Source organism: Diabrotica undecimpunctata, chromosome 8 (assembly GCF_040954645.1).
Source record: "Diabrotica undecimpunctata isolate CICGRU chromosome 8, icDiaUnde3, whole genome shotgun sequence".
NCBI lineage: Eukaryota > Metazoa > Arthropoda > Insecta > Coleoptera > Chrysomelidae > Diabrotica > Diabrotica undecimpunctata.
The window spans coordinates 74,146,256-74,434,613 of record NC_092810.1 but is presented as its reverse complement, the minus strand read 5'-3'; the positions used below and the strand labels follow the sequence as shown (position 1 = coordinate 74,434,613).

The 288,358-nt window shown below is 32.2% G+C and overlaps 4 protein-coding genes across 4 annotated transcripts; 1 reads left to right on the top strand and 3 right to left on the bottom strand.

Annotated features, from left to right (window-relative positions):
* Window positions 1-1,697: 1,697 nt before the first annotated feature.
* On the bottom strand, window positions 1,698-4,317 carry LOC140448905 (uncharacterized). Its single transcript, XM_072542033.1, has 2 exons — window positions 3,339-4,317; window positions 1,698-1,861 (listed from the first exon to the last, which is right to left on the bottom strand). Exons 1-2 carry the CDS (start codon window positions 4,315-4,317, stop codon window positions 1,698-1,700), a joined length of 1,143 nt encoding a protein of 380 aa, XP_072398134.1.
* Window positions 4,318-11,587: 7,270 nt separating this feature from the next.
* LOC140448458 (uncharacterized) lies at window positions 11,588-137,161 on the top strand. The gene is made up of 6 exons (XM_072541535.1): window positions 11,588-11,735; window positions 68,797-69,148; window positions 92,666-92,709; window positions 96,250-96,432; window positions 98,179-98,315; window positions 136,988-137,161. The coding sequence occupies exons 1-6, from the start codon at window positions 11,594-11,596 to the stop codon at window positions 137,120-137,122; spliced, it is 993 nt and encodes a 330-aa protein (XP_072397636.1). The 5' UTR covers window positions 11,588-11,593; the 3' UTR covers window positions 137,123-137,161.
* Window positions 137,162-169,575: 32,414 nt separating this feature from the next.
* On the bottom strand, window positions 169,576-278,248 carry LOC140448456 (uncharacterized). Its single transcript, XM_072541534.1, has 5 exons — window positions 278,130-278,248; window positions 218,713-218,793; window positions 188,345-188,386; window positions 175,358-175,633; window positions 169,576-169,710 (listed from the first exon to the last, which is right to left on the bottom strand). The coding sequence occupies exons 1-5, from the start codon at window positions 278,197-278,199 to the stop codon at window positions 169,643-169,645; spliced, it is 537 nt and encodes a 178-aa protein (XP_072397635.1). The 5' UTR covers window positions 278,200-278,248; the 3' UTR covers window positions 169,576-169,642.
* A 420-nt stretch (window positions 278,249-278,668) lies between these two features.
* Window positions 278,669-286,438, bottom strand: LOC140448904 (uncharacterized). Its single transcript, XM_072542032.1, has 2 exons — window positions 286,037-286,438; window positions 278,669-278,701 (listed from the first exon to the last, which is right to left on the bottom strand). The coding sequence occupies exons 1-2, from the start codon at window positions 286,436-286,438 to the stop codon at window positions 278,669-278,671; spliced, it is 435 nt and encodes a 144-aa protein (XP_072398133.1).
* Window positions 286,439-288,358: the final 1,920 nt, after the last annotated feature.

Genomic DNA, 288,358 nt, shown 5'->3' with positions numbered 1-288,358 from the left:
AAACAATATACGATATCTTGAAAAAATCAGATAACCCAATCCACAATATCAGGAAGGAACGAAAATTACCAAGAACGTCGACCACAAAGACCAACTCATCAAGTATATATATACCCGGTATTCTTAGGCGTCACGCCCTTCCGGTAGGGATCTATGGAGGAGTACCCTCCAAGTACCCATCCAAAAACCATTCTATCAACAGCCAAATTTTGCACCTCCGCAATGGCACCAACCGGTTAAGCAATTCAACCCATAGAACCAGTTCCAATCTCAGTTCCAACAGCCACTCCAGTAGCCAAACTTCAACCAATTTAGACGAAATTCAAGCCCTTCAACATTCAGATCCCAGAACTAGTCAAATGTATGGGCACCCAAACCGGGATAGTCACAGCAGCCTAGACTGACACCTATGAGTGGAATATCAGGTACCACAAACAAGGGCCGCCAAAATTTCACACCAAATTACCGAGTACAACCAAAGGTTACCGTCGAAGAATTATACAATGACAAGCAGATAGAGAAGAAGATAATACCAACTACCAGTACTATGAACCTGATTACGAAAATTTCCAAGATGCTCACGACAATCAACACCCAGAGTACGAAGAAGACGTAAATTTTCCAGAGGACCCAGGCGAATCAGCCGAAACGTCATAGAACTTCATTCATTTTCAGATAAGAAGGAGTTACCCTATATCGAAATTTCTAAGCCTCCTTTACGACTTCTTATCGATACAGGCTCCACAAAATCATTTCTTAATCCAGAAATAGCTTCTTCATATTTTCAAAATTACATAAAACACGAACCTTTCGTAGTTACATCGTAATAGGTATCGGACCGGATTGTAAATAATAACAACAGTATAGGAAATACTACCGACTTTAATTACCACTCCAAAACGTAATGCAAAATAACAATATACATTAATTAAACCTTCGTCGCGTCTGTCTTCCTGAGTTTCTCCCCAGATGATTGTGACGTAATCGAACTGCATGGTTGCCAATACATCACATTCCTCCCTCCTGTATGAATCTACTCATCATAGTCCTCCAAATACCTTGGAGGTTTTCGTATTCGAGCAGGTGGCTTTTTAGCTTCAGCGGCCCGTTCTACAATTTCTGGTTCTTGGTCCACAAATTCGTTTGGATGCAGAAATAGCGGTTGCGGAGTTACGAGTAATTTTGTTTCCATCGAGGTTGACGGTGTAACTTCGTTTGTTGTTTCTTGGTCATACACACGGGTTCTGATTTGGTCAGACTAACGACGCAAAATTTTACCATCAGGGGTTTGAACTTTGTAGCTTAACGGTCCAGTGGTTTTAATTATTTTGGAAGGAAACCACTTTTGACCACCTAGAGCAAATGACCTTGCAAATACAGTCTCGTTTTCTTGAAAACATCTGGGTACTGTTTTGTAAGAATCTTTCATCTCTTGCTTAGATAACATCTCTTTTCTGTTGTGCTGTTAACGATCAAATAATGAGCCCAATTTTCGGCCCATTTATATTTCTAATGGGCATCTCCCAGTTGTACAATGGGGTGTAATATGCTGAGTAAGGAGATATCTGTGCAATGCTAACTGTATTTTAGTTTCTTCATTACTATCTGTCATTTTTTTAGTGCATTTTTTTACATTTTGTACCATGCGTTCCGCTTGCCCATTACTACTTGGATGGTACGGTGCAACCAATGCTTGTCTAATAAGGTCTGACTTTCTTAGTCTCATTGGCAATGTCTTTGGCACAGATTAGTTTTTCTGGGATGTTCTCAAGCATCAAAACGTCATCTGAGCTTAGTGGTTCTGGCGCATGTATCTTTTGTGGCAATCTGCTAAAAGCATCTGCATTCAGAATTTTTGAACCTGGTACGTAACATAATTCGTAATCATAAGCAGATAACATAAGATGTAAGCATTCACGGTGCCAGTATCTCTGAAACACCTTTTTTCGGATTAAAAATACCCAACAATGGTTTATGGTCCGTTCTTATGCCTATTTTCCTGCCATATACGTATTCATGGAATTTTTTAATGCCCGATATTATGGCCAGTGCTTCTTTGTCGATTTGGGAGAAATTTCGTGCAGTAGATGATAGAGTACGGCTATGGTACGCCACTGGATATTCACGTAATTCATCATCACGTTGACTAAGCACACAACCTACCCCGTAACAGCTGGCATCACACGTCAAAAATAAATCTTTTTGTTTTGTTCACTGTAATGTCCTAACACAGGTTCTTTCTAAATTTCTAAAATTTCTTTTAATAAATCGAAAGCTTTTTGTTCTATGAAACGCCACTACCAGGGAACGTCCTTTCGGAGCAGTGCATGTAACGGATTCGCAACTGTTACCTTGTCCTGTAGAAAAACATGATAAAAATTTAAGAGTTCAAGAAAAGCTTGCAACTCGGTTTTATTGGTTGGCGCAGGCGCATTAGTTATGGCCGCGATCTTGTCTTTAGTGGGGCGTAAACCGTCTTCACTAATTTGAAAACCAAGAAACTCTATAGTTTTTGTTCGAAAATGCACTTTTCTTTGCGCAAATGCAGTCAGTCTTCCTGGTAACGCGATAATACCGCGCGCACTTTTGAATCCAAGTATATTTCTGAGCCACCGACTATTAAAATGTCATCGTAATAAGGTAGTACACCAGGAATACCCGTTAATCTAGTGTCTATAAATTTTTGAAAATATTGTGGAGCCACTGATATACCGAACTGTAAACGATTGCATTTAAAAGCCCCTTTATACGTAATTATTGTTTGTGCTTCAGCAGCTTCGCGATTGATACTTAACTAAAGATAAGCTTGCACCATGTCCAGTTTTGCAAAACCTTTACCGCCGGCAAGTGTGGATATGATACCCTGTACCGATGGCACTGAATAAGGTTAGGGATTTACCGCTAAATTCAATGTGTATTTATAGTCACCACAAATCCTAACCTCCCCGTTTTCTTTGCAGACAGTCAAAATTGAGGTACACCATTTTGGGTGCGTAATCAGCTCTAAAACTCCCTTTGCAATAAGCCTATCCAGTTCAACTTCGATTTTGTCTTTTAGCGCAAATGAAACTTTACAAGCTCTACACATAACCGGCTTTACATTTTTGTCCAACGAAAAACTCACTGGGGGACCTCAGTAAGATCATAAATCTGTATTAAATACGTTTGGGTATTGTTCTGAAAAATTAATCATTGATAAAATTTGACTTACCCTAGCTACGGTTAAACCTAAACTATCAAACCAGTTTCTGCCTAGTAGACTGGCGCGATTTCCTTTCGTTACTATGTACTAAGTATCGCTGATCTTGGACCTCTCTTTACCTCCACTTGACACTTACCCAATGTGGTTATCACTGTGTTTTGATAGTCGCATAAAATAACACTGAATTTATCTATTTTAGGTCGATTTTCACTAAATATTTTATGGTAGGTTGATTTGCCTATCACTGAATAACTCGCGCCCGAGTCAACCTCTATTTTCACTTTTTGGTCATTGAGTAGCACATCTACTAAATATTTACCGGTAATGATATCAGACGTCACGTTATTTAACAAAAATTCATAGTCACTACTTTGATTAAAAACACTTTGAGTGTTCCCAGAAACCGGCTCGGTATTGGACGTAGATTCCACGGTAGTCTGATGTACTTTGAGTTTGTGATTTTGGTTCTTCTTTTTAGCAAAACAAGCTATTTCGATGTATCCAACTTTCCTGCAATACGTACAGGTTGATTTAATGTGTTCACAAGTTTCAGGAGAATGTTCCCTTTCGCACCGAAAACATTTCTTCCTTTCGCGATTAGCTAATTGTGGTTTGAACTGTCCCGGTTGATTTTTACGAAAACTTACCGCGTTTACATCTGCTCTCGACTCACTTTCTCGTTCCACGGCCACCTCGTGTGCAAAGTACATGTCTTGCGCGTCCTTAAGTTTTAACTTATCTGTGACTAGCAATTTTTGCTGTAGCGATTCGTCGGTAATACCACAAACGAGTCGATCACGTAGCATTATGTCAGGGCTAGCTCCGAAACTACAGGGTTCTGCCAATTTTCGTAATTCTTTCAGATACACAGATAATGTTTCACCAGTCTGTTGATATCGACGATAGATCTTATACCTGCACACAATTTCCGACGGTTTTGGAGAAAAAAGCTTTTTAAAATCAACTATGATTTGGTCATAAGTTTTATCAGACACTTTGCACGGCCCGACCAAAGATCTAATAATCTTGTATGTATTTGGACCGCACAAACTTAAAAATGTAGCTTTTTTCTTATCAGGGTCCGTAATGTTATTTGCTGTGGAGAAGAAATCCATACGCTCGACATATGATTCCCAACCTTTGGAGTCACCCACGTAAACTGTTCGTTTACGTGGGTGACGTTTGCTGTTCGTCCCACAGTGACGAAATATTGCACTTAGGTAACCGGCACACACACGAATCCCATCCCCGTCGCCAAATAATAGGTATCGGACCGGGTCGTAAATAATAACAACAGTGTAGGAAATACTACCGACTTTAATTACCACTCCAAAACGTAATGCAAAATAACAATATACATTAATTAAACCCTCGTCGCGTCTGTCTTCCTGAGTTTCTCCCGAGCTGGAAGAAAATTTATCTGTTTAAATTTCACAAAACTTTTGATGGCCGTATTGGCCTCGACAATTTAAAACTCTTTCGAGCCCAATTAAACATTCCTTAATCATTTCTAGTTAAAAAAAATTTCACAATTCCTATTCAATATTATGAAACAAATAAAACACAATTTGATTCCATTCACTTGGAACCAAATTCAATTAGCCAAGTCAAAGTTCCAGTAAAAGAAAAAAAGGGAATTACTATTATTCCCAGACAAATTTTGCAAGGCGTCGTAGTACGAGAATCTTTTACCAACGCCGAAAACCATCTTGCCTGGACCCAAATTGACAACTTCACGTCAGAACCTATTCATCTTTCCCTTACGGAACCAGTTGATACTAAGAAAATATACATCGAAGATTTTCATATATATTCTATGGAAATAACCTCCGGACCAGAATACAGCCAAGACATCGATGATGTCTTGGCTGTATTCCTGCTTGATTAAAACCGAACATCTTAACCAAAAAAATTCTCTGATATATATTATTACCAACCATACACTCCTCTAAGCTTTACCAACGAAGTTAAACACCATATCAAAACCAAAAATGAAGAGCCAGTATATACGAAATCATACCGGTACCCATATGTACATAAGCAAGAAGTAAAGAAACAAATATCTTCAATGTTAGATCAATGCATCATTAGACCGAGCCAACCACCATGGTCGACACCCATATGGATCGTGCCAAAAAAACCAGATTCCTCCGGTAAAATAAAGTGGAGAATATGGTAGATTAAAGGAAGGTAAACAAAAAAACAATAAAAGATCGATATAAGATTCCTCCTATTACCACTATCCTCGACAAATTGGGACAATGTCAGTATTTTACCAACCTTGACTTAGCGAGCGGATTTCATCAAATTGAGATGGCTGAAGAAGACATTCCCAAAACAGCATTTAATGTGAAAAATGGACACTACGAATATGTAAGAATGCCATTTTAACTTAAGAATGCTTCGTCTACGTTCCAACGTATGACGGTCAACGTATTAAAAGTACTCCAAGGGGAGATCTGTCTCGTCTACATGGACGACGTAATTGTGTATTCAACATCACTACAAGAACACATTGTAAATCTCACAGAGGTATTTCAACGACTAAGAGAAGCCCGATTAAAAATCCAAGTCGATAAATGTGAGTTTTTAAAAAAGGAAGTTAATTTTCTAGGACATATAAGAAGGAATAAAAAAAAATCCAGCCAAAATAGAAGCGATCGAAAAATACCCAATTCCGAAAACAGCAAAGGAAATAAGAGGTTTTCTTGGACTTCTAAGATGTTACATATTATTCGAGATTTTGCAAAAATCACAAAACATCTAACAAAATGCTTGAAAAAGGATGCTAACATTAAACATACATCCGAATTAGTAGAATGCTTCGTATAGAACACATGCAAAAAATTATTAATGAACGAGCCGGTATTACAATACCCGGATTTTTCCAAATCATTTGGTCTCACAACAGATTCCAGCAATTACGCAATTGAAGCAGTACTTTCCTAAGGACCAGTTGGCAGTGATAAACCGAATACTTTCGCTTCCAGAACATTGAATGCAACAGAAACCACTACTCAACAATAGAAAAGGAAACGTTAGCAATAGTTTGGGCAACTAAGTATTTCCGACTCTACTTATTTGCAAGGAAATTAAAAATACTTTCAGATAACCGCCCCTTGCAATACCTATTTTTCTTAAAGGAACCGAACTCCAAATTAGTACGTTGGAGACTAAAATTAGAAGAATTTGGCTACGAGGTAATTTACAAAAAAGGCGAAGTCAACACCAACGCAGACACATAGTCTCGAATTGAAATACATACAAAAGAAATTAAGGACATTGATTCACAAATTAAGGAATTTTTTGACGATTTAGGCAACATGGAAGATGATGGATGGTCAACATATAATAATCCAGATGAAGATCGAATAGTCAACGAGATTGTAACGGAACAAGCAAATTAATTAATCCCAGAAAATATCTTAGACGATATGGTTGAAACAGAAGATCAAAACATAGACGAAGACTAAAATAAAACAAGACATACAGCAGCAGAAAATCCAGTTCTTGGCATACCTATTTCAGAAACGCCACTTAACTTTTACAATAACCAAATTAATATTAAAACCGTCCACCACAGCCCAAGACCTCCAGCAATTGCCCAAACTTTTCCTAATAAAAAGCGGTATTATATTCAGCTATCGAAAGACCAGTTACAAGCCCATACTATAAAAATTTTCAACAAGACCTCAACCCGAAAAAGAATTATGCAATTTTATTTGAAGACGAAGAAGAAATCTTTGCAGACATTTGCGAAATTATCGGAAAAACGTTTAAAAACAACGCATATGACCTGGTAAAATGTAATCTATTATTGGAAGATGAAAGAAAAACAAAAGGAACTTATACAGAACTATCATAAAGGAAAAACTAACCATAGAGGAATAGCCGAAACAGAAAACCAAATAAGAAAACGATATTACTGGCCTAATATGAAGAAAGACATAGAAGATGTCATAAACTTCTGCGATATATGCCAAGAAAATAAATATGACAGACTTCCTCCCAAGCCACAATTTATGGTTACAACTCCTACTAAACCACTAGAAATAGTTCACATCGATTTATTTCACGCCAATGGACAGAAGTTTCGAACCATAATAGACGCATTTTCGAAGTATGGAAAAACCTACCCAATAGATGGAGGAAATGCCATCAATGTACTCAACGCTCTATTAATTTTTGTAACACACCGATAATGGTACAGAATTCAAAAATGGGGTAATACAACAATTTATGGACTCACATAAAATCTCAATCCACTATACAACGCCAGAGAATCCGTAATGCAACGGGCTGATTGAGAGATTTTACACTAAAGCAAAGTTATTGTTACGATAGAATATGAGTCATATTCAAAAAACCTGTCTATGAAAGGTCAACACAGCTGCGAGCTGCTATAAAACCAGTCTGGGTTCCCTTTCATTCGAGAGTAATTCAAGGGTCAACATCCGCCTGCTTCGATAGATTCCAGGCTAACGACTGTTTGATATAAATAGAGGTATTCTCGTGGTGTTAGGCAGTCTGAAGATAATATTGCGTCGAGTTTCTAATTGTAAAGCGGAAGTAAATATTGTAAATAAATTATATAAATTAAAGTAGTTGTGATAAGTGTAAGAATATTGTATATATAAATTAAATATATATATATATATATATATATATATATATATATATATATATATATATATATATTTAGGGATTCTACAGTATTCACTGCCTTCCCTCGCTCAACCGTTTCCATCTCTCTCTGTTGTTCCATTCTCCATCGTTCAGACCTCTCTTACTCATGGCGTCGTCTACTTCGTTCCTCCAGGATTTTCGGGGTCGTCCTCTTTTCCTCCTTCCTATGGGGCTCCATTCGGTTATTCTCTTTATCTATCTGCTGTCGCTAGTTCTTCTTACATGTCCATACCACTTTAATCTTTTTTGTTCTATATATGTTAGTATGTCTGTTTCTATTGATGTTCTTTGTTTTATTTCGTCATTACTTCTCCTATCCATTCTTGTTACTCTGCAGCATCTTCGCAGGCATTCCATCTCTGTTGCTACTATTTTACTGCTGTTTTTCTTGTTTATGATCCAATTTTCAGCCCCATATGTCATAATACTTCGCACCAATGTTTTATAAATCTGCGTTTTTGTCTTCATATTTAGGTGTCTATCCCGCCATACTGAGTTAAGTTGTCGGATTGCTGTTCTTGTTTGTCCTAATCTTTGTGTAATTTCTTCCTCTGTTGTTGCCTTTTTCGTGATTATAAACCCCAGGTATTTGAATTTATCCTTTCCTTTGATTGTTACGTTGTCATCAATCTGTAGATCTTCTATGTCTTCTTCACTTGTAGATAGGTACTCTGTTTTCGCAAGGTTAATATCTAGGCCAGCCTTGGTATATTCTTCTTGTAGTTTCATAAATTAAATAAAGACTTTAAATAAACTAGGTCAATAATTTTATAATAAATAGAGTTAATAAATTAGACTAATAAACTCAGTTCATTATAGATAAAAGAACACATGGTTTACGCTATAATTGGGTATAATAATTCCATACATTCAGCAACCAAGTTAAAAACCTATTGATATCCTAAACGGACACGTCGACGTAAAAAATCCATTTGACGTTGACGTAGAGAAAATAATACTAAATATTTATGTACAAAATCATAGAGAGATAATTAAAGAACTATACAAGGAAATTCACCAGCATATACAAGAAAACAAAGAAAAAGTAATCGAAAAGAGAAACAAATCGAGACAAGTCCCCATTACATATAAACCAAGCACAAAAATTTATACCCGGAAAACAGTCACCAGAAACAAATTACTTCCGTGATATTATGGAAAACTTAGAACTCTATAAAAGAAAATAACGAAGTGACTGTTAATACATCAAAAGCAACAGTTCATAAGAAAAATATAAAACATCAACCTAAGTCAAAAACTAATTCTGAACCTGCCTCACAGGATTACTCTGGGAATAATTCCCCTCAACCCTTTTTTTTACATCTTTATAGAGAATGAGGAAAACCTGCATACAGACACCTGTGACTCACACAGGTAGTATTGGGTTCCTAATACCCTAGCGAAGCCGTGCCAGGGCAAGATGCCCAAGGAATTTAGACCTTTAACACCTCGTCCCCCCTTATACTCATCACAACTCTTTCGAATTTCGTTCGCTCTATTCTCATTCATCTGCAGGTCATCAGATATTGTAGCCTGCACACCTCCATTCCTTTTATCATCCGACAAGAGACGCGTCCGTCTGCATCCCCGTCGAACTCACACACTTCCTTGGTACCTCTTTCACTATGCCCCTGTCTGCTGGCCAAAGAGATGAGCTTCCCCGCACGGGATATCTCCCTCTCCAACCCACAGAACAGACTGTTGATCTTTTTTACACCGGACTTGATTTCCATTTTGGTGTTGACGTTGACTTTCGTCAACCTCAACACCTCTTCCAACTCTACTTTTAACCGGGACATCTCCCTCTCACCCTTATTGAGGTTGATAGGGGGATGCTCCGGCGATTTCGGCGACTCTGCTTTCATCTTTCTCTTGCCCCTCACCTGGGACCAGCCCGAACTATTGCCCGCGTCGTCTAAATCGACCAGCTCTGGAGAACTTTCGGACCCAGAACTCGGTCTAATTTCTCCTTTTACCCTCTCCACTCTGACCCCTACCATGCCAACGGGAGTTTTGCAGGTCTCATCCGCAGCACCACCACCGCACACGCGTTTGGGCCGCGGGGGCGTTCGTCCGATTTTCTCAGACCTTCTCCCCTCAACCTGGGACAAGCAAAGATTCACAATACTATACACAATTTTATACACTTCTTCAGACTACTACCAATAAATGAAGAACTAGACAGTATTTCAGCAGTTTACAAAACATTGACCAAGCACTAAGATACCAATTAAAATCAGCTCAAGAAAAATTCTCACCAATTTACCCATATAGTAGAACAAGAAGAGGGCTAATAAATGGATTAGAAAGCATTATCAAAGCCATTTCTAGCAACCTAGATCAAGATGATGCAGAAAAATACAACAATGCTATAGAAACCTTACAGACAAATAAAAAAAAAACACAACGAAGAAATAAATAATATCAACGCAAACCTCAATAAATTTATTTTTGACTTCAACCATTATTTACAAACAAGGAATGTTCTGGACCAATTAAATTTAACTCTCCAAATTATTCTTCAGCTAATAAATGACCTAGAAAAAGCAATTACATTTTCTCGTGTAAATACTCTCCACAATAGTGTGATCAAAAAACAAGAAATAAAATGGATCATCAATAAAATGTGAGAACACCATAATGCACACCAGATTGTGTACATCAAAGACGAAAACATCCTAAAATACTACGACGTCATTAAAGTAGATGCCTATTATTCAAACCATACTATTATATTTATTCTCCATTTTCCAGTCCTACGCCATTCTCTTCCTGGGACTGTATTTTTACCTCGACGACGGTGGAAGAGCCGAGTAACGGGTCGTGGTCCCTAAAATTGTGAGGGGAGCACGACCGGTGAAACCAAGAACAGTCCCAGCGTCCAGCGACTGTGCACCGGGTTGGCGCCGGACACCGCCGCTGGACGCTAAAAGGCGCCGCAACCGAGGCGAGCAGTTGAGACACCTTCTGTCTTCAGCAATACAACTACCTACCAACTCTCTTACGGCTAAAAAAACCACCCAAAAAAAAAATTTCCCTCAACCCCCCAACAAATCTCATAAGAGTAATAGACATGAAAAATCAATACCATCTTTCTATCAGTTAGCCCTAGACTCCAGCACAGATCAGAGGTAATGTAAGTCGATAAAACCACACCAGCTCCAGGGGGTCATGTAAGATGCCCCCATTTTCAGTTTTTATTAACCAACAAAGTTAACAGTCCATTTACCTTTATAAATACCATGAGTATTGTTTTTTAATACTGATGTCCTTCCAATGTTTTTATGTGGCCATTCAATGTTTTTAACAACTTTTTATGTAAGTAGTAAAAAACCAACGTGTTCTTTCTATATATTTAAATTTTAACTTACTTGTTTTTTAATATTGGTATTTTTACTCTCTCTTTTAGTAAACTGATGATGGAATGATTCAATTCCGAAAAGATCTTCTTTAAAATAAAAAATTTTAAGCTTTTAATAAGCATTTTTTATACCTTAATACACACGAACACCACGTGCTTTGTAGAAAAGAGAATATTGTTCATATCGATAATTGGAAAAATAAATAAATCACTAATCCTTTTTTAGTATAAAATAAGTAAACATCAATATTAATACTTGAAATCAAGACTTATAGCGCTGTTATATTTTGAACAAAAAATAAACGAAAATAACAGTCAAAAATTTTATTATTATATTATCACTGATGATCATGATGTCACCTAAACTAACAAACGATAAGGTGATAACATTTGTTAAAGGAATATGTATACAATTTAGTAGTTTTTTAGGTGCATCTAAAATGTTTGTTCTGCTATTAATAACTGTGATATTCCAGCCTATTTTGAGTAAGTTAATATTTTGTTGTTTTTAATAAAGACACTACTAGCTGTGATATGATTAGTACTATATACAGGATTTTGAAATAAATGTTTTATTTTTGTTGGCTTCATAGTGTAAGTATTCACATACATTTCTAAAAAAAATAAATATATAAATATAAACCTCAAAACAAGCTCCACCAGAAATGACTCAACTCTAAAATATAAATAACTTCACCATTCAAGTACTAACTAGGATTATATCTTCCATCTTTCTAAAAAATTAAAGAATCAGCGAACCACCAAAGACAAATGGGATGCCGATGAAAATGAAGATTTCATATTTGATACTCAACAGAAGCAAGATGGAAACAATATAAAGAAGAACTATTTTATAAAAGATGGATAAACATAGTATACTAGAAAACACCAATGACAACAGAGTAGGCGATAAATGCTATAAAGGTAGTCAAAGCAGAAAAAGCCGTCGGTTCAGATACAATACTGGCAAAAGTTATGAAACTTTTCAAACGAATCGCATAAATTCTTTGACTACCCTCTTTGCCAAAGCAAGTGAATGCTAAAGAACACAGAATTATAAGCAAATATGAGTCATGTACCTTTAACTACCTATAATTCATAAAACATAAAGAAGTTTGACAGGCTTGTGAGTTATCACAGTCGTGAACTGTAAGATTAAATGTCCACAATTGCCTCTTGTAAAACGACTCACCACTTTGGAGGTTGGTTTTGGCAGACATTGTTGGAGATCAAAAGTAATAGTTTTCATTTTAGCATTATCCTTAGTCAGAAATTTATCGTCTTCTTTGTTTTTATATCCTTGATCAGCTTGTAAATGGTGTTCGTTTAACTATTCTTTTAGTAGTTTTATTTCATCCTCATTCTTGCACATAGTAATTTTCATTTTTAATTTGTCACATTTACCGCATGTGTCTCTCTTAGATTTCTTTATACTGATGTTAAGGCTGTGAAATATGTTTTCGTACATTTTACGATTAATAAAATTATCTGCGTACATCTTCTTGTAAGCTTCATAAATAGCAGTGAGTGTGTAGTTTGAAGGTAAATATTTACTCGATGACTGCCTTCTTGTTAGTGACTTTCATATAAGGGGATAGATAAAATGTGATCCCTTGCCCTTATTTTTGCATCATCTGATACCTTCTTCAGATTTTCATGATATCCTCGTTGGTCTAATGTCATTACGCCTGATATTTGAGAACATTTATTCGCTCTATAACTTATATGAATTTATAAGAATATATAAGTATATATAATATTATAAGTGTTCACAAAACAGTCCTTGCAAACAATAGAACGAACGCCATGAAGAGGGAAATGATAAATTATGATATGCTGTCGGTACCGTTGTTTGCTAGGGCCAGAACACCTAATTCGCATAGAACTCTTGTCTTTAACATCCATTAAGAAGCTATATATATTCTAACCTACGATTGTAGCTTCCCATTTCCCAGAATTCTTTAAAAAGTTGCAAGCGAACTTCGCCCTTTATTTTTTCCTTTCACTTATTTCTACACAATTTCAGTTCTTGTATAGTTTTTTCTTTAATGTCCTTTCCAGTTCTTGTAACATACGCCTTACCAAAATTTCGTTTTTCTCGTCTCTCTTGTCTCATTTTTCTCGTTTCTTTGTTCGTGCGCTTTTTAACTTTATCGTGAACTTGCCCGTCTAAGTTATATTTGTCTACTGCAGTATTATTTATATCTTCTGAATTGGCTCTTCTTTTTTTTCTTTCTACTATATCGCTGTTCTCGGCAAAGCTATCATATTTTTTATCCTGCGCAAGGGACAAAATTTGGATCTGCAATACTTTCATTTGATGAAAAATCTAATAGATCCTGAATTTCATCTGAAAGTGATGCAGCAACGCTACTGGCATAGGACATCTCAGACTCATCTCTGGCACGGTGCTCTATAATGCAACAAAGATAAAATTAGTTAATAAAATTTTTATTAGCAAACGACAAAAGAACGACACTAAATGAGCATTTTGTTTTTGTTCACATTTCTTCCATAGTTTGTATTACGTGTATCTTCTTTTAATAAAATTATTTATTACTTACCAGAAGGAAAAGTTTTCTGCATTGGTATAATTCCTTCCAAGTAATTGTCAGCATTTGTACATCTTTTATTGCAATTTTCTAATACAGTTTCCTTATCTAAACAATATATACGAACATTCTCTTGTTTATCTGTAAAACAATATCCCATTTGTTTTATTTATTCTATGTACAATACATACAGAAACAACTTAATAATTCTAGATTACAGTAAAAATATTGTACAACTACCAGTGGAAAATAAATTATGATTTTACTTACCATCGGCATTAAGCATATTTAGAATTTGTTTTCTTCTAGACATTTTTTAATTTTCACTTATTATATTGGTATTACTAAATTTAATCAATTTTTTTTTATTTTGCAATAATAATCACAACTATGACTCTTGTTGCATACTAATTTATAGGTTATGTCGTTATGTGTGTTAAGTTGGTTGCTAGTTATTATAAAATTATAAAAGCAATTACAATATAATAAAATTAAAATTGTTTTAAAAATTAATGGGAAAATCCCAGTAGTTGGCTGTATCGTTTAAAAAAACATATAGAAGTTAAAACACTTCACAATTGTATTTAGGTATATAAAAACATATAGTTAAAAATTTTAAAAGTTTCGTCAAAATTATACAGTAGCATAACGTTTTCGATCTAATCAGATCATCCTCAGTGCCTTATGTAGTTGAAGCTAACAATAAATTTGTGGCCTTGACATCCATATCTGGGTTTACATCATTCCAGAAATAAATTATATGGTGACTCTAGGTCGATGACATTGGATAAAATTTAATACTTGAGGAGCTACATGTCTCCCTGCTCGGTTTTTAATACGTGGTTCTTGTCAGTTAAAACGACACAGACAAACTGGTTGAGGTGAGAGGTGACAGGAATATAATTTAAGAAGACAGCTAAACATGACGAGGTATGGGTGTGTTCCGCGACTAATGTAATTTTTTAAAAATTATGAAATTTTATTTTCTTGTAATAATACCTAATATCTTATTAATGAACCTTTAGTTAAACTTAAATTTGTTTAAATGATAAAATTTATTGCCTTAAATCTGCAAATCTCTATTATTGAAAAAACAAGCGAGTTATTAAATTAGTGGAATTAATGTTTGAGGTTAAATCTATGACATCATAAGTGGCATGAAAATTGATTAAGGTAGCAAATGAAAGAAATTGATGTGGTACTATCCACATAATAATGTAAGAAATGATATAAAAAATTAGTATATATTAAAAGATTAAGTTGAAATCCAATAAAATTGAAGTTAAATTTTGAAGTTATTCTTCTATACTATACTATACTAATAACAAAATAAACAATATATTTTATTGCAGAGTATGTGTAAAAAATTTTTTGTATTCAACTCCTTTCATACATATATGAAAATAAAAATATACATTTTCATCAATATATTGATTCAATCCTTCACTTACTATACTCCTATTACAGGTCAAATGTTTATTAATTGTTAGTAAGTTGTTATTAATTCTGTTTCTCTTTCTGCTATGTCTTACCTATAGAATTACATATGTAATGATTGTGCAGATTGACTCCCAAATAAATTTGTAACGGCGAATGCGTGTATAGAAGTGTAACTTCTACCGGCAGTCCCACTGGACTGCCACATCCGTGTTTTTTTTTAATTGGGTAATGGTGGTTGCCTAACAATGATAAGAGACCTGGTGTATAAATCTCTGAGAGTTTAAAAATTTTAATTAGTAAAATGAATAAGCCTATTAAAAAATTTTATGAGATAATATGATAACAGAATATGATATTCTAACTATTATTATATTGTAGTTTTGATAGTGTTAATATAATATTACCATATTGTGAAGTATGTTAAAATGAATATAAATGAAGCTGGGAAAGAATGAATGAAAATATTAACATAGGAAAATACTAATATAGTTTTACATTTTACATTTTCTCTTTCCTAACGAGCCAATACAATTGTGAAGTGTTTTAACTTTTGTATATTTTTTTAAAATTGTTTTCTAATTATGTACGTCAATCGTATAAGTTCATATCTACCAGGTTAGGTGTTATTAGGCTTTTCCTAATATTTTTTTTTTAATAATTTCTACGATCTTTTTAAGACATTCATTGTTAAATTTAAGTAGTACTATTTGTTTTATTATAAAGAGACATTCTTTTTCCGAATGGTTAGTCAATCTTACACAAGAAATTCAAAATAAATATAAACATAACCCAAATTTTAGACATAATTATTTGATTTGTTTAAAACACAATTTAAAAGAAAAGAAAATACTCTAAAACACATTTAGGGTTTGTCAACAGGAGAGTTGTTTGTCAGTAATCTAATAAAATTCACAAACATTTTAAATCTCATTTGACTGAAGCACTATCTAAGAATAGAATAGAATCGAAATATGCTTTATTGTCACTGAAAATTGTACAATTGTATGGGCAAAGCTTACAAAAAGTAAAAAAACTAACAACAACAATTAAAATTTACGAAAATTACATAAATCGTCAATATCACAAAATAAAAGATAATAAAATATACAATCCATTGCAAAATTTAACTAAATTGCAAGTTGCATAATAAAACCATACGCACTAATGGTTACTACATGTGATACCCAAATATATATATATATATATATATATATATATATATATATATATATATATATATATATATATTGTTATGATGTGTTGTTTGTTTGAATAATGAGCAATGAGTATTTTTAATAATATAATATATAGGGTTTTTATCGCGGTTCTCAAAGAATTAGTTTGTAAGTACTTTTTTAAATTATCTTTATTATAACTATTATGAAACACACATATATATCTAACCTAGCCAATGTAAATTTTAAAATAAACTATCTTTAAATTGATATTCTTATAAAACTAATTAAATTCTATAGACAATGTAAAATTTAAACAAACTATCTTCAAAATTGAAATTGTTATGACACTAACTAAATTATATTAACAAAATTTTGTACCTTTCTTTCACTGAATGCCTAAATGAACTGTTTTCCACTATATATATTCTAATCACCACTGAATGTCTTCGTACTTCGGTTATCCTTGTTTTTGTGAAATTACTTTTTCCAATTATCAGCTTCTACCAATTTAGGATATATTTTTCTTCACCAGCATTTATAAACCACCAAGCAAACCAGCAAAATAGCATTTATATTTATTCTTCTTTTTAATATACCAATATCCAATTATTATAAGTTGATTTATACTAATCTCCAATCATAATATAATTTTAATTTCTTCCAATATCCATCCAATATTGTTTTAATATAATTTTTTAATCTTCAATAATTATTTGTGTATAATTATAAATGTGCATTAAAATATATGCATAATTTTTAATCTTTATTTAACTCACTATATTAAACAATTGGACTATTTGTAACTGAATGGACTGTACCTACTTTCTTACTAAAACTTTTCTGACTGCACTATCTTGAAAATTCTGAACAATTGACTTCACTAACTTAATGAGTCTATCTTCTACTAACTTTCATAATAAACTGCCATCTTGAATCCAAATCACGGGTATTTATATCTTTTCGGATGTTCCAGAACCATCTGGTAAGAAATCATGTTCGATTTAGTTCTATTTCTTCTATATGGATGTTCTCGAAAAAAATATCTGTTCGATCCACCGACATAATCATTATTCCAGAATGTTCGACCGTAAACAATGGTCAAATTCTGCATTCTGGAGAATTCGTTAATGTTCTATTGATAATTTTGTTGACATTTAGGCTTTTCAGATCAGAATAAACATTTAAATCATTAAATATATATAAATTAAACATTTTAAACTAACATTATTATTATAACCCCACTTTATATTCGTAAAAATTCTTAATTTCTGTCCGTCACTTACTGTATAGTTGGTTGCCTATGCACATGGCTCACTTAAATATATTTACAACATTAAAATACAACTTTTTACAATTATTATATGCTAATTTCTTAAAAATGCCCTCACATAAATAATTTTTATTAAATTCTCTAGTATATAACTTCTTAAAATAACCAAATATCTAATATTATCTAATGTGTAACTTATAAATTAATTTCTAATCACTATTTTTCTTTCTGCTATATCATATCAATATATATATATATATATATATATATATATATATATATATATATATATATATATTATATATATATATACCCAAATATATATATAATATATATATATATATATATATATATATATATATATATATATATATATATATTATATATACCCAAATATATATATATAATATATACATATATATATATATATATATATATATATATATATATATATATATATAATAACTTATTTGTTATCAAAAGTAAAATAATCCCTATATTACCTGTGTTCGATGGATTCAAAAGATTTTCTAGTTGTCTTTTATCGGGAGAGAGAAGAAAGGATAAGAACACAAATATATTATATTACAAAGATTTACGTTTCTTTATTGTATATGAACGAATAAAACAATTATTAAATTCTGTCGTTATCTTATCAATCAGCATACAAGAAAATAAATCAAATTTTTATAATAATAAGATTATAAAGCTACATATATAACAGATATAAAATTCAATTGTACAAACACTTACAGCTTATTTTCTTCTTGAGTTGTATGTTGGAAAATACCCAGAAAAGTCCAGTCTCCTCAACGATGTGATCTCTCCTCCTTTGCACCTCGGCTCTTTCTTAACGTCTGTGCAAACCTCCTGCAGACTACACAAAAAACACCTGTTTCACTTCTTCAAACTCAGCTACTTATTTATGACACCAGGACCTCCTTTTGTCAACTTGATGCCGTAAGAATACTTTCACATATACTTTATAAAATGCCCACGGTAGATACAAGGACCTCTTTTAATCTACCTGTTATCTCCTTCTGCAAACTATTCACTTCTTTTCGTTACGCCGGTATCCAAACTCACGAACCACACCCTATCTTGAGACAAACGACTGTTTCCTTTCGATGACCAAAATATAACGAACTTCTCCTGTCTCATGATCGACTCCCAAATTCCCATTTAAAAACGACCGTCCAATCAAAAAGCTCAAATTGTGTTTACCATGATTTTGGAAAAGCCTAATTTCGGTTTCAGAGAAAACTAAATAGCTTACTTTAAAATTGGTTTTTTCAATACATAATTTATACATATTTTAAAAGATTAGAATATGGTCATTTAATACTCGACTATACAAACAATGAAAAGATTAACTTACAGGTAAAATGTCTTCTAATTCTAAACAAAGGTTTTTTGATAATTTTGTTTGAAACGGAAAAAGGTCGTTTGCCAAACTACTTTCTATTCTTATCTACACTAAATCTTATCTTAAAATTACTATATACATTTTGTTTATAATGATATCTTGAAATTTTATTTCGATGGATTTTTTTATTTATTTTTCTTTGGTTGGGAAACAAGAAACATAACAAATCCCCGCCTTTGCATACGATAAAAATTACTGAATTATTTAGGAATTTTTCTCTATGCAAAAACAATAAAGAATAGTCTTTCAACATTTTATTAATTTCTTCTTTCACCTGTTGTCGATATTTATATGGGATCGGGTAAGTCTTCGATCGAAAGTTTCCCAAGTTTTTTACCTCAAAAGAATGTTCGTACTTTTTTGCTACTCTGTTTTCCTCATTTATTAAAGTTTCGTGTTCTTTTAACAGCAGACGCACCTCATTTTCTTTTTCTTCTCCACATATCAATTTTCTTTCTTTTTTCTCAGATTCTTGACACATATTTATCGCATATTTTTCCTCCTCTTTTTCATCAATCTCTTCCTTAAATACCACTGTTTCAATCATATCCTTTTCATTTTCCTTTCTTGACACTATTTCTTCTTCTTCTTCGGGGCTCATCCCTTCTTTGGAGAAATCTCCGGTATTGACTTCCTTTATCCTTTTCTTAAGTTTTCTTCTTTTTCTTCTTTGTCCTTGCTTCGTTGCCAAATTCATTTCCACTGTTTGTTCTTTTTCCGAATTATCAATTTTCTTTTTCCCATGTTCATTTTCCTGTTCTCCTTCTTTTTCTTCTGTTAGTTTCATCGTATTGTTTTTGAATTCTATGTTGTTTAATAGAATGTGAAAACACTGGTTTGTCTTCACTTCTTCGCTGGTTCACTGGTAAATAGAATTGAATTGAAACGCTGTGGACTGTAATTTCGTTTAATTGTAAAAAAATGTTACACGTCTAGGTATGTTTTCACTCTTACTTCTTACTTAATTCTAAAATGGAATGAATGCGCATATCCAAGCGCGTAGTTGACATGGTTGCCATTTAAAAAATATCAAAAAAATCCGAACATAGTCCCCCTTTTGAAGGGCACCTTCAAAAAATATACATATACACAAAGTAATGAAATAATAACATAACTTAATACATAAATATAAAAACAAAAGTAATTGTCAATTGATAAGTTCGTCTTGCATGGGTAGAGGGCACAAATGTCTTATTGAACGAGTCACTGTTGAATTCCTGGTGGTTACATCTGCTACTCTGGTCTCTCCATCTCTACCTGGATATAATTTAGTAATTCGTCCTGTACTCCATTTACAGGGAGGAACAGAATCAGTTTTAATCAGAACCAAGGTCCCTAGTCGAATCTTGGTGGATGGATCCTTCCATTTATACTGCTGATGGAGTTGAGATACGTATTGTTTAGAAAATTGGTGCCAAAATTGTTGATACAGCTGTTGAACATGCTGAAATCTGGACAATCTACAGCTGGCAATATTGTCTACGTCATACTCTGGTAATGACGTGAGAGGTCTACTAATTAGGAAATGGGAAGGGGTAATAGGAGATAAGTCATTCGGACTACTTGACATTTCAAATAATGGTCGTGAATTTAATATACCTTCTATTTGTATGATAAGTGTATTAAATTCTTCAAATGTTACATTGTTATTAATTAATATATGTTTTAAATGATGCTTAGTGCTTTTAACAGCTGCTTCCCACAGCCCCCCCATGATTGGGTGTATAAGGAGGAATGAAAATCCATTTTATTCGTAGCTTGCTTGTAGCCTGTTCAATAGAACTATAATTGTTTTGTAAAAAATGTCCTAATGATTTAAGATAATTGTTGGCTCCAATAAAGGTGCTGCCATTGTCTGAATAAATAGTACTAGGTATACCACGTCTAGCGGTAAATCTTTTCAAACTTGATAAGAAGTTCTCTTTTGTAAGATCTGACACAACTTCTAAATGAACAGCTTTTGTGCAAAAGCAAATGAATAATGCCAAATAACATTTGAATACTTTAGCCTCACGCCCCTTTTTGTTAAGAATATTAAAGGGACCTGCATAATCTATACCAGTTACATCAAATGGAAAATTCGGTTTAATTCGATTATTTGGTAGATTAGACATTGGACTTAAAAATGGAATAGGATTAAATTTGAAACAAGTTAAACAATTTTTGACAACTTGTTTTGCTAACACACGTCCTGCTATAGGCCAGTAACGTTGTCTTACTGCCGAAAGCAATAATTGAGGACTTGGATGAAATAGTTGCTTGTGTTTATATTCGAAAATTAAATTAGTAAAATAGTGTTTGGATGAAAGAAGAATAGGATGTCTAGTATTAAATGATAAGTAAGTATTGTTGAGTCTTCCACCCACTCGAATAATTCCTTTATTATCCATAAATGGAGTTAATGAAGAAAGTCTATTACTTTTTGGAAGTTGCTTTCCTTTATCGAAAAAGGATAATTCGTCAGCAAATGACTCTAATTGAGCTTGTTTGACGATACTAATATGGGCGTCATCTAATTCTGCAATAGATAAATTACCAGTACGCTTGTTAACTTTATATCTTAAATTGTAGATGAAACGTAAACAATAGGCTGTTATTCTTTGAAGCATAATAAAATTTGAATATCTAGTGATTAAATCTGATGATTGTACTGATATAACTTGGAAAATTTTAGGAGTCTTTTTCAACTCTGTCAATTCTGACGTTTTTAACTTAAAACCCACATTGGGCCATTCTGACTGTGGCAATTGCAAAAAGGGTTGGTCCGTTCCACCAAAGTGTATTGGAAATTAATTTTTCGGGCATAATACCACGAGACGCAATATCTGCTGGATTACTTGAACTGTTAACGTAATTCCAGGTGAACATGTTAGACAATGCTTGAATTTTTGCTACTCGATTAGCAACGAAAACTTGTAATTTACTAGGATCAGTATGAATCCAACTTAATGCTACCTGAGAATCAGACCACATGAAAATGGGAACATTTACATTAATGGCTTCTGTTACGATTTTTATTAATTGTACACCTAATAGACAAGCACAAAGTTCTAGTTTAGGAATAGTTACAAGTTTTATTGGCGCAACTTTAGTTTTTGAACACAAAAGATTAATGTGATACTGATTCGAATCATCGACGCTTCTAAGATAAATGCACGTAGCATATGCAGCTTTCGATGCATCACAAAAACAGTGAATATCAAGTAAGGTATTCGTGACAACTTTACGAGGAATAGATATCTGATTGAAAATAACAATATTATTTTGAAATTGTAACCAAGTCTGTTGCAAATCCAAGGGAATCGGAGTGTCCCAGGAAATATGAAGAGTCCATAATTGTTGAATGAGCATTTTTGCAATAATGATAGACGGACTTAACAGACCTAGAGGGTCATATATCTGAACAATAATGGATAAAATGTGCCTTTTAGTAAATGTTTCATGACTACGTAACTTGTTTATGTTAAAAGTAAATGAGTCAGACGAATTTAACCACTGGACACCTAATGTTTTGCAACTATCATGATCTCCCAAATTTAATATTGAATTTGAGACATCGGATTCTTGAAAATTGGTAATTACTTGCTGATCATTGGAGACCCATTTTCTTAAAACAAATTGAGCTGACTTGAGCATATCGTAAATAGATTTGCATCTTTCTTGTAGTTCGCTTAGATAATTAGATCCAGTTAATAGATCATCGACATACATATCATTTAAAATTGAGCTCGAAGCTAACGGAAACTTGTCTAAATTGTCTTCAGCTAATGCTCTGATACATTTAATTGCTAAATAAGGCGTAGATCTAGTGTCGTATGTGACGGTGTTAAGTTGGTAAATAGAAAATTCTTCGTTATTATCTTTACGCCAAAGAATTTGTTGTAAATATTTATGATCTGGATGTATGAGTATCTGCCTATACATCTTAGAAATGTCTGCTGATACAACATATTTATAAATTCTGAATCTTAACAAAATGTTTAAAATATCGTTCTGCACTTTGGGACCTACATATTGAAGGTCATTAAGAGACCATCCTGATGAGCTTTGGCAGCTTCCTTCAAAGACGGTTCTAAGTTTTGTAGTAACACTAGACTCTTTTAATATGCCATGATCTGGTAAAAAATAGGAATATTCTGAATTAATAGAAATTTTATTCATATGACCTAGGTTTTCATATTCGTGAATAAAATCAAAATAGAGTTGCTTAAAATAGGAATTGGAGAATTTTGATTCTAATGACTTAAATCTTTTAATAGCTGTTTGCTTTGAATGACCTAATAAACTAGGAGAGTGTTTTAAAGGCAACTTTACAACGAATTGTCCATTCTCATCACGAAATGTGTCTTGTTTGAATAAGGATTCGCAAATGCGATCGTCTTGAGACAGAAATTCATTCTTGGTAGGAACATCTTCAAGTTCCCAAAACTTTTTTAATTGATCATCCTCAGGGATGTGTACTTTAATAAAATTGCATACATATTTATCTGAATTAATTGGAACTGTACCTGTTACAACCCAACCTAATTGAGTATTGATTAATAATGGAAGATTTTTACCTAATGAGATTTTATCTTGTAATATAAGATTCCAAAAAATGTGAGCTCCCAGTAATAAGTCAATTTCTTTGGGACAATTGAATTCTGGATCTGCTAAGTTAATATTGTGAGGTAATCGAACGTTATTCATATCAATAGGATAAGCAGGTAATCTACTTGATATAACTGGTACTACTAGACATGATATACTAGAATTGAAATCTGAAAATTGTGAAAATATTTTTAAAGAACATTTTTTATTAACGTTAGAAGAACGTTGACTAATACCAGTAATTGAACAATTTGTATCAGTTAATTGTAGTTTTAATTTATTGCAAAAACGTTCGGTGATTAAGTTCATTTGTGCACCGCAATCTAGTAAGGCTCGGCACTTATGATAATTACCAGCTTGGTCTTTAATATTACATATAACTGTAGCTAATAAAACTTGACTCTCATTTTTTGCAAAATTTATACTTATTTGCTGTTCTAAATTATCATTTCTATGATCAGAAGTAGTAGGTAAACTTACTTGGTGACTTGTGTCACGAATTGAAACTTGTGCATAATCTTTATGAAGCAAAGTGTTATGTTTGTGAGTTTTACAGATAGGACATGGACCAAATTTACAATGGCTTTTATCATGGCCACTTAATAGACAATTTTTGCATAATTTATGTTTTCTAACCTCTTGAAACCTCTGTTCGACCGATAAAGCTTTAAATGTGGGACACTTAAATTGAATGTTCCTTTCTGCAAAAATTGCATCGGTTTTTAACTGCAAAGTGTACTAGATTGTTAGATCTGTTATGATACTTGTTTGAAAATGAAAATTGTGATTTGAATGCTTGAGACTCATCTAAACTTTGTAATATATCTGTTTTATTTTTTAAGAAATTAATAAACTGTTCTAAAGAAGGTAAATCATTTGCAAATTTAGTTTCTTTCCATTCCCGTATAGTATTTTTCTCAAACTTGTTAACTAAGATATGGATCATGAATGAATCATACAACTTTTCTTTTGGTATGTCAATACCTTCCAAAGAAGTTAAATGTTTTGATATTTCATCCAACATTTTTCGAAAACTAGAATAATTATTATCTTTTTGCATCATTGATAAATTTAATAGAGATTTAAAATGACTATCTATTAGAAATTGTTTTTTATCGAACCTATCGCATAATAACTCCCATGCTCTCAGAAATGGTTGATCTACATTATCTAATCCTTCAACACAACTAGCTGCATACCCTTCTAATGAGGCTTTTAAAAAATGAAATTGTTGTCCATCGCTAAGCGAAGTATTATTAGCAATGGTCGCATTAAAACTATTTTTAAAAGCAATCCAAGATTTAAACTCTCCTGAAAATACTTTTAATTTTATTTTAGGCAATAGACATTTTGTAGGGGATCATTCCCTGGTTTAAATTCACTAGACTGACAATATTGTGAGCTATTACTAGTTATTGGTTTTAAAACACCTTGTAAATATGCTTGCGCCGCATAAAACCGATTTTCAAACTCCTCTCTTTCTAAATAGTTTTCTGGTAATTGACTTTCAGAGCACTTTCAATTTCTGTTTGAATTATATCAAAATCGTTTATTAGATTTATATTATTATCGTACCTAACTTGAATATCTGTAATATCAACATCACCTTTGTCTTTTATTTTATTAATAAATTTCTCTAGAAGTGATAATTTCTGTTTCGTAGTTCCTCGATTTCTTTTCAGATCTTTTAAATCGTCTACAAATTGTATCTCGTTATTTGAATTAGCCATCTTATTTAAAACTAGTAGTTAAAATAGCCAAATACTTGAATAAAACTAGTTATTGTTATCAAAACAAATAGGTAATTGTACACAAATATTACAAACCGAAGGTAATATTTAAATAGATTTATAGATCAATTGCATAAAAATGTTAATTTTATTGTCAAATAAACCCAAATGAATTATCAAATGGACGGTTTTACGTTTTACTAGGAAATAGGAAAGAAATTGAAATGGATCTGACCTTGTATGTACAGTAGTCCTGACGAATACTTGTCGCTTGTCGAAGTTGTCGCCTACGTTTCTTTACGATCGGCTCTCTCGCTGAATTGGTCGACTGGAATTGACACTGGAACTCGGAACTGGTTACTTGATTTTGCCTCCAACTAGTTTTGGCGGGCACAAGGCTTGCATGCCGGTAAAATAGATAATTGAATATTTCACAAATTCAGCTCGTTTGGACCAAAATGTTTAATAGAATGTGAAAACACTGGTTTGTCTTCACTTCTTCGCTGGTTCACTGGTAAATAGAATTGAATTGAAACACTGTGGACTGTAATTTCGTTTAATTGTAAAAAAATGTTACACGTCTAGGTACACGAAGGGCACAAAAACAATAAAGAATAGTCTTTCAACATTTTATTAATTTCTTCTTTCACCTGTTGTCGATATTTATATGGGATCGGGTAAGTCTTCGATCGAAAGTTTCCCAAGTTTTTTACCTCAAAAGAATGTTCGTACTTTTTTGCTACTCTGTTTTCCTCATTTATTAAAGTTTCGTGTTCTTTTAACAGCAGACGCACCTCATTTTCTTTTTCTTCTCCACATATCAATTTTCTTTCTTTTTTCTCAGATTCTTGACACATATTTATCGCATATTTTTCCTCCTCTTTTTCATCAATCTCTTCCTTAAATACCACTGTTTCAATCATATCCTTTTCATTTTCCTTTCTTGACACTATTTCTTCTTCTTCTTCGGGGCTCATCCCTTCTTTGGAGAAATCTCCGGTATTGACTTCCTTTATCCTTTTCTTAAGTTTTCTTCTTTTTCTTCTTTGTCCTTGCTTCGTTGCCAAATTCATTTCCACTGTTTGTTCTTTTTCCGAATTATCAATTTTCTTTTTCCCATGTTCATTTTCCTGTTCTCCTTCTTTTTCTTCTGTTAGTTTCATCGTATTGTTTTTGAATTCTATGTTGTTTAATAGAATGTGGAAACATTGGTTTGTCTTCACTTCTTCGCTGGTTCACTGGTAAATAGAATTGAATTGAAACGCTGTGGACTGTAATTTCGTTTAATTGTAAAAAAATGTTACACGTCTAGGTATGTTTTCACTCTTACTTCTTACTTAATTCTAAAATGGAACGAATGCGCATATCCAAGCGCGTAGTTGACATGGTTGCCATTTAAAAAATATCAAAAAAATCCGAACACATGTTTTTCTGTCAGTTCGTCCACTCCTACAATCATGTCATGCGACATGTTAGGCATTATTACACATTGTAGTGCATACATTTTGTCATACAATCGTACCCTCACTCGTATTCCTTCATTTATCGTTGCCAATATCCGTTTATTTGCACCCACCAAATTTACCCTTGGTATTTTGTAAATTAAATTTGTCAAACTCACTTCTTCTATTAATTTTCTGTTTACCAATGTTATTTCTGAACCGGTGTCTATCAAAATTTTGATTGGTCTATTTTTTATGAAACCATCTACAAATTTTAAATTAACTCCTCTTCTTTCCTCATTATTTCCTGCTAATTTAATGAATTCCTTCGGGTGACAAAAAATTCCTGCCTGGTTTTTTGGTTTTAGTGGGTGCTTTCGTGAAAAACCGTCTGTTGTTCTTCCGTATTTCTTCTTTCATCGCTGTGTCTTTCATTCTCATTTTCCTCTATTTGTGTATGATTTACCTCTCTTCTGTTTTCTTTTGGTCTGTCATATCCGTTCCGGTTTCCACGATATGACTGTTCATTTCGTCTATTGTAATTTCTGTTTTCGGGATATGCGCGTGTGTTATTTCTGTTGTGATTTTCTCGATATCTGTCCTCATTCCATAGCCGATTTCTGAAATCATCATTTCCTCTTCTGTTTTCCATATTTTCGTTTTCCCTCCTGAGAATAAATTCTCGTCTAGTGTAATCCCTCCTAAAATTTTGTCCTCTCTCTCTGTATTCCTGAGTTTCTCGGTGTCTGTAATTTTCTTGTGACCTTCTTGCTCTTTTTTCCTGTATCCGTGATGCCCTTATTTGTAGGAATTGGCATAAACTATCGATGTCTTTGTAGTTTTGTAGATTGATTTGATCTTCAATTGTGTCATCAAAGTGTCTTGCAATCAACTCTACTAATTGCTCGGATGAATAATTGTATTGCAGATGTTTTGCGTTATTGTACATTTGCAATGCGTATGTTCTTTCTGATATATCCATCCTCTCATGGTATTTCCCATTTTGCAATTCCTTGTTTATCTGTAATTGCTCTGTCTTTCCCCAGAAAAAACTCAGAAATTTATTTTCAAATTCTTGCCAATTTTCAAATTCCTCCACTTTGCTGTTGAACCATAGACACGCCTCATCTTTGAGATGATTTCTGATCATTTCCTTAGCTGTCTCAAAGTTTCCCATGTATTATATCTTCTTCTTTAGATTATTCATGAACGGTACGGGGTGAAGTTTTCTTACATTCCCGCCAAACTGTAATTTTACCTCGCTTGTTCCCTGGATAAACATTTCCCTTCTTTCCCCGGAATTTTGTTCCTTCTTGATTTCCTCCATTTTTCTTTCTATTTCTCGCATATCTTCTTGTAACGCGTTTTCAAATTTTGTTTCTAATTTCTCTAGTTCCTTTTTCTGGCAATTTCGTATCTCCTTCATTGTATTTTGGATATCTTTAATCTCTGTCTCTTGTTTTGCATTGTTTAGGGTTATTTCTTCTATCTGTTGTATCAGTTCTTTCTTTATCCCCTCAACGCATCTTTTAATTTCCTGTTCATAGTTTTCCAGACGCTGCTCTATATTCCTGTTGTTTAGTTCTATTGCTTGCCTTGTTTCCCGTTGGTTTTCTTCCATTGTTTGTTTTGTATCTTGTTGATTTCTATCCATTTTATCCATTTTCTTTGATGTTTCATTCATTGTTTGTGTCTGTATTTGCATCATTGCTAATAATTTTTCTAATATCCCTGTTTCTTTTCTTTCCTCCATTATTGTAGCATTTCCTTCATTATCCGATCCTTCATCAATAATTGTTTCCTCTTCTATCTTATCCTCTTTCCTTTCTTGCGTTTTGCTTTGACTCCTTGTGGTCGACATGTTCGTTAGATTATTTATCCCCGCCAAATATGAAGCTTTGAAATTTGTGCAATAATATCCCCGCCAAATATGAAATTCGAGTAATGTTGCAAAGACGAAAACTTTTCCTCTTATCCCAAATGCAATAAATTCAAATAAATGCAATAAAATTTTAAAACTTTTGTCAGTTGTAAAAATCAATCAAATATAAATTATATCATGTAAAAATTTGTACCTTAGAGAAATTTGAAATGTAATGTCATAAAAGCAAATATTATAAACTTTAACCATCGGCAAATAAATTTTCAATCAATCTTCTTTCTTTCTCTATCCGTTTAAATTTTAACTAGAAATACTTTCTACGCCTTACACGTTGGGGGCCATTTGTTATGATTGTTTATTTTGACTTTAATCTTAGTTTATTTAGCCAATAAAACAGAATTATAACTTATTTGTTATCAAAAGTAAAATAATCCCTATATTACCTGTGTTCGATGGATTCAAAAGATTTTCTAGTTGTCTTTAATCGGGAGGAGAAGAAAGGATAAGAATACAAATATATTATATTACAAAGATTTACGTTTCTTTATTTTATATGAACGAATAAAACAATTATTAAATTCTGTCGTTATCTTATCAATCAGCATACAAGAAAATAAATCAAATTTTTATAATAATAAGATTATAAAGCTACATACATTTGTATTACGTGAAAAACCAATTTTACTTAAAATTTTCTTTACTTGAAACAAGAAACAACAAAACTTTAAACTTTTGATTAGCCTAACAAAACCTCAGTCCTTAAATTTGAATGCTAATGACCATGATGTCGAAACGATCCTTTACCGAACCTGTCGAAACAGATATAAAATTCAATTGTACCAACACTTACAGCTTATTTTCTTCTTGAGTTGTATGTTGGAAAATACCCAGAACAGTCCAGTCTCCTCAACGATGTGATCTCTCCTCCTTTGCACCTCGGCTCTTTCTTAACGTCTCTGCAAACCTCCTGCAGACTACACAAAAAACACCTGTTTCACTTCTTCAAACTCAGCTACTTATTTATGACACCAGGACCTCCTTTTGTCAACTTGATGCCGTAAGAATACTTTCACATATACTTTATAAAATGCCCACGGTAGATACAAGGACTTCTTTTAATCTACTTGTTATCTCCTTCTGCAAACTATTCACTTCTTTTCGTTACGCCGGTATCCAAACTCACGAACCACACCCTATCTTGAGACAAACGACTGTTTCCTTTCGATGACCAAAATATAACTAACTTCTCCTGTCTAATGATCGACTTCCAAATTCCCATTTAAAAACGACCGTCCAATCAAAAAGCTCAAATTGTGTTTACCATGATTTTGGAAAAGCCTAATTTCGGTTTCAGAGAAAACTAAATAGCTTACTTTAAAATTGGTTTTTTCAATACATCATTTATACATATTTCAAAAGATTAGAATATGGTCATTTAATACTCGACTATACAAACAATGAAAAGATTAACTTACAGGTAAAATGTCTTCTAATTCTAAACAAAGGTTTTTTGATAATTTTGTTTGAAACGGAAAAGGTCGTTTGCCAAACTACTTTCTATTCTTATCTACACTAAGTCTTATCTTAAAATTACTATATACGTTTTGTTTATAATGATATCTTGAAATTTTATTTCGATGGATTTTTTTATTTATTTTTCTTTGGTTGGGAAAGAAGAAACATAACAATATATATATATATATATATATATATATATATATATATTTAGTTATAATTTATTTTATGTAATAATATGGTCTCTCAGTTAGATAGGCTTTCGTCAATTTACGGAACTTAAAGAAAAAAGTTGAACATTTAAGTTGCAAAGGGAGATGGTTGTATAATTTTTTGCCGAATATAATATCTCTTTATAATATAAGATCTCTTTACTACTCAGTGGACGGGATCAGTAAATGCATATTCAAGATTGAATTTCTGGTATAGTAGTTGTTGGTTGTATCAATGTAAATCTACCCGTTCTACATCAATATCGTTCGATGGAATAAAAGTCCAAAATTATCAACAATAACTTCTATTTAAAAATTACAGGCAGTTTTAAAATGAAATAATTCTAAAGAATATATCGGTGGTAAGTTCACAAAGGTAATGATTTTACAATCTTTTAAATTAATATAAACATGCCACGGCTTCGCCGAAATAAAAACATAATCAAAGCGGGAAGTCGTTAAATTTAATTACACACTCTCGACGTGAGACATAAACATAAAAACCACGTCGCCCTAATATTCAGAATAAACATCTTTTAAGTGCATCTTACGCTTAATAAGCAATAATACTCGACTTAAGCCATAAAAAATAAAATAATCTACTGAGTGTCTCTGACATCCTCCCACCTGAGGCAAAGTTACAATAAGAAACGTGACTCACAAACAATCAGAGACAACAACATAAAAAATAAAAGAAAACCTACTACACAAGAAACAGAAACAATAACACACAAGAAAATTAAAACATTCTACAAACTAGTTCATAAAAAAGTCAGTATATCTAGCAGATGTTTTAACCTTACGCCCACTCCGCGTAACGTAGCGCGTATCACTTTTGTGCGTTTCGGGTACTCTGCTTTTAGACACTCCCGTCTTCGCGTCATCACACTCGTTTGCACTTTCAACCGCGCGCACCTCAACTTCTTTCCACTGGGCTCGAGAAGAGATGCCTGGGTCGTTGTTTCCCTCAGAGTCCAAGTTGTTCGAATTGCCCTCTCTTCGGATAGAATTGACTGTGCATTCCAAAGGGTACAAGCGTTGCACAGGTCTCAGAAATTGTCCCCTTTCGGTATTAACTCTCACAAGTCTTTCCCAAAATCCTCCCCACCACGCGGCCGTAGGAGGGTTAAATCGCCATTGAATACGTTCGACACTACTGCTCTCGGCGATTTTCTCAAAGTCCACTCGAAGAAAGACATTTTCAGTACCAACAAAATTGGTCCCATTATCACTATAAATAGTCTCTGGACGACCTCGTCGGGCAATAAAGCGTCGTAAAGCCTGCATAAAACTAACAACCGATAATGCAGTACAAAGTTCAAGGTGTACGGCACGATACACGGCACATGTGAAGAGGCATACCCACACCTTTTCCCCAGTCTTCAGATATAGAGGGCCTGCGAAATCAACCCCTGTTATTTCAAACGCGTTGGCATCTCGAACACGATCAACTGGTAATGGAGGTGCACTCACAAAAAAAGGTTTGGCATTTTGTCTCTTGCACACGACACAATTGGAAATTGCAGATTTTATAGTCCGACGTCCTCCTAGAATCCAATAATTTTGACGTAATCTGCTCATAAGTCCCTGTGTCCCACTATGACATGATTTCAAGTGTTCTCTGAATATAAGCTGATTGACCAAAAAATGTTTGGCAGGCAAAACTATGGGAAATAGAAAGCTTTTACAGTCGCTTCTGTTTCCTCGGAGCATAAGTGACCTCTGAGTCGATCTTTATTTCTTAAGTTATGAAGAAATCGGAATATCCATGCACACATACGGAGAGTCTTCAGATATTGGGAAAAGTAACCAAAATGCCAATCATCTAATGACATCTTCGAATGCTCGTCATTAATTAATGTGGCAACCAATTTGACCTTCCTCTCTTGATTGATCTCATCTTCATTGTAATCCAGATCTACTTGAGGATCAATCGCCAGGTCCTGATAAAGCCATTGTGGCCCCTCCCACCATCTTGATTCGAGTAACTGCTTGGCTGAACAACCCCGCGATGGAAGGTCAGCAGGATTCAGTCTACCAGGAACGTGGTGCCAGTTTTCACCATGAGATAATTTCCGTATCTCTGACACACGATTCCAGACAGATGTGGACCATTCCTCGGGTCTCCTTATCCATGACAGTACGGTGGTCGAGTCACTCCAGAAAAAAGATCCCATTTCAATGTTGAGGCTTTCCTTGCTGGCATCGCAAAATGTATGAAACGTCCAGTGTTCTGCTTCCTTAGTACCAGCGTTTATCCACCTAGGTATCTTTATTGCATTTAGATAAGAAAGCTGTTTTATCCAGCTACGGAAAAGAGTTTCCAGTTCCTCGTCAACCGGCGTGTCCCATCCCAGTTGCTTCTCCCATGTTTTCTGTAACCACAGCTTTGGTAGTAGGGTGACTGGGCAACTGTAACCTATGGGGTTAAATATTCGTTGTGCTTGGGATAGCATCAATCTTTTGGTTACCGATTTACTTAAAATCTGTTCGATATCTTCGTCGTCTTGGTTTATAGATAAAGTGTCATCCAGCTTGTTCCACTTAATTCCCAGAACCACCGTAAAAATGTTAAAGGAATCATTTTGAACTTGGTGAGTAAACTCCCACCCTCTTAAGTCGAATTTTCCTTTAGCCATTATCATATTTGCCTCTTTGATAAAGGTTTTCAATTCTATTTCACTAGCAACACTAGTAACACAGTTGTCCACGTAAAAACTGTTTGACAGTTTCTTAACAGTGTCTGTAGTAAAAGAAGCTTTCGAGTCATACTCATCCACAAGTTTTGACAGATGATATTCTAATGAAGCTCCCAACAAGAACGGGCTACTGTTGATTCCAAACACTACCCGTCGATGACGAAACACTTTAAGGTTGTTTTCCTTATCATACCATAGAAATCGAAGGAAATCTCTGTCTTTCGGATGTACACTGATCTGTAGAAAAGCTTTGCTAATGTCTGAAGTTACTCCAAATTTCTGCTGTCTGAACCTCAACAAAATAGCGGGAATTAGCTCAATTAAATTCACCCCCTTTTCTAGACACTGGTTCAAAGAAGGGCTATCCTTTTCTCTGGCTGATGCATCGAAAACTGGTCGTATTTTCGTAGTAATGCTACTTGGTTTAATCACTGGCCGGTGTGGTAGGTAATGGGCTTCCTGGTTCCTTTGCTCCTCCACTACCTCCTCAATAATATTGTCATTTAACCACTCTTGAAATACTTGGTCATATGCCTCAAAATAACCATCCTTAGTAATCTTCTTCACCGTGTTATCTAATCTACTTTTTGCCAAGTGATAGTTACTAGGCAGCGCTGGATGTCCCTCCAACCATGGGAGCCTAACTTCATATCGTCCATCGGTGTCAACAGAAATGGTTTCCAGAAAAAGTTTCTTTACTGCTAATGCGGTTTCATCGCGAGTCTTCCTTTCCATTGGATCATTTATGCCTAGTACGTCGAGCTCCCAAAGATTCGTAATAGGAGCATTATTGACAAAAAGAGAGAGCGAGATCATAGATAAGTTACTATGCGTTTCAACTGGTATCTTTCCCATTAGAGTCCAGCCTAATAGGGTCTCTATCGCTACCAAGTTACAATTCAAAATATGTTTTCTTCCAGTGTAAAGTTTGCCCGCGATATCTGATCCTATCAAAAGTTCAATTGGAGTAGAATCATATGAGTCAGATATTTCAATATTTAATTTACGAAGCTCTTCCGTCCAGGTCCCATCGAATATGGAAGATACACTATTGCAAATAACAGCTTGATCCAGTGCTTCAAAGGTACCTACAACTATAAGTATCGTGATTTAATTCCACGTCATAGCAATCATGATTTTGCATCAAATTACTTCCTCCGAATAACCCATGAACGAGACTAATTTTTCCTTTTGACTGATATCCCAAAAATTTAGCTGTCGCCTTCAAAATATATGATTTCTGCGATCCAGTATCAATCAATGCTCGCACATGTCTCGATTTACCTAAATGAGTCATTTTTACGCGCAGCGTCTGCAAAAAAACCTGTGTGTTCGTATTAGAACTATTCGCAAGTGCCTGATCGACTTTCGCTACCGTATCATCTTGTTGTTTTTGCTCCAAATTATTTGCCTTTGTTCTATTAAATGAAAGTGTCGGACACATTAGAGAAACATGTGATCTACTACAAATTAAGCAACTTAAATGACCTCGACATTTTCGAGCTTGATGGCCAATTTTTAAGCATCGAAAGCATGCACCCTTTTGTGCCAAAATATTTCTTTTTTCCTCGTAGGTCAACTTCTGAGCTTTAAAGCAGCCAGTACTGTCGTGCGAATTTTGGCAAAATAGGCACTTCGTTGTCGCTTCTGAATTTATTAGACCCATTGCCGTAGAAAAGTTTTCTTGTGGTATCCGCAATTTCTGACTAGGCCGTTTAACATCTCTATTTGCTGCACTAGGTAGATCAAAGCCTTCCACCGCTAAAGAAATGTGCTGTTCATTATCGACTTCCTTTTTCAAAAAGTGCATGAGATTGTTAAGTCGATTTTCTACAGTAGAAACGCCCACCGTATTTATAAAAGCTTGTGATCCAGCGACCTCGGGTCCCTCGGGAATACGTTGCCAAACTCTCAATAGTTCCGATGGTAAACACGATTCTACTAACGGAAACAGCATCGCCGCGTAATTATCTGATTTTATCCCAAGTGTCTCTAACGCCCGTAATTGAGTTTCGAGATTGTCGTACAACAAAGATAGATCCCTTTTATTGCCAGACGAGGTGTTATTAATTACTAATTTTAGCAACTCCCGCACGTATACCTCTATTTGCAAATTATCCCGCCCGAATCGCGAAAGAAGACAGTCTACCATTTTACCATAATTGTTCCCAGTGGCTGGAAAACTATCAACTAACTGTCTTGCCCGACTACCCATTAACGTACATTGGACCAGATATTCCACTTTATCATTTAAATCTATATCCGGATCATTATGTATCTTTTGAAACTGGGACCAGAAGGGCAACCAGTTTCTGATATTTCCATCAAACTTCTTAAGTTCTAGAGTAGGTAATTTAAATTTACGCCTACCTGATCTGCTGCCTACACTACTTTCCGAGGCCATGGAGTCTACCTCTTCACCTGGCTCGTCCCGCGGCTTCTGTAGAAAATCCTCAGCCTGTGTGTTCAGGTCGGTAAATTTCCTTAAATAAACTTCGCTACCATCTATCTCTGCCAACAAGTCTGCTTCACTTTCATCACTTTCCAACAGACACTGGTATATATCGCTGTCAACTTTCCTTAGATCCTCATATTTTTGTTTCAAAATTTCTAAGGTCACCACGATTAAACGTACCTTTCCTTCCGGCGCCGACAACAGCTCTTCCAACTCTTTCGCCGATTTAGTAAAGGTGGTACGGAGTACTTTACGGTGCTTTTTGTTTTGATCCATGATTCACAATGCACACTTGAACAAACTACACACGTTTATCGGAACAACAACAAATTAAACGTGCGGTCAAGTGTGTCCGGTTAGATCACTACACTTTCGGCACACCCGGTATACTCAAAAACGATTATTCCCGTAAACTGCCCGTCCTGTCACGGTCGCCAAATGTTGGTTGTATCAATGTAAATCTACCCGTTCTACATCAATATCGTTCGATGGAATAAAAGTCCAAAATTATCAACAATAACTTCTATTCAAAAATTACAGGCAGTTTTAAAATGAAATAATTCTAAAGAATATATCGGTGGTAAGTTCACAAAGGTACTGATTTTACAATCTTTTAAATTAATATAAACATGCCACGGCTTCGCCGAAATAAAAACATAATCAAAGCGGGAAGTCGTTAAATTTAATTACACACTCTCGACGTGAGACATAAACATAAAAACCACGTCGCCCTAATATTCAGAATAAACATCTTTTAAGTGCATCTTACGCTTAATAAGCAATAATACTCGACTTAAGCCATAAAAAATAAAATAATCTACTGAGTGTCTCTGACAGTAGTCATGATTAGGTCTTGCTGGAAAAACATTTAGGTGTTTATGAATTAAGCAAACAGTTTCTAGAATATATAGAAAGGGAAACGTTAACATCTCGTCATTTTTAGTATTTAAGCTTTAGTAGTTTAGTAGCTTCTGCAATGTGTTATTCTACTGAGGCCAAAAGATACCGTATTGCTCTTTTTTGTAATTCAGAAATAACATCAAATTGGGCAGCTGTACTAGAACCCCAAAAAGGAAGGCCATATTGAAGATGACACTCGCAAAGAAAAATATGTTATTTAAAAAGATGTTAAATTAAGAAATAAATAAAAGGAAAATAAATTTATATGTCTGCAGGTGGTTTCCTTTGATTGTGGACTTAATCCATTAGCTGAACTGAAAGTATCCTGATAAGATATCACTTATACTCATTATATTTTTCAAATTAATAACCTTTGTAATAATAATGTTTTTCAAATCACACATAGAATATAAATACAGCTATATATAAGGATTGTGAACTGGGATACATAAATACTCACGGCTCTTTTGAAGCAAAAACCAAACAAGAAATTTCTAATACATTGAATTTTAAACCCAACAAATCTGTGAAATGTATGTACGGTAGCATTTACAAAAACAAACTAAACAAATTTACAAAAGGAATCTTAAAATTAATGTACCAATGTTTCATGTTTATCTGGCCAAAAATTTTTTGATGGCACTAGTAGTAAAATTGATAAATCTGTGAAAGTTTCGACATTAAGTAGGTACATGAAAATGCACTTTTGTGATTTCAAAGTAATAAAAATGTAAAATTTTTTACAATTTTATTTAATTTTACTCAATTTTACCTAATTTTACTTAATTTTACTTAATTTGATTAAATTTTACTTAATCTTGCTTAATTTTATTTATTTTATTAAATTTTATTTAATTTATTTAATTTTTTTAACCTGAAAAAAAAAATTCATTTACATTTGAAAATCTAGTTGAAACAAAATATTTCAAAGTTAATAAGTAGTGAAAAATTATTTATTAATATTAAATTATTAGTAATTATTTTATTTATTTACATTTAATATTAATTTGTTTTGTTGTATAATCCACTTCTGCAATAATTATGTGATATATATATTGTTATGATATGTAAAATCGAGAAAAATATTGGTTTGTTTAAAATATTTCAAAATTCAATAACATTAAAATAATTCAGATAAGTAGGATAATATCCAACAAACATTTCGAAGAAGGAGAGTTATTAATTTCTTGAATTACCTGTACTAAACAAAATGTAAGCTTTGCATAAATTATTTCTTTGTTATACTTGAGTGACCCGCATAATTTTAAGTGAAAACAAAAAGACAATTGAACGGGGTTTTCCAAAATACATTAATGCAGTGATTAGAGACAAATAGAAGAGATTTTAGAAAGAGGTTTTTGTTAGTTTTTAAGAATTATAGAAAATATTATTTGTAAATAAGTTTTAGGAAATTTTATAATTATAGGTAAAAATTTGTTTGTTATCGAAATGAAAAAATGGGGGAATTGTGACGAGTTTTGATTGGCGGAGATTGAAAAAGGTGGGATAAGTATGTAGGAAAAAGTTTAGCGAGAAGGAGGAGAGAGAAAAGATCAGTTGGTTTCCAAGTCTGTGAGAGGAAGGGTGATTGTTCTCTGGCGGTTCCTGAAATGTAGCAAGCAGTAGTGGAATGTTAGTGAGTTTTTGTGGAGTTAGTGTATCTGACAGAAGCTGAAGCAGCAAAATATTGTAAGTCATATTTCTCTACTTATATTCCAAGAGTCACTGTTCAGGCCAACGAGAGATTCAGTTTATCGTAAAGAGAAGATATTCCAAGAGTCAATTTTCACTCGGGCCAACGAGAGATTCAGTTTATCGAGAGGAGAAAGGCTATCATAATTTGAATGATTTATGCTTTTGAAGGAGATCATTAAGGACGATATACTTGCAACAATCTGTGTAAGATTGCTGTTTACATAGGGAGCGGTTGAGAGGAGATAATATAGTCTACAAGGAACAAGGATTTGGACCACTCATCATCAGAGAGAGATATTTTTGTTTCTGCAGTTTTTTTTCTTTTATTGATAACAAAATTTTTACACGTAATTGAGAAAGGATATAAATATTTTGATTAGGAGAGTTAGAATAGTTTGGGATTTTGAGATTTCAATTAATATTGTTTGTACCATTAATTTTGATTGTTCACGTACGGAGAACAAAATTTTGAGAATCCTTATATGAGATTTGTTTATTGAAAACCTTTGAGTGTGAATTATTTCATTATTTTTATTTCAATATATAGTGTTAGATCATATGTGTTTTTTATTATTCCGGTATTCTCTGGACCTTACCTTTCACATGTAATAGCCTAGATATTGAAGCACGAATTTAACCCTGAGATAAAAGAATTAAAAATTGTGATAGAGTCATAATCATATCATTTAAATAATTTTAATTAATCAAAAAAATTAATTAGCTAATTATTGCTTGGCGCACCAAGACTTTAAATATCACAATAATATATATATATATATATATATATATATATATATATATATATATATATATATATAATATATATATATATATATTATATATATATATATATATATATATATATATATATATATCTATATATATATATATATATATATATATATATATATATATATATATATATATATATATATATACAGTATGCTCCCTCTATAACGAACACGGTTATTACGAGGTTTTGCTTATAACGAGATACATTAGATGTCCCGTGAAATTTCTATTGAACTATAACCCTCTATAGCGAGGCAAATTTGGTTATAACGAGAGAAAATAAGATCCAAAAACGTGTTTTTTTACGTTTTTGGTCCGGTCGTAGCTATAAATAAATACCTTTTTAAACAGCACCTCAATAAACTTAACTGCAGCCCGCAATAAACTTCTTCACAATAAATAAATACATCTGTTTCACATCTTTAGAAAATATGATAAAGCAGTTAAAAATGACAGAGTTCTTAAAATTGCAGAAGCAATAGTTTATGTTATCCTTGAAAATACGCTTTATACATTATGTAGTTGGAAAAAAATATAAGTACAGATTTTTTGTTTTAACGTATATCATTGATAATAAAAGTAAACAACTCTTTTATGTTTTAATATATTTCATTGACAATAAAAGTAAATAACTTTTTTTCAAAAACGCCATCCAAACAATATTTATTAGCATCTTATATTGCTTCGAATGGCATCACTATAGGAAGTTAATGGATTAGAAAACTATTACTAAAAAATTTGATATAACGAGATCGGCTTATAACGAGGTAATTAGTCTGTCATTTCAGTTCTCGTTATAGAGGGAGTCTACTGTATATATATATATATATATATATATCGTATACATATACATATATATATGTATATATATATATATGTATATATATATATATATATATGTATATATATACATATATATATATATATATATATATATATATATATATAAATATATATATATATATATCGTATATATGTACATATATATATATATATATATGATTTAAAATGAATTTAGAAATTTTTTGTGATTTGGCAACAATGTCAACTTAGAACTCTGACGTAGATAATGACGTACATCGGGATTTATATTGTACCAACTGTAGTTGTAGAAGGAATGTAAGTGTTCCTGAGTCTAATTATGTCATGAAAAACGTTTTCGTCTATCAACACTTCAAACCTTGCATCTGAATTGATAACTAAATATTCTGTTTTCTTCATGTTGACTTGTAACCCCAATTTTACATATTCTCTGTATAGACGCTTTATCATAAATTCTAGATCATAAGAATCTTGATCTAGGACGACTTGGTCATCCGCAAAGTTCAGGGAGAACAGTACGTCATTTCCTATGGGGATTCCCATTCCCGGGCAGTGGTTTTTCCAATTTTGGAGGACTGCCTCAATATATAAATTAAACAGTAAGGGTGACATACTGCATCATTGGTTTAGTCCTTTAGTTACTTTAATTGGCTCTGATAGTATATTTCCGATTTTTAGGTAAGTAGTGTTATTCCTGTATACTTCTGTGATTATTCCTAAAAGGTATGTACTAATGTCGAGTTGTTGTATAAAGCTTGCCACAATTTAAGTCTTGGAACTGTATCATACGCCTTTTCTAGGTCGATGAAGGCTAGATGTACTTCGGTACCAACCGCTATTCTTTTTTCTATTAATTGTTGGAGTATAAACAGGTTATCAGTGCAAGATCAAAGATCAAAAATTCAAAGGTCAATAAACTTATTTTAACCTTCAATTGTGGCTTATTCCCATTAAAAATAGTAATTAGATTTTATCTCTGTCGTTGGCCCGGTTGGTGTTTCTCTTCTTCTTCTTCTTTTTAATGACTGCTCGGATGTAATTGTGAACACTATTCCATCCCTCGGTACTTCCCGTCATCTTCACGATCATCTCTCTTACAGTCACAGGGTTCATACCTATTTCTTTATAAATTCTGTTTCTCTCCACTCTACATCTATAACACTCCAGCATTGTGTGAGTAACAATGTCGGAATATTTGCAGTACAGGCATTTATCTGTATCTGTCTTTCTGAACCTATGAAGATACGCCCTAAAACAGACAATCTACCCAGTCCCTTCGGCTCTGGGCCAAGATCAGCATCTTGGTCCACTGGGCAACATGTTTCTTGTTGTTCCACTCTTTTTGTCATCTTTCCATTGATCTTTTTCTTTCTTCTTTTTTTTATAGCTGTTGTCAAATGCTCTCTTCTCTCATAGAGATGTCTCTTTTCTACTGCTATCACATGCCGAGGAACACGAGCCGTGGTAGTCCACAAGGCTGCCGTAGATACAGTCCTGTAGGCGCATGCTCCTCGCAACAGACTCGTTTTGTCTACTTTTGTCATAAGCCTAATATTAGGTATCTACATCTAAATATAATGAAAATAGTATTAATTATTGTGTATTAATTATTGTGTATTTATACAATAATTATTGTGTTCTACACATCTAAAGTGGTAATTCAATTATTCAATTAGCGTTTTGAACTTTTTGTATTGTGTGTGAAAGACAAGTTACATTTTCCTACGGGTGCGCCACAGCAGCTGAAATGAAAAACATTGTAACTCACTTTTGCTTAGTTTAGAAGAGAGCGATTAAAAAAAAATTCCATAACATTTTATTTTTTTATTTCATCAGTTTTAATATTTTTTGTAGTTTTAATTCATATTTTATAACTTTTCCTCAGCTTTTCACTTTCACGTACCGCATTGTTGTTAAAATTACATGCATTCAATCCTGATTTAGGTCGAGTTACAATACCATTCAAGATTTTTAGGTGAAGATCATTGTAAGTGGTTTATACAATGATATTTCAACAAAGTATGTTTCTTTGATTAGATGCATATAAATGCTAATTAATGAGTATATATCAAAATTAAGAGATTATTATTAGTTTTTTTATCGATTTTACCTTAACGTGATTTTTTCACTCAAACAAGTATCCAAGAATTATTCACTTGATACGTGCTAACAGCAAGTAAATAAAATAATATCTGTTAGATTTATTTATTACAAAATGAGAATTTACAAATTATAAAAGAGTTTATAATATTTACATAACAATAACATTCTGCAGATCCAATATCAAAGATAGTAAAATTATATACTTTAAACTTAGTTAATATTTTTTGCAAATCAAGGCAGGCAGTTACAACTGTTGCTGTTTCCTTAGAAACCTCTTTATCAGGATTTTTGGCTTCACGTTGTAGCGAGATTAAATAAAACGAGCGGTTCGAATTTATATAAATATATTTATTTATAGTTTACAGTTCGGTACTCTCTTATCAACTAAACTCACTCCTAAAAACGTTACATATATATAACAAAGTTACTATGCTCTAGAATATTCTGGCATTGTCTCACCTCTAATTCGTCTCATCGAAAGAACCATCGAAGACAAGCGGTATTGAAATACCAATTCTTGTGTTCTCTAGATCTTTCGTTCTAAGAATTATGACGTATCGGAAATGGGCTATTTCGTTACACTGCTCCCCTCTTAGATCTGAGCATCCCAATCAGCAACTCCAGATCTAGGCCCAGGATGGCGGAATCTACAGAGCTCTCCAGCTCTGCATGAACCCCTTAGAAAGAAATAACAGTCTACTGACTTTGAAGGATACGATCTCATCGGGTTAATGCAACACACAGTAATTCATACGCCGGTTTCTCGGAAGATCACTTCAAGCATGCTCCTGACAATCTTCTAGTCCAGATTACTTAGTGCATGGCCTATCTTGGGTAAGGCCAAATTCTTAATGTCGTAATTACAGACGATTTTCTTCAAATTAGTTATAGCACGCCATATATCCTCGTAGGTTGCCCTGTCTGTATACTTGCTTGGTCTGTGACTTCCTGGTCACCATATACAGCAAAGATCGAGAACCATCTTCTAATCTCAGTACTCTTCCAACTTTAGGCTGCTGGTTTTTTAACTCGTCCAAACGACCGAATTTCTTATAAAATACGGATAAGATTCCTTTAGTCATCTCAAGATCTTGGGCAACACAGTGGGCTAGAGAGACGTTATGCGGTACACTAAAAAGATCCTGCTGAACTTCTGTGGTCACGCCGAATCTAGCACTCTTTCTCTCTGCGTAATTTGACATAAATTCATTAAAGCTTGGTCGCCGGTCATCTTTGATCTCATGTTGAAGGATTCGTGCTTCTCCTGCTTCATTTGAGCCAGCATATGGTGCAAGACGATTTATGTGAACTACTTTTGGTTTACCTTTCGGCAACTTCTTAATTCGCTATATGAATTCATTTATTCTCTTTTTAATTTCATACGGAGCTTCCCATTATCTTTGCAGTTTGGGAGACAAGCCTCGACGACGTTGTGGATTATAAAGCCAAACAAGATCACCTACTTCATAGCTTTCACTCTTGCATCGACAATCGTATTGATCTTTCATTCTGTCACTGGCTAACTGGATGTGTTGTCGGGCAAGTTCAGGAATGTTGTTCATTCATAACTTCAGCCCGTCGACATTATCTTCGCTTGCAACATGTTCTTCGGAAGGTCTGCAGCCAAACTCTAGGTCGCAGGGCAAACGAACTTCACGACCTAACATCAGGCAGGTTGGAGTCTGGCCCGTAGTTTCATTCACGGCCGAGCGGTAGGCCTTTAGGAGTAAATGAATGTGCTGGTCCCAATCTCTTTGATGTTCTGATACAACCTTGGACAGGTGTTTACCCATTCTTCGGTTCATTCTCCCGACCATTCCATCTGATTAAGGATGCAGGGGTGTCGTTCTAGTCTTATTGACACCAATCAATTTACAAACGTTTTGGAAAAGGGTTGACTCGAAGTTTCGCCCTTAGTCGGAGTGGATCTCCAAGGGGCTAAAGAATTCTTTAACAAGTACCTCTGCAACGGTAGCAGCTTCTTGATTTGGTATCGCATAGGCCTCAGTCCATTTCGTAAAATAATCCATGGCTACCAGGATATATTTATTTCCATCGTTTGTCTCTGGAAGTGGACCTGCAATGTCGACTGCTACTCTTTCCATAGGACTACCAACATTGTACTGTCTCATGGGTGCCCTCTTTTTTACTGGTTGCACACAGTTCATATTTCCGGCACCATCTTTTTACATCATCTTTACAGTTCACCCAATAGAACTGTTCTCGAACCTTTTGTAGAGTCTTCGTGATACCAAAGTGTCCACCTGATGCACCGTCATGCAACTGACGCAATACTTCTGACACTTTACTTTTACGTACAATCAACTGAAGCTTAGTTTCTGTACCATCATCGTTCTCAAAGTTTCTATACAGAAAATCATCTTGCAGCACTAGGCAATTCCATTGGCTCCAGTAAAACTTGACTTCTGGACTACATGCACTCATGTCTTGCCAAGAAGGTCTTTCACTTCGACGCATCCAATCCAATACTCTTTTTATACATGGATCATCTGCTTGAGCGTCTTGTAGCTGTTGAGGCTGCCATTGATCATTAATGACGGTGGTTCGTCTCAAGGGGCAAAGTCGTTCTTCTAATTTAAGACAGTGATTACAACTTGCACTGCATCGCCGTCTTGACCGAGCTTCCGCATTTGACTGACTTTTTCCAGCCCAGTGTTCGATCTGTTCTAGCTTTCTAACTGTTGTATTATTTTCATGCAATTTACGACGAACGTGACCTACGTCGTTACCATTCCAACATCTGGGTTCACGTCTCTTCGGCATCATGTTACGAACTACTTTCCGTACGATTTCCTCCAGACGTTTCTTGTTTTGTTCGTCAATTTGCACTGCACAACCGTCTCGAAAGGGCATCAGCATTTGAATGAACTCTGCCAGCCCTGTGTTCGATCTCGTAATCATATTCTTGTAATCCTTCTAACCATCTTGCCATCTGGCCCTCTGGATTACGGAATTCTAGGAGCCATTTTAGAGCAGCGTGATCCGTGCGAAGAAGAAACCTTCTGCCATACAAGTATTTTTGGAAATGCTCGCAAGCCTTTACTGCGCCTAGCAATTCTCTCGTAACGCAATAGTTTCTTTCTGGTTTCGACAAGATTTTGCTAAAGTAAGCGATGACTTTCTCCTGCCCTTCTTGGATTTGGGAGAGAACAGCTCCTATTGCACTGTTGCTTGCATCAGTGTCCAACACAAATTTTCCTGCCTGCCTAGGGTAGCTTAAAATCGGTGCGCTGGTCAGAGCCATTTGTAAGTGTTCAAAAGCTCTTTGACACTCTTCGCCCCATGTATATTCTTTGCCTTCTTTTGTCAACTTGGAACTGGAATGTCTCTGGGTCTTCTCCATTCTTGTTCTCTCTTCAGTCAAACACTCTTCAGTCGTTCTTGGAGTATCTTCTTAGACCCGCTGCAATCTTTATCGCGTTCTTCCAGTTGCTCACGCAACTGTTTTACTGAAAGTTGTACTAGCAGCATCTTTGGTCAGGCACACACGTACTTTTTAAATGTTCTTTCGTACAAAGACCACTGTCGAACTACGCGGATGTTCCCGACGAACAATAGTTTTCAAAAGTCCAAAAGTCTTTTTCAAAAGTCACTGCTGAATTTATTTTCAAAATCTTACACCGGACACCAACTGTAGCGAGATTAAATAAAACGAGCGGTTCGAATTTATATAAATATAGTTATTTATGGTTTACAGTTCGGTACTCTCTTATCAACTAAACTCACTCCTAAAAACGGTACATATATATATATATATATATATATATATATATATATATATATATATATATATATATATATATATATATATATATAACAAAGTTACTATGTTCTAGAATATTCTGGCGTTGTCCCACCTCTAATTCGTCTCATCGAAAGAACCGTCGAAGACGGGCGGTATTGAAATGCCAATTCTTGTGTTCTCTAGATCGTATCGGAGATGGGCTATTTCGTTACAACGTGAAATACATCTCTCTCTCCCTCCTCTCTCTCTCTTCTTCTTCTCTCTCTCTCTCTCTCTTCAATGTTCACCCGCCGGAGGTAGTGTAGTCATCCTGATGTTGTGTATTGTCCGTCTCCAAAGATCTCTGTCTCTGGTCATTTCTTTTAACTCATAAATAGGTCTTTTGCATATGCCTGTAATTTGATCGATTCATCTTGTTAGAGATATTCCTCGTGGCCTTCGTGCCATAACATATCCAAAGTATTTTAATTGTTAGTGATAAACTTTGCTGGATAGCCGTTTGCTGACTTTTAGCTCATTTAAAATTGAAGTATTTGTCCTGTGGTAGATAGACGGAATTCGTAACAATCTTCTCCAACAGAAAATTACAGTGGGGTATAACTTTCTTCTTTTCGGTTGTCGTAGGGTCCTAGATTCACATCCGTCTGTTTGTAATATGTAAAGCATATTTCTTTTGTAATTGATCTTTCTCTGCTTCAGTGTTATGTAGATTACAAGTGATTTTTTTTTCGGTGCGAAAAGCCGATATTCAACTCAGTATTGAATTTGTGTCTATACTGATTTTTGGTGGCTGGCTTATCGCATGGGTGATTCTCTAACATCCATTCATTATACAGTGAATATAATTTCGGAAGCGTTAAAGACTCATCAAAATATATACATCTTAGTTGTCCTTTTCTTGCGTAGGATTTTTTTGCTATAATGCGCACGAATGGAATTTTTAATATTTTCATATTCAGCATTAGCTCTGTTCGTATGGCGACCCGGCATATCTCCAGGTATAAAGCCTCAGCAGTACTGACTATCAATTTTTTTAATAGCTTAGTTAACTATATATCTATTATGTTAAAACTGCCCAAAAATGTTTTTTTACATACTTAGAGTCGGTGTTCTGCTAACTGCAAGTTATATTCATATGTCCAGTTTCTTCTGGACTCTTTTAATTTTGCAACCTTTCTCCCTTGTCTGAGAACATATCTACATAAATATTCGCTTTCTTTGTCATGATGAGCCATTTTACAAAAATTATTAAATAAATTGACATTTTCAGATGACAGATAACCTGAACTAAACTCTCATTAGGCGTACTTACTGCGCAACAATCTGCAAAAGCTCGTTTTTCAACATTGTCTCATTAAAAGGCAGTTTATTGTTAGATAACTAATCTTTTATTTCGGTCTTGGTTAAAGGCATGTTTGGGGTTTTCTCCAACAACATGCTATGGAATGGAGCAGATCCACTATAATTAGGAATGGTTTAGACAAACTTTTAAATAGTTGATTTTCAAACTAAGATAAGAAATTTGCCTGATTCATTTCCCCATGTTAGTCCATTAAAGTCGATTAAGAGGAAAATATAGCCTCAGCATCCTTAATGAAGCCATGTTCATTACCAGTATGAAGAATGATGTATCTACAAAAAAATCTATTTTAACTTTATGTTTTCTATCCTTATGTTTCCAATATAATTAAATAGATTACCGTTTTCCATTAGTTTTAATAGATTTTACACTTCTTTCATTCTCATAAAGAGGTCAAAGTCATATGTTTTACAAAGAATTAAATTTAGTTTCATGTTAACTTAATTCACTGTATGACATCTAACGAAAAGTATACTTACTTTGTTCATACATACTGTAAATTGTATTGCGAATTTTGATTGTATTTATTATTTCAGTAAGGGTAACTTTCTTGAGCCTATTACGTTTTTTGGGTGGTGACATTAGATGTGTATTAGTTTCTACGGCCTGAGAGGTAGAACTTGCAGTTGAAATATGTAAATTTAAAGTTGCAGTTTCACGCTAAAACAAAAATGTATATTTTAGGTATCTACATAAATATTTACAAAATACATACTTTCATACATACTACGTACTTTCCTATCAGCAGTCAACGGTTATTATCTCGTTCCTGTTCAAAATATTCAATCAAGGAAGCTATTGTATCTTTAAAACGACTATTTAACTTATTATGTGACATTTTGGAATTAAATCACGCTAATTTTGTTCTAAAAAACAGAGTTTAATTAATAGTAAATAACAAAAACAAATCGGAAGTGTCAACACCGCAACTGTCATATAAGTGTTACCAATTTATACTAAAATATCACCTTCGTTCTATCGCAATTAAAGTGTGATCCTACCAAATGTCCTTCATAAAAACGCTTCATAATCCACTTATACAAATTAAATGAAAAAGTTATGGTGAATTTCTTTATGTTTAAGTTAATAGAAATCTTCAAATATTATTTCTACGCATATATAATAAAATATGTCTAGTGGCTGTAATTCTAGTGGCTAAAAGATTCTAAGAAGGAACAGACCTAAGACTTAAATAATTTGTGTTGGTATCATTTAAGGTCACTTACTCTGACGCCGATTACGTGCATCGGGATTTATACTGTACAGTGTACAAACTATAGATATTTTTTAAGATTTAAGCATAAGTATAGTTTTTGTATCATTCTTGATAACAAGTTTCATTTGTTTATCACTTTGCGTACTTATGATTCCAGTGACAACTAACGGTGTTTACTCTGTGTGATTATACAGATCATCAATAAAAAATTACCACCTCAAAACGTTACAGTTAAAACCTCCAGTATACATGAAGACCACAATTACAAATATCGAATTAAAACACTAATTATTGTAGGACCCAGCAATTTTATGACTTTGAAGTCACAAAAGTGCATTTACATGTACCTTCTTAATGTCGAAAATTTCAGATTTATAAATTTTACTACTAGTGCCATCAATAAATTTTTGGCCAGATAAACATGAAACATTGATACATTAATTTTAAGATTCTTTTTGTAGTAAATTTGTTTAGCTTGTTTTTGTAAATGCTACTGTACATACATTTCACAGGTTTGTTGGGTTTAAAATTCAATGTATTAGAAATAATTCAAGTAAATTTATTATTTGATGTTCTTGTTTGGTTTTTACTTCAAAAGAGGCGTAAGCATTTGTGTATCCCAGTTCATAATCCTTAGTAAAAAAAAAAATCATAAAAGAAAAGAAAATAAAATAAAAATAAATATATGTACCCATATAAATAGCCGTACTTATATTATACGTGTGAAATACATTTGTAAAACATTATTATTAACAAGGTTATTAATTTTAAAAATATGATAAGTATAAGAGATATTTTATAAGAGTAATTTCAGTTCAGCTAATGGGTAAGTCCACAGTCAAAAGAAACCAACAGCAAATATATAAATCGATTTTCTTTTTATTTATTATCTTAATTTAATTTAGCATCGTCCAAAATAACATATTTTTGTTTGTTTTAGTGGCATCTTTGCCCTTTGATATGCCCTTTTTAAGGTTCTAGTACAGCTGCCCAATCTGATGTTATTTTTAAATTACAAAAAAAGAGCAAATTAATGGTATCTTGTTGGCTTCAGTAAAATAACATATTGCAGAAGCTACTTCAAAAATCACGGGATCTTAACTCTACCCTCTTTATATATCCTAGAAACTGTTTGCTTAATCTATATTATATTCGGCAAAAACATTATACAACCATTTTCCTTTGCAACTTAAATCTACAACTTCTTTCCTGCAGTTCCGTAAATTGACAAAAGCCTATCTAACTGACAGACCATATTATTCAGTGCGTTTAGGTACAAGCAACCAAAGTATATATATTGTGACAATTAGGGTTTATAGAAAATAATTTATAAGTTATATACTACATAATATTAGATATTTGGTTGTTTTAAATAAGTTATATACTAGAGAATTTAATAAAAATATATTTATGTGAGGGCATTTTTAATAAATTAGCATATAATAATTGTAAAAAGTTGTATTTAGTAATTTTAATGTTGTAAATAGATTTAAGTGAGCCATGTGCCTAGGCAACCAACTATACATACTCCAAGTGTCAAATTAAGAATCATAATTACGAATAAAAGTGGGGTTATATAATATATTGTTTGAAATGTGTATTTTATTAAATTAGAGTGTTAGTTACTAATTTAATTATATATTCTGATCTGAAAAGCCTAAATGTAAACAAAATTATTAATAGAAAAGAATGGAATTCTCTGGATCTCCGGAGATGGCCATGTTTGCGAAATGGTTTGTTCCAGAAAATTCAGACAAGTATTTGATAGAACAAATTGGAACATGATATCTTACGAGATGGTTCTAGAAATCCAAAAACATATAAATACCCGTGATTTGGATTCAAGATGGCAGTTTTTGGAAGTTTTTAAGTTTTTTAGTCAGAAGTCAAGCAGTTTATTATGAAAGTTAGTTAGAGTCAGTGAATCAAGTACAAATAGTCCAATAGTTTAATATAGTGAGTTAAATGAAGATTAAAAATTATGCATATAATTTAATGCACATTTATAATTATACACAAATAATTATTGAAGATAAAAAAAGGTATATTGGAAGAAATTAAATTATATTATGGTTGGAGATTAGTATAAATCAACTTATAATAATTGGATATTGGTATATTGAAAAGAAGAATAAATATAAATGCTGTTTGCTGGTTTGGTTGGTGGTGTATAGATGCTGGTGAAGAAAAATATATCTTAAATTGGTAGAAGCTGATAATTAAAAAAAGTAATTTCACAAAAAACAAGGAGAACTGAAGTACGAAGACATTCAGTGGTGATTAGAATCTATATACTTAGTGGAAAATAGTTCATTTAGGCATTCAGTGAAAGAAAGGTACAAAATTTTGTTAATATAATTTAGTTAGTGTCATAATAACTTCAATTTTGAAGATAGTTTGTTTAAATTTTAGATTGTCTATAGAATTTAATTAGTTTTATAAGAATATCAGTTTAAAGATAGTTTATTTTAAATTTACATTGACTAGGTTAGATATATATGTGTGTTTCATAATAGTTATAATAAAGATAATTTAAAAAAGTACTTACAAGCTAATTCTTTGAGAACCGCGATAAAAACCCTATATATTATTAAAAATACTCATTGCTCATCATTCAAACAAAAAACACATCATAACAATTTGGCACCCAACGCGGTGGCTCTCTATTTAAAAGAATTAGTTTGGGAAGATAAGTGCTCTCATATAAGTAAATTAATTATCAGTAGAAAAAAAAAATTATAGATTTTATTTTTAATTATATTTGAACAAGTAAAGTCTCAAGGAAAGAAAGGTACAAGAAGCAAAAAGAATGAAGAAGATGTGGAAGTAGAAACACAACCTATACAAGAGGAGAGTTTAGTTCAAGTTCCACAAGATACTGCAGAAATGAATCCAGAAAGAGAGGAAAATGTCAATATGGCAGCTTTGATGTCATTAATGATGCAGATGAACAAGACAATAGAAGAGAATTCAAAAGAAATCAAAGAAGACATAAAAAAATTGGAAGAGAATTCAAAAGAAGTCAAAGAAGACATGAAAAAAATGGAACAGAAATTGGAAGAGAATTATAAAAAATTAGAAAAGAAAATAGAAGATAATAATAATAAAATTGTAAAACAAATGCAAAAACAAATGGATAAAAAACTTGAAGCTGCAGAGAAAAAAGTTGCAAATGAAATAAAAAGTATACGGAATGACTACAAGAAAAGGATAGACAATGAGAGGACAGAAGTAAAGAGGATTATTCAAGATAATAAGATAGATATAGAACAGAAAATAGAGTTACAGAAATGTAACTTAGAAGTAAAAATTAACGAAGACAGGAGAAACACAGAAGAAAAAATAGACGATATACAACAAAATATCCAAATAAATAGTAATCAAATAAGAAATGTGGAACAGAGAATAGATGATATTTCACAAATGAGAGACATAGGGAGACCTTACTTAAATTTAACAAATGAGACTGGGATTAAATTCTCTGGTAATATAAAAAATTTGCATCCTAGAGTATACATAAATAGTTTAAAACATAAATTAAGATTTGTGAATAATATTAATGATATTAAAGATTATATTAGAATGACATTAAATGACAATGCAGCAACTTGGTTTGCTAGTATTGAAAATGATTTAGATAACTTTCAAACATTTGAAAATAAATTTTTAAATTATTATTGGGGTGAATTAGAGCAAGCAAAGTTTAGAGAAATTCTATATTTTGGAAAGTATAATCAAAATTTAAAATCAAATATGGTAGATTATGCATTGAAATTGATAACAGTTGCAAAATATTTAGAACCACCACTTAGAGAGGATGAAACAGTCTTAAATGTATCTAGACATTTTGATGCTGATGTTGTGCAAACCGTAACTGTACAAAATATTCAAACAATAGATAGTTTTATTAATTTTATTCAAAGAATACAAAGAGGCAATATGACAAGTAATAATAACAACAGAAAAAACAACAATAACTTTCAATATAATAAAAATGATATTCAACAATATAGACAATCATATGACATTAATACTAGGTATGGTAATAATTTACAAAATTTTAATAATACTAACAGTAGTCCAAATAGACAGAACTTTAATAATAATACTAGTTATAATAGACAAAATTTTAATAATAATACTAATTATAATAGACAACATTTTAATAACAGTACTAATAATAATAGACAAGATTTTAATAATAGAAGAAATACAGAGCGACATAACTATAACAGACAGGTAAATTGTGTTCGAAGGAATAGAAGCTGCGAAGACAGGGAACGAAATAGTACAAGGCAAGAAAATGTGAGTAGAAGTCATAGTAGGGAAAGACATAGGACATCAGATCCAAGTGGTCAGATACAATCTGACAATTCTAATAATCAAAATTTTGTGCAGTAAACTTTCTGAATTACAAGTTAGGCCATTGCTATTATGAAAAACCTTCTGAATTTATTTCTTTAGATGAAGAGAAAATTATTGAATCTATTAATTTAATTTATATAAATGCTTTGGCCAAAAATAAAATGATTAAGATTATGATAGATACTGGTTCAGAAAGTACTTTAGTCTCGGAGAATTTTATTTTTAATACATTAAAACTATCAGATATAATGAAGATTCCAAAAATTAAAATTATTGGTGCAAATAATAAGAAGTTGGGTGAAATTGATAAACTAGCTAATTTTAAAATTAATATTCTTAATAAAGAAATTAATATGCAAGGATTTATTGTCAAGGATTTATGTGTTGATATATTAATGGGAAATGATGAATTGGAAAAGAAGAAAGTAAAGATAGATTTTGAAGAAAGAATGGTAACTTTGGAAGGGCAAATAATTAAATTTATGCAGAAAGATGAGGTGGAAGAAGGAATAAGAGTTGATAGGATATTATTAAAAGAAAATAATGATGTTTATGAAGAAGAAATGTATTTTGATGATAGGGAAATGTCCCAAAAGAATGTAAAGAATAATTATTGTAGTGAATATTTAAGGAATGGAAATTTTAAGCAGATGGATGCCTACGAGGCGGAGTGCGTAAAATTGGAAGCAAGGAATAATGAGTACATAATGAAGAATAATGTTATTTGTAAAGAAGAAGATATGATGAAAGTTTTAAATTGCCCTGAAGAATATAAATCAATAGTCATTTCCATATTGCAGCAACACAAGGGACTTGTCAATAAAGAAAATAGAATTGCACAAAATTATATCCATAGTATAAAAGTTAAAGAAGAAAAAGATTTTAAAACAAAATCATACCCAATACCATATAAATACAGAGAAGAAGTAAACAAAACAATTAATAATATGTTAGAAGATGGGATCATTGAGAAGGCAGACACACGTTTTATTAACCCCATAGTAGTAGTACGAAAAAGATCAGGTGAAATCAGGTTATGTTTGGATGCAAGGAATATTAACAAGATTACTGAAAAGCAATTTGAAGCACCAATGAGTATAGATGGAATATTAGGAAGAATTACAGGAATGTCATTTTTCACTAAAATCGATTTACAGCATAGTTTCTGGTTAATACCTCTAGAAAGAAAAAGTAGACAGTATACAGGATTTCAGATAGATGGAGTAGTATATCAATTCAAAGTAGTACCATTTGGACTTCAATCATCTTGCAGTGCTCTATGTAGATGTCTTCATGATATTTTGGATCAATATGAACATTTTGTAATTCACTACATTGATGATATATTAATTTTTTCTAAAACGGCTGAAGATCATGAGAAACACCTAAAAACTATAATAAATAGATTAGACAAAGTTGGACTAAAAATAAATCAAGAAAAATGTACATTTTTTCAAAAAGAAGTCATATATCTAGGTTATAAACTTAACACTAAGGGAATCAAAATGGATCCAGAACGGACACAAGTCATTCAGGAATATAAAACACCACACAATTTAAGAACTTTAAGAGGATTTATTGGAATAATTAATTATTATAAAAGGATGATACCAGATCTAAGTATAAAAGAAATTCCATTACTTGAACTACTGAGAAAAGGTGTAAAATGGAGATGGGATCAGAGAAGAGAACTAGCATTCCAAGAAATTAAAAACATTTTTCTGTCAAATTTGAAAATATACTATCCTGACTACACACAGCCATTCATATTAAGAACAGATGCATCAATAGAGAGATTATCAGGGGTATTATTACAAATACATGATGGGGTCGAATACCCAATACAATTCATTTCAAGAATTACAAAGCCACATGAAAAGGGTTACTCAGTTTCAGAATTAGAACTAGCAAGTATAATACACTGTGTCACAAAATTAAGATTTTATTTGTTGGGTAATGAATTTACTATAGAAACAGATCACCAAGCTTTAACGTCTATATTAAATAACAAATATGGAAACAGTAGAATACATCGGTGGAGTCTAATACTTAGTGAATACTGCTTTGAAATCAAATACATTTCTGGAAAATCCAATATAGTGGCAGATGCTTTATCAAGGTTAGAAAATACACCACAAAAAGGGCAGCGAACAATAAAAATTGGATTAAATCAATTAGTAGAAAGTACTGGATTATATTCTAAAGAAGAAATTATAAGAGATCAGATCAATTTGAGTGAAAAACAAAAAGTCCTTAGGAACGATGGGGTATATTATAAAATAATAAATGGCATAGAAGTATATGTAATAACTAGAACTTTAGCAAAGAAAATATTGAAAAATTTACATAACAATTATATGCATATTGGTTCAAGAAAGCTATGGATGCTATTTAGGGATAATTATTTTGCAAAGAATGACATAAGCATAGCAAAAGAAATTACTACCCAATGCCCAATATGTCAACTAAACAAAGAAAAGAATTTCAAAAACCAGAACACATATAAATCTAATGTTGTATATGAAAAATTAAATACAGTTTCCATGGATTTTATTTCAAATTTAGTTCTCAGTCCAACAGGAAAAAAGCATATACTAGTGATAGTTGATTTATATACAAAATTTATTAAACTATATCCCTGCTCTAGAACAAATGTTAAAACATTAAAATTATATATTAATCAATTTTTCGAAGAAATAGGACCATTTAGAAATTGCATAATAGATAATGCTACATATTTTAACAACCAAAAATTTCGGGCATTTTGTGAGAAAAAGGGAATCAACATTCATTTTACAAGTATCAGACATCCTCAGGCAAATCCTGCAGAAAGATATATTAAAGAAGTTATAAAATATTTAAGGATACTGTGCCAAAATCAACACGAAACTTGGCAGCAACATATACCACAAGTAGAATATTTTTTAAATAATACACATAATTTGAATACAGAGGAAGTACCAGAATATTTAATGTTTGGCCATATAGGAAACAGAAAGTGGATTAGTGAATATAATCAGGATATGTTAGAACAAGTAATGCAGAAAGTGAATAACCGAATTAGGAGGAAAGCTGAAAAATATATCAGAAGACAAAATCGAAATATAAAAAAACCAATCACATTTCAAAAAGGATACCTAGTGTTAATTCGTTCACTTAGAAAAAGTAATGTTAAAGAAAACCGTTGTAAGAAATTACAACCAATGTTTGAAGGTCCATATACAATTGAAAATCAGAATGGACTAAATAGTTATGTGTTAATAGATGCAGAGAACAGACTAAGAGGCATATTTCATATCAACGACATTTTTCAATATCATGAAGAGATTGAATAATGATTTCTATACCTTTAACACAAATATAATAACACTAATAACTTACTGATAGATCCATTTCATAGATAGATGGTAGATTTCTTTGTTGTGAATAAATTTGACATCATACTTGTTGAATTTTGTACATATGGAAATTGTTTGGTACCCTAAAAATCATAATTTGGGGTTAGATACTATAATTGCTATAAAAATGTCTTTCTAATATAATAAAGTGGAAAAACTTACCAATTTATATTGATGAAGTTATTTTGAATGGAAATAATTCCTAGATTTTGTCTATAAATAAACAGAACACAATATCTATTATATTTTTAATTAAGGTTATATTTTATTCTCTGATATCGCATCCATTGTTTCATTTGACATGACAGTTTGACCATAGAATAGCCGAACTGTGATCCGTTGTTCTATGCTTTGATATAGACAGCAAACAGGGATGTATTTAACACATTTTAAATAAAAAAAAAATTGATTTATTAAATTTAATAAGGTATGAGAAAATTAATATTTAAAAAAATAATAAGTAAATTATTTATTTTAAATATTATTTTTGGGGTATTGTGACAATTAGGGTTTATAGAAAATAATTTATAAGTTATATACTACATAATATTAGATATTTGGTTGTTTTAAATAAGTTATATACTAGAGAATTTAATAAAAATATATTTATGTGAGGGCATTTTTAATAAATTAGCATATAATAATTGTAAAAAGTTGTATTTAGTAATTTTAATGTTGTAAATAGATTTAAGTGAGCCATGTGCCTAGGCAACCAACTATACATACTCCAAGTGTCAAATTAAGAATCATAATTACGAATAAAAGTGGGGTTATATAATATATTGTTTGAAATGTGTATTTTATTAAATTAGAGTGTTAGTTACTAATTTAATTATATATTCTGATCTGAAAAGCCTAAATGTAAACAAAATTATTAATAGAAAAGAATGGAATTCTCTGGATCTCCGGAGATGGCCATGTTTGCGAAATGGTTTGTTCCAGAAAATTCAGACAAGTATTTGATAGAACAAATTGGAACATGATATCTTACGAGATGGTTCTAGAAATCCAAAAACATATAAATACCCGTGATTTGGATTCAAGATGGCAGTTTTTGGAAGTTTTTAAGTTTTTTAGTCAGAAGTCAAGCAGTTTATTATGAAAGTTAGTTAGAGTCAGTGAATCAAGTACAAATAGTCCAATAGTTTAATATAGTGAGTTAAATGAAGATTAAAAATTATGCATATAATTTAATGCACATTTATAATTATATACAAATAATTATTGAAGATAAAAAAAGGTATATTGGAAGAAATTAAATTATATTATGGTTGGAGATTAGTATAAATCAACTTATAATAATTGGATATTGGTATATTGAAAAGAAGAATAAATATAAATGCTGTTTGCTGGTTTGGTTGGTGGTGTATAGATGCTGGTGAAGAAAAATATATCTTAAATTGGTAGAAGCTGATAATTAAAAAAAGTAATTTCACAAAAAACAAGGAGAACTGAAGTACGAAGACATTCAGTGGTGATTAGAATCTATATACTTAGTGGAAAATAGTTCATTTAGGCATTCAGTGAAAGAAAGGTACAAAATTTTGTTAATATAATTTAGTTAGTGTCATAACAATTTCAATTTTGAAGATAGTTTGTTTAAATTTTAGATTGTCTATAGAATTTAATTAGTTTTATAAGAATATCAGTTTAAAGATAGTTTATTTTAAATTTACATTGACTAGGTTAGATATATATGTGTGTTTCATAATAGTTATAATAAAGATAATTTAAAAAAGTACTTACAAGCTAATTCTTTGAGAACCGCGATAAAAACCCTATATTATTATAAATACTCATTGCTCATCATTCAAACAAAAAACACATCATAACAATATATATATATATATATATATATATATATATATATATATATATATATATATATATATATATATATATTGAGACAATATTAAATATAGGAGAAACGAAGGTAATCTAGAATGAACTTAAATTGTGATTAAAGAAATAATTTATAAGTTATATACTAGAGAATATTATAAAAAGTATTTATATGAGGGTTTTCTAAAGAAATTAGCATATTAATAAGTTTAAAAAATTATTTATTTTGCAATGTATTTGGTTATTTTAATAATTATGATATTATAAAAAATATATTTGAGTACGCCATCTTTATAGGCAACCAAATATACACTGAAGTAAATTTAGTTGTGGAAACTTTTGTAGATAATTATGGAGTTAAAATAGTGTTATTTATTGATTTAAGATGTTTAATTTATATATAAGTTTACATTCTGATCTGAAAAGCCTAAATTTACATAAAATTCTCGATAGAAGAGTAAAGAATTATCTAGAACTCTAAAATAAGACGTTAATAGAAATAATTTAACCTTTTTCGGAGTAGAATGTTCGCGAACATTGTAGTGTCAATGAAATAGAATGATTCGAAGATATTTTCTTTCAAGAATATTCGGAAACATTAAAATAATATAAATACGATGCGATTTGGATTCAAGATGGTCAGTCGGTCAGTCAGTCGGTCAGTCAGTCAGTCAGTCAGTATGGTCAGTAAACTCGGTTCGCTATTCCCAGTCCGAACTGTCTAGTGCATTTAGTCATGATACTATGACTAACAAGATAGGATCTTCCCGTAGCACAAAATCGGTCGTGTTCGCGCATGCCGTCATTGGAGAGCAGAATTTGAATTATTGTTAAATGGTTAAATGTTAAAGTTAAATGGGATTTTTATGCATTTTGTGATGAAATTATTCAATTAGCAAAATAATAATATTAAATAAAGGTTTAATAATTACAGTAATCGTACACAAAAGGATATCTCCAAACTATTTATTAAAAATTATTTATTGACACATACAAAAAATTGACATTACGAACGTGCAAGTCTCCAATTACGTCACGACTTATGCGCAATATCTTATCTTCTTAATCATAGTATCATGCATTTAGTAATTATTTTTTTGCGAAGTTAGATACTTTTTGACAGACTAAAAGTGGCTGGAAATTACTATACAACCAAGCACACGTACTCACAGCCAGTATTAATAGTAAACAAACTAAATAGTAAATAAAATAGAACTTTGCGAATTACCGACAATTAATATTTATTTATCTACACCATATAATAAATGGTTATGTTAAATTATAACGAATAAAATATATTTTTTAAATATATACTCCCCAAAATTTGATGAGTTTACTATACACTTCCACTATTTAGAATAATTCTTCTTTTTTCAAAGAAAGAAGTCTGCAATAGTAGGATACTTGAGCTATTAATAGTAAGAGTATTAGTTGGAGATTAAAAATTATATTATGTATGTGGTGATTGGAGATTGGAAGAGAGTATTAGTTGGAGATTAAAAATTATATTATGTATATGGTGATTGGAGATTGGAAGAGAAAAAAAGATTATTAGAAAGAAGAATAAACAAAAAACCAATAAAAAAGGAAGAATATTAACCGATTTATAAATGCTATTAAGACGAAAAATATTTTAAAATGGTGGAAGCTGATAATTAAAATATTGTGGTGTATTTGGCAATGCAAGTTCACAAAAAGAAGGATAACCGAGGCTGGCAACGAAGACATTGAGTGGTGATTAAAATCTGTATTTTGGAAAAAAGTTTCATTTAGGCATTCAGTGACAGAAAGGTACCAAATTTTGTTAATATAATTTAATTAGTGTCATAAGAATTTTAATTTAAATATAGTTTGTTCTAAATTTACATTGTCTATATTAGATATATATGTGTTTCATAATAATTATAATAAAGATAATTTCAAAAAGTCCTTACAAACTAATTCTTTGAGAACCGCGTTAAAAACCCTATATATATATATATATATATATATATATATATATATATATATATATATATATATATATATATATATATATGTATATATATATATATATATATATATATATGTATATATATATATATATATATATATATATATATATATATATATATATATATATATATATATGTACTGGGTGAGTCATGAGGAACTTTACATACTTCTACCATATGTAGAGTCCCTCAGGGAGCATATCATGTGGCCACTAAAAAATGTCAACTCCTCTTCTTTATTAATTAACAGGGTGATTTGTGTAATTGACCATTTATTTCATTTTACTGTAGTGTTTATACGGCTCATTTGATTTTTTTAATTTTTGCATGATACAGTACACTACTATCAAGTATTCGACTGGTATTATATATATGTGGCTAAACACCCCTTTAGGGGTTACGCCGCTTACGCTCTCTAGATCTATGTTTTGAGGTAGATCAGTCCTCATGTTCCTTATTTAATTTTCTCAGTTATTTTTCTCCATTGTGTCCTATCTCTGGTTTTTCCTTTCCACTGTCGTATGCCCGCCTTGTTGAGATCATTTACAACTTCTTGTAACCATGTAGATCTTGGTCTTCCACGTCTTCTTTTGCCAGCTGGTGTCCATTCCAATATTGAGAATATCGTCGTAGTTGATCCTGATCTCCATACGTGTCCTAGCCATTTTGCTCTTTGTTGTTTTATTTTACACACTATATCTTCCTTAATTTCTTCCAGTAGCTCAAGGTTCGTTCTTTGTCTAAATTCATTTTCATTTATTTTTATTGGTCCCAGTATTGCTCTTAGTATTTTTCTTTCTTGTATTCTAAGGTTTTCCTCTTGTTTTTTTGTCATGCTGAGGGTTTCGGCTGCATACATCATCGTCGGTCGAATTATTGTTTTGTATACCTTCATTTTCGATTTCTTACTCAATAGTTTATTTTTTAGTAATTTCTTATTTGCATGGAAGGTCTTATTTGCTGTAATAATCCTTTCTTTGATTTCTGTTTCTCTTTCTCCATTGTTTGTTATTAATATTCCCAAGTACTTAAATTTTTCGACTTCTTCAAAAATGTATTCGCTTAGTCTAACCTTTTTGTTTTCGAAGTTTTTATCAAATCTCATTATTTTTGTTTTTTCTTGGTTTATTTTTAATCCCATTACTTTTCCTTCTGTTACCATTTCATTTAACATTTTTTCCATTGTTTTTCTATTTTTTGTTATTAGCACAATATCGTCAGCGTATGCTATTATTTGTCCTTCTCTAGTTCTAAGGGTACCTTTGTTTATTTTCCTGACGATGTATTCCAGGGCAAGATTAAACAGGGTTGCTGATAACGAATCTCCTTGTCTAACCCCTTTATTTATGACAAATTCTTCTGTGTCTCCTACTTGAGTTTTTATACTCACTACAGTTCTACTCATTGTCATTTTTATTAATCGTCTTAATTTGTTTTGTATTCCCATTTCTTTCAGAGCTACCATTAATTTTGATCTTTTTATTGTATCAAATGCTTGCTGAAAATCTATAAAAAGCAGTTCAATTTCTATTTTATATCCATGAGCTTTTTCCATAATTTGTTTAACTGTATGTATGGCATCTGTTGTAGACTTTCCCTTAATAAATCCGCATTGATAGTGTCCTATGATATTCGTCATAGCGTTGGTCAGTCTTCGATGTATTAAGGTCGACATAATTTTATATGCTGTGTTTAATAGCGTCAGTCCTCTGTAGTTATTACACATTTGTTGGTCTCCTTTTTTATGAATCGTGATAATTTGTCCTTTGTTCCATTCTTCCGGCATTTTTTCTTCGTCCCATATGTCTTTTATTAAATTGTACAGTTTTTCTTTTAATTCTTCACCACCATATTTTATAAGTTCCATATTGATCCCGTCTGATCCTGAAGATTTACCATTACGGCTGCTATTTATAATTTCCTCAACTTCCTCTTTTGTTGGTCTTTCTAGCTGGTTTCCTAACATCATTGTCTCTTCTTCTACGTTTTCATTTAGGTCTTGATCTTCTTGCTCTGTTAATAATTCTTTAAAATAGTGAGTCCAAATTTCTTTATACTCTTCATCATTTTCTGATACTTTTCCATTTTTATCTTTTATGCCTTTTATCTTTCCTTTAAAAGTTTTGTTTTGCTCGCTAATTTTCTTATAAAATGCTTTTGTGTTTCTGTTCTTACTTTCTTTTTCTATTTCTTTTATCTTATCATCTAACCAGGCACGTTTAATTTTCCTTATTTTTTTCTTACATTCACTCCTTATTCTATTGTATTCTTCCCTATAATCCTGTCTATTTGTTCTTATCCACATTTGTCTAATTTCTATCTTCTTTTTTAGCATGTTATGGCATTCTTCATTATACCATTCTTGTTTTTTTTTGTTTCTTTTTATTCCTATGTGTACATCCGCTGTTTCATTTATACATTTTTTTAAATTTCTCCATTCTGTTTCTATATCCTTTGTATATTTACACTGTTCCTTTAGTTTTTTGTTCATGTCATCAGCATACTTAATCCTTATGTCTGGAGCATTCAGTTTTTCTACGTACCATTTGTCTTTCATTGTCGTGTTTTTTAGAGTTCTTTTGACTTTTTGTTTTACCTTTGCAGTCACCATAAAATGATCTGTGTCTGCATGCGCACCTCTGTAAGTTCTCACGTCCGTAACCGATGTTTGTTTCCTTCTTGTTATCAGAATATGGTCTATTTGGGACCATGTTTTTTGGTCTGGGGAAATCCATGTTACTTTATGGTATTTAGGATGTTCGAAATTTGTACTAATGATAATCATATTGGTACTAGCTGCTAGGTTACATAATCTTTGACCATTGTCATTTGTTTTTTCGTGTAATGTGTGTTTACCTGCTACTTGGTTAATGTAGTCTTCCTTACCTACTTGGGCGTTAAAATCTCCCATTACCAGTATTGTGTCTTCTCTAGGTAAATTCTCCATTTCTCGTTCAAGTTCCTCATACATTTTGTCTTTTTCCTCCGCAGCAGCACTTTCAGTTGGAGCATATACGTTTATGATTGATATATTAAATGGTTTGGCGTTAATTCTCAGGTAAGCCATACGTTCATTTATTGGTTTAAATTGCATAATGTTATTTTTTATTTTTCCCATAATTATGAAAGCAACTCCATATTGACCTTGTTTTCCATGTCCCGAATACTGTAGTGTGTAGTTTTTTTTATTTATTTCTCCTTGACCTGCCCATCTAATTTCTTGAATCACTGCAATATCAATTTGGTATCTTTCTAGTTCTGAGACAATCTCCTGCATTTTTCCTGGTTCAAGCATTGTTCTGATGTTCCACGTACTTATTTTTAGTTCATCGCGTTTTTTCATTTTTCTATTATATTTTTTCCTGCTCGTCTGTTTTATCTTATCTAATCTATTCATGTCCTTTTCCTTTGTCATTTTCGTTTCCGTTTTTTGTTGTGTGTACAATATTTGTTGTTTTATCGGTTTTTTGGCGTGTCTTGGTTTGCCTTTTCCAGTTCATTCTTCTCTTTGTTCCATTTCCATATAGCCCCGTCAATATTTAATTTTTGATAACCTACTCTGGTGTTCATACCTTTTTCTTGTTGAAATTTTGCAATTTTCCGTATTTCTTGTTGGATCTTCATCTCTTCTTGCGTTAGATCGTTATTGATGTATATTTCTGGCTTTGATGCCCTTAGTTTGTTTTTGTTCTTCATGATTTTAATTTTTTCATTTCTGTTTTTTAGTTTTACAAGACATGTTTTGTCGCCTATTTTATAAGCATCTTCTATTTCTACTTTAATGCCTAATTCTTTTTCCACGAAATTTGCCATAATCTCGTTGACTACATTTGGGTTATTTGTATCCATCGGTAGACCCTGGACAATAACATTGTTAGCCTTTCTCTCTTTCTCGAGCTGTTCTACCTTCATTTTCACTATCTTTAGTTCCTGCTTCATTTCATCATTTTCCTTTTTTAGTTGTTGGTTACTTTGTTTGAATTCATTTATTTCTTTTTTTAATTCTCTGAGGTCATTTCTATATTCTCGTTGTTCTTCTTTTATTCCTTTTACCTCCGTTGTTAGATGTTTTGTTTGATCTGTTAAATTTTGCATCATTTTTAAAAGCTGATCTATTTTGTTTTCATCTTTCTGTTGTTTGGTTGGTGTTCTGGTAAGTTTCTTGCTCTTGTTGAAAATATCTTCATCATCTTCCTTTCGACTTCTTTTTTTATTGTCTTCTGAGGTGTAGTCATCATCGCTATCCATTTTTATTTCTTTTTTATGTATTTTTTACTCTATATTATAGCAAGCGGTAAGTTCTAGTTCTCCGGTCAACCCGTCAGAAGCTCTAGAACTTCTCAAGCAATAATTGAGTATGAAATTTAAATTTATTAAATATTTTATTTCTTCTAAATTTTGTTTATTTAGTTAATATTATTAATTAGCGGATTTCCTTTCTTGGATTTTTGAAACTTTTTGGATAACCGGCAACGTCGCATTCAATTTGATCAAGACTTGTCTTCTTATCTGTTATTAAAAGAACTGGAATTTCTAAATGTCGTTTTGTTTTGAATACAATAAAATGTTTTAAAACTTACTTACAGGTCACTTTTTGCCAATTTTCTTTGCACTGCAGAGAGTTTATGTCCTCATACAATTTTTCACGTATAGTTTGGATTTTATTTCTCACTATTACCTCAAAAATCGGAATAAACACTGGTAAAAATGTTTAACACTTTTATTTCGCACAACGCGCTGTTATAATATAAGTTTCTCACACTTATATTAAGGTCGTTACCGATGTGAATTTCGTGAGTGTGTGACTGTGACTGTGTCGACTGGTATTAGCTAAACTAAAAAATTCCGGGACTGGCTTTGGAAAAATTAATTTAGGGATTCGTATTAAATGTTACACCCTGTATAAATTTTTTTTAAAATGCAATAAGTGATTTTCAAACTACATAAATAGCCAATGAAAACGACATATGCGGCAATGTTGTCGCACTTTTATTAAATTTTTAGTGAACGATCAAATCTTACCAAAAATAGAACAACCATAATGAATTATCAAATTATAAGGTAATTAATTTAAACAAATGTTATAAATTTTAAACATTTTAATTGAAATGATAAACTGAGTCACTGCACAACAAAAAACAGTAACTACTAACAATAACGAAGAACAATTTAAAAAAAAACTAAAAATATGTACATAGTTATGATAAACCCATAAATTAGAACTGGAAAAGATACAATAATGGTAACAAAATAAAAATAATTTAAAATAGATTTTCGAAATGGAACCCTGCAGCCTGTACACGTTTTTGTTGCCGAATTGTTAATTGACGTATTGAATTACGGATACTCTGGGGATCGTTTCTAATAGTATTACAACAATGTATAATTCTATCAATTAATTGTTGTCGGTTATTAATATTCACTGCGTAAACTAGTTGCTTCAATCGTCCCCAAATATGGTAATCAACGGGATTGAAATCAGGGGATCTTGAAGGCCACGAAATAGGACCTGCACGTCCTATCCACCTGTTGCCATAAACATTATTGAGATGTTATCTCACTGCCAGTAAAAAGTGTGGGGGTGTGCCCCATCATGCTGAAAATACATCCCTCGGATAGCAACGTTCGCGTTGGCAAGCAAATTCGGCAGAATATTTTGTAGAAAGTTCAAATAAACCTGCCCTGTTAAAGGACCATCAAAAAAGTGAGGACCTACTAATTGGTTATTTATGACACCAATCCACATTTTAACCGAAAACCTTAACTGAGAACGACGTTCTCGAATAGCATGGGGATTTTCTTCTGCCCACACATGTGAATTTCGTGAATTATTTATCCCGTCTCTGGTAAATTGGGCTTCATCTGTAAATAGTGTCCTGTATAGCGTTGGTCGATTATTGTTAATCCATCTACAAAATTCCAACCTATCGATCTCATCTCCAGCATGTAGTCGCTGAACCATTTGAATGTGATATGGGTATAGCTTATTTTTTTTGTAAGACTCTACTTACTTTTGATTGAGTAACATTGAGTTCTCGACTTACTTGTCTAGTGCTTATTGTAGGGTTCATAGTAACGGCGTCCATAATGTCATCTTCCTGCGCTTCATCATGTCGCTCTGTTGTTCCACTAGGAAAAGTGCCATTTTCTCACAAATAATTAAAAACTGACCCAAATGTTGGATGACTGGGAGTTCGACGATTAGGAAATCTCCTGCAATATTCTCTACTAGCAGCCCTACCATTCCCATTACAAAATCCATAAACAAATATTATGTCTGCATATTCTGTGGTCGAAAACTGATGTGGTATTTTGAACGAAAGTAACAAAAGCTCTACCAAAACTAACACAATGTACTTAACGTAGATATGACAGAAGAAATATGTATTCTTGTACATATAAATAACAATTGATAATGACAATAATGACAATGGGTATAAAATAACAAGAAACGTCAAACGGTCAACGCCAACCTTCATTTTAAACTTTTTTAGATTTATTTTTATTTAGTACAGTTGATGCAATGTATTATTATTTGACATACAATTTTAATCATTTACAATCAACAAAAACTAACACATACAAGAGGTTTGACTTTTTAATCAATTTAATTTATTATTTATCGAAAATAATGTCCCAATACGATCTATGAGTAAAAATTTAAAATTGAAAAACAATTGATTCTATCGTAGAGATAATACAAAGTGACAGTAAAGATGTTAACTTTCTACGTATTAGATTATGTTGTAGGAACTCATTTTAATTAAAATGTTTGAAATTTATAACATTTGTTTAACTTAAGACCTTATAATTTGATACTTCATTATGGTTGTTCTATTTTTGGTAAGATTTGATCGTTCACTAAAAATTTAATAAAAGTGCGACAACATTGTCGCATATGTCGTTTTTATTGGCTATTTATGTAGTTTGAAAATCACTTATTGCATTTTAAAAAAAAATTATACAGGGTGTAATATTTAATACGAATCCCTAAATTAATTTTTCCAAAGCCAGTCCTGGAATTTTTTAGTTTAGCTAATACCAGTCGAATGCTTGATAGTAGTGTACTGTATCACATTTTTTAGTGGCCACATGATATGCTACATGAGGGACTCTACATATGGTAGAAGTATGTAAAGTTCCTCATGACTCACCCTGTATATATATATATATATATATATATATATATATTATTTAAAAACACTCATTGCTCATAAAACTATACACAATTAAAAGATCATATATATATATATATCATATATATATAAGACTAAGAAAAAGAAGTACTTGTGACTCGTTTGGAAAAAATATATAAATATGTTTTGGATGGGTTGGAGTCAATAAAAGGGGCTATTAGGTAACTATCTTTTATCTCGAACTTTCAATTGTGTTTACAATCATTTTCAAGAGCTACTAAAAAATACAAAATATCTTACAAATTGGAACTAGAAAAAAAAATTTACTCACCAAATAAAATTAGTTTGGTTAATAAATTTATGCTGCTAAACGTATTTCAAAACATTATTTTAAAAATTAACTTCTAATAAATAAATCTAATAAATGTTTCTCGTAAATTTTGTACATATTTTGAAAACATAATTTTGAAAAACTTCTTTAACACAAAAACAATTGAATTTATAAATAAGTTAGAATAGCGACCAATTACAAATAAGCCTCAATGTCATGAATGCCAACTTACAATTTTTATTTTTGACAATTATATTGCCAAAAAATAAAATTTTGTTTAAAAATTTTTTATTTAGTAATAAAAAAGAAGATTTATTCATCATTGATAGATGCCAGAAAAAATGTAACAAGTGTATGGAAAACTAAATTAAAATGTGATATTTTGCTGGTTTTATAAATATCTATTATATTAATCTAAGCAAAATTTATAATTATATTATTTCTCTATAGTTTATTGTACAATTGTACAATTTTTAGTGACAATAAAGCATATTTTAATATTCTATTCTATTCTTAGATAGTGCTTCAGACAGTCAAATGAGATTTAAAATATTTATCAATTTTATTAGATTACTGACAAATAACTCTCCTGTTGACAAATCCTAAAGGTGTTTTAGAATATTTTCTTTTAATTAAAATTGTGTTTTAAACAAATTAAATAATTATGCCTAACATTTGGGTTATGTTTATTTTTATTTTGAATTTCTTGTGTGAGATTGACTAATTATTCAAAAAGGGAAAGGCTATATCAAGGCCTTATTTAAGTAGGTTTGTTTTCGTTGAATCGTTATTTTGATGAGTCATTTTATTTTAATTTTTGTGATCAATTTATTACGAATGTAATTCAATCAAATTATTTGATCATGTATTGTAAAATTCTTCATAATGTTCTCTCATAATTATTACATAAGCACCATTTACATAGGACTGATACAGCCTAGAGAATGTGTTATTTTTCTTTATATCTTCTACTCCATAGGGTATAATGTCTTGGTGAGCCCCCAGACGAGAAACCAGTGACCCCGTATGTTTCCTTATCGCATTTTCTACGATTAATTATCCGTTAATTTTGTATTAGGGATAGGTTCGTGTATTTGTTTGATTAAAGAATCGATTGTAACTGGTTTAATGACTAATGTCTATGCCATTAACAAATCTTTTACTCCAATATTTCAAACTTAACGAAATGTTTAACTTTGTAAATCTTTGTATGTTTACTTTGTAAACCAGTGGCACATCGAGAATTTTCCTGTGGGGAGGTTTTGGTTGGGCACCGAAATTTTTTATATAATGCTACCTCCACTTTTAGTCCTTAAAATTTGTGAGTGACAGTGTCGGAATAGTGCCCTGGGGAGGTTTTAACACCCAAACTTCCTCCTCCCTGAGTGCGCCACTGTTGTAAACAACATATTTCAATAACAATTTTTGTATTACAGGTTCAAGCTCTATATATGATGTTTGTTATATAAACGCCGATAAACAATTAAATAACACTTTACAAGCTGTGCCAGAATTTACATCACCCGATGAATTTAAAGATACCAAAGAACTTATAAATCGAATTAAAATAATTGCATCAAAAATACAATCCAGTAACGTTCAACGACAAATAGAAGATATTGCAGGTGCATTAGACGAATATCGTAAAACATCTGATCTCCTGAAAGAAAATCTTGATGAGCTCCAACGTATAAAAAATATTTTTGATACTTTTGATAATTATAAAGAATTTAACAAAAAGACACGAATTCTTTGTTCATCTGCTAAAATATATTATGATAAATTAAAGTAAGTATATAACCGATGAGCTGTTGTTTCTCTTTTACTGATTAAAGAAACTGTTTATACCAAGTAAAAATATAAAAGATAGATTTTTAAAATCATGTTTTATATAGTACATTATTTAAAATAAGTAAAGTATTTATAATTATAAAAAAGTAATTGACCTAAAAGATAATGTCCAATAACATTCCCTTGTATGTCTGTTTGGACAGTCTTTGAGTCTTCCTTGGCGGTTTTGATCTTGAAGTCAAGTACTATAGTAAATATTAGTAAATATAAGTGGTGTTAGTGTAGTCTCTAGCATATCGATATTAGACTTTGATAAAGATCTTCACATTTCAATAGCATAAGTCCAGATGAATTTCAGGAGGGTTTTATAGATTAATAAACTTCTATTGATATTCTAGATTTGCAATCTACTATCCAATACAGGTGACCTAAAAGGATGTATTAATATCTAGTTAACCTAGACAGGTTCCGTATTAAAGAAAATATTGCTAATACTATAGGAACGAAGAATAACTTATTAGAATTATTACTATAACGTCACAATTTTTTACAAATTGCGCTAAGCAATCTGAAAAAAAAGGATGTCAAATGAAATTGTTAAAATAGAAAAATTTGAATATCGAGCCATCATGAAGTACCTGTATTTGGAGAGTTTAAGAAGAATCAGATTTACAAAGGTTCTGAAACTCTTTTCTTGTAGCATGTCTAAGTTAAATATTAGGTTATTATGGGATTGAATCATAATTGATTCTTATAATTGTTTATTTAAGGTTCAACTAAGATTATTTTATAATACTGAGGTGTTATGTACCAGTTTTTTAGATAGCGTTAAATAATTGTCGTGAAGGTGTTAAAAAATCGATGAAGAAATGATTAATAACATCACATTCGCAGATGACACCGCCATAATGACAAAGAGTCTAGAAGACCTTCAAACTCTGCTGAACGCCGTAAACAACTTATGCATTGAAAAAAGCTTAACAATCAATGGGAAGAAAACAAAATTAATGGTGGTCGGAAAAACTAATATCAAAGACTCAGTACTAAAATTAGAGAAAAAAAACCCTGGACAGGGTGGGAACACTTTAAATATCTGGATAGATGCGACCAGAATAGAACTTGCATTAAAAAGCTTTATTAACTAACGTTCTGTATTGTGCAGTAGAAGTCTTCTATTGACCACACGTCAAGGATGTGAAACCTGGAAAACAAAAATTAAAAATTTTAATAAACTAGAACCGTTCGGGTTGTGTTGTTACCGTCGCATGCTCATAATCTCGTGGAAATCACACATATCTAACGAACGTGTGGTAAAGACCATGCACAAAGAGTCAGAATTGATTAACATTATCAAAATGAGAAATGTCGAATACGGTCATATAATGAGAGGACCTAAATATCGCTTACTCCGGTTGATTATCCAGGGCAAAATCAAAGAAAAACGCTGGGTCGGAAGAAAAGAAATAAAGACAGGTCGAATGGTCGAATAATTGTTTCATCTAGCTGCCGATCAAGAAACATTTTATCAGCTTGTTGATACGACGATAGCCAATGCTTGAAAACATGCCGGCACACAAAAGTAGATATACTATGTATATCTGGGCTCATCCCCTAATTCGCATCCCCTAAAATCGCAACCCCCGGTCGTAAGTTCCAAACGGCTTAACGTAGGATGACGTACGAGGGCTCGTTGGAAAGGGGATGAAAAATGGGGTTGAACGCAGTATGTGCCGTGCGCATCGGAGCATGCCAAAAGGTCATTACGTCATATCTTTGGTTCTATTGGTCCGATCGGGGCGTACGAGGGCTCGTTGGAACGGGGAGGAGACGGGGACACAAAAAACAAAGATGGCAGCATTGCCAAATGGGCGCTAGAATGTATCTTTGTTGCTATTGGCATGATTTTGACGTATGAGGTGTCAAATGAAAGCGTAGGTGACACACACACACAGAAGCCATGTCAACGATTAGTATGAACATTCTTCTTCTTCTTCTTGTCCATACAGTGCCTAATAGAACGTGACATCCGACATAGAACGTGACATTCGAGACAGGACGTGACATTTGACGTAGAACGTGAAATGCCACGTGACATTCGACGCAGGACGTGACATTCGACGTAGAACGTGACAGTTATGTGACATTCAACGCAGGACGTTGCTTAACATACATACAGAGTAATGGAATTTAAATAAAAACAGCATCATCATAAACGGAGCATTTTTATTCGTATATAGTTACAATTTTGTTTAACAAAGTTCTTAATTGTTTTAATAGCCCGTCGTTGGGGCAGGGTATCCCAAAAAGTTCCCAGCTAAACGTTCCTGCTGCTACAACTTTACGTGTGTATTCGCTGTACTTATAATAGGTGTTGTTCTGAAAAAAGTAAATAAACCCATCAGTATAGCGGAATGCTGATGTTATTGTATCTGGTAGTCCGGGTAAAAGATAATTCATGGGTCCACGGTTTAAGACATCTCCAGCTTCATTAAATTCAATATAAGAATCATCATTGTATAATAAATACGTTTGACCGCTGTTTGTTTGAAATAATGCATTTATTTTGGTTCTCGCAGGTATAGAAGGAAACATAAAACGTTTTTGAAGTTTTAAATTGGGGAAAGATGCAGCGTAATACTGATTATTGCGTATAGTTACTAAGTGTCCCTCGGAATTCTGAAAAACATGTGAAACGTGCGTAGACCTCAACTCTTTAGGGAGATAATCGGTAATTAATTCGGGATGTTTTGGAAGGCGCATTTCATTTAAATCAAACTTCCATATATACGGACCATATCCAACGTACATTCTATAATTTGGAAACTGAGGAGAAGTAGCTAGAAACATGAAATCTGGATACGGAATTAGACATAATATGTTTTGTATTGCAGGTGTGGTCGTTGTTGTTGTTGGCAAAGAGGTCCTGTGTTTGATGGTAGATGTTTTCGACATATGGTTCTTGTTGTGCGAAAGTGGTGTTTGTGCTAGCGTAACTGGTGTTGTTGTTGGTATGTAAGAGGGTGTTGTTTTTGGTCCATATAGATTACTCATTGCCTTTCTATCATCATCACCAAAAGGTGGTACATCTTGTTGATACCAAGGATACATAATAGACGAATCAATAGTACTGTGTGCTAGTCCGAGAGAATGACCAATTTCATGCATTAGGACAGCCAAAAAATTGACTTCACCATTGGGAGCGCTGCCATTTCCTACATACCATCGTTCACTAACATCAAGATGAATTTCGGTACACTCTCCGTGTGCGCTTGGAAAGTATGCGTGAGCCAATACTTTTCCAGGACCATCGAAATTAAATGAACATTTAGAGGTTCCTTGACAACTTGCTCGAAAATTATGAGTATCTGGTACCACAGTTATAGTAATATCAGGCCTCGGAGAAGGTATTATTACTTGTTTAAACTTTAAATTAGATATTGTCTCCCATCTAGCGAAAGCTTCTGCAGCAAGATTTATATAATCGGGATTACTAATAGCCTGAGGGAAATACCAGCGTAAAGTCGTTTTATTCCACTTCGAACGAATGGCATAGTTATTGTCACCAACAGAACATCGAGGCTTATTCATCATCATATTTATAGTATCATTATTTAATGTTCCAGTCACAGGGAGATTGTATTTTTCCTGAAAGGCAACTAGAACCATATCTATACTAGAAAGAGCATTATTTGATGTATTTAGATATCCGAAACGTTTAAGAAAAGAACTAGCATACTCCAGAGTGCTATTCTGTGCACACACAGATACAGAGAGCAACAATAAGACATGTAAACAGACCAGCATCTTGATTTATACTAATTTCCAAAAATTGGTACTATAGTTATTTATACAAAATTCACAAAAACAGAATTATATACTGAAATATTTAAAATATAATAATATGTTAAAATAGTGCATTTGTTAGCAAACAGGATGAAGCCTCGTGATAACGCGGTACCGCATAATTCAAAACACGTAAACAAGTGTGATAACAAATTTTATTTTAATCATTGGAAAAACAAGTACACCGGAAAGAAAACCGCAGTTGCTACATTTTGTAAAATGTATGATGATAACAGCAACCACATTAACAAAATTCTAAATTGATAACAAGGATTCGCTTACCGCAATATCTATTTATTGTATACCATAAAAATTAGTTAAAAAAATAAAAATAAATATATAAATATGAGCATTTCTAGAACACAAGGTGTTGCTTATCAATGAAACGAATCAGTTGATGGTACCGTAGGCGCATTAGGTTGACGCAACTTGGGCTCGCGTGGGGCGATATGCTGCTCTGTTCTTTAAAAGACCGAGGAGCGCATACGGTGTCACAGTTCGCATCGCAAACATACAACAACAACAACAAGTTCGCAGTAGTCAATACGGTGTGCAGTGACTTACAGATATCTGATAAAGGTAAGCGGTGTTTGTCTTTTTATATATTTATTATGTCCTTTTTATCATTGTGTATGCTTTAAAACAGTTCACGACTGCTATTTGTATAAGAATTGTTTTCTTGTTTCTTGTGTATTTCGATTTCACATAGTATTTTTCTTAAAATGGTTGCTTGTATTTTAGATGGATCTAACCAAATTAAATGCATCCTCGTGTATTGCAGAGAGAAAACCAGCAATAAAACTAAACGAGTTGCCACTTAATACGCCACAGAAAATACTATCGGCAAAGATAGTAAAAAGTAAATTTGGACAAGCTGTTTTGCTGGAGCTAGCAGAGAGCGTCACGTTTCTACCAGAGCGAGTGACAGAAGTCTACAGCCCATATTTGGAGTACTTTTCCAATCAGAAATACTCAATAATATACGAGGGAACGGTTGCAGCAGGAAAACATCCAGCCCAATCATTTAGAATAGTAGAAAATTAGATTAGAGAGGTGAGTGATTTTTTCTTCTTATTTTGTGTGTGAGTAGCCATCATGCATATAAAACAAGTGATTAAACAGTCTGATGATTTGATGCACATTATTAAAAAGCTTAGTAAAATAATTTTCGATAAATTCACTGAAAGAGATCGTAAAGTTTGGACAAGACGGTTAAATAGTCAAATTTTTAGATGTAGTAAAGTAATTAAAAACAGTAAACTATCCGTAGGAACAGTTAGAAAATTGCAAACTTACATAGGACATTTTAAGCATTATAGGCAAATTATTTTAAATTTCAATAATAAGTACGTTGGGTTGGGGCTTAATTCAAAATTACGCAATAGAGTTAAATGGGAAAATGTTATTTCGTGTTTTGCTAGTCGAATTAAAACTGGAGTTATAGTTAATTTAGTGCATAAGGACTTAACACAGTTCCTAAATGATTGTTATATTATTTTTAGTAGAAAAATTAAAATTATTTTAAAAACAAATAGAATTCTTAAAGTCAATACTACATTTTGCGACGAATTCATTAAAAAATCGAGTGATACCGAAAGTTTAGATTTAAAATATTTTAACACTAAAAATGCTATTATAGACACATCGACCGATTTACATCTTTGGTTTAGTGAAAATGTTAAGGATAAAATTTTTACAAAGCTGTCTGAATTTGCAGAAAAAGATTCGGGTGCTGCTCTGTCTAAAGTAATCTCATTAGAAGTCAATATTAATAAAGTAGAAATAGGAAACGGTTCATCGTTCATTGACTTGCCAATAGAGATTCAGAAAAAACGAGCGTGCATTAATGTGCATAACGTTGATCAGGCATGCTTTTATTGGTCAATAGTTAGCGCTCTGTATCCTGTTAACAAAAATGCAGGACGAGTTTCGAAATATCCACATTATTCTACTGTTTTGCAAACAGACAAATTAGAAAGCCCAATGTCATTAGGCCAAATTTCAAAATTTGAAAAATCAAACGCCATATCTGTCAATGTGTTTGCATTAGAATTAAACGTAGTGAAGGACAAACAATTTTATGAAGTAGTACCTGCCAGACTGACACCGCAAAAGATGGAAAAGCATGTTAATTTGCTCCTAATACAGGATAAATATTTCCCAAAGTTAAACGATTACGATGCTCCTCCAGAAGATGATGATGATCAGACTGAAATACGCCTTCATTATTGTTGGATTAAAGATTTAGGAAAATTAGTAAGATCACAATTGAACAAAAACACACGTAAAAAATATATTTGCGATCGTTGTTTAAACTATTTTCACAGCGAAAGCAAACTAGCAGAGCACGAAGAAATGTGTTCAGATGTGAATAAATGCAAAATGACTGTTCCCAAATATGACCATGTGGCTTTTCGCAATTTTACATACAAACAAACAACTCCGTTTATAGTTTATGCTGATGTACCTTTTAGTGCAGGTTATTATTTGAAATGTGCTTACGATGATAGTTTATCTTATTTTAATAGCTATAGAGGTGAAAATTGCATGGAGTGGTTCGCAAAAGAAATGGCCGAAATTTCCAAATTTGTAAATTCCAAAATAAAGACAATTGTACCTATGGTCGAAAAGCCCAACACAAATATGGCAACTGTTTGCCATATTTGTGGCAAACGCTTTTTGGCTACAGATACAATTGTTGTAGATCACGATCATTTTACGGGACAAGTACGGGGATTTGCGCACCAAGCATGTAATTTGAACTTTAAAAAATTGTTTGTCGTCCCAATCGTATTTCATAATTTTAGTGGCTACGACTCGCATTTTATGATTATAGATCTTTGCAAGCATGGGCACTTGAGCTTACTTCCCACTAATAAAGAAAAAATATATTTCATTTACATTACAATCTGACGAACATCAAATTAAATTACGATTTATTGATTCACTTAGATTTATGGGAGCTTCACTCGATGAATTGGCATCTCTTTTAGATATATCAGAAAAGAAGATTTTAAAACGAGAATTTAGTCAATTAGATAATGATACATTTAATTTGTTAACTTGTAAAGGAGTATTTTGTTACGATTATATTGATAGTTTGGAAAAATTGGATGAAACTTCTTTACCCACAATTAACCATTTTTATAATAAGTTAAATAATGAATACATTAGTGAAGAGAAGTATGCTCATGCCCAAAATGTTTGGCAGAAATTTAATTGTAAAAATTTGGGAGAATATAGCGATTTGTATTTGAAAACAGATATTCTGCTGTTGGCTGATGTGTTTGAGCAGTTTCGACAAAAATGTCGAGACACATATAAATTAGATCCAGCATGGTATTATACTATGCCAGGATACACTTGGGATTGTATGTTGAGATACACACAATGTAAATTAGAATTGCTAAAAGATGTGGATATGATCTTGTTTATGGAAAAAGCCATAAGAGGTGGGATATCTGTTTGTAGCAACAGATATTCGGAGGCCAACAACAAATACATTTCGTCGTATGATCCCACACGGCCCTCTAAGTACATCCTCTATTTAGATGTAAATAATCTGTATGGCTGGGCCATGAGTGAAGCTTTACCAATAGGAGGATTCAAGTGGATCGAAGACGTAATCAAATTTGGTGTTGGTAATCTTCCCGAAGGCCATATAGATATTATGTCAATACAGGATGATGCAAAGGAGGGCCATTTTTTCCAAGTTGACTTGGAGTATCCACGCGAATTACACGACAAACATAAAGATTTTCCATTTGCTGCCGAACACCGCATTCCGCCCGGTTCAAAATTGCCAAAGTTAATACCAACTTTATATCACAAAACCAAATATATTATGCATTATAGAAATCTTAAACAGGCATTAGCCAACGGGTTAATTTTAACAAAAATACATAAAGTTTTGAAATTTAATCAATCTGCGTGGCTGCGACCGTACATTAACTTGAATACTCAACTTAGAGCTAAAGCAACAAGTAGCTTCGAGAAAAATCTTTACAAGCTAATGAATAATGCGGTGTTCGGAAAGACTTTACAGAATCAAAGACGTCATCGTATTGTAAAATTATGTAAAAAGTGGCATGGAAGGTACGGAGCCAAAAATTTGATTGCGAGTAGTCGATTTCACAGTCGTACGATCTTTAGCGAAAATTTGGTAGCTATCGAACTTAAGAAATCAGAAGTATGTTTTAATAAACCCCTGTATATAGGCGCAGCAATTCTAGATATATCCAAATTATGTATGTATGATTTTCACTACAACTTTATGCTTCCAACGATGGGAGAGAAAAACTGTTCATTGCTGTACATGGATACAGACAGCTTTATTTATGAATTGCAATGTTCAGATGCATATAGAGAGGTTTTAAAGGCGCATCCAAGTAAATTCGATACCTCAGACTATGCCGAAAACAACCCATACGAAATAGAAAGGTTAAATAAAAAAATCCCCGGATTAATGAAGGATGAGGCAAATGGGAAAATAATTACACATTTTATTGGATTACGATCAAAAATGTACACATTTAAACTGCAAATAACTGACGAGGAGAGGGAAAAAGAGAGACAGCGTCTAGAAAGAAAACAACTAAACAAAGAGAGAATTGAATGTGACTTGGGAAATTTGGGAATAACGAAAAAAGCAAAAGGAGTGAAATATAAAGTCGTTCGAAATAAAATTACGTACGAAGACTATGAAAAATGTCTTAAAGAATTCAAAATTCAAACCGCGAGCCAAAGATGTATTCGGTCGTACCAACACTCAGTATTCAGCATCGAGCAATCCAAAACGGCTCTAAGTCCTTATGACGATAAGCGGTACTTAATACCAAAATCATTTAATACGCTTCCGTGGGGACATTATCTTGTTGAATAACATGTATTTGTTGTTGCAGAAAAACAGATAATTGGTGTCAAAATTCGTTTGATCATGTCTTGTTTGATACTACCTGGACCGTTCAATGTACATGCTCTTTGCATACATAATTATCTTCTTTTAGTATATGGCTACTCATAAGATCACAAAAAAAGAAAAGGTCACTTATCGCAAAGTTTTTGTAAATTGTAGTTTTGTAAATATAAAAAATAGTATTAATTTTATAATGTAAGTTTTAATAATAAATTTGTGTAATCTTACATTTTTTGGTTTTATTTATGTTAGATTACAAATAAAAGACAACATATTTATATTAATATTATTTATTCAGTTAAATCATTTACAACTTTAATTTTATAATAATATACAAATTCCTTTAAAGCTAAACTTAACAAAGTGTTTGGACAAATATTGCAATATGCTGCGAAGGCTTCAACTGGTCCATGTAAAGAGTCTATAGCACCAAAATTGTTCTTGATGAAAGTTAAAATGTTTATATAGTATTCGTGAAATTGTAAACTCTTTAACAGCACCACTCTATGCGACATCATGCTCTGGTCTGCTTCTATAATTTGGTTGACGTCATCTTCCCACAAATAAAATGCGGCTCCAAATTTCTCGATTGTCAGCAACTTTACATTTTCCATCACCAATTGTCTTAGTTTGCAAAAATCACCACACATAAATTCGATGGGATCATACTCATCCGCATAAGTCGGTAGATCTGCTTGGAAAAAATCACTCATTTTTTCTTTAAACCACTCAATTATGGCTTCCCACTCGAATGTGCTTAAACTGATTCTGTTAAAATTACCATGTTTACACAGAATGATGGATGGTGAAAAATCTCGAGCTGGAGATAGACCAATTTTTATATGGAGAGAGCTCATTGGATATGTAGTTTCCAATAAACAATATACTTCATTTGTGGCTGCTGCTTCAAATTTTGCCAATACTCGATCTAATTCGGCGCCAGGACTAGGCGGTTGACCATCTTCATCGTAGCCAAATTCTATACTAAATTCACTGCTATCATCATCGAAATTAACAGGCTGACTGTCATAACCACTATCTTGAGAGCTCATCATCATCTTCTTGTTTCGAATACCGTTGACGAAATGGGTGTAAACTGAACATCGTAGTTTGTCTTAAATTTATACTTTTGTCATTCCCCACTCCTTGTGGTTAATTGTAAGCCTTTTTTAGAAAAGTGTATGTCTACGCGGCGAATCGAAATATAGATCCTCAAACTATATTCGATTTATTTATCCAGCTGTTGTGTTTGCTATCCATTCCTAACCATTTCACATACATCTTATTGCCTTTTCGTCTGAGTACTTTTTCGACCAGGTATATGTCAGGGTTTGATGTTTTCTGCAATTCTTCTTCGTAAAAACCGCCACTAATCGGCGCACCTTGCATGTCTTCGAGCAAATACGTTATAGGATTTGTTATCTTAACTTGTACAATTTTAAATAATTCAGTAGTCCAATTGGGCGTGTATGCCTTTTCGAAGAAATGTTTTGCCTTTGATACACGTACAATGTCGCCAACTTTAAACTTTCGTGGACCGGCAATCTTTAAATGAGTATAACTTTTGTTTAAAATGGCTTTTTCGTTGGATTTGTTAACCTTAGACGGTTTGTATCCTGTTTTACTGTGTTTTGTGTTGTTGTATTCCTCGGTGATTATGGGTAGAGCATCTAACCATTTGTACGATCCATGTAAACTGAAATACTTGTACAACTTTGCTTTCAACGTTCTAATAACTCTTTCGCAAATAGCAGCTTTTTTGATCGTGTAGGTGCTGTAATGATTAATTTCATGTTTTTTCATTAAATTTTGAAATTTTCTGTTGTAAAATTCGGTTCCCTGATCAGATTGTAAGTTTTTTGGGACTCGTCGAGTATGAGCGAGAATATCCGAAAATGCCCGAGTAATTTCCTCACCAGTCTTCGTTTTTAGAGGACGTGTCCACACAAATTTTGAAAAACAATCAATTACAACTAGTATTAGTTTGTAATTTTTATTTTGATGTGCATAAGGACGCATTTCAGCCAAATCTATTTGCCACAAGTCATCGATTCCTTTGATTATTGTTCGACGACGAGGATAGTTTTTTCGTGCTGGTTTATGCAATTCGTTCACCACCTCTTTCTTTTCTTTAGACATTATTTTTTCATCACACCTTCCACTACCTTAAGACGTTTGTCTATATCCCATGAATGAACGCTATCTACTATGCTTTTTAATGATTGTTCCACTTGTTTTATCCTCTGTTCCAGCTTTATATCGTACATCGTATGCTTTGCAACTGTTTCTGCAGCAGATTTTAGATTGTTCTCCATATCCTTTTTCAGTGTATTCAAATCATCTTGGATTATTTTTTTCAACATATTTATACTGTTCTTCGCATCATTTTTTAGTGTATTCTGACCATCTTTGATTATTTTTTGTAACTTTTGCTCAAGAGCATCCTCTATATCCTTTTTCGTATTCAAATCATCTTGGATTATTTTTTTTTTCAGCATATTTATACTGTTGTCCGTATCATTTTTTAGTGTATTCAGACCATCTTTGATTATTTTTTGTACCTTTTGCTCGAGAGCAGATTTTAGATTGTTCTCCGTATCCTTCTTCAGTGTATTCAAATCATTTTGGATTAGTTTGTTCAACATATTTATATTGTTCTCCGTATCCTTTTTTAGAGTATTCAAATCATTTTTCATTATTTCCTGCCACTTTTGTTCGAGAAGGGGAAGTGCGGTGTTATGTATATCATCCAGTTCTTTTCCTAAATCACGTATATCATCTGCAAATAATTTTGTAGCAGTGTCTAGAGTTTCCTCCATTTCCCTTTTAAATGTATTCAGGTCATCTTTGATTCTGGTCTCACACTCGAGAAGTGGAAGTGTGGTTTTACGCAACTCATTGATTTGTTCATCAACGTATTTTTTCGTTGCAGCATCGTCATTGTCTGATGGATCCTTGACATTGCAAATTTTCACATTTTCGGCATTAATATTTCCGTCAGACGTATGTGGAAATGTAACTCTTGCCACCTTTTGGGCATTACTACTACTACTGTTACGAGAGTGATGACCGAATTTGTCGACACTCATAGTGGAAATGATACTGACATTCCCAGTTACTCTATTATATTAGCTTCTTTTAGTTCATTGATGATTGCTACGATTTCTTTGTCGAGAGATGTGTTGCCGGCGTCTTTCGAAGCCACCAATAGTTTAAGACGTTCAACTAACTCATTTGGATCATCCCAATAAATATACTCCATGGGGGCAGTGTTGTATGTTAAACGAGAGTCATCCAATCCCGTTCCTTTGGCCGTAGAAGAAGATGATCGTGTTGTTGTTTTTGTTCTGTGTTCGAGTTCTTTTTTGGATCTAGTTGCATGCTTTTTCATTGCTGCATCAGATGGTTTGAATAGAGGTTTAATAATAGAATGGTATTTTTCTCCACTAGAACCTTTAAGACGTCCTAAAGTATCCAGATGAATCTCTGTGTTTTTCAACAGTGTTTTATACTTTTGTAAATCCTCATCATTATACTGTTCAGGGTTGGCATAAAATAAAAGTTGATATAGACCTGGCGTACCACCTAACCTACGTTCTTCTAAATCACGTTCTCGAATTATTATTATGTCTCCATTGCGTTTGTCAAAGTTTATTCGACGTTTTCCCATTATCCAGCCACTAATAGAATCGTAAAATGGTCCATAGTTTTTATCAATTTTATCGTCTTTTATTAAATATTCTTTTATGTACTTGTGACTTATTGAAGGATATTGATCGATATATTCGTCTGTGGCATCCATCGGAATCTCGATTGATTCTTGAATAATGTTTTCATTAGGTACCGCTAGATCGGGCGCATCAAGAAATACATCATCATCATCACCATTCTTCTCCTCCCCCTCCTCCTTTTTCACTTCTTCTTCTTTTTTAACTTGTTCAAACTTGTTAGTGATAGTATGATGTAACGTTTTTGATGATTGTGCAATATCTTTGAGAGGTTTCGAGAGTGATTTAAACAGTTTATTTAGGGACTCATCTTGTTCTGTTCGACCTAATTTTAATGCCAAATATTTTTTGCGAATTGATCTAGCCAATTCGGCGACTTTCTTCTTGCGAAGGGCAATGGCAACCGTATCATCTGACATTGTGTTGACAACTAAACAATTATCTTACAATTTTATATATTTATCAAATCCTTTGCGATATCGGCCATTATTGAGAGCAAAATCTTTTATAATTACCAGAGTACCATACCTATCACACCAACATTCAGAACAAATTTTTTTAAATTCATCAAATGACAAGTCTGGTGATACATGCTCATCAAATACATGCTTTAAATTTATCTCATCTTGCTTGAATAGTACAATCATGTTACAGTTGTCTCTAATTAACTGCTTCGGTATTTTTGAATATGTTTGACATAAATAAGCGGCATCGATATCTTTATGCCTACCCATGGAATAATACTCGCGAATCTTTTGCTGACCATCGCATGCAACATCGTCAAATAAAAACACAGAGTGAGGTTTAGCTTCGCTGGGACTAATAATTTCTTCGTTGTCTTTAAATGGGTAATATCCTACACCTTTAACTTGCGCTATTACATCTTGCAGTAGTTGGTATTTCGGTTGAAAGAGGGATTTCGAATAAACATAGACATTTTTAAACTTGACGCCATTCGGATTGAATAGAAGAGATAGCATAACATTCGTTTTGCCGCACCCACTTGGACCGCAAATAATCGCTCTGAATGAATTCGGTAGTAATTTACCATGTTTACTGTTGGTTGTTTTTTGGACAATGTCCAAATTATCAATTGGTAGCGTCTGCTCTTGTTGAACGACCTTCATCATGTGGCAAGTGTAGTACATAAGTACGGTAATATATATATTATAGATGTCACCACTTGCATGGCATCAGTCCAATGTTGGTTGTTGAATGAGGAGGTCTCGTGAACTCTCTAATTAATAAACTTCCAGTTGAACTACATATTCCTGGTTATCAGTATTGTGGACCCGGAACAAAACTAAAAAAACGTCTTGCACGTGGAGATCCAGGAATTAATCCATTAGACGCAGCTTGCAAACGACACGATATCGCTTATTCGCAGCATTCATCTCTCGAAGAACGCCACAAGGCCGATAAAGAATTGGAAGATAGAGCTTGGGAGCGCTTCAAGTCGAAAGACGCTAGCTTTGGTGAAAAAAGTGCTGCTTTAATTGTAACTGGCGGAATGAAAACGAAAAGAAAGTTGGGGATGGGATGCTCTCGTCGTCGTGGAAGACGGGGACGTTACTCTTTCAATCGAGATGTTGTCTCAAAAATTGCAAAGTCCATGAAAAGAGGAGCATCGTTAACAGATACTGCTTTGACTGCTGTACGAATAGCAAAATCCATAATCAAAAGGCTTGGTGGTCGTAAAGAAGTTGATGTTCCACGAGTGCTACCACTAAAATCCGGAGGTTTTCTACCCCTCATACCTCTATTTGCGGGCCTTTCCGCTTTGGGGGCTTTAGCGGGGGGTGCAGCTGGGGTGGCGAAGACAGTAGTCGACGCTAAGAATGCTCAAAAGAAATTGGAGGAGGATATTCGCCATAACAGGGCAATGGAACACATCGGTTCGGGTCTGTACCTACGTAAGAAACCGAGCGGTGGATTCGGCTTATATTTGAAAAAAAACTTCCAATAAAGCTACCCAATCGTCCGCTATATGATGTGGAGATTGCACATTATGCGAAGATCCTTAAAATACCACATTTTCGAGGTGTTTTCATGAATGACGCTCTGCCTAGAGACGGTCCTCGACAACGAGAATGTGCAATAGTAAACTTGGATGTGTCCACACATAACGGAACACATTGGGTAGCATACAGAAAGATAAACAACAACGTAGAGTATTTCGATTCATTTGGTCATTTGAAGCCGACCAAAGAACTTGTTAAGTATCTGGGTGGTGCACGTGCCAACATTTCCTATAATAACCATCAGTATCAAACCTACAATCAAATTATTTGTGGACATTTATGCTTAAAGTTTTTATATAATGGAGCCTACTAAAAGTACAGACCTGCTTATGGACCATATGTTTTACAAAAAATGTTTTACAGAATTCAGTGAAGAAGAACTAAAATACATACCGCTAGATTATATTACACGAACTGTACGACCTTACGAATTGTTACAAATATGGCATAAATTGCCTAAAGAATATCGAGGAGAATTTAACCTAAAGATACTACTTCCCTGCTTCGTACATTATAACAGACCGGATTGGAGGACTCACTGGGATGGCCCACCTAATTCTCAAGCTTCATGTTATTTTTGTAAACTTGCTTTGGAACAAATAAAACTATTAAAGTAAATATTGTTGTTTTTTTTTTCTAATATAATAACCTATTAATACATTAACGTGAGTCAGTCATCATGTCGCAGTTGTTGAGAGTAGACAGCACCAATTACATATTCTCATTTCAACCTCCCACACCGATCGTGTTGGATCCGAACAAAGATTATGAGATAGCTCTTCGATTTTTCCATTCCTACAACAGTATACCAAACATTGAAAATACCAAGTTTTATTACTACAATGACAAAAACAAATTGCAACAATTTGATATCCCCGATGGATGTTATGAAATTGCCGATATTGAAGAATACATACAACAGAAATTGGGTGCTGATAATGTGCCTAAACCCGAAACGATATTTAGTCTAAAACCTAACCATAACACGTTGCAGTGTCAAATTTTCAGCAAATATAAGATTTCGTTTAAGCAACCTGACAGTCTTGGTACAGTATTGGGATTTTCTCCTGCACTACTAAATCCAGGACAGACGCATTCTTCAGATCGACCTGTTAGGATTATTAAAGTATCTAGCATACGCTTTGAATGCAACATTAGTACCGGAGCCTTCGATGGTAACAGACCTGCTCACACGATCTACGAATTTGTCATACAATCAAATCCTGGGTACGCAATTGACGAAACTCCACACAATTTGTTGTATTTACCTGTTGTACCGCAACGAGAAATCACCAATATCACAGTGTTGGCTGTCGATCAAGAAGGACGACCTGTAAACTTTAGAGGAGAACAGAGCACATTGGTGCTGGAACTTAGATCAAGAGGGAAATGGGATTATTAATAAGGCAATCTACTGCCCATAGTACACCATTAGTTGAGCAACCGTCTAAGCGGCAACATCTTACGTCCTCATCTAAGCGGCCACATCTTACGTTTGCAAACAAATTATTTTTGCAATCACTTGGTTTTAAACTGACAAGATGACAACTATGTATGGAAAACGATCACGTTCAAACAGCATAATGCCACCAATATTTGATATTTATCGTAAGCCGATGTTTGACGAGTCGATTCGAAAGGCCGAATACCGAACATATGCACCATTCATCAAATCATTCAATTGCAATGACATTGTGGAATTTAGCATCAATCAAGTCGACTCGTTCTTTGCAATGAGCGAAACCTTGTTATGCATTAAAGGATCGCTCGCAATTAACGGAACTGGTGACGTTAAACTAGCAAATAATGTTGGTGCTTTTCTTTTCGATTCGTGTACGTACAGCGAAAGCGCAAGGGAGATGGAAACAGTGCGGGATCCTGGTATCGTAAGCGCTGTACGTGCTATGACATGTTATACTCAAGAAGATTCCGGTCATATGGCAATGGCAGGTTGGAATTACCCTAGGGATCCAATTCTACACGCTGCTGATCATTCATTCAACATACAGATGCCTCTTAAGCATGTGTTCAACATTTTCAATGATTATCCTTTGATTACGTGTGGCCGTCAAACAATAAGACTAGTTCGAGCTCGAAACGACAACGATTGCATAATTGTCAAAGAAAAAACTCAAGGTCAAGTTACAACTGTTAAGATTAACATTACCAATATTGAGCTCAGAGTCAAGCACATATTTCCCAATGATGATATTAAATTGGAACTTATGAAATCAATTCAACAAGATCAACCTATAGTTATTCCGTTTAGAAAGTGGGAATTGCATGAATTACCAGCACTTACCAAAGGCGCTAGACGTGAAGTTTGGGCTGTAAAAACTAGCAATGCAGTGGAAAGACCCCGTTATGTCATTGTTTTCTTTCAAACCAACAAACGTGACAAGAATTCAGCTGATCCCACCTTATTTGACAATGTCGATATTCAAAGTATCAGATTATCTTTAAATGGAGAATATTGGCCAAACGAGAGAATGCAGTTGGATTTTAGCAAAACTGACTACAATGAGGCCTATTTCAACTATACCGAATTTTATCCTAGCTACATACATGCCCAACAAAAGCGACCTCTACTCGATTTCTCAGCTTTCAAGAATCACGCATTGTTTGTCATCGATTGTTCGAAACAAGAAGAAAGCATGAAAGCATCCACTGTTGACGTAAAACTCGATATTGAAGCGAATAATGGTTTTCCCGAAAATACCAAGGCTTATTGCATTATAATTCATGATTGTGTAATGGAGTACTTCCCTCTCACCGAAATTGTAAAAAGTCTAAATTAGATGCATAAATTGTCAGTAGTGAACGAGCAGTCATCATGAGAGTAGCATTCGTAGACATTCAGGGATTCGATGTGGACGGATGGTTTGTTCCCAAAGAACTTACGCTAATTTTTACGCTAATTACGCGAACATTTAATGCGCTAAGTAATGGGGATAAGAAGACTGCCTCATACGTGGAGAAAAAACTGCTTGGAATTCGATACTCTGATGGACAAGTAGAATTGTCCAAAATCAATGAAATACTAGAAACCAAGTTGTTGTATGCAGCAGATTACATCTACGTTCGAGGAGAACAAAAAGCAGAATATTTGGATAAGAAACGTCACGTTTTTGGAGTTTTTCCCATTATTATTGATGTTTGCAAGTTTGATGGTACGCCTCGTGCTACTGGAAACGTTGGCCCTACTGCAAACCCATGTCATGCCGCTGGATTATTTTCATGCACCGAAAGAAATGTGGATCGTCTACGTCACTGGTTTGCCAATAACATAATACCATTGTAATTTTTGTATATGTATAAATAAATATATTAGAAATTAAACGCTTTTTTTATTTAAAACATCTTTATTGATTGAGTCTTATATTACATGAAGATTCAAATTTTCTTCTTACAATTTCAAAAATAATTTTTAAAATTAAGATAAATACAGATGCTAATATTACACAGGACATTGTAAAGACATTATCTATTTCACTTTTCATATACTCGCTGGTTGTGTTGTTGTTGTTGCTGCTGATACCTGTGGTGTTGTTGTTGTTGTTGTTGCTGACAAACATGGTATTGGTTGAATACGTCTTAATGGATATGTAGCTGGTGGCAGTTTTCTACAGGCCCAGGTGTCTTGCTGCTGCTGCTGTAGATTCAACTCTTCGGGTTTCCACGTTTTGTTGTCAAAATGCAGGTTATCTAATTGTCTTGTAATATGTTTAAAATCCTCATATGATTTAATGTCGATCTTTAACCGATCAAGTTTTCTTTGAAATTCTATTACTCTATGTATGTACTCGATGGGATTCATACTACTACTAACTATATCCTATGTAGAATGTCACATTTTATGTCTAGCAACATCTTGACTAACACATAACTGCCACGTTCTGCGTCGAATGTCACGTCCTGCGTTGAATGTCACATAACTGTCACGTTCTACGTCGAATGTCACGTGACATTTCACGTTCTGCATCGAATGTCACGTCCTGCGTTGAATGTCACATAACTGTCACGTTCTACGTCGAATGTCGCGTGACATTTCACGTTCTGCGTCGAATGTCACGTCCTGCGTCGAATGTCACGTTCTACGTCGAATGTCACGTTCTGCGTTGAATGTCACATAGCTGTCACGTTCTACGTCGAATGTCACGTCCTGCGTCGAATGTCACGTTCTACGTCGAATGTCACGTTCTGCGTTGAATGTCACATAGCTGTCACGTTCTACGTCGAATGTCACGTGACATTTCACGTTCTGCGTCGAATGTCACGTGACATACGTCGAATGTCACGTCCTGCGTCGAATGTCACGTGGCATTTCACGTTCTACGTCAAATGTCACGTCCTGTCTCGAATGTCACGTTCTATGTCGGATGTCACGTTCTATTAGGCACTGTATGGACAAGAAGAAGAAGAAGAATGTTCATACTGATCGTTGACATGGCTTCTGTGTGTGTGTCACCTACGCTTTCATTTGACACCTCATACGTCAAAATCATGCCAATAACAACGAAGATACGTTCTAGCGCCCATTTGGCAATGCTGCCATCTTTGTTTTTTGTGTCCCCGTCTCCTCCCCGTTCCAACGAGCCCTCGTACGCCCCGATCGGACCAATAGAACCAAAGATATGACGTAATGACCTTTTGGCATGCTCCGATGCGCACGGCACATACTGCGTTCAACCCCATTTTTCATCCCCTTTCCAACGAGCCCTCGTACGTCATCCTATGTTAAGCCGTTTGGAACTTACGACCGGGGGTTGCGATTTTAGGGGATGCGAATTAGGGGATGAGCCCAGATATACATAGTATATCTACTCACAAAGAAGAACAGGATGTGTTATTAGAACCAAGTTGTTGGCGGTTATTGTTTTCCAAACTGAGGGTTGATTTATTTGTTTATCTTTTTTATCTTAATTATCTTGTAGGCATATAGTCATGCTTTTTGTAGACAATTTTGATGGTGATATTTCTGCCTTCAGGGTAATACGAAACTATGATTTTGTACTATGAAACAACGAATGTACCGATCGCCGATTGTCAGTAACGGACGCGATTATTTAAAATTGATTTTTAAATAATATTTGTATCAAACGAATAACTAAATATTGAGGAAAAAGAGGTAAAGGAAGTATTAAGGAAATTAAAAATTAAAAAATCATCAGGAGAGGATAGAATACCGAACGAACTCCTAAGGTACGGAGGACCAGATCTGACCAAACAACTGTTTAAACTAATCTAAAAACTAATAACAGAAGAAAAACTAGGTTTTAGGTCCGAAAGATCATGCACGGACGCTATATTTATAATGAGGCAAGTGCAAGAGAAATCATTAGAATACAACAAACCGGCATATCTATGTTTCGTGGAACTTGAGAAGGCATTTAACCGGGTTAAATTAAAGGACGTTAACCACTTATTGTACGCAAGGGAGATACCCCTACGAATAATGAAAACGATCGAAAATATTTACCAAAACAACACAACAAAAGTAAAAATAGAAAAAAGAACTAATCGATCCTATTGAAGCTCGTTGGCAATGGGATAAGACAGGGAGATTCCCTGAGTAATTTATTGTTAAACCTTATTATGCATGAAATAATAAAAAAAAGTAAGAACTAAAAAAGGATACCAAATGGGAGAGAAACAACTTAACATATTCTACTATGCAGACGACGCAATACTACTCTCTCGAAGTGAAGATGATCTACAACATATGCTAGATCAATTTAATATAACAGCCAGAAAATTTAACATGTTAATTTTCCAAAAAATGACAAAATGCGTGGTTATAACAGCAAATTTACTAAGATGTAAATTTCAGCTGGAAGGTTAGATACCTAATAGAAAAGTGATGAAGTTTAAATAACTAGGCATCAATTTATCTAGCAACGAAAAGCTCGAAACTAAGGTGGAAGATCAAGTGAATAGAGCAAGCAGAGCCGCAGGTTGCCTGAATAAAACAATATGGAGAAACAAAAATATTGGGAAAGAAATGAAAGGCAGAATTTACAAAACAGCCATCAAACCAATAATGATATACGCAGCAGAAGCACGACCTAACACAGAGAGGACAAAAGGATTTTAGAAACAGCAGAGATGAAAACACTTAGAAAAATTAATGGTAAGACACTATGGGACAGAGCTAGAAGTACACATATACAATGTAGATGCAAGGGGAAGAACATCAAAAACTTTGTAAGAAATAGAAGAGTAGAATGGAACGATCATATAAGCCCAATAACAAATAGAGCACTAAAGATGGCAAAAGAGGGTTCCCAATAGGAAGACGATCAGCAGGAAGACTATGAAAAGGATGGAACGACAACTTACTGAAGGCACATTGAAAAAGAGAGAGAGTTATGTCTACAAAAAAAGAAGAAGAAAATGTTAAAGATTAGCTTCTAACAATGAAAATTTTACTAGGACCAGGCAATGGACATGATCAATGGGTCCATTGTAAGAGCGAAATCTTCGAAACCTGTAGCATGAAATTTTGGTTTTGAGTTTTGGGCAACAAAATTTGAAATATGCTTAAAAAACCTTGAAATTAACCTTTCATATTACAAACGATCTAAAACGTTTAAAAACCGCCTTTTTTAATTTACGGAAGTATATTTTTCACATCTACATAAGTTCAGCTATAAACTACATCTAATACCGTCTTCGTTGAGGCATTTTCCGTGTATTGCGATTTGAAAAGTAAATGTGTAAAATTTGTGTTTTTAATGCATATTTCAAATGCGTCCCATTTTTTGCCAAAACTTAAAATTGAAATTTCATGAAACAGGTTTTAAAGTTTATGCTCTAACAATGGATATTTCACTACGAACATGAAATTGATAAATTTTATTGATCTCATTTTTATAAAAACTGACTTCATTTGCGACAAAATATAAAAACTGCATACAAAAGCTGTACCCTTTACCTTTAAAACGTATTTTGATTTTTGTCGACAGGATACTCTGATCAAAAGATATTAAATTTTTACCGTTGAGTTGATACAAATTTTAGATAAAATTAAGTTCTCGCGCGTAACTGACATTTATTATCGCCGTTCGCTTCAAGCAGTGTTGACAGAACGGTTCATACCCAAAAAGCGTTAATAAAAATTTTGGTCAAGATTATCTAAGCTATTGTACATTTTTTATTTGAAACATTTTTTTCTACGGCGTACGCATTCTTACTTAATTGATTTTTTCGTTTCCCCCTTACGAGGGGGATTTTTGGGAAAAGCGAAGGGTAGCGAATTGCATATTTTTTTTGGGGTCCCAAAATTGACATACTCAACAAAATTCAGCTTGTTTGTATGACTTTTTAAAGGTCAAATCTTTAAAAATTTTGAATAAAACTGGCCCATAACGGTTTCTTAATATTGTTTTGAAGCTATTTTCTTGTGGCATCTTAAAGTAATTATTTTAATTGTAAATAAGCCACAATTGTAGTTTAAAATAAGTTTATTGACGTTTCAATTTTAAATCTTTAGTAAAAGATATATAATAAAATACACAAACGGGCTATATCACAAATACATTACAGAACGTTTTCGGAATGTAAATTCCATCATCAGTGTAACCTGCAAGTATATAACCACTTTTATTAAAAACAACGTAAAATTTAAAATGTTAACTAAGGTTATGCAAAATGTAGTTAATACTTACAAAGTATACATGCTATGAGCCACTAAAATATATGGGTGAAAACCCTTTAAATGTTATTAATTTATAGATATGTTACATTATATATTATTATAAATTAGGATGTTTAAGTTATCGTTGGAGTTGGTAACATCCATTACTAATATCGGGTTGTATTGTTTAGTTTATTTTTCAAGTTATAATAAATATATCCTTCATTAGTTTTTTTCACTTCAATAAATATTGTATATAAACGATAATAGCCATTATGTTTGTTTATGTAGATACTCTCTTACTTGAAACTACTGTTAAACAATCATAGTAACTTTATCATTACTGTTAAACAGTCATGTTTACGAAAATCGGTTTACGATAAAAACTTTAACGACCCACGTCTACTCGTTACCTCTGTCCTTACTTTGATTCGGTGCTTTGACAAATCGAGAGATCGAGAGACGAGATGTTGCCAAATAATTTTATATGAAGAATTTTTTATTGTGGCATCATATGCAGTTTATTATTTTTAATGGGAATAAGGCACAATGTGACTTTAAAATAAGCTTATTTTGATGTTTATATTTTTAATTCGTAAATCGTACTTAAAATACGAAACATTAATAAATTTTATTTATATAAAACGATTTCCGAAGTGGAAATCAAAATGTTATATTACACTTATTGTAAAGTAAAATTGTGGCATATTCCCAATAAAAAACATTAAGCTGCCATTTAAATCCATTTCGCCCAAATTTGATTATCTTAGAACATTGGTCAAGTGCTAAAAAGACAACAGGTCAAATAAAACCAATAAGTTTGGCAACGTTGAATTTCCCCTTTTTTATTATTTCAACTCATTCATTTTCGGCGATATAAAGGGCTGACCTAATATACCTCTCTCTTTTTAAACAGGTGTTTCTCACTCCATCTCACGTAAGGTCCATACCGACCATAAACTTTTACCTATACTGTATATATATATATATATATATTTATATATATATATATATATAATATATATATATATATATATATATATATATATATAATATATATATATATATATATATATATATATAATATATATATATATATATATATATATATATATATATATATATATATATATATGTAGCAGAGAAGTATATAAATTACAGAATTTTGTCCCAATGATATGGTTTTATGAACAGCAATTTTAATTTTCGTTTAATATTATAATAAAAATAATAGTATTAGAAGTTTACCAAGTTACAAGTATGATTACCTATGGAACAATACTTTAGAACTAGAATATGTTTTGTAATAATTTTTATGATTTAATTGTTTTTAATTTAATTAAATTTCGAATAAAATAATTTAATTTTTAGGAAAGATTATGAAAATCTAAAACTGTATCTAGATCAAATTTCAGGTAAGTTGAAGCTGCACTAATAAAAATATCCGTTAATCATAAATACATAGTGATTGATACATAATTATCTCCATTAAAACTAAAACTAATAGAAAGCAACTATTAAGGGTTTCACTGAATATCCTGTTATAAGATATTAAAACACACACTTATCAAAAATTTTAAATCCTCTGTCTCTTTTGTGTACCTCTGCCATTACCTATCGTATTTTTTTTATGCAAAACTGAGATAAATAATTCTCTTCCTCTAAATACATTTATCACCTACTCATAAATTCTTGTTGTTTAGTAGTACAGGACTTAAGTTATAAACAACTGGTATTATGATTTCTTATTACTTAACTATTTCTATTTTTAATCAATCAATGAATCACTCTGAACGTTAGGACCTTGCTTAAGTTTGCGCTTCTTTAACGAGGGGCTGCTTGCTTATTTGCTTTATATAATGTAAGGAAAATTAAAATAACGGTTCGAATTATCAACATTGATTTATTTAAACGTTTACAAACTTAATGGTATTCTACAAACTTTTCTTTTATAACTAAAAGTTCATTACAAATGAATTGTTTTATCTACAATAATCAAGTAATAATTTAAGGCGTTCTGGTAAACAATCCAGAAAGTCCAGAGTCCAGAAATAAGTCGATTCTTCCAATTAGATTTACCGCCCAACATTGACATTTTCGAATATTTACGTGAAATGGAGGCATATCGTTGTTATAAGCATAAATTTCATAACGAAACTTTGTTATACTGTATAGTCCTTGGAGAAAGAAGTAACAATCTATTATTCTTAAAGAGCACGATCCCTTCGGATTAAAGCAACACACTGTAACTTTTATGTTCGTATCTAGAAAAATGATCTCGAAAATACTTCTTACAATCTTTCGATCTAGGTTTTCTAACCCATTGCCCATCTTTTGTAGATTACAGGCCACATCTGGTCTTTCGTCTATCTGCATAATTTGTTATAGTAGTAAATCTCAATCGGCAACGTTCCATGTTTTGATGTTGAAGGGTCCTTTGTTTTTTGTATAACTTAATCCGGCATATGAGCCAAGACGATTTATAGGTAGTTTGATAATTCGGTATATTACATTATTCATTCTTTTTAAATTTTATACGGACCTTTCCCCTGACCGTCTTTCAAATCTAGGGCAGACCTCGACACCATTGGATTATATAGTCAGAGAAGATCACATATTTGGAAGCTTCTATTCGTGGACTGCTAACAGTGTACTGTTTTGTCGGTTCTCTCTTTATACCAACTGAACCATTGCACCGCTTCACACAATTTGCATTTTCAAAACCATATTTTCACATTTTTTTTGCAGTTTACCCAATAGAACCATTATTGAACCTTTTTTAATATTTTCTTAATGTCAAAGTACCATAATTTAGAAGTGGCATTAGGAAGTGGGATCAGGAAGTGGCATTAACTATTTTTATTTAGTTACGGCATTGCGCCGACGGTAATAAATTTAAAAAAGCGTGGTTTTTCGGAATACTCAACTTTCTTCTTGACTAGGATTACAGGTGAGGTTCACAGATTATTGGATGGTTCAATAATGCCTTGTGTGCTCATGCCTCCAATATTTTTTTCAGCTAGTCCCGTCTCGCAAATGGACGTATTAATGGACGGTATTAATGGACGTAAGTCTGGTTATTAAAATTTTTTCGCTATGGACGAGTATGGTTAAGTCACAGATATTAAACAGAAATCTTTTTTTTTTTCATAAACTAAAAACTCTTCACCGCCCACCTTGAGGGTGGCAATTTTAAAATTTTATACATCTCCACGTTTATTCAAAAGGTTAATCCCAATATAAACTGGTCAAAGATTTCAACAATTAATATTTTTCTATTAACTGTCGTCTGCTAAATATATACCGGCATAACTTCGAATGTTTTAATTATCCCACAGTAGCTGTTTAAAGTTGTACTGATGCCGGTGACAATCTAAGATAGTATGGTTGTGCAGTGGTTCTTATTGCACCCGTATGAATTTAAATCGATCTATCCTGATTATCGATACTACCATGCTATACATGTTGATAATATACATGCTATCAAATCCACCAGTAATCTGCATTTTTAGGATATTTTTACCATGTTAACTAATGTAACATCTGCTATTCTGTATTTAGGAAATATACTAGTTCAAGGAAGGAAGCACTTTACTTAACGAGGTCGATGACTGCCCCTTTATTTCCACTCGCTCTATTATGTTGGTTTGTTGAAATTGCGACGAAGATAACCCATTTTGTCACAATTTTAACATCTGGGTTTATTTTTCTTCAGAATCGTATCCCGATCTATTTTTCGGACAAATTCTTCGGACAAAGTTTTTTTCTTTCTGCTTTATTCCCTCATCAATGATTTAAACTCCCCGGAAAGTTTGACTAGTGGTTTCGTGTTCCAAAGCAATAGAAAGTGATCTATCTAACAGTTTTGGTTTTGATAATCGTAAAGCCTTATATGTTTCACTTTCTTTTAGACCAATAATAAGGATATCCATCTCTAATTCTAAAAGATCACAGGCACATCTGAGTAAGTAGGTAAATCTGCTTTAAATTCTTAAAAATTCTCTCTTTCACGCTGGATTCTAGTTCCAAGTTAGGCTCTGTATACTTGCTATATACGAGCATCTCCATGGCATTTTTTTAATCGATTCAATAAAGTCTGGTTAAACATTTTTGCGACCCTTAGGCATCGATGGCAAAATATCAACTGTATACTTGCTGTAATTGAGCATCTACATAGCATTTGTTCAATTAATTGAATAAAATCCGGTAACAGTTTTCTCGACCTTCAGGAATCGATCGCAAAATATTAGCGGCAAAACCTCGCCAATCTGCAGTCAAGCGAATATTTTTTTCTTCTGTCCAATAGTTGGCTCTCGGGACAGTTTAAATTATTGTTTGAGAAAAATAGAATAAGAAGATTTTCCATTAAACAATAGAAATTTGAAACTTATGTAACGAATAGTTTCTTCTTGTATTATACAGTATTTTTAGTAAACTATTCTATTAAATAATTGCATAATATACGTTCTGAGCTTTTAGAACAAATACAGTGATAACAATTGCTTGACCTGTCAATATTATTGAGCTAAAAACTTAGAAAGCAAAGTCTAGTAAGAGGGGCTAATGCCAATTTCCTTATAGTATTTTTGATTGTAATGTTTCCGGTGATTATTTTACTAATATTTTTGTTTGTGTTAATTCTAGCGAGTTAAGGCAGTAAGATCGTAATTCATTTTGTTTCCAGGTACAATTCTCTTTTTCAATTTCATTTTACAATATTAGCTTTTATGGTTGCCTTCTGAAATTTTTTTACTAGATCTATTTTCAGCTTGTTAATAATACTAAGTTACTTCTTCTTACGCTTTCTTCAAGTTCAAGTTTTAAATCATTTTAATTTTCGTGAGAATAAGAAATCTGACACAACCTTAGCTATAAAAGATATATTTAAATTAAATCATAAAGGTAGGTTGAAACATATTTAAAAAGTACTAAAGTAAGGCATTCTTTATTTTTAGATGACATAAAGAAAAAAGCAGACGATATAAATTCGAAAAGTCTAAAAATCAAAAAAGCACTTAATGATATAAAAGTTCCAAATTATATCAATAAAAAATATATTTGTGATAAAACCATCTTCGGTTTACAGGATTTAATAAAAATAGCAATTAACAATAAAAATACGTTGACGAGTATTAAAGGTAAGTAGACGTAATCCTGTATTAATTTTTACCGTTATAGGTCAAAGAAAATTTGTATTTTACCAAAACAGATTTCAGTAAGAGTTTCTCATCAAATTATCACTAGTGAAATTGTATGCTTTTAATTTGATTTCTTGATATGATTCACCTTTAAAACGTGCAATAAGTTTGGCTGTGGGTAGCAAAATTGTTTGAAATTTTATTGGTATACCAGAATACTAGTAGTTTTTGATCCATTTTTCCTTTTTCACTCTGCAGCTTGTGCCATTTTTTTAATAATTATATTCTTGAATAATTTCATATATTGATTTGTGGATTTATAGAATGTAGATTTATAGATTTGCAGATGTAGTACATAATCTCACTCTTGAATTTAATACTTTTGGTTAAGTTGACCAGATCTCTAAGGGCTATGTTATCGAAAATGCAAAAGTAATCTCTTTTATACATATGAGCAGTTTAAAAAACAGTAGTGTGATATATGTTCTGAGATTTTAAAACAAATACACAGATAACAATTCCAACTACTTGACTTGTCTATTTTACTAAACTAAAAGCTTGGAGAGCCTTGTCTATTGAGAGAAGCTAATGCCAATTTAATACATATCTTATTTTAAAGTCACCGGTGATTATTTTACAAATATTTTTTCTTCTCTTCTTCTTTTTATGTAGACATGACTCTGTCTGTTTTTTAATGTGCCTCCAGTAAGTTGTATTTACATCGTTTTCGTGGTCTTCCTACTGATCGTCTTCCTATTGGGGAACCGTTTCTTGCCGTCTTTACTACTCTGTTGATCTCTGATGTTTGTTGTCATTTAGCTTATATGATCGTTCCATTCTACTCTTCTATTTCTTACACAGTCCTTGATGTTCTCCACCTTGCATCTACGTATATCTGTTTTACCATCAATGTTTCTACGTGTTTTCATCTCTGCTGTTTAGAATATTCTTTTTACATTCTCTGTGTCAGATTGTGTTTCATATGTCATTATTGGTCTATTGACTGTTTTGTAAATTCTGCCTTTCATTTCTTTCCTGATATTTTTATTTTTTTATATTGTTTCATTCAGGTAAATTGCGGCTCTGTTTGCTCTATTTACTTTATCTTTCACGTCTGTTTCGAGCTTTCCGTAGCTAGATAATGTGATGCCTACATATTTAACCATCACTTGTTCTATTATATGTCCTTCCAGCTTCAATTTACATCTTATTAAATTTGCTGTTATAACAATCGATTTTGTCTTTTTTGGGGAAATTAAAATGTTAAATATTTTTGTTTGTGTTAATTCTAGCGAATAAAGGCAGTGATATTGTAAAATATTGTGTTTCAAGTTACAATTTTCTTTTTGAGTGGCTTTTGGTTACTTCAAAAAAAGGTTCCGACAATAGAAATGTGGGATTAGTTATTGTTTCACCAACTTGTCAGCTTCCTTATTTTATTTAATCGCTTTATGACATGTACATGTTGTTCGTTGCGTTTCACAATTAAAAGACATATCTGTATACAACTCCCAGTAGTTTTTTCATCCATATATGCGTAACACATTTTAATCGCTTATATAGGTAAATGCCTGCATATTTTAGATCATCCTTTTGCCGCAAAGAATGTGCATTGACGTTTATTAAATGTAATAACTAAATATTTTGAGGGGCCTTACTTTAAATAACACAAATTAATAATGTATTAAAATACGTTAAAGATATCAAAGTTTCAAATCTTCACATTTAGAAATATTTTTTTTGCAGATGATTTAATATCTCATTTAAACGATTTAAAAGATAACTTAGGACCTAGACAAATTAGAGAACCAATTCCAGAAATGCCATTGACAAAGGAGGAGCTAAAAGATGCAATTAAAATTGTTAAAGAAAAGTTAAGCCTGGTAATTATTAGACTTTATATATTTTTTAGAATAATGTTTTATATAATATATTTGTATTTATTATATAATATATATATAATATATATATATATATATATATATATATATATATATATATATATATATATATATATATATATATATATATATATATATATATATATATATAATACAAATTAATCACTAATATCGATTTCCTTCGTTTAACGACTAAGTCGTTCGGCGTAATTTGGCAACACTGTACTCCACAGATACATTGATTCTACAACCAAATTTTACATTGTATTTTTCTTTGTTTTTAATATTTGTTCTTAAACTAATTTTAAATCAAATAATTGTTTGTATTACTTTGCGATATGATTGAGCTATTTTCTTTAGACATCTTAATGCAATTACTATTTTTATTGGGAATAAGCCACAATTTAAGTATAAAATAAGTTTATTTTTGATAATTCGATATCAAATTTTCGATTTCGATTCGATACAAAACATTAATAAATTAAACAAATTTTGTTTTTTATTACTTAGTGAAAAATTCTTCTAATAATTTAATTTAATCTGACTAATTCCTATTGACAATTCAGACACAGACGCACAGACCCACATTGACAAATAAACGACTTTAAAATGATATTGCCAATATTGTTGAGTTGCATTCCTGGGAGGATTTTATTTCAAGATAGTTCATTCGATTACATGAAATCAACTTTAACTCGAGAACACCCGTCAGAAAAATCATAGCATGTGATTCGGCTTTAAAAAGACAACCTCATGCAATGATGCCATTCAAATTCTCCTGATAGTTACTCCATAGTAAATCATAAGGAAGAAATTAGGAAAAAAACTCATAATACTATCCCGCCATGGTAAGTATTTTGTCTTATATTCAGTTTACTCTCAATTATTTAACTCTGATTTTATATGTATGTTATTTAAAAACATAAATGATGTATCCTCGATATGTTATTGACTTGCTAATAGTGATATTTTCTTTTTATTGATCTTCTCTTTTAAAATAGGTAACCAGATCCTACTGCATTCGCCGAGGAATTTGCGACTCAGGATTGCATTGGTCTCATTTAGCATAATTAGAGCCGGTTCTTTGATTTATTTCTTATCCATTTATATCTGTATCTTTTAGGGACTATACCTGAATGTTTAAATTTATTCTTAAATCTATTCTCTATTTTTAATCTAAGATTGATGTTTATTTATTCTAACATCAAATCATCTTGATATATTTTTATATTTTATAAATATATTTAACATTACAAACGTCACATGTTTAATATTCTTCTTTGAATAATTATTTTATTTCAATGTCTGTTAAAATTTTATTCATCATTTTAAAAACAGTTGGCGCTCAACTTTTCATTCAACTCTTCAATCAACTAAATATCCTATTTAATCTTTATTTTTCATTTCCAATGTTTATTTATTTTAGTTACATTTCCTTTATTCAGACCCGATTATGTTTTATGTAAGTTATGTTAAACGTATCTAAATTTCTATGCCTTACTTCAATAGACAGTATTTTTATCAGTTGGCAACTCTACCCTGTCATGTAATTTCAATGCAGAAGTAGGGAAGTGATAATTTATTAAAAATGGAGATAGTTTTTATAATGTCTTTTGCTAAATTTAAGCTGAACCTTCAATTCAAAATTCATTTTATTTATTAAATATTTTTTGTGGTGAGTACTTACTTACATTTTTAGTTAATAAATTTTTTTAATATCTGTCTTTTTGTAATTTCATTTTTTATACATACATAACCTCCTACGCACATGTTTCTTTTAACATTATAATTCGTCTCATATGCAGTTAGTATCTTTAATATAATTTAACTAATTCATTTATTAATAATTATATTCATTTTATCCTTACCAATTTGTTATTTGCTATTTAAAATTGTAATTATTTTCATTGTTATTATCTTCATATGGCAAGAAAATATTTTAAAGCATATGTTGTTAACAAAAGGTTTCATTATTTTAGCTTTTTGGCCTTATTAACTTTTATTGTCCACTGTTAGTGGGACATATCGAAACTACATAGGCGGAACTTCCTGAGCCTCGTTAGGACTCGATACCTTGAGTTCAGAATCTCGATAAGACGTTCTCACACCTGAGAGACTGACCTTAACGAGGTCTACCAATTGGCTCCCAAAGAAAGTTATAAGTTTTATTGTTCTACATTGGCTCCCAAGTTGATTTCATGTAATCAAATAAATTATCTTACAATAAAGTAGTCCCAGGAAAGCCCCTCAGCAAGATTGGCAATTTCATTTTAAAGTCGTCTATTTTATGACGTAAAAAATAAGTCTGAGGTGTCAATATGAATGAAACGATTTCCGAAGAAGAAATTGAAACGTCAAAAATAAACTTATTTTAAACTTTAATTGCTTATTCTCAATGAAAATAGTAATTATATATATATATATATACATATATATATATATATATATATATATATATATATATATATATATATATATATATATATATATATATATACTTCTCTCCAAAAATTAACGCACCACCTAAAATGGACCATGATTTTAAAACTATATTTTTTCTGAACCCTTAATTGGATTTCGATGATTTATTTCTCACATTGTAGATATGTTCCTAATTAATGACCGTATTAATGTTTTTTGAGAAATGTCAACGTTTTACCTTTATACAGGGCGTAAAAATAAAGTTGTGTTTTTTCATCTAATTTTGCAACACTCTGTGGAATGTATTAGAAAAAAAAGCTACATGTTATTAATATTTTGAGATCACTTCATTCTTTTTCCATAGTTTCGATATCTCTATTATCAAAAAAGAAAAGTATATTCAAAGAATTACGTGATTTTTTACTCTCCAAAATTAACGCACCACCTCAACTCTATCATAATTTTTAAGCTATTTTTCTTGTGTATCCTTAATTGGATTTCGATCATTTTTTTTTTCGCATTGCAGAGCTATTTCTAAGTAATTACTGTATTAATGTTTTTTGCGAAATGTTAACGTTTCATGCATATACGGGGTGTAACAATAAATTTCATTTTTCATCTTATTTTGCAACACCCTGTGGAATTTATTAAAAGTAAACGTAAAAGTAAAATCTTATTAATATTTCGAAAAAGCTTCATTTTTTTTCAACATTTTCGTAAATAATCATGGATATCTTTATTATCAAAAAAAAACTACATTCAAAGCATAACGTGATTTTATCGAATTGTAATACTCATTAATGCAAGCAGTTAGTTGGCTATGAAAAATCAAACAATTTGACAGGACAGTTTTAGACTGTCAATATTGTTTATATTTCAAAAAATTGTTTTATTATTTTGCGTATGTTAGTTAGTTGACATGAACCGTATTTCAAGAAATCTGAGCCGAGATGAATGTGTTCAGGCAATTACTTTAGCTGATGTAGGGTTAAGTTATCGTGAAATAGGCTTGAGGTTAGCAGTATCTCATACTAAAATATCAAAAAACATTCAACGTTTTCGAGAAACAAACGATCATACGAGACGACGTGGACAAGGAAGGGGAAGACTTACAACACCACGACAAAATCACACAGTTTATCAGGTTTCGTGCTATAAGAGAACGTTTTTTCACAATGAGACATTTATAAATACAAGTGGTAAATGTTCATAATATTCAAATTAGTAGAAACACTATACAAAGGCGTCTCGCTGAACAAGAGCTGCATATAAGGATAGCAGTCAGAGCACTAGCTTTAAACGTGAATCATCGTAGAAGTAAATTACAATTTGCCAGAGACCACCTTGATAGGAATGTTGATGACTGGGAGCACGTGTTGTTCACTAATGAATCGAGATATTGCTTATATAGCTCAGATAGACGTTTGAGAGCTACTCGACGGCCAAGAGATCGCTACGCACGGTGTAATATACGACCTATTACTTTATTCAATGGAGGATCTGTAATGGTTTGGGGAGGAATATCTCTTACAGCGCAAACGGACCTTCTTCCTTAACAAGTGAAAGGTATATTACAGACATTCTATCTAACTGTGAAGTTCCATTTGGTCCTTACATAGGAAATAATTCTCTTTTAATGCATGATAACGCCCGACCACATGTTGCACGTGTTGTCCGTGAATATTTGGACGATGTTGGAATACAAACCATGAACTGACCACCCCGCAGCACTGATCTCAATCCCATAGAGAATTTGTGGGATATTATTGATCGTCAACACAGAAGCCGACAACCACCACCTGTCTCTCTTGAAGACATAGAAGTTATGGTGAGGGAAGTTTGGGATGCAATTGATCAAAACGAAATACGCCGCTTGATTTTAAGTATGCCTCGTCGCTGAGAAGAAATAATTAGATGTAGAGTGGAAATACTCATTGTTTAGTGTTTTTGAGAAAGGGAAATTGTTAAAGATTATTAAGGTTCTATTTTCTTAGGCTTTATTTGTATTAGATGTCAATAAAGTTTATGTAAGTAATGTTGTTTTTGCTTTAAATGTTAATAAAAACTTATTACATTTAAAGTTCTGCATAATTTTTGATAATAGTGATATCGAGATAATTTTTGTACGAAAATCTTACGAAAGAATAAATTTATCTCAAAATATTGCTAAGATATAGCGTTTATTTCTAATAAATTCCAGAGGGAGTTGCAAAAAACGATGAAAAAGCACAACTTTATTTTTACACCCCGTATACGGGTAAAATTTTGATATTTTTTAGAAAACATTAATATGTACATTGATTTACTAGAAATAGACCTATAATATGAAAAAAAAAATCATCAAAATCTAATCATTCGTTCGGAAGAAAAATAGCTTCAAACTTATAGTACATTTAAGGTGGTGCGTTACGCGGTCCAAAAGTAAGTGCAATTAAACTTAGAGCTAAGATCATACTATTACAGGAATTAAAAACTCCAGAACCATAGTCCCCATTTGCTTTTATAAACCAAGAATTATCCGAGAAGCCATAGAAATTGAAAAAGGCCAAAATGTCTTAATCAAAGAGATGATGGCGTACTGTTACCTTTGATTTGGAGACCTTCTATAAAGAAAATATCGTCCGCTCCATCCGTCAGTTAGAATCCTACTGTCAGAAATGTTCGCACCAACCACGCGTATTTTCCCATGCTAACCCCTACGCCAACCTCCACCCAAACCACGTCACTATAGATATAAATGAACCGTCCTCTATTCCAAGGATCAGTAATGCATTGGTTAGTGATCATTGTAGTAGTTTCTGGGGGCTCGGGAGACTGAGACCTCAGAAGCTCTGAAGACATCGAAGAGGATGTCGAAAGCCTGGCGCATTCCTGATAAAATGTTTCCCACTTTTATTTAGAACACTTTGATTCTTATTGCGGTGAATCATTCCGTATTCTCCTTGTGTATTGTAAAACTTTGTTGACTTGGCTTTCCTTACAATTTTCCTTCACTTGTTTTTCGATCTGCAGGTGAATAAATCTCTTCAGTTTCCTAATTTCATATCAGGTTTTGGTATCTCTCATGACCTGGTCCTTCCATGTCTCTCTAGGTCTTCTCCTTGGTGTTTCAGTTTCTGGCTTACATGTGGTGACTCTTTTAATCAGTAGGTCGTTTTTCCTTCTCTCTATGTGTCCTATTCATCTCATTCATTCTTTCATAAATCTAACTATCTTCTCCTTCAATATATTTCATGTTTCATTCTTCTTCTGATTTCTCCGTTTTTTATTCTTATTGGACCCATAATTCTTCTGTGGCTTTTCCTTTCGATTATTTTTAATATTTTTAATCTTTACCTGTGAGTCAGATTGTCCCAACTGCGTATGTAACTACTGGTGTGATTGCAACTCTGTTTTCAGTTTTAATTTTTGTTTTGATTTTCTGGAAAGTTCTTATTCTTTAATGGCCTATGGTATCTTCTCCAGTTTGTTTCGTTTCTTGCTAGTATTCCTGTTACTTCTTCTGTTCTCGTTTTTTGACTTACCAAGCATGTAGAATTTGGTTGCTAACAAATATATATGTATATATATATATATATATATATATATATATATATATATATATATATATATATATATATATATATATATATTGATATGATGTGTTTTTTGTTTGAATGATGAGCAATGAGTATTTTTAATAATATAATATATAGAGTTTTTATCGCGGTTCTCAAAGAATTAGCTTGTAAGTACTTTTTTAAATTATCTTTATTATAACTATTATGAAACACACATATATATTTAACCTAGCCAATGTAAATTTAAAATAAACTATCTTTAATTTGATGTTCTTATAAAACTAATTAAATTCTATAGACAATGTTAAATTTAAACAAACTATCTTCAAAATTGAAATTGTTATAACAGTAACTAAATTATATTAACAAAATTTTGTACCTTTCTTTCACTGAATGCCTAAATGAACTGTTTTCCACTATATAGATTCTAATCACCACTGAATGTCTTCGTACTTCGGTTATCCTTGTTTTTGTGAAATTACTTTTTCCAATTATCAGCTTCTACCAATTTAAGATATAGTTTTCTTCACCAGCATTTATACACCACCAAGCAAACCAGCAAACACCATTTATATTTATTCTTCTTTTCAATATACCAATATCCAATTATTATAAGTTGATTTATACTAATCTCCAATCATAATATAATTTTAATTCCTTCCAATGTCCATCCAATATTCTTCTAATATACTTTTATAATCTTCAATAATTATTTGTGTATAATTATAAATGTGCATTAAAAATATGCATAATTTTTAATCTTCATTTAACTCACTATATTAAACAATTGGACTATTTGTACTTGATTCACTGACTCCAACTAACTTTCATATTTCTTCCTAAACTTTTCTGACTGACTTCTTGAAAATTCTGAACAATTTACTTCACTAAATGTGTCTACTAACTTTCATAATGAACTGGCCTGACTTCTGACTAAAAACTCCTTCTTGAATCCAAATCACGGGTATTTATATCTTTTTGGATATTCCAGAATCATCTGGCAAGAGATCATGTTCCAATTTGTTCCATTACTTCTATATAGATGTTCTCGAAAAAATATCTTTTCCATCCACCGACATAATCATTATTCCAGAATGTTCGACCGTAAACAATGGTCACACTCTGCACTCTGGAGAATTCGTTAATGTTCCATTGATAATTTTGTTGACATTTAGGCTTTTCAGATCAGAATAAACATTCAAATTAGTAACTAACACTCTAATTTAATAAAATACACATTTCAAACAATATATTATTATAACCCCACTATATATTCGTAAATATTCTTAAACGTCACTTCGAGATTATTTTTGGTTGCCTATGCACATGGCTCACTTAAATATATTTACAACATTAAAATACAACTTTTTACAATTATTATATGATAATTTCTTAAAAATACCCTCACATAAATAATTTTTATTAAATTCTCTAGCATATAACTTATTTAAAACAACCAAATATCTAATATTATGTAGTATATAACTTATAAATTATTTTCTATAAACCCTAATCGTATCAATACCCCAAAATAATATTTAAAATAAATAATTTACTTATTATTTTTTTAAATATTAATTTTCCCATACCTTATTAAATTTAATAAATTAATAATTCAATTTTTTTTTTATTATTTAAAATGTGTTAAATACATTCCTGTTCGCTGTCTATGTCAAAGCAGAGAACAACGGAGCACAGTTCGGCTATTCTATGGTCAAACTGTCATGTCAAATGGGGCAATGAATGCGATATCAGAGAATAAAATATAACCTTAATTAAAAATATAATCGATATGGTGTTCTGTTTGTTTATAGACAAAATCTAGGAATTATTTCCATTCAACAGGCTTTCATCCATATGAATTGGTAAGTTTTACACTTTTTATAAAGACATTTACACAATCAATTCTGTATCTAACCCCAAATTATGATTTTTAGGGTACCAAACAATTTCCATATGTACAAAATTCAACAAGTATGATGTCAAATTTATTCACAACAAAGAAATCTACCATCTATCTATGAAATGGATCTATCAGTAAGTTATTAGTGTTATTATATTTGTGTTAAAGGTATAGAAAACATTATTCAATCTCTTCATGATATTGAAAAATGTCGTTGATATGAAATATGCCTTTTAGTCTGTTCTCTGCATCTATTAACACATAACTATTTAGTCCATTCTGATTTTCAATTGTATATGGACCTTCAAACATTGGTTGTAATTTCTTACAACGGTTTTCTTTAACATTACTTTTTCTAAGTGAACGAATTAACACTAGGTCTCCTTTTTGAAATGTGATTGGTTTTTTTATATTTCGATTTTGTCTTCTGATATATTTTCCAGCTTTCCTCCTAATTCGGTTATTCACTTTCTGCATTACTTGTTCTAACATATCCTGATTATATTCACTAATCCACTTTCTGTTTCCTATATGGCCAAACATTAAATATTCTGGTACTTCCTCTGTATTCAAATTATGTGTATTATTTAAAAAATACTCTACTTGTGGTATATGTTGCTGCCAAGTTTCGTGTTGATTTTGGCACAGTATCCTTAAATATTTTATAACTTCTTTAATATATCTTTCTGCAGGATTTGCCTGAGGATGTCTGATACTTGTAAAATGAATGTTGATTCCCTTTTTCTCACAAAATGTCCGAAATTTTTGGTTGTTAAAATATGTAGCATTATCTATTATGCAATTTCTAAATGGTCCTATTTCTTCGAAAAATTGATTAATATATAATTTTAATGTTTTAACATTTGTTCTAGAGCAGGGATATAGTTTAATAAATTTTGTATATAAATCAACTATCACTAGTATATGCTTTTTTCCTGTTGGACTGAGAACTAAATTTGAAATAAAATCAATTATTCGCTGTTCTTAATATGAATGGCTGTGTTTAACTGATGTTTTAACATTTGTTCTAGAGCAGGGATATAGTTTAATAAATTTTGTATATAAATCAACTATCACTAGTATATGCTTTTTTCCTGTTGGACTGAGAACTAAATTTGAAATAAAATCAATTATTCGCTGTTCTTAATATGAATGGCTGTGTGTAGTCAGGATAGTATATTTTCAAATTTGACAGAAAAATGTTTTTAATTTCTTGGAATGCTAGTTCTCTTCTCTGATCCCATCTCCATTTTACACCTTTTCTCAGTAGTTCAAGTAATGGAATTTCTTTTATACTTAGATCTGGTATCATCCTTTTATAATAATTAATTATTCCAATAAATCCTCTTAAACTTCTTAGATTGTGTGGTGTTTTATATTCCTGAATGACTTGTGTCCGTTCTGGATCCATTTCGATTCCCTTAGTGTTAAGTTTATAACCTAGATATATGACTTCTTTTTGAAAAAATGTACATTTTTCTTGATTTATTTTTAGTCCAACTTTGTCTAATCTATTTATTATAATTTTTAGGTGTTTCTCATGATCTTCAGCCGTTTTAGAAAAAATTAATATATCATCAATGTAGTTAATTACAAAATGTTCATATTGATCCAAAATATCATGAAGACATCTACATAGAGCACTGCAAGATGATTGAAGTCCAAATGGTACTACTTTGAATTGATATACTACTCCATCTATCTGAAATCCTGTATACTGTCTACTTTTTCTTTCTAGAGGTATTAACCAGAAACTATGCTGTAAATCGATTTTAGTGAAAAATGACATTCCTGTAATTCTTCCTAGTATTCCATCTATACTCATTGGTGCTTCAAATTGCTTTTCAGTAATCTTGTTAATATTCCTTGCATCCAAACATAACCTGATTTCACCTGATCTTTTTCGTACTACTACTATGGGGTTAATAAAACGTGTGTCTGCCTTCTCAATGATCCCATCTTCTAACATATTATTAATTGTTTTGTTTACTTCTTCTCTGTATTTATATGGTATTGGGTATGATTTTGTTTTAAAATCTTTTTCTTCTTTAACTTTTATACTATGGATATAATTTTGTGCAATTCTATTTTCTTTATTGACAAGTCCCTTGTGTTGCTGCAATATGGAAATAACTATTGATTTATATTCTTCAGGGCAATTTAAAACTTTCATTATATCTTCTTCTTTACAAATAAAATTATTCTTCATTATGTACTCATTATTCCTTGCTTCCAATTTTACGCACTCCGCCTCGTAGGCATCCATCTGCTTAAAATTTCCATTCCTTAAATATTCACTACAATAATTATTCTTTACATTCTTTTGGGACATTTCCCTATCATCAAAATACATTTCTTCTTCATAAACATCATTATTTTCTTTTAATAATATCCTATCAACTCTTATTCCTTCTTCCACCTCATCTTTCTGCATAAATTTAATTATTTGCCCTTCCAAAGTTACCATTTTCTCTTCAAAATCTATCTTTACTTTCTTCTTTTCCAATTCATCATTTCCCATTAATATATCAACACATAAATCCTTGACAATAAATCCTTGCATATTAATTTCTTTATTAAGAATATTAATTTTAAAATTGGCTAGTTTATCAATTTCACCCAACTTCTTATTATTTGCACCAACAATTTTAATTTTTGGAATCTTTATTATATCTGATAGTTTTAATGTATTAAAAATAAAATTCTCCGAGACTAAAGTACTTTCTGAACCAGTATCTATCATAATTTTAATCATTTTATTTTTGGCCAAAGCATTTATATAAATTAAATTAATAGATTCAATAATTTTCTCTTCATCTAAAGAAATAAATTCAGAAGGTTTTTCATAATAGCAATGGCCTAACTTGTAATTCAGAAAGTTTACTGCACAAAATTTTGATTATTAGAATTGTCAGATTGTATCTGACCACTTGGATCTGATGTCCTGTGTCTTTCCCTACTATGACTTCTACTCACATTTTCTTGCCTTGTACTATTTCGTTCCCTGTCTTCGCAGCTCCTATTCCTTTGTACACAATTTACCTGTCTGTTATAGTTAGGTCGCTCTGTATTTCTTCGATTATCAAAATCTTGTCTATTATTATTAGTACTGTTATTAAAATGTTGTCTATTATAATTACTGTTATTATTATTAAAATTTTGTAAATTATTACCATATCTATAATTATTATATAATTGTCTATATTGTTGATTATCATTTTTATTATATTGAAAGTTATTATTGTTTTTTCTGTTGTTATTATTACTTGTCATATTGCCTCTTTGTATTCTTTGAATAAAATTAATAAAACTATCTATTGTTTGAATATTTTGTACAGTTACGGTTTGCACAACATCAGCATCAAAATGTCTAGATACATTTAAGACTGTTTCATCCTCTCTAAGTGGTGGTTCTAAATATTTTGCAACTGTTATCAATTTCAATGCATAATCTACCATATTTGATTTTAAATTTTGATTATACTTTCCAAAATATAGAATTTCTCTAAACTTGGCTTGCTCTAATTCACCCCAATAATAATTTAAAAATTTATTTTCAAATGTTTGAAAATTATCTAAATCATTCTCAATACTAGCAAACCAAGTTGCTGCATTGTCATTTAATGTCATTCTAATATAACCTTTAATATCATTAATATTATTCACAAATCTTAATTTATGTTTTAAACTATTTATGTATACTCTAGGATGCAAATTTTTTATATTACCAGAGAATTTAATCCCAGTCTCATTTGTTAAATTTAAGTAAGGTCTCCCTATGTCTCTCATTTGTGAAATATCATCTATTCTCTGTTCCACATTTCTTATTTGATTACTATTTATTTGGATATTTTGTTGTATATCGTCTAATTTTTCTTCTGTGTTTCTCCTGTCTTCATTAATTTTTACTTCTAAGTTACATTTCTCCAACTCTATTTTCTGTTCTATATCTATTTTATTATCTTGAATAATCCTCTTTACTTCTGTCCTCTCATTGTCTATCCTTTTCTTGTAGTCCTTCCGTATACTTTTTATTTCATTTGCAACTTTTTTCTCTGCAGCTTCAAGTTTTTTATCCATTTGTTTTTCCATTTGTTTTACAATTTTATTATTATTATCTTCTATTTTCTTTTCTAATTTTCTATAATTCTCTTCCAATTTCTGTTCCATTTTTTTCATGTCTTCTTTGACTTCTTTTGAATTCTGTTCCATTTTGTGTTCTATTTTTTTCGTATTCTCTTCCATTGTCTTGTTCATCTGCATCATTAATGACATCAAAGCTGCCATATTGACATTTTCCTCTCTTTCTGGATTCATTTCTGCAGTATCTTGTGGAACTTGAACTAAACTCTCCTCTTGTATAGGTTGTGTTTCTACTTCCACATCTTCTTCATTCTTTTTGCTTCTTGTACCTTTCTTTCCTTGAGACATTTTGAGACTTTACTTGTTCAAATATAATTAAAAATAAAATCTATAATTTTTTCTTTCTACTGATAATTAATTTAATTATATGAGAGCACTTATCTTCCCAAACTAATTCTTTTAAATAGAGAGACACCGCGTTGGGTGCCAAATTGTTATGATGTATTTTTTTTTTTGAATGATGAGCAATGAGTATTTTTAATAATATAATATATAGGGTTTTTATCGCGGTTCTCAAAGAATTAGCTTGTAAGTACTTTTTTAAATTATCTTTATTATAACTATTATGAAACACACATATATATTTAACCTAGCCAATGTAAATTTAAAATAAACTATCTTTAATTTGATGTTCTTATAAAACTAATTAAATTCTATAGACAATGTTAAATTTAAACAAACTATCTTCAAAATTGAAATTGTTATAACAGTAACTAAATTATATTAACAAAATGTTGTACCTTTCTTTCACTGAATGCCTAAATGAACTGTTTTCCACTATATAGATTCTAATCACCACTGAATGTCTTCGTACTTCGGTTATCCTTGTTTTTGTGAAATTACTTTTTCCAATTATCAGCTTCTACCAATTTAAGATATAGTTTTCTTCACCAGCATTTATACACCACCAAGCAAACCAGCAAACACCATTTATATTTATTCTTCTTTTCAATATACCAATATCCAATTATTATAAGTTGATTTATACTAATCTCCAATCATAATATAATTTTAATTCCTTCCAATGTCCATCCAATATTCTTCTAATATACTTTTATAATCTTCAATAATTATTTGTGTATAATTATAAATGTGCATTAAAAATATGCATAATTTTTAATCTTCATTTAACTCACTATATTAAACAATTGGACTATTTGTACTTGATTCACTGACTCCAACTAACTTTCATATTTCTTCCTAAACTTTTCTGACTGACTTCTTGAAAATTCTGAACAATTTACTTCACTAAATGTGTCTACTAACTTTCATAATGAACTGGCCTGACTTCTGACTAAAAACTCCTTCTTGAATCCAAATCACGGGTATTTATATCTTTTTGGATATTCCAGAATCATCTGGCAAGAGATCATGTTCCAATTTGTTCCATTACTTCTATATAGATGTTCTCGAAAAAATATCTTTTCCATCCACCGACATAATCATTATTCCAGAATGTTCGACCGTAAACAATGGTCACACTCTGCACTCTGGAGAATTCGTTAATGTTCCATTGATAATTTTGTTGACATTTAGGCTTTTCAGATCAGAATAAACATTCAAATTAGTAACTAACACTCTAATTTAATAAAATACACATTTCAAACAATATATTATTATAACCCCACTTTATATTCGTAAATATTCTTAAACGTCACTTCGAGAGTATTTTTGGTTGCCCATGCACATGGCTCACTTAAATATATTTACAACATTAAAATACAACTTTTTACAATTATTATATGATAATTTCTTAAAAATACCCTCACATAAATAATTTTTATTAAATTCTCTAGTATATAACTTATTTAAAACAACCAAATATCTAATATTATGTAGTATATAACTTATAAATTATTTTCTATAAACCCTAATCGTATCAATATATATATATATATATATATATATATATATATATATATATATATATATATATATATTGGAACTAGATTTTATTGTGCCAGTAAAATCAACGTTTCGGCAGATGACCCTTGCCTTTGTCAAGATTCTAAAATGTATAAGATTGAGAACAAAAAGTTATTGTCAAATATATAAAAAAACTTACCAAGAAACTTATTGAACCGGACCCCAAGAAATACTAATTTTATAATAAATATAGTATGGCTCATGAAACTCCATAAAACAATATATTGGCTTGAGTGAAAATATGCCTTACTACCGTAGTATTAAATCTATCTAGGGACGATTACCTAATCGTTTTACAAATGCAATTAATTATACCAGAAATTACTAACAAAACAAGTCAACCAAAAAAACCTGAGAATTTTTCTTTTACGCTGTAAAACTTGTAATTTAGTACCAAACTTTTTAAATATAATTACAAGCCATATAAATTTTACTTCTGTGAACCTTGCATGTGAATTAGAGACAAATGTTTTTAATTTTTTTAAAAACAAGTTTTATCTTATTAAAAAAGCTAAACTGTCAACTCATTAAAAATGAATCAAATTTAATAAATATTCTACTAGCGCATATTTTTAATACGTTTAAGAATACGTGTTTTTGTGAATAAATTTTTGGCAAAACGAAAAATAGGAACACCGAAAAGATTATTAAATTACTTTTGAAATCAAATGATACTGAAAATAAATTGGAGAGGTTTTGGATCGAAAATTTAACTAACGTCGAAATACCTAACGACGTACAGGAAATACTAAGTTTAGGAGACAACTTTGCAGTTCCTATTCATAATAAAAACGAAATTCCTGTATCTGATAATATTATATGTTTGATTGAAAATTCAATTTCTAATTTAAATGCAAATTCACAACATCAAATAAGAATATAGTGTTATAAAATTTATCCAATTTTATAAACAAAAATAAATATTCTTTTGAAAATAAAGCATTATATAAAAAAATTCAAATGACAAAAGCTTTCTTGAGGAAAAATCCTAATGTAGTTGTACTAAAACCTGATAAAACCAACAAAACCGTTATTATGGAATCTAATGATCACGACAATAAAACGAATGATCTTTTAAAAGACGAAACCATACATCACAAACTTAGAAATGATGATACTAATATTTTCCAAAGGAGAAATAATGATCTTGTTGACAGCTGGGACAAAATGGTTATATATCACCAAATACAGCAAAATCACTTAAGATGCACAATGCTATTCCACCAAAAATTTATCATTTACCTAAAACAGAAGGAGAATGTACCTGTACGTCCTATCGTTTCCTGCATTTAATCACCCTTCGAGAATCTGTCAAAATTCTTAAAAAATATTATTTCTAATGTCAAAAATAAAAATCCTTATTACATTATAGATTCCAGTGATCTTATTTCTAAAATTAAAAACATTTACGTACAAAATAAAATATAAATGAATATAATTATGTCATTTCATTGTACACTTAAACATCCCAATAAAATTTGCCACTGACATCATTAAAAAAGAGGAGTGACATAAAAAGGTACACTGATAACCCATTGCAAGAATTACAATCATCTGTAGAGTTAACATTAAACAACTCAACGTACCTTTTATATAAGGACGAAATACACCAGCAAATGGATGGATGTGCAATGGGTGTATTTCTAGTGTCATTGCTCAACTGGTCCTGGAAGATTTAGAAGAATCTATCATAAGTCACTTAGATTTTACTGTACCATTCTTTTACCGCTATACCGACGAAAGTATCTTTGCTGTCCCAACAACTAAAATAAACGAAATTTTAGATAATTTTAACAGTTACCATCCAAAACTATAATCTACTATAGAAATTGAACAAAATAATAAAATAAATTTTCTGGATATCACCTTACATCGCATTACTAACACAGTTAAAACTATGGGGTTCACAAAAGAAACATGGTGTTTTGTATAAAACTTAATGAGGTCGCTGGTTAAATGATATTCGATAAATAATAATAACGAAAAAATGAAATAATTTGTTTGTAAATCAATTAGCGAAAAATAGCAAATATAACTGTCACTAAATTAGGAAAGAAACTGGTCTTACTCATTATTGTTGTCTGTACAAAGAATATAGACTTACCTTTTGAAATATTGATGTCGTAGCCAAAGAAATCTCGTTGGTACCGTCGGGGCGTCGGCCGACGCTCGATGGCGAGAACCTATCACGCACTAGGTCTGTCTCGATCGCTGTCTGGGAAGTGTTTTTAGATTGCAGGTCAGAAAAGAATCTTTTGGCCGTTGGGTAGAAGAGGGTACATCAATAAATCACCCTATTGTATTGTAATTGAGACCGTAATACGAAACCGTACACTTGTGTGCATATTTGTGACACAGAATACAAAGGAGTCAAATTCTCCGTACCTCTAACACAATACATGAGACAACCAGTTTAGCAATTTTACGAAATAACCGGAAACAATATGTTTTACCAAAGTCGTTAGAATACATAGCATTATATTAGATCACATTGCAGTACTGTAACAGAAATATTAATAGTAAAAATATGAAAAGAAATAGTACATACTTTCCCAAACACATGGTCTTCACGATATCTTAATTAGAAATCTTATCATCCATTCTCTCATAAGAAATTTGTAATAATAAGTTTTGCTGATACATCTATTAAACCAACAGATCCAGAATATAGAAAAACTGCAATAAAAAAAGCAAAAATGCCCTCCTTAATTAAATAATGCATATTCCTAACATCTGATCGAAACTACTTTCAAATCAAAACTAAATAAAGTTTACAACAATACCAATAACAATAAAACCAACAGTATCAAGACTACGTATACAACTCTTCCATAATATAAAAGGTTTCTCCGAACAACTAACGAATTATTTAGTTTATTCCTGTTTTAGCACTCGAACGAGTAAGACGTGTGCCAAGTACAATTAAAATCCAGTTTGCCTTATCGGTAGTAATTAGTGTTTAATTTAGATTTAATAGTGTAATTTCGAAAAGTGATTTCTGGACAAGTTTTGTACGTATTGCTTTTGTTATATTATTAAATCATATAAATTATATTTAATTTATACAAAGTGCATACCAGAGACTGGTTTTACCAGTCTGCTGGTTCTTGCTGGCCATCCAATTCAATGGATTTTAATACAAATTTGGATAGCAAAATTAGTTAAAGAAGAGAAATAAAACGAGGTTACAGTCTGTATTTACATGGACAGTACAAATATAAACAATACTCCTACAGTTTCTACCTTAACAATGGCCCTTCAAACTGCTACAAACAACATTCCAGCAACTACACCTCTTTCATACGTAACCGCTGCAAAATCTACACCGAAACCATCTTTTCCAAAAAAAGAACAGGCGATAGTTCTTCACGCAGAAGAAAACCTTAAACTTCTAGACTACGTTAAAGCCATTGGTGACATCATCGGACCAAAAAATATTTCCTTTGCATCCAGAATATCTAACAATAGGATCTGCATATATCTAGTGAACTCAAATCTCGTTGATCAACTTCTGAAATCCCATCCAACCGTTCAAATCGGACGCCTTATTTTAAGTATTCGTAAACTTGTCTCCCCAACAAAAAGAATATTAATTTCGAACATCTCTCCTTACATTCCCCATGAACTGGCCGAAAATGCAGTGAAAAGTCTTGGTTTCCAAATAGCCTCCCCCGTGTCCTTTCTTAAAGCGGGCATTCCAGGTGATGAATACTCCCACATACTTAGCTTCCGCCGTCAAGTATATATTTTTCCTCCCTCTGATAATTTTGAGCTTCACACCTCCTTGTTAATTCCTTTTGAAGGCAATGATAATAGAATTTTTCTGTCTACGGACAAAATGGAATGTTTCTTATGCAAACAATCGGGACATGTTGCTTCTAATTGTCCCAATACTTCATCTGACAACTTATCATCTGAAAATCCTACTGTTTCCCATGTCCTCCCAAATCCCCCCACCGAATCAACGTCACAGCAACAGAATACACAATTTCCATCTCATTCTGAATCATCTCCCTTCCAAACAAATCTATTTTATTTGTCTTCTTCCCCAGAGAATTGCGAAAATGATACAATATCTGAAAAGTCAGATAAACTATGTTTAAGTTCTCATCTTTCACAGAAAAGGCCACGCTCATCTGTATCATCTATAAGCGATAAGACCCTTCAATCTGGGGAAAACCTTGCAACAGAACAAACTATGTTTCCTCCCAAACAAACAGTTCCTAGTTCTTCTAGCACCTCCAACACAAAAAAGAAACGAAAACGTAGTTCTTCTCTCGACCCCAGTCTATCCACTGACTCCAAGCAAGCAATACACGAAGCCTATAAACAAAACCCAGAAGCTTTTGCAGTTCCTCCTGATAATATAATTGCCTTTATCGAGAACGCTTACGGCAGCTGTGACCCTGTCTCAGAAGCATTTAAATTCACAACAGATATTAAATCACTCATTTTAACTTTGCAATCAATAAACCCTAATTTTAAAGATAGGTCTACAAAAATCAGAATTACACGCTTAATTAAAAAAATTAAAACTAAAATACATTCTGCAACAGATGATTCTGAAAGTATAAACAGTCTTGATAATTCCCAGGAGGCTTGTGATAAAGAATACCTGTCTGATAGTTCACAAACCTCGCAAACATCCAAACACTCTACATATTAATTTCAACCTTCACACTGATACAATGGAATTGTGACGGATTTTATCCCCGTCGTCCACGCCTTGAACAGCTCATATGTTGCCGAGAGGGGGCGTTTGGGCCTGCAGGACCCATCGCCGGCTCTGCGGACTTCTTCCTGCCCTCGGAATTAGACCGGGTGTTGACCATCTTTGCTTGTCACTGATAAAATGGTTTAATACTTCTACTGGTATAAAATAACGGTTACCGTGACAAGTATCTGTTATAGGTAACAGTTTCAAGGAGCAGTTACAAAATAACAGATCAAAAATAGAAAACAGAACAGGTAAAATAGTCTAAGTATACCTTGACTTACGGAAGGAATAACTTAGTAAACAAGAAAAATAAAATGGTATAAAAGTACAATGCAAAGAAAATGTTTCTAAGTGTTTCTTGACTTACGGAAGAAACAACTTAGAATGAAAAGTAAAATACACAAGATAAAAGAATAGAAAAATGCAGAAATATTCCTAAGTGTTTCTTGTCTTACGGAAGAAACAACTTAGGACAGAAATACAGATAAATGAAATATGTAAATATGAAACAAGGTATGGAAATATTTCTACGTGTTTCTTGACTTACGGAAGAAACAACTTAGAGTGAAAACAAACAAGAGAATCAAATATGGAAAAATAAGAATACAAATACTTATAAGTGTTTCTTGACTTACGGAAGAAACGACTTACAAATACGAAAAATCAAATACAGAAAAGATGTGGAAATATTGCTAAGTGTTTCTTGACTTACGGAAGAAACAACTTAGCATAAAATAGAAAATGAAAGAGACAAATGTATTAAGTATTTTCTTGACTTAAGGAAGAAAATATCTTAGATAAAATATCGGAAATAATAATGCAACAATGATTATGAAAATATTTCTAAGTGACCTTTTGACTTACCGGAAAAGAACGGCTTAGACGCACGATTAAAATAACAAGTCAAATATTCAGAGAAATATTTCTAAGAGTTCTTTGACTTACCGGAAAAAACTACTTAGACAAAGTACAAATCAAAATATAAAATAGAAAAAGCAAGATAAATATTTCTAAGTGTTCTTAACTTACGGAAGAACAACTTAGACACAAAATACAAGAAAAATAAACAATCAAAATAACCAATTAAAATATCAAACAATCAGTATATGAACAAATATAGATCAAAGTAATATTCTAACCTGAAAAGGTCTGAATATACAATAATGCTAAAATAAAAATGGTATATAAGAAATCAGAAATAAAACAATAACTTAGTAGGAACAATAATAGCACCGACTAGGTCTACAGTAGAAGAGGCAAGCTCGACTGACCGATGAGAGAAAATCCACCTGCTTTTATGTAAAACAAATCCTTTGTTTTACGTAGCGAAAGTGGAATTTCCCTGCATCGAATCAATTAGAAATTTGGATTTGGCCAACCTTGGAATTCCCAAGTATTTTAACCGATATCCAAATTCCTTGATGCGTCGAGGACATCCCCCCTCCTCTGAAAGACCTAACGGTGCTAAGAAAATTTATTAAAACAATAGAAAAATACAATTTAAGAATAAAAAAAAAATACAATAATAAAATTTTTACCCTAAAAGAATATAATGTAAAAGACTTAAGATAAAAAAAAACTAAGATATTGTACTTAAGATATTTGAACTTAATTGTATATGGTCCAGTAGGCCCAGGTGGTCCAGGTGGTCCAGGTGTGCCGGGTGGCTCGTCTGCTTCCGTCAGGGCTACTTTATTCACCCTGAGGAGGTCCTACGACGTCGTGAAGATATAAGGCTACTCAATTCACCTTGATATCTCCACGTGTCGTAATGGGACCTTATCCTTGTTCATCTTTGGCGGTCGGCTGCGCTGTGGTTCCTTCATCCCGTCCGTCCGGAGGGGTCAGGGTCCTATGGTCAGCATCGTCCACCATCGTGAACTCTTGGAGGAGATTCTCTTCAATCTCGCTCCTGGGTACGTCTTCGGAGGTTTGCTGCTCGCGTCTTCGAAGTCGTTTCTTTCTCTTGTGTGTCCGGTGACTTCTCCGGATTTCCTCTCGGAGTGGTATGTCGACCGGACCGTCGAGGATGGGGTCGGTGTCCTCCTCCTCGTCGCCGTGCTCCATTGTCTCTATCAATAGAAGGCATTCGGCGTCTGGCATGTCATCTGCTGTCAGGCTAGGTTCTTCCTCCTCGTCGACGTCCTCCATCGTCTCTAGTAATTGAACGCCGTAGGCTTCTTCTTCTTCTTCGGGTGTGCCTGTACTGATGTCCGCTGTTTCGGTTTCTTCAGTGGTCGGCTGACGTGGACGGTTGTCTAATATTTCATTGTCCTCTTGGGTTGACTGCTCTGCTTGTTGGGATGGGGTTTGATGGAATTCCAGCTGTTGTGGTTTGGCTTGCCTTTCTGCTGGGGTCGCCCAGTAGATGGTGGTTCGGCAGGCAGTACCAGCGTGTAGACATTTTCGGGGTATGTCTACATTGGCCTCTTCCTGCTCCAACCAAGGCATCCCTAACACAACGTCGTGGTTCAAATCCTCCATAACCATGCAGTTTACAGTCGTGTCCAGAGTGTCAATGTTCATATTGACTGCAGTAGTCCCTAGGGTGCGGGATGTGCTGCCCGTACATGCCAGCTGAACCAGTCCTGGTCCTCGTTGCAGGTCCCGTCTCTGGATCAACCTCTGGTGAACGAAGTTCCCGGAGGCACCGGTGTCGACCAAAATCTTCACTTGCTGCCCGTTGATCCTTCCATAGAGTTGGGGGAGGCCTGCTGTCGAGGGTTGTACCTGAATAGGATTCAGTTCGGGCACCATCTTCACAACAGGGTTCAGTTGGCGCCCCGATTGGCGTTTCCCTGGTTCTGTGGGGTTGGAGGTGATGGTTGGTCCATTGATGGCATCCTGTACTGTCCGCTGGGGTTCCTCCATTGGTCTATCGCCTCAGGGTGTCGTGGAGCGTTATCCTGACGTAGGGGACGGTACGGCTGTTGTTGCTGCTGCTGCTGCTGGGATTTGCCGGTCCGGCGGATGTCACATTCCATGCCCTGGGCGATTGTCAGAAGGTCTTGCTCGGTTCTGGGGATGTTCGCTCTCAGGCAGATCGCGATGTCGGGTCTCAGTAAGTTCGCTATCGTTATACACCTCTGGTCCTCGGGGGTATGTGGCATGAGACGTCTGAATAAGGCAGATTTCTGGTTAATGAACTCCTCCGTGGATTCGTCTCTACGTTGATGTTCTCCATGAAGCTTCGACGTCAGGGTTGAAATTGCGGCAGGGTCATTGTATCTCCTTAGTAGACGGTCTCGAAATGTGGTGTATGGCAGGTCCGTGTATGAGAATTTCTGAGCCCATTTCTTCGCATCGCCGTGGAGGGAATTGTCTATGAGGTAGTCGATCCATTGGTCCTCGTCTACCTTATGTTTGATTAAGAAATTCTCAGCTTTTGTCGAAAAGCTGAGCGGGTTCTCGGTGTCCCGGCCTGAGAATTGAGGGGGCTTCGTGTAATTTATCCTGGACTTCGGTGTCCCAGGCTGAGGCATCTGGGGTGCAGTGCCTTGAGTTGTGGATAGGGCCGCCATCGCTTGCATCAAGGCAGAGATAAAGTCAGCTGTAGCAGGCTGGCTCGAAGACGGTCCTGGGGTCGTGAGTTCGGGTTTTGTTTGTTGGGCGCCATGTTGCCGAGAGGGGGCGTTTGGGCCTGCAGGACCCATCGCCGGCTCTGCGGACTTCTTCCTGCCCTCGGAATTAGACCGGGTGTTGACCATCTTTGCTTGTCACTGATAAAATGGTTTAATACTTCTACTGGTATAAAATAACGGTTACCGTGACAAGTATCTGTTATAGGTAACAGTTCCAAGGAGCAGTTACAAAATAACAGATCAAAAATAGAAAACAGAACAGGTAAAATAGTCTAAGTATACCTTGACTTACGGAAGGAATAACTTAGTAAACAAGAAAAATAAAATGGTATAAAAGTACAATGCAAAGAAAATGTTTCTAAGTGTTTCTTGACTTACGGAAGAAACAACTTAGAATGAAAAGTAAAATACACAAGATAAAAGAATAGAAAAATGCAGAAATATTCCTAAGTGTTTCTTGTCTTACGGAAGAAACAACTTAGGACAGAAATACAGATAAATGAAATATGTAAATATGAAACAAGGTATGGAAATATTTCTACGTGTTTCTTGACTTACGGAAGAAACAACTTAGAGTAAAAACAAACAAGAGAATCAAATATGGAAAAATAAGAATACAAATACTTATAAGTGTTTCTTGACTTACGGAAGAAACGACTTACAAATACGAAAAATCAAATACAGAAAAGATGTGGAAATATTGCTAAGTGTTTCTTGACTTACGGAAGAAACAACTTAGCATAAAATAGAAAATGAAAGAGACAAATGTATTAAGTATTTTCTTGACTTAAGGAAGAAAATATCTTAGATAAAATATCGGAAATAATAATGCAACAATGATTATGAAAATATTTCTAAGTGTTCTTTTGACTTACCGTAAAAGAACGGCTTAGACGCACGATTAAAATAACAAGTCAAATATTCAGAGAAATATTTCTAAGAGTTCTTTGACTTACCGGAAAAAACTACTTAGACAAAGTACAAATCAAAATATAAAATAGAAAAAGCAAGATAAATATTTCTAAGTGTTCTTAACTTACGGAAGAACAACTTAGACACAAAATACAAGAAAAATAAACAATCAAAATAACCAATTAAAATATCAAACAATCAGTATATGAACAAATATAGATCAAAGTAATATTCTAACCTGAAAAGGTCTGAATATACAATAATGCTAAAATAAAAATGGTATATAAGAAATCAGAAATAAAACAATAACTTAGTAGGAACAATAATAGCACCGACTAGGTCTACAGTAGAAGAGGCAAGCTCGACTGACCGATGAGAGAAAATCCACCTGCTTTTATGTAAAACAAATCCTTTGTTTTACGTAGCGAAAGTGGAATTTCCCTGCATCGAATCAATTAGAAATTTGGATTTGGCCAACCTTGGAATTCCCAAGTATTTTAACCGATATCCAAATTCCTTGATGCGTCGAGGACATATATCTGAGTCTTCTCCTGACTTTCTATGCCTACAAGAAACAAACTTCACTGATAAATATTCCGGACAACTTAAAAATTTTACAGGTTACCACTATATTATAACTACCCAACTTCGTGCCAGTGGCGGAGCATCAATTTTTGTTTCCACTGATATTTTCCATAAAGAATTTCCGCTAAACACAAACCTCGAAGCTATAGCCGTTACAGCTTGGTGTCCCTACAAAATTACAATTTGTTGCATATACATCCCTCCAAACTACTGTTTAATAAGTTCCGATCTTGAAGATTTAACTTCTCAGCTTCCTACACCTTTTATCTTAGTAGGTGACTTTAATGCACATAATACTATGTGGGGATCCGAAAACACATTTGGAAGAGGTAAAACAATCGAAAATTTCCTAAATAACGTAAATATAAACTTACTAAATTCAGGAAGTAGTACATACTTTCACATCCAATCAGGTAGTTTCTCTTCCATAGATTTATCTTTCTGTAATCCCGGAATATTTCCTTTACTTTCATGGTACACATTAAACAGTCTCTATGATAGTAATCATTTTCCTATTCTTATTTCTGACCAGTCAAAAATGCCCTCGAGAATTATAACAAAATGGAAAATCACTCAAGCAAACTGGGATCTTTTCAGAACCACTGTTAAGGGAAAAACCGATGAATTACTTTTTAACAATGATATAGATACAGATGTAAAACTATTAAATAATTGTTTAACTGAATCTGCTGAGGAATGTATTGGTAAATGCGCGATTGATCCTTCCAAGAAACCTGTTCCGTGGTGGAATGAGTCGTGCAAAATAGCTATCAAACAATGCAAAAAAGCATTAAATAAATTCCGGAAGACCCGTACCACCACGGATTTAATAAATTTTAAAAAACTTAGGGCCAATTCTAGGCGTATTTTAAAAGAAAGTAAGAAATCCTCATGGAATCAATACGTTAGTTCAATCACAAAAGATACTTCTCCCGCGCAAATGTGGTCAAAGATAAGACGTATGAAAGGTCATAATACATCCAGCAAAATAGCCGCCATCTCCCTGCAGGATCATACAGTTACCGATGATCAACATATTGCAGATATCTTTGCCTCTCACTTTTCAGATAAGTCAAATATTCCGAATCTTTCCAATAACTCAGATACCAACATTTCCAGCCCCAAAATATTTTCTAACACCAGCTCTATGAATCTTCCTTTTAATCTCCTAGAATTGAACGAAGCCATATCTTCATTGAAAAACTCAGCAGCCGGTCCTGACGATATCCCATCAATATTCTTAAAAAATCTCCATCCAGACACACATCTCAAACTGTTAGAGTTGTATAATAAGATCTGGTCTCAAAACCAGTTCCCAACGTTATGGCGACAAGCGACTACAATTCCTATTAAAAAGAATGACTCATCTCCAAATCTTCTAAAATCATATAGACCAATTTCTCTCACTTGTTCACTATGTAAACTGTTAGAAAAGATGGTCAATAAACGCTTACTATGGTATCTAGAAAGAAATAATATCCTTAACCCATTCCAAACAGGTTTCAGATCAAATTGAAGTACAATGGATAACCTGGTCACACTACATACTGACATTGTTAATGCATTTTCGAATAGAAGCGAAGTCATAGCAGTAACTTTAGATATCCAAAGTGCCTTCGACACTGTACAAAGACCTCTAATTCTAAGAAAATTAACGGAATATAATTTAACTGGTAAACATTTATTTATTTTTAAAAAATTTTTTAACAAGTCGATATTTTAGAGTATTAACAAATGGAAAAATATCAAAACCACACGCTTTGGACAACGGTTTGCCTCAGGGCTCAGTCTAAGCACTACCTTATTTTTACTTAGCATGAATGACTTTTCCTCATATATAGAACCACCAGTCAGGTACTCGATATATGCTGATGATATTATATTATACTGCCGAGGCAGAGTCACAGCTACCACCAGCACTTTGCTACAAAACACAATAAACAAAATAGGCACCTGGTCTACGCGTGCTGGATTTGTGTTTTCAGCTCCTAAATCCAAAGTAATTCACTTTACCAAAAAGCATAGACCTAATCCACCCTCTATAACTCTAAACGGACTTCGTTTACAAACAGTTAATTATTTGACACTTCTTGGTATCACCTTTGATAAAAAGCTTATCTGGAGACAGCATATTCAGAAACTTAAAGGAAACTGTACCCAAAGAATCAATTTACTTAAATCTCTTGCTAGCTTTTCTTGGGGAGCTGACGAAGAATCTCTTCTTAAAATATATAGAGCGTTAATTCGCTCTAAGCTAGATTATGGCAGTATTCTTTATATGACATCTAGTAGCTCCCTACTAAAGTCTCTAAAACACGTTTCAAAATACATCCTACGACTATGCCTCGGTGTTTTTCAAATCAAGCCCCGCCGAAAGTCTGTGCGTTGAATCTTCAGAGCCACCACTCCATCTAAAGAAGGCAGCAGCTTTCTATTTTCATACTTTGTAAGAATATCAGCAAACCCAAGTAACCCGGTAATAAATCTAATCAATCCATAGAACCTCCCCCAGTAAACGCTTCCAATCAGTCTCTCACATTAACCACAAATATTATCTCCTTTATTAGATTCCATCAACCTCTCCAATACTACTTCTATTTATACCTCCAAGACAGCTCCATGGATGCACAATCTTCCAATATTCAATACTGATTTATGCAGATTCGACAAACAGAAACCCCAAACTTAATCCTTAGAAAATCCTTCCAAAACATCCTTAACTTAACACAATTTGATGAAATTTTATACACCGATGCATTCAAGAATGAAGACTGTTGTGGCTCTGCTGTGTCCACACTGACGACGACAATAAGCTCTGTGCGATTGCCTAAAAGTTGTAGTATCTATACCGCAGAATTATATGGAATACTCCAAGCATTAAAGACTTCCATCCGTCCTACTTCAAATGAAAGCATAAAAATCGACATTTGCACTGATTCTCTTTCCTCGATTTATTCAATAAGATGCATTTTCTCGAAAAACCCACTAGTCCAGGAAATCCACACTATCTGTAACCAACTATATTCTGCTAACATAAAAGTCGTAATGATCTGGACTCCATCTCATGTTGGTATATTGGGAAACGAAAAAGCAGACCAAGCCGCTAAAGCAGCATGTTCTTCTGACATAGCCTTCCAAGAGGTCCAAATCCATACGGATCTTAAAATATTGGTAAAACAAAAAATCCTCAGCTCATGGGCGAACCTGTGGAGTAAAACAAAAACTAAGCTGCATGAAGTTCAGCCCAACTTATCTCGCGTCAATATCTCCTCTATGAACAGGAAAGAAAAATCAGTTATTCACCGACTACGAATAGGGCATACACGTCTCACACATGGATACCTTATGGCATCAGAAAACCCTCCAGTATGCCACTACTGTAATAACGTCCTTTCCATCAAACACGTGATAGTGGACTGCTGCCAGTATGACTCTTCCAGAAACAAGCACAGCCTAAGGAAATCTAAAAGACATTCTCAGTGTTCCAACCGTTTTGACAGTGTTCTTAGATTTTTAAAAGAAACAAGTTTATTTCAGCTAATATAAACAGTGAATAGTGATAAGCTTTATTGTTCTAACCTTTCTATATAAAAAAAAAAAATGTTCATATTAAATTCTTGTACCTATACCTATATAAAATATGTATAATGTTGTAAACTACTGTACCCGTGTCAATGACCATAAGCTGTCGAGACACGTTAATTTTAAATAAAAAAAAAAAAAAAGAATTATTTAGCCAAACATAATATAACAGTGGCTCACAAAGACCTTTTAAATAAATATTTCACCAAACTCAAAACAAAAACAAAAACTTCAAAACTTAAAAATCACATATTGTTTACGAGATACAATATAGAGTAAAAGCAAAGACTCCTGACCAAGGAACTGCGCTAAGGCGGAGTCAAAATTCACGTAAAGGCAGAAAGGTTCTATTGTAAGTGGAATTATACTAACCAAACTGAAACGTTCTAACTTCGACTGCAACCTCGAAATTGTCGAAATTGTTACAGTGTTGGACTGAGTAATAAATAAAAAATTGTACGGTGCATAACAAAAATGATTTTTATGTACATATGTATTTTAAATGTTTTAAAAACTAGCTTTAATTTGTTATTTTGAATTTAACTTTCGGTATTAAACGTGAAAAAAGCTCTATTATTTATTGCAAAATTATTGTTTATAAGTTTATATTTCCAATTTGTTAATTTGAGTTGAGACATATCTAATATTATGAGATGTATAACTAATACACATTTAATTTAATAATTTATTTTTGATTTCTAAACAATTGTACCTACTTAAAAATTACTTACAAATTAACAAATTTTTTATTAATTTATAATGGTATTTAGGACGGTAAATAGAATGATGTTCAAATAAGGGTACAACGGATAATTTGATTTAGTGATAATGATAATTTGGTTTCTGATTTGTTGAATTGGATTTCTTCATACATCATAACTACCAGAAATCAGAGATTACTAGGAATTGCAATGAGGTTAAATAAGAACAATTGGAAACAATAGAACAATAATTAGATTCTGCCTACATATAGGGCTACATGGATTTCCTTTTAGTAATTAGTTGGATTAAGTTATACCTGAATTCCTTGAAAGGTTTTGACAATATATACACAAATCAGCAAAATTAACACACCACATTAAAAATTGGACAGTTTTGATGTTTCTTTTAATTGAAACTTTATATAATAAAGCTACTAATTTTTACAAAAAAACAGACACTTCGTGACTGTATAATTTGACATTTATCAAATTGTTAATTTATCCTACTTTAGGCTTGTTTATTAAACTAAGCAGAAAATAATGATTTATTGACGAAAAACATAGCTAGTTATTAAAGTACCTAACTTTTTTTATTTTCGAATATAAACAAATGAATAAAAAAAATGTTAAGAAAACCTGAGGCTATAGTTGTATTTTAGTCAGTATTTTACAAATGCTAGAATATTCCTCAGGGTGTTGCAAACTTTAAGATAAAAACACAGTCTGATTGGTACACTCGGTATACAATGACGATTTACCTCTCCAGCAACAATATTATTGCAGTGCTATTGTTAAAGAATAAGGCTATAACATATTAAAAAATCCACATTAAATCAAATCTCCACATTAAAAAAATTGGACAGAACAGGATAGGAAACACGAGACATCAAAATGTAACATTTTTAAGGAGGTGCGTTAATTTTGTCGCTTAGAATATTTTTGACAGCCGGTAATTTTAATAATAAATAATCTAATAAACAAGTTTTAAAATAAAATTTTAACGGGTATAGATAGATTATTGAGGGAGTATGATGATACAGAAATATAAGTTTATAAAGAATCTTACCCAAAGTCACTGTTCACTCGCGTTATAGTCACGTAAGAGTTTATAGTTTTCGTAAGAGTTTTAATTGTCTATAGGAGATTCTTCTAATAGTTTACATCCTAGGTCACCTTCATCATCGTCAGTGTCTGACACCAAACTGTCAGAATCATCTTCGCCAACATGTATAATTAGTTCAGCCACGTCATCTATTAAGTGTTCTTTCTTAAGGTACTCCTGTTTTACTTCAATAACGTGTTCACATGTATTCTTCCACACATCTGCTCCGAGATTGTTGAATTTTTCTTCGGCTATCTGCCTAACGTCGGACATTTTAAACGACACATTCTTTGAAGCGACATGATTTTTAACTACTCCCCAAATTTTTTCAATAGGATTTAGTTCAGGGTGGTATGAAGGAAGACGTAATGCAATGTGTCCTTGTTTCGCCATTATAGTGTCCACTACATATTGTTTATGTGCTGGATTATTCAATTGAATTTTTTTATAAAGTTCTGGTTTGCATTATAAAATAAATGACTATCAAAATTCTTGAAATATTTGTAATCCAAATACTTCACTGTATATGGAGAAGGTAATTTTCTGGCCTCTTTACAGATTGTTATATAATCTGCTGCCACACGAACTATTTTATTTTTTAACTTCCGTTCAATGCAGGAGTGCATTGAGTCGGCCTCCATTTATGTGTAACCGACTTCTAAGAACTTTTGTTTAATTATTACATTGTTCGTAGATGCAATATGAAGAAGCGCATTGGCTAGTATACAGCAACGGTTCTGGTACAAACAGCCGTCGCTGTACAAAACAATTTTTTCCTTTCCCTCAGGTAAGGGCAGGTTTGATAAAATAAAATCTGAAATTATTGTTGAAAACTCATTGGAAGTCAAACCGTCCTATGTCTCATACCAGATGAAACAGAATCCTTCCTTGGTGTGTTTATGTTATAAATTGTAAAGTTGGGAACAGACAACTTTATTTTATAGTAGAGAAAAGATACTGAAGATTTACGGCAAAGTAATAATGATTGTAAATCCATTGTGAATGTTACACAAGTAGGTAGTTGAGTCTGCTTTATCTACATCTTTTTGTATCCTTGCTTCATCTTTCTTAAGAATATCCGTTTCATACTCGTCTTGACTCAAATTTCCCGTTTTAATGACTCGCAAATATCGTAAGCATCTTTTTTGGTTGATAAATCGAAAGATTTTGATCATCAAACATCTGTGAAAACCTACATTGTGACAACGGAGTTACATTTTTTTCTTTGCACCAGTTATCTTTATAAAAGGTGTACACGCTTCTTTTTGATTGCCAGCCAGGCTCAAGATATAACTTCGATGTCTTCTTGCGGCAATAATGCGATTTAACTTTGGGTAACCCAATCAAAAATGTTTCAAGTCATTCCACTTCTGTGGGTTTTCTAGGCTTTTTTAATTAATTTCGACAGAGTTCTCATCATCATTGAGTGTGATTTTATGATCATCTGTTTGATCATCTCGATTTCTATCTTCTGTTGCTGTTTGCCAGTTTAGAGCAGTATATTCACCGATAGCTAAGGTATTCAGGAACATGTTCTTGCAAACACGAACTGCAGGACCATTCCGTTTAAGAAAATATTTGCAAGTGTTTTTTCTTCTACTCTCTATCTCTGATTTTCGGTCTCAAGCCCTAACAGTGTTAGAGTCAAAAACCTCAGAAATAGCTTTTTCTCTGGCCAATCCATTTTCCAAAACTCTTCAATATTTTCTTTTCTATCATCTTCTATGAGTCTTAGACACTGGATTACACTATTTTCTTTTCTTCTACACTTGCATCTTTGTTTCATTACTCTAGCAGCTTTTTGTATATTATATACATACGGTTCATTTTTTGTTTTTCTTTTACGCAATATCTTTTCCTAATTTTCTGGTTGCTATATTTTTCCTAATGTTGCAAGTTTTACTTGATATTTTATTCGAATTCTGATCAAAGTCATTGTCAATTTTATGTTCACGTTCATTGGGCCTATACTCTTCATTGTTATCTGATTTCTCATCGCTAATAATATAATTAACAATGTCATTATTATTAATAATATCAATACAAGGTTTAGTTTGATTAAATTTTATTATATTCGTAATTCTCCAACTGCTTAACTGTTTTGTTGCCAATATTTTGAGGCGGGTCTTCCAATTTATGTAAGGATTCATTCATTGCATATGAGCTGCTTATCCCATTAGGCATATTGTTTGATCGAAGAGATTCGGTAACTGTTACATTTTCAATTTTCAAGATTCAGCATTAAACTCATATCGTCTGAGGGCAAGGTGAATATATATATATATATATATATATATATATATATATATATATATATATATATATATATATAAATATAAATATATATATATATATATATATATATAAATATATATATATATATATATATATATATATATATATATATATATATATATATATATATATATATATATATATATATATATATATATATATATATATATATATATATATATATATATATATAATAAATATATATATATATATATATATATATATATATATATATATATATATATATATATATAAATATATATATATAAATATATATATATATATGTATATATATATATATATATATATATATATATAAATATATATATATATATATATATATATATATAAATATATATATATATATATATATATATATATATATATATATATATACATATATATTTATATATATATATATATATATATATATATAAATATATATAATTATATATATATATATATATATATATATATATATATATTTATATATTTATATATTTATATATATATATATATATATATATATATATATATATATATATATATAAATATATATAAATATATATGTATATATAAAAATTCCTCCCCGTAGAGGCGAATAAAATGTTCGGATAAGTTTCCGCGGTCAGATAAATGAAAATTACTGAGTTCTCGGGAAGAACCGCGCTGAGAATTTAAATCTCGACGTTTCGGCACCCATTTGGAGCCATTATCAGGAGTGATACGATTCGGTTCGAGTTCGGGGTCTCAATCTGCCTACTCCCCTCACTCGAGACGTACCAGTATCGTGTTCTATATTGCAAGAACTGTCTCTCGGCACTGAGGTCTCAATCTGCCTACTCCTCAGTGTCGAGTGACAACCGGTCTTACCCTGTGTGGCTGCTTTTATACTCGCTGTATGCGCGGGAACGGTATGCGCTGACGTGTTCTGAACTGACGTGGCCTGAGCGGTGTGGGCGGGAGGTCGCTGAAGCAGGGGTCGCCATGTTGCCGGCAATCTTTTCGCGTCATCGCGCGTGTTCAAGCTGTTAGGCCGTTTTCGATTTCGATAGCTTCACGAATGATTCTCGCTTTTAATGAGCGGATGGGAGCGATGGTTTTTGCTTTTTCGAAATCTATTTTGTGGCCTGTCTGAATATGATGTTGGGCTAGGGCTGAAGTGGTATCGGAATGTTTGACTGATAGAGAATGTTCGTAAATACGGTTAAGGATTCGTCGGTTTGTCTGTCCTACGTATGTACGTGGGCAACTGGAACAAGGTATCTCGTAGACACCATGGTCTTCATTGGGATTTGATCTTGAGGAATTTTTCATTCTTACTAAATCTTTTTCTAATCTTCTAACACGCAAATACCGTCTTCTCTGTGATCTTGCTTTTCTTAAATCATGTCGTGACCATCAAGTCATTCCAAAATCTTTACAAGTTAAACATCACACCAAATCTTTATCAATATCCAAAATTCTTAGAGCCACTGGTTTTTCGCCTCTTAGAAACTCAATTCATTCCACCCGACGCAACTTAGATAGAACAAATTCCCAACTTCTTAAAACCTACAATGACATTCACTCTTTCAATATCCATCCATTATTATGGGACACTTTTGATCGTCTTTCTCACCAAAAAGCCCAATACATTTCTGACAACAAAACCCAAACCCAGAAACGCAAACTGGACCAACTTATCTCTCAGCAAAATCCACCACCCATTTTAAATCAAGAACCTTCTACTGTTGTTCACAATTTCTCAGATATTCACATATCCGACTCAACTACCAAAGCTCTGTCAAAAGGCTTCAATTTCTCTGTCACTCCTCTTTCAATTCCAACTGAGAAAATTATTTGTCAAACTGAAGAAGCTATTTTCCATCTTCCTTCCGACCAAGCCGAAGTTGCCAGACAAGATGTCGCCAGAATTCTTTGTACTTCCAAACCCCCACCTTCAAATATCAGTCTTTCAGAAAGACGTGCCCTCAAAGAACTTTACTACAACCCTGACATCGTCATCCTTCCTGCCAACAAAGGTAATGCCACCGTCATTCTCAACTCTTCTAACTATTTCGACAAAATGTCCGAACTTCTAAATTCCACAGAATACAAACATGTCCCAAATGATCCAACCACATATCTAGAAAAAACGACCAAATCCATTATAAATAAGTCTACTCTACCTCCAGACCTCAAAAAATCTCTTATACCCAGAGAAAAATCATCCGAATTCCAAAGATATACGGCCTTCCAAAAATCCATAAGCCCAATGTTCCCCTAAGACCCATCGTCAGTGCATACAACTGTCCCACTCAGAAATTGGCAAAACATCTCGCTTCATCCTTACAATGATTAGCCGAAAACGCCTCGTCCTTTGTCAAAAACTCTTTTTATTTCATTGATCTTCTGAAAAACTTTTCTATTTCACCCTCAGACATACTAGTCAGTTTTGACATTGTTTCTTTATTCACCAACATTCCCATCGATGAAACTATTTCCATCTTGGACTCTAAACATCAAATTCCTCAAGACACATTATCTCTTATAAAAGACTGCATGTCTAATACATATTTCACGTTCCAAAATCATTTCTATCGTCAAATCAAAGGTGCCCCAATGGGATCGCCCCTCTCTCCCGTAATAGCAGATATATACATGGAACATTCGAAATAGTAGCCTTGTCCTCATCAAATCTCAAACCCACCTGCTGGTTACGGTACGTTGATGACACCTTTGTCATTTGGCCCCATGGTAAAGACACATTAGATCTCTTTCTCTCCCACCTGAATGGAATACATCCCAGCATTTAATTTACGATCGAAGTTGAGTCTGAAGCGTCTTTGCCATTCCTTGATGTTCTTATTCAGAAAAATCCACCTCACAGTTTTTCCTATTCCGTGTACCGAAACCACTCATACAAACCGCTATCTCAATGCCCAGTCACATCATCACCCCGCCCAACTTAATTCAGTGATCAACACTCTTATTTCCCGTTCCATAAGACTTAGCGACAACAACCACAGGTCATCCGAAATCAATTCAATAAGGCAAACACTCCTACAAAACGGCTACCACAAACCCAAATCAATAGAAGCATTCAAAAACTTCTAAACCCCATTCCATCCAAAAAAGAAACCTTGCCGCCGGATCAACCCAAAATCTTTCTACCTTTCATTAAAGGTGTCACTGACAAGATCACTAGAACTCTTATCCCTCTTAATATCAAAACCATCTTCACCACTCACTCCAAATTGTCCAATCTCGTCAGATCCGTAAAAGATCAAATCCCCAATGAAGACCATGGTGTCTACGAGATACCTTGTTCCAGTTGCCCACGTACATACGTAGGACAGACAAACCGACGAATCCTTAACCGTATTTACGAACATTCTCTATCAGTCAAACATTCCGATACCACTTCAGCCCTAGCCCAACATCATATTCAGACAGGCCACAAAATAGATTTCGAAAAAGCAAAAACCATCGCTCCCATCCGCTCATTAAAAGCGAGAATCATTCGTGAAGCTATCGAAATCGAAACGGCCTAACAGCTTGAACACGCGCGATGACGCGAAAAGATTGCCGGCAACATGGCGACCCCTGCTTCAGCGACCTCCCGCCCACACCGCTCAGGCCACGTCAGTTCAGAACACGTCAGCGCATACCGTTCCCGCGCATACAGCGAGTATAAAAGCAGCCACACAGGGTAAGACCGGTTGTCACTCGACACTGAGGAGTAGGCAGATTGAGACCTCAGTGCCGAGAGACAGTTCTTGCAATATAGAACACGATACTGGTACGTCTCGAGTAAGGGGAGTAGGCAGATTGAGACCCCGAACTCGAACCGAACCGTATCACTCTTGATAATGGCTCCAAAATGGGTGCCGAAACGTCGAGTTTTAATTCTCAACGCGGTTCTTCCCGAGAACTCAGTAATTGTCATATATATATATATATATATATATATATATATATATATATATATATATATATATATATATATATATATATATATATATATATATATATATAAATGGGTTTGATGTCATTATTGTACACGATTTTTTCAAATTAGTTGGAGCACGCCATACATCCTCGTAGCTTGCCCTGTCTGTATACGATTTCCTGGCCACCATATATATAGTAAATATCCCGGACCATCTTCTAATCACAGTACTCTTCCAACTTTAGGCTGCTGACTTTTTAATTCGTCCAAACGACCGAACTTCTTATAAAATACGGATGAAATTCCTTTAGTCATATCAAGAACTTTGGCAACGCAGTGGGCTTTGTATCTTGGTATAAAACATTTAATTTAAAACTTTTTAAAAGTGTTGTCCAAAATTTACAGGTGCATAACGTAACGTTTTCGATCTAGTTCAGATCAACTTGGTCAACTCAACGTTGGTCTGTGTCGTTTGGACAAGAATATGGAAAAGCAAAATTGTTAATATTTCAAAACGTCAGAATTGTGTATTTTATCCAAAGGTGAGAAATTTGTGTATATTATAAATATAGTGTATATAAAGGATATTTGAAAAAAAAAATCAAAAACCTGAATGCTAAAAGAACATCTTAATTTAATTTGCTTATAGTAAAAATACCAATGTCGTAATAAAAACCGAGAAGTACAGCAATAAAACTAAAGAATTAGGAACACAAACACTTACAAGGAAGTGAAATACAACCCCACTACGGTTCAGCGAAAATTATTCACCTTGTGCAGAGGTTAGTTGTATTAAGCAATAAATTAAAAAAAAAGACAGACAAAAAACTAGTGTTAATACAACTCTGCAGCCAAAATTTATAAACAATTTTTATTTTAAGAGTGGTTATCAACTGAATCTCTTATACAAAAGTCTCAAAATATCTAACGATGTTACTAAAACCGTTAAATAGACGATATGAAACATACGTCAGGTACTGTATATACTTTTGGCCAAAGTCCTAATGAATATAGACTTTACATGCTGATGATTGTAACGATAAGATTACTTTATCGTTACTTAGAGATACAAAATAACTTAATTCTGCCTGTAAAGTATGCAACCAATTATACATGACTTTTATTAAACCATCGAGTTAACGATGTATTAAACATGTCTTTGAGCAAAAGGTATGTTTCTCAATTGGTCAACTGCTTACCTGTCGTTTCGCTTAGCTTGGAACTGACAGAAGTCAACCATTTTAAAAAGTGTAAAAAGCGCATAAAAAGGCACTTTATATTCAACCTCTGAAGGAGAAAGAGGTATTCTCCAGCGACCAACACCACGGGTTCTTGAGTTAGGAAAATTTTTAAGTTTATTCGGAGGCAAATTAAGTTAAAGAAGGCGTGTTTTTTTAATGATTATTTGAAGTTTTGGAAAAGAAGGCTTTAGTTTAAAAACTGTGGAATATTGTGCGTTGGGTGAGCTTTATTTTAATTAAAGTAAATCATTTTTTTAAACCATTGTTGTTTCATATTAATACCACTGTTTATTATTTAATAATTTTACCCTAATTATATCAGTATAGTCACATTCAGGTTAGAAATCCTGCCAAGTATATTGTCTCATATCAATATCCAATCAATTCGGTAATGTAAGGAGATATTTCATTACTATTTGCATGTAATATGTTTGTCAAAATAAGTTAAATTTTATTTCTTCCTTAAAATATTCATAGTAAAATACCAATATTCTTTTTATAAATACGTAGCTTTTGGTTAATTTTTCCAAGGTCATAGAAAGTGTACGAAACCTTCACTAATTATCAGTATTTGGTCTAGTTTTTCTTGTCCCAACCTCCTTGGTTTTTTTTTGATCAAATCAGAATCAAGCTAATGAGAGCTTTCTTTGATTTCATTTTAGTCGCTGGAGAAAGAAGAAGGAATATGACAGTCAATTGACATTATTTTGGATTTGGGTGCTGGATGGATTTTGGTTTAGTTGGAGTTTTCTTTGGTTTTTCCCTGGGTTTTGAAGTAACTGTTAAGTTTCTCGTGCTAGGAGAGTAAGGCTTCTTTCACCCGACGAGTCTCAGTGGCATTAAGACTTCCGGTAGAAGAACCTTCTTGGCTTGAGAAGTCAGGTTTTTTTACTTGTTCTCATACTATTTAAAAAATAATTTACCTATATTTTGTATAAACTTTTAATGAGCTGAACGAATCAACCTTAATAATAATTACCGTCAATTTTCATAATTCATATGTGCATATCATTACCTATATAATATTCAATTTACCAATTACCAAAACACACCAATTTAAGTAAATTTACAGGTTTATCTGATTTGAATCAGATCAGAATAAAGTCACTAGGTGAAGTATTTATTAGACGAAGAGTCCAGTAAATATTTTCCCTGGCGCCCTAACCATTCTTCTTAGGTACATTCCTGTTGTCAGAACTCTTAGTTCTTTTTATTTATCCTTATTCTTATATTGTTTTAGTTAATATCTAGATTTACTGTTCTTTACTGTTTTCTCAGGGCATGTAAATAGGCCTAATCCTACCTTGAGTATCAACTGGCCAGTCTCAAGCATACCCAGCTAGCCGAACTGCACTCAGTTTCAACTTCTATTTTTAATTTAGTTTGAAACTTATCTTCACCACTAGTCTACAGATCTTTATCACATCAGGGACCTTGTCCCAATAGATCTATGTGAAATTTGCTTCGGAAAACACACTATTAAGTGGTGATCCCGTTACAGTACAGAAATCCGATACATGATGGCAACTGGAAATTCGTTGATTCGTGTACTTGTAAATTATTTTATAAAAACATTTTAGCAAGCTCTATTCTATTATTTAAAGAGAACTTCTACTTCTACTAGAGAACTATTATTTACACAAAGAATTTACCGCATTCTTTATACTTGTAGTCTAGTATACATTGACATTTTTCAAATTATTTTCTGTTTTAGTTCTGGTTCTATATTTTCCGTATCCAATTTGATCCTCTGGTGTGATATATTCTTTAGTCTATTACAATCTAAGGTTTCTTTTACAATACCATATTTATTTTCAATCAACTTTATAGTTTAATGATATTAAATATTTTTTTAAATTATTTATCTAAATATATTCCTCAAAATTCAACTTTAAATTTTTACATTACTTTCAATTTTCAAATATTTCATACTGAGTTTTTTATATTCATATTACAAATTACTTTAAAAACATTTTGAAAAAGTAATTACGTGTATATTACTTACTATGTTTTAATTAAGCAATAATAAAAAATAATAATTTTCTGTTTAGGTAAAAAAATTACAAAAGGTACTGGAAAAGAAAAGGAGAGTTAAAACAAATTTTGATCAAGTTTTAACCATTGCTTTAGAGTTATGCAATCGAGGTGTCTGTGAAATTGAAGAAGCTATTGATGTTGAAAATTAATGTATAAGCCTAACTTCAAAAAAATATTTGTACCAATAACGTTGTTTTATTTGCCCCAAACATCCTTAAAAAACCTAATCAAGTAATAGTAAAATTAATTAAAATGTAGTAATATCGAGTTTATATATTATAGTGTTGTGGAACTATTTTATTGTAGTATTTTTTATTGATTGACTAATTTATTTTTATTAATTATCTGCCATTATTTTAATTTTATCTACCTTCTTCATATTGACAACTCAGACATTTATTATTATATTTTAAAGTTGATGACTGTAAAATAATATTGCCAATATTTTTCAGTTATATTCCTGAGACAATTTTATTGGAAGATAGTTCATTCGATTTTTGTTTTCGTGAAATTTGCCTAATTTCATTTATGATGTTACTAGGTCCTGATTAACCGATACATTTCTAAGGTTTTCTTGCAGTTTATAACATCCATGGACGTATAAATAAAGAAGGACCGGGCTATTTACATCTTTACTTGAAGTCATGAGATCGTCACAGTCATAGGCACAAATCCCTAATTTGACGTTGTCAAATTATTTTTTTTTTTCAAGTCAATCTTCGAAATAATTTTCGATTTTTAGTATAATTTATTTTTAATTTACAAATAAAAATGTATTATCTAGTTAGTATAAACTATTTTTAGATATACCCATTTCGAAACCAAGGAATTATAAGAAAAACATTAATTATTTAATTTATTAATAGAAAATATATTCTGATAATCTTACATTTTTGTTAAACTTGGCATCATTGATAATATAAAGCAATCGTAGCGATTTGAGGAAAATGAACATGGCGTTGTATTGTTTACCTTTGAGTTTATAATTTCCTTTTTGTGACATTTTAGTGGATTTGTTAATATATTTTAAATTTTAATTGAAGAATAGTTAATAGTTAAGTGTAATAATGGTGCGTAACTGTTTTGTATGCAGGAAAACTGAATATTTACAACCAGAACTGTCATTTTATTTTTAAGTATTATCAAGTATTATAAACATTGGAATTACGTCCATGGGCGTACTACAGGGATGTGATATTACTTAATTCTTGACATGAATTGTAGTTTAATTTTGTTAAATAAAGTAAATTTTATAGTATTATAAATACATTTATTTATTTTTTCTAATCTACACTATAATTGCTATAAATATAATAATTTCAATGAAATATCATATGCAGGTTCCCAGTAAAGAATCAACAGATGCTGGATATGTGGTTGTCTATGTTCGGCTTAGATAAAGAACAAATAACCAAAACTGCCTTGGTCTGCTCAGAACACTTTAGAAAGCATGATCTAATTATACAACCAATTGGATGGGTTAATTTAAGGAAAGGAACTGTTCCAATAAATATTTATCATAAATCACCAGAACCAAGGTAACTACACGAATTTCTATGTAATTTACCATACAGAGTATAATAAATACTCATATACAGGGTGGTCCTTAAGTAATTGTACAAAAAGAAACAGTAGATTCTACACTTTAAAATATTACGATTTAAGCCAAGTTGCTTTTATAAAATGTTGATATTAAGAAAGATACAGGGTGTTAAAGTGCAAAATTAAAATTTTATTTTTCGCTATAACTTTCATGTTTGTAAACATTTATGTACAAAAATTTACAACTGGGTACTTTTAAATATGAGAAATTATAATTTGATGCACACTTTAATGTAACTGATAAAGGGCGCCACTTATGCCACATATGTGGTATAAATTTGCACTTAACTTTTTTGCTCTTTAAGTTACCTGTATTTGGGATAAAAAAATATTAAAGATACATTATTTTAACAAAAAAAGGTATACCTGTTAATAACTTTAAAACTCAAAAGTTTCTAAGATAATCGCATTTTAAAAATCAGCTGCATAATTCTGATCTAAGGCAATTACTCCAGGCATCGAAAAAAAAAAGACAAAAACATTAATACTGCTGAATTTTGGTATAAAATACTTTTAACTAAAGTTAATAGTTAACGAAATATTAAATAAAATAAATATATCAGCAGGATAATTAATAATAGGATTTGACAAAATAACAGAATAATAGGATTTTACATCAAACATTTTACGTTTTATGTTAAATTAGAATCATAATCAAAACATTTTGTTTACAAACCAAATTAATAAATAGTTAAACTAAAAAACCTGGTCCGACTCTAATTTACTCTTTTTTAACGTAAATAAGCCAGTAGCATTATCCTATAAAGGAGCTCTTCAACCCTTGCTTCTCAATAACAGCCAGATCAGTATCGTTGATTCTGTAAAATTTCAAATATTTTTGCAGACAGCAACTTTAAATGGTTTCTTTATATCGATTTGTTAGGTAAGAAACTAGTCTCAGCCTTCTATGCAATAATATCCGTTTCGAAGGAAATCAATTTAGCATCTTCCAAAATAACATATTTTTCTTTGTTCGAGTATCATCTTCGCTATGGCCTTCCTTTTTGCGGTTTTAGTACAGCTGCCCAATCTAATGTAATAAATTACAAAAAAGAGCAATACGGTATCTTTTTGGCCTCAGAAGAATAACACATTGTAGAAGCTACTGCAAAAATCACGGGATTTTAACTCTTCCCTCTTTGTATATTCTAGAAGTTGTTTTCTTAATTGATATACCCTATATGTTTTTCCAGCAAGACCCAATCATGACTACTCCACCAGAAATTCAACCTTTGATTGTGTATTTATCGATCCCGTCCACTGAGTCAGTAAAGAAATCTATATTATATTCGGCAAAAAAATTAAACAATTATCTCTCTTTCTAACTTAAATCTACAACTTCTTTCCTTAAGTTCCGTAAATTGACAAAAGGCTATCTATCTGAAGGACCATATTATTCAGTGGAAGAGTTTCTTAACGAGAAACTAAGAAATTTAAGTATGTTTAGGTACAAGCAACTAAAGTTATATATATATATATATATATATATATATATATATATATATATATATATATATATATATATATATATCACATGCAGCAACTAAAACTTATTCCTAAACTACTTCGTAAGGTTTTATTATGCAATTTGCAATTTAGTTAGATGCAATGTTATTATGCAATTTGAAATTTATTTAGATTTTGTATATTTTACTTTGTCATATTGACAATTTTTGTAATTTTAGTAAATGTTAATTGTTATTGTTATTTTTTTTTAATTTTTGTAAGCTTTGTCCATAACATTGTAGAATTTTCAGTATAAAGTAAACAAGTATACAAATAAAGTATATTTGTATTTTAGAACCCTACCCGTTCCTTAAGGTTTAATGTGTTTTATATATTGTTGTATGTGTGGTTTGTTGTTTATGTTTTGTTTAACAATAGTTTATGTTTTCTTACGTTTATTAATATTTTCTTAAATACATATTCCTGAACCTTTATCTTTCCTCTGTCTACTGCTATGTCTAACGTGACATACTAATGTTGCCAACTAAAAATTAAGCTGGAGTTATACACCATAATTCACTATATTTTTTCAACGTATCACTCACTGGATAAGAGAAGGACATACTCAATATACCCTGAACAGGTTAATGTTTGGGGAAGAATTTTTTAAATTTTTTCGGCTTGTGTATTATTTTAGTTTAAATAAAATATTATATAAAGTACTTCGCGATTTTATTTACTCCATCTCTATTCTTTTGTGTAAATCAATTTTTATAAATATATCTCTATACGCTGAAAATTAAAACTATTTATCGTTCGTTGTTTCTTACTTATTCGAAATATTTTATATGTTTACGATACTAAAAATAAAAGCAATCAAACCAATAGTCATTATTTATACAAATGAAAAAAGTATTTCAAATACCTTTCAATTATTGGAAGGTACGCCGCTGACTGAAAGGGAAATGTCACAGTCTATCACCTCGTCTCTTTCCCCGCGCCTATAAACTTTTCGACTTCAAATTTAGGTGAACAGAGTGCAGGGCACGCCCAGTCCTTCTTTATTTATACGTCCATGATAATATCCCATTCTCACCTCTCCTTTTTAATGATATGTAAAGGAGTTAGGTCTAGTAGAGGATCCATAGCTGCAGTTGGTGTTCCCCTCATCGATCCATCCATCCTATGGCTCAAGCTTCACATTATAATTGTAACTGATTCGCAACCTGTTGCCATTTATAGAGTCTAGTATTCATCTACGTACCTTTTTTTTTCAAAGATGTCTATGCAGTTTACAAATTTTTGCGCCAACTTTCAAGTTTCACATCCTTAACTCATTATGGTCTTATAGATTTGTATCTTAGTTCTTTGATGTACGTCTCGTGATTTAAATAACGGGCTCATAGCAAAATATGCCTTACTTTATGATGTTTACGGCACTACTGCATCTTTTACATTACCTGAAGAAGGTTTAGAGGGCCTAATCTCCATAAATTGCTTCTTCTGGCAATTTTCATGATTTTAGAATTCTGGGGGCTTATCTTAGTTAAGTTCTACATGTAAAGTTCATTCTATATCTACGATCTGGGCATATTGTCTTTTATCTCTGAATGTGCCATTAAATTTGCCCTGAATTAAGATGACTTAATCATTTGCATAGCTCATTGTGATTGCTTCGTACGAGGTCGAATGCTCCTTCTATATCGAGAAATGCACCCAACATCACCTCTTGGTTTTCTAAAACATACTCTACCTTCTGTACGAGATTAAGCCCAGCCATTTCTAAAGAGAGTCCGGCTTAGTCCAATTTGCTGCCATGTATCTACTGGTATTCTTTTTTGTATCAGTTTTTTGGTATCATTTTTGTTTTAGACCTTTGAAAACTTATTTTAGGGTCTCTTTATCATTATGAGTGTTTTCATCTGACTTTTTAGACACGGAATATTTATATAGGGGTCCTCTGAGAGAAATTTATGAAGCATTTACATTTCTGCTTTCTATCTATATGCATTACATTCGCCACCATTATCTTTTTGTACTTCTCAGTTAAGTACTTATTGTTTTTAGTCAGAGCTTTACAATAATCTTCCCACTTACTTGATCTTTGGACGAAATTTAATTTTTGTTTAACTTCTGTCCTTTAATTTATAAGGTTATAATTACGCCAGGTTCCTTTCCTGTTAGAATTCTGCAGTATCTCTGGACATATGTCTTCGAACAATAACATGAAAACCAATGTTTGCCGTATCGTTCCTTTAATTCCTTTAACCCAGCCTAAACAATATTCCAGGTTTGCTTGATATCACTTCCCTGTGTAAAGGCGGGCCGCTCTAATGGAATACATTCTCCTGTTCGTTGTAAAAGGCGACAAATTGAAGCAGCTGTAGGCTGACCATTACCCAAGTCCTATCTTGTCCCTCTGTGATTATAAATACTTCCAACCATCATACGACACCAACCCCAACCCGTCATATACATCCTGATAGCTAAACCTATACTCAAGGAGAAAACCTTTACGAATATAAAAACCAGTGGAGGAAACCACTGAAAACAAACGGATATGCATAGGGCAGGCACTTATGCATAATCCTAATATACCGCCTCCTCAACCTCAAGGTGTAACACCATCGTGCAAAAGGGGTACATGGCTTAGGAGTAACATAGTGGGCTACAAGCGATGTCCAAGGGAGATGGTGAACCTGAGGGGAAAATAGCCTTGACGGGGTAAGGGCGCAGTGACCCACTGGACCGATCAGCACGACTTAACTCGTGAGAAGAAAGATGAGAAGGAAAAAGAAAAATAAAAAAGATGGTAGAGAAAACAGAGGGGATGAAGGAGAAAGTAGAAGAGCGGGAGTAAAAGAAAGGGATGAAAATGAAAAGGAAAAGCGCAAGCAGAAGTAGCGAGAGGGATAGATAAGGAAAAGAGAAATAGCAAACCAAGAGAAAGGAAGAAATAAAGGGAGGAGAAAAAGAGAAAAAGGAAGGAGAAAACAGGCAAAAGGGCGGAAAAAACAATATGAGGGGGGAGATTCTAAGGAAAGAAAATGAAAGAAAGAATGAAGAAGAAGTAAGCAGCTCGGACAGAGGTGCAGCTCTGACGATAAATGGAAAAAGGGGAGGTCAAAAAAAAAAAAGAAAACCACGCAACAGGACAGAAACGACCACTTCGGAGGAAGAGGAACAGCCACTAAACTACAAAGCTAGATCAAAGCTGAAGCGTCTCCAGGACAGCGTAGCGGAAACTCCAGAAACTCATGAGGAACGTGCCAAATACAAGGTCATCCATAAAGAGGGAGGTTGACATCCTCAGAAACCAAATGCTCGATTATATCGAGGAAGTGGAGGAAAATAAGGAAGAAAAGGCACCAGAGACATACAGATCAAGATGGAACCCTCGAAAGTTAAGAAGATGGCAACAATGGGAGTTCAAGTGGACCTAGAGAATACAGAAGCCATTAAAAGAAGAGTAGACACTATCGCGGATAAGATGGCAATATGTTAGGACGAGAAGGAAACAATAGAGTTTCTAAATGATACTGGCCAGAGGAGGTCTTCACGAGGACCATAGTAAAAAAAGAAGATATCTCAAAAATAACAGGAGACGTGGCAGTCTTTGTCACCAAGAACGACGAGGACAACAAAGCCATAAAAAAGGTCAAAGGTATGTTTCCGCAGCTACCAGGTGCTCCAGCGGAGGTGGACGAGGAGAGCGGCCTGGGAACTATGAGAGTCACGATGTCTACTCATAAAGGTGTCACGTGGATCCACAAGGAGAAGTATCAATTCAAACTCCTCCCAAACAAAAAGGAAGAACCTGTGCCAGTGAAGGTACTGAAAACGTGCAGGAAACTGGTACAAAAGGTGGAGGAGCTGGGAAGAAAAAACGTGGGAATCCACACGCCGGCAGCACTGGAAGTTGAGACATCGAGGAGAATTATGGAAAGGCAAGAGGAAGGGATGTGACGATCACGCTCCTAGGTAAAAAACAATAAGAAGTTGGTCCAACATCAACACCAAGCCCAAAGAACAAAATGGAATCATAATCATTAGCAAAACCAAAGAAAACTCCTTTGTGGATCTCATAACAGAAGTAAAAAACAAATTGACAGGAAGAATTGACATAAAAAGGTCAGACAAAATAATCAGACAGATTAGAGACCAAGGAATATCGCTGGAGTTGGGCGGAGGACGAGAAATGGCGGAGGAAGTAAAGAAACTCCTCTCTGATAATACATGCGTTTTGAGAGTGGTGGCGAAAGAGAGCATCGTGAAGAGAAGAATCTTGGTAAAGGAAATCCCACCCAATATAACGAAGAAGATCCAAAATGCCACAGAGGAAGCAGCTGGCAAAGAGCGGGCCTGTGACATCATAAAAATTTGGACCGAGACACGAGGTGAAGTAAGAGGGATGATGAGTGCCGTGATGGATGTGGATGAAGACGCAGCCAAAAAGATCTTGAAAATAAAACGAATAAAGGTAGACTACACATCTTGTCGAGTAATAGAATCAAGGGTAGAAATACCGAGATTGAGATGTCTCGCCTTTGGACACAAACAGTGGCACTGCAAGGGACAGAACAGAAGAGGATGTTGCTTCTGATGTGACAAAGAGGGTCTCATAGCGCTTGAATGAATTCAAGAAAGATTTTGCTGAGGACTTAATAATAATAATTGTGGATAATACCTTGGAAATGTTTTAAGTAAAACAAAAATATATTTTTATATCTTTATTTTGATAAAACCAAATTTGTTAGAGGTAAAACCATTCCTTTATTATCCTTTCAAATTCCACTTATTAAAAAATATGTTGATGATATCATCTTGACTATACCCAATGACAAGGTAGATAAACTATTAAACACCTTCAATAGGTATGACCGCTACATCCAGTTCACTATAGTGAGGGAAGATGGTCCCCTTTCTCGACATAAGGATGATCAGGGAAAATAACAACATTAAAATAGATTGGTATCAAAAACCGACCCATTCTGGCAGATACCTTAACTACCACTCTTATCATAATAATTCTACCAAAGTCAACTTAGTCAAACAGATGAAAAATAGAGTAATAAAACTATCAGATCCATCTTTTCATACAAAAAACCTACAAATCCTAAAGAAACTTTTCATTTCAAACGCTTATCCAACACCATTGGTGAATAAGATTTTCTTTAACACTGTCCATAACGAGGGTACTTCACCTTCCTTCGCGACTTACAATGCTGATTCTGATGTCTTAAGTGGGAACCCAGTCTCGGATACTCCTATCAACAAATATTTTTCATTGCCATACTTCAGTGATATTACTCCGGGGTTAACAAGGATTCTGAAAAGTGTTGAAAATAGCTTTGGTAATAATAATAACAATATAAAACTCAATGTGGCTTGTAGATCAGCCCTAACAATTAACAATATTTATTCTAAGATCAAAGACTCCTATAGATATGCTTAGTAATATTGTCTACAGCATTCCATGCCTCTCTTGCAACAATTCCTACATCGGCCAAACCTCTCAACTATTGAAATCACGTATCACACTACACAAAAGTGATTCTCGACGTCACCTGACCGTTGAGCATTAGCCAAACATGTCAGTTCCACTGGTCATCTCATGGACTATACTAACACTACAATTCTCCACCGTGAGAAAAATAAATCTAAAAGAGAGTTCATTGAAATGTCATATATTTTCCTTAACGATTTCTCCATCAATGTTAAGATTGACATTAAGAATCTAAGCGATATATACCACTTCTTACTTAAATCCGATACCAAGAACAACACAAAACCACAGAGAAATAACTTGATTGATATATCCATTAACAACTAACCTACTTAAATAATAATTTTCATTAATTAAAAAAAGATAAAATTCCATGCTTTTCTTAGATATATTTCAAAAAGATATTACAATAATAATACATGAAGAATATAATATAAAAAATTTTTAATTAAGAAAAATCTAAAATAATGATGTTACTCCAAACTGGGAATTAACTTCATTTTGTTACACCAATGAACCTTAACGGCATTATAAAGAATCATAAGAACTACTTTGGCATGTCAGCGCATGCGTTCTGGTAAAACAAAACCTCACATGTGAACTTTCCAACAATCAAAAATTTAGTTATTGCCGACAACTAAAAGAATTAATTCCTTTAAAATGTGGTTGCATTAGGTTTTTTCGGTTAGCCTTGGGTACACCTTTACGTTTCAAGTTCAAAGCTACCATACATTTCCTATGGTAACTTTTTTCATATAGTAACAAAAAACCACTATGTTGTTACTAGTAAAATTTTTTTAACATCCTAACTCTACAATTCTAAGTTACGGTAAGATCTCCAGTGTTTTTTTTAAGATAATATATGGTAGCTAATTATAATTTGTTCTCTTTCAGCCCTGAAGAAGCCAAATTAATTCTTTAAAACGTTCGGCGAAACAATTGATACTCACTAGAGTCTTTCTTGCAGATCTCCCCAATATTTAAGAGTTTACTATTAAACTTATCTACATGATATATATATATATATATATATATATATATATATATATATATATATATATATATATATATATATATATATATATAACAACACAGTTTATTAGGGCTGCAGTCAGTAGGTTTGGCCGGGATGTTATAGAAACACTCTTTTGACTTTTGGTCGAGCTTTCGGAATTCTTTTATTCCTTCTTCAAGACACTGTAATTAGAAGAAAGTGTAAATATTTACAATATATCTCAAATTGTCATTACAACTTACTAGTCGTTGAGATTATTTTTGCAAAGCTACGACACTCAACATTAAAAACACACATATAAAATATAACATTTAAAATAATGGACAATATAGGTAGATTTTAAAATTAGTTGGAAAGTTAAAATTTTCTTAGTAACATCTTTTCATGGTGTGTTTGACTGATCCATAGAGAACAGAAAAAAAAACAAAAATAGTGTGATTGAAAAGTAATTAGGAGTTCTTGCTATTATATTAATGGAAGTAGTATATTAAACCTGTCTTGATAGTATGCAACATGTTTTGTATGCAGGTGTATTACGGTGTGTATATGTAAAAGTAAATCTTTATTTTATTTTTGATGTTTTGTTAGTAAGTAACAATAAATGTTGCTCAATTTTTCTATGTCTGACTTTTTATTTATACAAGACGTATTAGATTTTATGAAACACATTTCCAAGAAAACACGTTTTGACTGGTTTTTTTCCTTTGCCAGAATACAGGAATCTTCGAAATTAAATTCATGTTTTAAAGTTAATGCATGTTCTGTGAGCGCACATGCGTTTATCTTTTTAGTTTTTATGTCGCTGCGATGTGATATTACTCTATTGTGAAAATTACTAGATGATTCTCCGATATACACGTTTTTACAATTGGCACACGGTATAGAATAAACAACATTCGATGACTCCTGTATTGTGAAAGGATCCTTTGTCTTTGTGTACAACTTCGATACCGTTTTCACATTCTTAGTTGCAATTTGCAAACGATATGTAGATGACTTGATCTTATCGGTCCCTGAAAACAAAGTAACTGATATTAACACTTAAGTTAACACTTTTAACGCCCAGTGTGAACACTTAAAGTTTACGGTTGAGGGAGAAGCTGATAATATGATTCCGTTTTTAGACATGCTTATACATCGTGGCAGTGATGGCATGCTAAGGACGGAGTGGTATCGTAAACCTTGTTTTAGTAACCGTTTCATAAACTTTTATTCTCAACATCCATCTAAGATGAAATAAATTTGGTTTTGGCCCTTAAAACTAAGGTTATCAACTTATCACACATCGAGTTCAGGGGCAAGGGACTAAAAAAGTTGAGATCTATACTACAAGAGAACTCCTATCCTACAGGGCTTTTGAATAAACTCATTTTTGGTTCTCCTTTTCCTTTGCAATTTTCTGACAACCAAAATTTTCATAATAATGAGGTGAATGAGGTCCGACAACTGACACAGACATTGACACAGAACACATCAGAGCTACCACAATCTAAAATAACGTATGGTTGCCTACCCTATATTCCAGTTCTCACACCTAAGCTATTGAACATTTTCAAAAATGTTAGTGGCATAAAAATTGCAACTAAGAATGTGAAAACGGTATCGAAGTTGTACACAAAGACAAAGGATCCTTTCACAATACAGGAGTCATCGAATGTTCTTTATTCTATACCGTGTGCCAATTGTAAAAACGTGTATATCGGAGAATCATCTCGTAATTTTCACAATAGAGTAATATCACATCGCAGCGACATAAAAATCAAAAAGATAAACGCATGTGCGCTCACAGAACATGCATTAACTTTAAAACATGAATTTAATTTCGAAGAAGTATTCTGGCAAAGAAAAAAAACCAGTCAAAACGTGTTGTCTTGGAAATGTGTTTCATAAAATCTAATACGTCTTGTATAAATAAAAAGTCAGACATCGATAAATTGAGCAACATTTATTGTTACTTACTGACAAAACATCAAAAATAAAATAAAGATTTACTTTTACATATACACACCGTAATACACCTGCATACAAAACATGTTGCATACTATCAAGACAGGTTTAATATACTACTTCCATTAATATAATAGCAAGAACTCCTAATTACTTTTTAATCACACTATTTTTGTTTTTTTTTCTGTTCTCTATGGATCAGTCAAACACACCATGAAAAGATGTTACTAAGAAAATTTTAACTTTCCAACTAATTTTAAAATCTACCTATGTTGTCCATTATTTTAAATGTTATATTTTATATGTGTGTTTTTAATGTTGAGTGTCGTAGCTTTGCAAAAATAATCTCAACGACTAGTAAGTTGTAATAACAATTTGAGATATATTGTAAATATTTACACTTTCTTCTAATTACAGTGTCTTGAAGAAGGAATAAAAGAATTCCGAAAGCTCGACCAAAAGTCAAAAGAGTGTTTCTATAACATCCCGGCCAAACCTACTGACTGCAGCCCTAATAAACTGTGTTGTTTATTTATATCGACAGTCAATAATATCCAGTATTTCTTGTATATATATATATATATATATATATATATATATATATATATATATATATATCTATATATATATATATATAGAAATGTTTCTTCAACGTTAAGTTTCCCAAAAAAAATCTTTATTTCAAAATAAAAGTTACAATTTTGAGAAATACTACAAACTACTATATTTAATGTTTTTTAAAAGTGACTATTGAAACATAATAATTACAATAATAATAAAAATATTGATTTCTTCCTTTTTATAACATCGGACGTCGGAATCTGCTGATTCTTAATAGTAGGGGAGCTTATGGCTACATTTCTCCTCCCTCCATTGGTTGGGACTTCGTCCTCGAAGTTTCGGTTACTTCAGCTATCAGCTCGTCCAATATCTGGATCTGGGCAGGATGCAATTTTTTTCCAAATAGGATTTTGGAAATTCGTTTTCTTTTCCTAATTAGGAAGATTATTAGGGAAGCTAAAATAGTTAAAAATATTATAACAGAAGTGGTGCTCAGTCCTATTGGTAATCGGGGTAGTACGTCTATGGTAGCTAGTGGTTGAATTTGACCATGTGTTTCTGGGATTGTTAATTTTTTGATTTTCATCTCATGGTTTGGTATTAATTTTATTGGAACAATCTTTGGAATGGAAATGTCTTGTGACGTCTTTTTATTAAATTGGATACCTTTAATTATTATTGGTACATCTGTCGTCAAGAGGCTGGTTGAATTAATTTCTATCTGCTGGATTCCCATCGGGTGAACTATTCCTAGCAATGTGACTTTGCTGGTCTCTTTTGTAAAAAGTTCTCTGTGATTAATGTTTTTGTGTAATTATCTACATTAGGTATGTTACATTTGGATTGTACATAGTTGGAACAGACTATGTTATCGTCTTGTCCTATGCAAGTGTCGAACCATTTATTATTTGTATAGTAGCTTGCATTTCATGGAGTATAGGGATTTTAATTATTATGAGCATTGTATTTGAAGTTACACAAACCAAAGTTTTTGTTGACTCTATAAGTTCATAAGGGAGTTCATTACTATTGGGGATTGAATTTCTGGGATAAACTTTGAGAAGGTTTTCTTTAAGGACTATTATTTCCTTTAAAGTGAATAATTCTATATTAGAGATATTTAGTTCAGATAAAGTAATGGTTCTAATAAGTATCATTAGAAATTCGTTTATATTTTGAAGATTTATTATCTCATTGTGTAGAATGATATAGCTGTCGAAATCAGCTGATAATTTGTTAAGTGCAGATATGGGAATTGAATTATCAGAGTTTAGTTTTTCTAAAAGTTTGTCGAATCTCGTGTTAAAAGAGTTTCCATAAGATATTTGTTTATTAAATTTTTTAATAATTTCATTTTGTTTATTTTCTAAAGAGATTATGTGTGATTTTAATAAATCTAAGTCAGAGTCGTCAGGATTTCCAGTTACGTATTTGATGGCTGTACCTAAAAATTAAAAAGTCCGCGTTTCTGTTTTCGCGAAATTTTATGTAGATCGTCTTTTGTTTGTTCTTGTATGTGAGTGTATTGGAAGTACAGTAGCGGGAGAGGTGTATTTTTGAAGTGATCTCTGAAATAGCTTGTCGGACTAGCGTCAATAGTGTCGGATAGTTTGTCTATTATAGTGGAATGTGAAGCAAGTGTCTGTGGTAGTGGGAGATTGTTCTTGATTTGCCTATCTCTTCAGCATAATAACCGTTATTCGGAATCTCCTGAATACTGAGTGGATGGACCAGGGGGAGGATTGTCCTGTGAAAAATTTGGGTCTTGAGTAGGTTTGTCTACATGTTTTTGTATTCGTTTTACATATTCGTGAGTGCTTGTTACATTTTGTTTATCTGTTTTACCGACAATTTTTGTTTTGTATTGTTTTTCTGGATGAATAGTAGAGGAAGGGGCTTGAAATTTAGACTTATGTTTTTTCTTAGAGACATATAATGATTTTGTGAGGTCTATTTCTGGAATATCTTCGGCATTTTCGTTTTGTCTATCTAAAAGTTGTTGTCTTTTTTGTTTTTGTTTATTATATAGTTCTGCAATAAAGGGTTGGAGTTCTTCTTTATGTCTTTGATTATATGTTTCATATATCGGAAGGTCAAAGTCGAAGTGTATTTCTTCTGCATAGGGTCCGTACAGAATTGAGAAAGGGGAATAATCTGTGGAATTGTGGATTGATTGGTTGTAAATAATAATGGCATGTGTTGGAATGTCGTCTAACGAATCATTTGGGTTTTGCTCTACAGAAGAGTTTGAAGAGGAATTGTTTACTGTTGTAAAATGTATTTCGATTTTATGGATATTTAAAAATTCTTTAATGACTGCGGAGTTGAATTCGGTGCCTCTGTCGCATACAATCTTTTTTGGATAATTGTGGTGCGAAAAGTAGTGTCTCAATTTATTTAGTATGGAAATGGAAGTTTTGTCGGTGTGCTTATAGCATTGACCGTACTTGGAAAAGAAATCTATTATTGTGAGATACAGGATTTTATTGCAGTGGAATAGATCGATATGTAATATATAAAAAGGTTTTTGACCTAACAATGGTCCTAATTGGGGAAGTTTGTAAGGACGTTGTTTGTATTTATTTTTTACACAAATTTCGCATTTATTGATAAAATTCGAAATAGTTGTCTGCATTGAGGGCCAATAAAATTTTTGTTTTAAGTGTTTGTACGTTTCAATTATTCCGTTGTGATTTTCTACGTAATATTTCTTTATATACTCTATTTGTTGATTTTCTTCTTCTATATCCTGAATTAGTATATTGCAAAATATTGTTTTTACTGTGGAATTTATTTTTTCTTTAAAATAGTTACAGATAAAAGGTCTAAATTCGTGAGGGATTGTCATTACAAATTTTTGGTTTGGTCTATTTTAGAAGGTATTTGCTATTTATGTTTTCCAATTATTTGTCAAAGTGACAGTGTAACGGTGTTTGTTAAGAATTATTTTGTATTTTATTTCAAAATTATTTCACTCTGGTTTGAAAATAATTTGGTTTGAGGATAAATTAATTGGTTCAGGAGAAATCTCTATTCCTGTGATAGGGTTCTCAACTGATGTATGTTGTGTGTTAGTACTGTTTTGTAAGTTGTCAAAGTCGGCGAGGAAATCGTCAATGTCGAAATTGTCTAGTGGTTCAGCACATTCTGAACTAGAGCTTAGGGCATTTATTTGGACTCGGCTAAGAGCATCAGCAACTTGATTCTCTTTGCCTTTTTTTTTATATTTGACTTTAAAATCATATTCTTCCGGTTTAAGTCTCCATCGGGCTAGTCTAGAAGGTGGGTCTTTTGTAGATCCATACGAGAGGATTGTGATCTGTTTCTACAATGAATTTTTGATTGTATAGATACATACGGAAGTGTTTACAAGAATCTAGTATGGCTAAAAGTTCTTTTTCGATAGTGGAGTAGTTTTGTTCTGCGAAATTAAGAGTTATAGAATAGTAGGCGATAGGGTCATTGTTTTGAGATGGTACTGATCCTATAGCTATATTAGAGGCGCCTGTAGTCACTACAAAAGGCTTTTCGAAGTCTGGATATTTTAGAACTGGGGAATTAGTTAACAATTGTTTGCATTTTGCCAAACATTCTAAATAATTTGAATTAGTAGGGTAAATAGTTGCTCCTTTTCGAGTACATCTTGAAAATGGGGATGTTATTTTTGCAAAATTGGGTATGAATCTTCGGTAGTAACCAATTAATCCAAGAAATGATTTAATTTCTTTTACTGTTTTTGGTAGAGGGTATTTTTGTATAGCTTCTATTTTTGCTGGGTTAGGTTTGATTCCTTCGGTTGTCACTACGTGACCTAAGAAAGAAACTTCTTTCGTGAGGAACTCGGATTTGTCTAACTGAATTTTTAAATTATTTTTTCTGAAAGTGTCAAAAATAGTTGCAATATGAACTAAGTATTCTTGCAGTGACTTAGAAAAAATAATGACATCGTTCATGTAGACGAAGCAAAACTTATGAATAAAGGGTCTAAGAATATTGTCCATTAACCTTTTGAATGTTGCTGGGCTATTCTTTAAACCAAAGGGCATACGTAAAAATTCAAAGTGACCATGCGGTACTGAAAAGGCTGTTTTCTGAATAGAATCCGGATGAACTTCAATCTGATGGTAGCCTTGAGCTAAATCTAATGTATTTCACATTAGATTTAGCTTAAGGTTAAACTGGCTTTTCCTAAGTTATCCGGTATGTCATCTATCTGAGGAAGTGGGTAACGATCACTTTTAGTATGATCATTGAGCTTCCTGTAGTCAATTACTAACCTAAATTTTTTCTGACCTGAGGCATCAGCTTTTTTTGGTACTATCTAAACTGGAGCTGAGTAGGGTGAAATTTACGGTCGAATTATCTTATTATCTAATAAATTATTTATTTGTTTTTTGATTTCTTTCTGCATTGCTTTGGGATGCCGAACTCCCTTTACATAAATCGGATTTTCGTCCTTCGTTTTGATTGCGTGGCTAACAGCTGACGTGAAAGTTAAACTTTTATTTTCATCGTAAAATACGTCTTTATATTTTTTACAAAGATTTATAATTTTATATCTCTCTTCATTATTTAAATGAGAAGTGCGTATCATATTTTCATTGAAACATGAGGAAATTTTTGCTATTTCATAATTACAAAAGTTCTGAACTTCAATTCTCTTATTAAATTTCATCGGGGTCGGTAATTCTATAGTCTCTATGAAACCATTTTTTGCAACGTGAATAGAATGGGGAATTTTGATACCTTGAAATTGTCGTTCATGGAAAATAATGTCACCGTTATGAATGCTTACGGGAATTTTCTGATATAGTGTTTGAAATGGAATGCTGACATCAGGATTCCCAAAGGTTAATGTATGAGTCGCATAATTGATAGTGGCATTGAACCTCTTAAAGTCGTAATTTCCTAGTAGAATATCGAAATGTTGGCTGAAATCGGCAATTTTTACGTCGAATGTTTGTGAACCTCCATATTCCATAAATAATGGCGTCTTAATATTTAATTCATGCTTAGAAGTAATTTCATAGCGAAAAAGGTTTTCGATAAATAGGTTTTTTATCAAATAGTTTGAGAGCTCACGGGTTTATAATTGTATGGGAACCGCCGGTGTCAATCAAAACGCGTAGATGTGTTTTGGGTGTGACGAAGCAGGGTAACCCAGGGGAACTTTCTATATTATGTAGCTTTATACAGGGGGTGGATGCTCGTCTAACAAGATGGCTTGAAAATCCTGGTGATTTTCATCGGACAAATCGGGCTCTTGTTCGGATTCATAATTTTCGAAATCGTTTTCAAAATATTCGATATCATTCGAGTCTATATTCAAATTGTGGCTTCTATTAGTTGTGATTGTCATGGACTAATGGTTTCTGGTTGTGGTAGTTTGAACACCACTCATTGGAGTGGCAAAATTTGGTTGGAGTCGAGGAGCTTTGTATTTGTTTAATCTTTGTTGGGCATTTTTCGGGACATTGTTTCGTTGGACGGATTGATTTTGTTCGTAAGAACCGAAATTTTGTCTCTGAGGAAAATTGTAGTTCAGTTATGGAATGAAGTTAAAGTTGGGCTCTGTGTTGTGGAAAGGTGTGTTGTGAATCGAAGGTCTCACATAATTTGAATGCGTGGGTTGGAAGTTTGAGTGTGTGGGTTAAAAGTTTGTGAATCTTTGATTATTTGAAGATTGATATGGTTTATTTTTCTATTGGGGGCTTTTTGTTTTGTCTCTTAAGGAAGTTCATGTATTGTTGCTGATTTTTGTGATTATCATATGCAATACACTTTTGAAGGGCTTTCTCTAGGGAATTTAGTTCAAAATGCGATAAGTATTCGCAGTAAGGCTCATTGATTCCAGTACAGAAGGTCTTAAGGGCAATGTTTTTAAAGTATGGAGTTTTAAAAGTTATTGTCGCGGGATTATCGTTTAGGGTGATATGTTGGAGTAAGTCATTCAGATTTGTAGTTATTCTTTGATGATAATTGTCGTAGTATTTACTATGTTTTTGGACGGTGGTGGATAACTGTGTTACTAATATGTCTTCGGAATATCTGTCTCCGTATTTGGTTAATAAGGCTGGACGAATATCTGTCCAATTGGTTTTATTAGAATAATTTAGGAAATTTATAGGTTCTCCTTTAATTCGAGATACGATATGAGAATTTAAGATAAACTCTTGGGACGGATTTAAATCTTGGCTGCCTAAGAAAACTATTAAATTATCTACTGCTTTGATAAAGGTGGAGAGGTTGTCTCCAGAAGAGAATTCGGGCAGAGTTGAACAAGGGCTAGCAATATCGCTATTGGTCATCGGCATTTTGAAATGTAATTTAGATGCAGGCTTGGGTTTAGAGGTATGTAGATTTCTTTTTATTTTCAAATTCAAATTATCGAATAGTAAACTTAAATTTTCGATACTATTTTGGGAAATATCATTCAATGTACTCATAAAATATATGCAAACATGTAAAAATATAAATGTTAATATATAAAAATTCGTTGAAGTAAAAATATTTCAAATAATATAAAATAAATTCAAAGTAAATGTTTAAAAATTCAATAAAAATAATAAATGCTCATAAATAATGGTAAAGAAAGGAGAAACTTATGCAAGGATGATCGTGTTTGATTTCCAATACATTTTTCTCTTCTACCAGGTTCTTCAGGATTTCATCAAACTAATGTAGACCAGGAAACGACCAAGTTTCTGTATAAAATATCCTGTTGTTCGCAGCGCCAGAAATGTTTCTTCAACGTTAAGTTTCCCAAAAAAATCTTTATTTCAAAATAAAAGTTACAATTTTGAGAAATACTACAAACTACTACATTTAATGATTTTTAAAAGTGACTATTGAAACATAATAATAACAATAATAATAAAAATATTGATTTCTTCCTTTTTATAACATCGGACGTCGGAATCTGCTGATTCTTAATAGTAGGGGAGCTTATGGATAAAATTTCTATATATATATATATATATATATATATATATATATATATATATATATATATATATATTTATATATATAGAACAAAGCATAGGGGGTTACCAGTATGGTTTTAGAAGATTAGAAAAGGAAGATCCACGATAGACGCTATGCGTATTCTGAAACAAGTGATAGAGAAAACATACGAGTACGACGGAGAAACACATATACTTCTTCTAGACTTTAAACACGCGTTTGACAAACTAAACAGAAGAAAAATGATCCAAGACGTACAAGAGAGTAATATACCAAATAAAATTATAAGAATGATAGACAATGCGAGATTCCCAAGCAGTAATAGACACCGGAAGAAAAAACAGAAATATTAAAGATATATAAACAAAAATGCAGTATAAATAATAGAATATGCGGACGATATAACCATAGTAGCAACAGATAAAAAAGCAATAAAGAAAACCTTTCAAGAAATAGAAAACGAAGCCGGACTGAGAGGAGTGAAAATAAATGAAAATAACACAAAATACATGAACGTAAGCAAAAAAAAAGAAGACACAAATGACAGAACTGAAAATAAATGCAAACGGTTTCGAAGAAGTTGACATATTCAAATATTTGAGAGTACTAGTCAACAGAAGAAATGCCAGTGTAGATATGAAAAGATTAATTTAAGTCGAATATACACCATTAAAAAAAATAAAGACAATATAAAGAAGAAACACAAAAATCAAAATTTACAAAACGACCATAAGACCAATAATAGTATGTATATGCTGCAGAAACATTTACATTAAAAGTAAGAAAAGAAGAGCAATTGAAAGTTTTTCAGAGACAAATTATCAGAAAAATACTGGGACCAAAGAGGGAAAACGAAGAGGAATCAAGACAATGGATGAATCACGAAATACAAGAATGAATGGGCCAAGAAACATAGAGCAATAAAAGCACAAAGAATTAGATGATATGCACACATAATGAGAAGAGAGAAGTACAATCCGTTAAAAATTATAACAAAATGGATACCACCAGGTAAAAGAACCAGAGGCAGACCTAAAATGAGATTGAGCCAACAAGTGGAAGAAGACCTAAGGAGTATGGAAATTAGAAATATAGAAAGGATAATCAAAGAGAGAGAAGAATGGAGAAAAGTAGCGGAAACAGCGAAGTTACACCAGAAACTGTAAAACCAAACCCAGAATGGGATGATCAATCACACAAAAATCTTTAAGGATCTTTAAGTGAAAATAGCTTCAGCTTCTTCGGGGGCGTATAGCTTGTATATATACCTAGAGATGAGTAGTAAAGATTAGGATTTTGTTAAAAAATATTTGCATGAATTGATTACAATAAGAAAGTGGGTAGATTATTGTTCTATGTACTCGAACACAATAAATTTTAATATTGGTTATTCAGAAATCAGCTAGGATAACGTAGATTTTATGTTAAAACAAAACCAGTAGATATTTTGTTTGTATATTAGGACAAACTGAACGGGCAAGATATTTAATTTTTTGGAGTCTTGTGATTGGTCTAGGAGGAGATTTTGTGAAATGAATGTGAGAAAAAACCAAGAAGGGATTTTGAAAAAAGAAACACAAGAGTTCTGTACGAGATTTGAAGGATAAAAGGCGTTTTTGATTTCTTCATAAAAGTATTAAAGAAAAAGAAATATTAAAGTTGTTTGCAGGTTTAGTAAACTGAGTAGTGAAAGAATGTTTTTTAAGTTTTGTGGTAGCAGCCAAGCAGTGCAAGCAGAGATCTACAAAGATCAAAATTATAAGTTCTTTAAATACAAATTATTTGAGACTAGGGTGTCTACGTCTTTTTGAGAGGACACCATATTCTAAGAGTTAGAAGCGGCAGCAGATTGGAAATTTCAATTTCGATAAGAAATAGTTTCTTTGAGCTAGTAGGAGACTAAACCAGAAGGAGTGGGTACCACAGAATAAGTAGTTCCAATTTATAAATTAATTTTTTTTTATTCTTAAGAGACATTCACATAGAGTTTATAGTGGATTAAAAAAATATTTTATCGGTGACTAACTAGAAACAATTTTCTTATTAATTCCTAGAATCGAAGTACACGTTAGGAAAATATGATTTGTGTGTTGTAGATCTTGACAATTTATCACATCACTTATGGGAGCATGTAGCGAATTATAATTAAAATTGGGCTAAAAATTAAGTATTTTATATAAAAATAAGACATGTAGCATTTTTCAAATAATTTCTTTGAAACCATATTTTCGTTTAGCTATTTTAGAAGTAGTGGGTTTAAATATAAAATAAGTTCTATAAAAATAAAATAAAATACCATATATTTCCAAAATTACTACTTAAATTAAAAATAATTTCAAACAATTAGAAATTCTAAACCAGATAAAATTCTTAGCAAATTAAATATTCAAATAAACCACCACCTTGTTAAAAGTTAAAAATAGACACCAAATCTATTGTACAACGCCTTTCTCATGGCGTTAAGTTTAATTGCCGATATGTTTTGGCTAAATTTGTAGCATTTTTATTTCCTTTCATATGTACTAAAACACCGAAAAATATTATAAAATAATTTTAATTGCATTTCTTTGATCGTGATGCCGCCTAAAGGTCGATTCAAACACATCAGTTCCGTCACAGTCCCGGCGCCGAACCGGTCCCGTCTGGTCACAGAACTATTCGTTCCTCTATTCGCACACACCCGAAATGCATCAGTCTTCGGCGACCAGTATGTTGAAAATATGAAAAGTTTCTCGAATGAAGAATTAGCAAATAATGTTATTATTTCCTGCCAAATATTATTTTTAAAATTAATGTCCATGTATTTTACATGCGACAAATCATATAAAACATTATATTTTCTCACACATTCTATTAATTGTTCGTCAATAATTTTATTTTGTTCACTTGTACCGCCCGTCATGTTCCCGGCAAAACCAAAAAATTCGTCGCTGAGATTATAAAATCGGCCGGGCGATAGACGTGTCGAAACCTGACTGCTGAGAAACTGTTCGTCAACTGATGAATGTGAATGCCGGCAGCATATTTCTAAAGGTCGATTCAAACACATCAGTCCGGTCACAGTCCCGGCGCCGAACCGGTCCCGTCTGGTCACAGAACTATTCGTTCGTCTATTCGCACACAACCGAAATGCATTAGTCTTCGGCGACCAATCTGTTGAAAAGATGAAAAGTTTCTCGAATGAAGAATAAGCAAATATTGTTATTATTTCCTGCCAAATATTATTTTTAAAATTAATGTCCATGTATTTTGCACGCGACAAATCATATAAAACATTATATTTTCTCTCACATTCTATTAATTGTTCGTCAATAATTTTATTTTATTCACTTGTACCGCCCGTCATGTTCCCGGCAAAACCAAAAAATTCGTCGCTGAGATTATTAAATCGGCCGGGCGATAGACGTGTCGAAACCTGACTGCTGGGAAACTGTTCGTCAACTGATGAATGTGAATGCAGCCGGCCATATCATCCATATCACCCTCGGTGGAATCGCTATTAAAGTCAGTCGGTTTCATTGTTTAGTCCGGATTTTCTTCTAATTCGTTATTGTGTTGTTCGTTATTCGTTTTTGTCATGGAAATATAGTGTAAAGTGATTTATTCTACGATGAATCGTTAAAGTGGTCAGTTCATTGTTTAGTCCGAATTTTTTTTTTGAAATTCGTTATTGTTGTTCGTTACTTGTTTTTGGCATGGAAATATAGTGTAAAGTGATTTACTCTCGGTGGAATCGCTGCCAAAGTCAGTCGGTTTCATTGTTTAGTCCGGATTGTCTTTAAATTCGTTATTGTTTGTTCAGTTTCTGTTATGGGAAAATGTGTAGTGTAGTAGTGTGGAGTTTAAGTGAAAGTTGAGATTGAGATTTTGAAGGAGAAAGATTTCGGCGTCAGTAGTCTTTAAAAGTCGGCAAATTTATTTTGTGGAGAGGTAAGTTAAAGCGCAAATGCAATGTGGCAGTTTTTGTTGAGTTAATCACCGAATGGTTGTGTTTTGCTTAATCTGAGAGATTTGTAAGACGGCGTTTCCAACCATTTAAGAGGTCCACATGGTTTTAAGAAGAAATTGAGTGGTCGAGTTTTGAAGATTGCAATTTTTTGTTATCTAGGATAATCCGAAGCCCCAATCCAGCGTCCAACTTATAAGAAATTATCTATTTGTGTTCCCTGGTCATTTCAGACCAATTTGCAGCTTGAGTGAGACACAGATGTATGTTATTTTTCAGTGTTTTGGTTCAATCCCGATCCCAAAAACTTTCTTAAAGAAAATACATCAGCCAATAATACCAGGTACTTTTTTGTTAAAAATTTTCAAAGTAAAAATAAACAATTTTTCGTTAATAAAAAATTTGCTTTCATGACAAAATAAAAAATTGTAAATTATTGGAATTATAAGCTTTATGGATTAGCTAATTGTCATATTAGTTTTCTTTTAAATAAAGTTAACTCTTATAATTAAAATTATATATATATATACACCGGTATTTTAGGCAGTACGCCCTTCCGGTAGCGATCTATGAAGGAGTATCACCGAGCCGCAAGCCCTTATCTCTTGCCGTACTGCTCCACCATAGGCCGATCAGACACCAGCATATTCTAGTCTAAGCCGCAGATTCATTTAGAATTTTAAACTGCTGCGTTAGCCTTTTTGTTTTCTGTACACCGAGCTGGGGATCGAACTCATGGGGATGAAGCGAATGAGAACCGGCAGCCCATCCCGCTTGGCTATCTGACCGACCTATCTGATAATTAAAATTAATGTTTCAAAAAAGTTTAATATTTCATTTCGACATATGACAGTAAGTATTATCCCTTTTGGACATTTGATAAATAACCATAAATTTGAATTGTTTTGCTTAAGGGTTAACCTCGATGTAAGCTCCGTTGAAATATCTAGATAGTTTCATTTTAATAATAATTTAAATTTCTATAGTGTCCCCAACGTCTGGAGCTTGTTGTAAATCGTCACAAATATCACCATTGTAAGTTTTGTTTTTAAATTTTGTTCATATTATTTGTAATAACTGATTATGTAAAGTAATAATAAATATGTAATATTTATCTCTAAACCAGCAGTTGTAGAATTATTTCCTTTAAAAACATTTTCACCTTTTAATATTTTTTAGGAAAGAAAAACATTTCTTTCCATCCAGCTATAAGATTCTTGTAAGTGGCGTCTTTTCAAATAGTTTAGGAATCTTCTTGTGTTCTGTTGCCCAGAAAATCTATGTAAGTATTTTTTTGATTTATTTTTTTGTGGTTACCCCTTCTAGTCCCTCTTTTATTCACTTACTTACGATCCAAGCTCTCCAACGCCAACCAAAATGACACCTCCACTTGAAACAGTATAATGGGATCGGAAACAACTGGTTTTATATATTGTCTCATAGTATGGCGGTCAGCTAGGTCACCGTGGCCTTTTGACGTGACAACGTCTTAAATTATGTTGTGGCTCGGAGTCACTCATGAAAAAGTGTAACGCCCGCTCACGTCTGTTACGATGATCCACCGAACGAGAGAGAGGCCCGCCGGACAGGCGAATGCCTTGCGTCTCTCTCCCACTCAAACATGATCGGTCCGCTGGTGCGATGCTATTTCTCCTATCATCGTCCTATCCTCAACAAAATCACTCAAATAGAAATTAGTTAAGTTTAAGTTTACATGTACAATGTTTTAGTAAACAAAATATATTTCTATAGTTAAAATTTGTGCAATTCTTATTTTCATTCAATTCCTTGTTCCTATTGTGCAATTTAATAATATTCATATCAATAAATATTCTACCGAGAAAAAGACGTTGTCACGTAAAATCTTCGCCCGTAAAACCGACTTTACAGGCAACCGATTTTTTTAATTCTGATAAGTCTATGTTTTTTTTTTTATGTATTTTTGGCTGATAATTACGAATTTCGAGGGTAAATTTCGATCCGAGTGGTTAAACAATTAGTGTTATAACCAATTTAATTATTTTTAATGCTCTAGCTGCTAAAATAAAAGAGATAGACAAAAAAATGTTCAAATAAAATTTGTTTCTTGAAAAAAAAAAAAAAAACAAAGCAAATGGCTTTTACTAAATTTTAATCCAATTATTAGAGCTGGAGATATTGTAAAATTAGTGCAAAATTATTGCAAAATAAGCATTTTTCAAAGCTTTTTTTTATCGTAACTCAGCTTCTACGCATGGAAATAAGCTGTACAATAAATTGTTAAATTAGTTTATCTCTATTTTGTATTAAAGTCATATCCATTTGAACTTGTAATTTTCTTCAAAAAATTATAAGTTAATTGAGCAATAAACATTTATACTTGAAATAACAGTGATGATAGAAGAACTCAAAAGAAACATTTTGGGCTTAGGAAATTGTAGGCTTATTTTTGACTAAAGGTCGTAGCATATTATCATGCACGTTGCGTTTTCAGAACGTAGCGTTTAGTTTCCGAAAAATATAATTTAAATGGTTTTAAACATGAACAACTCACACTGTCCGAAATGTATCGGTTCAGACACCTAACGTTTCCGTTCAGTATATTGGAAAACAATTTTTTACTGATGCCGACGGCTACGTAACGAGTCGTAACCGGTTGGTACGGATAATGTGAATTAGATGTCCGTCGTTTTCCCCTCGTTGTTTATTTAGTAAAGTGATAAGCAATTAGGACTTTTGCACGGAAGTGATACCCCTTCTTTTTTAAAAATACTCTTTGGCTTGATATGTATGGGTTCATTAAATGTAGTATTTTGTTTTTTAACTAAAGGTGTAATTAAATTTAAAATAAATTCAAACTGAATCCTATTCATTCTAAAATGTCCATAATATTTTTCATTGTCATCAATTAATTCTTTGTATAAAGTCCAGTATTCACCTTCCTTTTTCCTTTCTCTTATAGCATTGGATGTACTTCAAACCTTCTTTTTACTGCAGTTTTTCTTTCTTCATCTTTAAGTAGAAGAGCAATTGCACATAATTTTTTGTCGAGAAAAGCGAGATCATATCTTCAACGAACCAAACTGAAACGTTATATGTATGAAAATGAGAATGTGCAGTCCGATTTCTTGACTCGAAACGCTACGTGCCGGAAACTACGTATGATAATATGCAGCGACCTTAAGAATTATAGAAGCTCGTTTTAGGGCGAAAGATCGGTTCGCAGCGAAAAATAAAAGGCAGATATTGAGCACAGTTTATTAATTAAATCTTGCCCAAGTACTTTTACCAAGTACATTATCTTTATTTTAAAAGATTCTCATACAATTTTCTTATATAATTCTTATAATAAAATTATCATAAAGCAGATCTCTTTCACTGCATTTTTTTTTTACTTCAATTTTTGGTAAAGGTTATAGATAACTCGGAAAATAATTTTATGAACTACACTTTTGTTTATATGATTATGGTGGTGTTTCCTTTGTTCAAGATATACCACCAACATCTAACGCAATCAACTGGATTTTAACAACGAGCATTTAAGCTCGTTAACATAACATTTAAGTTAAGCTTAACATTTTAAGTGTTGTACACAAAATTTAATGATGCTGCACAAAACTTGATCCACTTTTATATGGATATCATATAGATAATGAGACTCTGAAGCCCCAAATTTTTAGATATAGAGATTAAAACCTAAAAAGATTTCTTTTAAAGAAAGGGATCTTTTTTTATGATATTTTAAATATAACAATATTTTGAAAAAATTGTCATTTCCATCTGTAAAATCTAATTTATGATCGAAAAAGCTTCGAAAATACTGATTTTGCAACAATTTTGCACTAATTTTACAATATCTTCAGCTCTAATCATTGAACCACTGTAGTGCGAGTTAGCTTTGAGGATCTACCGTTGGATGCAGGTAAGGAAGTATGTGGAACAAGTAAAAAGGACTAAGCAAAGAAACAGACAGCGCTGTGGTCCGAAGAAATAAGAAAGCGAACAAAAGGGAAGAAAAAAGCATGAAAACAATATTTGAAAAACAAAATAAACAAGAAATACCAGAACTATATAAATGAAAGAAAAAGGTATAAACATTAGTAATATGTAGCTGCAAAGGAAAATAATTGAAAAAAATTCAAAAATTAAATGTAAGAATATAGCAAAAGTAACCAAAAGTTATTCTATAGAACCCTAAAGATGATAAGAACACAAAAATAACATGAAAAATGCAGCATTACAGATAAAAATTAAGAATTAATAATAGAAAAAAAAAATAGTTAAAAGGTAGAAACAACACTTTAAAGAACTGTTAATGGATATAAACCAAGACGTTATTATTAAAGAACAAAATAATATATTGGAAGATAATACAGAAAACTTAATAGAGGAAAAAGAACCAGAAGGAGTAATATAAATATTAAAGTACGAAAAACCACCTGGAATGGATAAAATAATAGCAGAAATTATAAAAACATGGGAAAACAACAAACAAAAATTATTAAAAATAATGAATAAAATATGGAAAAATAAAGACATCCCGGAAGACTGGAAAGTACTTTGCAAAATCACGTACAAATCTACTGGGGAGGCGGCAAATCCCAATAACCGGTAAACATATAAGCTTTACTTATGAACCAAATGTCTGATGTTCAGGCTTTATTTCAACATATAATTCTGACTAGGTACAGAACTGAAAGGATCTGAAACAAGTTAGATGAAGACGTTGACGGAGCCAACAATATGGAAACCACTTATATCCATTAGTGAAAAGTCACTTAAATATCTTATCAAATATAAAATATTTGACACACAAAAGTAAAGTGGTGTGATTTTCCAAAAATAAGGCTGGAAAAGGAAAAATCTCCTGGACACAAAGTTTACAAATATTATAAGAATAAATGCAGAAAACATGCTTTAGTAATACCAAATACTAACAATTAACAATAATTGTAAGTTTCTATTCGACGTTTAGGGTCATGAAAAATAGATAAAAGTGTTTTTAATTTTGTATCCATTATAATATCTGCATTCCCAACGTCTGCTATATACATATAAAGAAATATAAATCTTATATATATACATATCCATCCAAGATGGCGCCGACTGAAGTATCTGTGATTTCTGTAGAGCTCGCAAAACTTAAAAAAGAGCAATTAATTGTCTACCTAATACCAATAATAATGTGATAATTAAAAATTTTTTAAGTGAAAAAGTGTGTAATAAGTGTAAAAAGTCCGAGTTACAACGTGAAGAAAAAACTATCGACAAGGCTATTTCAAATAGCAATGAAACCCACAGCTTATACATAGAAAATAGGCTGTTAAACCAAGATAAAGAATCACAGGGTAAGTTAATTCATCACCTCGAGAAAAGGGCTTATGAACAAGAAACGTTAATCAAATTATTGCAACTATGTCTTAATGAAAAAAAAAAATCAACAAAAACATCAAGAGAACAGGCGTCAAATTCCTCTATTGGTATCTCAGAAAAGGAACAGGTGGCGCGCCAACTATCAACAGACTTAATGCCTTCAGAATACACAACACAACATACACCTGTATATGATAAGAGTGGCAGTGGCAGATATGACGACGTCGTGACAACTCTAACCTCAATACAAAGGTAAATATAATCACTAATGAACAAGTGCGAGGTGCAGTTGAAGCAGCGAAGATGTATAACAAACCCATTACTGGAACAGCTTCTAACTCTAATTCATCTACAGAAGTGAAGACAGTTCCAAAACTTGGATTTTTAAGTGTTTATCAACTGCATCCTGAAACGACAACCGAAGACTTGACCAATTATCTAAAGGTAAATGCTCCAAATGTCAGTTTCTACTGCAAGAAGATAAAGGTTACCGAGTACCAGGCTAGTTTCAAAGTTTCATATCCATTAGATTACAAAGATGAAGTCTTCAACCCCATCATCTGGCCTGAGGGTTCGATGGACCGCCATTATAACTTCAAATACAAGAATTTTATCAGCCGCGGTCCCCAACAAAACCAGAATTGATTGTTACGAATCCGGAATTGGGCAATCTAGATACTACAAATAAGTTTGGAGGCAGAACCAATCAACTAGAGATCGTATGTATAAATTCTCAATCTATTATAAACAAAATAAGTCTTATCGAATTATTGCTTGAAACTGAAAGTCCGGATTTGCTGTGTATAACTGAGTCATGGTGTAGTGACAACAATATAAATTCCCTTTATCTTCCTAATTATCTCTTAGGTACTATAATCGAAGTGATCATATACATGGTGGTGTACTTGTATTTGTAAAGGTTAATTTTAAATTTAATATTCCAAGTTTTCTCACGAACATCTGTCAAGATTTTAACTTTGAGTGTTGTTGTATTAATTTTAGATGTGACTCAAAAAAATTTTGTTTACTCAATGTGTATCGCTCCCCTAATGGGGATATTGATATTTTTATACATAAATTATATCATGTATTTAATATTTGTTACGTTAAATATGATTGTGTTATTCTTTGTGGTGATCTTAACATCGATTTTAAAGAGTCAAGCAAAAATTCTATATTGATGGATTTCATGATTAGTTTTGGACTTAACTGTAAAAATACTGAACCAACTAGAATATTTACAAACAAAAACGGTGTAATTTCACGATTGAAACTAGATTATTTTCTTACCAATATTCCTCAATTATACAATGAGGCTGTCGTGAACTACAATTTAGGTGATCATCTAGGACTTCATTTTAGTTTAAACATATCTGAGAGTAACGATACTGCTACATCCCAGATAGCTACTTATAGAAACTTATCAAAGAATTGTTTGTCTAATCTTTTGTTGAGTCTTGATTCTGAGAATTTCGAAAATGTTTATACATATTCAAATGATGTAGATGATGCATATAGAGTTTTTTTGAACACTGTTTCCTATCATATTGATACAACATGTCCTTTAATATCAAAACGCATAACTACTAATACCAACAGAAAATGGATCAATACTGAAATTCTTCAGCTTAGTAAAAAGCTGAAGGATTTATTTTGGCTAGCAAATGTTAGTGGTAATCCAGATTTAATGTATAACTATAAAATACAAAAGGCCAACCTTATCCGTAAGGTAAAGGATATAAAGAAAGCCTCATATTAAAGTTATCTACATAATCAAAATAATAATAAAAGGAAGGAGATATGGAAAACTGTGAATCGTCAAACTAGTAAAAATAAAAACAATTTTGAGTGGAGCATTACTGACAATAATAAATTATTGATACATCCAGAACACATAGCAAACAAATTTGGTGAGTATTTTTGTACATCAGTCAAACGCACATTATTAAAACATTTCAATAACTATACCTTTAACGATTTCACAACTATGACAATTAACAACACATTCTTTTTTTCTGAGGTCTCACCATTTGATATTGAGAATGCTATATCTTCCTTCAACTATACCAGCTCAGTAGGTATTGATCAAATCCCCACTAAAATAATTAAATACATTTCTTCATATATATCTCCTGTTCTGTCTCACATCATCAACCTATCTGTCAAGGATGACAAGTTTCCAAGTGACCTTAAAACGGGAGTAGTTAGTCCAATTTTCAAAAAGGGAGATCCATGTTCAGTAAGTAGAGAGATAAGAGAGTCCATCACCGTAACAAGTGTACTTTCTAAGATTATCGAAAAGTGTATTTACAGTAAAATGTTAAATTTTTTGAATAAATATGATATCTTAAATAAATGCCAGCATGGGTTTCTTCCTAATAAATCTACAGAGAGTGCTTCTATTTCATTATTTAATTATATTTACGCTGCTTTGGATCAAAAAAAAGTATGTGGGTGCACTCTTTTTTGACTTAACTAAGGCTTTTGACTCTATTGACATTGAAATTATACTGCATAAATTAGAAGCCCTTGGTTTTCGGGGTCATTTCTTGAACTGGTTAAGGTCATACTTACAACATCGTAAATTCCTAGTAAAAGTCGATAATAAGAAGTCATCTGATTTTAATCTTGATCAAGGTGTACCGCAAGGCTCCGTATTGGGACCCTTAATATTTCTTTTATATGTCAATGATTTGATAAATTTTTTAACTGCAGGCCATACAGTTCTTTATGCAGATGATTCAACAATTGTAGTTGACGAGTCAACTGAAGTCGAACTCATTTCAAAAATGAACTTAGTAGCACAGGAATTTACAACCTGGTGTAAAAGGAACTCTTTAATGTTAAATGCAAAGAGAACTATTTGTATGCAGTTCTAGTCGCGCTGTAAGCCATCCCATGGTTGTAAAATCACAGTTAGTTCTGAGGAAATACCCTTTAGTGCTACAACACTATTTCTTGGTAGCATTCTAGAAAGTAATATGACATGGGATGAAAATGTCACTAAAGTCTGCAAAACAATGAATAAGGGTTTCTATGCCATCCTTCAGTTGAAAACCCTATTTAACACCAATCAATTGATAAGTGTGTATTATGCATTGGTTTATTCATATATGGCCTATAATGTTGTCTTATGGGGAAACTCTTCTAGAGTTTTTATAACTCAAAAGAGAATTCTTAGATTAATATTCAATATTGATAATAGACAATCATGTCGTAAATATTTTATTGAACACAGACTGTTGACTTTTCATGCTTTATATATTTATAAGTGTATTATTCACGTCAAAACTAAATTTCAAAATTTTATCCTCAACTCTGACTTTCATAATTACCCGACAAGACACGGGATGTTGATAAGCGTGTGTAAACACTCCACATTTCTCTTTGAAACTAGCTCTGATTTTGCAGGATCTAAATTTTACAATTGTTTGCCACTTAATATAAGAAATGAAAATAATATTCAAAAATTCAAAAATAAATTAAAAGCATGCTTGATCCAATTATGCGTTTACAACCTAAATGATTATTTTGACTTAATATGTCGTCTCCGGTGTAATTAATAAACGTATGAAAATGTGTTAGCAACTTGGTGCAAGTTTCCATGTTTATTAATTGTTCTAACTATTCCGCAATATGGTGTAATATTGCGTAGTTAGCCGGTACGCTCTTATTGTGGCATTGTCTTGAAGAGACAATGCCTTTATGGTTTTATTGGTGGTGGAAATAAAACACAGTCTTTCTAAGAAGAAAAAAGCTCAGCTTCAGAGTCTTAGAAAGTTTGCAGAGCCCTTCGAGCAAAGTGCTCTAGGGAGCTACCCTACACGGGTAAAACCATGTACTAGACACTACTGACACTACTGACTTGAGATCCGAAAATGTCCCATATTTAAAGATAAATTAACTTTTATATGAAACTTTTTCATTTCTCAACCAATTAAATTTAATTATAAGTTCCAGAAGGAAGGGCGATGCACGTCGAGGTGCGTGATTGGTGGCACCTGACGACAAATAAAAGACTACAGGGAATGAGGACCGACGGGTTCAGAGACGCTCTATATCGCATATCTTTTTTTTTATATTAATCTATATTTTATTGATTTTGTTTTATGTAATTGTCCTATATAACTTGTTGATCATGCTTTATGTACTATATGACTTGTCCTATATCACAATGTGATCTGATGGGATTAATAAAGAATATTCTATTCTATTCTATATGATACATACTGATAATGAGTAGATTTAATATTCAAAACTCATATTTATTTTAAAATTTATATTTAAGTAATAATGGCAAAATTTATTTTATATTTTCTAATTATTTTGTCTCAACCAAAAATCCATCCTGACGTTGTTGGTGGAGGTGCGGTGGTTGGTGGCAAAGTTACTGGATATACTGAAAACAAAAAATAATTTTATTTTTATAAATAAAAATTTAATAACAATAATTCGTTTCACAATTAGAAGCAAGATATATGTAAAATAATATACGATGTCAATTACGTGATTTTACCCTCCTCAACAATCGAATTTTGATTATAGATTGATTTATTTGTAGAAAAGTATTGTCGCTTATAAGACGGGCGGACCTTCTGGAATATTACTATACCCGTAGTCCTCATTTTCTTTATATTTCTTAATATATTTAACAGTTCATAATACCTTTAATTTTACAAGACAAAATCAGTTCACGTTAGATATCAGTTAGCGTGTCAACGGTCTAACTAAATAAAACAATTGGTTTAAGTGGTATTTTAAAAAACTTAATTCTACAATGATTAAACTATTAATAAAAAGTAAAATATATAGTTACCTTTAACATAGTGTTTTAAAATCTATTAATCGTTTTAAATAAAAAACTCCTCCAACGCATAAAATGTAGAGCCAATACTTTGTTCTCTAAATATCCAAATTAAACACGAAATTAAGCCATAAATTCAAAAATTATTTTCATGCTAACTACAGAGCAACTTTACAATGCAATATTTCTGCACTGATACTGATACTGAAAGGTCGTGGTCTCATGACATCGTCATTCATTAATAATTAGAAACTACGTAAAACGTTATAAAATAAATAAAGGATGTGAAACGTGGATAACAAAAATAAAAAATCTTAATAAATTAGAAGCGTTCAAGTTGTGGTGGTACCGTCGCATGCTCAAAATCCAGAGGACAGCACACATATATAACGAACGAATGCTAGAGACTATGCACAAATAGTGGGAATTTATCAACATAATCAAAATAAGAAAGGTCCAATACTTCTAAGTCTCTTAAGTCCCTATTAAGAGGACCTAAATATCACTTATTCCGATTGATCGTTCAGGGCAAAATCGAAGTAAAACGTTGAGTTGGAAGAAAACAACTGTCCCGGCTGCTTATCATTAAACAATGGACAGGTCAAACGGTCAATGAATTATTTCATCTAGCTGCCGACCTAGAAACATTTCATCAGCTTGTTAATATGACGATCGCCAACGCTTGAAAACAAGCACGGCACACAAAGAAGAAGATGTCAAATCTTAGAGGCTTTTTAAATGCACTAAAATATTGTGGCCGGCGAAGCAATTCTTAACAGAGCAGAAGCTACTCGTCAGTTGCTTATCCAGCAGTAAAATCCAGCAAAATATCATATCCTTTATATGCAATAAAGGGAAAACAGTATAATATTCTTCGGCTGATTATGATGGGTAAAATCAAAAATCGTAGGGAAATTAATAGAAAACATGCTTACTTGTTGAAGAATATCAAAGACACACAAAGACAAAGAGAGAGAGAGAGAGAGAGAGAGAGAGAGTCTTTCCATGTTAATTGTTAAGGTCAAGGAGATATATATATATATATATATATATATATATATATATATATATATATATATATATATATAAGTATACATATATATATATATATATATATATATATATATATATATATATATATATATATCTATATCTATATAAATATAAGTAAAATATCTCGCAAAACAGAAAACCAAAAAACCAAAAAAGGTATATCGATGGAAGGCAACCATATATACGTATTTCTGACTATTCGTCGTCTTCAGTACGGTGCAGCCAAGTTAGAAAAAGGAGCGTGTTAACTTGGGAAAGGATCAATATTATCATAAATAATATCATAGATAAAGGATCAATAATGGGATAAATATATATATATATATATATATATATATATATATATATTTATATACGTTATACTGAATATAATGGACAAATCAGCAACTCATAATGCATTACAGAACTCTGGCATTGCTTTTCGTCTCAGTTTTTTTCTGTGCCTTTAATTATGATTATCTTAGATGCGTGATAACAAAAACATCTTTTAGCTTCCTTTTTAAAACCTTTTAAAACTCCTTTTTAAGCATTTTTTGTTTTACGTTTAACTTTAAATTTTCATTCCCCGAATTTAAAATTTTTGTTTATTACCACTTGAGTTTGAATAATCTGTAGATTTATTTGACTGAGGATTTTCGTAATTAACTGTATAATACAGTTGGAGTTCATGCAACACTTTAGGTCTTGATAACCATGAAACTTTAGCCTGTATATCAGAATCATGGACCTATATATTAAGATAGATCAAGCATGCCAGCAACCAGCAGTGACGACAACATCTTTTGGCAGTTGCTTTTGCTTTTCATTTATCTGAATCTAATGGATAAATTCCTGGAGAGCGATTTCCAGACACTGCTTTTTTAATGAATAAGGTATTCAGAAGTTAAGCTACATCATATTATGTTATTTTTTTTATTTTCAGTGGCATAATTTCTAATAAGGGCATAAAAAATGTAAAGTCTAGCATTTGAAGGCGGTATGACGTATGTGTTGGCTGCGAAACCATATTATTTCTGCAAAATTGATAGGTACAAATGGTTATGTAATATTACAAGAAAAGGATCAGCTACAGAAGTATTTGCAACCTTTACAAAATATGACAGCCAGAGAACAAAAAGCACAGAATTTTGACTGCCTGGACAATGCTCCTAAAGTTTCATTTTTCTGTAAAGTGACAAAATTGTAGTATTGTAGAGTTAACAAAATTTTAAACAGGTTAAGCATTTTCATAATTAGAATGATCCGGACTAATGATGGATGCAACAAAAATTCTTTAGAAACTAGGATCTCTAACCTGGCGAATTCTGTGACTTAGTTCTAAAACTGTTTTCTGGTACCTCCTAAACTATTAAAAATATTTCCATCTACATCTAAAATATCCAGATATAACAAATATACTTACATTGCTATAATTAGATATAAATCGGGATGTCTGTGTATGATTACAAAAGAGAAGCATGAGCGATTTATCTAGATTCTTTCATATAAAAGTTTAGAATACAGAAATATAAGAATATTAACATATAATAAGAGCAACAATATAATATACATCAACGCAAAAAATATATTTTCAAGTAAAACTAGGATGTATCCCCTCAACAGTACAATTTAATTTTTACACAAAACACATAATGAAGCATTCTAAAATGAAGTAGGATAGGGTAACAACTTTCTTGGAAGAAAATTCAGAATAGTCGCTTTCAGATCATCGACATCTGTATTTTTTGCTTCCAATATTCCTTCTCCAATGGTAAGCTGGTTTTTGAACTGGTGAGCTATCTCCGGAAAAACATGCTGAATAAGCTCGACCCAGCAAATCAATACTAAATTTACATGAGAGTTACACTGAGAAGGTTTTTTTTTTTATTAACATTTAAGATTTTTACAATCTGTTTTACAGTGAAAACAATAATTATATTTATTGTTTTCACTGAGAAGGTAAAATGATAATTGTATACGTAACCACTACGCTCGATGCATAAACAATAATAATGGCCGAAAAGTGTGTAGAGTTTTCATAGTGGGAGAAGGCTTATTTTGTGAGAGAGACGGGAGACCGGCTTTGTTTTCTTCCCTACTCCGTGCTGTTTACTGGGTAAAGAATGACACTAGTGGATATATTACGGGGATAACTGATTAAATAATAATTAACCAGTTATCGACCAGGTCTAAAATAATTAAATTACTAATATATCTATTAAAAATTGGGGGTTAGTGGTAAAAGGGTAAAAATGTAATGAAAAATAAAAAATTGTTTAAAAAACAAAAAAAAATGTTTGGGGTGTACTACCTTATCACCGAGGAAGACAAAAAATATATTGCGACCAATTCTCAGACCTTTAGAATACACATAAAATTTCACAAAAATCGGTCAAGCTGTTTTGGAGAAACATGGCAACTAAATCTGTGACTCTAATATGGATATTAAAAAATAGGGATTGGTGATAAAATGGTGAAAATGGAGAGCCTTATCATTTAGGGGTATGAAAAATATATTACGACCAATTCTCAGATCTACCGAATATACATGTAAAATTTCATAAAAATCGCACATGCCGTTTCGGAGGAGTATGGCAACTACCTCTGTGACACTAATATAGCTATTAAAAAATAGAGGTTGATGATAGAAGGGAAAAAGTTATCTAAAGACAAAAAAGAACTTTATTAATCTAAAACTAAGTTGTTAGTAATTCTAGTGTAAATGATAAAATAAAGTGATGATTTGTTGGTAGTATTCTAAAAATATAATTTACTATATCGGGAGTATTCTGAGAATACTCAGAATACTCTCGATATAGTAAGTATCTACACTAATAGTAAGTTTTATTTCCATACTGACTTTAAATTCAATTTTATTTTATATTTTATTTTAGACTTAAGATTCTACGATTAGTCAGTATATGATTTTATCTTGCTTTATAAGTTGTCGTAGCTTATATTTTGCAGTATGGGAAATATGCCATTAACTCAAATTTCCTTTTCTTACCATTAAATGTGTTTTCCATTTATTTTCCCATTCTCTCCATTGGTTTCTAACTCGGTCAACTAGTAGATCTTCAATATTTGTCTGTACTGTACAACAAGATTGTGATTTTTTTTTGGTGTTTCTTTATATATGTTCCACCAATCTAATCACCACAGGAGAATTAAATCCCCTTTCGCACTTGTAGTGTTTAATGTGTGTACTATCTACAAACTTTGTTTACTGTTCCTGTTTCTATTTATAATTAGTGTCAGCTTATGTCATATTTTTTTTGCTTAAATATCTTCCTAGCTGCAATATTTTAAGTATCTTTAGATCTTTTTCTTCTACTCCTTTTCATTGATCTTGCTTCTTATCTTATGCAATTCTTTCTGAGCAGGTGGCATAATCACCCAAGTCGTCTTCTTTGTATAACATTTGTTATGGAATCTACTCTATATATACACCTATTTTCTGGTAATATTTTTATGTTATGAATCTAGTATTTTTAATCTATTTTCTTGTGGCATTTAAAAGTAATTACTATTTTAATAGGTAATACCCATAACTTTAATTGAAAATACGTTATTTTGACGTTTCGATCTCGTAATTTTAGGAGGATGTTCGAAAAGGAAATCGAAACAGTAAAATCAAAATATTTTTAATTTAAATTGTGGTTATTTCCTATTAAAAATTGTAGCTATTTATTTCCTATTGTGTAAGCGCCCATACTTCGGAGCGATATTTAAGGATACATTTTTATATTGTCTTCAAATGGACATGTTTATCTTTTGAGATATTTGCTTCTTATTGAGGAGTTTTTTGTTATTATTTATTGCAAAATAACCAAATTTGACTTTTGTGTTATATTCTTTACTTCTCTTTGTGATCGATTACAACTCATAAATATTTGATTGATTACTTGTTCTATGCCCCTTCCATATATTATCTTTTTGTGTATTCCTTTTATGTATGAAAACAGATGTAGCAGCCAGCATGTGCTGGACAACGACGGCAACATTTAAAACAAAAAACGTCTCGTATATGAGTTTTGCCGTTCAAATACATTCGATTGTTAGATATGTCGTACAAAAGTCGTATAGTATACAAGTTAAGATAGTCATATAATAAAGTTAAAGGTAGGTATTTACGAATCATGGGAGATCGCATATAAGAAAAAAGATAAAGGGTAGCAAAAATTGTTTTAAAGTTTTAAAATTGTCCTACCTGGACCGACAAGCATTTGTGATAATAACTCTCCAAATACCGGAGTGTTTCTGATCAGCGATGAAAACAGTTCTAGTATTGGGGTAATAATCCATGATACTGTAGGTCCTACTAACGGTACTTCATTAATAATTGCCTTAATATTAATAAAAGATTCCATAGATTTTACGAATTCTTGAACAGAGGTTACAATGTCTTCCATTTTTGCATGACCATCTAGATAAGATAAAACTGTCTGCATGAAGATTGTAAAATTTTCAAGAATCCTAATTATCCCTAAAATGATATAAAAAAATAGCATAAATAGGTACATTATTTGCTGATCTCTTTTCTTCAAACCTGACCCACATAAAATAAAAGATTGCAAATGATTACCATATTTTGGTATTGCCAGTGACAGTAGTACTTATTTTATAGCGTATGTCCATACATTGAAACGTGGAAATACATATTTCTTTTGATTTGTAAATGGGTCATGTCTGTCGCAAAGTGAGCAATTCTCGTAGATATAAGAACTATTCTTAATATTTTTTACTATCTTATTATTTTATTGTCTACAATGTAACTTTAGAAACACTAGTCATCAGTAATTATTTAATTTTATTCTGAAACTTTTTTCTTCTTCCATTTTCATACTAACTACTAGATTTTTTTGGCCAAAAACACAATTATGTTAACTTTTTATATTTTATGTTTTGATTTTCAACTCGAATATCCTACTGCAAATTGATATCATATTTGTATTTTGGGAATGAATTCTCTATCAAAGTCTAAACGTTAAAAATAACAAACTTTTTATTGTAATAATATTTAATAACAAACACGTTATTGTGCTGGTTTATTCTTAAAAAATATAGAAGTAAAGAAATTAATTTGGTAAAATTAAAAATAAAAACGAAATAAGGTTTGTTGTAGCTTTATCTTATACCAATTTTAATATTTTTTAATAAAAAAAACTGTTATTATATTTTTAATTAATATTAATATTGCTATTGATATATTATAAACAAAGTATTGGGCATATCTTAGATTTTATGTGGAATAATACATATTCCTAGACGCTTCTACTTTTTTAATCTTTTGCTTATTTTACTTTGCCGTTTTATTGAAATCAAATAAGATGGATTATATAGAAATCAACAAAAGAAGAAAATAGCACCCTTCCATATTTTCTTGATGGCTTCGCACCTTCGGAAGCCTTCTCTTTGGATGTTCAGGATATTACATATTATTTTCTTGGTATTCTTGTATTTTTTTGCCATTTGTTGATTAATACCAATATAATTTTTCCTATACTGATTATTGGATAGGCCAAAATTGACAAATGCCCCTGAAGATGCTCTAGGAAGAGAAAGTACTTGGGCAAGATTTAATTATTAAACTGTGCTCGATATCTGCCTTTTATTTGATCAAAGTTTATTTATTCGAGCATTTAACCTTATATCAACATAGTGCTTTGTCTTTATTTTACCATTTTAAGTAATATTCTTGGTTTCTTTATATCGGTTACTGCAGTATAGATTATAACTGCTGACTAAAACCTCATAAATATTGCTTTTTAATTGCTTTTAATTGCTTATATTTACAGTGTAGCTGAGGTTTTAGGTACTGATTATTCAAAAGCTTTCACTCAGAACAACATCTTAGTTGGCTTATCCAGCAACAAAGAAGAAACCTTTAATATTAACAGTGTAGCTGATGTTTTAGGTACTGCTTAGCCAAAAGTTTTCACTCCGAATTAGGTCTTATTTGGCTTCAGTAAGTCAGCAGTTTTTTCTTTCAATGAGTAAATTTTCACTGATGTTAATTATTTAGGTTTTTACATGATTGATAGGCTCTGAAACGCTTCTAGCCCTGTAATTTCCATTTCGTTAGACACTGGTCCTTAGAATTTATGCCTTTGACTTCTTCACAACCTTTGCCTTTAACTTTCTCAACTCTGTTATTATTAACTTATTCCGAGCTTGCATCATGTTCTTTAGTTTCTGAGATATCAACAATTCTTGAACCTGCTACGTCCTTATCTTCAAACCATTTTGAAACACCAAAGGTTAAAAAGAGAAAAATGAAAGCATTGCTAAGCCCCGAAAAAATACAACCTTATACTATGGCCAAAGAGCGTAAGAGATAAAGGCACGGTTAAAAACAGGGAAGAACCATAATCGCCACTGAAACGTCAAACAAGAATGCAATTAACGAATAAAAATCAGAGAAAGAAAAGTCAAAAAAGGATATCAGTAATATTAAAAGAGTAACACGAAATCTAGGGATATGTTTGAATTACCCTACAGAAAAAAAAAGAGAGCATAGACAGAAAAAACTAACAAAAAAGTAATAAGGTATCAAGAGGCGTCTAGTGACTCATCTGATTCTAAAGATTTGTTTTTAATATCAACGGATAATGATTACAGTGTTGGTGAAGAAGAAGAATGCTTACAATATTGTTCTTTAAAATTTAGGGCCAAGAGTAAAAACAGTGATGCAAGTGGTCTATCAAGGTAGTCTATCATCCTGCACATGAGGTCTGTCAAGCACTAAATAATAATCCTTACACTGCCCCTCTTTTTTGTGACTATGCCAAAGTTTTTGATTGTGTAAATCACATTTTAATAAAAAACTAATTTTTTACGGAAGTCGAGGTATTTCTTTGAATTGGTTTCAATCTCAATTGGGGAATAGGAAACAACCAGTTAAAACAAATGATACTGACTCTAGTCTCAAGATAATTGTATGTGGAGTACCACAAGGTTTAGTATTGGATCCTCTACTTTTCCTTATTTTTATAAATGCCATCGCTAACTTAAAAATCTATGGAAAAAGTATTCTTTTTGATGATGCTACCAGTACCACCTTAGAAACTCTTATATTGCAACTCTTCAAGCAACTATAACTTCTGATCTACTTAAAATAAAAACCTGGTTCGACTCTAATTTACTCTCTTTTGGACAGCAGAATTACCCTATAGAGGAGCTCTTTAACTCTTGCTTCTTAATAACAGCCAGAGCAGTATCGTTGATTCTGTAAAATTTTTTGGTATTTTTATAGACAGCAACCTTAAATGGTCCCTTAATATTAAATTGTTAATTAAGAAACTAGCCTCAGCCTGCTGTGCAATAAGATCTGTTTGGAAAGAAATTAATTTAGCGTCTTCCAAACTAACATATTTTTTTTGTTCGATTCTCATCTTCGATATGGTCTTCCTTTTTTTGGGGTTCTAGTACAGCTGCTCAATCTGATGTTGTTTTTAAATTACATAAAAGAGCAATACGGTATCTTTTTGGCCTCAGTGAAATAACACATTGCAGAAGCTACTTAATAAATCACGGGATTGTAACTCTTCCCTCTTTATATATTTTAGAAACTGTGCTCAATTCGTAAACACTTACGTGTTTTGGCAGCAAGACCTAATCATGACTACTCCACCAGAAATTCAACCTTCGATGTGTATTTACTGATCTCCTCCACTGAGTTAGTAAGAAATCGAAAAATATTCGGCAAAAACAAATATACAACCATCTCCCTTTGCAACTTAAATCTGCAACTTCTTTTCAAAGTTCCGGAAAATGACAAAAGCCTATCTATCTGAAAGACCATATTTTTCAGTAGAAGAGTTTCTTAACGAATAACTAAGAAATTACAGCTCCTTTGTGTACAAGTAACCAAAGTATTTTTATATATTTATGTATCACATGCAGCAACTCAAACTTATTAGTTCGTAAGGTTTCATTATGCAATTTGCAATTTATTTAAATTTTGTAATGGATTGTGTGTTTTATTATCTTTTATTTTGTGATATTGATGATTTATGTAATTTTAGTAAATTTTAAATTGTTATTGTTATTTTTTTAATTTTTTGTAAGCTTTGTCTATAAAATTGTCATTATATAAAACAATTTTCAGTGACAATAAAGCGTATTTCTATACTATTACATTCTAAGTACTATTTTTATGGTCACTGGATACCGTTTTTATGCGCAATTATAGAAGAAAAATAATGGAAACGCTACATGTGTGATATTTGTATCAATCTGTCAATTGAATAACCTTTATGTTATTCAAAGTTTGTATTAAAAACATGCATTAAATTATCAAAATATTTTTGAAACTGAATGCATTTTTTATATGTAACCTTTATGATGTACTTGGCTTAAGGTACAAGATGCATGTCCCATGATATATGAGTATCAAATCAAATCAAATTTATCAAGTAAACTTAACTTAAAATAGTGGTCCAAGGTACAATAGTCTTCGCTCTAATATTCTTCAATTAACTATAATATAAAATCGAAGAACGCAGAGGAATTGGTAGAAAACAAGTGATTGAAGAATGTCAAAGAATGGACCGGGATACAAAGAGTCGAACAACTGTTTAAAATAGTTCAAGACACAGACAGAAATAAGACATGCTAAGGAAAAGAATAAGAATAAGTATAGGGTTAGATTGCATATTTAAGATATCCGCCATTAGTTAGCTGAACTTAAATCTGTTGGACCATTTCCGTATCCCTGCACCTCCATAGCTATGCTTCTTAGCATTATTATATAGTATTATTGCGTAGTATTTTAAACTCATATCGTCCTGAATTATTTTGTCATCCATTTCAAGTTTGAATCTTATTGGAGTTTTGAAGATTAACATAGTTAGGGTTTTATTTTTTGATATTATTATTTTAATAATTTTTTCCTATTAAGTTAAATTGGTTTACTATTTTATTATATAGGTACATCTGCATAGCATCTTAATTTTCTGTATGACATCGTCCGCATAACGTAGAGATAACTAACTATGACTTTATTTAGAGTACTGTTAATAATTTCGTACAAAATTAGATTAAACGGAAGAGTGATTAATAGGAATCCTTGACGTATGCTTTTTTCCAATGAGATAGGCTATGTTTAACTTTGCGTCCGAAAGTGCTGGGTGGATTGAGTAGCTCAGTAAATGCCGGTGCCGGTTCCAAGCCCGAATAAAGGAGGAGGGTTGATGCGATGGGCTAGCAACTCATTCCTAGTCAAAAGAAATAAATGCTAAAAATGTCGACCAAAAGTCTCGGAATATAAAGGATGGACCAAAACAAAGACGACTAATGCAACGAAAAAGGAAAATGATATTGGCTACATGGAATGTACAAGAAAAAGGGAAAAGGAAATGAAGAGATAGAAGAATATATACATATCTACAGTGGAGTGAGTAAATATAACAGAGCTAAGAGAGAAGTTTCTATTGCCATTCGAAAAAATCTTAAAAACAATATTAAATCGTGGACTGAAGTAAATGAACAACTTCTAATACTGGAAATGTAAAAGAATGGGTACAACATCGTAATTGTCAGAGTGTATGCCCCAAATGAAGATGGAGATATAGAAAGTAAAGACGAATACTACAACAAGATGAATGAAATACTCTTTGAGTTTTAAACGGTAGAGTAGGGAGAGAAGAAAATAACAGAGTCGTAGGAAGATATGGGAAAGAAATAACCAATGACAATGGAATGCGTCTTAGAGATTTTTATGAAACAATGTCTTTCAAAATTATGAATGGTTTTTGTCAACATCCACATCCACATCCACAAATTAACATAAATACAACCTATTAGGAAATTATGTAATCCAACGTCAAACTTCTCAGCTGAAAACAACTGACGTAAGGATATAGCGTGGATCAGAATGTGGATCCGACCATAGTTTACTTATGGCCAACGTGATAGTAAACTATCGCAAAAACAATAACACTTAGGTACAGAATATAGAAAAGGGACAAAAAGTAATATCCCCTAAATATAAACTAGAAAGCTTGAAAGAAGATTGAACGAAAATTCTTTACAAATTACGACTGGCCACAAAATTACGAAATGTGGATCGAGAAAATATATCAGCGGAAGAATTATACCAGCAACTTAAAAAATGCATTCATGAGGCTACAAGTGAAGCTTTGGGGTATAAAGACAAACATGAAACAAAAAATCAAAAATGGTGATCGGAGAATATGCAAACGTTAGTAAACAAGAAGAAAACTGCTTATCAGAAATGGATGTCAACGAGAAAGGAGAAAAATTACAAGATATATAAAAAATTAAATCGAGATGTAAAAAGAGAAGTAGTGAAAAGTAAAAATGAAATGTTGGATCGAAGATGTGCAGAGGTGGATAGATATATGGGTGGAACAAGAGTTGGGCAAGCGTGGAAGGTGATAAAGTATCTCCTTCTTCTTCTTCATGTACCATGTCCTTTTAAAACGTTGGTTATCATCATAGCTATCTTAATTTTATTCACTGCCACCCTAAATAGCATGCTTGTATCAACACCATACCAATCTCGCAAGTTCTTCAACCAGGAGATTCTTCTTCGTCCTGGACTGCATTTGCCTGCTATTTTTTCTTGCATGATATTTTGTAGCAACCTATATTTGGGACCTCTGATTACATGTCCGAAATACTCCAGCTTTCTCTGCTTGATGCTTTTTATGATCTCAGTAGTCTTGCTGAGACGTTCTAGTATTGTGGAGTTTCGAATCTTCTCCACCCAGAAAATTTTAAAATTTTTCTATAGCACCACATTTCGAAAGCCTCAAGGCGATTTAGATCGATTTTATTTACAGTCCAGGACTCGACACCATAAAGTAAGACCGAGAACACGTAGCAGCAAAGTAGGCGGATCCTCAATGCCAATTTTAGGTCTCTGTTACATAACACCTTGGACATCCTTCTAAAAGCCGCTCTAGCCTGCTCTATCCTAGATCTTATTTCGCCGTGACTTTCTGCGTTACAATTTAATTGCTGTCCAAGGTAAACGATTTTATCAACTTGCTCAAGTTTGGTATTATTTACATATATAGACGGTTTTATATGCTGTTGTTTATTTATTACGAGTATTTTGGTTTTCCGTATGTTCAGATCCAGACCTGCCTACCTACAACTCTCAACGACACTATCAAGTAGTGTTTGCAGATCTTATTTACTAGAAGCTAGGAGTATTGTATCGTCCGCATATCGCAAATTATTGATGACTTCACCGTTCACAAGTATTCCTTCTTGTTTTTTAGAAAGTTCTTTTCTGAAAATTCTTTTGGAGTAAACGTTGAAAAGCAGGGGTGACAAGAGGCATTCCTGCCGTACTTCTCTTTTAATATTAAGAGCCTGTGATTTAACACCATCTACTAAAGCTGATGTTGTTTGATTACAATATAAATTTACAATTATTCGAACATCTCTGCCGTCCAAGCCAATGTCTTTTAGAGCTTCGATCAATATAGAGTGCTTAACACGATCAAATGCCTTTTGAAAGTCAATAAAACAACAGTAGATATCTACAGATATATCTCGATATCTTTGAGCAAGTACGTTCATTCCAAACCGTGCCTCTTTCGTTCCAAACTCGTTATGGAATCCAAACTGTGTGTAATCCAGGTATTCTTCGCATTTATTGTATAACATTGTTATAGATTGTAATAGATTTATAGATACGACCATGTATTACCTTCAGAAAAATTTTCAATAAGTGGTTTAACAAACTGATGGTTCTATAATCAGCACAGCTTTTTGCTGTTGTCTTCTTAGGTAGAGCTATAAACAGTGAATTAGACCAACCATTAGAAAGTTGTCCGCTGGTATAAATATTATTGAAAAACGAAGTTATAGCCTCTAAAACATTGCTATCATTTATAAGCTTGTATATTTCAGTTGGAATTTCATCAGGCCCAGTCGCTCTACCATCTTTTGATAATTGTATGGCTTTTATAACCTCAGAGAAAGTCTCTCCGGAGGTAAGGAAAGGAAAAATATAACTTACAGTTTTAATCTAACATAAACACTATTCTGAGATCTTACTGACAGAGGATATATGCAAATTCCAAGAGATCGAAATGGAAGAAATATCCGAACATACACAAATAATTGAGATAACAACCGGAAAATTAAGCGATGCCCTCAAAATACCAAAAAACGGTAAAGCAGCAGGACCTGGAGACATCCCAGTTGAGTTGGTAAAGTATGGTTCAAAAATATTACACGAGATGTTGGTTCAACTATTTAACACATGCTTAAAAGGACAAAATATCCATGATGATTAGAATGTTGGATATATTAGCTCAATATTCAAGAAAGGGAATAAACGCAAATGCTCTAATTATAGGGGAATAACTGTTATCAACTCAGTCGGGAGGTTGTACTGTCGAATAATAAAAGAAAGAATGTAATCAGAATACGAAGACATAGAAGAACAAAATGGATTTCGTGCAGGAAGATCGTGCACTGATCGTATATTCGTTCTGCAGCAGATAATCGAAAAACGGAAGGCAAGAAATCTATCTACTCACATATTGGTTGTAGATTTAGAGAAGGCACACGATACGGTACCTTTGAAAAAACTGTTTCAAACATTGACGAAAGTAGGTCTCAGTAGAGAGTATGTGGATGCTATCGCAAATATTTACGATAATGCAAGAAGTGTCGTGAAAGAAGGAAACTTTATATCTGAATCATTTCCAATAACAACGGGGTTTAAACAAGGATGTTGTCTATCTCCGACCTTATTTAAAATATACATTCAATTATCGCTAGAGCGGTGTAGGAAACAAGTATCCGGAATGGGAATAGACATAGGCGGTGGTAAATGTCCAACAACTTTATTTTTCGCAGATGATCAGGTAATCGTAGCGAATGATGAGGAAGACATGGACTACATATTTAGAAAATCAAAGAAAGAACATGAAAAATGGGGCCTCAATATAAAAATGTCAAAGACAGAGTATCTTAAAATAGGAGATGATAAAGAAGATACAGAGTTAGAAATTAAAAACACAATAACATGCAACGAATATAAATTTCTCGGATCTATAATATCTAAAGAAGGCACTACCAAAAGAGACATCGAAATCAGAACACAGCAGGGAAAAAAGCGGTAAATATTCTAAACTTTTTACTATGGTCTGAAGATATTTTAGACAAGAAACGAAATTGACAATCTATCGAACCTTGGTAGAGCCTATTATGACTTATGGGGCAGAATGAAAGATAGAAAAAGAATATAAGTAGAAAAGGATTTTCTAAGAAGAGCGTGTGGTGTATCCAAAAACGATCATATCAGGAATGAAGATATTAGAAGGGGGACAAATACTGTATATTTCAGTGTAGACAGAATTGAAATAAGACTAGTGTGGTATGGTCCCGTAAAGCGAATGAATGAAAATAGATGCCAAAGAAAGATTTAAATTACATACCACAACGAAAAAGATGAAGGCCTTCAGTTGCCTGGGAAGAAAATGTACGGTAGATAATGAGAGATAGCCATCAAAGAAGACGAATGGATGGACAGAAAACGATGGCGGTATATATATATATATATATATATATATATATATATATATATATATATATATATATTGTAAGTTGTAAGTTATGAAAGTTGTAAGTTATGAACTATAAACATCTGTATTTCTTATAAACTCTATGTCATCTGTTATATTTTAGTGAACTTATGAAGCTTTAGAAATATAAAGCGAAACGTCTTCGATAAACTAATGAAGTAGTTGACTTCTTTTTTTATTTGCCAACCTGAATGACCGATTAAACCTCTGAATTCACTAGTTGAATACTTTAGAAATATAAATTGACGATCGTAGTCTTTACAATGTCCACTTATACAAAGGGTTTTTTCGTGACCATCAAACAAAAATATGGCGGAAACTGTACCTTACTACTCAAGAGATGGAGCAAACTTAATGAAAAACTGGCGAGAACTGAAGCAAAAAAGACCTTCCTGATTCAATGTAGAAAGACGAAGAGATACCCAAGGTTCTTAAATGATCGCACCGACCACCTCATGCAGTCCACCATGGGAATACTATCTAACAAATTAAAAAGAAGAGTGGATGCCATCAACACACAGGTAAGAGCACGATTATTGAACTTCCACATTTCCTCGGTACATTTCGAGATAGCATTCATTCATCGACAAATGTGAAACATATTCATCCAACTGAACCTCTCCTACCTTCCAACATTTTGGCTAAATATGAAACTTCTCTTCTCAAAAAATATACGTTCTTTCTAAACAATTCTTTATCTCACCTCCAAACAAAATTAAATAATCTAGGGTCCACTCCTTTCAGTCGTCTACCATTTCACGATAAATGGATTAAAAATCTCACAAACATCCAAATCCCTAGAAATATCTTAAAACTTCTATCAATCGGACCTAAGTTCGGATTACAACCCTCGCTTAATGATTATATTTTATGCAATTTCGTAGCTGACATAGAAAACATACTTTCATATTCGGAAGCCAATGAACTCCTTGAATTAAGATCATCTGCTAATAATATTCTCACCAACTTTTCACATAAACCCTATGCCAGCTCGGATACAAATGATGTATATAGGCAAACGTCCACATTCCTTAAAGAACACCCTGACCTGATGGTATTAACCAGCGACAAAGGCAATGCAACAGTACTAATAATGAGAGAGCAGTACTCAAACCTGAGCCAACAACTTCTAGATGATAATAAATATTATCAGCCACTTCTCCGCAATCCCACCTCAACTTACACAAATAAAATAAATAAATTCATCACTGAACTAAAAAACAAAAAAATCATCGATGATGAACCAGCCAAATCCTTCCATAACTATAATGGTAATGCCCCTAGGTTCTATTGTCTTCCTAAAATCCATAAGCCCCAACTGAGTATGCGTCCTATACTATCGTCAATAAACGCTTCTAACACTAATGTAGCTCAATTCCTAACGGACATTATTTCACAAGCATACAACTATAAGAACGATTTCAACATAGTAGACTCTTTCCAGTTCAGTGAATTTATCAATAATTATCAGTTACCAAGAGGTAACGTAACCTTCGACGTAGTATCACTGTTTTCTAATCTCCCACTCTCTAGCGTCGTCACGTCACTCCGGAACCATTGGAATGAAATCCAACCACACAGTCCAGTATCATGGGAAACATTCTCGGAGTTATTAAAACTGACGTTTGTCACCAATTATCTAATATTTAATGACAAATATTATCGTTAAATCTTTGGAACTCCCATGGGATCGTCCATTTCCCCCATTCTAGTTAATTTCGTACTCGACGACCTTATCAATGAGAGTATCAGTAAGTTAGATTTCCGGGTTCCCTTTGTAAAGCGTTATGTCGACAACTTGATCCTAGCAACACCACCTGATAAGATTTTAAGCACCTTATCAGTCTTCAATAGCGTTGACCCTCACCTTCAATTTACATGTGAACTAGAGGTTGATAACAGCATACCGTTTTTGGATATGCGAATCATACGCACACATAGTAACACATTGGGCACTACGTGGTACAGGAAAGCCATGGCGAGCAACCGGTTCTTAAATTACCACTCTACACACCCAATAAGATACAAACATAACCTTGTACAAGCTCTAAGCTTTAGAGTACACACGTTGACCCATACGCGGTACAAGAGGGAATCTTTGGATTTACTCAAATCCATTCTCATTGATAACTCTTACCCCATATCCATCATCAACAGATATCTTTTCTCTAAAAGCTAAGATCATTTTATTTCTTTTTGTCTGTATTTCTTATAAACTCTATGTCATCTGTTATATTTTAGAGAACTGATGAAGCTTTAGAAATACAAAGCGAAACATCTTCGATAAACTTATAAAGTAGTTGACTTTTTTTTTATTTGCCAACCTAAATGACCGATTAAACCTCTAAATTCACTAGTTGAATACACTTTATATATATATATATATATATATATATATATATATATCTAGGCTATGTTCATTTATTGTCAATTCTAGTCTTTATGTTTTTTGTATTTTATACGATTTTAATTTATCTGACGGTAGATTTCGCTTATATAGCATGTGATTTACAGCATAATTTCTGTATTGTTTTATTATTTTCCTCTAAAAAGAGTTGGTAATAGATGGGTCTTTACTTTTTACAACTGAGCTTATCTCAGTTCTTGTGGGTTGAGCCTATAACTGCTTTTTCCCTTCTCCTAGAATTTCGCCTGTTTCGTAGTCTTGGTTCTTATCTTTTGTCTCCAGATTCGCTATTGCATGGGATAGGTTTCTTTGTATTTGCTCTGTTAGCAAATCTTAAAGTGGCACCCTCCTTTTATGCTTATTTTACACTTATAATTTTCACTTTACTATTTATACACCGATTGGTGCGTGGTTTATATCACTCTCTAAATTGTTTCAGACATTTATGTAATATTACCCTGATTGAAATCTTCCTCTACTTTTAGTATTTGGTAATTTTCATATCTCCGCTTCTTTCTTCCGCATATTTTGTCTGCCGTTCTTAATTTTTATTCAAATTTTTTGTGTCCACTTCTTTTACGTGGTACATTCTTCAACCAACCACATCTTTTCTTTGATAGTTTTTAATTCGTAATCACGTTTTTAGCTGTTTCCAGGTTAACCTCTTAATCTTATTTCATTCTCTTTTTATTGTTACCTCTCTCTATTCTATGAATTCTTTATTTAATTCTGCCTGCAATTGCTTTATATATCTGGACTTTTTAGATTTTTTAAGTTTAATTTTCTGTCTGCGACTGTTTATTCTTCTAAAAATATTTATAAAAATCTGTTTGTGAGGCCTCGAAATGTACGATATTAAGGAATAAACGTCAAGACATTTATAAGTTTTAGGAGACCAAGGCTCAATTTTTATGATGTAGTGTCGTTGGAAAAAAAGAAAAAATATTGATTTTAGATCTGCTATATTAATACTCTATTATGGCTACCAGTATTACTGCAATAACTAGTACAATAGCTTGTGATATTATAACGTCGATTTTTAAATTCAAAATATGCCTACTAATATTTAAAACCAAACAATCTGGGTTTCGATTATTTTAATATTTTATTATAATAGTTGGGGTGTTGTTTTGATACTAATATTCTTTTGACCAAAAAAATCTTATAGTAGCAAGACAAAAAACAACTTTTAGATTTTAAAATGATTTCTACTTACCTGATCTATGTTTAATTTCTGCTCTTTCGTCAATTGCAAATTCTGTAACAATGTCCGTTATTATTTTTTGTTATTACCATCATCTTTATTAAATCGGTTATTACGATTTAACAATAATGGTTGAATGGCACAGTGATTAGAATATTAATTTGCTGAATGCAAAAATTTCAAGGATCACGGACTCGAATACTGCAAGGAATGACCACATTAAAAAAAATCTGTCAGATTGGTACCAGTCCGAGGAACCGCAGTTTTTTTGATAGAATAAGCGACTTTTGTTAATAAGCCAAAAGCCAAACTAACTACTAAAGTATTTTTACAATGTATTTACACATCACACTATGCAATACAAATTAACTATATATATATATATATATATATATATATATATATATATATATATATATATATATATATATATATATTAAACTTAGAGCTAAGATTAATATTATTATAAAAATTAATATTAAACTCACCAGTCTTCCGGGTTGAACCGCGTCGATATCCATTTTGCCGAGCTTTCGACATCCTCTCTGATGTCTTCTTCAGGGCTTCCGAGGTCTCAGTCTCCCGAGCCCCCAGACACTACTACACTCACTAGTCACTTCTAGTTCACTCACTAGTTCACTACTACGACTGGGACCAGGGGACGGTTCATTTATACCGTCGATGGTGACGTGGCCTAGGTGGGGGTTATGTTCGCGCCAACTCTCGCGCCAATCTCCACCCTAACCCCCACCTAGGCCACGTCACCATCGACGGTATAAATGAACCGTCCCCTGGTCCCAGTCGTAGTAGTGAACTAGTGAGTGAACTAGAAGTGACTAGTGAGTGTAGTAGTGTCTGGGGGCTCGGGAGACTGAGACCTCGGAAGCCCTGAAGAAGACATCAGAGAGGATGTCGAAAGCTCGGCAAAATGGATATCGACGCGGTTCAACCCGGAAGACTGGTGAGTTTAATATTAATTTTTATAATAATATTAATCTTAGCTCTAAGTTTAATTGTACTAACCGCGGAAATCTTTCCGAACATATATATATATATATATATATATATATATATATATATATAAATATATATATATATATATATATATATAAATATATATATATATATATATATATATATATATATATAAATATATATAAATATATATATATATATATAAATATATATATATATATATATATATATATATATATATATATATATATATATATATAATATAATTGGTTGATGACATATTCTCAATTTTGTTGTGTGGAACAGAGTGTTGAACCTTGACTGGGGCAACAATAAAGAGGCTGGAAATATTTATGGTGTGAATTTTCAAAATTTTAAAGGATGAACAAAATATCAAATATTAAGAGTTTTCCAAAAACAATATAAAGAAAATAAATGTATTCAGTGTAACGTAGAAAAATTGGAATATTTGAGAAACAATGACAAATATCCCCAAATAAAAATTATTAAAATGAATTCTGCAAGGGAAATATCAGAGTAAAAAAGACGCCGACAAAAGAAAAATATCCTTGCTAAAGAACTTAACAATCTGGTTTGTAACATCTGTTACGGGACTGTTCCGAGCAGTAACAAATAAAATAATTATCATTGCCAGAATGGTTGCCAACATTAGATAATGGATAGGCACTGGAAGAAAAAGATAAAGGTATACAGTTTTTAGTTAGTAATATATCAATTCAACAGTCTGATTTAAAAAAAAAATAATGAAGATGATGAAGATTAACGTGGATGATTAGTGATGTAAACTCTGTGACCACACCGCACTCGACTTCGATTATAACAACCAGGATGGGAATGTAGGTATTACCAAACAATTTACATTAATACCTACGTTCCTATCCTAGTTGTTAATATCAATTTTTCCCACAAGAACTATCCCTTTACTCGTTAAATAGTTGCAGTAAAACCGATGATCACCAGTCACCAGTTTACCGTAACGGATTTTTAAAGTATGTTTTCTTAAACTTTTAATAATAATCCTTGTATCGGCAATAATAATTTATTTAAGCAATAATTTTTAATTTCAGTTTTTACTAAATGATTTTTTTACTTAATTTTCATTAAATTAATTTAAATTCATATTTAATAAATTGCACAGATAATACTGGCCTAATTGCTATATATTTTATACCAGACAGCACCTTAATACGGGTTATTATATTTCAGCATTTAGTTTACCGTGTACTGTTGACCTAAGATGCATAGCAAATTATAATATGCGAAACCGATCGTTGGTGGTGGAATAAATTGAACGTGATTAAGTCTTTTTGTTATTTCTTTTACCTAAGAATTAAGTTTTTTACGGAGTAAGGCCACATTGTTATCGTCCCCTCCCTAATTATTATTTATCTTAATTATGAACCCAATGAAGCGACAAGCAACAACGCAAATACAAACTACAATAAAAGAGGTATAACTACAACGCGATTTGATAAGCCTACTTCGACAATTGACATACCCTGGTAAAATTTCGAGTGAATATACCTTCTTGGGTTTAAAGTTTTACAGGACGAATTTTGCCATCTCATCCTGGGATTATTTGGAGGAGGAATGAAGCAAGTGGCCATTTGAGAGTAGGTGTATTAACTTCTTTTACAAGAACTAGTTAGTTGACCTGAATGTCTGGAAATGATTTTATCCATTTTGGTCGGTTTTGTTCAAGTAGTTTATAGTCCAGTGCTGCCAGAAACCTTGATGAATTTGAGTGCAGCGTTGCCAAAACTTTCATCTGTTTTCAGGGATGTTCAATATGATTTTTTCTGGGAAAGCATAAAAAAACATATTGATAGTCGTTCGGATTGCTTAAAATGGCATATAGGGGTCTCATAGGGCACAAATAGCTTTCATTTGTATGAGTATTTTAAAAAAGGTTTCCTAGGTGAGGTTTCATCGTATACACGTCGTTTGAGATGGTATTTTGTGTCTTTCATAGCAGCTTACCTTAATTGCCCCCAATAAGGGGTTCATTGATGAACTTGAACATTATTTCATTTTGAGCTAAATGGTTGTGAATGCATTTATAATTTTCAGTTTTTTGAAACAATTCGTGCAATTTCTTCAAAACCGGAAAAATTTGTCGTGTGATCACTATAGATGTGTGAGGGTTTACCTCGCCGTGAAATAAACCTTTTTAGTGCCAAGATGAAACTTTCGGTCAAAAGAGAGGTAAAAAGTTCAATATAAAACAGCTTTGGTAGTTATACCGACGAATATGGCTAGGTAGGACTTAAGCATAGAAGCTTTTTCAAAGCAGAAGATTTAATCAAAAACGGACCACCATAATCTACACCCACCTTTTCGAATTCACAATATTTGTTGACTGGATTGGGCATGAACTCGAAAATAGTTGGCATAATTTCGTAGGGGAGTTTTTGTCTCTCGCAGACCGTTTAATGGCCGAAATTTGAACCTGAAATTTGACAACACCTTTTGGGCTCCTGAGAGCCTGGAATGAGGAACAAATCCCAGAAGAGTGGTGTATTGGGATCGTTTGCCCGCTACACAAAAAGGGCGATGAATTACAATGTAGAAACTATATGGGAATAACCCTCCTTAATACAGCATACAAAATATTTTCGAGTATTTTATATGGTCGCCTGAGTGAATATTCAGAGGAGCTTCTTGGCGAATATCAAAGGGGTTTTAGGCCTGGTCGATCAACAACATACCAGATCTTTATGCTAAGGCAAATACTGGAAAAAACCAATGAATTCAATATCGACACATACCATCTTTTCGTAGATTTTAAATCGGCCTATGATAGTGTCCTAAGAAATAAATTGTATGAAGCCATGGATGAATTCCACATCCCCGATAAACTGATAAGATTGGTTAAGGCTACAATGCGTAAAGTTGTTTGCAAAGTCGAAATACAGGGTGGACAATCACAGGCATTTGAAACGCATGTTCGGCTGCGACAGGGAGATGCGCTGGCGTGTCTCCTTTTCAACATAGCTTTGGAAAAGGCAGTCAGGGATGCCCAAATAGACAGCAGAGAAAACATTTTTAATAAATCATCCCAAATTTTGGCATATACAGATGATGTTGATCTAGTTTCCCGCACAACACGCAAGCTAGAAGAAATGTATACCACCTTGTCAAACGCCTCAAAAAATATGGGCCTGCAAGTAAACGAAAATAAAACTAAGATAATGGCATCAACACCCAACAATAGAGCCAGAAACATCGGCCACCAATTCACGGTTGATAATTCTATCTTTGAAGTGGTGGACAAATTCACATACTTAGGCTCCCTGATCACCAAGGAGAACGTCATGACTGAATAAATCAAGCAAAGAATAATCCTAGCAAACAAATGCTATTTTGGACTGAGTAGTCATATGAGAAGCAGAAACTTAAGCCAAAAAACAAAAATAACCATATACAAAACCTTATATAACCAGTGTTGACATATGGGTCGGAGACATGGACCATTTTCAAGGCAGATGAAAATCTCCTGCTTATATTTGAACGAAGGATCCTGAGAAGAATATTTGGTGGCATCTGTGAAAATGGTGTTTGGAGAAGGAGGTACAACTACGAGATATATCACAGATATAAACATATATTTGGTGGTAAAGACGTAGTATCCTTTATAAAAATAGGAAGACTAAGACGGGCAGGACATCTGGCAAGATCACAGCAGAACAACCCTCCTAGAAGAATCCTTATGTCACAACCTGTGGGAAGTAGAAGTAGGGATAGGTAGACCAAAACTCAGATGGAGGAATGGTGTAGATGAGGATGGTAGACAAATAGGCGCAGCAAACTGGCAACAGTTGGCAATGGATAGAACTGACTGGCATAATAGACTTGGGGAGGTCGAGGCTCTTTTATAGGGCTGTAGCACTAATGATGATGATGATGATCTAGTGGCAAGGAAATGAGTACTGTTGGTGGCATATATGACAGTTTGCAACTCGATGTATGTAGGTGTTGATCTGAATTTTCCCTCCACAGGATATATAATAACTCGATGCATGTAGGTGTTGATCTGAATTTTCCCTCCACAGGATATTTTAAAAAAAAACGCTGGAATGGAGTGATTGTGATTTGCCTATAGATCTTTTCGATGTCTGTTGTTAAAACATGACTAAAAGATCGGAATCGACTTAGAATGTCATATAGATCTGATTAGACTTGACAGCCTTTCAAGATGGTTTCGTTTAAAGACAACCTAAAAGATGTTTTACTAGACCCATCGAAAACTAACTTCGTTATCATAGTATGCTCTCGGACTATTGCGTGGTGCGAAAAGAAATACTTATACTGACCTAGTGAAGTGCATAGGCCCAATGAAATGATTTTACCATGTTTTAGTGTGATATATTCGTTGATAAAATCTTTGTAGAGTTTAAAGTAAGACTGATCTATTTGGAATTTCTTACAAGTTTTTGAAGCGTTTTTCGCTACCGAAAAGAAATCTCCCAACCTTTCGTACTCAAAGAGGGTAGCAGAGGAAAGTCAACCTGATATGAGAAATTTGCTAGCTGTTGCGTAGTTGAAGTGAAGATTTGCTCAGCTAGCTTATCTTATGCCTTTGCGAAAAATTTCTTTGGAATGTATTTGGAATTTATTCCATTAGCCAAAACCTTTCTATTGATTCTTCTGGGGAGAAATAAATTGAGTCAGTTTAAATGAACCATGTGATCTGTCGTCACTGTCCATCAGGAGATCGATGTGAGGAAACATTTGTTTGTCTTGGTTTGGAAACTGGAACGTTTCCTGCTACAATCCAACCCAGCTACGTGTTTTGTGACTCTGAAGGTTTTTTACTATGTTGATAAATTTCTGGTTAAAGCAAAAGTCATAGTACACTTCTGCTCCGATTAGCATGTTTATCTCACTTGGGCTGTGACAAAATGGGTCAATTAATGGGAGCTTGAAGTGGCTTAGAATATTCAATTGGCCTGTTTCTAACTGCATTTGCGGAAGTTTTCACGTGATATTTATCAACATCGCGTACACTACCCTAAACTTGTTTTTTTGTAGGTATTGAAATTGATTGTTAAGAATAATTTTTCCTAAGTGATTTTTTTTAGAAATACCACTGACTTATATGAATTGCATGTAAGGCACACGACCAAGGATGTTTATAAACCTTTCGGTTACAAAAGAACTTTTGGCTAGATGAATCTAGTAAATTTCTGACTTATTTGGGTTGTCCATTTTCATCGTAGACAGTATCTACTGCTGTAACTAGGTAAATATCTTAAATTTTTGCAATGATACAGTGGGAGAAACTGACTATAACATGAACATTTGGTAGTGGATTGATGTTGTCTGATTTGACTATTATTAGAACGTTTGCATTTGTTTTCTTTTGATTTACCTCTGATGGTTCTAGATTTTCCAAAATAATCGCACGTTTATAAAAAAATTCAAGAAATTTTGTCTAAACTTGTCAACCCAGACATATCCCGTTCTGTGTCAAACACCTTTCTTGTTCCAAAGTCAACTTTTTTCTCAAACAGGAATATGACAATTAGCTCCCACAGTTCCTTTTCATAATACTTTAGATTTTTAATTTGTGCTAAATTTTTCCTAGAATTTATTACAAAATTCTTTCTCAAATAATGTTGAGAAGTGTGTTCTATTACAGCTAATTGATTTTTATTACAGGCAAGTTATCTATCAACTTAAAACTCATTAATTAGGTAGGATTTTAAACACCAATAAGGGATTAAAACAACTATATAAAATATGCCCAATCAGCAGCATTACTGGTGTCTGTATTGCTTTAAATATCGGGTAATTTTAAAATCGGAATTTGAAGAGAATGCTTAGGGATCAAACTAGTTGAACTACTGGAACATTGACTAAAGGAAAGATGTGCAGCTAACACTTCGATTGCATGTTCAAGTAGAAAGGGATGCACTTCACCCCACTTTGACCTCATTTGACCCCGCACTCTCGACGCAGTTCCTCGCGCCTCTCGATAGCCCACGTGACCTTGGCGGAGTGACGTCACAAGCACCGTCCGCGCACTGGTCACATCCCGCTATGACGTCACCGACAAGTCCTAACTTGTTTTTTACGCTAGACACCTTTTTTAAGTTTAGTAATTAGTTATTTTTAATATGAATTAATTTACATATTATTTTTGTATTTCAACTATCTATAAGACAATTTTAATCCAAATTATTAAATTATTATTAAACAAAAAATTCTAACATGTGTAGGACTCGAACCAGGGACCAGCAGCACCAAAGGTACACACGATAGCCACACAGCTAGGTAACCAATTGATATAAGTAGGTAATAATGGATATAAAAAAAAGAACGCAACGACGAAAGGTCTGAAACGGCATGAACTGTACGCGCCATCGCTTTCGCGCATGAGGCATTAAACGCTAGAGGATCGACCAGCTTGAACCGTAGGCGCAACCGTTTCGCGCATTATATACTTAGGTGTTTTACGAGGGGTCGAACATGTGCATATAATAATAATGGTACCGTTCAACATAGTGTAAAATGGCATAGACGTAAAGCAACGTAATACTGATATAAAAGGTTTACATTGTATAAATCAAGAGTTTAATACTTTATAAGAGGATGATGAACATTTCCACATACGTCATCAGAAGAGGAGAGAGATGCAGAAACAAATTAATAAAAATGTAGAAAGAATGTTGATTATTAATTCAATATTACTTGTTAAAGTTGGCCCTGATACGTCTCCATACCCCGCACCAAAGCACACCTCTAAGCTACATAACCGTTTAACATAATCTGACAATAATATGTGTATATAAAAAACACCACAAGGGATTGCGCATATTGAATATTCGAAAAAAATTGTAAAAAAAATCAAGTATATCACTAAAGGTAAATACTATATAAGAACATCGATATACAACAATATTGAAGTTGAGACGATAAATGGTACCTATTAAATTACCAATGTTAGTTTTCTAAATACAAACGGCATTCTTCACCCATAGTCACGTCTTACTCAACCGGCTGCCAAACACTTAATGATTTGAAAAATTGATGCGGATCTATATAAAGTGTTGATTAAATACATCGATAAACTGATCTAAAGATTTTTACCAAAAGGTAAACATCTCTAACGCGCTCCAACGCATGTCTAAAATATACTGCCAACCACGTTATATTAATATACTTAAAACGTAGTTTCAACGCTTAAACATCAGACGTATAGCAGAAGCAATTTAACTTATATCAGACGTATACCAGACGCAGAATAACGAAGGATATCACAACTACGGTGGTATGGACACGTCTAAAGAATAAGCGACAACAGAATAACAAAAAGTATTATATTGGACACCACAGGAAAGACGGAAATGTAGGTCATCAACTACTATACATAAATATATAAATCTCATCTGAGCAGTCATTATAAGTATCCTAGGAACAGTAACTCACAAATATGACTATTGGTATACGATAACGTTTTATTGCATACTCGATTTTATCTACAACAAGTACTATTTTACAACGATATTTTTAGATATAATTAAATCATAACGAGGACTAACAAACGGATGTTTACCATTCTTCCAGTATGTTCAAACAACTAACGTATATTACTCGACATAGATATGAGTTGGCTGATCACAAACCGATAAGGACCTAAACGTTCTCTACAAACCACATCTGAACGACCACTACTATACACAAATCTCCACTGAACGTACAATTCGACAAGAGTCTCCGCTGAACACTCACTAATACACACAGACCTCATCTAAACGTATAATTAGTCAAGAGTCTTATCTAAATATCCACTACTATACATAAATCTCCAAGATGACTATTTTTCGATTTGTTGCATATTATATTTTATCTACAACAATTACCATTTTACAATGATATTCAGATATAATCCAATTATGTCGAAAACTAACCAACGAATGATTACCATCCATAAATTATGTTCAAACAAACTAACGTGCTAAAAGACCATTACATTATATCTTCGTTGTTATTTATCTGATTTTTGACGCACAAGACGTTAACTGAAAGGCGAAAGGAAAGCGTAAATATTTGCATACTATAGTTTATCTACGACGAGCAAGTAATTTATAGTTTTAAAGTGGATAATAAACATTGGTCTCTGTTATAATATATGTTGGTCATAGACGGTTCTTCGATAGCCATCAGGCAACCATTTCCCCTGATCATGTTAATAAAACATACGGAAAGCACTGTATATACCTAACCCTAGTTGACAGCGCACTTTGCAGGTTCCGTCTCACGATCAACTAATAGGTTTAAGTACAACTCCCTTCGTAAAGGTACACAGGCGTGAATCCGTGAAGGAAAATGTCGACCATCCTTTTTATACTCCGTAAAGGACCATCAAATATTCAACGTTAAGATATTTCAGGTATATTAACAAAGAAAAATTAAATTAAGTACATTTTTAGAGTGTATAGTTATAGAGTATATATAGTTTTAGAGTATATACTTTGGATGTGAAAATTGAAAGTTAATATATTTTGTTATATAAAAGAAAAACTCAGCCATCGAGTAAAAACATGACTACCACAATACGCTACGGTAATTTTAAGACAGAAATGCTGTATATAAAATGTATCAAATATCTGATATAGAAACATGTAACACAGATAGCATGGACATTAATGATAGAAAATGTATAAAATATCTAACATAGAAACACTGCTCTACATGAAATGATAGAAAATGTATAAAATATCTGACACAGAAACACGTAAGGCAGAAAACATGGATAATAATGGGAGAAAATGTATAAAATATCTGGCATAGAAACACGTAAGAGAGAAAGCATCGACAATAATGATGGAAAATGTATAAAATATCTTATATAGGAACACGTAAGAAAGAAATGCTGTACATAAAATGATAGAAAATGTGTAAAATATCTGAGATAGAAACACGTAAGACAGAAAACATGGATAATAATGATAGAAAAATGTATAAAATATCTGACATAGAAACACGTAAGAATGAAAGCATGGACAATAATGGTATAAAATGTATAAAATATCTGACATAGGAATACTGCTGTACATAAAATGACAGAAAATGTGAAAAATATGACATAGAAACACGTAAGGCAGAAAACATGGATAATAATGACGGAAAATGTATAAAATATCTAACATAGAAACACGTAAGAGAGAAACCATCGACAATAATGATGAAAAATGTATAAAATATGTTATATAAGAACACGTAAGAAAGTAATGCTGTACATAAAATGATAGAAAATGTGTAATATATCTGATATAGAAACACGTAAGGTAGAAAACATGGATAATAATGATAGAGAATGTATAAAATATATAACATAGAAACACATAAGACCGAAATGCTGTACATAAAATGATAGAAAATGTATAAAATATCTGACATAGAAACACGTAAGGCAGAAAGTATGGATAATAATGATAGAAAATGTATAAAATATCTAACATAGAAACACGTAAGACAGAAATGCTTTACATAAAATGACAGAAAATGTGTGAAATATCTATCATAGAAACACATAACGCAGAAAGCATAGACAATAATGAATGAAAATGTATAAAAAATCTGACCTAGCAACACGTAAGGCAGAAGACATGAACAATATTGATGGAAAATTTATAAAATATCTGACATAGAAACACGTAAGACAGAAAAGCTGTACATAAAATGATAGAAAAATGTGTATAAAGTATCTGACATAAAAACACGTAAGAATGAAAGCATGGACAATAATGGTGTAAAATGTAAAAAAAATCTGACATAGGAACACTGCTATACATAAAATAACAGAAAATGTGAAAATGTGACATAGAAACACGTAAGGCAGAAAACATGGATAATAATGATGAAAAATGTATAAAATATCTTATATAGGAACACGTAAGAAAGAAATCCTGTACATAAAATAATAGAAAACGTGTAATATATCTGACATAGAAACACGTAAGGCAGAAAACATGGATAATTATGATTGAAAATGTATAAAATATCTAACATAGAAACACGTAAGACAGAAATGCTGTACATAAAATGATAGAAAATGTGTAAAATATCTGACATAGAATCACGTAGGTCAGAATGCATGGACAATAATGATAGAAAATGTATAAAATATCTAACATAGAAACACTGCTGTATATAAAATGATAAAAAATATATAAAATATCTGACATAGAAACATGTAAGACAGAAAGCATGGATAATAATGATAGAAAATGTATAAAATATTTAACATAAAAACACTTAAGACAGAAATGCTTTACATTAAATGACAGAAAATGTGTGAAATATCTATCATAGAAACAAATAAGGCAGAAAGCATAGACAATAATGAATGAAAATGTATAAAATATCTGACAGCAACACGTAAGGCAGAAGACATGAACAATATTGATGGAAAATGTATAAAATATCTGACATAGAAACACGTAAGACAGAAAAGCTGTACATAAAATGATAGAAAAATGTATAAAATATCTGACATAGAAACACGTAAGAATGAAAGCATGGACAATAATGGTGTAAAATGTATAAAATATCTGACATAGGAACACTGCTGTACATAAAATGACAGAAAATGTGTAAAATATAACATAGAAACACGTAAGGCAGAAAACATGGATAATAACGATAGAAAATGTATAAAATATCTAACATAGAAACAAGTAAGACAGAAATGCTGTACATAAAATGTGTAAAAGATCTGACATAGAAACACGTACGACAGAAATGCTATACATAAAATGATAGAGAATGTGTAAAATATCTATCATAGAAACATATAAGGGAAAATGCATGGACAATAATGATTGAAAATGTATAAAATATCTGACATAGAAACACATAGAGCAGAAATGCTATACATAAAATGATGGAAAACGTATAAAATATCTGACGTAGAAACACGTAAGAAATAAATGCTATACATAAAATGATAGAGAATGTGTAAAATATCTATGCTAGAAACACTTAAGGGAGAGAGCATGGACAATAATGATTGAAAATGTATAAAATATCTGACATAGAAATACATAGGGCAGAAATGCTATACATAAAATTATAGACAATATGTAAAATATCTGACATGGAAACAAGTAAGACAGAAAACATGGATAATAATGATAGAAAATGTATAAAATATCTAACATAGAAACACGTAAGAGAGAAATGCTGTACATAAAAATGTATGAAATATCTGACATAAAAAACACGTAAGAGAGAAAGCATGGACAATAATGATGGAAAATGTATGAAATATCGAATAAAGAATACTCGCAAGGATGATAGAAAGTGTGTAAAATATCTGCCATAGAATCACGTAAGGCAGAAAGCATAGATAATAATAAAAAAAATGTATAAAATGTTTAACATAAAAAAACGTAAGACAGAAATGCTGTATATAAAATGATAGAAAATGTGTAAAATATCTGACATAGTAGCACGTAAGGCAGAAGACATGGACAATAATGATAGAAAGTCTATAAAATATCAAACATAGAAACACTAGTGTACATAAAATGATAAAAAATATCTGACATAGAAATACGTAAGGCAGAAAGCATGGATAATAATGATAGAAAATGTATTAAATATCTGATATAGAAACACGTAAGACAGAAAAGCTGTACATAAAATGATGGAAAATGTGTAAAATATCTAACATAGAAACACGTAAGGCAGAAAGCATGAACAATATTGATTTAAAATGTATAAAATATCTGACATACAAACACGTAAGGCAGAAAGCATGGATAGTAATGAACGATTTACTTGTAAAATTTGCTGAATAGAGAATAATAATTTATCGAAATATGCAGAGTCTAACATATTATTCAATTGACAGCAATGAGCATAGATGTAAACAACAAAAAAATCTTTATTATCCCCATCACAAACATCGCTAACACTGAATATTACCAACAGGCAAAGGTCTACTCGAATGGTGTTACAATGAAAAAAGGAATGTTTATGTGTAAAAACAAATCGACGTCGGCATATTGTAAGGTTACTCTAAAGTTCAAATACGACAAAAAAAAAATGAATATTGCTGTAATACAGATGCTAGTAAATAAATAAAAGTAATGTTTAAAGTATTTGTTTTTCTTTGCTTATAACTCAGTTGTTGAAATGACCTATTGTAAATACGAAGAAAATGTTCTAATAAATGACCTGCGGAAACACTTTACAACAATATTTTTAACAAACTATGGTGTGTACAAAAATATTATTCAGCAAAAGAGTGAGAATTTAAAACGCAATACAAGAAAATTTAACTTTATTTACAAATAATATTGCATGTTTTAAATAATGCAGAAGTAAATTAACAATATGACAAACTTAGAATGATGTTGTATAAAATCAAATACGACCCTCTAAAATATATAAAATAGTACTCACTTTTTAATTTTTATTTGTAGCACAAACACTAAATGAACACGCTATCACAAAGGTTAACTGCACACTGCGAGTATAAAAATGTATTCGTTCATTAAATAGGCGGGCTGGTATAACGTAACTCGACAGGAAATTATCGAGCATTGCAAGCTGAAGCTTGTTTGTACGCACGTGCACCGGGTATTATATTGCGAACTTCTCGATGTGGGAACGAAAATAGCGATTGGAATTCAATTACATCCGGTGACGTCAGATAGCAAACTACACATTTTCTTTATAATATAATATTTCGAGGAATTATTATGATGTATGAAAACTTTTATTGGTAATTATACCGGGGGCAATTAAAAATTATAAAGTAAAACTAATTTTAGCGTTATTAATGAATATATAGTAACATACGAGATATATAACACTACGCATATTATTATATATGCTGTAATATACATGTTAATTTATTGATATTAAGAAGGCCTCTGATTAAGCATTAAATAAACAAACCGCCAAATCCATACATACGACACATCCAAGGACAGTAGGATGATATTATGAATATGTTGAGATATAATAATTGGAGACTGCTAACATACTATGTTGGTTATTCATGAAAGTATAGCGACATATGTGACATCATATAATACAATGGACGGCAGTAGACACACTATAAGGTAAATTTGTATTTATTGACCTAAAGAAGGCGTCTGACGCAGTAAAAAACAAACAGCCAGCCGAATCCTAACCTGTGACACATCAAATGAAAGGGGAAGATTTAACGAATATACTAAGATAGAAAAACAAAACAAATTGAATACTAAAAAGGCATTATACACTATATTTGCTAATAATGAACTTATAGCGACATACGTCATACAATATGATGCTATGGATGATAATAGACACACTATAATATCAATTTACATTTATTGACCTAAAGAAGGCGTCTGACACACTAAAACAAACATCTAGTCGAAACCTAACATGTGACACAACAAATGAAAGGGAAAGAGCTAACAAATATATTATGATAGAAAAACAAAACATGACCACTAATGAAAGGGCACGATACACCATTTTTAATAATAATAAAATTATAGTGAAATACGTTATATAATAGGGTACTACTGATGGTAATAGATTTATCCCTATAGGACAAATTTTAATTTATTGACTCGAAGAAGAACTATGACTGAGTATAAAATAAAGTGATAATTAAGCGTTGAAAAAGCGATGAAAAGCGATCACTTTTCATCGTTTTACACCGCTTTTTTAACATTTTTAAAAAATTTCTATTTATCAATGATTTTACATGTCTCTATATGGGATCAACAAGTGCGTAAAACGATGAAAAGCGACAGTTTTTTCATCGCTTCTAACACGTCACATCCCCTGTCAAATGTCAACGTAATTAAGTTTAGACAGAGTTTCGATAGGTACTTTATTAGGTTAACTCGTGTCACGCGTCACGTCAAAACGTAACTTTTGCGTCCAAACGTTACGTTTTAACATCAAAATGTCACCCGTCACATATCAGGTATAAACGGCACATTTTTACGTGAAGACATCACGCGTCACGTCAAAACGTCACGAATCACGTCAAAAAACGTCATGTTTTAAAGTCAACACGTCACACCTTACATATGGATAACATGGGAGTAAAGCGTCTTTTCGTCTCTTGAGTAAAGTTAGCGATGGTTAATTTATTAGGTTAGGTCGGGTCGCTTCGCGTATTTGATTTTATACACCATTATTCTAAGTTTGTCATATTGTTAATTTACTTCTGCATTATTTAAAACATGCAATATTATTTGTAAATAAAGTTAAATTTTCTTGTATTGCGTTTTAAATTCTCACTCTTTTGCTGAATAATATTTTTGTACACACCATAGTTTGTTAAAAATATTGTTGTAAAGTGTTTCCGCAGGTCATTTATTAGAACATTTTCTTCGTATTTACAATAGGTCATTTCAACAACTGAGTTATAAACAAAGAAAAACAAATACTTTAAACATTACTTTTATTTATTTCCTAGCATCTATATTACAGCAATATTCATTTTTTTTTGTCGTATTTGAACTTTAGAGTAACCTTACAATATGCCGACGTCGATTTGTTTTTACACATAAACATTCCTTTTTTCATTGTAACAACATTCGAGTAGACCTTTGCCTGTTGGTAATATTCAGTGTTAGCGATGTTTGTGATGGGGATAATAAAGATTTTTTTGTTGTTTACATCTATGCTCATTGCTGTCAATTGAATAATATGTTAGACTCTGCATATTTCGATAAATTATTATTCTCTATTCAGCAAATTTTACAAGTAAATCGTTCATTACTATCCATGCTTTCTGCCTTACGTGTTTGTATGTCAGATATTTTATACATTTTAAATCAATATTGTTCATGCTTTCTGCCTTACGTGTTTCTATGTTAGATATTTTACACATTTTCCATCATTTTATGTACAGCTTTTCTGTCTTACGTGTTTCTATATCAGATATTTAATACATTTTCTATCATTATTATCCATGCTTTCTGCCTTACGTATTTCTATGTCAGATATTTTTTATCATTTTATGTACACTAGTGTTTCTATGTTTGATATTTTATAGACTTTCTATCATTATTGTCCATGTCTTCTGCCTTACGTGCTACTATGTCAGATATTTTACACATTTTCTATCATTTTATATACAGCATTTCTGTCTTACGTTTTTTTATGTTAAACATTTTATACATTTTTTTTATTATTATCTATGCTTTCTGCCTTACGTGATTCTATGGCAGATATTTTACACACTTTCTATCATCCTTGCGAGTATTTCTCAATTTTTATTCGATATTTTATACATTTTCCATCATTATTGTCCATGCTTTCTGCCTTACGTATTTCTATGTCAGATATTTTTTATCATTTTATGTACACTAGTGTTTCTATGTTTAATATTTTATACACTTTCTATCATTATTGTCCATGCCTTCTGCCTTACGTGCTACTATGTCAGATATTTTACACATTTTCTATCATTTTATGTACAGCATTTCTGTCTTACGTTTTTTTATGGTAAACATTTTATACATTTTTTTTATTATTATCTATGCTTTCTGCCTTACGTGATTCTATGGCAGATATTTTACACACTTGCTATCATCCTTGCGAGTATTTCTCAACTTTTATTCGATATTTTATACATTTTCCATCATTATTGTCCATGCTTTCTCTCTTACGTGTTTTTTATGTCAGATATTTCATACATTTTTATGTACAGCATTTCTCTCTTACGTGTTTCTATGTTAGATATTTTATACATTTTCTATCATTATTATCCATGTTTTCTGCCTTACTTGTTTCTATGTCAGATATTTTATACATTTTCAATCATTATTGTCCATGCTCTCTCTCTTAAGTGTTTCTATGATAGATATTTTATACATTTTCTATCATTTTATGTATGGCATTTATTTCTTACGTGTTTCTACGTCAGATATTTTATACGTTTTCCATCATTTTATGTACAGCATTTCTGCTCTATGTGTTTCTATGTCAGATATTTTATACATTTTCAATCATTATTGTCCATGCTTTCTCCCTTATATGTTTCTATGATAGATATTTTACACATTCTCTATCATTTTATGTATAGCATTTCTGTCGTACGTGTTTCTATGTCAGATATTTTATACATTTTCTATCATTATTATCCATACTTTTTGCCTTACGTGTTTCTATGTCAGATATTTTCTATCATTTTATGTACAGCAGTTATATTTTATACTTTTTCTATCATTATTGTCCATGCTTTCTGCCTTACGCGTTTGTATTTCGGATATTTTACAAATTTTCTATCATTTTATGTGCAGCATTTCGATCTTACGTGTTTCTATGTCAGATCTTTTACACATTTCATGTACAGCATTTCTATGTACAGCGTTTCTATGTTAGATATTTTATACATTTTCTATCGTTATTATCCATGTTTTCTGCCTTACGTGTTTCTATGTCATATTTTACACATTTTCTGTCTTTTTATGTACAGCAGTGTTCCTATGTCAGATATTTTATACATTTTACACCATTATTGTCCATGCTTTCATTCTTACGTGTTTCTATGTCAGATATTTTATACATTTTTCTATCATTTTATGTACAGCTTTTCTGTCTTACGTGTTTCTAGGTCAGATATTTTATACATTTTCCATCAATATTGTACATGTCTTCTGCCTTACGTGTTGCTGTCAGATATTTTATACATTTTCATTCATTATTGTCTATGCTTTCTGCCTTATGTGTTTCTATGATAGATATTTCACACATTTTCTGTCATTTTATGTAAAGCATTTCTGTCTTACGTGTTTTTATGTTAAATATTTTATACATTTTCTATCATTATTATCCATGCTTTCTGTCTTAAATGTTTCTATGTCAGATATTTTATACATTTTTTATCATTTTATGTACAGCAGTGTTTCTATGTTAGATATTTTATAAATTTTCTATCATTATTGTCCATGCATTCTGCCCTACGTGATTCTATGTCAGATATTTTACACATTTTCTATCATTTTATGTACAGCATTTCTGTCTTACGTGTTTCTATGTTAGATATTTTATACATTTTCAATCATAATTATCCATGTTTTCTGCCTTACGTGTTTCTATGTCAGATATATTACACATTTTCTATTATTTTATGTACAGCATTTTTTCTTACGTGTTCCTATATAAGATATTTTATACATTTTTCATCATTATTATCCATGTTTTCTGCCTTACGTGTTTCTATGTCATATTTTCACATTTTCTGTTATTTTATGTACAGCAGTGTTCCTATGTCAGATATTTTTTACATTTTACACCATTATTGTCCATGCTTTAATTCTTACGTGTTTCTATGTTAGAGATTTTATACATTTGCTATCATTATTATTCATAATTTCTGCCTTACGTGTTTCTATGTCAGATATTTTATACATTTTCTATCATTTTATGTACAGCAGTGTTTCAATGTTAGATATTTTATACATTTTCTATAATTATTATCCATGCTTTCTGCCTTACGTGTTTCTATGTAAGATATTTTACACACTTTCTATCATTTTATGTACAGCATTTCGGTCTTATGTGTTTCTATGTTAGATATTTTATACATTTTCTATCATTATTATCCATGTTTTCTACCTTACGTGTTTCTATGTCAGATATATTACACATTTTCTATCATTTTATGTACAGCATTTCTTTCTTACGTGTTCTTGTCCATGCTTTCATTCTTACGTGTTTCTATGTCAGATATTTTATACATTTTTCTATCATTATTATCCATGTTTTCTGTCTTACGTGTTTCTATCTCAGATACTTTACACATTTTCTATCATTTTATGTACAGCATTTCTTTCTTACGTGTTCCTATATAAGATATTTTATACATTTTCCATCATTATTGTCGATGCTTTCTCTCTTACGTGTTTCTATGCCAGATATTTTATACATTTTCTCCCATTATTATCCATGTTTTCTGCCTTACGTGTTTCTATGTCAGATATTTTATACATTTTCTATTATTTCATGTAGAGCAGTGTTTCTATGTTAGATATTTTATACATTTTCTATCATTAATGTCCATGCTCTCTGTGTTACATGTTTCTATATCAGATATTTTATACATTTTATATACAGCATTTCTGTCTTAAAATTACCGTAGCGTATTGTGGTAGTCATGTTTTTACTCGATGGCTGAGTTTTTCTTTTATATAACAAAATATATTTACTTTCAATTTTCACATCCAAAGTATATACTCTAAAACTATATATACTCTATAACTATATACTCTAAAAATGTACTTAATTTAATTTTTCTTTGTTAATATACCTGAAATATCTTAACGTTGAATATTTGATGGTCCTTTACGGAGTATAAAAAGGATGGTCGACATTTTCCTTCACGGATTCACGCCTGTGTACCTTTACGAAGGGAGTTGTACTTAAACCTATTAGTTGATCGTGAGACGGGACCTGCAAAGTGCGCTGTCAACTAGGGTTAGGTATATACAGTGCATTCCGTATGTTTTATTAACATGATCAGGGGAAATGGTTGCCTGATTACTATCGAAGAACCGTCTATGACCAACATATATTATAACAGAGACCAATGTTTATTATCCACTTTAAAATAATAAATTACTTGCTCGTCGTAGATAAACTATAGTATGCAAATATTTACGCTTTCCTTTCGCCTTTCAGTTAACGTCTTGTGCGTCAAAAATCAGATAAATAACAACGAAGATATAATGTAATGGTCTTTTAGCACGTTAGTTTGTTTGAACATAATTTATGGATGGTAATCATTCGTTGGTTAGTTTTCGTCATAATTGGATTATATCTGAATATCATTGTAAAATGGTAATTGTTGTAGATAAAATATAATATGCAACAAATTGAAAAATAGTCATCTTGGAGATTTATGTATGGTAGTGGATATTTAGATAAGACTCTTGACTAATTATACGTTTAGATGAGATCTGTGTGTATTAGTGAGTGTTCAGCGGAGACTCTTGTCGAATTGTACGTTCAGTGGAGATTTGTGTATAGTAGTGGTCGTTCAGATGTGGCTTGTAGAGAACTTTTAGGTCCTTATCGGTTTGTGATCAGCCAACTCATATCTATGTCGAGTAATATACGTTAGTTGTTTGAACATACTGGAAGAATGGTAAACATCCGTTTGTTAGTCCTCGTTATGATTTAATTATATCTAAAAATATCGTTGTAAAATAGTACTTGTTGTAGATAAAATCGAGTATGCAATAAAACGTTATCGTATACCAATAGTCATATTTGTGAGTTACTGTTCCTAGGATACTTATAATGACTGCTCAGATGAGATTTATATATTTATGTATAGTAGTTGATGACCTACATTTCCGTCTTTTCTGTGGTGTCCAATATAATACTTTTTGTTATTCTGTTGTCGCTTATTCTTTAGACGTGTCCATACCACCGTAGTTGTGATTTTCTTTGTTATTCTGCGTCTGGTATACGTCTGATATAAGTTAAATTGCTTCTGCTATACGTCTGATGTTTAAGCGTTGAAACTACGTTTTAAGTATATTAATATAACGTGGTTAGCAGTATATTTTAGACATGCGTTGGAGCGCGTTAGAGATGTTTACCTTTTGGTAAAAATCTTTAGATCAGTTTATCGATGTATTTAATCAACACTTTATATAGATCCGCATCAATTTTTCTAATCATTAAGTGTTTGGCAGCCGGTTGAGTAAGACGTGACTATGGGTGAAGAATGCCGTATGTATTTAGAAAACTAACATTGGTAATTTAATAGGTACCATTTATCGTCTCAACTTCAATATTGTTGTATATCGATGTTCTTATATAGTATTTACCTTTAGTGATATACTTGATTTTTTTTACAATTTTTTTCGAATATTCAATATGCGCAATCCCTTGTGGTGCGGGGTATGGAGACGTATCAGGGCCAACTTTAACAAGTAATATTGAATTAATAATCAACATTCTTTTTACATTTTTATTAATTTGTTTCTGCATCTCTCTCCTCTTCTGATGACGTATGTGGAAATGTTCATCATCCTCTTATAAAGTATTAAACTCTTGGTTTATACAATGTAAACCTTTTATATCAGTATTACGTTGCTTTACGTCTATGCCATTTTACACTATGTTGAACGGTACCATTATTATTATATGCACATGTTCGACCCCTCGTAAAACACCTAAGTATATAATGCGCAAAACGCTTGCGCCTACGGTTCAAGCTGGTCGATCCTCTAGCGTTTAATGCCTCATGCGCGAAAGCGATGGCGCGTACAGTTCATGCCGTTTCAGACCTTTCGTCGTTGCGTTCTTTTTTTTATATCCATTATTACCTACTTATATCAATTGGTTACCTAGCTGTGTGGCTATCGTGTGTACCTTTGGTGCTGCTGGTCCCTGGTTCGAGTCCTACACATGTTAGAATTTTTTGTTTAATAAAGCTTTAATAATTTGGATTAAAATTGTCTTATAGATAGTTGAAATACAAAAATAATATGTAAATTAATTCATATTAAAAATAACTAATTACTAAACTTAAAAAAGGTGTCTAGCGTAAAAAACAAGTTAGGACTTGTCGGTGACGTCATAGCGGGATGTGACCAGTGCGCGGACGGTGCTTGTGACGTCACTCCGCCAGGGTCACGTGGGCTATCGAGAGGCGCGAGGAACTGCGTCGAGAGTGCGGGGTCAAATGAGGTCAAAGTGGGGTGAAGTGCATCCCTTTCTACTTGTTCAAATGTTACCTCTAATTTATTTAGATATCTTCTATTTCTGTTGGACCATTGGTGACAAGAGCTTCAAAGCCAGAAATATCTTCTATTAAACTTTGAATTTCATAGTATGCATTGGTGGCATTTAAAAATTCTCATATTTGCTGCTGCATTTTGCTTTTAGAAGCTGAAAAATTTTCTTTGCTCGAAGGGCCAGTTTTATGAGCAGACAATATCTGTAGCGTGACTCATACAAGACCGGAGCTACTGTTGTAACTCTCCCTCAGACATGCACTGTTAATTCAATAAGTAAATTTGTTACTTCATAGGGAGTTCACCGTGAAATTGATAATAGAAACATTTGAATTGCTTCTATATATTTAATTACTACTATTCACAAGTGAGAGAAATGATTACAATTAAGTAGCATTACGAACTAAATTACAAAATTAGTTAAATTAATACACACTTACGTTATTTACAATATGGTAGGATGAACTGTACTAATATCTGAATGTATCGTGCTAATTTTAATTTGAGATTATGCACTTGTCTTGGAATTAATTGTTACAAATGGAAGATGTTTATTCACGAAATGTTTTGATTAATGAAAAGTTATATAAATACCTACTGTCTGTAGCTTGTCTGTACCTGTTTACCAGGAACGTGTGACCAACATGATGATAGTTGTTAGCTGTGATTTATAACTACTTGGCTCAGAATTTCTTTTCACGGCTTTACAATCAAAAGCACTGGTTGATTCTGAGAGATTTGGATGCAGAAATAAACCCTGCTAGTTTATCTTTTGGTGGATTATGCGTTAACATTACGATAATAAAGATTAACGTTGATCAATAATGATGTAACTCTGTGATAAGGCCGCACTAGATTCCGATTTGACTCGAAACTACACTATTTCTAGGATATTGGCGATCACAAACTAGTTACATTAAACACAAATTTTACGATAATTATACCGGATTGATTGCGGATGTTTCATGCAAATGATCACTTGTTCTCAGATAACAAAGAAGGAACATACACATAATGTTGGGTCTTGTGGACCTTAAAAATTTCAAGTCGGTCGGTAAAATAGTTTAAAAGTTATTTAATTTATTTATTCCAAATTAAATGTTTTGCAACAATCAAAGTCAGAAAATTATGCAGTATTAGCAATTCTACGGATAGCTTCTGGAAGATTTATTCTATTAATATTATTAAAAAAAATTAGAAAAACTAATTTTAAATATGGCAAAATAATTTTGCAAAAACATCTCGATTTTTTGCTTATAAACAATTAGATTAACTTTTTAACCATTGCCTGCAAGAAAATTATTTTTCATATCTAGAAAGCCTGCAGTTTTCTACAAATTTAGAAAAAAAAAATATTGACCTAGGATACTTTTGGACAAAGTTAATGCCTTTTTTTAAAAATTGACAGCAGCTTTGTTTATCACAACTAAGAGGTCTTATTAGGGTCATCTGAAAGAACGTGCTTTCATTTTAATGGAATCGTTTACCTTGGTCGGCCTTGAAATTCTCCACCAAGAGCGGTGGAGGGGGAAGGAGCTGTTAACTGTATCTCTGGTTCTTGTTTATAGATTTCGACGATTCTTTGTTTAATTTGTTTGTACTTTTTGCGTACATTACGATTATGTATTATTTAAATAATTAAATTGTTAAATAAACCATGTAATTTTTTTAAACAATTTTTTTAGGAATATTTAAGATAATTTTTATTGTAAAACATAAATATTTGTGATAAATATATACTTGATTTTATGAAAAAAAAACAAATTATCCTATTCAATTCTTTCTAGATATTGCTTTAAAAATATAAAAATTTCTAATAAAATTTGAGATTTTTCTAAATAAAAAGTTATCTCAACGGAAAATTTTTCATGGCAACCTATTTATTTAGGTATTTATTTATTTATTGAACACTTTTTAAACAAATTATAAAAAAGGTTTGTTTGCTTCAAGTTTTTCTTGTGTTTTTTTCGTAAATTACTTACTTTAGACGTAAAATGCAAGTAAATAATTAAAAATGCCGAAAAATGCCGACTTTAACGTTTACAAATTAGGTTCATAATGCGCATGTCCATTTTGATTTTATATGGCATAAGTCAGTTTAATTTATCTATAAACAAATTGTTATACCGCTGCATTTCAGGATATATAGACTTAACAAACATTTAAACTTTAATATTCAAACACATTGTTAGTTTTTACTCATAAGCTAAATCTTATTTTAATCGAAAGAATAATAAGGCGAGCATTCACATATGCTAAATATTACAGTAAAAAGTTTACCCAAAGTTTACTACATGAAGTGGTTCATTCATAACAATTTTTCAACGAATAAAAAATTATTTATTTTTTTTGAATTATTTATTCTTTTATTTTTATATTAAGCAGGTTCTCGTGGTAAACTTTGGGTAAACTTTTTAATGTAATATGACAGCATCATATTCTTTCGATTAATATAAGATTTAGATTGTGGATAAGAAATAAACAATGTTTTAAACATTAAAGTTTTGACGTCTGTCAATGTTATATATTCCGAAACGCAGCGGTGTATCAATGTGTTTATGTATGTTTTAAACCGACTTTTGCAGTATAAAATCAAAATGAAATTGAGCATTTTTAAACGACTTAACTTAAGCCTTCATCTTTGTTTTGTGTTGTTTTTTGTTTTTTTACATCTGATGTTAAACCTATTAACAAATAGTTTTTTTTATTATTTTAAATTAAAATTTCTCGGAAACTGTGGGCCATTGACACTGGTACAAAGTTTATTACAATATGTTTATGTTTACATACATATATACAATCTGTTTATATACAAGTTAGGATAACTTTAACAGCATCTTAATATAATGAAACTAAGTAGTAAAGGTGACAGTCTTTTAGGAAACAAATTATGGCACTGTACATGTTTGTAGAACCGAGTAGATCACTTAAATTATTTTGAAAGTTGTAGTAGTCACTTTAAGGTTCGTAGTGGACACTTTCTAGTAATATGTGCTGGACTGTTAAGGACTCATTACAATGTTCACAGCGAGGATGGTTTTCAGAAGACATCAGATATCCATGAGTTAGACGAGTGTGACCTATTCTGAGCTTTCTGATAATAATATTGTCTTTTCTGCTCATTTGAGGCATGGTGATGGAGGTAACAGTTGTTTGAATTGTGCGTAATTTTGTATTTTGCACGTTCCAGTGTATTTGCTAAGTGCTTAGTACGTTGTTCTTGATACTTCAAATTTAGGTCTTGGTGAAGTTGTATGTTTTCCATATTTTCTAAGGAGTAGGACAGTTTTGCTGCATGATCAGCGTTCTTGTTTCCATTGATACCAACATGAGATGATATCCAGATGATAGTTTCTGAAACACCATTTTTTGACTGCTGTTGGCAGATATTGGGGATGCACTGTACAATGAGATGTATGGAGTATATATTTCTGATTAAGTCAATTGCAGAGAGAGAATCGGTGCATATTGCTAATGAATTCGCATTAGCAATGGGCGAGTCTAATGACTTGAGTATTCCGTACAGTTCGGCTGTGTGTATACTGCATCTGGGAGAAAGCCGATATGATGCTACTATTGTATTTGAGCTACTGACAGCACAGCCGGCAGCCTGTTCTTCTTTGGAGCCATATGTGTAGAGAATTTTGTCATAACGCTGTGTCTGTATAAGTTCCTCAAATGCTTGTACCAAGGAAGTGCTGGGTGTTTCTTCTTTTTCAAGCTGGTAACGACAGTAGGTAGCTTTTTGGTCCATGGGGAAATTGTGGTCGTAGTAAACGGAGTTGTGAGTTTTAGGTCTGTGTCTTTTAGTAAAGTTTTTAAAATTTGTGAAAGAGAATGTGCTCGAGGGTGACTATTATCTGGTACAGGGTGGGGAACATTAATTAGTTTAATTACTAAGTTTTTTGGATTAGCAGAAATTCTAAAGAAGAAAGACAGTTGTAAACGTTGCCGTCCTGAAGACTCGATATAAAGACTTTTAGAAGGACTTGATTTAAAGGCGCCGAGGCTAATGCGTAAAGAAGTGTTGTGAATTGTATTCAGACTTTTAAGGTGAGTGTCGGAAGAAGATATGTAAAGAATGCTTCCATAATCCAACCTAGAGCGGATTAATGCTCTGTAAATTCTTAAGAGGACTTTCTCTTCTCCCCCCATTGATGATGATCTAGAGTTTTTAAGATTCTATTTCGGTAGTTTGTATTCTGTATCTGATATCTCCATGTAAGTCTTTTATCGAATATTACTCCTAATAATTTGTGTTTATCAACCACTTGAAGAGGAGAAGAAGTGTTTAAGAGTAAAGAGCATGTGCTCCTTGTAACTTTACCTTGGCAATATAGAACAAGATCATCTGCGTATATTGAGTATTTTATTGGAGGGAGAACAAGAGAGTTTATATCGTTAATGCTAAGAAGGAATACCGTGATGCTGAGAACTAAGCCTTGAAGACTCCATTGTGTGAGATATGTGATGTAGATATTTTCTCGTTTGCAAATACTTTGAATGATATCTCTTGTAGGAAATTGTTTAAAGAGGTGAGAATATTACCCGTTAAATTGTGTTGCTCAAGTTTTCTAATAAAAGCAGCTCTGTTTATTGTGTCGAAGGAACTTTCTAAGTCTAAGACACCTGTGATGACGTCATTCTTATTGATATAGCTTGGGTTATTTCTGTTTGAAGTAGTACCAGGTTATCCATCGTACTTCGATTGGGTCTGAATCCCGACTGTACTGCATCTATTAGATTGTTTTCTTCAAGGAACCAAAGCAAACGGTTATTTATTATCTTTTCTAGTAGTTTGCACATTGTGCATATTAGTGAGAGTGGCCTTTAGGCACTGGCAGCGTTATAAGATGAGTCATTTTTCCTGATCGGTATGGTAAGCGACTGTCGCCAAAGACTCGAAAAGCTTTGGAAATATTCTAGTCTGGGGTAAAAGCCATCACAGTTCCATTGAATTAGTCTTAGCATAGTGTTAGTATTAATAGGAGCTGAATTGAGAAGATTGGGATGGTTGTGATCTGTTAGAATTATAGTTATCTTCATTAGAATCGGCGGAAAGGTTTGGTCTAGGCGTAATTTCGGGTTTTTCTGAATTAGTGCCTAAGGCCTCTATCAGTTTTTTGGTTAGACGGGTTAGCCTGTTAGTTTGTTTGTTAGCCCGAAAGTGTTTTCGACAAAGGCTATCTAGTTTTCTAGAGGAATAACAAGTGATTCTGAGGTTTGCTTAAAAGCTTCTTTGATAGCGTCTCTTGTTAAATCGGAAAGGTAACGTTCTGACGGTGAACTTGTTCTAAGTTTCTTTTTTGGTTTCTTTATGGTTTCTCATTACTGAGTTGTTTAGTTCTGTAGCAGACGTAATATGTGCTAATGTTGCGGGTTGTATAGAAGACTGTGGTAGCGAGGGATCTGTTACCTGGGTTGATATTAATGGCTGAGAGTAGGATGTTATATAATTGGATGGAGGATTGGAACAATTTGAGGCAATATGCACTGACTTGTTGCATATGTAGCATTCCATTTCGTTTCTATTTGTACAAAAATATTCTGTTTTCGTTACCTTCGAATGGGATAATTAATGAAGTTTGCAGATTAAAATATTATCAGAGCTAAAAACATACACTTGCCTTCTAAATCTTATTATGTGCGAATATTCATCGCCGGGGATACCTGCTCTTAAAAATGAGACGGGGAAGCCAGTTGGAGCCCAAGTTCTTTTATAGCATTTTCTGCAACGTCGTGTGGTATACATGGAGATATATTGAATATTACTATTCTTTTTGTGCGGGAGACTAGCCTGCGAATATTCATCACAGAGTTTCCTACTGTCAAAATCGGATGAGATTTTAGAAGTTTGTCGACAAGTTCTAAATTAGTTAAATATATACAAATTCTGTTATTAGATATTCTGGATGCGAATAGGATTTGTTTGGGACCAATAGCGTCACCTACTGCCTTGACGTAATCGAACAATTTTAGATTTTCATCGGCATGCAATACTATGGCTTGATCCCTCTTTGAAAAAGTTAATCTAAGGGTTGATTTGGTTGCACTTGCATATGAGAAAGTTCAAATGCTGAATATTTTGTGACATCTTGAAAAGTTGTGAACTGTGAGGATCTAATGTGAGATATTTGTTATCGGTACCCTTGTAGTCAAAGGTAGACGAAAAAATTTAATTATTTGTTGAATTTAGTTAGGTTTTATGTATTTTCTTCCAAAAATACATATTAGGTAGGTCTACGCCAATGGTAGTTGGCCCAGTTTTGGAAAAAATTATCAATTTGCTAATTAACTAATCGATACAAAAAAAACATGTAGTTAGGCTTATCAATACATACGGTAAAGTCTGGTATTACTAGTATTTAAAAGTAGTTGTTAGGTTTTACAAAAACTAATAAAACTTTGAGGTAAACACTGATACAATGTTACCTCGTTTAAGTACACACTCGGAATGAACAATAATTTTAAACAACGCTAAAATTGGCTTTTTTCGCCTATTTTAGATGTTTGTTTGCAATTTACGCTTAAAGTAAGCGTTTTACATTAAAATCATAAGTATAACTTTCGTTTTGAAATAATTCTCAAATTATTAAAAAAAGTGGCTTTGAAGTAAAAAAAGCAATTTTTTATAATTTGTTTAAAAATTGATATAAATAAATAGGATGTCATGAAAAATATTTGGTAAACTTTTTAGCATAGCATATTATTGGTAACAATAGTATCGATTAAAACAATTTTTAGCATGTGGGTATAAAATCGATTTATTCGACAAAAGCCACCCACCTAGCATATTTAGCAAGAAATAAAACCTCGTTTATTTGGGATTATTATTTATTTGCAAAGCATTATAAACCAATACTATTTTTAAAAATAATTGAATAGGATATTTGTTTTTTTTTTATAAAATCTATGAAAAATAAATCATTTACGAAGTTTATTAAAAAAGTATACATTTAATCATAAATATTTATGTTTTACAGTAAAAATTACCTCAAATATTACTAAAAAAAATTAAAGACTAAAAAAAATATTTATTTGAAAGTTTATTTAATAATTTAATTACCACATATTCGTAATAGAAATTAAAAAAAGAAACGTCAAAATCCATAAACATGAAACAGAGATACAGTTAACGGCTGTTTTTTCCTCCTACGCTCACACTAGTTTCAAAGCCGGCCGATTTTGAGAACCACATTTTTGAATCTTTGTGAACGATTCCAGTAAAATTCAATCTTTTTCGAATTTTGCACATTAAAACTTTAAATTATGTTTTTTTAGACGTTCTTAATAAGATCTCTTAATTATTATGAAGAAAGCTATTATGAATTAAAAAAAATACAAGCTAACTTCGTTTCAAAGTGTCTTAGGTCAATTTTTTTCTTTTAAATTTGTACAAAAAAGGCATTCTAAATATAAAAAAAATAATTTTATTGCAGACATTGGTTAAAAAGTTAATCTAATTGTTTATAAGCAAAAATCGACATGATTTGCAAATTATTTTGCAATATTTTAAAAATATTTTTCTCATTTTTTTTTTAATAATATTAATAATATACATTTCCTTTTTTTGATGCTATCCGTATAAATACTATAGCTATATAATTTTATGACTTGTTTCTACTATAGTATATTGTTGTAAAGAACATTTAAATTTGGATAAACAAATTAAACATCTTTTGAACTATTCGACCGATCAACTTAAGGTTATAAGTTTATATTTAAAAAAGTTATTAATTATAAAAAACCAGAATTTTTGACTTGTTTATTTTGCAACTTTATAAGCAACAATAACGATAGGAACATTTGAAAAACGCCATTTTGAAAGATTTCATGTGACTTATAAGTTACTTACTTTCCAATTTGTTTCAAATACTTCAATTTATTCTGATTTTTCTGAATTCTAAAATTTACTGTTTTTTAAATTAATTTGTTAATAATTAATTAAGTCTAAAAAATCGACTGCAGGAAACATATAGGTTTTTGTTAAAGAGGTCCGTACTATTCAATATAAACGTCGTTTGCCTGGCCGGTTCAGTGTCACAAACAGGGTACATTTTTTACTTATTTCCCTGACCTATACGCTTGCTTTAGTTTTATGCAGGCACCTTTGCTACCTATGTGTTTTCATGGTGGTGTCCAATTAGCTGTCTTCCTTGTCCATCTTTCATTCCTCTGCCGTGGACATTATACATTTCCTTTGGTTCTTGTTTTATCTTTTCATTTGGTCATATTTGCTTATGTGTTTTCTGGTATAAATGTATGTCAACATTGTTACTTCTTCAGATCTCTGTACTACCTTTAATTCATTATCTAATAATTCACAAATGTGACTATTAAACTAATAAAACAATTGTAGGATGATTAATAATAATCCACGATAAAAACCTTTATAGGCTGTATTATCACGGAAGAAAAATATATTAATCTGTTCGACGTTTACTTAGTTTAAATATATAAATAAAGAGCACGAAATATATTTATTAAAATTAAAAATTTAACTTTAAATTAAACCGTTGATTAATGGTGTGAAATATGTATATTTTAACACTTAGCAATAGTCAACTAATAAATAGATACTCCTGAATACAACTCTACAGTACATTTTTACAAAATGTTATTTTGACGTATAGCAGCTTGTAAAGATCACCTTCTCCTTACCTTTTCCTTCAAAATATGGACCATCGGAAAATATTTCATTTAAGTCTTGCGGTTCGATCCGTATTTTGTCAAGTGTTTCACCTAAAAGATAAAATTTTAATTATTGTAAATTATAATAATGGCCTTGAAGATTTTGGAATACGAGTATAGGGCTAGTTAGAATGTTTGCCAGATTTCTTAAGAACAATTTGTGCTACTAGGAAATATGCTTAAGAGCGTAGGCGCAGAATTTCGGGCCAATGCTTTTTAAATGCAATCATTTTTTTCGAATCCTGAGAAAACTAACAAATATTTTTGAAAAATTTAAACGCAGAATGAAAGACTGCATTATTACCGAGGACCGAAAGTCCCTTAGAATAAACTAAAAGTTTTTTTGAATGAGATATATAAAATTAAAAATCACATTAAATTTTCTCTTTTTTTTTCACCCCTGTAACTTATTAAAATAAACATTATAGAAGTTTTCAGGGACTTTCGGCCCTCAGTAATAATGTATTCTTTCATTCTGCGTTTAAATTTTTCAAAAATACTCAAAAAAAGACACACAGTACATTTCATACACACAGTACATTTCATCTACATAAGAAATTAGTAGAGATCGCCGGAAACAAACGGAAACAACTATCCCAAAGTTTAGAAGGCAAAAACGGACACAGAATATTAGATATCAATGAACAGTTAAAATAATGGAAATACTACATTTTTGAATTATTTGAAGATGAATTATTATTTGAAGATAAAAAATAGAACAATGATTGCTATAACAGATCCATCCATAACAGAAAGTGAAGTTATATGTGTAATACAAACGGCAAAAAATGGAAAAGCACTTGGTCCCGATGAAAATGGAATTAAAGAATTGTGTGGTCTCTTAACAGAATTTATGACACTGTGATATTATAAACTAATTGGCTTAAGTCGACATTTGTCCATCGAGCAAAAAGACAAAAGAGGGAATGTAAAGGTAGTGGGGGCAAAAATATTGTTAGACAGGAAGTGCCATCTTGAGAGGCCAAATTAAACAAGGAAAGAGAGTCTTTCCTTGTTTAATAAATCAAATTTAGTTGGGTTATGTTATTATTTGTCCCAACTGTCACATGAAATCTTATTTATATTGAAGTTTTTTAACAATTGCTTCACATTTTAGACTGTTATCGTTAATATTTAATTAAAATTTTCTCGTCTAAGACACATTCTGAAAACTATTTTATAGCTACTGTTAATAAGTGTCGGAAAATTTAAATTTGGCGCATTCGCATTTCCGGATATGTCCGCCATCAGAGGCCACTTTTTTGGTCGCCATTTCATAACGATTAGATTCCCTCTTTTGTCTTTTTGCTCGATGCATTTGTCACAATACCAAAGAAATATCGTGCAAATGCATGCAATGTGCATATCGAACAGTAAGTGTGATGAGTCACGTTTTCAAGATCTTCCTTTAAGTAATACATAGCAGAATATAAACGATATTGGAGGAGATAAATAGCATTACTTAATTCAGATTAAGGAGTGACTTGGGAGAAGCCTTGTTCAGTATTCGAGTTCTGATCCAGAGATGCAGATATATAAATTAAAATGTATACATCTGTGTAATCGATTTTAAAAAAGCTTTTGATAAGGTCCGACATAACAAAATGCTAGAAATATTGAAAACAGCTAGATTGGACGATAATGATTTACGAATAATTACAAATTTATACTGGAAAGTAGAAGAGCCTATACTATCAAGTGTCACGAATAAAAGTTAAATAAGAACTATCAGTGACACAAGGCTGGATGCTATCGCGTTTACTCTTTAATTGTATTTAAAAAAAATATTTAAGAAAGCCATAATGGAGACAACAAAAGGTATTATTTTGAATGGTGTAACCATAAACAATATTAGATATGCCGACGATACCTTAGTCCCGGCTCATTGCGGAGAAGACGTTCAAAATCTATTGAACAAAATAAAACGAATCTGTGATAAGTATGGATTAAAACTTAACGTTAAGAAAACTAAATATATGATAATGGGGAAAAAAATTATATCTAGGATGACAGTAAAAAAGTCGGAGATGCCGTACTAGACAGAGTGGAGAAAATCGTCTATTTCGACAGTAATATCAATGACAGGTAGGATCCAACCATAGAAATTAAAAGCCGCATAGAACAAGCCCGAACTACTGTAAAAATTAGGAACGTATTTTGCAGCCACGATCTTAGTATTGACATTCGAGTTCGACCATACTGTTATATATGTCCAATGTTACTGTATGGAGTGAAAGCGTGGACCCGAAGTAAGGCGATGCTTAAATACTTGGAAACCTTTGAGATGTTGGTAAACAGATGACTACTACGAATAAGCTGGGTCGACAGAGTTATATAATGAGGAGAGCCTTAGGCGTCCGAACCAAACAACACCACTGAACACAAGTCAATAAAATAAAGAGACGTAAGCTGGAATACTTTCGTCATATTATGAGACACCCTAAAAAGTATGAACTTTTATATCTAATTATTTAGGGATAAATCCAAGTTTAACGTTGTCCTGGTAAAACAAGCTGAACATTATGGCTGAAAATCTACGGCAGTAGTACGACATATCGACTAAATCATTATTTAGAGCTGATGTCAATAAAGTTACGATTGCAAATCTAGTAGCCAACATGATATCCAACGATCGTTTACTGTCATGAAACTAGAAGAAGAAGAATAAACCTTCAATCATGATTAAACTTACAGAATTGACAAAGAAAACGTCAATTGTATCAAATAATAATATACGCACTACTATTAAATTAAACGTTACGTAAATTTATAATTATTATCCAAGTAATTGAGTCCAGTCTCGTAGTCAGCAGTATTTTAACTATAATAAAAAAGATAAAAATTACATGTTTATAGCCTAAATACTAGTCAGCCAAAAATTGAAAGAAGTTGACAACTTGTATAGCTATCACTTTTAATCGGATTATGTATGACTAAGTATTCCGATACTGTAGGATATTTTGGGTGGCGAAGATTTGCAGAAGATCAGTCGTAATTAATAGCCTGTTAATAAGAACAATAAGACATATGCCAGACAAACAAAAACGAGAAATACAAAAATAAGAAAGAAAGATATATTTAACATAACATTTTTTATCAGATTCGAAAAGTTAGGTACCTATGATAGATTTATATTGACGAAAAATGTACCTTGTTGGGGTTAACCGTTTTGGATATTACGTTGAATAAACGTTGAATTTGGACTAGAAGAGTCGGAGAATAAACGGCATCATTATTTATACTATTTCAAAGAAAAGATATATGACTAACGCAACTTATTATTTGTAAAATGGTTATTAAAAATTATTGTGAGAATAGATGACAGAAAAATAATCTACTGTACGGGATATCTCGCCAAATTAAATAAACAATAAAAATATTGGAACGTAAAAGCGTTTTTTATACGTTACAAACTTATGTAGCAAAATAATGATAGATATAATTCCGTCGAGGATTAAATTATTCTTATTTTCTATAATTTTATAAAAATAAAAATCAGCCTAACTATAGAAAACATATTAACCATAATGTCTACCACAGAAAAAACCAGACAATTTAGCATTCTTCTTCTTTACGTGCCCTCTCCGTGACGAAAGTTGGCAATTATCATGGCTATTATCTTGAGAATTATCATAAATAGAGTAGTAAAGACGGCAAGAGACGGTTCCCCAATAGAAAAACGATCAGTAGGAAGACCACGCAAACGATGGAATGACAACTTACTGGAGGCACATTGAAAAACAGACAGAGTCATGTCTATATAAAAAGAAGAAGAAGAAGAGAAAATTAACAAAATTCTTAAAAATATATATGTTACACATATTGTCTTCACAACAAAATAATAAAATAAACTAAATCAAAATTACAATAACCTTACAAACTTTAAAATTGTCTCCTCTGGACACTTGAAGATCGAAATATTATTATTCCAGAACAAAGTGGTTTCCGACAAAATAGATCAACTCTAGACAATATTATAGACCTAGAAAGCAGTGTACATGAAGCCTTCTCCCTTAATCAAAAATGTATTGGAATATTCTTCGACATTGAAAGAGCCTTTGATACAGCTTGGCGCCACCGTATCATCAGATTACTGTACGATTTAGAAATCGTAGCAAGGACATTGCCTTGCATTTATAAAAAACTTCTTATATAAAAGATATATCCGTTAGAGTAAATGGTAATTTGTCGTCAAAAGTGGAATTGGAAAATGGAATTCCTCAGGGATCTGTTATAAGTCCTACGCTATTTATAATTGCCATAAATGATGTTCTACGAAATTTAAAACTTCTACTTAAAGGCCGCTTATATGCTGACGATCTCGTAATATTTGGTCAAAGCCAAAACTTAAACAACCTCTCACAACTTGCACAGAGTTTCTTGTTAGATATTGACCAATGGTCAAAGGAAACTGGATTTATCTTTTCAACAACTAAAACTAAATATATAGTATTTTCTAAAAACAAAGTCAGTACGCCAATCTCATTATATCTATACAACCAATCGCTACAACAAAAAGATTCGCTAAAATTGCTAGGAGTTACTTTTGACAGAAAGTTGAATTGGAAAGAACATATCAATAATCTAGCATGTAAATGTTACAGAAGATTAAATTTACTAAAAATTCTAGCACACAAGAATTGGGGTTCAGACAGGAGTACATTGCTAATTATATACAGAACTATGATACGATCACAGCTAGACTACGCGGCTATAGCTTACGACTCAGCATCGAAATCGGTACTTAAAAAGCTCGATACTATTCATAACACAGCACTCAGAATATGCCTGGGAGCCTTTTGTACAACACCGATTGAAAGTTTACTTTGCGAAGCAAATGAATTGTCGTTAAATGATAGAAGAGCTTACCTTAGTCTAACATATGCAACAAAAATTAAAGATAATGCAAAAAATCCTGTCTATAGAAATACTTTTACCGATAATTACCCAAACCTTAATGCAAATCACCGTTCTAATAAACCTTTCTATAAAAGAATAAAAGACCATTTGCATCTGTTTGATATTGTCATACCTGAATGTCTTCCATACACATATGATCATACATCCTTCTTCAGGCTTATATCAATCATAATGAGATAAATTTCATCTGGATCCCATCCCATATAGGAATAAAAGGCAACGAAACTGCTGACCATAGTGCGAAAGACGCGATAGTGAGTGACGTTTCCGAGATCGTAAACACATCAGTATCAACGGACATAAAACCTTATATAAAAAAATCAATCTTAAGTGCGTGGAAAAATAAATGGAATGTGTCGAATTCGAAATTAAAACAAGTGAAACCCAGCATAGAGGCATGGAATGTGTTACCTAAGTCAAGAAGCCAAGAAATAATAGTAACGCGCCTCAGACTCGGACATACTAGGTTAACGCATGATTACTTAATTAAAAAGTGCGAACCGCCGCGATGTGAAACGTGTAATACGACACTAACAATAATGCACCTACTATGTGAATGTCCCCTCTACGATCAACAACGAAGCAATAACAAGATACCAGGAACACTTATAGAAGCTCTAGGTGCAGACTGTAACTTTAACAATACTCTGAATTTCTTGAAAGACATTAATAAGTACCACAATATTTAATAAACCAAATTGTATTGAAGTAATTGTACCTAATGTAATCCACTAATTTTTCGCTAATGGCCATTTGGTCGATGCGATTTTCTAAATAAAAAAAAAAAAACTTTAAAATTGGTTTCCTGAATAATTTATTATTTAGACATATCTGGTTCTGCCTTAGTACCACAGAACTTCAATATTTCGGTTCAGATCTTAAAAGTACCATCTCAGGCCAGAAACAAGCCTTGATCCGAACACCATATAACTCTCATTAGTAATTAAGAAATCTTATTTACATTAATAACAACTTATTTAACTTGTCATATCATGCCTTGATCAAATCAACTTCTTAAATTGTATCGAATTAAAAATTTCAAGTTTACGTTTACATTTGTCTTCTAATCGATTGTCAATAAGTCTCTTACAAGGAACTAGTAAGCATAACATAAGAAATAGACTCAGGACACTGATATACCTTATGTTTCAAATGTACCGTTACCGGAAGTTAAAGATAATAGGTGAGGTTGTAAGAAAAGTAAACTCGCCAAAAATATACGTAAAAACGAAAAAAAAAAACAACAATACTTTACAAAAAAAATGTGGGCTACTGTTTTTAAATACTTTAATCGATACTTTATATATATATATATATATATATATATATATATATATATATATATATATATATATATATATATATATATATATATATTGATATGATATGGGAGAAATGAAATAGTGATAGAAAATAATTTGTAAGTTGTATACTGGATAATATTAGATATAACAAGTATTTGGTTATTTTAAGAAGATAATACTAGAGAATTTATAAAAATATATTTATGTGAGGGCATTTTTAAGAAATTAGCATATAATAATTGTAAAAAGTTGTATTTTAATGTTGTAAATATATTTAAGTGAGCCATGTGACTAGGCAAACCAGATATACATACTCTGAAGTGACGTTTAAGAATAATTACGAATATAAAGTGGGGTTATAATAATAATGTTAGTTTAAAATGTTTAATTTATATATATTTACTGATTTAAGTGTTTATTCTGATCTGAAAAGCCTAAATGTCAACAAAATTATTAATAGAAAAGTATGGAATTCTCTAGATCACTGGAGATGGCCTTGTTGGCGAAATTGTTTGTTCCAGAAAATTCAGACATGTATTTAATAGAACAAATGGAACATGATTTCTTACCAGATGGTTCTGGAACATCCAAAAAGATATAAATACCCGGTGATTTGAAGTCAATCAGTCAGTCAGAAAGTTTAGTAAGAAAGTCCATTCAGTTAGTCAATCAGTTATGAGTTTTTTAGTATGAAAATTAGTTAGAGGCAGTCAATCAGTTACAATTGTTCAATATAGTTAGTTAAATCAATATTAAGAAACAGTATAAAGAAAATAATATTGAAGATTAAAAATTATGTTATGTATAAATGATGATAATGGAAGAAGTATTAATTGAATATTAAAATTAAATGATATTTTGGTGATTGGATATTGATATATTGAAAAGAAGAATAAAAATAAATGCTGTTTGCTGGTTTGCTTGGTGGTTTATAAATGCTGTGAAGAAAAATATCTTAAATTGGTGGAAGCTGATAATTGGAAAAAGTAATTTCACAAAAACAAGGATAACCGAAGCTGAGAAGGAGACATTTGAGTGGTGATTATAATCTATATAGTGGAAAACAGTTCATTTAGGCATTCAGTGACAGAAAGGTACAAAATTTGGTTCATATAATTTAGTTAGTGTCATAACAATTTCAATTTTGTAGATAGTTTGTTTAGATTTTACATTGTCTATAGAATTTAATTAGTTTCATAAGAATTTCAATTTAAAGATAGTTTATTTTAAATTTACATTGCCTAGGTTAGACATATATGTGTGTTTCATAATAGATATAATAAAGATAATTTAAAAGTACTTACAAACTAATTCTTTGAGAACCGCGATAAAAACTTTATATATTATATTATTAAAAATACTCATTGCTCATCATTCAAACAAACAATACATCAAAACAATATATATACATAATATATACTTTATACTTTAACCAATACGAATATAAAAAGGAGCGGAAACAACTCTAAAGACATTTCTAAATAAACCTCGAAAAGGTGTAAGAAATAAATAAACTATATTCTAACTAAGTGTGAAATAAATTTAGTAAATTAATCTACGTAGTTATGAAATACAAATTAAGAAAAATATATGTATACAGTGAGCACGTAAAGGTTGGAATAAATTCGTTAACGGCTTGATTTAGCGATTGGACAAAAACAGCTTAAACAGGTTTTATTTTTCAGTGGAGCATTTTTTGCTGAACTCAGATTTTTGATAACGTCATCACTGTTCGAGTTATGACGTCGTTATCATGTTTTTTTAATGTTAATACCTTATTTTGACAATATTATCGAAAAGAGCGCATCTTTTTATATACGAATAAAATTTTTTTTATGTCAGTTGTCCACAGAAACATCAACATGTCCAGAAATTAATTCATAATAACTAAAAAACGGTTTTTATCTAATTTTCGTTCCGCCGCTGTCTGTAAATCGTTTGTTAAAATTACTCCTTATCGGTTTAAATCTTTTAGTAGATAAAAACAAGTCTCATTAGGACTAAATTGCACTAACTCGACTTTAAAATAATATAGCTATCAAACAGTAACTGTGTTTTAAAAAAGTTATCACAGTACACAAGCTGAGGTTTGTAACTTATTTAACAATAAATATACCGATAGACCTCTTACACAATCGACGATGAGTAAAGTCGAAGCAAAATTTACAAAATTTGGCAATGTCGGTAACAAATATACGAAGGGCTGTCCAGGCGTTATGAAATATCAACAATTGGATGTAATATTATCAGTGCAAGAACATCCTTGTAAAGCTACCTGTCAAATTACATTAAAGCAATCTATATGTCAAACACCTGTTTGAAATACTCTAAAAAAGAATAACTGGCACCCATATAAAGTGCAAGTGATTCATGAACTTAATGAAGATAATTTCGATCGCATACAAGAATTTTGTAAATTATTGAAGGATCGATGTAATCATGATGTGCAATTCCTAGGGAAATTTTTTTTCCCAGATTAGGCCACCTTCTCCTTAACGAGTACAGTTAATAAGCAGAAGCGTAGGTCCTGAGTACAAGAGAAGCCTTACACTTAGTATCCACAAACAGTTAATGTGTGGGTGGGAATAGTTGGAAATCAAATTCGTGGCAAATTTTTTTTGACGGTTCATTGAACGATGAGAAGTATTTTGGTTCACTTCAACAGCGAATAATTCCCCTACTTGCGGCTCTATACCCATATCATCAAAATCCTCAGCTACCAGACAATTCGCTATAACCCCAGCAAGATGGAGCCCCACTTTATTATGCACGACATATACGTGAATACCTAAGTAATAATTTTCCTAATTCATGAATTTGCAGACGAGGATGTTGAGAGTAGCTAGCTAGATCTTCTGATCTATTCCTACTAGATTTTTTCTTAGGGGGATACAGCAAAAAACCATGTGCTTATTTTACATATAATTCAAAAAAAGTATGTAAAAAAGTTATGTAAAAAATAAGTATTTGCCGAGAACTAACAAAATCATAAGATCACACACCAACAATTTGATATTAATTTAATTTAATTTTTACTTTAATCAACATTATTGAAAAGATTAAGTTTATTAGTAATATTATAAAAGGTGTAATAAAGTTACCACAAAAGCTTCCAATGCTAACAGGAGATACCCGGCAAAATGATTTTCCTCCTGGATTCCATTCTATCATTGCGTATGTCGCTGCTTCATCTCCTGCTCGCCAAATATGACCTAACCATCTAACTCTGCATTGGTTTATTTTAGTCAAGATGTCTTCCTTAAGTTCTTTCTTTATTTGCATCTCTGCATTTGTTCTGCTGCCATATTCATTTTGCTCTGTTCTGATTGGTCCCAGTATGGTCCTCATAATCTTTCTCTATGCTATTCTTAAGTCTTTTTCATCTTTTTTGATCATCGTTATTATTTCTCCTGAATATAATAATATTGGCATAATTATGGTGTTATAAATGTTCATCTTAGTTTTCTTAGTCTGTGTTTTGCTTTTAAGTAATCTTTTGTTTGCAAAGCTTTATTCGCTGCTAATATTTTTTCTTTTATTTCGGATTTTCTTTCTCCAGTTTTACTTATTGTAACTCCTAGGTATTGTGATTTTTTCTTTCATTGGCTTTTTCCCAAATTTTAATATTTTTGCATATGCGATTATTTGACCACCTCTTGGTCTTAGATTTCCTTTATTTATATTTCGTAGTACATATTCTAAGGCTAGATTAAATAGCGTTGTTGGTAAGGAATCTCCTTCTCTCTCTCCTCTTTCTATCTTTATGTTAATTTTTGTAATTTTTTAGAGTTTATGTGGAATTTTTAATTTTTTAAGTGATATCAATAATCCTTTCCTTTTAATCGAATTGAAGAGTATAAATAACATTTCCAATTCTAATTTATATTCATTTGCTTTTTTCATTATTTGTTTTATTGTGTGTATTGCATCTATTGTAGATATTCCTTCTGTGAATCCACATTGGTACTGTCCCCCTGTCTTCTTTGTGATCTTTGATAACCTCCTTTTTATTATTGATGTCAATATTTTATATGTTGTATTTAGTAACATTATTCCTCTATCATTTTCACAAATTTGTTGGTCCTCCTTTTTTTCTATTGTTATGATCTGCCCTGGAAGATCCCTGCCAGTTCCCTGGCATTTTTCTTCTTTCCATATATTTTTCAATAGTGTCAGTATTTTTCCTCTCGGCTCCCTTCCTCCGTATTTTATTAGTTCCATATTAATTCCATCTTTACCAGGGACTTTTCCATTTTTGCTTCTCTGTATTACTTCCTCTAATTCCTCTAAAGTTGGTTCTTTTGAAATTTCGATGTCTACTTCATCTGACTTTATCTGCTTCTTCTTCGTGCATCGTTTCCTCCTCATTATTAATTTCTTCTCCTGTTGTTTCCTCCATCAAGAGCTCTCTGTAGTAATCCCTCCTTACTTAAATTTTCCGTAGTTGTGTTTGTTCTTTCGTGCTCTATTTCCTGCATTTTTTCGTCTACTCATCTTCTTTTATTTTTCCTCATCACTTTCTTAGCATTCTTTCTTAATTTTTCATATTCTTCTCTGTCTTCCTCTTTATCTGTTTTTAGCTATTTAATTCTGGCTTGCACTTTTTTCCTGTTACTTCTCTCTAGTCTTGGTTATACCATCCGTTTTTTGTTTTATCCTGACTTTTACCTACCTGCATATTTGCACCTTCTTCTATTGATTTTTTGATCGTCTCCCATTCTGTGTTTATATATTCTGCCTTATTTTTTTTTTATTTGAACTGTAACTACTTCTTCATATTTTTTCCTACTTCTTCATTACTCATTTTATTGACATTTCACTTTTTATGTTGGTTTTTCAGTTTTGTTTCAATTTTAACTTATTGTCTTATAGTGGCTATGACCATGTAGTGATCTGAATCTGCTCACGCATCTCTAAATGTTTTTACATCTTTTATTGACGATTGCTTTCGTTTATTAATCAATATGTGATCAATCTGATTGTATATTTTCTGATCTGGTGACCTCCATGTTATCTTATGTATTTTAGGGTGTTCAAATTTTGTTGAGCTTATAACAAATTTGTTCTTGTTACTAGGTTACGTAGTCTTTGCCCATTGTCAGTCACGTTTTCATGTATTGTATGCGTTCCTGGAATTTGTTGTAAAAAGTCCTCTTTTCCAATCTAGCCAATGAGGTCCTAGTACAAATATAACATCTTCTTTGGATATTTTTTCTATCTTCTCTTCGACCCTATCATAAAAGATTTCTTTTTCGTCTACATTGTGTTTCTTTAGGGGTGTATAAGTTCAACACTGATATATTAAATGGTTTGTTGTTGACTCTTACATAGACCAGCCTTTCGCATATTGGCTTGAAATTTATAATTTTCTCTCTTAAGTGCCTTAGTATCATAAATCCCACCCCTTTTTGCCCTTGCTTCTTTCCTCCTGAATATAACATTGTAAAGTCGTGTTTATCAATCTGTCCTTGTCCCTCCCAACGTAATTCTTGCAGTGCTGCAATATCTATTTTATACTTTTTCAGTTCTTTACCTATTTCTAGCATTTTTCCTGGAGCTTGGTTCTTATGTTCCATGTGCTTATTTTCAACTCTTTATTTTTTCACAAGAAAATAACTTTTGTAAAATATAAATACGCTGCTACTAGAAATTAACATACCAAATAATTTTTATTAACAAATTGTCGCCAATTTAAATAAAATGTATAGTATTTTATTATATTTTGATAGTATTTTATATTATTTTCCTTTTTACAACAAAAGACGTTTTAAAAAACATTGATAATTTTTTACTGTTCAATTTTTATCTGTAGCAGTTATTTTTTTTTTCAATTTCGTTAATGGTAAATCGACTTCATGGTTTTATGGTAATGGTAAATAGTCACTATAAGGTTTTATTTTTACGCATTTCGGAATATTTTTGTTAAAACTAGTAAGATGCAACGAGAATCCAGAAATGTAACACCTGAGGAATATGATCAAGTCGTTGTGTTGCACGAAGAAAGTTAAAGTTTTCGCTGAATAGATAAAACATTCGATGTGTACCATACATTAATATCGCGAATGGTTAAATGGTACATAATAACTGGTAAGAATACCAGAAGAGCTGTGCAAGACGGAAACCGTGCCACACCCCCTGTATGAAATTAATTGCCTTTTCTACAATAGTTTGTTCAATAACTAAACAATAATAGTTAAAACTAGGTATTTCAATTTCCCATCTCATTAAATTAAAGACATACGATCAGCACGGAATGCCTTTTTCAAGCTGTTTCGTATCCCCTGTACCTGTCAGTTTTTCACAATAAAACCAAACTACCCTTAAGTTACTTCGTCTTTGTCCTCTCAAATAGAAGCACGCTAATCAAAACTCTCTCTTTGGTTATTCAACTAGAAACAAGTAAATCCTTTTCACGCTTCTCAAATAGAAGCAGATTTCAATTAACTATATATCTATTAAATAGATACCTCAATTAAATTCAGTGCCAGTGCATAAAATACGTAAGTATCTGCTTATACAATTTATTCAAAACAAGTCGACAGTTTTTGTGCCAATATTTCGTAAATGCCGGTCCGACAAATTACAGGGTTGCCGGATATACAACTAAACTTTTTTGCTCTATAAATCGCATTTAAGAACATATAATATGAACAGTTGTGTATTGTAAGAACATTTTATTTAAACATTTATGTTTTTTATTATCATTCAAAAGGGTGATTTGTTGGCAATTACGATACTGCTATTTATTTATGTAAATAATAAAATAAAAATATTTCTACTGGAAATCTTATTTTAATTATTCCCTTTTTAATTTTAGTATTTTTACTACACTATTATTAATCCTTAATTTTACTGTAACCAAGTAAGCCTGAAAACAGTTTTCTGGAAGAAAATTTACATTGTGGCGTTACAGTATGAGGTCCAGCGTTAACCAAAATTCATAGTAGAATATGGTTAAATTTTGGCCATAAGCATGTGAATTGGAAATAAGCCGATTGGAAATAAGATCTGCGGACCGATGAGTGACGCTTTTGCATCCATATAAGTGATAGATGAGTTCGGGTTTTTAGGGAAACATTTCATTAACAGCACGGATGGATTTGTTGAATCTTACTGTTCAGTATTTTTCAGAATAATGTAGGGCCTTTTGTTCTTTATATTTACCAACGTTTTTTGTTAGATCAGGATCATCGACTAGATCGAGATTATCTCTTGGCTTTGAAACAATCGTCTGGTCAATAATCTCTTAGAACATATCTAGGACATACTTGGGAGGCAATTACGATGTCAACCAAACTGGTTCAACAACTTGGAGGGCTTGGAGCAACTTCCGGTTAAACTTTGGAATAACCTAGATGAAAAATTTTTCAAAATCTTTCCTTAAGCATGTATCGTAGACGTCAGGACGTGGTTGGAAGCAGATTAGGAACTACCCAATATTAGAGTTTTGGGTTTTGGGAAAAAATGTTTTAAAAATATTTTAAAGTACTTAGTTAACAATTACTGAATTATAATATTTGCATTGCATTGCACATAAAACACATTAAATTTATTTGACTCACTTGCCATGACAACTCAGATATATTATCCACATTTTAAAGTAAAAGACTTTACAACTTTAATAAGGAATTGATTATGATTCATGAATGAACAGTTATGATGATGAATTCATTTGATTACATGAAATCAACTTTACAAGAACACTTGTCGTCAGAACTATAATCATAGTTTGTAATTTATTTTTAGGCTCTTTTAGAAATGTCGTTGCAAATTATGAAGAAAAAATATGGAAATTGATAAAAATATTGTGTCTCAATAAGTATATTCAAAAAAAATGTAGTAGTTAATATATTCTCAGATGCAAAGTTTCGTTTTCTTATCAAAGTCAATAATTATTTCGCTTTTATCACTTGATTGTATAAATAGTAATCTATATAAAAATAATAAAACAGTAGCTGATGTAAATCCATACTGACTAATTGGCAAGTATAGAAGCAATTCTATATAATTTTTATGAGACTAATTTGTGAATATTTGTGTCTACTTCTTCTTTAATTTCCATCTTCTATCGAATATTGGAAATCATCATGGCTACGTGAACCCTGTTGACTACCGCTCTAAATAATTCTGCACTACTACATTCAAACCATTCTCTCAAGTTCCTAAGCCACGACATTCTTCGTCTTTCTACATTTCGCTTTCCTCGAAATTTGCCTTGCATAGTAAGCTTCAATAATGGGTATCGTTGCCCTCTCATAACATGGCCTAAGTACTCAAGTTTTCTTCTTTTGATAGCCACTATTATTTTAGCTTTATTTCCTATTCTTCTAGTAACTTCCACGTTTGATATTCTTTTAGTCCATGATATTAGGTATATTCTTCTTCTTAAGGTGCCATGCATTTCTGCGTAGGCGTCCACCGTACATCGTCTTGTCAGGTGAGATGTTAAATAATTCTGTTTTTAGCAGCATTGCGAAGCATTTCATAGCTGTGGATTCCTGTCCATTGTCGAATATTGCGCAGCCATGACATTTTTTTACGTCCGAGACCTCTCCTACCCTCTATTTTCCCTTCGAGTATCAGTTGCTGAAAAGTGTATCGTTCTCCTCGTATAATGTGCCCCAAGTATGCAGTCTTCTTACTTTTTACATAATTAAAAAGTTCCCTATCCTGTAAGCCCGCTCTTCTGAGTACTTCCTCATTTCTGACCCTGTCCGTCCATGATATTCTGAGCATTCGACGCAGGCACCACATTTCGAACACTTCAAGTTTGTTAATGGAACTGGCCTTTAACGTCCATGCTTCCATTCCGTACAGGAGAACAGGCCACACGTAACACTTAAGCATCTTGTATCGGAGGTTGAAGTCCAATTTGCGATCAGTCAGAAACTTACGAAGCCTCAAAAAAGCATTTCTGGCTTGTTCAACTCTGCTCTTTATTTCATTCTCGGGGTCCCAACCCTCATTCAGCAAACATCCCAAGTATTTGAATTGCCTGACTTGTTCGATTTCTTCTCCAGAGACATATATCTTTGCGTTGGGGTAATCATTTCTACTTATAATCATTGATTTTGTCTTCTTGATATTTATTTTCAAACCCCGAGCTTCACTTGCAAGAGTTAGATCATTCAAAAGACATTGAAGATCTTCGATGTTATCTGCCACTATGGCTGTATCATCGGCATACCTGATGTTATTAATAAATATGCCGTTAACTTTAATACCCTTATTAGAGTCTTCCACTGCTTCTGCGAAGGCTTTTTCTACGTATAAATTAAATAGCATTGGAGACAGTATACAACCTTGCCTTACTCCTTTTTTAATGGAGAAATCTTCTGTTTCGTTGGAATTTTGAAGACGTACTGTTGCTGTCTGATTCCAATACAGATTGGCAATGATTCTTATATCCTTTGCATCCAATCTCAACTCTTGTAGGTATTTTATCATCAATTCATGTTTTACATTATCGAATGCTTTCTCGTAATCGATGAAACAGATAAAAACATCCTTTCTTTGATCTAAACAATTCTGTATCAATGTTTGCATACTAAAGATCGCTTCTCTCGTGCCAAGTCCATTTTTGAAACCAAACTGACTCCATCCACTGACCTCTTCACATTTCTTAAACAATCTAGTGTGAAGTATTCTCAGGAAAAGTTTCAAAAAGTGACTCATTAGGCTTATTAGTCGGTGGTCTTTGCAGAAGTTCGCACGTGGTGTTTTTGGTAGGGCGATAAATGTAGATCGAAGCCAATCTTTTGGAATCTGGCCCGTATCGTAGATGTCGTTAAAGAGCTTGACAATAATGTCTAGGTTTTCTTCATTAAGTAACTTGATTGTTTCTGCGTACATATCATCTGGTCCTGGGGTTTTGTTACTTTTTAATAGTTTGATAGCGTGTACAATTTCAGCTTTCAAAATACTTGGGCCATACAAATGGTCTCCCAGTTGTGGTGGTTTTTGTGTTCTGTCATCATTGAACAAATTGGCTGTGTACATTTTCCAAGTATTAAGTATATCGCTAGGGTCCGTTATTAATTCATTTTGGTCATTATGTATACCAGTGACTTGTTTTTTCTTGAAGACACCAGCAATTTCCTTAATTTTCTTGTGAAGATTGAAGCTGTCGCCGAGTTTATATAGGCTTTCAGCCTCGGCGCAAAGTGTAGTCATCCAGATCTCCTTCGCCGCTATAATTTCTTTACGAATTTGACTGTGTATATTTCGGTACCCTACTTCGTCCTGCCTGATCTTACACTGCCTGCGTTGTTCCATCATCTCTAATATTTCTTCTGTCATCCACTCATTCTTGGTAGTTGTTTTACTCTCGAGTAGAAAAGTGTTGTTCAGCTCATCAAATGATTCTTTTATGGTGGTCCATGACTTTTCAACATCATTCTCAGTTGCCATATTAGAGAACCTATTGTTTATTTCCTCTGTGTACGCTTCATTTGTTTCATTGTTTTTGAGTTTTCTAATGTTTACTGATGCCTTCTGGTGTTTTCTTTTAGCTGTAGCGAGCCTCAGTTTGATATTTGCTACTAAGGGATTGTGGTCGGATCCTATGTCTGCTCCAGGTAATGCAGATACCTTAGTAATAGCATTCCTGTACCTTCTATTAATTGTCACATAATCTATTTGGTTCCTTATAATGCCCTGATGTCCGTCTAAAGGCGACTTCCATGTGTAAAGCCTCCTGGGTGGTAACTTATACCAAGTATTCGTTATGACTAGATCTTTGTCTTGACAGTACTGTATCAATCTGTCCCCTTAGGTATATTATTAGTCCATAAAGAAGAGTATTTAATACGTAACACCGAAGCATTCTTAGGCTTAGTCCTAATCTTATATCCCGACAACAAAGAAACTTTTTAAGTTTAACGAATGATGCACATGCTATTTCAATACGTGTCTAAATTTTTTTGGTTTGGTCTACATTTTATGTTATCCATGTTTCTAAGTATTTGTAGGTATCCATAATAATATATATATATATATATATATATATATATATATATATATATATATATATATATATATATATATTCAATATTTTATTGTATTTATATCTGATCTGTAAAACTATTAATATAAACAAATAAAATACCAATTCTAGTATTTAGTAGTCTGGAACAGATTGAATATTGAACTTCAGAAGCAGAAAAAAAAACAAAAGCTGTTAGTATTTTATAAATTACAAATTTTTGTAACCTACTTTTTAAATTTTAGTTTGTTAGAGATGAAGAGGTCACTAAACTTTTGAAAATCATACGAACGAATCATTTTGGGATCCCAAAGGTGCGCAAAAGTTTGCTACTCCTATTTCTGGACTTCCCCATACAAGTCTCCTCGTAAGGAGGGGGAACGAAAAACATCGATCTACCAAGAAAATATACACTTAAGAAAAAATATTTCAAATAAGAAATGTAGCTGAGATAATTTTGAACACAAATGTTTATTAGCACTTTTTCTATGATGACCTTTAATGTCAGTTACGCTCGTGAAATCAATTTTTTAAATAAATTTTGTATCAACTCGACGATAAAAATTGGATATCTTTTGATCAGAGTATCCTATTGACAAAAATCAAAATGCGTTTAAAAATGAAAGCTTTCGTACTAAATTTTTACATTATGCCGCAAAAGTCAATTGTTTTTTATTTCTGGGAGAATGGTTCATTCGACAGGAAAAGTGCATTTTTTGTGTTAAACTGTTTTTCCACTGTATACAGATTTTGGGTAAATCAATTGTTTATCATTTTTCACCGGGGGGATTTTAGGTGCAAGACCAGGGGTGGGGTGGCAAAATGTTTTTTTGTCAGAAGTTTTTTTTTCAGTCCCAAAATTGATATTCTTAGCAGAATTTAACTTGTTTGACGACTTAAGTCTCTGATGACTGGACTAATGTTAATAGTTTTAAAAGCAATTTTACTGTATACGGAAAATAGTAAATAAATTATATTAGGTTTAACAAAAAACTAAAAGCTCTAGTTAAATCCAGTTAAAAAGGTAATTTTTAAATATTTAAACAACATTAAATAAAAACACCATTAAGCAAATGGTGTGTATTCCTAATATTTATTTAATTTCTAATCATGTCTCTCTCTATCCAGATAAAAATAAAGGGATTTTAGTTTGCTATTAATTTTAAATTTTATATGTATTTTCAGTTATATAATATTAATAAACAATATATTTTTTAAAAAATTGAAATGATTTTAAAATTTATTAAATTAATATTTATATGGTTTAGAATGTAATAAATAAAATGTTTATTCTTGCTAATCATAAACAATCTATGTTCTTGTAATTGAATCAAAAATTATTTTAAGTAATATTTATAGCTACTTTTTGCGGTATTTGACTTGCTATTCAAATTGAAATAATTGAATTGTTATTAGTAAATGAATTAACAACTAATATGTAATAAAATACTATATTACTAATATAACATACGATATGCGCCGTAAAACAATGAACTACAAAGTTGTAGATTGCCTCAACTTAAAGCAAAATAAAAGTATATCGAGAAACGGAATTATTTCCAAAATTGTTCAATCTGTCTCTCTCACCAATGGCGCTGCAGCCCAAATCAAGCCTTGGTCTCCTTCAGACTATGCCTCCAAGTTTACCGATCCCACGTCGGTCTTCTCCAGGTTCTCATGTCTAGTAATCTGTTTAATGTTTAATCTACCGGTGTATAAAAATATCTTAATCTAAGGGGATATGCTGGCGATGATATTCTCATAACGGATAGAAACACAGATTTAAAAGTAAAAATTAGCGAAGCCTAAAAGGTAGAACAGTATGAATCTAAGTAAAACCGTTAGCTGAAAATCTATATTATGAAAATATTGAAAGTTGTGCATCATAGAAAATAGAAACAGCACTACTCTCTCAGAAAATAGAAAAACTTAACATACACTTAGTACTCATCTAAAAACCATGAATAAATAAAAGTAAGATTATGGGTCTAAATTTTTGGGGATGAGAGAGAGGTCTAATTATATGTATACCACATACTACAATAAGAACCTGTGTATTTTTAGATTTAAAATAAAATTTGTATTAGTTATTGTACTCTTTAAGAGGCGACTGCTCTTGACGTCGTGAAATGTATCAAAATCACTTATTGATCTTAGATTGTGTGTAATACAAATTTGAGACAATCCAAAAATTACCTTGAAACTTATAATATTGTCAGTGAGCTTTTAATCCTCAAATCGTTTAGTTCGCAAGTTACTTGTTCACAAGACCGATACAATTAATATTGTTTATGATTATTGCTACACGTATATACGATACTTATCGAAATCGAGGATGTCTTCCAACAAGGTAGTCAGACGGCATCAAGCGCATCCAGCACAACTGGATTCAGGGTGCTCAAGATCTGACAGAATTTAATTATTTATGGAAGCCTATGGTTAGCAGTGGACAAAAAAACGGCCGATGATGATAATAATCAAAAATAAATCTTTTTTTTATCCGTAAATACTCAGTGTGGTGTGTGATATGACCGAGTTAAGCGGTTTTTCCCATAATAGTTCAGAATAGTTAAGGCTACGTTTTCGTTTTACTTAAGATTTCTACGTTTGGCATTCTACTGGTTTGACCGATTCGTAGTATACGTCTGTTGAGCCACATTTCAAATGCTTGTAACTTTTTTAAATCTTTTTGTTTCATCATCCACGTTTCACATCCATACAGCAGTAAGGACCAAACGATGACCAACTTTGAATGGAATATAAATTTTATCATGTTAAAGAAACCGGTCTTACCCGTCTTATCCGTTTTGAGTAGTCCAATTATGTGTTTTTTCTCTTCCTAGATTTATGTAGCTGTGAACTTTTTGGATGACTTTTTTGCGCTGTTTTGCATGTAGGCCAAAAACCGAAGTTTTACTTATTGCAGAGTTTACTTCTAGTTTCATTCTGACACTTGATTCTGGCAGACATTAATTTGTGTCTGTAGATGTTCTTCCGATTCAGCCCATACCACAATATTATCTGCGCATCTTAGGTTATTGATCTCAATTCCATTGATTTTGACATCCTCTGGCGTTCTTCCAGAGATTCCTTAATAATTTGTGCTGCATAGACTTTAAAAAGAAGCCGGGAAGGAGGCATTTCTGATGTACTGTTCGTTTTAAGTGGATCAAGTATATGTACAGATAGTTAAGCTTCTATGGGTGCTCTTTGAATACCCAAGTTAGATTCCAAGAAAATGCTGAGAAGATCTCGACAGATTGGTGAAACATAACAGTGATACACTGATATGAGTTACAGTTCATGGAAGGAATACACAACAATAAAAGAACTGATGAACTTGTCAGGAAAGAACGAGCTACAAAATACTTGGCTCCATAGAAGTGCAATAAAAATATGTGCGTCCTTACTGGACATGCGACAGTTAAGGGACGCTTGCATATAATGTGGCTATTTATTGGGTAATAAAGTTGCAGACCGTGTAGCAGAGGACCTAAAAAAGTCAACTATAGCATGGCTGCGAGAGAGATTCTAGGAGGCAAACACTTTTTAGGGATTACCAAGTGCTTCTAAAAATATCTGGTACCAATGTACTAAATCTATATAAGCTAATACAGGGATGAAGAATTCTTAAATTTTAACGTTATAAACGCCATATGTTTGTTATTTATCTTCAAATAATTATTTTATTCTATTTTCTTTTGATTTTGTACATATTTTTGTTTCTCATTTACATTTTTTCTTTTAACTTTTTGTTTTTTTACTATTTTTCTACTAAAAATACTTAGCTTTCAACTTTTTTACCAACAAAATAGTCTATTTAATAACCACTTCAGCTAATAGAAATTCGAAGATTTCTTTTGTTCGAAATCAATTCAGGAAAAGGTCAAATATGTGCTTTCTACAATTTACAAAGCAAACGGACGATAAATGAACTGACATTAGGAATCTAACAATTGCATTCTATAACACGTCATTCTGTACAATTGCATTCCGTAAACGATTTTTTGTTTACTCACGCAATATGAGTACTAGAAATCAGTTCGCGATGCGTTTTTGTCTAGATAAGTTGACGAGTTATGAAATGAAATTTTAAGATTTCTCATGCCAGTTCATTTATTGTCTGTTTGCTTTGTAAATTGTAGAAAGCAAAATTTTTTCAAATGAATTGGTTTTGAATGTAAGAAACCTTCCGATTTTTATTGGTTTTTAATAGATGTCGTTCTTGTGGAAGCAATGTTAATACAATTGGTTAAGGGATGAAGCATCCTGTAATTAACGTAAAGCCGCCCTATTAAAAACCTACATTTAGCATGAAGCCATCAGTTTGAATTTCAATTAACCTCTCAATTTGAAATCTACAATCAACCTGAAGCCTTAATAACTTTCCTTCAAGAAAAAAAGTAACAGTATATTCTTTTGTCATACAAGTAAATTTTTCATTAATTTTAGATCTTTGTAAAGCACAAACAAGTTTTGCTTTTTAATTTTAGTTATTTATTTTTAATAAATATGATTATTTAACCTTTTTTTATTTAATTGCCGTATTGCCAGATTCCAGTAAGAGCCTAAGAAGGTATACATTGAATTCTAACAGGCAACGGTGGGGGAAATCTTTTTTGGACATATACGTCACGGAACAAGACACCCTGGCATCTTTCGGCCGAGTAGGATACCAAGCCAGAAGACCCCAGGGTAGTGCCAAATTAACCATGTTCTGGCTAAAACCTTAACCACCGTTCCAGAGAGGTGGTCTTGCCACTCAATAAACAACTAAAATAAAAAACTAAAAATTATACCATTATATACTATTAAAACCATACCTATTATCGTAAATAAGAAAATGTTTAGATGTTAGGCCATAAACTAATAAATAATATTAACTATAAATTTTTAAATCCCTGGCTCAATTTCCTCCTCTCTGTCCTCCTGCTCCTTTTTCTTCATCACCCCAGAAATCAGACAGTGTACTTCTCCCCATTCCTTCCCTCCTCTCAAGATTATGTTTACAACGTTTCTTTCATTCATCCCGAAACCCATTCGCCTTTCGAAATATTTCATCTCATTTGTAGCCCACACTCAGTACAGTCTGCCGAGGCAGATTTACCTATTCTATTTGTGAAGGTGCCAATTCTCATGTATATTTACATCCATCTTCCTCGCATACATCCTCGCTCGCTCTTCACACAACAAAACGATCGGTATCACCGCTCCAATGACATATAGAGCCTCATTCTCGAGACTGTCCTATATGTATATTATAAATGTAAACATTGCGTCTTTCGCAATGTTTAGTACACTACACCACACAGGGGCAGCGTAGGTTACTACCGACTGGAAAACTCCATTTAGCACCTTTCTTTTGGTGCTTCCTGGACCTCCAATGTTTGACATCAACCGTATCAACGCCTCCAGATTTCGGTTCGCCTTCTGTACTGTCTTTTGAATGTGTACTCCGAACCTTAGACCTTTCGACAACAAGACTTCCAGATATTTAACTGATTTAACCGGTGCAACCTCCACACCTTCCATTATAAAGCGAAGAGAGGATTTTTCCCAGGTACCTTTGAGAACTAACACCTCAGTTTTCTGAGGCGCTAGCTATACATCGTTCTCTCTGATCCACCTACTAATGCGACGCAGGGCTGTGTTAGCCGCATTAGTCATGCCCGTTTTCTGACTCGCATTCGCAACCAGTGCGAGATCATCGGCATAAGCTACAAGAGTGCATCCCCTTGGCATCTGTAGCCTCAACACTCCGTCGTACAGGACATTCCAGAGGATGGGACCCAGTACTGAGCCCTGAGGAACACCCTGCAACAAACTGATGCTGGTATCTTTTTCTCTTATGGACCTGTCAGTAAAGTATCTGTCAATTACGTTGACCAGGTACTCACTAACGCCCAATTCTCTAAGCCTGGACATGATTATTTAACCTAATCTTTCATTTATTTCTTCCAAATTCTTATTGGACAATTTGGATTAATATAAGATTTACCTACATCTGAGATGAGCTAGTCGAAGCTTTTACAATAAAATTAGCATCTTATTCTTGTTACAAAATATTTCAGCGGTTTTACCAGCCTATTTGAAATATACCTGTCTTTTTGAAAATTAGCTGTAATACCGGTCTTTTTCCATCTTTTCCCCCTCTTTTATACCTGCGCCAATCGCTATTAAGGATTAGAAATTTAATATTTCCACAAATTAGGAACAGCATATTCTTGGTGGTAGATATGGCAATAAATTACCAACTAAGGGGATACTTGCGAATAGGCTCCTATTATTCTGGAGAAAGAAAGCTAATACCAAATGTAAACCTAAATCTACCAGGATGCATAGTATAAAGATATGACAACAGGTTCTATAGGCTATAATATCAAAATGCCGCGGTGTGCTACTTTTTAAAGGGATGCGTTTTTGAGAAAAGAGTGAATTTGTGCATAGAATTCATCCTAAGCACTAAAGTGCATCTGGGTGAATTCTATGCAGTTTTTGTACATATACATCTAAAAATTAAATTTTCTATTAAAATAATACCTTTTGGAGTAAAAAAAAATTTTTTAACACAAATATATTCAAAAAACAAGGCAAAAAAATACTCAAAAAAACACATGCAATTTTTATTTTTTGCCCCATAAATTTTTTCCACGAGGTTATAGGTATAGGCATTGCTGTAGAAAATTACGTTTTCCCTATTTTTCGCAAAAATTCTTCTATAACTCTTTTCTGTGCCATATGCAATGGAACATTGGTAAATTACAATAAACATTAAGGTAGATAAAAAGAAAAGATTACCTTTAAAATGATCTACTGCAGAGGGTCTAGCACTAATTTTCAGCAAGATACGGTTTTTTAAAGTGTTCTATTTTTAATGAATTTTGCTAAGTTTTATGGCTATTTTTTTAAATTCTCATTTTAACTTTTTTCATTGTACAGTTAGGTATATGCATTACGAACTAAAAAGCTTATTTTTTGTACTTTAAAATAGTCTAATATAAAATATTCTAAGACTAACGGTAACTAAGATATGGTTCGTCAAATTGTGATGCTTGTAACGATTTGTATATACCTAACTGCAGAAGAGAATAATATCCAGTCGCAGTCGTCAGAGACAAAAATGGCACTGAACCTCTAAAAATCATACGAACAAGATGAATTTTACCGAATGTCAATTTTGAGACCAGAAAAGGATGCAAAAAAGTTTGCCGCTCCTACCCCGGGCTTTGTTAAAATCGTTAGAAGAAGAAAACTTTGAAGAACCGTATCTTGCTTAAAATTAGTCCTTGACCCTTCCACATAGTCCATTTTAAAAGTAATTATATTTTCTTTTAACTTATTGTACCATTAGGAAAATAGGGAAAATGGACCAAAAATTGTGTGAGTGGCAAACTTTGAAATATCGTATCTGGGATACTATAATTCCTAGACTTGTTGCTGCTAAATGACATTTAGAAGGGAAAGGATAAATTTTTTTTAAAGCATTGCTTATACCCATGGAAAAAAGGTATGGGACCAAAAATAAAATCACGTGTGTTTCTATTTTTTTTATTCAATTTTTGAATCTATTTTTTGTAAAAAAAATATTGTTAACTCTAAAAAGTAACATTTTGATAGGCAATTTAATTTGGAACAACTTTCTGTTGTTACTTTCTGTATGTGCGAACAGTACATAGAATTCAATCAAGTTAACCCTAGTTCATAAGGACAAATTCTCCCCTTTCTTAAAAACCCATAATAAAACCCCTTTAACGTTATAGTTTATTTTTGAAGTATATGATAAATAGCCTATAGTCAAGTGGCACACCTATACTGATTAGAACACAACTAACTATTAACGACCGTAGCTTTAGAGAATATAAGTGCAACATTAATCAACATACAGTTTAAATATGAGAAACGATACTCACAATAACTGCTCAATTCCCTCTTACCAATACCAAGATCAAGTGCTCAATGAAAACACTGGTCATATGCTAGACTATAACAAAGCTCACATTTTGGTACAGACTGATAACTACAAAAGTAGATTATTTCTTGAGATGTATTACATTAACAAAAATAAAAACACTTTAAATTATAAAGCGGATACTGGACAGTTAAGTAACATATATTGTAATATATTGAACAAAATTTATAAATATTCAAAATAGCCAACATTCATCTTAATAACAACTGACCTTAATAATTCATCAAAGAAATATCATTCTTCTAACGTTTCTTTTATTGTTATTTTTATTTTTACATTTGAAATAATTTTAATTTTTTTATCTTATAGCTGTAACCAACGTGCTTAAGACAATTTAATCTTGACATTCAATATTTCAAATACTTCAATGTCAGTTTTTATTTGCGAAATCTTTTAATTTCTGTGAGTGTTTTAAAATGTATTTTTACGCCATTTTTTGTAATGTTCAAATTGTTTTAGTTTACTCCTAAGGAAGCTATTAAATAAATAGCGAAATATTGAGTACCTTAGCAAAAAGAAAGATTTTCATTACAGACCACTTTACCCGATAATTCGAACGTATATATATATATATATATATATATATATATATATATATATATATATATATATATATATATATATATATATATATATATATATATATATTTAATAGATCATTTTATGGAAAATTGGAAAGAAATGTATATATTTTAAACTTTTTGTATACAAAAAGTTAATGGACTTTAGATGTACAATTTCTCCTGGGTTGCAATATCAATTTATAAAAGACTAGTAAAGATGAAGAACCTAAAATATATTCTAACACTTACTAAGTTATTTTTGGTTACTTCTCCAAAAAAGAAAAGCGTATCTTATGTGGTAATAATTACAAGTTTTTTGGTTCTGGTGGATATATGGTTAGTAAAGGCAGCAGTAAAATTATATAATTTTCATCGGCATCCCTGGTATTTAATTACAGTAATTCAAATGATGATTGCCTTACTGTCAAATGTATTTCGAGTTGCTCATATTTATTTAATTTGCTATTCTACCATGTTTAAAAATAACATATTACTCAATCAGTTTATAGAGAACATAAATAAAGATGACTATTTCAGTAACTGTCAAAAAAAATCTAAATCATTTTGGTTATATATGACCAGTTTTGTACTAATACCGTTCATCATTATTTTGTATAATTTCTTTACTGTTGGACAGAATGTTCTTCCGATTGGTTTTGAACGAATATTAATAGATGATCATAAAACACTTGCAATATGTTTAAATATGTATTTACTAAAAAACGTAGAGGAACGCTTAAGATTTTTAAACAAATGCCTTAATACATTGTTTATTTTTAAAGGAACACAAATTTCCACAAATACTTTATATTTTCAAAATAGTAGACGTCTAAACCATATTTCCAAAGGCATACATAATGTTCTTAAAAATCATATTATTATTAACAAAGTATTTGGCGCCAGTAATATGGTTATGATAATGGGTTACTGTCTGGAAATGGTTCATTTGGCTACAGGTTTCGTTTATACATGTATTCATTTTAATATGTTTTCATGGGAGCCTCGTGTAAGTCTTATATTTTGCATGCTATCGCAAACTGTAAGTATGTAATTAAATTTTCGTTAATAACAATTTATTTGTTTCTACATAATATAAAAGTATTTCCTAAATAATTGAGTCTCTTTTGCGAATGAACTATACTGAGACTATAGTATGGAGTTAACAAATTTACTTCCAGTAGAGACCACCAAACTTTCCCGGTTGGTAGCGGCCACATTATTAAATTGGCTACTATTTATTCAGCCTATTTTTGCCAAATCAAAATGGATGGATATAGTGTAAAACACTGTTTGTGTTCTACAAACACAGATTCTAAACACACACTATAAACACACAAATAATAAAACTGTTTTATCGAAATGGGTGTTCTGTTTGGGCTTCATTCCGCGTGTTGCCTATTTTAAGGTCGTCATAATCATCATACCGAAAGGACTATTGAGTGGTAGATAAATTTGAGACGAATCTGCCAAAAACATCTACGCTGTCCATGAGAGTGTGCAGCAAATCTGAGATAGCCGAATTCATGTCGCTTACCAGAATTTACCTAGTATGGTATAGTGAGATAACATGAGAATCACTATAACTATTTTATAATATATATATATATATATATATATATATATATATATATATATATATATATATGTATATATATATATATATATATATATGTATATATATATATGTATATATATATATATATATATATATATATATATATATATATATATATATATATATATATATATATATATATTGTTATGGTTTAAATTTATTAAAATCTAATAAAACAATTAAGTGCACCGACCGGTAAAGTCGTTTGAACCTATAAAAAGGAATGTTAGATTTGTAAGATTAAAATATTTGAATGAGTAATGGCTTTTCTAATTTAGTAGAAAGTAGGCAGATAGGCGACTAGATATTTGTACGATAATATATGATAAGAATAGAGAATTTGTCATAAACGATTAATGTTAATTGCCCAAAGATAGCAATTTTAGAATATAAGGTTTAAGTCTTTTGTTTACAAAGAAATTGGACAACGAATATTACCTGTATTGTCTCAAGAAACAAAGAAAAGATCTTATTTATTTAAAATTTGGAAATACCAAGGTTATGTGATATCACAATAGCATTGAGCTTGTGTTTGACATGTCACAGAATTTGATTGGTCGAAAGGGATGGATGGTATGTAGGATTTGTGTGTGTGTGTGTGTGTGTGTGTGGGTGTGTGTGTGTGTGTGTGTGTGTGTGTGGGTGTGTGTGTGTGTGTGTGTGTGTGTGTGTGTGTGTGCGTGCGTGCGTGCGTGTGTGTGTGTGTGCGTGTGTGTGTGTGTGTGCGTGCGTGTGTGTGTGTGTGTGTGTGTGTGTGTGTCTGATTGTTGAAAAAAAGAAGGAGGGATTGAAGTGAAGAAGTCATGTTTTGCTCGGAAAAAGGAAGATTACTGTGATTTGAACGTCGAAAGAAGCAAGTTGTTTTTGGTTGCATATTCTGCAGTGAAAGTTGGCAGTTGGCAAAGTTGGAGTTCTTGTCAAATAATAATTGTGAAAGGTGACTTAAGGGTTGTCACTCCCGAAGGTACTTTTTAAAAAGGCCCTTTTAAAGGTACAACTAACAGAGTAACAGCACTTTATTTAATATAATTACAACTGACTTTAAAATAAAAATTTACAGTATTTATAAGAAAAATAATTGATGCCGACCTGTCTGCAATATGTGTCGAAACTGCTGATCGGCTGGACTATTGAACTGCAATACCGCTGACAATCGGGGTTAATGTATCGTAATTTCTCCATCCCCTGAGGAAGTTTTGTGAGGGATGAACAAAACTCTGTGAACTGTGGTTGGATTCTGCTCATCTTTTTTTTTTTTTAGTTTGCGTAGCTTGAGAAAATCAAAAATTAAAACGATGGCTACCAGGATATATATCGGTGGTGTTTATATGTAGCTGTGGTCCATTTGTGTTGGGAGGATGGATTGAAAACTTTCGTCTTTCTGTGATAACTTGTGTAGTTCTTCTAAAGGAATTCTGTCCAATTTTAGGGGTTTGACTATTGGGTGTTTCTTCAGAATAGTGGTGGTCTTGACTTTTGGCAATGTTAGTGGTTCTTCTTTAATTGTTGTTTTGGAATTCGTGTAAACTTCATTATTGGTTCGTAGTTCACATCCTGGCGGTAACTTAATTAGATAGATCCCTTCGAGTACTTCTATTTCAGTGGTGATGTAATGGATAAATACTTTCGTAGCCTTTGGAAAAAACGGCAATGTAGTGTGCATCGCATACTTTTTGGATATTGTATCTAGTTTCTCTTTTGCTGTTTAGAGGAGGTACTGTACAGTTTTATCAAAGTTTTGTAGGCTGTCAAAATATGGTCGACTAAGTCCATTTTCTATTACTCTGTTGGTGGTGATATACTGAGATTCTATGGATTCAATCTCTTCTGCGATGGGTTCCAGATGGAAATAGTGGATGAAATCATAAGTGCTGGTCTGTATCCTCGCTTGTCCAAGTTGAACTGGGTCGATTTCTGGATTGTCCTTCAGGTTTTAAATATGAACTTGTTGGGCTACTACTAAGGTACATCTGTAAAGCAGTTTTAGTGTTAGTCTTTGGCTGGTGTTTGATGTTTTTTTGTGTATCGACGTATCTTGAGTATCTATTGTTACGGGATTGTTATTTTTCACAATGCGGGAAGAAAATCTCGGAAGAAGTTTGTTTCTTTTTACTGTTTTTCTAGTGTAAACTTTTGTGCTGGGTTTATAAGTTATTGGTGTTTGTCTATATTCATTTATTTTCTCAATATTTTTCTGTTTGGTTTCTTGTAGCTTTTTGTTTATTTTACTGTAGATTTCTTTTGTCTTTAATCTGTGGCTCTGTGTATAGTTATTTATTAGGGTTCTGTTAATATCGATGTCAAATGGATCTTGAGGATCGATATAGCGATTGAGAATTTCGATTCGCTTTTGTTTAGGTGATGACTGAATGGAATTGTTGTATCCCAAAATAGCATATAACATATGTTCTTTAATACTCAGAGTCTTCCTTTTTTTCTGTAAGTATTCGTAGGTGCTCCAAAATTGTAGAGTTGAAACGTTCTATCATTCCTTTCGATTGTGGATTATCTGGTGTTGTGTAGTGAATCGAAATTTTGTGTGTATCGACAAATTCCTGAACAAGGCCGTTCTTGAATTCGGTTTCACTATCTGCGATTATCATGTGTCGGAGTCCACGGTGGGTTATAAAGAGCATGAAGGCATTAAGGACATTTATTGCGTTGGATCCTTCTATGGGATATGCTTGGCTATATTTCGAGAATGCATCAATTATTGTAAGGAATGTTTGTCCGTTAGCTTAGAATGTGTCCATATAAATGATTTCTAATGATTTCGTTGGAGTTGGTGTTACCATAAATTTCGGCTTAATTGGATTTCTGTCATACTTGTTAGCCTGGTACGTATCACAAAGGTTGATAACTTCCTCGATGTCTTTCTTTAGCGTAGGCCAGTAGTAGCTTCGGTTTCGTTAATTTCTCTGTGGTTAGTCTTTTCTTGATGGTAGTTCTCTATAATTTCTTTTTGTCTCTCTGTGCTGTTTATATCTTCTAGGAGGCTGTTGCATTTGACAAGATCGAATGCGAAATTTTTAAAAGTTTCTCGTAGAATATTGCATAGGGATTTGTAGAGTTCATCATTTTCGAACAGAATGGCGTACCTATTTCTTTTTCGGGTCTATATAGTTCTTAAAAAACTGGAAAATGTCGTTGTGAAGATCGTTTTTTTCCCAATTGGACATACATTCTCTTCTTTGTTACAAAACACTACTCTGTAAGTGGATTCGCTGGGTTGTAATTTACTATCTTGAAAATGATTTGATTATTGTAACGATTTAGTGGTTTCTCGCTAATTGGAATTCCCATTATTGGACTTTCTGCCGTGGAATGTTTGATTAAACCTGTACATATCGTTATCTTCTTGTAAGTATTGGGAGTTTGATGGCTAAGCTTTAGAATTTTGCTGTTTGCTGTCTTCATGTAGAATTCATGCTAAGTCGCCTAAAGGGATTGACGGATTAAAAATTTGTTTAACTCATCAGCTCGGTCGGTTAGAAATTCTTCTAGATCGGATAAGGAACTGGGGTGATTAATCATAGAGATATCATCGTCATCTTCTTTTGAGAGGAGTTTCATTATTTGTTTCATATCTCATCTAATTCTTTCGTGTGAATTTCGACACGGGATAAAGCATCTGCATTGGTGTTGGGTTTGCCTTTTTTATATATTACTTCGTAGTCAAATTTCTCCACTTTAATCTCCATCTGACAAGCTTTACGTTTGGGTCTTTAAGTGAAAATAGCCATTGTAGTGGTCGATGGTCAGATACAATTTTGAATTTTCGTCCGAAAAGGTATAGGCGGAAGTATTTAGTAGCCAACACAATTGCTAACATCCCCTTTTCGATAGGTGAATATTTCAGTTCAGTTTCATTTAAAGTTCTGGATTCATAAGCGATAGGTTTATCGTTTCCTATCGGACCTTGTGATAGGATGGCTCCTATAGCGAAGTTGCTTGCTTCAGTCGTAAGGTTGAAGGGTTTAGTGAAGTCTGGATATTGCAGAAGTGGTTCATTAATCAATAAGCTTTTACAGGTTTTGATACAGTTTAAGAATTCTTCGGTGAGTTCAATTTTTGCATCCTTTTTAAGACATATGGAAGATGGTTTTGTAATTTTGGCAAAGTCCTTTATACATTTTCCATAGTAACCAAGTAATCCTAAAAATCCTCGAATTTCTTTTCCTTTTTTTGGTACAGGATAGTCTATGATGGCTCTAATCTTAGTCGGGTTTGGTTTAATTCCCTCGCAGGTTTAAAATTTTCTTAAGATTTACCACGTGTTCTTGAAGAGAGGTTGAAAATACAATAATGTCGTCTATGTAGACCAGACATATTTCTCCTATTAGTCCTTTTAGTGCGTTCTCCATTACTCTCTGGAATGTTGAGGGTGCATTTTTGAGTCCGAACGGCATTCTCATGTATTCGTAGTGGCCATTTTTAACGTTAAATGCAGTCTTCTGGATATCTTCTTCGGCCATTGTCTGTTATATTTGGAATTCAATATCGGTCATCAATGGTTTTCTCGTTCACCTTCCTGTAGTCGACAACTATTCGCCATTTAATTTTTTCTGAGGCATCGGGTTTCCTTGGAACGACCCAGAGTGGGGATAACCAGGGTGATTGACTCGGTCTGATAATTCCTTGATCGAGTATCGAAGTGATCTGCTTACGTACTTCTTCTTTATGTATGCCAATATGACTTGGTATAAACTGGAACTTTGTCTTTGGTTCGTATTTGGTGCTTTATTTGGTTAGTAAATGTTAAAGGATGATGGATGATGAAATATCTCTATAAACTTCCTGCACTGTCGTCTTAGGTGAGATTCTTCTTCTGTATTAAGATGATCGGTTCTATTCGAGATTTATGTGCTGACTTTTGATGGGATTAGTTAATGCTACTTGGATGTATTTATCGGTGTTTACTAGCTTGGTCCAGGTAAGTTGATTACAGGAAATCGAGGTTAATGTATCGTAATTGGTGTTTTGTGTATGTGGAACGAGCCCCAAGGATTGGTATCTGTGGACAACAAAAGTACATCCGGTAATAAACAAACAGGTGTATAGTATATTTGGTACTAGTCAATTAAGTGAAAATCCTTTCGACTAGAAAGAAATTGGGTTTCTGTGAGATTAGAGTTTGGTCAAAGAGTTTTTGGAAAGACTGTTGCGGTGATAGTGTATGCGCGGGACGTTGACAAGCACAGGAGATAGCAAGCAAGATAGTATGTAGAGCAACTGAGAGTACGAGCAAAAGGTGAGCAGATCACAGGCGTAAGAAAAAAATGAACTAGTAGATAATTCTTGAAAATATAAGGTTAGTTAGAGTGAAGCAACTAAATGTATCGGTAACAATTCTATAAATATGATTAACCTGTTATATATTACATCGTTGCTGGTAATTTTACATGATGTTAAAATTTTGAACAGATTTACTTCATTGCAACGTAAAAGTCTTAGGATTGCTAGACTTGGGCCGTCGTCCCTATATGGACCTCAAATAGCAACTGATAAAAAACATGAATTTTTTTTGTTAAAAGTATTACTTTTTACAATCATTTCACCATCCAAAGATATTATTTGATTTGTAGTAACTTCATCTTTAAACGGACATTAAATACTTCGTTTTTGTTATACTAAGTTTTAAAGCTTTTTCCTTAACAGCTTGTCTCCACTGTTCCAGTTTTTGTTCTAAGTTGCTATCACTATTTTATACTAACACTGCATTATCGACATACATTAGGGACCACGAAATGTTACCTTGTAGTATTAATGTTATATGATCCAAAACTAATAAGAATAACTAAGGACTAAGCACCAACCCTTGGTGTGCAATCCTACTTTCACATGAAATTTATCAGTCTCTCTCTGTCCATACACTAGTTGTTACTTTCTTATACATGTCTTTCACAATCTTTACGTATTCACCGGGGTTTTTCTCTTATTGAGTGCCCACCACAATATCTCGACGAGTCAATCATATGCTTTCTTAAAGTCAATGAATACCATATGAGCGCTTGTTTCTTCAATCCTATATTTTTCCATAAACTGTCTTATATTGTATGTATATATACATACGTACATATATATATATATATATATATATATATATATATATATATATATATTATATATATATATATATATATATATATATATATATATATATATATATATATATATATATATAAAGTAGTTAGGTATTATTGACTGACACGTTATGTAAAATAAAAAATTACATATATATTGGTATCACCTGAAAATATGGAAAAATTAAAAAGACCGAGAAAAGAGGAATAACCCGAATTTATAAAAATTTGTTATTTATACATGTAGATAAAAATAGAGAAATAAAGTATATTTACATATGGTTTTTTTTGTGTGCTACGGGATATGGACTTATGATAGACTTTATATGATGAATAGTTAAATTTAGGATAGTAGATAGTATTATTATATTATTGGGAAAGTTGAAAGTCAATTATGAGAATTCGGTAATTTGATTAGATTTTGAAGGACTGAAACATCATTGGTTGAAGAAAAGTTGGTAGACATAGAAATTTGAATATTTCTTTAATCAACTAAATTTAAACCTACAGAGAACTTCTTTTTTAACTAAAAATCAAAATCATCTGTCTACTATTCAAAGAAATCCAAATTTCTGAAGGGCACATGTTTTATGCGAATACCCTGGCAAAATAACAGAAAACTATTATACAGACGACAATTACTACTCAAACAATTATTACACAGATAATTATGATACTAATTATTATACAGAAAATAATCTGAAGTTTATGTAAACAAATCTCAAATTAGATCAAAATCAGCAAATATTTTTAATTGAAGTAAGTACCTTATAATAAACGCGTAAAACGCGTTTTAATTAATGGTATTGGAACAGTATGGAAATCTATTAGTGGAAATTTAGACGCTTCCAACGGCGAATACTTTAGTAAAATGTATAAATAGGATAAGCATTGGTGAAGCTAAAATTGATAATCTCTTAAAAAATCAAATGTTACCACTTCAGTCATAAAAACTTTTCACTCTACTATCCAAAAATTGCAAATCGACGAAGAAACCTTTAATAAAGACTAAAAAAAATCGAAACTACACTTATTGGGCATCTTAGTGACGACATCTCTTTTTACCAAGCACAATTACAAATACTAATTTTATGTGAGTCTTTATTGCAAAAGATACATATTTTCAAAAAATTATTTAAATGTTACCACGTTCTCTCGCCAAAATACGTTCAAAATACAGAATGTATTTTGTCCATTATTTTATATTTTATATGTGTGTTATTATTGTTGAGTGTCAATGCTTTTATAAATAATCTCAACGACTAGTAAGTTACACTGAAGAATTGTGATATTTTATAAATATTTACATATTTTTCTTATTACAGTGTATTGAAAAAGGAATAAAACCATTCTGAAAGCTAGACAAAAAGTCAAAAGAGTGTTTCATTAACATCCCGGCCAATTTTCTGACTAACCCTAATAAACTGTGTTGTTTATTCATATCGATAGTCACTAATATCCAATATTTCTTATATATATATATATATATATATATATATATATATATATATATATATATAAATATAATATAATATTATAAATATTAATATAAATATTAATAAAATCACATAATTTAATGGAAAGGGCAGTGTTGCTTATTGTTCCGTCTCATTATAATTTAGTTCATATTATTTTTCGATATTATTTTATTTAAATTCATAATTGTAATTTTTAAAATTTTGGGTAAATTTTAGTTTCCAAAAATCTATTAAAAGATTGAAATATTTAGTAGTTTTACATATTTCTGGGGAAAATTTGTCTATTATATTCCCTCCTTTTAGAAAGTATGTACCCGGCAAATCCGTCGACTATTGTTGTCACATCCGCTGCGTCTGTAGATGGTTCTGATAAGGACAATATGAATGACTTTGTAATTTACGTTTTTTCCCCAAGATAAAATTATATAGTTCTTAGTAACTCCCTACCCTCTACTAGGGGTTTCTGTTAGGCATATTGTAATGTATTTTTAATGGTATCGAACGAAACTCAGTTCTGTAAACATGTATAGTTAAGCAATAAATAGTTCTATGAACATTGTCGTCGTATATTATTTTAATTTATTAAAATAATATTTAACATGTAAACTAATCGTGGGTCAAGACACTTATTATGAAACTTAAAGATTTAAAAAATAGTAATATTGTATTTTTTTTATTTAACATCCAATGTTTATTGCAATCTGTCTCATTACAAACAATAAGCAATATGTATAATGTATGTACAATAACATAGTGGAAAGCTGCCCAGGTAAGACATAATATAAATATAATCTATGATATAACAATTAATTTAAACTTTCATTTAACAAACAGAGTTTAATACAGATAAACATCACCGACACACATATGAGTATTACAACGCTAAAAAACATAAATTAAGAAAAGATTTAGAAAACACCAGAATAGAAACTTGTTATTTTACCGCACAATGACACTATGCTTTATTTCTCCTGATTTACTAGAGGTCCAAAGGGTTTGGTCATTTTAATCTTCTTACTTGTGAAATGTTGAGCAGATCCGTGGCCAGCGGATTTGGATGGCAGGATAGTCTGGTCTTGTATACAGAGTTTACAGCAGATATTGCTTCGCAAACTGTTGGTAGCAGTAAATCTTGGTGTAATCTGTGGTTCGTGATATACCAAGGGACATTACAGATCTAGCGCAGTACTTTCGATTGGAAACGTTAAAGTTTTTGTATGTTGGTATTACTTGCTGTACCCCAGATTTGTGCTGCATATTGCCATACCGGTTTTAAAATACATTTATATATCAGAAGTTTGTTCTCCAGGCTAAGATTTAATGGGCGACTCATGGTCGACATGTATTAATACATTTTCCTGTAGATTAATCTGAGTTGAAGGCGTTTCTTCCAGATGTGGATGCTCCAATTAAGTTTGCTATCCAAATGGATTCCTAAGTATTTAACGACGGTATTAACTGGTAGTGGAGTGTTGTTTATAGAAACTGGTGGCGCGACACCTTTTTTTTTAAGTAAACGTTATTTGTGTTGATTTTAAACTGTTAACTTGGACTCGCCACAGCTTAAGCCAGCTCTCTAGTTTAAGTCGGTGATTTTGTAATACCTGGGCTGCTTCAGCTGCTGTAGAATTTGAGCCATGATAACTGTGTTATCGGCATATGTAGCGATTGTTGTATTGGTCGTCGATGGGAGATCTGATGTGTATGTTAAGAAGAGGGTGGGTCCTAGTATGCTTCCTTGTGGAACTCCAGAACAAATTGGAAACAGGTTAGTGATTTCCCCACCTCTTTTGACTTGAAAGAATCGATCTGTCAGGTAGGATCTTAAAAGTGAACTTATGTGGTGAGGAAATATAGATTTAATTTTGGAGATAAGACCTACATGCCAAACTTTGTCGAATGCTTGAGAGACATCTAGAAATGCAGCAGTACAGTAATTTTTTTTGTTCGAGTGAATTTCTGATAGTCTTTACCACCCTATGAATTTGCTCGATAGTACCATGTTGTTTCCTAAACCCAATTTGATAATTCGGTAAAACATTACTGTCATATAAAATAAGCTCCAGTCTTCTCAGAAGAAGCCGTTCAAATACTTTGGATATATTAGGCAACAAGCTAATTGGGCGGTATGAAGATACTTCCGTGTGATCCTTATTAGGTTTTGGAATAAGAACAATTTGAGCAACTTTCCATTGGAGTGGAAAATAACCTGTTTTTAATATTGAATTAAATATATAAGTAATTAAACTTACGCCTCCGTTGGGTAGACTTTTTAGTACTATACGAGATATTAAGTCATATCCAGGTGACTTTTTAATTTCCAGATTATCAATTATTTCTTTGATTTCAGATTTCTTAACAGATTTAATAGGTGGAGCCATTTGATATGGTGCATTTACGACTTAATGGATAGCTTGCCCTTCTTCAACTGACACTTCCCTCTGATGCGGTTGAAATACCTCGCATAGATGATTTGCTAAAGTATATGCTTTATCTATGTCAGTTTTAGCCCAAGTGCCATTTTGTTTCCTAATTGGCATATTCATTTGTTCGTTGTGTTTAAGTTTTTTTGTTAGTTTCCACAGCGAATAGTTTGTATCATCTGCAGGTGAGAGGTTCTTTAAATATTTGTTGATTCCATTGTCTTTATGTTGGATCAGTTTTCTTTTGAGTAGTCTGCAAGCTCTATTCAGATTTGCTTTATCTTCTGGATGCCTAGTGAGCTGCCATATCTTTCGCAGTTTTTTTCCAATATGAGTGTATTTATTTGTGCAGGATATGAGTCGGAGTTGTGTTTGTAATAAATTTCTGGGATGGACGTCCAAGCAGCTTGCTGAATAACTGTAGCAACTGCATTTTCTATATCACTATCACTTTTAAGAGGCAAGTTTAGATTGGTGGATGTTTTTATTTCTTCTCTATATCTGTTTCAGTTTGTTCTTTTATTAGAGAGTGTTAAAAGTTTAGAACAGTTATGAATTTGGCTTTGTAGATCTATGAAGAAAGGGGAATGATCTGATGAGAGGTCAAATGAAGGAGAAATTTGAAGGTAAGTATGTGATATTCCTTTTACTATAGCAAAATTAATAAGATCAGGAATTTTTTGTCTACCAGTAGGCCAATACGTAGGCTCTCCAGTAGAGAAAGGAACTAAATGATTCTCATTAATACTTTTTAATAATTCTCGTCCACGTGAGGTTGTGAGGTTACAATTCCGGAACTCCATTTATGATGTTTAGCATTATAATCTCCAGCAGAAATGAAACGGTGTCCTAGCATCTTAAAGTATTCAGTAAAATGATCAGCTTTAATTATTTTATTCGGTGGACAATAAACAGCAGATAGAATAATCGAGCCTTATGAATCTTCGACAGACACTGATGTGGCTTGGATGTTAACTTTACTAATTTTATTTGTTTCATGATGATTAATGTTATTTCTTATAATAATTGCCGTACCTCCGTGGGTTTTACCTAATGGATGTTGAGTTACATAGCTTAAATATTTGGGAATATAAAAATGGCTCTTATTAGTCATGTGTGCTTCGGAAATAAACATAACATCTAGATTATGATAGTACATAAATGCTTTAACTTCGCGGAAATGAGTGGTTAAGCCATTGGCATTCCAACAGCACATCTTTAGTTTAGTGTTGAAGGTTAAGCTTAGATATCAGAGACATTATGAGATCAAACATCTTATCCACTCTTTCCATTAACTTATATACTAGTAGTTCTAGATTATTTTGTATATGTTGAGGAGTTGTTGTTTCTATTATATGAAGTCTCATCTATGGTAGATATATTTCTATTATCTCTTCCTGCAACAATTTTCGCATAGCTGGTCGTTGGTTGAGTGCTTGAGGGATATACTGCACGAGGTGGTTGACTTGGTTGGTTTTTATCTCTAAGTGTTGGAAATTTTTTTTTGTAGCTCTTTGTATATTGAGCATCCTTTATAGCTGGTAGGATGATTTTCTAGACAATTTACACATTGAACATCTTATATATTTTTCGGTTTTGGGCATTGAGATTATAGGTGATCGCCCACGCATTTAACACAACGCGGACTCCTGTGGCAATAATTGTGGGTGTGGCCAAAATTTTGACATCTTTGGCATTGGGGTAGTTCCCTTTTCGGATGCGGTGGCTCAACTCTGACAATAGAGTTTAGTAATTTTGTAATATTATATATATATATATATATATATATATATATATATATATATATTTTTATTGTTACTTTGGATAGCCAGTTCTATATTAAATAGTGGCAGATCTTTCTTTGTGCCTCTTTGCTTAATGTTGGAGATGTTCAGTGCTGTATGTCCGTGCGCTAGCAATGCTTTTTTAATGTCATCTGGATCTGTTGAAGGATGTAAATTACGTATAACAACTCGGAATCCACGGTTTTGTTTCAGTTGGTATGTATGGTACTGAGTATTTTTTTCTGCTAAAGATTTTACAATTAATGAATAGTTTTTAGATGAGTCAGCTTGAATTTTAATTTGGTTGTTAGCAAGACATTTTAAAGTATATTTCTTCTTCTTATGGTGCCGTGCACCTATAGTGCGTTGGCGAATTATCTTAAGGTCAGACGTCTGTCTTTTGCGGCATGCAAAAGTTCGCCAGTGTTAGTTACGCCTGTCCAGTTCTTTATATTTCGCAGCCACGACATTTGTTTGCGACCTATTCCTCTCTTGCTCTCAATCTTTCCTTGGATAATAAGTTGAGGGATTGCGTATTTTTCCCCTCTCAGGATGTGGCCCAGGTATCCAATCTTTCGTGCCTTGATCAAGCTGAGCAATTCTCTCTCAGTATTTGCTCTTCTTAGGACTTCCTCGTTTCTCACCCTATCTGTCCATGGTATGCGGAACATTAATGGAAGATATTTTCAACGTCCATGTCTCCATGCCGTATAACAATGTGGACCATACATAGCACTTAACCATTCTGTAACGGAGATTGAAGCAAAGATTGCGGTTACAAAGTAGCGGTTTAAATTTAAGAAAAGCTTGTCTTGCTTGTTCGGTACGGCATTTTATTTCTTGTTGAGGATCCCATTGGTCATTCACCATCATTCCCAAGTATTTGAATGTTTTCACTTGCTCGATTGGAGCAATATCTACGTGCAGTTGTACTCTGAAAAATGCGAAAAAAAAAGTATATTTACCTGGAGTTATCTGCTGTAGTAATTCCTGTAATGGTTTGATACACTCAACATTTTGGATAAATTTAGGTGACTGTTCATCTTTTTTTTTCTTCCAGCATTTCATCCTCTTCATTAGGTTTATCATTTTCAAGTGCCTCGTATCTGTTAGATGTAAGAACAGTTTTACTTAGCCAATAATCTTTGAGTATAGCTTGTTTGGTGTTTTTCAATTCAGGACTATAATCGTTGTGTTGACGTTTCTTGTGGTGGACTGATACCCATTCACTATCACTTTTTACCTTACTTGCATCTGTGAGATTTTTTTGTGGTTTCTCTATTTGATAGTTTGACAAATTTGTTTGTAGATCGTTGTTGCGTGTTTTAAATTTTTTCTGCTGTTCATCTAGAGAGTTGTAACTGTCTTTTCGATTTCTTCCAGGTGGAGGAGTGCGGGCTAGGCAGGATTTTCTAATGGCTGGATTTATGTCCTCAATGCATCGATAACTAGTTGGTGATCCATAGTTTTTTACTAATTACAACTAGGAATTGTTAAGACATTGCGGCATATTTTGTTAATATACCGGACTATTTTATTTATATTTATGTTAATAAATGTAGTAATTAAATTTGTATTAGTTCCTTGTTGGATACTTATAATAACATTGAACACAAACACTTTTTTCGGTTGTTTTTAATTTTCTTGATAACGAATGGCTTATACTAATTATAGGTACTAATTACAAAAAGATAAGATAATTATACACAAGTACTTCTTCGATGCTTGTTTCCAACACGAAGGTTCGAACGAGACTAAATATTGTAATAGAAAAGTAAAAAGGAGAACATTAAAGAACGATTTTTTTAACTCATGGTCATATATATGAAGGTCACACCAATAATTGCTAAAATGAAAGATAAAATATGGAGATACACTATTAGCGACTATGGGAATACAAGAGGGAAAGAGAAAGACCTCAGATTAAATATTTGTCAAGTGAAATATTAAAAAGTTAAATGGAGATTCTTCAGAAACGCGTAAGGTATTATAATATACTTTAAGTCAATATAACCCAATCATTAAACACATACGAAAAAGCCGTCAGTGAAAGTTAATTATCTGTATAAAGCGGATATGGCATTAGGAAACAATTTCAGAACAATATTTTATTGTGGATACTCAACTCTAGGAGAGTATAAAAAAAAATTTACCCCAGGACTAATGGACTTTATTTAATATTTATGTCTGATATTAATATTTTTTATTTGGCTTTAAGTTTAAATTGTAAAATAATTGAATCATTTTTTACAGTACGTATAAATTAATATTTAATTTAAAAAATATTTTGTTTAACTTATTTGAATGAAACGCTTGTTACAACGAAAATGAACAATCTAAAATATTTATTAACAATTTCAGTACTATGCTTTGTTACTTGCCCAGAAAATATCAACAAACAATATAAAATACTAGCTTTATTTTTTTTAATATTCGTGGATGTGGGATTAGTGCGAACATTGGTGGGAATATTACAGTTCTATCCACACCCCTGGTATTTAATTACAATACTTCAAATGATCTTTGCCATACTAACACATGTTTCACGAGTTGTAAATTTTTATTTAATTTGTTTTTCAACCATGTTTAGAAATCGAAAGTTGCTTAGTCAGTGTATAGGAGACTTGTATAAATTTGATAGTTCGACAAATTTTCGAAAGAACTCTACATTTTTTTGGCTCTTTATGTTTGTTTTTGTTGCAATACCATTTTTTATTTACCCATATTATTTCATTGTTATTAAACAAGTAGGACATATCGGTGTCGACTTTGTTATAATAGAGGAATATAGAGCACTCACAGCTTGTTTAAATATGTATTTACTAATAAAGATTGTAGAAAGACTACGATTTTTAAACAACTGCTTTATGAGACCTTTTATTAAAACCAAACACCAAATATCTGTTAAAAGTTCAGATTTTCATTGCAAAGACTATATTACAAACTTGTCAGAAGATATGGATTACCTTCTTAAAATATTTAATGATATTAATAAAGTTTTTGGTATAACTATATTGTGTTATGTAATAAATTATTGTTTCCAAATGATTTATTTGGCTCCATGTTTGGTGTATATGTCGTTTATACATTTTGGCCTGTTTACTTGGTGGATTCGTACAGCTTTATTTTTATGTATACTTTTGCAAACAGTAAGTATGTTTTTTTAAACCAAAATTTGTAAGAAATCACCTTTAAATTTTTTAATAACATATTGGAAGCATTACCATATTTACAGTGTACAAAAGACATCGTAGGTCTAGGGTAAACAGTCTCTTATGTGAATCTGTCTTTTGCTTCGCTTCTCCAGTCCAAGTCAACTATTTCGTTTAAGTCACTCTTAAACCTTTTTTATCCATTGTGCATTTGATCTTCCTATTCTTCTACTTTCTACGGGCCTCCTACCTAAGACCATCTTTGGTATTATTCCCACTGGAATTCTTTTAGCATACTCTAGCTACCTAATTCTTTTTGCTGTAATATATGTCGTAATTTTAGGCTCCTTGTACTGCTCATATACTTCGTGGTTGGTTCTGTTTCTCCATCCTTTCCCACTCTTTATGCCTCATAAAATTTTTCTTAGCATTCTTTAAAGATCCTTCTTGGCGCCTCCTTAGAATCATATATTTTGATTTTTGAATATTAATTTCACCTCTTATAAATACCCTCAATAATTTCATCTTTGTTATAGTCAACAGCGTTAAATCATCCTCCAAAGCTAGGAATGAATGTGGCTTGCTGAAAATTATTTTGTTATTGTTTCCAGAAGTAAATTGATCAAGATAATTGATAGTATAACTTGACTTGCAAGTTAAAAGGAGACCCATTTTAACTTGAAAATTATCTGATCTTAACTCATTCCACATAACTTAATTATTTCTGCTTTAAGTCAGTTTCAGTAGCCTTACAACTTACTTGCGGTACCCAAACGGCTCATAACTTTAAAACAATTATTTCCTCCTAATTATATTGTACGTCTGTTTGAAATCATTGAATATTGTATATATATATTTAATTTGTTGTACTCATTGTACTTTTTTAATGCAAAAAAATTGATCTCTTGTACATCTGTTACTACTAAAGCCAGCTTAGTATTCCGCTTATAAAGTTTTTGCGTACTCATTTAATCTCTTTCTCAAAATTCTGCTAACTTCTTTATAGCCTGTGTTAAGCAGACCGATGCCTTTTGTAGTTCTCACAAAGCACAAGATCTTCTTCTTTTTTATGAAGTTGGAAAAGACTTGCATTAGACTATTCTACTGGCGTCTTTTTTTTAAACATACCCAATTGATTTAGTAATAACTTTCCACCCGCTTTTAATATTTCTAAACTATTTCTATACCATTTAATTCCGCGTTCTAGTTATTTTTTAAATCTTTAATTGTGACCAGTATTTTTTATTCTGTTGGTATATTATTGTAACTTTCGCAGTCTTATATTGTTTGTTCCTCCTCTTTATCTTCATCATGTATATTAAACCACACATCGAAGAAACATTTCTATTCGGATATTACATGATCAGCCTCGCTTAGTAGTAGTACTTCACTTGATCTCATATAGTTACTTTTGCTGTAAAAACTTTTTTTTGTTTTTCTTACTTCCTGACAGAAAGACTTAATTTCTTTGTTTCGGAACTTTTTTTCATATATTATCTTGGATATCTTGGAATTTCCTTTCATTGTACTATCTTTTCAGCGCTCTAAATTTTTTCTTAAACTCTTTTCGTTTGTAGTCATGTTTGCTGGCTTCATTATAATAAGATAGTATTGTCTGTTTAACTTTGGATTTTAATCTTAATTGATTGAATTACTACTTCTCTAATATGCCTTGAAAACATATCCAAGCATCTGCTTGTTCGCATTTTTCACTGCGCATTTCTATATTTTTCAATTTGCTTCTACGTTTTACAACTCCATTTACATACAATTAAATAACATTGTATAAAACTAGTATAAAAACTTACAACATGAGGTTAATCCATTAAATTTTTAAATTGACAAAACATTAAAACTTTACTTATTAAAATTGTATAGTTATGTAAGTACAATATTTTAATTTTATTTAATTTTGTATAAATTCATTAATATAAAATAAAAATTTATATAAAATTAAAATATTTTACTTACATAAATATATAATTTTAATAAGGTAAGTTTTAATGTTTTGTCAATTTAAAAATTTATTAGATTAACCTCATGTTGTAAGTTTTTATACTAGTTTTATACAAGGTTATTTAATTCTAATTTCATTGTATTTACTCATACCATATTTTAGCATATCCTGAAGAAGCAAATAAATTTTGCGAAAGCTTGATAAAAGAACAAAGAGTTTCACTTTCCTGCCCTATTAATGACTGCAACCTCAAAATAAAACTTTATTTTACATAAATTTTACATATATATATATATATATATATATATATATATATATATATATATATATTATTGTGATATTTAATGTCTTGGTGCGCCAAGCAATAATTAGCTAATTAATTTTTTTTTTGATTAATTAAAATTATTTAAATGATATGATTATGACTCTATCACAATTTTTAATTCTTTTATCTCAGGGTTAAATTCGTGCTTCAATATCTATGCTATTACATGTGAAAGGTAAGGTCCAGAGAATACCGGAATAATAAAAAACACATATGATCTAACACTATATATTGAAATAAAAATAATGAAATAATTCACACTCAAAAGTTTTCAATAAACAAATCTCATATAAGGATTCTCAAAATTTTGTTCTCCGTACGTGAACAATCAAAATTTATGGTACAAACAATATTAATTGAAAACTCAAAATCCCAAACTATTCTAACTCTCCTAATCAAAATATTTATATCCTTTCTAAATTACGAGTAAAAATTGTGTTATCAATAAAAGAAAAAAAAACTGCAGAAAACAAAAATATCTCTCTCTGATGATGAGTGGTCCAAATCCTTGTTCCTTGTAGACTGTATTATCTCCTCTCAACCGCTCCCTATGTAATCAGCAATCTTACAACAGATTGTTGCAAGTATATCGTCCTTAATTATCTCCTTCAAAAGCAAAAATCATTCAAATTATGATAGCCTTTCTCCTCTCGATAAACTGAATCTCTCGTTGGCCCGAGTGAAAAATGAATCTTGGAATATCTTCTCTTTGCGATAAACTGAATCTCTCGTTGGCCTGAACAGTGACTCTTGGAATATAAGTAGGAAAATATGACTTACAATATTTTGCTGCTTCAGCTTCTGTCAGATACACTAACTCCACAAAAACTCACTAACATTCAACACTACTGCTTGCTACTTCTTTGGAACCACCAGAGAACAATCACTGTTCCTCTTACAGACTTGGAAAATCAACTGACTATATTTTTTCTCTCTCCTCAATCTCGCTAAACTTTTTCCTACATACTTATCCCACTTTTTTCAATCTCCGCCAATCAAAACTCGTCACAATTCCCCCATTTTTTCATTTCGATAACAAACAAATTTTTACCTATAATTATAAATTTCCTAAAACTTATTTACAAATAATATTTTTCTATAAATCTTAAAAACTAACAAAAACCTCTTTCTATAATCCCTTCTATTGTCTTTAATCACTGCATTAATGGATTTTGAAAAACCCCGTTCAATTCTTTGGCTTTCACTTAAACTTATGCGGGTCACTCAAGTATAACAAAGAAATGATTTATGTAAAGCTTACATTTTGTTTGGTACAGGTAATTCAAGAAATTAATAACTCTCCTTCTTCGAAATGTTTGTTGGATATTATCCTACTTATCTGAATTATTTTGATGTTATTGAATTTTTAAATATTTTTAAACAAACCAATATTTTTCTCGATTTTACATATCATAACAATATATATATATAATTATATATATATATATATATATATATATGTATATATATATATATATATATATATATATATATATATATATATATATATATATATATATATATATATATATATATATATATCGAGAAAAGGAGTACGACCGTCAATCCAATATAAATTAAGGATCACTCGAACAGTTGTGGGTTTTTCGGTTAAAAGGTGGAGAAAAAAGACAAAGAAGGTGGCTGCTTCATCTATTTATTGAAGATATTTCGCTTTCTAATCAGAAAGCATCATCAGTTAATCTAAAAAGAACAATATGAAAAACCAAACATCCCTAGAAAATTTATTATAACTGTGTTACCTCAAAAAGATATGTAGCAGTCAATGATATTAAATATGTAAAGAGGCTTACGACAATGGACATTATAAGATTATGTTGTATAAACAATTAATTGAAACTAAATACAGTTTACAAATTAACTCAAACTTAGCACAGCAAAAGACCATGTGGTAATTGTACATTATGTACATGTATATAAAAAATGTGTAAAAAACTTAAGTAAAAAACATTAATTTGCAGAGAACTAAAAAGATCATAAGATGCACTTCTAACAGTATATTATTGGTTAAATTTAATTTTAACTTTATGATAGAACATACACCTTAGGGGATAATTTTAAAGTAAACAACATATTAAGCTTAATTCTGCAATATTAATGCATAATAAGTTTGGATCAAGTTACTAATGTCCGTTCTCTTATTAAGAGCGTTAGGGTGTTTGAGTATTAAACACATTTCCAAAAACTGCCTTTTAACGAGATTGAATTCATTACGTTCATTTAACTTCATTAAAGTCCACTTTGTGTTTAGTGTTAATAGCATGCTGGGCAAGAGCACAAGTATGCTTAGATAAGTTGATATCACTGCGGTGTGTCGTAAGACGCCCTCTCAGTGATCTCCCTGTCTGCCCGATGTAGCATGAGTCACACTCAGCACAAGGTATATGATAGATCACATTTACTTGTTCCAGAAGGGACAAGGGTGTTTTTGTTTTAAAAAACAAATTTCTGACAGTCTTAGCATTCCTAACAGAAATTTTAACAGGTACGTTATTCTGTTTTACAGTTTAATAAGTTTTTCAGTAACTTGAGGAAAATAAGGTAGAGATGAATAATGGGTGGTTGGAGTCCCAAGTACAGTATTAGGAAGAACAGTGTTATTAATGGAATTATTTGATATTATTCTAAGTTGGTCACCATTGGGTATGTCATTTAAAGAGGAACCATAACTTTGTAAACAAAGGTATTTATTAATGAGGGAGGACGGATAGGAATTCTCAATTAGAATATTTCTAAGTAATTGAAGGGATTCCCTTCGATTAACCGGATGTGCCAGTCTATTTAGCCTACAGCTTAAAGCTTTAATTAGGTTTAATTTATATTTGAAAGGATGACAAGAATGGTAGTTGAGAAACCTATTAGAGGCCATTGGTTTCCTATACCAACTTGTGGTTAAGTTGTTATCTCCCATTCTAATAACACGCATGTCTAAGAAGGGAATACTATTTGTGATGGGGTCCTCAAGTTCAACAGTGAACTGTAAGTGAGTATCAAACTCATTGAACAAAGACAAGGTGGCCTGTATCTTGTCTGGGGGTAAGGCTAATAATAAGTCATCAACATACCGCTTAATAAAAGAGATTTGAAAATCTAAAAGACCCAAACGGTCAGATACTAAATCATCCAGTACAAAATTAACTAGGGTGCGAGAGATTGAGGAACCCATAGGTGTCCCAAAAATTTCAAGATAATATAAGACCAAAAAATTAGTGTCAAATACTAATTGCAACAGTTCTGCAAATACTTCCCAAGATACAGGACAGTTATTTTATAGAGTTCCAGGATAGAGTTCCAATGATTTCTTAAGGAGATAGTGACACTAGAAAGAGGTAAATTAGTGAAAAGAGATACCACATCAAAACTCACTAAAATGTAACCTTGTGGAAGTTCAAAGTTATTAATAAATTCATTAAAGTGAAAAGAATCAACAATATTAAAGTTGTTATTATGAGATTATAAGACTTTGATAATATGTCGGTTAAAAATTTTGAAATATTAATATTTGGTGAATTAATGGAGGAAACAATCGGCCTCATGCTCAATGTGGGCTTATGTATTTTCGGTAGACAATAAAATCTGGGAGCATACTTATCATAATTATGTCAATATTTTGCAAGTGGTTGATCTATGATCTTTAAGTTTTTTAAGTGAGTAATGAATTTATTTATTTTATTAGTGAATTAAGAGCAAGGGTTGGTAGAGAGAGGTTAATAGTATCTATCATCATCTAACAACGATTGACTAATACTGAGATATTGATCTCTATCCATGAGGACAGCGGTATTCCCTTTATCACTAGTAAGAACGAGAAGATTAGGGTGGGTTTTTAAAAATGATACCGTCTTTCTGTAAATCTTATCTAACTCAGATATAGGTTATCTAGGGCGATTAGAAAAATTCAACAGAATATTGTTGGAAGAAGACCTAAGAGATAGAAAGTCGGAATTGTCAGTATGTGACAAAATATTTTCAACATCTGCTAAGATTCTACTAACAGAGTAATCTCTGAAAGTTGGCCGTAAGCCAAATTTAGGACCCAAGGATAACAACTTGAGAATGTCCTAAGGAATCTCAGTATTAGATAAATTTTTAATCCACTTAGGATTAAATGGAATTTTTTTTTAATTGGGGAGGTCTAAGTTATTGAGTTTCTTACGGAGGTATGCCATGGATTTATGATATACAAAATTAAATTTCTTATGTAAAGATGACTCAAATGTGTCCAACAAATTGTCAGGAAGGTGATTATCAAGGAAAGCAGTGACATTATTGATTTGAGAAATAATAATCTTAATATCAGTGTGAACCTTAGATATATGGAAATTAAGTAATCGTGCCCTCACCTGTCTGTTTAAAGCTTGGCTTCTGCGGTATAGTGTGTCATTAGTGGAACCTGATGTTGATGAAAGTCTGTTGAAAGTGGTGTCTATGATAAATCTTGGGATCTTTTTAGTTCTCCTACACTCCAGAAGGAAGGTTTCCTTCTGGAGTGTGGCCGTTACCTAATGGGAGTGCATCTAACTACCGAAACTTTGATACCTTTAGATATTAAAACAAGTTTAAAAATCGACATGTCTGAGTGATTTTGAGTGATTTTGTTTTATTCTTTAAATACACGAGTTGGTAGAGGGGGTAAGGTATATAGTACCACTCTATATTATTAATTTTCCACTATTTCCAATATTCCTAAATTGGCGCAATTATTCTGCGGACTACTTGAAATATAAAAATTCGATTTTAATAAAACATTTGGAAAAAATCTATCTACATATATAAAAGGCTATGATGACAAGTCATACCGTTTGTTCAATAAACTAAGACGCCATCTAGGAAAGAAATATGAACTACCATATTTCAATCATATTTTGTTTTTGAAATGATACGTTTAATTAATAGTACTGTATAAATTAAATATTAATATAATTAATAATTCATTTTAATGATATTTTTAAGGTAGAATTTAATAAAAAATAATTTCAAGCTTTATGTTAGTTAAGATATACTAACGCCGTCTAAACAAAGAAATCTGAATTATTTTTTTTTTTTAAATTGCTAAAAAGATAGGTTATTGTAATTGTAATGTAAGATCAATGAAGTATAATATATATTTATTATATGTCACTGGGTAAGATAAACACACACTTACTATAAAAATAAAATGACGTTTAGCAAACGTCAACGCTTTACCAAAATTTAATAAAATAAAAACTAACTAAAATTAAATAAAGGTAGATAGAATTAAATAAAAGTAAATAAAGTCAAACAGAATTATGTAGAATTAAATAATTTTTTAGCGCTTTGTGGTAGGGGTAGAATAGTTCGTCGGATCGTGACGTATGATACATTATTGGAAAGGAGAGGCGGTAGTAAATATGTTATGACAGAAAAACACACATTGTGGCATTGCTAAGAGGGCATAACACATTGTCTTCGATATTATTGAACGTATAGCGTCTTACGCCATATCACATGACACTATGGATGATAATAGACTTATTTGCTTTATATATAAAGCATAGGTAAATATAAGGTAAATTCGTTTTATTGACCTAAAAGGGGCCTTTGACTGATTACAAAATAAACAAAACGAATTTACCTTATATTTACCTATGCTTTATATATAAAGCAAATAAGTCTATTATCATCCATAGTGTCATGTGATATGGCGCAAGTCGCTATACGTTCAATAATATCGAAGACAATGTGTTATGCCCTCTTAGCAATGTCACAATGTGTGTTTTTCTGTCATAACATATTTACTACCGCCTCTCCTTTCCAATAATGTATCATACGTCACGATCCGACGAACTATTCTACCCCTACCACAAAGCGCTAAAAAATTATTTAATTCTACATAATTCTGTTTGACTTTATTTACTTTTATTTAATTCTATTTACCTTTATTTAATTTTATTTAGTTTTTATTTCATTTAATTTTAGTAAAGCGTTAACGTTTGTTAAACGTCATTTTATTTTTATAGTAAGTGTGTATATATATATATATATATATATATATATATATATATATATATATACAGGGTAAAAATCCATGATGTCAGTTCAGAAGTGCCCCAGATCATACTTTATATTTACTTGGATTATATGCAAAGAGAGGACTAAACGGTGGAGAATGGAACAACAGAGAGAGATGGAAACGGTTGAGCGAGGGAAGGCAGTGAATACTGTAGAATCCCTGAATATATATATATATATATATATATATATATATATATATATATATATATATATATATGCAAAAAGTTTATTATTTTAAAAATTTAATGACTGACTGTAGATGACAATTGATTGTCTACTAGTATTGATTACTCGTTTAAAATATATTTCTTGTTTTGTTTAAGTGGAATAATAATAAAGTTTAAAAAAAAAACAAGGCACAGTGGTCGGTACTGTTTTCTGTATTTTTAAATTTTAACTAATATTTTTAAATTGAATAAAGTTAAAGAATTTTATTATTTATTTATTATTTTTTTTATGATTTTTTGGCAATCATCGATTTACAAGGTTTATTTATTCATTGTAAACATTTTTTGTACATTCTAAAGTACATAAAATCTTGCTAGTTAATATCCGATTATAGATTTTATTACAATTGACAATTTCACATGTTGTATAACGGACTATCTCATTCGCATAAATCGACTCTTCCAACTATTAGGCTTTTTAGACCAAAATAAACAAAACTATTGTAAAATAGTGGAACTGTAGGCGGTTATGTAAACTAGCGCGAAGCTTCGTACTATATTTTCTGTGTCTTTAAAATTAAAATAATATATTTAAAATTAAATAAAGTAATTTTACTATTTAGTTATTAACGTCACCTAGTTAATCTAGATCTCAGATGGACTCAAGTTTATTATTATTTCGTATATTTTTGAAATTTTGGCCCTGTTATTGCTTGTTCAGTAATTATTGATATAATATTTATACAATGCATCCACAAAATATTGCTTACCAGTAAACAAGTAAACAAATTAATCGTTTTTTTCTTATGGTTGGTTTTGCTTAATTTTGCTTGATTTTTAGATTACTGGATTATCTGTTTTCATTACTTCTTTTAAAAACTGCATTTGTTTCTTCCACTTATAATGTTAATTTAATACCATTACTATTTACAATCCTGTAAAAAATACTCCAAAAATAATAAAAGAGACTAAAATGGAGTAACGCGGTATTTGGAAATAGTAAGCTTAAGTTTTATAGTATACTGGAATCCAAGCCAGGAATGCTTAAAAACTACAAGTAGCATTTTTAAATAGAGAGAGCATAATGTCTCTTTTTCCTTGTTTGTTCACATATGTTCTGTTGGTATACAGTTACTTCGTAAAATAAAAAATATGATTATTCTATATTAAAGTAATATATGATTGCAAATGATAGGTTTTTTTTTGCTTTTTAATTACACATCCACCAAAAGTGATCATACATTTTTACTTTTTAGGTTACCGTATTTGCATTAGCTGGCATAGGTCATTCCTTAAGAGAAGAATCTAATAATACAATTAAAATCTGTTTTAATATCATCAATACTAAACTTGACAGAACAGTCCATGACCATCGACAAATAAAAACTGATCTGTTATTTTTAGCTAAAAAGATACAACAGCAGAATGTGAAAGTAACTGCTTCTGGATTTTTCACCGTTGATTACTCAATGATGGGCTCTATTATTGGCTTCTTCACGTCTTATGCCGTTATTGCTCTTCAGATCATTCATGAAAACGATCCAACAAAGGCAGTCACTAAATTACCACCACTGGTTATGTTAAATAAAACTTACACAAATATTACTATTTAAAGCTTTGTTGTTTAAATATGAAAACATATTGTTTAATCTACTTCACGGTTGAATATTGTAATTTTGTCTGTTTTAAAAAATGCACAGCACAATAAAATTAAATTAAGATAGATATACTTGTTTATAAATTTCACGAACGCTTGTGATATCCACATTTTCAAAAATTATACTTTTTATTATATATATATATATATATATATATATATATATACATATATATATACATATATATATATATATATATATATTATATGTATATATATATATATACATTTTACAACGCGGAGTCAAACCCGGAAAAATAGTGACAGCATATATATATATATATATATATATATATATATATATATATATATATATATATATATATATATATAGTAAACTCTTAAATATTGGAGAAATCTGCAAGAAAGACTCCCCAATATTTAAGAGTTTACTATTTAACTAATCTGCAAAGATTAAATTTCTTTTCTCTCTCTCTCTCTCTATATATATATATATATATATATATATATATATATATATATATATATATATATATATATATATATACATATACAGTTTATAACTATATGTAACACTCTCTACCTTTTTGCCAGCATGTTTTCACTGTAAGTAAATTTTTGGCGACTCTGAGCTTTGACCCTGATCAAGGCCGTTTTAATTAAGACTGTTTTCCGAACCATGCACAAACAAATCACAGATGAAGACAACTTTATAAAATTTTAATTTTTAAACACAATTTTAATTTATAATTATGATATACAGTATATTTCTAAAATAATATTAATAAATTACAGCATACCATATAAACTTTATTAAATACCGACATATCCTTCTTGACAGTGTGTCGTTTTTAATCCATCTTAAAATTGAGTCCATAGGTTCCATTTGGTTTAAGAAAGACTTCATTAAATTTGATATCAACCTGTTAAAGTTATGGATCACAGAAGTTACATCCAAATAGATGAATATTTTGAACTTGTGATTAGACGTTCGGAAAAGGTTTTCATTAAATTCAAGAATTCATTTAGAATAGGTTTACTTAAATATTGTTCAATTTCCACTTCGGAAATCGAGAACGATTTCCGAAGTGGAAATTGAAACGTCAATAAATGTATTTTAACCTTTAATTGTGGCTTATTCCCATTTAAATAGTAATTAATTTAAAATGCCACAAGAAAATAGCTTCAGAACAATATTAAGGATTTCAATATGTAATCTAAGGGGTAATAGACATTACTATGAAGCTAGTTTCAACTACTAATATGATGTTTTCACTGATGATGATCCGATAAGACCAAAAACGTCCTGAAATTTTTAATCCATTTGGATAATTTTAATTTTTTTTAAATTTCAAATATATATCATTTTACATAAGAAGTTGTTTATGTGATTGTAAGTTTTTAAAGTATGGTTATTCGACCGTTACTTGATGCAAATTCATTTTATCTAACATAAAACATTGTTAACTTTTGTTTTCAAAACCTCCACAAAATTTATTATAAATTATTATCACTACAGCTGTTTCAACACAGTGCCTTTTTTAAGTGATTTATTTTTGGCATGCGTTTACGCTTTATCGTTTTCAAATAAATAAGTTGAGGATGTAAGAACTGTTTGTCTTTCAGTTAGTTTATGTATGTATATGTTTCAGAATTATGTATGTATTTTTTAATTTGTTAATTTCCATAGATTCTAATACAGATAGCTAAAGACCTTTATTTTGAATGTGAAGAATTTGAAATTGTTCTATCACTCTTACTTTGAAATTGGTAATAATATCTAAAATATCTAACTGTTATAGATTATTTTAGATCATTTCGAAAAATACAATAGAACCAGTTTATAAAATAAAACATTTTCAGTTACCTTACAACTGCAGTTCCATATTAATTTCATTTGACGTAAAAAATCGTTTTCCCAGTATTTCTCTTACAGAACCCCTTTTCTAGTAAAAAACCTTTTAGACCATAATACTGTACTTCCAAACATTACATTTAAAATTTTACATCGTTTTAAAATTTACATACACCACGACTACTTTGAATTTAGTAATCAAATATATCACAATAACAGTGCAGAACTTCTAAAGGGTCCTCTAAACCCATTGTTATCAGATATTTTTATGGATCATCTAGAAATAAAGATTTCCCGAAAACATCCCGTATTCAAACAGTTTTTATATTGGTGGAGTTACGTAGACAATGTACAATGTACAGGTATGTTTTACAGAAACTAACAGGAAACTTGATCAATTCTTATTACATATTAATTCAATTCATAGTCATAATTAATTAAGAATAAAAACAGAACAGACTCAATCTAAAAATTTTCTAGATTTAAAACTTATAAGATTTAAAAACAACTATTACTGTTTCGTATTCCATAAACCTACTCATTCCGATACGACTATACACAATTATCATCCCATCCTACACAACATAAATGGGAGCATACGATAAAATGTTACATAAATTAATAGAAATTCCCATGTCAACAAATAACTGAGATAATATTAAATATTATTAAGCAAATAGCAATAAACAATGGGTAGAACGAACAAACAATACATAAAATTTTAAATCCAAATCTACATAAGATAGCCCTGAATTTAATATTTCTACCACCAAAGAAAAACTCAGGTAAGACATCAACAAAATAAGCCAATCACATAAAAAGAAAGGAATAACACCAGCTTTCAGAACAAACAACAATTTATGCAAACGTATTAAGAACAACAAAAACTAAGAGAAAAAACACTTACACAGTGGTGTATACAAATTTAAGTGTAGCGACAGCCCAAAAACTTACATAGGTCAAACTGGTAAGAATTTTAACAAACAAATAGCAGAACACAAAATGGCTTTCATTAATAGAAAAAATAGATTCTACGTCACCTCCTAGACCATAATCATTCTTTTAATGAGCAATTTCAATGTCTTCACATTCAAATTAAAGGCCTTAAGCTATTTTGCTAGATACTCTGCCGAAACCGCTGTAGTGATAAGGATTTATAATAAAGTTTGTAGAAGTTTTAAAAACAAAAGTTCCTCAGTGTTTTATTATTAGAGAAAAATTATGTCTTAATATTTTCTAATTTAGTAAAATCCATTCCAAGGATTATGTTGTAAACTTTTTTAAAATAAAATAGCCAAACATACATAGGGGTACCGAGTGACTATGTGAAGATTGTGAGAGGTATGTATGAGGAAGAAACAACTAGTGTTAGGACAGATGTAGGAGAGAATGATAAATTCCATGTGAAAGTAGGATTGCACCAGAACTCTAGAGTTACTCTTTAAAGTTAAAGTTTAGTTTCTCCTAAAATTTTATATCATTTACAATAAATTATAATAGTTTGATTTATTTTTGGTGCTTGCTTTGGAACTCCTTTATTGTTATATTTGTTATTGCTACATATTTGTTTTGTTTCTTTTCTCTATCAAATTTCCTCTCTTTATATTTTTAAATTTATATCTTAAATTATTATCTTTAGGTCGATTTAGGTATCTTTTTAAGCAAACTACGAGTTTTTAAAAGAACTTGGATTTAATTTATACATATTTTTCTTCAATTAATGGGCATCGATGATATTTTTTTTATATTTTCCTCGTAATCTCAAATAACATATGTCACATACTGCTTGGAACTCTATAACTATCTTCAATTAAAAGAAAATCTTTGTGTCCTACCGTTTTTGAAGAGGGGACTTTTCTTAATTTTACTATTTTATTTCTCAATCGGTTTGTTTCTTAGAAAACCAGTATACCAATTTTATACTTTCTATCTTAAAAAATCTTCATATGGTATGGTCTGATAATATGGCCTTCACTTCACGTAGAAATCGTTAAGAAGAACAGTGTAAAAATGTTGTAAATATAATATCAGTGAGATATGGGAGTATTAAAAGATAGTAAACTATCATGAAAATCACTTGTGGTAAGCAGGACATGCAATGCCATAGTAATTCTGATACAACGTAGAAGAGTTATTGGTAGAATCTGGGGTAACAACCCAAAACAAACACGATAAATGTATGAATCCATTATCAGATCTGCCCTTGTCCACGGGTGTTATATTTCAATTAATGATGTCAATTCTAGATGGCTGTTAAACTTCCTTCAAAATGGGCAAAGTGATTAAGTATCTCAGAGGCCCATCTAAGGACTCTCAGAGCAGCCTCTGGAGTACTCTCACAAAGTTTTTATTTCAAACATGGCCTATAATTGTTGATCTAGAAGAGGAGGCATATAAATCCATATATTGGATTGAAAGATCTGAAACATGAGCTGGAAAGAGACTGGATGGCAGAAGAGGCAGACACTTTGTAGTTATGTAGATAAAGAAGATAGGTCGGTGTTTTCTATGCTGGTGATGCCAAAAGACTCCCATACTCCACCTGGACCTTTAATAAATTACCTAAAGTGGAATATGGTAGTGTGTGGAATTGAGAAAATTGAGAAAACCTGGGCATAAATGGTTCTTGTGGATGGGGATCTTCCTTTGCCCGACAGAACTATCTTTTACCTTGGTAAACATGTGACTGTTTTTCAAGCGAAGATAGCCCTGCAGGAAGCGGCAGAAACAATGATCCAAGCTGGATTTCAAGATCATGATATAATTATATACTCGGATAGTCAATCAGTTCTGAAAGCATTGATAAATCAAATAATAGAGCTACATACCAACTTGTTTTAAAGCTCAGAATGAGATACAGGCTAAAAATAATAAAGAAGCTGTTAGATAAATGCTTGGGAATTCTGGTATTGGGGAATAAGGCGGCCGATGTAGCAGCTAAGGAAGCGACACAGCTGGTGTGTTTTGGACCTGAACCCTTTTACGCAGATTTCCATCAGAACTTTAAAACTGATACACGGAAGTGGTTTCTAGATCAATACCTGGCAAGATAGAACGGAAGGAATGATTGTCGTCAAACTAAGAATCATTCCAAACTAAGATCAAGGGTCAGTCTTGTTAGGAAACCAACTATTTTAAGTAGAGATGAAATTCGAGAGGTAGTGCAGTTCCTTACAGGTAACGCTAATCTCGCGAGGCACCAAAACATCTGTGGGCTCAGCCAATCAGCAATGTGTCCCAGGTATGAGAAAAGTGAAGGGATAGCTAACACTTTGTGGACGACTTTTCAGCCTTTGCTGAGGCGAGGCTGCAATATTTCTACTCTCACCAAACAACCCTTAAAGCTAGTGATGGAGAGTAAGATTGGGAGGCTTGCCAATTTTATTAAGTAGACCAGTCATTTAAAATTGAGGCCCGGCGGCAATCCCAAATAGGGACAAATCTTTATACATCTCACTAGGAGAAAACTGGTAGGGCAACGACAGAAAATTTAAGACCTGGGTTTAGTCGCTAAAGGACAGCCCTTGTCAAAAAATTGTAAACTTAAGGCAAGGTTATATACATAAACAGTAATTTTTTGGTTCTACTAGACCTAGGTAAAAGTGCTTCCGCCGGTGGGGCTGCAAAGTCAAGGAAGTAAAGATTCGCCATAAAGCTTAGTTTTCGGTACGCTTAATAAGGAAGGATATATAGGGAAAAGTCTTTAAACTACTAAGGTAAACTGAAACGTCGTGCTGCCTTCTACTAACAAAATATTAAATAGTGAAGACTACACATCCTATGAACAAAAAAGAAAGCAGCGGGGACCTAGGGGATCTAGATATTTATGACGAAGAAACAACAGTAAAAAAAAATACTAAAACAGATACATAAACTTAAGAACTTAAACATGTTCCACTATTTATTATAAATTTTAAAAATGAGATAAAATAGTTAAAAACTGAAAACTGTAAATAACAACCTGATGGAAGTGCTAGGAGTATATTAAGTAGTATATTATTTGGAAAAGGTAAAAGAGAAAACAACATAGTTATAGATTATTTAGATTATAATAGATTATTTAAAAGACAAGAAAGTTGTAACCTGGAAAGAAATGTTTATAATGACAGGGAAAAATAGAGGAGAAAGATACTATTTAATTAAGGGTTTACAAATCATGTAGATAGCATACATACACGCACACACACAATAGAGGAGAGATACTAGTAAACTATGCAAAAGAAAAAAACCAATACGTTCTTTAAAAACTAGAGAAGATAAGATGGACCTGGCAAAGCCCAAATGGTATAGATACCTATGAGTATAAACAACGAACAAGTAATAAACAACAATCTATAATTTAGGCGCAATAACTACCACAGATCAGGCGAAATAAGGACCGATATAAATTAACGTAAGATTAGTTAAAATTAATATATAATATGTTTTATTAGATTACAGATTTCCTTCATAATGTACTGTTATTAAAATATATCACAAAAAATATATACAAAAACTGAAAACTTGAATATTAGGATGTGAAACGTGAATCATGCAAAAACAAGATCGAAACAAAATACCTGCAAATATTTATTGCAAAGGAGGCACAAATATAAAAGTTAAAATCTGATTCATACAAGAGAATAAAAATATGTACACACTAACACCTAGACCAAACGCAAGAATCAAGATGAGTTTAATTAATATCAATAAAATATCAGATGGAAAAAAGAAAATGGAACCAATAAAGAAGAAGGTGGTGGATATAAATAAAAATAAGAAAACATGAGTGATTGTTTGAAACTATTGGTTTTTAAGGCTTGATTGGTGACTTAGGTTTATCAAGTGGGCTGCTTCAAGTGACTGCCATTCAATGATTCTCGTAGAAAAACAATTTTGTTGTTTAACACGTGCATATTATATTTCTAGACTATTCTTATTAATCTGACATAGACTTTTTAAGACTTTTTATTTTAACTGGAAATTATTTACTTATATATCTGTTAAAAAACAAAGAAAAAAGAAATAAATAATTAAACCTATTTAGATTCTCTATAAAGGCTGCTAACCATTTATGTAAAATTTAAATAAACAAAAAGTTTTATAAAACAATTTATAAAGTTGTAAAATTTGTAAATTTATAAAAATACTCACTGGTACAAAAGCCTAAAGAACATATAATAGCTAGTACTACCACCAATATCACTTGCCGCATTTTGTTCATTGTATTCAAAGATCAACAACAGAATACTATCAATTTGCCTTAGTTCATTTATGTTATACAATTTTTTGAAGGTGCTTTTAAATAATAATGTATTTGATAACAAAAAAATGGCAAATAACGACTACTATTTTTAGTCCATAATTTTTCTTTTTAATTACGTTTTTTGCTCTTCATTAAATACGAGTGATTGATTAGTGTCGTCTGTAAATATATTTAAAATATAATATATGACTTAGTTTCATTTTTGGAGATCGCCTAAATGGTTAATTAAATATATTATATTCTTGGCTTTGGACGAAGTGGTTTCTGGATAGTGGAATTATAATTTATACTTTTTTTTTCTATACATTTTATTACTTTTATCCTTTTGTTTATCATTTTATCAAAAATGCGACTGGGATTTAAGAGGTCAACATAACTAGAGATTATAACCAAAGTTTAAGTTTAATTTGCAAATTGATTTAACGGTTTAACGTTTCTTTGTTTCCAAAGATAAATCTATCTATTGAGTAATACATATATTTAATAGATAGTAAATCTATAATCTATTGAGTTAAAATTTCACTTCTAACATAGTCAATTTTGAATTCCTAAACCGTTTTTCTAGGTTTCTTTTAGATTTTTTTTCGGAAGGCACTGAAATCAAATTTTAACTCTTTTCTCTTTACTAGTTACCTTTTGTTATTATATTTTTATTTAACATTTTTAAATATATTTTAAAATTTAACACTGTCAATACTATATAAAAAAATTAACGAAAATTTACAAGACCGCAAAATCCAAATTTCACGAAATTGGGATAGTGGCATCGTCTAGTATAAAAAAACAATGATTTTATTATTTTTTAATAAAATTTCATAAACACAACAAAATTGCTAAGAGTACCAGTTAAAAGTTATATATTTGATAATGATAATTAAGCACTAAATAGCACTAAATCTAGAATTTTTCGGCAGCAACATGATTCGCTGTGCAACTTTTTGCTTTATATTCGGAGAGTGTCAGGAAAGTTTGTGAACAAAATTTATGCTGGTAATTACCTTGCATTTTATGCCCAACTGAAATGCATTTCCAAAGTACATAAAAAATGACAAATTTCCAACTAAGAAACTATCGACAGGAATAAGTTCAATTGTGTTACTTAGTGGTTTTCGAAGTTGCTGAATACGAATATGATAACGACTATGATCCTCGAGCTAGCTGGTGCTAAACATGGACCTTATCTTGTAACGAGTCCGTCACTTCAATAATTCTTTATTCACTTTAAATAAAATTTTTAAATCCATATCCTCTTAATAATTTTCTTAATTTTTAAATTCTAAGTTTTTATTCAACAGCGACACCTGCGGCGCTGTAGCGAGACATGAATATCTGGCTAGCAATTAGCGCTCATTCTGGGTTGAACTTTTTGGAAAACAAGTTCGATTAACTAAGAAGGGTAGGCGGCAAGAGAAGGCTAAATTTGTTTTAAGAATATTAATTTTTGTTGGAAAAGAAGAATATGGAGAGTTTTTAGTTGTTTTATGGTGTATACTATCTGATTTATAGCCACTCTTAGCCGCCTACTTAAGAAGTTAAATCCAGAGTCAAGGATTTTTTTTCAGTTATTTTTTTTTGGCATTTATTAAGAGGAAAATAAGAATCACGTTTTGAATTTACACATTTGCCCGTTACCCTTAGCTGTTCCATCAGAGGTCCAGATCTCTCTAAGACTATTCCCGGACCACTTCAGGGAACCAGCCGGAAAGACCTCCCTTATTTAGCGTGTGGAACATTGTTCATTTTTATATTGTTTTATTCATTAATTTTTAATAATTTTTTTATATTTCTTTTTCAATCTTAAATCATACTATTTCATTTAATAATAAAAACCCGTCATTTTTTTTAAATAATTCTAAATAACATAAACATTAATTGTCAACTACAGGTCGAGGTTTTAAATCCTCCCTTTTAACTCAGTTGTACGGTTTTATGTGTACACATTTAATCAGAGAGTTATTAATTGTTATTGTATTATTATATATTTAAACCTTTGGACATCTATCCCGTCAGGATAGTGTCCTCATTACTTTATTATAACATTTATTATAGTTGAAAGCCGAAGTACAGAGTTATATCTCTAGTAGGCAAATAAATTACCTTTTTAATTCATATCATTAAAATTTTCTTATTTTAGTATTTGTAAATTCAGATCATCAAGTATCAGTTGTGTATAACCAGGGAATTTATTTTTTTGTATATAACTAGGTTGACTGTACATCATTGGTGGTGGGTAGTTATAAAAGCAAAATTCTTCTTCTTCTTAACATGCCATACACCAAAGTGCGTAGGCGACTATCTCATTACTAGAATTCTGTTCTTGGCGGCGTGACACAGCTCGCCTGTATTGTGTATTCCTGTCCATTCTTTAATATTCCTTAACCAGGATAATTGTTTGAGGCCGGCTCCTCTCCTACCTTCGATCTTCCCTTGTAGGATTAACTGTTTTATTTCATATTTTGCTCCTCTCAATATGTGCCCAAGGTAACCAATCTTACGTTCTTTAATTAATTCAAAGAGTTCTCTTTCCACGCCGGCTCTCTTAAGGACGTCATCGTCTCGAACTCTATCCACCCAAGGTATGCGCATCATTCTTCTCAATGACCACATTTCAAATGCTTCAAGTTTGTTGATAGATGTTTTTTCAAAGTCCACGTTTCCATGCCATAAAGCAAGATGGACCATATGTAGCACTTGACCATTCTGTAGCTTATTTCGAAATTTAGGTTTTGATTACATAGGAGCGGTCTGAATTTCACAAAAGCTTGTCTTGCCATTTGTATTCGGGTTTTTATCTCTTATTGTGGATCCGATTGGTCATTGTGATCGTGACCTATGCATATTATCGGGTTTTCTGGAGGGTTTCTGCTAATGACCATATATTTCGTTTTCAAAATGTTGATTTTTAGGTCATATTTTTTACCTATGCTATTCACCCTATCAAGTAATAACTGCTGATCTTCCAAATTATCAGTTATAATCACTGTGTCGTCCGCATAGCGTAGGTTGCTAATTGGTATGCCGTTCACCTTAATGCCTAATTCCGTGTCTTCTAATGCTTCCGCAAATATATTTTCAACATATAAATTAAAAAGCATCGGAGAGAGTATGCAGCCTTGGCGGACACCTTTTCGGATTTCAAATTCATCCGTATATTGGTCTTGATCAATTCTCACCTTTGCCATTTGTTTCCAGTATGGATTCTGAATAATTCTGATCTTCTTCTGGTCAATGTTGGCCCTATGTAGTAGTTCCATCATGATATCATGTTTAACATTGTCAAATGCCTTCTCGTAGTCGATGAAGGTGAGGTAGACATCTTTTCGTTGATCTAAACAGTTTTGTATTAAGGTGTTCAAACATAAAATTGCCTCTCTTGTTCCTAGTCCTCTCTTAAAACCGAATTGTGTTGACCCGCTAAGTTCTTCTAGTATCTTGTACATTCTTGAGTGTAATATCCTAAGGAAGAGTTTCAGCAAGTGACTCATTAAACTGATTAAGCGGTGTTCATTGCATTTTGTGGCATTAACTATTTTTGGGATCATCATAAAGGATGACTGCAGCCATTCTCGCGGAATGTAACCAGTATCATAAATTCTATTGAACAGCTTTACCAAGATTTCGATATTCTTTTCGTCTAGTAGTTTTATTGCTTCTATATTAATTTCATCTGGACCTGTTGCTTTATGCATCTTTGTGGTTCTAACTGCATATTCTATTTCACTTCGCATTATTGATGGCCCTGATAAGTTTTCGGAAGGAAGTTTGCGCGTTGGTTGTGTTGGTCTTTCGTCATTAAAAAGTCTTTTTGCGTATTCTTTCCTCGCCATTGCTATCTCCTCTTCTGACTCTATGTATTCGTTTCTGTCGTTGCGTATTCTTGTTCTGTGGTGGCTTTTGTATATATTCGATATTTCTTTGATCTTCTTATGTAGTCCAAAACTATCTCCTTTTTCCTGCAATTGTTCGATTTCGTTGCACCTTTCCACCATCCAACGTTCTTTTGCTTTCTTAATTTTCTGGCGAATTTCTTTGTGTATTTGTTTCTATTTGTCTTGATTACGTTGTTGTTTATGTTGCCTTCGCTTTTCCATTAGATCCATAATTTCGTCCGGCATCCATTCGTTATGCTTTCTCTTTCTGATATTTGTTTTAACTTCCCTGTTTACTGCCAGAATCGTTCCTTTAATATCATTGACCATCTCTTCGATATCATCATTTTGTTCTATTATTCGCATTCTTTCATTAATTTGATTTGCATAACTCTTCTTCAGATTTTCGTCTCTCATCAGTTCTCTTGTATTTATAGGCGTACTGGTGTTTGTATTTGTTCTCTTAATTTTTGCTAGTTTTAACCTCACATCTGCTATTAGCGGATTATGATCGGATGCAATCAGCACCTGGATATGCTGTGATTCTTTTGATAGCGTTACGAAATCTTCTGTTTATTAAAACGTAGTCAATTTGGTTTCTAATTATTCGATTTAGACGGTCGTTCAGACGAGCTGAAACCATGTGTTCATGACGACAAAACCGTTCTCCTGGCAGGATTCACACAGCAGGTCTCCTCTTTAATTTTTAACTCCAAGGCCGTATTCTCCAATTGTGTCTTTATATCTTCCTTTACCCACCTTGGCGTTAAAGTCGCCCATTATTATGTTTATGTCCTCTTTCTTTGTTAGTCTTATCGCTTTTTCCAGATCTTTATAGAACTTATTTATTTCTTCTTCTGACTTATCTGCTGTTGGTGCATATGCTTGTGTCACATTTATGTTTACTGGTTTGCCTGTCATTTTGATCAACATGACTCGTTCGGAAATTGGAACAAAATCTGTGACCGATCTACTGGTCTTCCTGTCAAGAGCAATAGCCACTACATGTCGGTGATGTCTATCTGTTGGGCCACTACACGAGTAATACATAGTAATCTTATCTTTCGTAAGCTGTCCAGATCCAGTCCATCGGACTTCACTGACTCCCAATATATTTATTTTTAAACGATTCATTTCCTTTATAAGGTTGTGTAGTTTTCCTGGTTCGTAAAGACTATTAACATTCCATGTTAATTATAGTTATATATAGTTATATATATATATATATATATATATATATATATATATATAGTTATATATATATATATATATATATATATATATATATATATATATATATATATATATATATATATATATAGTTATATATATAGTTATACATATATATCATCATCATCATCATCATCATGTGCAGCTTTATCAACCGTTTCCAATTACGGTGCAGCCTCCCTTATTTCAATGTTATTTTATGTTCTTATTATTATTCGACGATGTCTTAGTTATACGTTGTTCTAATAATTTGCGCTCATTTGCGCCCATATTTTTCTATCTTGTGCTATTCGAGACCACGTTGTTCCTGTTAATTTTCTAATATCATAATCCCATCTGAGATTTGGGCGCCCCTTTGGTCTCTTAGCGTTCCTGGGGTACCACATAGTTGTTCTAGTGGTCCATCTGTTATCTGTTCTTCTTGCCATATGTCCTGCCCATTGCCATTTCAGGGATTTTATTCTTTGGATTACATCAGTCACCTGGGTTTGCCTCCGTATCCATTCAATTCTTTTACGATCCCTCTTTGTTATCCCTAGCATACATCTTTCCATTGCTCTTTGAGTTACTTGGAGTTTCGACGTTATTTCTCTCTTTAATATCCAAGTTTCACATCCATATGTCAAGACGGGTAATATGCATTGATCAAATACTCTCTTCTTGAGGTATAGTGGCATTTTGGACTTGAAGACTATGGAATTTCGTCCGAATGCTGACCACGCTTGTTTTATTCGTCTGTTGATTTCCGGAAGTAGTGATCCCGATTTATGTATGAGCTGTCCCAGGTATATGTATTCATCTACTACTTCTAGCGAGGTTTCATTAATTTTTATTTCCACGTTGGCGATCAGATCATTGCACATTATTTTAGTCTTTGCTAGGTTCATTTTTAGGCCTACCTCATTGCTGGCTGTATTAAGGTCATTAATTTGCAGTTGTAATTCTTCAGGACTTCTAGCAATTAGAATGATGTCATCAGCGAATCTAAGATGGTTTAGGTATTCTCCATCTATACATAGACCTTGGTTGTTCCAGTCTAATTTCCGGAAGATATTTTCTAAGGTTGCAGTGAAGAGCTTAGGGGATATGGTGTCTCCTTGTCGGACTCCTTTCTGAGTGGGAAATTCTGGGGTATTTTCATATATGCTTACTCTAGCTGTGGCCTCTTTGTATATATTTGCTAGCGTTTCGACATATGGTTTATCTACTCCTTGGTCGACAAGAGCTTCTATGACTGCTCTTGGGTATACGGAGTCAAATGCTTTCTCGAAGTCTATGAATGCTAGCGCCAGTGGTAGATCATATTCTTTTGTTCTGCTCATTACTTCCCTTAATGTTTGAATATGATCCATTGTGCTGAAGCCACTTCTAAAGCCTGCTTGCTCTCGGGGTTGTGCAGCGTCAAGTGTGTTCTGTATTCTGTTGTTAATGATTTTGGTGAATACCTTGTATATCACAGGTAGCAAGCTGATCGGTCTATAATTTCTAATGTCTTCCTTGCTACCTTTCTTGTGAATAAGGATTATGTTGGCTGAATTCCACTTTTTTGGAATATGTCTCGATTTTAGGCAGTCTGTGTATATTTTTGCTAGGATTTTCCAAGTTGTTTGACCAGCAATCTTTAGAAGTTCGGCTGTAACACCGTCATTACCGGCTGCCTTGCCGTTCTTCATGCTCTTAAGAGCTGCCTCTACCTCATCCACGAGAACATCTGGTACATCTTCTTGAACCGCAATTTCTTCTTCGCCTATTTCTTGTGCTTCCGGAGCTTTATATAGACCCTCATAGAATTCGGTTACATGTTTTATTATTTCATCCCTATTTGTGATCCTTTCGTTGTTGTTTCCCAATGCTATTATTTGCTTTCTACCGATTGCCAACTTCCTCTTGGTTTTCCTATAGTTTTTATGGTTTTCGATTGTATTTTGTACAAGTCGTTCATTGTAGGTTTTTATATCTTCTGCGATTTTTTTCCGTATTACTTTGCACAGTTCGGTATATTCAATTCTATTAATATTGGAGTTAATTTTCATTTCTCTTCGTTGTTTCAGGAGAGCTGTTGTTTCATCTGAAAGTTTTCTATTGCTGTTGTGTGCTTGTGATCCTCCAACTTCTTTGGCGCAATTTAAGATTGTTTCCATTAAGTGTGTGCTATTCGTTGGGTCTTGTAATTTTTCTTGAATTAAATTTTGATAGCGTTCCGAGTTGTTGCTTAGGTTAGTGATATTTACCCCTGCAGTTGGTTTCTGGAGTAATTTCATTCTTTCTAGTTTAGTGTTTAGAACGACCCGAGATCTAATTAGTCTGTGATCGCTACCTGTTCGGAATTTGTTGAGCACACTTACATCCTTTATGGTTTTCAGCTTATTAGTTAGGATGAAATCTATTTCGTTCTTGGTAGTTGCATTGGGAGCTAACCATGTCCATTTCCTATTGAGGTTCTTCTTAAAATAGGTATTGGCGATTGAGAGGTTCTGGTAATGTGCGTATTGAACCAGTCTCTCTCCCCTTTCATTTCTTTCTCCAATGCCAAAGTTGCCGACACATTGTTCTTGATTTGATTGTTTACCCACTTTGGCATTAAAGTCCCCGACTAGATACTTAAATTGGCTTTTGTTCTTGTTAAGCACCTCAGTTATTTCATTGTAGAATTCCTCTATTTCCTCATTGGAGTGGGATATGGTTGGTGCATATACTTGCACAATTTGGATGGTGTATCTTCTGGATAGTCTTAGACTTAGACTAGCTACTCTGTCTGAGGTGCTTGCTATGTCGATTATCCTATCCTTCCATTTCTTATTAATTAGGAACCCCACTCCACTTGTTCGTCCATTTTCTGTTCCTTTGTGATAGAGGATGTTGCCCGATTCAAGTTCTATTAACTCTTCGTCCTTTCGTCTTACTTCGCTGATTCCGATGACATCCCATTTAATATTGACTGCTTCATTTTCTAACTCTATGAGTCTTGCCTGGTTCGCTAACGACCTGCAGTTATAGGTCGCTACGTATAGTGTTGTTGATCTGGCTGGGTAGTGGTTTAGACTCCGCAGATTCTTAGCACCCTCTGCCCTCCTGACTGGTTCCCGAGAACTACCCATCTCGTGGTCAGTTGGGCCTACGGAGAATGAGGGCCGTGGCTTTCTTTTTCCTTTATTCATAAGGGGTCGCGAGGCATACCTTACCACGCTGCCTCAGGTCGGGTTGGTAAGGGGCAAGTGTTGTCGTACAATGGCTTTTGCCAGTAACCATTGAGTTATATTATATTAATTAGATTTATAGTTCCATCGTTGATTAAAATCAGTTTCCCAGACATTATCTAAAAAATTGAATGTTTCACATTTTTCATCAAAATTATCATCATTGTTGTTGTATTTTGGATCAAAAGTCGTATTATTCATAAAAACTGTAACAAAATGAGATTTTCTGTTGCTATTTTATCCATTTACTTAACCAAATTTCAAATTTTAATATATATAAGATCTTTTTTTCATATATTGTCATTTTGACAGTTTTGTTATATAAATAATCAACTGGATGCATTTTCATAAAAAAGGTACTTTGGGGTACCGTAAACAAACCCACAAACTGACACATATACAAAACGTGATTAAAATGTTCATAAGTAATTGTCAAAAAACACTATAATTTCGGTTCTTATCTTACCGTTGATAATTAGTGTCATTGCGTGATATGTTTTCGACGTGGGAATAATTTCGTCTTCACTTAAATCAGTTGTATTGGAAATAAATTATTTAAACAGATTAGCTATAAAGTTTGTTGCACTACTAATTTCTACATCTGACTGCATCCAATTATGTGGTAACATCTTTTTGTAAATCTTTACAGAAATATCCAATTTATTCAGATCTTCTTCAGCTTGCTATTATTCATGATCTATTAAATAATGAAAAGTGATTTTCTGTTGCTATTTTGTTCATTTTTACCTTAAAAATTGGATATTTATAAGATCTTAACAGAAAATTTTAGTTATACATATATATATATATATATATATATATATATATATATATATATATATATATATATATATATAGTTATATATATATATATATATATATATATATATATATATATATATGTATATATTGTGATGATGTATTATTTGTGAATGATGAGCAATGAGTGTTTTTTAATAATATATATAGGGTTTTTATAGCGGTTCTCAAAGAATTAGTTTGTAAGCACCTTTTGAAATTATTTTTATTATATCTATTATGAAACACACATATATATCTAACATAACCAATGTAAAGTTTAAAATAAACTATCTTTAAATTAAAATTCTTATGAAACTAATTAAATTATATAGATAATGTAAATTTTAAACAAACTATCTTTAAAATTGAAATTCTTATGATACTACCTAAATTATATTAACAAAATTTTGTACCTTACTTTCACTGAATGCCTAAATAAAATGTTCTCCAAAATAAAGATTTTAATCAGCACTCAATGTCTTCGTTCTCAGCCTCGGTTATCCTTGTTTTTGTGAAATTACTTTTTCCAATTATCAGCGTCCACCAATTTAAAATATTTTTCTTCTTAACAGCATTTATATATATTCTTCTTTTCAATATACCAATATCCAATCACCAAATATATTATATAATTTTAATTTTCAATTAATACTTCCTTCCATTATCCAATTACCATTTTTACATAACATAATTTTTAATCTTCAATAATATTATCTTTATACTGTTTCTTAATCTTCATTGAACTTATTATATTGAACATCTGAACCTTCTGACTGACTATCTTGAACTTACTGAACAATTGACTTCACTAACTAAATGTGTCTATCTTCTAACTAACTTTCTTACTAACTGACTAGCCTCATAGTAACTGTAACTGAACTTTGAATCCAAATCACCGGGTATTTATATCTTTTTCCATGTTCCAGAATCATCTGGCAAGAAATCATATTCGAATTGTTCTATATGATTGTTCTCGAAAAAGTATATGTTCTGGTTTTGTCCATTTCACAGACATAACCA

What these genes read in the sequence shown, in the direction of transcription:
- LOC140448905 (XM_072542033.1), bottom strand. Translation starts at nt 4,317, where the DNA reads ATGGATTTCTTCTCCACAGCAAATAACATTACGGACCCTGATAAGAAA. An exon ending in CACAGTGATAACCACATTGG is followed by an intron (nt 1,862 to 3,338) that starts GTAAGTGTCAAG and finishes GTTACGTACCAG; the next exon opens with GTTCAAAAATTCTGAATGCA.
- LOC140448458 (XM_072541535.1), top strand. Translation starts at nt 11,594, where the DNA reads ATGATCATGATGTCACCTAAACTAACAAACGATAAGGTGATAACATTT. An exon ending in TACGTTGACGAGTATTAAAG is followed by an intron (nt 96,433 to 98,178) that starts GTAAGTAGACGT and finishes TTTTTTTTGCAG; the next exon opens with ATGATTTAATATCTCATTTA. An exon ending in TTAAAGAAAAGTTAAGCCTG is followed by an intron (nt 98,316 to 136,987) that starts GTAATTATTAGA and finishes TTTTCTGTTTAG; the next exon opens with GTAAAAAAATTACAAAAGGT.
- LOC140448456 (XM_072541534.1), bottom strand. Translation starts at nt 278,199, where the DNA reads ATGAACAAAATGCGGCAAGTGATATTGGTGGTAGTACTAGCTATTATA. An exon ending in AGAAATTAAACATAGATCAG is followed by an intron (nt 175,634 to 188,344) that starts GTAAGTAGAAAT and finishes ATATCATTTTAG; the next exon opens with GGATAATTAGGATTCTTGAA. An exon ending in ACAAATGCTTGTCGGTCCAG is followed by an intron (nt 169,711 to 175,357) that starts GTAGGACAATTT and finishes TTTTGTTTTCAG; the next exon opens with TATATCCAGTAACTTTGCCA.
- LOC140448904 (XM_072542032.1), bottom strand. Translation starts at nt 286,438, where the DNA reads ATGGGTAGTTCTCGGGAACCAGTCAGGAGGGCAGAGGGTGCTAAGAAT. An exon ending in ACACCATCCAAATTGTGCAA is followed by an intron (nt 278,702 to 286,036) that starts GTATATGCACCA and finishes ATTACTCAATAG; the next exon opens with ATAGATTTATCTTTGGAAAC.